Here is a 257,882-nt window from a genome sequence, read left to right as displayed (position 1 = left end):
TTTGAAGCTCAAAAGTGTGCGCTTTGAGTCGGGATACAATAGTGCATCCTTCACAAAGATTTGAGTACCCATAGGGAGAACTAGTGTGGCACTTCCGGTGCCCACAATATGAGCATTGCTTCCGACAATGGTCATAATATTTCCACCTTTTTTTGTTAATGTTTGGAAATATCTAGTATCCCTCAGTATTGTATTGGTGGTACCACTGTCCACAAGACAGAGTTCCGCTTCCGCCATCGGGTCCCCACAGATTCTATTAAATACCATAAAGTAAAAACAGGAATTTAACATAAACATATATTATCATAAAGACAACATTACATAATTCCTGGAAAACATTACAACAGTTTGGAGCATCTACTACATTACAAATGCTCTTCAGGAGCATACATGACCAAACTAGTACATGTGGACATCGCTAACATGACTCTTTGGAGATTACTGCAGGTCTCCAAATATATCAAAGTCATCAAGAAGGTTGTCCTCACTCTCGTCCATTCGGACGTCTCCACTTGCACCGACGACCCCGTCGTCGTGCTTCTCAGGCCGAGCTTCAGGCTCAGTGAGGAAATGGGACTCATGCTGACCTTTATTCTTGTTTTTGCTCTGCTGGTAAAGGTCAACGAGGTGTTTGGGGGTGCGGCAATTACGGGACCAATGCCCCTTTGCTCCACATCTATAGCAATCGCCTTGCTCTTCCCCACTGTGGTCACCTCTTTCCTTCTTAGGGTCGAACCTACCCTTGGGCTTTCCCTTTCCTTTGACCTTGAACATGGCACCCTTCTTCCCCTTCCATCTTCCCTTTCCACGGCCCCTCTTGCGGTTGCGAGAACTCTCAGCAACATTTGCATGTGCTTCAGGCACAGCTATGGAACCAGTAGGCCGGGCAGAATGATTGTTCATGAGAACCTCATTCTGTTGTTCGGCAACAGATAGTACTTCACTCAACTCAGAGTACTTGGTGTACCTTGAGTTTCTGTACTACTGTTGAAGTACAATGTTGCCGGGGTGGAAGGTGGACATGGTCTTCTCAATCATATCAGCGTCAGTGATCTTCTGGCCACATAGACGCAGTTTGGTCACAATCTTGTGCAAGGCGGAGTTGTACGCAGCCACAGACTTGAAGTCTTGAAAGCGTAGATTGATCCAGTCTTGTTGTGCTCTGGGGAGCACAATAGTCAGCTGCTGGCTGAAGCGGTCCTTCAGGGACTGCCATAAGACTAGCGGATCCTTCTCCGTCATGTATTCGCACTTCAAGTCAGGATGAAGATGGTGTCGCAGGTAATGCAACGCCTTTGCCTTGTCCTGCTTTGTGCGCTCATCCTTGCCAGCTTCAGGCTGGATAATGGTATGATCGAGGCCCATGCCATCGAGTCTGATCTCGATGTCGGTCGCCCAAGTGAGGTAGTTGCTGCCATCCACGGCGAGCATCTCGAAATCTCTCTTTGCGATGTCCGACATACCTGCACAAATAATGTGCAGGATTAGTAGATGCCGGTGTGTAATCTTCAGGATTACGACTTAATATAGTCTTCAGGACTATATTATTTTCCCAGGTGTAATCTTCAGGATTATTTTACAATTAAATATAAAGTATTGCAATAAAGTAAATATACGGAATTAAATGCAATAAATAATTACGGAAATTAAAAAATGGCGATAATAATAAATAAATAAATAGATAAATATGGCGGTCTTCGGGCCGCGCATAATTCACGGGCTTCGGGCCGTGTGTATTTATATATATATTATTATAGTGGGCTTCAGGCCACTATTTTCTGCGCAAATAATAAAAGTGTGCGCTGTATGGGTAATTGGGCCAAATTCACCCTTCATGGGCTGGCCATATCAACCCAATCAATCGTGACCGTCCATCACGATGGACGGCTTAGATTCGTCCAGGGATCATATAAATAGGGAATGTAAACCCTAACCCTACCCATTTTCTTTCTTCTCTTTCTCTCTCTTCCTTATCCTCTTCTTCAGGAAGACAGTAAGGGGAGGAGATGGCCATGGTGGTCATGGCAGCCGGCCAGCGGCCTGCCGGCGCGGGCGCACCCCGACGTGGCGCGGCCCTGGGCGCGGCGTGGCCCCAGCGCGACGTGTGGCGCATGGCCCCGGGCGCGGCCAGCGCGGGCGCAGGCGCGGCCCCGACGCGGTCTCGGCCCCGGGCGCGGGCGCGGCCAGCGCGGCGCGCGGCTCCGGCGCGCGGCCTCGGCCCCGGGCGCGGGCGCGGCTAGCGCGGGGGCGGGCGCGGCTCCGGCGCGCGGCCCCGACCCCGGGCGCGGGCGCGGCCAGCGCGGACGCGGCCTCGGCCCCGGCGCGGCCTCGGCCCCAGCGCGGCGCACGGCCCCGCTGCATCTCTCTGTGGGGGTCGCGGCCATGGCTCAGTGGCCTGGCGTGCCGTGCTGCCCCTCATTCGGTCCGGCAGCCACGATGTTCGCGTCCCTGCAGGGGACGGGCCGGATTTGCACGCACGTCTTCGGGACGGCGGCGGTTCGTGCTGCTCATCTTCAAGATGGCGGTGATTTGATCTTCGTGTGTGCTATTGTGCGTGTGTCTGTTCATGAACAATGGAGCACAAGAGTGAGTACCAAATGGATCGATTTCTCACCTTCTTACCCTTAGCTCGGTAGAACTCGTGCTGATAACGTGTTAGAAATCGACTTCTTTGGTTTGCTCACAATGCACTCAAGAACACAGAGAGATGGGGAGAAGAGAGAATTGTTTCTGTTGTTTCACTTTCTGATGATTTACAAAGGTGAAAGTGACCCCCTATTTATAGAGGGGTATGGAGAATACATACAGAAAATCTACAGGGTTTGAACTCTTGAAATTCCTCTTCTTCATTAAATTTGGCCACCATTCAAAGTCTATATTCACATACTGTTTTTGACTTTGATTTTTAACAAAAGGAAGTCCCCCACGCCCACGCGGCCACGCGCGCGACGGCGACACTTGTAGCAGAGTACAGCGCATTCAACGACCTTTTCTCACCGTTGCTCTTGCTGGAACAGGATGACAGATCCCCGGTGCTACCTTGCGTGCCATCCCTGAATTTCTCAAGTGGCGACTGAATCAAGAGGTAGCACGTCCGGATCGGATGGAATCATGGAACAAAAGAGGTAAAGAGATAGGGCTCTTTCCTAAGTCCTGACCTGATGTATTTAGGACGATTCTTAATGGACATGCAGCTGTACCTGTATGTGCTGTTTCTCAACTCCTCAAGTTACAGATTATGTCACTGTCATTTGCGTGGTTTGGACACTGATGACAGAACAGAGATAGGCTTCAGATTTGTTGAAGTTGGGGCTGTGGTTAGCCACTGAACTTCTCCGATTCATCCAGTTTGGATAAGCGCTACCGCTGGCCGAAATAAGCACGCGCGCGAGGTCGGCCAAACACTAGCTGTGTGAGTGTGTGACGTCTAATCTTCTGGTTCTTTTGCTGAAGGAATATGCATGTGCAACTCATCGTCGATTTAGACGTTTTCCTAATGACTCGCAACTCGCATTGCAGTCCTATACCAGAAGAGCAAGTAAATGACACGCTGCTGCAGCACTCGCTGCATTCTAATCTTTAGTATCTGCAGGATACGACGAAACAGCTCTTGGGAGTTTGGGACAGACAAGGGCTACCGACATGGCGGATGGCGCTACCGAAATGCAGGCGCAGGTTGGCATTTCTTGCAGGAGCACAGCAACATAGCATATCTCCAATTAAGATGGAGAGCTCGAGATGCCTAAACGGAACCCCGATGTGTCTAATACCAGTGTGGTAGGTTCATTCATACACATGCTGTATGGCTGCTACGGCCTTGTTTACTTCCAAAAAGTTTTGCAAAATAGGAATACTAACAATTTCGTTTGTATTTGACAAATATTGTCCAATTATAGAACAAATAAGCTCAAAAGATTCGTCTCATCAATTCCGACCAAACTGTGCAATTAGTTTTTATTTTTATCTATATTTAATACTCTAAGCATACGTCTAAAGATTCGATGTGATGAAAAATCTGAAAAAATTTTGTAAAATTTTTAGAAACTAAACAAGGCCCAAGATCATGTGAACCATGTTGTCAAAAAAAGAAAAGATCATGTGAGCCACGAACTGCATCCATGCTGCGTCTCCAAACATGGCAAAAAGAATCTTTGACGGGTTCACAACGATGAACTTCAGGTAATCAACTGGAGATCTGAATATATCTCATCTGATGGGTCTAGGCTTTTTCCTTGAGTGTGGGTCCGACCAGCGTGCTCCGTTTAGGGAAAGGAGAAAAGATAAACGTCTTGTCCGGGGGACCTTATCCACTTATCCTGATATCTCCGGTGCCCATAAGCCCGGATTCTGCACAAGCTAGTAGTACGTTAAATTAATTAGTGCGGCTGCTAGCATGATGGATATAGGCTACCGTAGTGGTGAATATATGTGAAGTTCTCCATTTGTATCATGTTATATATAAAAAAGATCGAGCTGGCTAACATTTGTCACTATACCGTTATTTATTTGTTAATGACATGGAACAAAAGGGCTGTTGCAACTTGCAAGTAAGGCCATCGCACAGGAGTCAAGACTCTGGATCATGCTATAGCTATGCAAAGGCCACGAATGATATTGGCTAGACTGATGGTATATCACCTTGATGTAATCCTTTCTACTCCCTCAATCCTAAATTATAAGTTATTTTATCTTTTTGAGATACATTATTTTCAATATATATCTAAATATAATATATAACGTTTTAAAAATTTTAAGACAACTTAAGGGAACACTCAAATGACGCATGTACCATAGATTATTCTAATTATATAGTTTTTCCTCAAATCATAAATTTCTTTTTAATAAACCTTGCCAAATTGAAACATAGTCATTATGTAAAATGTATTGTATTTTAACATAAATTTTAGAGATCACAATACACTCTATTTTCAAGATGGAGGGAGTAGGTGCATAGTAAAATCAATGTATCTAAAAAACCAAAACGACTTATAATTTAAAATAGAGTAAGTATTAAAAAAAAGAAATAAGCTTTTAAGTATGGGAGCTAACTTCAAATGAGGTGAGTGTACGTCTATGTATATATGTGAGTGTGTCAACTTCTGTATTTTGATTGACAAAAATACGGATACAGTAGCACACTAGTATATAAAGAACTTTCCTACTCACTTCGACCTCTTCTAATAAGTTGTTAGATATATTGCTTTTAATATATATATCTAGACATAATATATATCTAGACATAATATATATCTAGGTACGTAGAAAAATCAAAATGCATCTAGAAAAGTTAAAATGACTTACAATTTAGAATGAAGAGAGAGCTTGTAATAAGTTAATATAGGGCATCTCCAAGAGTTTAGCAAAACAACTTGTCATCCATATAATTTTGACAAAACAAGAAAAAATTATCTCCAACAATTGGGCAAATCGAGTTGGCAAAAATAGCAACTTGGCATATCAAACTTGCCATCATGATTTCTGGCGCGCACAAAGCCTTCGTGCGAAGAAAAGGGTGTGCCCTCCTCGTCTGTGTAAAGAAAAGATCGTGTTCCTATCGTTCTTCATTTCTGCTCGACGCGAAGCCGTGTCGTCCAGCGTTATGGTATGTTGTTTCCTCTTTTTCTCATTATCGATCTTTATGCCCAACTAGGATAGTCACCGTCTAGAGCAAGGCCGGTGCTGTGGGTAGTCATCATTCTTCTAGGGTTCACGCTAGGTCTGATGCCAAGAATCGATCGATGAAGCTACGATGCGGCGGCGGCGGCGTTCGCGTGAAGGGGAGGAGGGGAAGCGTGGGGAAGCTACGATGTGGCGGCGATGTCGTTCACCCGAGGAAAAAACCATCTTGTGGGCCTTCTTTTTTCATTTTGCCAAATCCAAAATAGCAAACTCTTGGAGATGAGCTATTTTTTTATTTCCTATATTATTTTAGAAGTTGGCAAATCACAAGATTTGCAAGTAAAAAATAGCAAACTCGACCTTCTCTTATGAGACTGATTGTAAGATATTTTTTTTTGACAACGCGATTGTAAGAGTTTGTGTGGCGCTTAACTCAATGGGGGGAGCGCTTAACTCAATTGGGGGAGCGCTTAACTCAATTGAGGGAGGTTCAGTCCCCAAGTCCCAACTAGCCGGGGCAACTCTAGGGGAAGGAGGGCTGCCACTGCCTAGTAGTTTGATCAAGATTATAGAAAAAATATGAAGATTTGTAATATCAAATAGATATACTATGAAAATATAATTAATGAAGACTCTAATGATATTTAATTAATATCATAAATATTATCATCTTATTATATAAATTTGATCAAACTTAAAATTATTTGACTCTCCAAAATTTTTAGAATGTCTTATAATTTAGAATGGAGAGTACCTACTTGGCCTATGGCCTCAAATATATGCAGTGATATTTCAGACCCACATATGCACCCATCTACCCGTCAGGCACTTGGAACGGTGAAAGACACAAATGGATCACGTGGATCCATCATCGTCGCTTCCCCTTGTCAGAGGAAATCCATAATTGTAGATTGCCTAACGTGACAATAATTATGCTTGTCACTTGGTCAAAAACAAATCACCCATAACCTCACTTGCGAACTGTCTTCGTTCCCTGTTCGCCTATCACTTGGAACTTCATGGTGTGAATGTAGAACCATGCTTTTTCTCCATACTCTCCCACTGCCGCACGATCACTTACTCCCTCCATTCGGAAAATAATGCTATTGTAACATAGTATCGAGTCAAACTATTTTGAGTTTGATCATGTTTATGTACAAAAATATTAATACTTATGATACTCCCTATGTTCCAAAATGATGTAATTTTAGAATAGTACCATGTTAGAGTATGTCAACTTTGACTAAATTTATATAAAAACTTGGTAATATTTATCGTACTATCATTAAATTCATCGTGAAACATATATCTTGATATGTTTATTTGGGGGTCATAAACTTTAATATTTTTATCTCTATATTTGATCAAACTTTAGGCACTTTAATGAAGAATGCAACTAGCATTGCATTCTATTTGATCAAACTAAGCTAGTATGATGCATAGAAGCCCCACTTTTTCCACCAAAAATGGGATAAAAAAATCCACCAACCATTCTCCTGCAAGAAGATGGTGATTAATGTGGAGTACCATCTAAACACCTCACATGCATGCATGCCTTCGAAAGTCTAAGCCCATCTATCCTCTACTGTTTGGTCAACTGATACTGATAGTAATTGAAATTGACTGGCAACCATGAATGGTGGCAGACGATGCACCCAAATTGATGACCAATCTTGTGTTATACTAAGCAATACTTAGAGCATCTTTTCTTGAAGTAGTCGAAGAACCACCAAACAGATTAACCTCGCGGCACTAATCCTAATCCGAGTCCAAAGTTTTGACACCCTAAAAAAGATAGATCCAACTTGTCAAGTATGGGGCCTCTGTTCGCCTGGCTAAAAAGTTACGACTGAAAATATTGTTTACTAATTTATTGTGAGAGAAAAACATTACTGATTTGTTAGCTTGTTTGCTTGTTTGAAAAAGTCATAGCTGAAAGTATTATTCGCTAATTTGTTGTGAGAGAAAAATACTGTTGAATGACTAGCATATTCGACACATAAATTTAAGCGAATAGGACGTTGCGTTTTAGGTTCTGTAAATGGCGCTTCAAGCACTGTCTTTGTTGGCATCGACATAATATAGTCAGAGACTCGGGAGCAAGTTTTCCACATAGAGACGCATGCCACAATGATAGAAATCAGAATGCCAGGGGTTCAGAATGGCCATGAACAAGCATGCATCTACGATGTGTACACACGATATTGAATTATAAGCTATTTCGCAGTATTTTTCTCTTACAGTAAATTAGCCAATAGTATTTTTTTATCATGATTTATCAGCCAAACGAACAAAGCAAGACCGTAGCACATGAGCGCAAACATGACCAATGTGACTTCAATAACTCAGTATGCTACTCCATTGGCGTACAGTTTCCCTGCACGTGCGTGTTGCAAAATTAATGTGCCTAGGTCTTGTTCGTTTCTTCAGCGATGAAGGTCGGAACTATTTCTAATTGGATTGGTTCACAAATTTGTATAAAAATTTGCTTCCTGGATCTATTTCACCCCAAACGAATGGGACCTAAAGGTTGACAGCTGAACAGGTTCTTTGCACGCAAATTATATTAATCGTAATGATTGTTGAATGCTGATTTGATGTGTAAGTCCACACAGAAAAAATAAAACTAATAAACTGTGCCACACCAAATGCAGCGAAAATATCTCGTACCGGGCTAGCTTTGGATCGCTGGCGCGAGCGGGAATCTGAGGGGTGGGTTAGAGTATATTTGGTGGAATAAAACTTGGTGCCCTGCTGATGCTGCTGGATGGTTGGGCCCTCGTTTTCAGTTGCGCAGCCGGATTCCGTTTCTCTTGCTATGCATCTTCTGTGCGGGTGAGTGAAAAAAAAACCTCAGGTCATGTTTTCCTTTCTTTCTAATAAGTCGTAAGAGCATCTCCAACAGTTCTCTACTTCTCACTTGCCAAATTGCGATTTTTAGCAAGTTGCTATAATGATTTACCAAGTTGAAAAAAGCTCATCTCCAACAGTTCTCTATTTCTCCGTGCCAAATAAAAAAAAGAGGAGGCCCACCTCGTTTAGTTTGTTGACCGGTACTTTGCCTGGCCGATCGATACATCCATCGCGCGATCTCCTCCATCGCGCACGAACACGACGCCTTCCTCACGCCGCCGCTGGAACACGTCGCCGTGGTGGTGAAACAGGACAACGGCGCCCCAGCCCCCCCTGCCGCAGGTTAGCATCTCTCCCTTGTAGCGCTAGGTTTTTTTTGATCTGTGATTAGGAATCATGCCTAGGAAAAGATCCCGTGCTAGAAGAGTACTAGAGGAGTCATCATCCGATGACGATGAATTGCTAATATTATCGACTGCTCAACTTGTGCAAGCCGCCTTCTCAAATGAAAAAGGAAAACACGGTGGCTCTGTGAAAGGTCATAGAGTTCTTGACCGTGATAGACAAGGCGGACAGGACAGGATGTTTCAAGATTACTTAGCGGACAATCCAACATACACCGATGAGATGTTCCGTCGTAGGTTCTTGGTCTTACAACTTTTTATTAATTTGTTTTACAAGCTGAAATATTATTTTAGTTATGAACATTTTGTTTTGTTCTTCAGATACAAGATGTCTAGGGACCTTTTCAAGCGCATAATGAAAGCTGTGGAAGAGCATGATGATTACTTTGTCCAGAAAAGAAATGCGGCCAATGTTCTTGGACTGAGTTCCTTCCAAAAAATCACTGCAGCAATGCGTATGCTTGCATATGGGGTTCCTGCTGATGCGACAGACGAGTATGTTCGCATTGGCGAGAGTACTGCACTTGAGAGCCTGCGCAGATTTGTTCGGGCAGTTATTGAAGTTTTTGGTGATGAATACCTCAGGAGCCCTAATGAAAAGGACATAGCACGCTTACTTGCATTGGGTGAGAAAAAGGGATTTCCAGGCATGATAGGGTCCATTGATTGTATGCATTGGACATTGTTGGGGAACAGCTGCATCCTTCCCCCTGGTAGCGTCGAAGGTTATTCTTCACCCAAGGAACCTCCGACGCCTGAAGCGTCGAAGGATATCCTTCACTGGAAAATACTAATGTTGACGACTCGTCTGGTCGTGCTAAGTGTGTGCAGGGACTGAGACACCGGCGGAGGCCCACAAGCGAGGAAAGGGGGGAACCTCCGACCTTCCCGGGTCCGAGGATGGCGAGAACGCGGCCAGGCCGAGGGACCTCCGACTCGACCAGGCTAAGGAGGAACTCCCGGGGTGGCCGGGACGAGCAACCTCCGGCCCGGCCAGGCTGAGGAACCTCCGACACCGAAGTGTCGGAGGATCCGCGATTGGGCGGAGGATCCAAGCCTCCGACCAACTGAAGCCCCAGACAGAGGATAAACGAAGGGCTTGCAATGTGAAATTACGCAGGTGACTTAGGGTCAGTAGACTGTGGTGTAAGAATATGCTGGAATATCCTCCCACCGTCACGGGGTATTTATGTAAATGTCGTTAGGTCGGTTTCCAGGCCCTATATAAGGGGCGCGATGCCGTCATTAATAAAGAGAGAGGGCATTCACTGTATTCACCTACCGTTGAGCTTACTGTCTGTCAGCGCTCGAACTTCTCACGGCTCCGAGTGAGAAGGTTCTTGATCCACCGTATTGCTGGGGAGTGCAGAGAGCATTTTCCCAACATTGGCGCCCACCGTGGGGCGCGAAGTATAACCTGCGATGGCTGGAAAGAGAACAAGCACCACAAGACCTCGGGCAGAGCCCTCCAGGAGAGGAAGGCCGAGGAGGGCCGTGCGGAGCACGTACGCGACCGTGGAGGGAGAAGGTTCTGAGGGCGAGCAGCCAGAGAACGTGCAGCCGGAAACACGCCAGGAACCTCCTCCCGCCGCAGGCCCGGCGCAACCCACGGCCACGCAAGAGCTCCAGCAGCTGCAAACGCAATTGCAGAACCTACAGCAAGAGCGAGACCGGATCGCTGCCGCCTACGCCGCCAGCCAAGAGGCAGCGGTAGCCGCGACGCAAGCAGCCGAGATCAGGCAGCAGCTTTCACTCCTGCAGGCAGAAATCCTTAGCATGCAGCCTCCACCTCAGCCGACAATCCAGCCCGCTGTACTGACCAGCGCCGGCCCAACATTAGATGTGCAACCGGCAAACTACGGTGGCATGCTGCGGGGCACGTTGGACCTTCGTTCCCCTTTGTCCGAAGGATTGCAGACCTCGCCTTGGCCAACAACCTACAAACCTATCACGCTCCCTAAATTCAGCGGAAAGGCAGACCCGCGCCAATTCCTGATGAGTTTCGAGGCAGCCGTGGCCTCAGCTGGAGGGAATGAAACTGTGATGGCAAAATCCTTCGTGATCGCAGCCGAGGGAGATGCCTTGGCATGGTACTCGATGCTCAGACCCGGTTCAATCTATTCATGGGAGAACCTTCGAGACAAGATTTTGGCGAATTTCCAGGGATTCGCAGTTGAATCACTAACCTCCACGGACCTGTTCCAGTGTCGCCAGAGTCAGGGAGAGGCACTACGTGAATACTTCCAAAGGTTCGTGCAGACTAAGGCGAGAGCACCCGGCGTGCCGGAGGAGGTTGCCATTGAAGCGGCCATCAAGGGTCTTCGCATAGGGCCCTTCGCAGCTCACTTGGCCAGAGAAAAACCAGCATCCATGCACGAGCTGTACCATGAGTTCGAGAAGTATTGCAGGTCAGACAACGACTACCGCAAGAGGTTGGAAGACCAAAACTCTCAGAAGAGGCAGAGCAATGATAGAAATTCGCAGAAGAAGAGCCTTAACCAAGATGAACGCCGGCCACAGCGAGAAGCTAGTGGACAGATGATGAATATTGAGCAACCAAAGAATGACAGGCCGGAATATAACCGTCCGCCGGCGGAAGCGCAAAACTCAGAACGCAGACCCAATCAAGCCGGAAGAGGGAGCCGAAACGCAGGATGGCCAAAAAATCAAAATCAGCGGCCACGGAAGCAATATTGTTTCTTCCATGGGGAGGAGAAGGGTCACTCCACCAGGGATTGCCCGGATGCAAAGGAAACTCAGGAGAGGATTAAGAGCAGATCAGCTCCGCAACCTCCGACACCAGTTGCTCAACCTCGGGAGGTGAATCACACATTCCCTCAAACCTTCTACCATTCATATGTCGGAGGATCAAGCCAGCAGCACCCAGCTCCAATTCAGTCGAACGCGCTAGCCTCTGCTTACTATCCCAGCTTCCTACCAGCTTGGCGCCCAGCACAGCAGCCCGCGGATCACAACCTTCCACCAAACTATGTTCCTCCACGACCTCCACATATTACGTACATCGAAACCCCGCAGCCCCGCCAGCAGTCACTACCTCCTCCCCCAAACCAGCTGCAGCTACTCCAAGCTCCACCCCCACCAAAAACCGAACCCCACCCCGATAATCAGATCGGCCCTCATACACCCCTGCCCACGATTGGAATGATCTTACCAATAGCTGGAGGGTCCTCAATGGAGTTCCAGACAAAGAAGCAGAAGAAGGACCACCTCCGGCTCGTTAACAACGTTGCAGTTCAAGGGCCAGTAAGATGTACCGATTGGTCCAGAACCCCAATAACCTTCACCGAGGAAGATCTAAGGTTGGAAAGCTACCCTCACACAGATGCCTTAGTCATAACAACAAATGTTGCGGGTTGGGGAGTAAGCAGGATCTTAGTGGATTCAGGAAGTTCCGCAGACATAATATTTGCTGGAACCTTCGACCAAATGAAGCTCAGCAGAAGCCAACTCCAACCTTCAGAGTCACCTTTGATCGGGTTCGGAGGAAAGCAGATACATGCTTTGGGGAAGGTCGCCTTGCCCGTATCCTTCGGCACATCGGAGAACGCAAGAACAGAGTACATCACCTTCGATGTGGTAGACCTGCACTACCCATACAATGCCATATTCGGACGAGGATTCTTGAACAAGTTCAATGCGGCTGCTCACATGGGATACCTGTGCATGAAAATCCCGGCTCTGCACGGAGTGATAACGGTTCACGGAAGTCAAAAAGAAGCAAGAAACATAGAGAAAGCGATTTACAAGTCCTTCCGGAACATAAACTCCGTGGACTCCACGCAACAGGAAGCTTCCCAGCCACCAGACATGCCAAGGGGTAAAACAGACCTGGCCGATCAGGAGGAAACGAAATGTGTCCCTCTGCAGGAGGCCGTTCCAGATAGGAAGGTCACCATCTCCGCCACCCTCAGTAGAGAGGAGGAACTCGATTTGCTGAACGTGTTGCAAAAGAATCAAGATATCTTCGCTTGGAGCGCCTCTGACCTACAGGGAGTCAGCAGAGATATCATAGAGCATTCGCTGGACATCGATCCGAGAATGAGGCCAAAGAAACAGAGACAGAGAAAAATGTCTGAAGAAAGAACCTTAGCCGCAAAGGCAGAGGTACAAAGACTTCTAGACGCAAAGGTCATCAGAGAGGTCATATACCCGGAATGGCTGGCGAATGTGGTCCTGGTCCCCAAGAAGAATGGTAAAATGAGAATGTGCATAGACTTCACAGATCTCAACAAGGCTTGCGTCAAAGATTCCTTCCCCTTGCCAAGGATAGATACCTCCGTTGACAAAGCCGCTGGTTGCCAGAGATTTTCACTACTGGATTGTTTCTCCGGGTACCATCAAATCTGGCTCAAAAAGGAAGACGAGGGGAAGGCAAGCTTTACAACCCCGTTCGGCACGTATTGCTACACCAGAATGCCAGAAGGTCTTAAGAATGCTGGAGCAACCTTCTCCAGAATGATGGGGAAGGTTCTGGGAAGTCAGCTGCAGAGAAACATCATAGCCTACGTTGACGACGTTGTCGTCATGAGCAAGCGCAAAGAAGATCATATCAAGGACCTACAGGAAACCTTTGTCAACCTCAGAACCGCCGGGCTGAAACTCAACCCGGAGAAATGCGTATTCGGGGTCAGCAAAGGGAAAATGCTGGGATATATTATCAGTCCTGAAGGAATCAGAGCAAACCCAGACAAGACAAAGGCAATCATGTCAATGGCGGAACCTTCAAGCAAGAAAGAAGTGCAAAAGCTGACTGGCCGAATAGCAGCCCTCAACAGATTCATTTCAAGATCCGCAGAACGGAGCCTTCCATTCTTCAAAGTGCTGAGAGGAGAAGGTAAAACAGAATGGGGTCCGGAACAATCAGAGGCCTTCAGGCAGCTCAAGAATTACATTGCAACCAACCTGGTGGTAACAGTGCCTGAGCCAGACACCCCACTACTACTGTATGTGGCTGCCTCCGAGCACGCTGTCAGTGGTGTCCTGGTGCACGAGACAAGCGACAGCAAGGGAACGGTGCAAAGGCCCGTTTACTACGTATCTGAAGCTCTGTCAGGAGCAAAGTTGAACTACACGGAGATAGAAAAAATCGCGTACGCGGTCTTGTGTGCATCAAGGAAGCTCAAGCATTACTTCCAAAGCCATGAGATTAAAGTACCCACTTCGCAGCCATTGGGTGATATCCTTAGGAACAAAGAGGCTTCCGGACGTATAGGAAAATGGGCGGCCGAACTGTCACAGTTTGACATCACCTATGTCCCCAGAACCTCCATCAAATCTCAAGCCCTGGCTGACTTCATGGCAGATTGGACACCTTCGAACAAAGAAGAGGAGAAGGTAGTCGATCAGCCGTGGACGTTGTATACAGATGGCGCCTGGGGTCAAGCAGGAGCAGGAGCAGTAGCCGTTCTAATCGCACCATCTGGACTCAAACTAAAGTTTGCTGTACGACTCGAATTCAAAGCAACAAACAACATAGGTGAGTATGAAGGTCTCATCCTCGGGCTGAACAAAGCTAAGGCTTCGGGAGCAAAAACCCTACTCATCAAAACAGACTCCCAGGTGGTGGCAGGGCAAGTGGAGAAGGAATACCTAGCACACAACCCAGAGCTGGCAAGATATCTGGCCGTCGTAAGAGGCCTGGAGAGAAGGTTCAAGGGATTCACTCTGCAGTACATTCCAAGAGCTGAGAACTACGAGGCAGACGAGCTAGCGAAAGCAACAGCCAACAACACCCCCTTGCCAGAAGGAACCTTCCACCAGATTATTGCAACACCCGTAACCGAATCGTTGCCAAAAGCTTTTCGCTCAGTCCTGCTGACAGAAAGCGAAGATTGGAGGCAGGCAATAGCTGATTGCCTCAAAGGCAAGACAGCTGCAGATGACGAAGCAATAGCCAAGAGGATGGAGGCAAGAGCAAGGAATTACACCACCATTGACGGGATCCTGTACAAGAAAGCCGTAGTCCAACCTTTGCTGAGATGCATATCACAAAACGAGGGCAGAGAGCTCCTGCAAGAGATACACTCTGGAATGTGCGGGTCTCACATTGGACCTCGCGCATTGTCTGCTAAAGCATTAAGACAAGGCTTCTACTGGCCAACTCACATCAAAGATGCTGAAGAAATAGTGAAGACATGCAAAGCCTGCCAAACCTTCTCACCAATTCAGTCAGGACCTTCAGCACCAACTCAGCTTATATCAGCATCATGGCCGTTGCAGAGATGGGGAATGGACCTGGTAGGACCGATGCCAACTGCACAGGGGGAAACAAGTTTGCCGTCGTGGCCATCGAATACTTCACAAGATGGATCGAAGCTAAGCCACTGGCAACCATAACCTCAGAAACGATCAGGAAATTTTTCTGGCAGAACATAGTCTGTAGATTCAGAGTTCCAAGACTTCTCACAGTTGACAACGGAAAGCAGTTTGATTCAGACAGGTTCAAGGAATTCTGCCATCACATAGGAACCAAAATTGCTTTCGCGTCCGTCTACCACCTAGAGTCAAATGGGGCCGTGGAGAGAGCAAACAGAATAATATTCTCTGCAATCTCCAAGACCTTACTCAACCTGCGAAAGGGGAAATGGGTTGACGAGCTACCCAGAGTTGTGTGGTCACATAACACAACAGTTTCAAGAACAACTGGGTTCACTCCATTCAAGCTCTTGTATGGGGAAGAGGCAATGTTGCCCGAAGAAATCAAACACCAAAGCCTGCGTTCCATGAAGCAGCAGTTGGCTGAAGATGAAGAGTACTGCAAGGAAACCTTAGAATCAATAAGACTTGAGGCAGTGGAGAACATTACCAGGTATCAACAAGAAACCAAGAATTGGAGAGACCGCAAGGTAGTACGAAAAGACATACAAAATGGGGACCTGGTACTCAGGAAAAAAGGAGATCACCCAAACGCCGGTAAATTGCAACCCAAGTGGGAAGGACCTTATACAGCAATACAAGCGGGAAGGTCGGGATCCTTCTACCTGAAAGACCTCGAAGGAAGAACCTCCACCCACACGTGGAACGTCGACAATCTACGAAGATTTTACATTTGAGTGTAAGGATGACCCCCGCAAAATAAGCGGCGGCATCCACGTCCCTAAATATGCTTGTTTTCTTTTTCTCTCTACTTATTCGCACTCCAAGGTCTGCACTCTTTTCCTCACAGGGGTACACCTACCAGGAGGTGAGGTTTTTAACGAGGCAGAACCTATGTAAAAACCTCTGAGATATAAAGAGGAATCCACCCCAGAACCAAAGCCCAAAAGTCGAAAAACAGCCAGCAACGAGGCTGTAGCATTCGACAAATCATCACGTGATCACAAGGACCCTCCGCGGCTTTCATCCAGAAGCTAAGAAAGCTCGGAACGTCCTCAAAGGTGAAAAAACACCAAATCCTTAGCAAAGGACCTAGCCAAGAGCCGGGCAGCAAGGATAGCATGGCCAAAAAGTGAAAAAGTCCTGTCCTCCTCAGGCATCACAACATGGCCAGAAGGAACAAAACCTTCAAACCTGACAAAGACCTGAGGACAATCAGGCATCAGGAACTATATTGTTTTTGCCAAAAGGCAGCGGAGGTTTAACATTCACAAGATGGACCTCAACGAAATTCACATAACCTTCACCAAAATAAGGTCGAAGGTATCCTGCTATTCTAAGCAGACCCCCAACAAACAAAGCGTGCAAATAAGACAAAACTTCAATAACCCTCAGTCAGGTACAACAAAACCAACTACCACAACAACTCAATAATAAATTTTAACCTAACAGAGTACATAAAATAAATGCATGAAAGCCTATAAAACCAGGCTCACCTTGCCCCCACCCTCAATCAGGATCAGTATACAAAGACCCAAGCATCGAGTGCAAACCTAGCAGTCACAAAGCAAAAATCCCAGGCCACCATGGAAGCAGGAGTTAGCCTCACAACAGCAACAAAAGTTTGTATTGCACGAAGCTTCGTAAAACTAGAACTGCGGCGTTGTGATGAACATCGACCACAAAGTCGTGCACAGCCACAACAGAAACAATGGAAGTCAGACTCAGAGGTCTCTGAAGGGTATCGCACGAAGTCTCGTAACGTCCCTTCAGAACCTCCGACTCAGATACCCGAAGGTTCTCCTCGACAACACTCCACGGGAGTCGAGCAAAGGGAAAAAGTAGCACAATTCAGCGGAGGCTCCTTCGCACCAATAAAGTCGAAGGTTCCAAGGCCAAGAAGCGACTATCCTCCGCACAAGAAAAAATCAACAACACCTTCGCAACAGCGAGCATCAAGCACGAGCAGGCCACAGCAACACAAAGATCCTTAGGATCAACACCACCGTGACATTGCAATGTATAAACATTATAGCGCGAAGGTTGTAATAAAAACAAAGTTAAAAGGTGCGGAGACCATGTGGTAAAAATGTCTGATCTTTATTAACTATATACAATGTACATAACAAAAGCTTACAACAAAAAACGAGAAACATCCTCCGACCGTCAAACGTCGAAGGTTCTAAGACCCTCGCACAATTCTTACATACGAATCTGGAAAAAGCCTAAGATCATCGCAGTAATCACGAACAAGGAAATCAACTAAGTCATCAATACTACGCGTAGGATACTTATGGCGCCACCAATCAATCAGTTAACCCCTCGCATACAGATCTCCACGCTTGAACGTCACAGGGGTAACGTAGCTTCCTTCGACAAAGTTCGAAGGAAGAACATCCTCTGGACCAGACCTCACAACCTGTACAAAAAAAAAGAGAGAGAAACTTCAAAACCAAAACGTATTACGAAGGATAAAACCAAAACGTATTACGAAGCTTTCGAACCTCCGGATAACCATGGAGAAAAGGTTCAGCCAAATCCTCGGAAACCTCCGACACCCAGCGTACCCTATCCTTCTCACCAAAGATGCGAAGGATAGGATATGGCGGCTGCGTAAAAACAACAAACCTTGTCAAAGAAATATACACATAACCTACGATAAACGAAAAATAAAGCAAAAACAACCACCTAAGCCGGAGGCCATGAACCTCGGCGCGCAAGCGACCGGACGAATTCAGATCGTTCGTCATCTAGGTCATATCCAACAAACTCAAACATATCCACCACCCTCATGTTAGGGAAGGCAATCCGCCAGTACTCCCACAATTCGCCAGAAACATAAATCCCTTTGTAAAAAATTGAAAGGGGAGTAATGTAATGATCCTGCGCAGGTCCTCCGCCAGAGACCTGCGCAGGATCAAAGTGTAAAACAAAGGCTTATCTGAAAACAACTCAATATATTACATTTTCAACAGTCTTTACAAATTAAGCAAAACCTCCGGCCTTACTTACAAAAAAGCGTCACATGCTTGGACGCAAAAAAGACTAAGAAAAACCTAAAAACTAAAAAGCCTCACACCTGAGGCGGAGGAGGAGCAGAAGTCTCGGGCTGCTCTGGAACCTTGGCAGCAGATCCCTCCGGAGCTTTGGCACCAGCATCACGAGCCTCCGCCTCAGCCTGAGTCGAAGGACGCGCTTCGCTGGGGGGACGCGAAGGACCAGGCTTGTCAACCTTAGCCGTTTTCTTGGCAATCTCCTAAAAACAACAATCTTAGGAAGCATTGCAAAACAGCAAAACATAATACAAAAATAAAAACCAAGTCAAAGAATACCTCAGCGCGACGAGCCTCCGCCATCTTCTTCGCCTCAGCCCGGCCAAACCTAATCCAGAACGAACTAATGAAGTTCCGGACAGATTTGCGCAGGCTCGAGGTGCCCTCGCCAACATCCTCTGCCGACGCGAACTCCTCCTTAGCAACATCCTCCGCGTGGGAGCAACCTCCGCGGCGCAGCAGCTTAGCAAAGGAGCTAACCGCGGCCAAAGCCCCAAAATCAACAGCACCCCCGACAAAGTCAGGGAGCATGCGGATATGAGACTTCAGCCATGCGAGGGCAGCCCCAACGTCGCCGCCGGGCGGAGGAGCAGAGGTGCTACCCCCAAACTTCGCCAGCGAGTCGGCATAGAGCACAACAATAGCTGCAGCCTCCGCTTCCGCCTTCTGTATGCGAGTCTGCAGCTCAGCCGCAGACGTCCGCTCAGCGTCAAGCTCTTTGCGAAGGCGTTCAGCAATGTCCTCCGCCTTCTCGGCTCGCTGCAGGGCCAAGTCCCTAACCCTCCCCGCCTCAGTGACACTCGTGCGGAGGACAGCCGCCGAAGCTTCGGCATCTTCTTTATCCTTCTTCAAGGCCTCCGACCCAGCTTTGTAGTCATCCCTTTCCTTTCTCAGGGACTCAATTTCCCGCCTGACGGAAGAAAACTCCTTCACCTCCTCCGTCAGGCGAGCCTTCTCAACCTCCAAGGTCTCGTTCTCCTTCTTCAGAGCACCAATAGCCTCGTCCCGGCAAATAACCTCCCGGGAGCAGCGCTCCTCCAAGGCGGCAGCCATGTGATGACCCTGCTCAAAAAATAAGAATTACAACCAACCTCCGAGCGAAAAACGGCGAAGGAAAATATAACACATCGCAAACGTACAAGGCTATGATGCTCATATTGCACGCGGAGTAGCGTGTCAAAGTCCATGTTGCGAAGCTTCTGACGGAAACGATCTGTAAATCAAAAACAAGTAAGGAAAAAAAATCGTAAGAACCAAAAACCCATTAGCGGAGGCCAGGCTACAAACCTCCGATCAAAGAATGAACCTCGCGCAAGGCATCAGACCAACCTGTGATCGAAGGATCAGAAGCACCTGCACGAAACCAAAACAAACCTTAGAACAATATACCAAAAAACAAACCAGTTAGTTGAACAAAGGAGAAACTCACCGGGACCAAGAACATCAGCAGGCGAAGGTCTGCTGGCCAGCGCAGAAGGCGCAGGCTCGCGCCGCGGAGGAACAGCAAGCCCTTCCTGCGGAACGCTGGCACCTTTAGCCAACTCCTCCGCGGTAGCCAACCCATCAAAAACATCCTCTGAAAAACACAAAAATAACATGAGACCAAGTCAAACAAAAAATAATAATAATATACAGAAAAACAAGAATCAACAAAAAATTTTACCCATGTACAACGAGTTTATACCATCTCCAGTCGGACGCGATATATCCTCCGCCCTCTTAATCCTCCGAACAGAGACAGACTCTGCCTCATCACTGGATTCCTCTTGCCCATCCTTCGGCGGAGATCCTCCTCCAGCTAAAGCCTCCCGCGCAGGACTCTCAGCCACCGCAGGATTCGCCTCCCGCGCAGGACTCGCCTCAGGGGCCTCCGCATCGGAAGACTCCTCCCCAAGAAGGGACGCGAAAGGCGCGCGTACAGAAGAGACCGCGCGTGAGGCCTCAACCTCAGGAACTCCACCAGCAGGAGCAGCCTCCGCAGGAACAGAAGCCACTGAGTTAGACTCGGCAGCAGAAGAGCGGGCGGAGGAAGACTCCACAGGAGTCTCCAACACAACCTCCGCCTAGCGCTTCTTAGCAAGTTGCTTCACAGCGCCGCCACCCTTCCTCTTCTTAGCCTCCGCCGCAGCAACGGCCTTGGAGGAATCCTTCTTCTTCTCCAACCCCAACAAAACATCCGGAGGAATAACGTAATCCTCATATTCAATCCCCAATTCCTCAAACACTCGGTTGAAGCGAGGCATCGTGCCAAGTGCAGACCTCCGCTGGAGATACACCTTCTCCGAGATCTTCCCGACGATCCTCCGAGCAGAAACCTCCACGCGATCAAGGAAGGACTCCTTAGTCTCATCCTCCGGCAAACCTGCTCCAAACCGGGGAAACGGCAAACCCTCCGGAGGACCAAAGACCGGCACTTGCACCATTTCAATGGTGAATTCGTCAGTCCTGCGGCCAAGGGGCCAGTAATCAGCTGCGACCATCTCCTCAACTAAATCCCGACCTCCGGAATATCGACAGGCCAGAGCAAAGGCCTTATCGCAGGCCAGTCGTGCCTCCAGCTGCTCCTCCGACACCGAATTCGAAGGATCAACTTTGTGGATAGGCCTAAGCAACTTCATCTCAGACGCATAAGGATACACCTTATCAACACTGCCATCCTCTAGAGTCCTCGACGCGGCGGGGGTCTTCACATAGAACCAGGCCCTCATCCAATCCTTCTCCCACTTGCCCTTCTGGCAGTAGGAGATCTCACACCTAGACCCAAGCATTGTGCGGCGCGGCATGAACGCGCAGCTTCCAAACTGCGCTATATGTTCGACTCCTTCAGCATCCTTCACCTTCTTAGGCTGGCGCTGGAGTTCAAAATACGAGCAAAAAGTATCTACGTGAGGCGCAGCTCCGTATGATTCACACGCCCAAGCAAATTTGCTAAGGGTCAGTATCCCATTGGGGCTGAAATGTTGTAGCTCCACGTTGAAACTCTCCATCACTTCACGAAGGAAATGATACGGAGGCATCCGAAGTCCACAAGTGAAGAAATCCCTGAAAACCACCGCATAACCCTCTTCAGGCGCAGGTACCGTCTGCCCCGCAGGTGGAGCCTTCGCTCGACCCTCCTTGAAAAACCTAGCCTCGACCATGTCGGCAATATCCTCCTCCCTCACAGTCGACTCACCAAATTCAAAAGTGATGGAAGCCATCTCCTCAAATTCCTTCGCACTAATCAAATCACCAACGGAAGCTTCAACGTCAGACAGCGTCTCCTCCAGGTCTTGAGCTGCTGCCACCTCAAGCATCCACTCCTCAAACCTCCGCAGCCAACCTCCAGACCTCACACTAAGAAAATTGCGCAAAGGACCAGAAAAATCTGACCTCGAAGGACGCGGCGGAGGAAGATGAGCCACCGTAAATCCTCCGACAACACTTGGGAACTAAACACAACCAAAAGGCGCGCGAGCAGCTCAGAGAGCAAGATGTGGCGAAGGAAAGTGTGCAGGCAAAGAGAGGCAGGGGTGAGAGCTCAAAGCTCCCCAGCATCCCCTTTTATAGGGGGGGGCCTGCGACCACGTGACCGTTGCGATTCCCCGCGCCCAACGGCTAAAAGCGGAGGATTCGGCCTGACCGTTGCGATTCTCCATCACCAACGGCTAACTCCAACGACTATAATAACCTCCGAAATATAAATCGCGAAGGATAACAAGGTATCAGAACAGTAATGACCATAGGATCCTTGCAAAACAAACAAACCAAGGAAATTATGACTAAGTAAAAGAAACATTTTTCCAACAATGCTAACAAGCACATCCTGCGCACCAGGGGGGAAGGCAGCAACCGTGCTCGTAGCCTCCGCAGCGCGGCATGTTTTTGAGCACATGGACCGCAGGAGTGCCATTAGCCCAAAAAGGGGGGAACTGTTGGGGAACAGCTGCATCCTTCCCCCTGGTAGCGTCGAAGGTTATCCTTCACCCAAGGAACCTCCGACGCCTGAAGCGTCGAAGGATATCCTTCACTGGAAAATACTAATGTTGACGACTCGTCTGGTCGTGCTAAGTGTGTGCAGGGACTGAGACACCGGCGGAGGCCCACAAGCGAGGAAAGGGGGGAACCTCCGACCTTCCCGGGTCCGAGGATGGCGAGAACGCGGCCAGGCCGAGGGACCTCCGACTCGACCAGGCTAAGGAGGAACTCCCGGGGTGGCCGGGACGAGCAACCTCCGGCCCGGCCAGGCTGAGGAACCTCCGACACCGAAGTGTCGGAGGATCCGCGATTGGGCGGAGGATCCAAGCCTCCGACCAACTGAAGCCCCAGACAGAGGATAAACGAAGGGCTTGCAATGTGAAATTACGCAGGTGACTTAGGGTCAGTAGACTGTGGTGTAAGAATATGCTGGAATATCCTCCCACCGTCACGGGGTATTTATGTAAATGTCGTTAGGTCGGTTTCCAGGCCCTATATAAGGGGCGCGATGCCGTCATTAATAAAGAGAGAGGGCATTCACTGTATTCACCTACCGTTGAGCTTACTGTCTGTCAGCGCTCGAACTTCTCACGGCTCCGAGTGAGAAGGTTCTCGATCCACCGTATTGCTGGGGAGTGCAGAGAGCATTTTCCCAACAGACATGGAAGAACTGCCCATATGACAAACAAGGTCAGTTCAAGGGGCATTGCGACAAGCCCACTATCATTTTGGAGGCTGTTGCTTCAGAAGACCTTTGGATATGGCATGCCTTCTTTGGAATGCCCGGGTCTCACAATGACATAAACGTTCTTGATAAATCTCCCTTGTTTGATAACTTGGCGGAAGGTATTGCTCCAGAAGTGAAGTTTACCGTTAACGGCCATGACTACACAATGGGTTATTACCTTGCAGATGGTATATACCCCTCATGGGCTACTCTCATCAAGTCCATCACTTTGCCTATGGGGAACAAGAAGCAATATTTTGCCAAAGCACAAGAAGCAGCGAGAAAGATGGTCGAGAGAGCTTTCGGTGTTCTTCAATCAAGGTGGGCAATTATTCGAGGACCTGGACGCCCTTGGGACAGTGAGACTTTGGCACTGATCATGAGGGCTTGTATCATCATGCACAACATGATTATAGAAGATGAAGGATACGTGGTTGATCCTCAGGAGCGTTTTGATTATGGTGGTGACAATGTGGAGCCTGAACATGGTAGAGCTCATCGCACACTTGAAGAATATATTGAAGCGCATAGAAAGATCAGAGACAAGGACACCCATGTGCAGTTGAAGGAAGACCTCATCGAACACCTGTGGAACAATCATCCAGATTTATATTCGTATAATATATGATTTCCTATTTTATATTGTTTATTGGATGAGCACTTTAGTCTTAGCAAATTTATATTGTTTCAAGCGCAATGAACCCTCTATATTTTATAGTCAATTTTGTATGAAATATTCAAGTGAAAACATTTGTATTATTTCTATTTTTATAGTGCTTGTTGTCTGTGTGAAGGGTATTATGAAAACATTGGCAGTCGATGGCGGCGCAAAACTGATGGCGGCGCAAACCTGATCGCCATGAACCTGTTCGTAGACCTGGATGGCGGCGCAAAACTGAACCCTAGCCATCGAGAGATCGAAGACAACGAGGAGAAGCACGTACCTGATCGCAAAACTGGATGCCGGCGCAAGGAGGACGGGCGCGATCCGCGATCACTCGTCCGGTTCCCTAGTGCCGGCGCAAGGAGGACGATCGACATATAGAGGGAGGACGCGCAGGAGGGAAGAGTTTCACGCGGGAAGGAAAAGTCCGACGCGCGCCATCCACCCTCCGAGAACCGCGACACTCGATTGCAAGGCCGATGCGCGTGCGCATTTTTACGCGCGGGGGGCTGTCGATGGCAACTTGCCAAAAAATGGCAAACTAAATGGAGAACTGTTGGAGATTGAAATTTTGATGTTTTGCCAAATTTTAGAGGATGGCAACGCATATAGGGAACTGTTGGAGATGCTCACGGACCCGTAATCCATTGCTGCTACCACTGTGGACTCCAAAAATCCCCAAACCACACGGGCTCATCTCCTAAGACTAGTTATAGAACTCCGATCCTTGTCGCTCTTAGATAGGACTTTAAATATTTGTTTCTCCCAAATAGAATTCTAAACATTTGTAAGCTCTAATGATATTTTAATACAATTAACCATATTTTAAGTCCTAAATACATATATTTGGCCATGACATGACTTTTTTGTCCCTGGACCTTACTAACGTGGTCTGTTTGTGTTTGAACCCCTGTAAGTGTAAAAAGCGAAGAGCGCAGGATGACTATATCCTGTTCAATTCACCCTACATCTGATATATTCAATTTGGCTTCATTTATTCAAAGCACGTATATGAGTTAACACTTAGTAAACGCATGTCATGGTTAGATTGTGCCCTCACGAGGTCTCGGGCCGCACGGGCGCCGGGTCACCGGCCTGGTAGCAACGAGCCGCAGCAAGCACTAGGGGGCAGGGTTGCCCCTTCTGTATGGTTGGCCATGGCCATGGTCAGAGCTCGAACTTGTGTAGTCGACAGCGAGAAAGAAACATATGACGAAGACACGGGATAAGCGCAGGAGGTCGAACGGTGGTGTGGCGGCGGAGGACCACATTATTAAGGCCTAGTGGCAAAAGAGTCATGCCAATGGCCAAATACATGTATTTAGGACTTAAAACATGGTTTATTGTATTAAAATGTCATTAGAGCTTACGAACAATGTTTGGAGTCCTATTTGATAGGAACAAATGTTTGTAGTCCTATTTGGGAAAAGCACAACGATTGGAGACCTATTGTATCGTTTGAGTCATATATGTGGATAGAGTCATGCACCTAAATCCCTCCTCCAACAACAAACTCAAAACAAGAAGACCTCAGTTTCCTTTGTCTCACCCCACAACACCTCTATCTTTGTATTCCCCGCAGCCCGGCATCGAGCTGCCAGCTCTGGCACGAGCTCTGGCAACATCCCTGGCGCGGGCCCCTTCGTCCACGCACGAGCCACCTCCGTCCCCACTGCAAGCAGCACCCGCGAGATCCGGTCGCCCTCTCCTCTCCTCACAGTGCCAGTTGCTCCTGGCCGCGCTGGCGGCTTCTCGCTGTGGTCGCGCCTACCTGCGCTGGCCACGTCAGCCTGCTAGAAGCGCCGTCGCGCCGACCGTGCCCCTCGTGGACCTACCGATGGAAGCGCAGGCTCCTCATGGCCGCATGGGCAGCTCCCTACCGCGGTCGCGCCTGCCTGCACCGGTCGCGCCATCACGGACCTACTGGAAGTGCCGACTCCTCCTCGTCTCACCATGGGCCCACCACTAGGGCGCAGAGGTTTGCGTCTTCTCTCATGGGGGACGCTTATTTGCATTTCGGATGAGCTATGACACAAAATGCGTTTTTCGTTTGGCTCTGCTACTTGAGGGTGTTTTTTGTGTACCAAAAACATTGTGGAGGATCTATTTTGGGTTTAGGTTATGTTGTTGGAGATAGCCTAAGTCATAACAGATGGAGCACAGTGTGGTGGCAGGACAGCCAGCCAACTAGGGCAATCACCCCCTAATTGTTGAAATGCATAGGCGACCAAATGCGGCTGAGATGACGGCAAGCTGCGAAAAAAACTTCCCTTTCTTGTCCACGAGGCTGGGGCTTGCTTGGTTGGCAACCAAAATTTGTCATGTCAGAGTTTTGGCAACCAAAAGTTAGACAAAAAAGACTGATAAAGATTTGACAAGTTAAATATGAGAAATTGACAAGTTTTGATAAACAACCAAATACTAGTCAAAATCATGGCTTGCCATATTTCTGATTTGAGTACAGTCCACTACCGGTCCCTAAACTTGTGCTGTCGTGTCATCCCGGTCCCTAAACTCACAAATCGATTGTTTAGGTCCTCAAATTTGTTCATCTGTGTCATCTCGGTCCCTAAACTTGTTCAATTGTGTCATCCCGGTCCCTAAACTTAGAAATCATCCGTTTAGATCCTCAAAGTTGTTCAGTTGTGTCATCTCGGTCTCTAAGCTTGGTTTTGAATCTCATCTGGGTCAAAACAAAGCGATATAACAACTCTATATCAAAAAATAATTCATAACTTTTCCATATGAACTCAAATGAAGACAAATTTTATACCAAAGTTATAGTCCTCAGCACAATCTACAACTTTGTAGTTGAAAAGTTTTTTATTTGAAGTCGTTTAGTGTTATAAAATTTAATTTTAAATTTTAAATTTTAAAATCTATAAACTTATAAAAAATATTTTGGGAACCTAAACGATTTTAATTTAAAAAATTTTCAACTGCAAAGTTGTAGATCATGTTGCTGCCTAAAATTTTGATATAAAGTTTATCTTCATTTGAGTTCATATGAAAAAGTTATGAATTATTTTTCAATATAGAGTTTTTAGATTCGTCATATTTTGACCCAGATAAGACCTAAAAACAAGTTTAGATACCGGGATGACACAACCGAACAAGTTTGAGGACCTATATAGGAGATTTTTAAGTTTAGGGACCAGGATGACACAACCGAACAAGTTTAGGTACCTAAACGGTCATTTTGCGAGTTTAAGGACCAGGATGACACAACCGAACAAGTTTAGGTACCTAAACGGTCATTTTGCGAGTTTAAGGACCAGGATGACACATCCGAACAAGTTTAGGGACCGCTGATGGACTTTACTCTCTTGGCAAGTTCCATATTTCTGATTTGGTAAATTTTGAATGTGAACCAAGCACTCTCTTGGCCTCTTTATTTTGTTTCTCTTCGTGGGGAAAGGCCTCGAAACTGGGCGGAGCGTCGGGCCTCCCAGAACGGGCCATTTCATGTCAGGAACCGTTCCGCGCTAGTGTAGGAACTGTTCGGTTCATTGTCATGCATCCCAGGTTTCGTCGTCACGTCCTGCCGGCCTATTCCGGAAGGACCGAACTGTACGAGACGAGGCAGAATGGCAGATAGGCAAGCTCAGGCCTCACCTAGTTTGCGCTGCAACCTGACTCTAGAAATTGCACAGAAGTACAGAACTGATGGGCTCACAGCGAGTAAGGAGCCCGTGATTGAATCCGTGACCCTGTCCCGGGCTTCACTATGATCCATTTCTGGCCTAAGTTTTGGATCTGGATAATGGCCGTGATTCACTTTCGGCCCAGACACAAGGCCGTGAGCAGGCCAATTACTTCTCTTCTTATAAAACATCAAACTTCACAAAATACACTTTAATAATAAGATTATAAAAAGGGCATCACAGAATTACTATTTTATTTGATGTTCTTGGACTCTTGGTTATAGAACTATGTCATATACTGAATCAAGGTGCAGACTTCACTTATACATATTGACATAGTATATCAAAGAAGTGTAAAGAAAAGTGTAGCACGATGAAATTGGTTTTTTGGAAAATGTGGTTTTACTATACAATTATAGTGCAGTAGTTTTTTTTAAAAAAAAATATCACTCTTAACAAACCTAAATTTCTTTACATTAAAATAAAACAAAAATTAAAAAAAGTAAAATGAGCTAGAAATATCACGAAAATAATCCCTCACTTCTTGTAAAGTAAAAAAGATACATCAATCGGAATTGCCATATAGCATGGCAAGCTCAAGAGATACATCAAAGGGAACTTCCTCTTCTTGTTCACAAGCCTAGCTAGGGCCTAACCCATCAAACCAAACAAAGCCTTACCACAACTTCAATAATTTGTGAACGTTTGCTATGAAGAAAACCAACGTACAATTGGAAAACCTAGTGACTTTCATTATTTGGAAATTTCTAGTTCAAAAATATAACTTATATACACATGTGTTGAAATTTTTTTGTTATAACTTTTTGAGTTTTTGCACATAAGTTTTGCAAACAAAACTTACCATGACAACTTTCCAACAAATAATAACTTATACACACATACAGTTATGAACAAGCAATATGTCATATAATATTTGCACTGAAGATTTGTGAACACAAATTATGCATGCAAGAATTGTTTAAATAAAATTGTGCATAACAAATTTGCGCACACACTATTTGTGAAACAAATTTGTGCACACACTATTTTTGAAAAAAATATGCGCATTAGATTTGGAAGAGGACAGAAGGAGAAATGGATCTACATATGATGAGGAAGAAAGAGAAAAATAGAAGGAGAATCATGTGAGAGTGGAAAGGCGTCGCGTCAGACCCATTCATGGTCATGCTAATCAGTGAACGATCTGACTAACCTTGTGAGTTTCCCTTTTTGGAAACATTAGTTTCTATAACATCACTTCTTGCTGTTACTTTTCAATACATATTTTAATATAATTATAAAAAACATATCGCGGTAACCTTTTTAGCATGACATTTTTTAGCAAAAGACAGAGTTTTATATATCCATATCTCCTATAAAGATAAACCCAACTAGCCTAATTCTCTAGCACCTCATTGAACCACGTCATCATCCACTTCTCCTACTGCCGTATGCATATGCCTACTCATTAATGGTTTCAATAGTGGATGCAGTTACCTACACATAACCATGCACGCATATTGTTAGTATTATTCCGTCATGTGACTTCCTCCCTTCCTCTTTAAAAACTGACTACTACTAATAATCAAACTATATATAAGTGACTCAATAGACTATATTGAGAACATATTTATATTCTTCGTTCATACCCGCAACAACACACATATAATCCTCCTAATTACTCATAATGTCACAATCACGAAACACAAAAAATGCTCGACATAAACTAGTGACCTGTTTAATACAAATTATATTGATAAATTATCAAAGAACAAACTTATCATAGCAATTTATCTTTATAACTTTTGTTGCACAAATTTACATAAATTAATTCTACTGGTCACAAAAGTTTTTCTGTTCAGCATCTTTTGGAGAGAAAAAAAATCAAACAGAACTTATTCAGCACAACCCCTGTACATAACTTGTTCTAGATAGACTTAGGCCTTGTTTGGATGTAGTCGGATTCACATCAATCCACATGTGTTGGGGTGGGTTGGAGTGGAAATTAAACTAAATTCCACCTTAATCCACTCCAATACACACTACAAGAAGTGTGTGGCTTTTTGACATTCTATTATGTCATAATATATGCAATTTATGTCACAAATTGAGTTTTATGACATCAAGGTGACATAAACTGTAATGTCAAAAAGCCACTGTCACAAAATGATTTTATGACATCTATTTTGCTAAATGTCATAAGTTTATGACGTGTGATTTCAGTGTCATATAATCTTATGACACTAGTTTACTGTCATAAATCCTAGCCTTGCCATGTAGGCAATGCCACGTAGGATGAATTGCTGACATGGCAGGATGGAGAAAAACGTCACAAATTAAATTTGGCTTGCTAGAGCCCGCAATTGTTTTTAAGCCCACTCACTCAACAATTACACAATCTTGACAAAATTCTAGGTTGCAAAAAATTATATTGTCAAACTCATACATCCAGGTAGCAATATACATCATGCTACATCTAAGTTACATGTCCAAAATGACAAAGAACATAGCCATTTCAACATTTTGAATATTCATCAAGCTAACAAAAAGAGCTGTAGCTACCCCTAAACATTACTGAGGCTTTTCACTTTATTGAGACATCCTCCATACCACACTATTAACCAATCTGAAAGAAGCAAATGGTAGGCAAATTAGTCAAAGATATAAAGATTAGAGTTAGCTCTAGGTTCATGCATATCTATTGGCAGAACCAAGCTCCCTGGTCAACATATAACAATTAATGAAACAAATCTATCCACAAAAATAATACTACTACTAGGATGCACCCTGAAACAAGCTCCCTGGTTATAATTTTAAAATATTGTCCATTTATCTGACATTGAGACTGTACAGCATTATAGAACCATAGTATCCTAACTATATAGAAAAGCCAATAAACAATAGAAATAGTTGGCCAATGAAGGGTTACTTGAGGCTTGCAGATGGAGTGAGTAAAAAACGTGCTCTTAACATAAACCTGCAACCATGGCACCAGGATAGCTGATCAAAACAATGAAAACTTGTACCCTCATCAGGTGCCTTATTCAATTCAAAAATTGTAAATAAATTGTAACTACGTTGATCTAACTTCATTCTTCTACAGTTGGCTGTCTAGCTGAACAATATGCCAGGCAACACATTAATAGTTTCTCCCTACTGTTCCAGAAGCAAGCAAAAAGCCAACAACAAGGAATATTCAGCAATAGCTTAAGAAAAGTTCTTAATTCTTTACTAAGAAAAATTCTCTAAACAGGATCAAAGAAATGCAGAGTCAGGTAACACACTTGCTCACTTAATGTGCAAAGTATTTGAATATCACAATACACAAAGGCTGTTGTAAGGGTATGTACAACCCATAGACAGCTGCTGCCTATATATTCTTGAAATTTACAATAGAGACAGTTAAATACACAACTCATACAACCCATAGACAGAGGCTGTCTATTTGGTTGTCTATAAATTATTTAATGCTCATATATAATCTATGATCAGCTATGAATACCATTTCTGTATATACCATTGTGTTGCTAGTGCAGAAACATAAATGATGAGACATATATGCACACTAGGAACAAATTCACACTACTGAATAACAATCAACATATTCACAAACTAGTTGAAGGCCCGTGCGTTGCTACGGGAAAAAAAATATTTAGAAACAAAATCATGCCCATGCCCACTCATCTTAGTTTCAGCTTGGACATATGCACTTCCCTATTGTCAAATTGCTTGGAAAGTAAACTTTTGCTTACATTCAACTGCCCTGAATTAATTTGCTTAGGAAATCCGAATTTTAGGTGCCACTATTGCCTTTTTCCAATGTTTGTTTACCCAACAACATTTGCAGGTAAGCAAAATATAGAAATATAAGTGTTTTGTGGCTTCACACCGGCGGAAATAAACTTCACAGGTGCAGGGGGCTTCAAAAAAATGTTATCTGAACACACATTGAAATTATAGAAATGTATTGCACATATGACACAGATATTGCGAATGGCAAAGGCAAATGCTTCCATATGCTTGTACTCACCATATGCTTGTACCATGGTCTCCCGGTGAGTCCTCGGTTGGTGAATGTTAGTTCGGCTATCATCAACCTGTTGTTGATCTCCCTTCCTTTCACTGTGTACTACCTTGTCTTTAGGCTCCAGTTTTTTGCTTGCAGCAACTACATACGAGAAATGAGGTGTTGAAGTTTTAATTTCAAAGTTACACATCTGCACATTGCACTTATGCAGAACAGCAAGCACTGAGTAACAATAATAAATTAAGACTAAAATCAGAAAGAAAAATGAAGCTTTAATATACATAATTTTGTATCCAATATAATTAGATTTCTATACCAGTAGTAGGGAGAAGAGAGATTCTTCACATGTAAGGATTCATCCTCTACTCTGACACTTCACATTTATCATGGTCATGTATGCTTAGATTGACAGCCACAAATACATATAGGATAATACTATGATAGTACTATTCTTCAGCAGATGTTGAGATAAAATCACAAAGAGCATCTAAACAGGCCTTGAAATGTTTCCTCAGTTGGACAGCACTCTAGTTGCCTTGACATAGTATTGAGTCATCTACTCTTTGTGCTCTACCTGTTTATTATCTTGAACTAATCTTAAAACTATTGCCTCAGGAATCATTTAAAAAACAAAAAAGGGAACTTATCTTCGATGAGAAAATTTCAGCACATTGTCTGAACACTTTGCATCAATGCAGGCCATCACTATTACCAGATTCTATTAAAAAATCAATAATCTATTTAGTCATTGCGGATGGAATTTTTGTAGCATTTTTCAGTGCTATATTAAGGAAAGCTTAACACGGTAAGAACAGCGCCAAGCAAGAAGGGATGGGGCCGGCGCACGGCACCACAAGCAACTTACTTGGACGTGGCGGAGGCCGTGTCCTCCTCAAGCCACAGCCGGAGCTGGCGCGCGTTGCGGTGGAAGAGGGCGCCAGACCTGCGGATGTCGGTGGTGAAGAGGAGCACCCCCGCGCCGCTGCCGGAGGAACCCTAGGACCCACACCGCTGCCGGAGGAACACTATGCAAGCGCGCCGCCGTTGGAGGGGCCGAACATCGCTGCGCTGCTGCCGGAGAGATCCGGCTCGAAGCGCCGCCGCCTAAGGTGCCGCGCCCCACGTCCATCCGGGTTCTAGGCCCTGCTTCGCCGTTGGATCCGCCGCACCGTCACAGGCGCCATGCCCCTGCGCTCGATTCGCGCATGCGAGAGAGAGAGAGTGAGAGGGAGAGAGAGAGAGAGAGAGTTGTGCGGCTGAGGGAGGGTCACGGAGGGGGAAGATAGGGAGAGAGAGAGGAATGGGTTATATAGTCTAGGGTTTTTAGGGTTTTTAGATGGGCCGATTTGGACCATGGTCTGCATAGTAATATTGGTCATTTATCCATCCAACTTTATTTGAACAATTGATAATTATAGAATTTTTTTGACAAAACTTAGAATTATGACAATTTTTTTGTGGTAATTTGGAAACAAAGATGAATATTCAAAAAAATTTCCACCAACTCTAGGATATGGATAGGGTGACATGTATGAGGATAAATATAATTCGAATATAAGTTTTGATGGTTTTATTCCTGTGCGCTAATAGAAAGTTTCTTGTATACCGGTGGAAAGGAAAGTTTCCTGTGCGCTAGTAGAAAGTTTTCTGTAGACCGGTGGAAAACCTCTTGTGCGCTCATAGAAAGTTTCTTGTATACCGGTGGAAAGTTTCTCATTTACCAGTAGAAAGTTTCCTGTGCGCCAGTGGAAAGTTTCTTGTATACCTTGGTGTGGCAGTTTTGACATCCCAGGTTCAAAACTCTTTTGTAGTCACAGAATTCGCATTACTTACGTGGCAATGTTCTTTGCAAATTATCTAAAAATAATTCAATAAATATTTTGTGACATATAAATATACCTTATAACATATCAAATATCGTCACTAGATGTTGTGACATATAAATAGACCTTATGACATATCAAATATCGTCACTAGATGAAATTGGATTAGTTATATGACATTTGTTGTGACGCACAATTTTTTTTGTCATTAAGTCAAGGTGTCTAAAATATAATGTCATAAAACAGATAATATAATGACATTATGGACTTTGTCATGCTAAATACGTCAAAAAGCCACCCACCTCTTGTAGTGACATGTGGATTGAGGTGAATCCGACAACATCCAAACAAGACCTTATCTATAGTATACAGAAGCAAAAAGAGTAGGTTAATATGAATAGGCTAATGGAACAGCAAAAGAAAATGACGGCTTACGTGTTGATTTGCGGAAGGGAGAAGAGGGAAGCCGGAAGGTCAGGTCCGTTGGGCGTTGCCTCCACCATTGGAGGAGCGAATGTTCAAGAAATTGGGGGTATATCTTTTCCCTGTGCTCTTTCAAATGAAATTAGAAAAAAGAAAGAAAGGAGACCTTTTACATTTTTTTGTGTAGGAAAGGGGGTTTTGGTGACGTTTTTTATACGCTGTCTTTTCAGATTAGAAAAGAGCTGTCAGAAAAGTTTCCTGTTACGGAAAAGGTGATATCGAATAAGAGGATTGTGTGCACGCTGAAAATCTCAGCGAAGTCGACTTCCGGGTTGGGTAGGTCCAAAAGATACAGGAGCGAAATTACCGCGAATGACAGGGCAAGATGAAGAGATAATTTTGTTTATTTTCTTATCTCCATCTCCAAGGAATATGAATACGAGTGACTTGATCTTATCTTTACCACCACGGCAGATTTTGCTCCATCCTTGACACCTCGGTTTTCGTCAGATTAAAAAATCGGCGGCCAAAACCTCCGCTGGCGTTGAATTTGAATCACACGGTTGATGACAACGACTGCCATTTCTGGTGGGTCAACCAAAAATACTAGAGTAACACTACTCTACTACTACAAGGAGCATGTACTCCCTCCGTACCTGTATTACATGACGTTCTGGCCTGCTGCGGTGTTTTCATATTTGTTGACGTTCTATGTACGCAGCTGAATACTTGGACACGAATACCCGTCGCCGATGGGCGGCGTTTGACTTAAATGCGTCGCCTCGATTTAACCCAGCCAAGCTTGTGTGGTCGCCTCGATTTAACTCAGCCAATCAAATCGCGTGGCATGCCAAACCCGTGTGTCGTCTCGATTTAACCCAGCCAATCAAATCGCGTGGCAATTCCCGTGGCATGCAGCAAAATGTAGCAAGTAATAAAAAGCTGGCCCTCACTAGGAATCAAACCGCAACCTCGTGGCCATTGATGTGAGCCCGTGATGCATTAGCCATGTGAACTAAAAGAACTTTCTGGTATATAAGAGCACTACCAATGCAGAAACCACCATAATTTCTATAGACATTAATTATGGTGCCACCTAAGCATTTTGCTGATGTGGCAAGATAGTTATTGAAGAGAGAGAGCAAAAATCATAGAAACTGGGTCTAACTTAGAAACCATGTCTACGCGAAATCCAAGACATAAAGTGATATGATTGGTTGAGAATAGAGAAAGAATGAATATGATTGGATAACAAATTATTGTATAGAAACTATCTATTGGAAGCATAGTTTCTATACATAGTGTCTATAGAAATTAATAGGTATAGAAACTACATATAGTTTCTAGCATTGGGAGTGCCCTAATACATCCGCAATCCTATTTAATAGGGGCAGATAGGGAAAAATACCCCCTAATTAATGACTCCTTGGTAAGTACAATCTTGTCCTAAACGTCATCTAATATAGGTATGGAGGGAGTAGTTTCGAATTGGGTTAGCTCCACAATGAACCCCACTGCTGCCGCGCAGCAAACAACCCTAAACCCTAAACCCTAAACCCGACACGGCACCTGAATCATATTTGCCTTGTTCGGCTCCACAGGAAACATTTCTGTCCATGAACAGTTTTAGGTCAGGATTAAGCGGATCCACTTCCTCCGCTCATTCCTCCACTCGACCTAGGAATGATCCGGATGGTAGGAGGTCCAGTTTCATTCCAAACTATAAAGACTAAAAAAAAGAAGCCAGTTTTTTTTCAGGACAGCTTTTGTTCCAAACTGATCCAAAACGAATGCATATTTTAGAGCATCTCCAAGTGATTAGCCAAATTATTTTCTAAAGATAAATTTAGCTATTGTTGAAGGAAAATAAATTTAGCTATTGTTGAAGGAAAATAAATTTAGCTATTGTTGAAGGAAAAACGTCTCAGACTCTGTAAATAACTCTTCAAATTTAGTAGCTCTGTATCCCATCTTATTTGCTCTCTACGTTTGGATAGTCTGTCTCACTAGCCATCCTTTATAAAGTCTGTTGGAGTACTCTAATATGTTTTTGTCAAATCTATTTTAGAGAGTAGCTAAATCAGTAAATTTGACTAGTTTTTTTGGCTAATCTCTTGAAGACGCTCTTAGCTCCCATTCAGATTAAAAACAGACCACTTCACCCGAAATAGACCCGGAAACATGTCACTCCGTTAGAAACGAACAAGGGCTTAATCAAGCGATGGGATCGGATATCAATCAATAAAGAAAGCAAGACGACGGGACCATTTGACCACTTGGCTGGCGTGCTTCATCATCCTTTGTCGCAGCTAGTACTACTCCTGTAGAGATGACGTTCCCCACACTACGTCAGGGGACCTCGTCATCAGCGTTCTCGATCGGTGACCAGACCGTTCCATTTCATTTCGTGCGATCCGATCGACTCCGGCCGAGAGAGCAACCCCCCAACGACTTGACTCCACCGGAAAACTTGTGACGAAGGCGGCGCACGTCAGGAGTGACGCACCGCGGTGACGACGGCGCACGGACCCCCAACTGCCCAAGGCCGGCCGTGGTCGGTCAAGTCGTCTTCGTCTTCGCCCACAAGCTAGGGCACAGGGTAAAATCGGCCGCATTCCTCGTCCCCTATATAGCGTGCCCCGCAACGTCCACGCACAAGGTTCCCGTTCCCTCGCCTTCCCGTTTTCAAGGCCGTACCGTACCCATCTTCCCTAATATAACAGCAAGACGTGAAGGTGATCGATGGCCATGGACAGCACCAACGGCGAGTGCTCGTCCCCCACCGCCAGCGCCGTCGGGCTTCTGCCGCTCTTCGGCTCGTCGCGGCCGCCGCCGGTCAGTCCACTCCACTGAATGATCCATCGCCTGGTCACTCACTGATGCCACTAGTGGCTTGGCTCTATTTTGTTTGCATATATATATATATATATATATATATATATATATATATATATATATATATATATATATATATATATATATATATATATATATATATATATATATATATATATATATATATATATATATATATATATATATATATATATATATATATATATATATATATATATATATATATATATATACCTGCAGGCGCTGTTTGTTGCTCATCTCCTCTGTTTGGTTTGATCGACAGCAGGCAGAGAGTCTGGAGGAGAAGCTGAGGCGGGTGAGCGAGGAGAACCGGAGGCTGGCCCCCGCGCTGGACGCCATACTCTCCGCCGACCGCTCCAACCACCCGCGAGCGCTCGCCACGTCGCCGCCGGCCCAGCAGCAGGGCAATGCGGCTTTGACGACGCAAGCGGCCACCGGCGTCGTCGTCACCGCGGAGCCGCGGCACAAGGTCCGCACGGTGCGCGCGCGCGCCGAGCCCGCGGACGCCGACGCCAACCACCTCAAGGACGGCTACCACTGGCGCAAGTACGGCCAGAAGGTGACGCGCGACAACCCCTACCCGAGAGCCTACTTCCGCTGCGCCTACGCTCCCTCCTGCCCCGTCAAGAAGAAGGTATGTACTATTTGCTGATTTATTACGAGAGACGAACACTTATACAATATAAGTGAATAGAGCCGGATAAATTTTACTGTTTTTTTTAATTTCTTTTAAAAAACGATGCAGGTACAAAGGAGTGCAGATGACAATTTGATGCTGGTGGCGACGTACGAGGGTGAGCACAACCATGAGCAGCATGCCCAGAGCGAATACTCCTACATCAACGACGCATCGACGACGAGCCAGCAGCAGCAGCCCCAGGCCGGCGGCTCGTCGTCGTCGACACTGCCGTGCTCCATCATCTCCATCAATTCGCTGGGCCGGACGATCACCCTTGGCCTGGCCGACCAACGGCGGCCGGGATCGAGTTCGAATGCTGAGGCGGCGGCGGTCGTCGTCGGCGAGATTGTAACGCCTGAGCTTCGAAAGGTTTTGGTGGACGAGCTCGCGAGTTTGCTCAAGAATGATCCCGAGTTCATCGAGTCGCTGGCGACCGCCGTGGCTGATAGGGTGATGGAGAGAATACCAGCAGCAGGGCACATACTCTGATGCAAGACTATATAAATTACGCTCGTGGATGGATGCAAAAATAAATGTGAATACACTTTTCATTTCGCCGTTGGAAAAACACTAATAATATGCCTATGTAACATAAACTTGTATACTTGCCATCACAAACTACAAATTGAAACCCACCTGACTAAAACAGTATATCTAATATGCTGTTTTAAAGGGAAGAAACAAAATAGAGTATGTGAAATATATAGTTATATTAAAATAAGGCATTATGAATCTAGGTTTTGATTTTCAAATTTTATACCAATTGCTACGCATTTTTATCCTTAAAGTTAATGAAACTATTGACTTTTCCTCAAAGAATGAAACTCCAAACTTATTTTACCTTTATTAACACTTCTTTTGTATTTTTTAAAATAAGGATTTTAGGTAGTATACTGAACTCTAAAGTACTATGATACTGTAGCAAAGTGCTCATTCAAATCTTATCATGTCGCTCAAGATCAATGGTATGTGAGATGTAAGATATAGAGCAGTGGAGCTAACCATAAGAGGTTATTATATTTAAGCCTGATATCACTACTTATTTCAAAGAAATATCAAATACCATGAGTGTAATAGTTACCTTTGCTTTGCACTGACCTCTTACAATTCACAAGATTTTTTTCTCCAAATTTCTGTAATTTGAATTGGATTATCGGTGTCATTGATATGTGGTAAGGGAATATTTTTATATGATTGATAAATATCAAAATAAATATAGTCTTCTAAGGTATGTATGTTTACTTGGTTTATCTACAAGGTGCTTTTAATTTAAAAGTGGTAGAAGTGAGTAATTTAGTATATATTTACTTCATATTTATTGAATTATTTTCATAACTATGAATTATTTTCGTAGTAGCTTCTGTTAACATTTATATTCGTAGATTTGAGGGTGAATAATTTAGATATGAATGAAATGTATTACTTTATGTTATCTTTCGTAATGACATATGTGCATAATTAATTAGATGCAAATTTAGATGTTACCTTGCATTATTTTTCATAATGGCATATGTGATTAATTTATATATATACAAACTTATGAGATTATTTTAAATTATCTTTCATAACAGTAAGGTTGCTAGTTTTTGTATAAATTTAGGGAAGCTATTTTAAATTACATTTCATAATAACATAGTCGGGTAACTTAGATGCAAATTTAGGGGGTTTCAATAATAATACAGTTTGACAATGGAATGGAATGTCCTCGTTACTCTCAGCACGTGGTAAGTTTGTGAAGTGAAGTCTTCTGCAAAAAAAGAAAAATAAACTCACGTCAGGGAAGCTACGTATGCACAAGTGTCCTCATATGGCGTAGGTAAAAGCCATAAAAGAAGACGTACTGATGATTCTAAACATCTAGTCAAGCTGTACGTGTCGATAACGACGAGATAGAATGTTAATGACTTTTGAATCACGAAAGTACAAATCTTTATGTTGAGTCACCGGAGGTACAAAAGTTTCGTCAGAAAACCATGGAAAATGAATCCAAACCAAAGAGTATGCGGAGTTAGGCTTGAACCTTTTGGTAGTTGTATATAGAACACGTGTCCCAGCTTCACTTTTTCCTTTTCTTTTCCAGTACGCACACATGGAAACATGCCAGACCGCTAGTGGTCGTGGTGGGCTTGTGGCGGCAATTGGCTATAAGGGATTAGGGCAACTTCATTAGTTCTGATATCTCTTTTGTTTTTTCTTAATTAAATTACTATAGAGGTATTCCCATATTTGTTATATTTATATACAGAAGTGTTATATAAGATATAAGGATGTGGTATGTAAAGTGGCATCCCTCCCATATATTTTATATAAGTGTGCTAGTTTATTTTACTCTTATTTTTCCTTGCCCATATCTCCATCTGGTCTCTTTCCTAGTTGATATCTCATCTTTTTGTGCTCCTCCATTCTCAATGCAACGCGCTAAGATCGATGGAGGTGCACACTTTGGGGGTGGAGAGAAGCGAGCGAGGCCAGGAACTTGTGGATCCTAGGACTTGCCAAAGCAGCGTCCATGGCCATGTTGTTCCCATGAGCTCCTTTTTGCCATAAAGTATGAACAATGAGGGGTTTATAATGTGGTGTGGCTAGCAGTGGGAGAGAGAGAGAGAGAGAGAGAGAGAGAGAGAGAGAGACGAGTAGCATGACAATGAGGTGCTCGTACTGCTCTTCACTAACCGTGACATGGTGGAGACCTATGCTGCTCCTCGATGAGCAGTGGTAGGTATCTTGGTTTGTGTCTCTACCGTTGCTCGAGGTGATGGAGATGTTTGGCCTATTGTTGTGCATGTATGCCTACACTAGCCGCACTAACCTAGATAGCTTCACATAGTGGTGGATTGGGGCATGTTGCAGTTGTGGATTGCAGGTGGAGGGAGAAAAAAAAACTATCTACAGGGAGGAAAGGGGATGAAGGTGGTATCCCTTTTGATTGAGGAAGAGATAAGAACTTTTGAGGGACCGAGAAAACAATTCAGGTAAAGGAGACTATTTTCTTAGTTTCCTAAAGCATCTTATTACTCTTTGTTTCCTATTTGACTTTTTTTTTCAAAAAGGCATAAATTTTCTTATTTTGCTAGAGATGCTTATTCAATGGCAAGCAATGAGGGCATGATGGCATGCGACCGGTGAGGAGCGTAAGGCTATGAGACTTAGGAGGGCACCCAATAGTGGTCGACGACATGAGGCCATGTGACTTAGGAGTGGGCCAATAGTGGTAGACGGCATGAGGCTATATGACTTAGGAAGGGGGCCAATGGTAGTGGAAGAGCCAATTAGGGTGGATTCCGTAGCAATTGAAGCATCATTGTGGTGTAGTATAGCGCTAAGATTTTAGTAGGTGTGCTCTTTGCTGTTGCTTAATCTACTTCGATTAAACCAAGGGCTACCTAAATAAGGTTAACCAAACTTTCAATCCCATTTATACTTTAGTTTCTATTTTTCAAAGTCTGAACCTGAATCGATATATCAGTTTAGACTAAATGCCCACCTCCTACCTTGCTGATCTTTGTTTCTAGTGGTAGTCCTTAGATTATCGTTAGCTAATGTTAGAGCATCTCCAGGAGTTTGGTCAAACAACTCCCTATCTTAATATTTTAGTAAAAAGAAAAAAGTCTTCTCCAACAATTTGGTAAAAGAGCTCCTAAATAATAGAAAGGTTGTCAAATATCTTCCTTAACTCATAGACTTTTCAAGTTGAGAGAACTCCCTATCTCTCCTCTATTGGCATGTTTTCACGGTACTTTTTCGCATGAGAGTTTGTTTTTGCCATCAGATATATCGTTGGCTTGATGTGTTTCGCCGCTGCCCATTGGTCCGACCACTGCTGCCCTTTCTCTGACGCCGCTGGTACGTACCTATCGTCCGCTCTTGCCCCTTGCAGCCTTGTTTTCACAGTTGTGTGTCTAACGGTTGGACGCATATGCCCTTTGCTAAGGCTGCTTTGCAGGTGCAGCACGTGCACGTCTGCGGTGCCTGGTGATGGTCGCCGGCACCTGGCGGAGCACTTACACACGGAGGGACGAAAGGGTTCGACAGCGTGCACGGATTAGCTCCAACCTGATCCAAAAATAAATCAGATGTGGATCCCACTTTAGATTTTAGAAAGTCAAAATAGAAAATTGTTAGAGAAAGACAAAATATAAGGTTGATATTTTTTATTAACTTGCTAAATTATTTAGTTTAGCAACTACATTATACCAAACTTCTGGAGATGTTCTTACTAAACCTTCTACTTTTGTTAATGAAACATGTGTCCAAGGACACGATCGCAAAAAAATAATGGTAGGTGCGTGCATGGGATACCATACGTGTTCAGTTGTTGAACTCAAATCTAATTTTGCTGGCTCACTACACTAACTCACTAAGAGCATCTCTAGTAGTCTTCCAATATCATCCCTCATCTCTATAAAACTGTCATATTGGGGGAGATGTGCTACTTTTTTTCTCCAGCAGTCCCCCAATACCTCTTTTTTTTATGGCCACCAATATTTCTCTCATCTCTCTTCAAAGAAAGGGGAGATACTACTTTCATAATACCATGGGGACCATTAACTACCACTTTTTAGTCATAATTTCTCTTATCCACCTTTCATATGGATAATGAGAGAGATATATATTAGAGTACTGTTGCAGCATCTTCGTCAATAAATCTAGAAAGTAATATTGAGCTACCCTAATACTATAGAGTTGTATTGGGAGATTGCTGGAGATGTAGTAACCCTGTTCCATACTTGTATGCATCTCGGCTAGCTTCAGTCCACGATGACGTCACTATGAAACCACGGCATGCGTCAGACTATAGGCGTCATCGCGGCAAGTGGAGCACGGCTCGGGTGAAAAAGATGCCACGTACGTGGAAGTGGAACCATAAACATGTTGCCATGTTGGTACATCATGGATACATTATTTTCTTCTTCAATAATGACTTCCAGCGGACTTGACCAGCAGCCTAATCTCAAGTCCTGGCCGTCGTCTATTGCTCCACTAGGACACTGCCATCCTAGTTGGCTTTTTCTGAAGTGAGCACGGAGCAAATCATCTGACACATGATCGTCGACCAAGTCTCATCGCTCATGGTCGAGCTGACAAATTGCGTACGAATGTTCTGCGGAAACAGTTGATCCAAAAGAAAACAAACAAAACAAATGAAAAATGAAGATCAAAATTGTAGAGACCGAAAACCCATTTCGGCCTTATGCGTTCATAACCAAAATGGGGTAGTACAAATGGCAGTATTACGAATGGCAAAGAGCCAAAAACACGTGAAATGATTCCACGTGTCAGCTCTCGAAGCACATGGCTACATGGAGGGTGGGGACCGGAATTCTTAGGATTTTAACAAAAACGAAAGGAATTATCAAATAAGAACGACACCATTTTTTTTAAGAAAAACGCATGTTCATTCATTGGCATAGAGGTAGCACGGTGGTAAATACATATTCTTCCTCCATTGAACGGTAGCTCTTTCATTGCTTTTCCTTGGGCCTTGTTTATTTGGTGAAAAAAAATTAGATTTGGCTACAGTAGCACTTTCGTTTATATTTGATAATTATTGTCCAATCATAGACTAACTAGATTTAAAAGATTTGTTTTTCATATTATAGACAAACTGTACAATTAATTATTTTTTATCTATATTTAATGCTCTATACATGTGTCTAAAGATTCAGGCCTTCTTTAGTTCCAAAAAATTGTAAAATGAACATTGTAGCACTTTTGTTTGTATTTGACAAATATTGTCTAATTATGGACTGACTAGGTTCAAAAGATTTGTCTCATAAATTACAAACAAACTGTACAATTAATTATTTTTTTATCTATATTTAATGCGTCATATATGTGTCGTAAAATTCAATGTGACGGAGAATCTGAAAAACAAAAAACTTATTTAGTTCACACCAAAAAACCAAAAAAATTTTAAAATTCTCCGTCACATCGAATCTTGCCGCACATGAATGGAGCATTAAATATAGTCAAAAACAAAAAATAATTACACAGTTTGTCTATAAATCACGAGATGAATCTTTTGAGCCTAATTAGTTCATAATTGAATAATAATTATCAAATAAAAACGAAAGTGCTACAATAAAAGAAATAGGAACTAAACAAGGCTTACAAACAGAAAGCGTCACGCAACCGGACTGGTTGTTCCCATAAGCCGCGCACTCTCTGGATAGCACTGGCAGCCTGCATAATTTGATTTGAAGACTTGACTGACTTGACAACCTTTTTAATCCTTTCTTAACTACATATCTAGTGAGGACTATACGTGTCAAACAGATAAATATATGCATATTATATTATCTTGTCACAAAAAATAATGTTTATAGGCTACCAAAAGTAACAACTTTTGGAAATTAAATCAGGATATTGAAAGGAATTCAAACAAAAGAGAACATTGATTTAAGCGCTATGATTGAATTTGCAAGCACTACTTTTGCTTCATGTTTTGTTTAATCTAGTGCTTTTTAGGCACCTTTTGTGATCTTTAACTTCTCTCTCCCATCCACTTCTAGAAAGAGCCGGTGTTTATGAGTCAATTACAATAATTGAAGAATATTGAGTAGTGTCGATCAGTAAATATCATCATTGAAGAGTGTCCTACAACAAATTTATCCCTGAGAAGTTCCTCTTCATTCTGGTTGCATGTCCTCGCCCTCGTTTACACCTGATTTCTTTAGCTTGATCAATTAAGACAGACTCAATACAGTAACCAAGTAAAGTTGTCACGGAGAATAGCGGAATAGCTGCTGTGAGGATGCGTCAGACTCATGACATCAGCAGAGAAAATATCATCAGCACTTCGTGCCAATTGCCAAGTGGAACAGCTTGGCTGAAAGAGACCGCTACTTCTGCACGACTTGACGACGAGCATCGCTGGACACAAATTTGTTTTGTAAGGACCTACTACTAGTTGCCTCTTTGACTTGATCCCGTGTTCCCGAGGGCTTGATCCACTATGGAGTACGTAATCCTAGTGGATATTGGGGCACACTGATTAACATTCTCAAATAGGCAAAGAAACCTAACATAGGACATGTGCCCTTCCACCAAGCTGTGGATGGTGATGCAGTGCTAGTGGCGGAGCTAGAACAAATTTGAGGAGGGTGTATTAAGGCCCTCAACAATGTTATAGCGGTGCCCAAAAAATTATATAGACCCCACCTCTGATTCTGGCACCGCTCTTTATAGCCTGCAGCGTGGGAGCGCTCCGCATCGCTTCACATTGGACCCACACCCGTACAAAAACGAAATAAAAAATCAAACACACCTCTCCGATCCTCAATTTTCTCTGCCTCTCCTCCGCATCCCTTCCTAGACAAAATACTATTTTATTGTTTGGGCAGCTCCTGGCACCAGAGCAAGTAGTTGCGCGGCTCCGCGTTTTACTGGCATCACTTGGTTTTGGCTTCACTAGCTACAGCGTATAGAGCGATGCTAATATTCTCTCTCTTCTCTTTTAGCACCACTCAAGCGCAATATTATGGAGGGCCTAAACCTATGGGTGCATAGGATTTTGTTGTAAGGGTGTATATATGGTGAAAATTTAATCATAATCACTGTTTTTTTATATTTTCGTGGGTGCGGTCACACCCCTTGCCAGCTATATAGATCCATCCATGTGCAGTGCATTATACTAGTATATTATACAAGTGGCAAACATAATCTAATCTATGTCGGTAATTTTCATAGTTGCCTGCTAATCTAGAAAATTTCTCTAGAAGCAACTTTCTTAGCCCATTATTTCTTCTCTTGGGTTCAAATTCTATACTTTGTTCTCTCTCCCCTATCCTCAACGTTCTCTCCGATCCTCTCTCTCTCTCTCTCATTCGTGCCAACTTCATAGGCACGAGCACCATGACTGGACGTGGGCAACTGGTGCGGAGAACAGTGCATGGTGGCACGAACTATTGTCAGGGGAGGCAGCGGGAGGGAAGGCGTGGATGAAGGGAGGTGGAGGGCGCAATCACAACCAAGGCGAAGGCAAGGCAGCCGACATAGACAAGGAGATATGGACAGATAAATAATGGAAGAAGGGAAAGGAAAGAGGCACAGGAGTGAAGGAAAAAAATAAAGGAAGAAAAAATGAAAAGAAAGAAAAAAATAAAAAAATATTACGAATATTTCACTCTTATAGCAATTGGTTTACCAAATGTTCTTTTATAGTTACCGGAGCCAAAGCAACAGTGGCGGATTTAGGATTTTAATCATGGGAGTATAGATACAAATAATATAGTTTATCAACATAGACATAACATAATTAGATTACTAAACGATGATAAAATAGTTGTAAATCTAGAGTGTTGAGGCTGTTGTTCGGGCTGAGTAGACTAGTAATTGTATATAACAATGTATTATACATGTACATGTTATTAAAGGATATATATATATATACTAGATGTTTTTCAAAAAAAATTTGAAGGGACAGCTGTACCTCCATGCTACTACTGTAGATCAAAGTTTTTCGAACCGGACCGGAGATCGAACCGGCGAGGCCGTCGGTTCAATGGTTCATTGGTCCAACCATTAAAAACCAATTAAACCGCCGGTTCAATTTAATTGAACCGATTAATCGAACCGGCCACAAATAGTTTGAACCGGTGCATATACATATGATATATAATTATATATATTTATATATAATTGACAGATCACAGATGGAACAAGATAATTAAATAGTTTATACTTCATAGCAACATACACTAAACATAAAGTTCATAGCAACATGCCAACATACACTGGACATAAGATCTCAGTGTCTCACACCGTCACACATCAGACATAGACATAGTCTTGCAATCACCTTCACAGGCTATAGCCCACAACCACAAGTTCACAAATTCAAATAACAAGTGCGTGATAATAAGATAGAAACACATGAAGCATGGCACTCAATAAAAATTTAATGGATCGTAATCAACTTGAGGTTCTGCATCTGCTCCTCCAACTTCAATTGCAATTCCACCATAATCATATGCATCTTCATGCCTACGGTCCTCCATAATCTCATCACTTTCATCAAGGGCATCAGTCTCCAGCATATCCAAGTTAAGCTCGAAATCTAAAATTTCATTTATCAATTTAGATGTGATGGTATATGAGTAAAAACTTATATATATGCTGAAATGATTTCAGAACTCATGAGAGAGAAGATAGAAGAGGCATTACCATCAGATTCATGTATAGTCAGCTCATCCAATTTAGTGCGAAACGCTTCTAGCTCTTCAGAGTTAAGGCAAGGTGGATTGTCTTCTAAAATCCAAACTTCATTTCCATTTCCAATCTCTTCAAACATTATTGGGTCATAATTTCTAGTAGACGACTTGGACCTAATTTTTTAATTCACAAATATGTATTATTTATGCAAATGCAAACAGTTAACAAAAATGACAATGAGGGTAAGGAACAAGAGAAGGGTTACCTTTGCTGCAGTCTTAGATTACAATGCACATACACAATATCATTTAGCCTTTGATGCTCTAACCTATTTCTTTTCAACACATTTTGCAAGATAAGGACCACGCAACTGCCTCATACTTGGTGCCTTGTATCCAGAACCAAATGCAGCCACGGCATCAAACATTGGCTGATAAAAAACAGAATTGGTTGCATTAAATGGAATAGAAGCATCAAAAAACCATCTTGCCACACACATATCTGTCTTCTCTTTGACCGCTTCTCCTTGAAGAACACTCCTAATTGTTGGTTGATCCCCTGGTCCAGTTCTAGGCTTGAAGTACTTGCCAAGACTAGGAGTTGCAGCAGGTCTTTTTTTCCCTTTGTTTGATGCAGCTATATTGGTATTGGAGACTTCAACAACATCTTCTTCTCCAGGTTCTGGCCCATATGGGTGCCCTTCCACATACTCCTCTTTCTGCTTCTTTTTCCTCTCATTCCAATCTTCAATATTTTTATACATTGTATGCTCAGTCTTAGGATTAACCTTCTTGCATGCAGCTACATTACCAGGCCATTTGGCCAAATGTTCCTTGAAACGATGGATTCCTCCTCCTTGAAAAGTTATGTTGCAGTACATGCACTTGATCTTCTTTTTTTCTCCTTCTACAATCTCTATACAATAATCCCATGCTGGATCAGTTTTCCTTCTTGTTTTTGTTTCTGTGGCAGCCTCTTGGGATGGGGTTGAATTTTGATTAGAACCTCCCGTACTAACTGGAGTAGGAGTGGTTGAAGAATCCACTGCGTGTGAAAAAAAATAGTAAGAAAGTTATCAATTTTCACATGAATGAAAATGTTGAACACCTGAACTCAGTGACAATCATAAATTAATCAGATCTGGACATACTAACAGCAAAAGATAAAGCTTTAACTCACCGTTAGCCATGTTCTCGGCTCAAGCAGTGAACTAGTGGAGCACTGGAGCTGGAGCCTGGAGCCGTGGAGGTGGACTGGTGTCGGAGGCGTGGACCGTGGAGCAGATCAGCAAAGAAGACTGAAGAGTGAAGAGAGTCAGAGAGACACGAAGGACGAACAAGTGCCGAGCTGCCGGCATGCTGAACTGTTGGGCGCATGGGCATGCTGAACTGCTGGACGAATGAGTCTATTCTCTATTGCCTAGGCTAATGCATACAGGCATACAGCAATACACGGGAACAAAATCACAGAGACGGAGGACATCGTACTCGTACCTGAACTAAACCTCCCGTCGGCCGCCGTCGTTCGCCCGTTGCATCGCAACTCGCAACGTCGACCCTTGCTGACTGCCGCAGCCTGGCTCTGCTCGATTGCGCTCGCACGTGCCTCGCCGCACGGCCGCTCGCTCTCGGCCGCCCGCTCTCGGCGCGCCGCCAAAGCTCGATGCGTCGCCGGATCGCCGCCGCCAGGAACGAAAGTACGAAAAGAAAATGGGGAAATTTCTCTCCCTCACGCACGAGAAGCCCTAAAGGGGCAGTGGGGCACATTGGTTCACTTTTCCAGTATTATCCCTGAATAAATCGGCTTCTCCCGAGCAAACAGAGGGGCATTTTTGCCCAAGTTACAAAACCGCCCCGGTTCGTAACAAACCGCCCGGTTCACCGGTTTCATTAAAAACCGGCCGGTTCAGACGGTTTTTTCCGGTTCGATTGCACGGACGATCTTTTAAGCGAACCAGACCGCTGTAGTCTCTGGTTCGGTCTTTTAGCGGTTCAACCGCCGGTCCGGTCCGGTTCGAAAAACTATGCTGTAGATCCGGCCCTGCAAAGCAAGCTGCTCCACCAGAGAAACGGGAGCCCTAGCAGTTTTTGAAAAACCGAAGCTCTACCAAACACATTCTAAAATAAACATGATTTCAAGTGGATGAATTCTAGGATAGCATATATGATGTTTCCTAGTGCTCATCACTTATTCATGCCATCAATGTTTCTAGGCATGAATTCAGGTCGCATACTCGTATCCATGCAACGTAAGGTTCACGTGAGTTGTGATGACTACAACGAGGAAATCATATACCTCCTACATATACATAATAATCGTTTGTAGCAACAATATATTTCTAGTACATATATGACTCATATGTGAATTTTCGTCTTCTTTATCGCTTTATAAAAACAGATGGATGGCAGCTTGGCCTAGTCTCAATGACGAGTTTCATAGCGTTGTAAGACTGTCATATTATATGAAATTAAATAAAACTTGAATAAAATACCAACTCTCAATGGAGAGTTTCATTCAATGGTTTCAAAAGCATTTAATTTCAAGACCCATTTGAGAGTTGGTAATTGTGCTAAGATCAGTCTCAATAGTATTTTATTAGAGTTTTATGGATATTAAATATGTTGATGTGGCACCATATTAATGAAGAAAGAGATGATAAGAGTTTCAGAGTAGAGAGAGTTTCATGGGGATGAAACTCTTCTGCATTGTTTTTAAAATATTGATGTGTTGGAAACTGAGTCATAAAACTCCCATTGCGAATGGCCTAAGGCCAGTCTCAATGCACAGTTTCATGACACAGTTACCAAGACTATAAACTAGGTAACCGAGCCATATGAGTTTCATGGGGATGAAACTCCTCTCTCATCTGATGAAACTCCTTCATTTAATGACCATGTCAAGTCAGCAATTTTGCTTATGTGGCACCCTATTTAATGTGCATGACACTCTCATGAAACATGCATTGAGACTGGCCTAAGAGAGTTTCGCTCATTGTTCTCTCTTCTTAAATACACTGTCATGTAATTAAAAATACCTATGTGGCACTCTATTTAACGAAAATGAAACTCATTTGAAACTCCTATGAAAGAGGCCTAAACTATTTTTCATTTATGGTATTCTTGCGTGCTTATGCATATTACATTAGATTATTAGATGTGTATGCAATAAAATGGTCCATTGTGGTTTGCAAGAAAATTAACAAATATAAACAATCTTAGATGTACCAGCTTAGTTTTTTAAAGGTGCAAATTGAAACATAGCTGTGCGCGTGTGAATCGCTGAGTCTGTACTGGAACTCGTGAACGAATGAAACAAAAATCATGACACACATTTGGTACTCGCTGCTCACGTACCGTGTATGACGCCATAAACCTGATGTCACATAATGAAAGGAGGAAAAGACCGAAACGTCTACAACGTTCAAAGAATCCAAAGAAAAGTTGAAGAAAAAGTCTAGGCCGTATATAATAGAAACTGTTAAATGGGGAGGCTTCGATGCGTCACATCTAGCCGGTCGTGCTCACCTTTCTAATCTAAGGGTCAAACTAAATTAGCATTGCTGATAAATATGGCGGCAGTAAGGGCACTCACAATGCAGACTCTATCATGGAGTCTAAAGTTATTTATTACGTCGAACAATGTGAACTTAGAGTCTAAATAAGACTTGGAGTCTTAGTTTTTCTACCTCTTTCTTCAATAAATATGGTGCCACATCAGCAAAATTACATAAATAATATGTAATTAATTGTCTTGGACTCTGTGATAGAGTCTTGCATTGTGAGTGCCCTAATCGATCCAATGCAACTTGCTCAAGTCGTGGGCCCGAAAAAATACTTACACTACTACAACGGTTACACATATGGTGTTGCTTGGCATTTTTAAGTACCAAATGACCTTATTTCTTGAGTTGACGCTACCAATAGAAAGACATCATCCTTCTATGTTCCTATATATTGTTTTCAAAAGGGAGATAGGAATGGTTTATTTTTTCCTTCACATTCCCATGTGACTACGTGAGAGAGCAAGAACATCACCAGAAACACACAAAACAAAAATATATTTTTTAAAAAATGTAGGGGCACTAATAATGGTCACATTAATACGAGTACCAATTATTCTTGTTCGTTTCAGCTTATTTATCGAATTTATCAGCTATTCAACAGTGCTTTTCTCTCACATAAAATCAGCGAACAGTACTTTCAATAATGGCTTTTCAGCCAAGCAAACAAACCGAGCCGAAAAGTCTCTTATTTTCCATGATTCTATAAGCTAAAAAGATATAAAACTATACTTTATGAAAAAGAGACTATTAATTAGCAGAGATTTTTTTTCTAACTCCAAAAAGGATACGGTTTTAACAAAACTATAGTTTTTTTAAAAAAAATACAAGATTTACTGTATTCAAAAGTCCACCTGCTTTTGAGAATCAAAGTATTATAGTACAGTACTTCTTAAATACTTGAAAGATAGTAGTTCGAATCAAACAGTGGCTTAATCTGTGACCGGACCAGGGCCTGTGGTTTTTTGCAAGCAAAAGCGACAGAACGAGAGAGAAAGCCCGAGAGAGTGCATGCAAAACCAGAAGCGATGACTTGGCTCAAGTCAACCGCGTTCACAAAAGACTCCACGAATAATTGAAGGCCATCCCTTTCGTTTTTTGGGCGCGCCGCACATGACTAAAAAGCAAAATCAGAAATAAAGTGGGCTAGAGCAAACGATCTATGGGTAGCTAACGCAGTATAACTTTGTTGGTGGAATCAACGTCTTTTACCCACAGGTAGTCAGTCAAGCCGGCTATTTTTCCCGGAAAACTTATGACCTACGACCTACTTCTACGTCTACTAGAAGAACGTGAGCCTCCGGAAGCGTCCAGTACTTCCTTGGTTAAATATCTAGTGGAGTTTCTGACAGAATTAAAACTATGCATATCCATACGTATCTATTGATATAGGAGGGGTAATACGATCTTTTGTATAATTTTTCTAGATTGAGTTTGAATCTTAAATTCTACTACATTAATGATATACATGTATAGATGTACTATGCATAATTTTAAATTTTTTAGAACTCCTAAGTATATTTTCTTAAAAGATTCTTACTATTTCACCAAGTAAAAGGTTTGCGATCAATATTTATTCCTCCTTATTATGGTTATATGTATTTTTTCCAAGAATTTTTTACTTAATCTATTCTATCCACTAGGAGGCATACTCTAGTCTGTTATGATTTCTGCTTTTGAATGAATCAATCAATAATCTCGACTTTAAGCAAATAGATAAGAATGATAATATTTCTATGTAAATTTAGAAGAAATAGTCTGTTATGATGCATACTAAATATTATTAAATATGTTTTTCTAAATTTGGATACAGAGTTATTGATACCATTTCTTCTAAATTTACATAGACTTATTAAAGTTTAACTTAGTTCAAACCTAAGATTTTTTTAGATAGGGGTACTTCTAGTATGCTTTAATTTTGTGTGCGCACAAGTATGCCAATTTCATCAACCTTAAGGCCACCCTAGATTTCTTGAGGTTAGTTTGTACATTATAACATTTAGTTAAGCCAAAAAATCCTATGGCCGTGTCCAAGGCTTAAGATCGCAAGCTCAAGGTGAATCTATATACTGACGTTGCCATGGTCTCATCTTTTTCCTTGCACCACTTGTTCTGCAAAAAGCTCAATTAACATCGGCAAGCACATACTGTGGCGCATCGAGAAGAACTTACCCAATGCATCAGATCCTCCATCCTCCGCCGAGCCCTCTATGGCCAATTCCTCCTAGCTGTCTGCTCCTCCATCTTCGTCTTCCCCACAGCCGGGCATCGAGCTGCGAGCTCCAGCGTGAGATCCAACAAGGCACGCGGCCCCTTCGCACGGACGAGCACCGGCAGTGTCTTGAGCACGACCCCTTCGAGGTGCGGCCCCTTCGTCTGTCGTTGTCCGAGATCCGTCCCCTCCCCCACCTTCTTCAACGACAGCGCCTCCATCCTCACCGTGAGCGGTCCTCTCCTCCCCTCGTCGGCAGAGCAGCACCGGCGGCGTGGCCCTGCGGTTCGCCGGAGTGGCCCTGCGCTTGTCCTCGCTGCGGGAGTTGAACTCGTTGAAGCCGCGCCACTAGCGCCCAAGGCCGCCGCCAGCGCTCTGCGCCCCTGCTCCCTTCACTCTCTCTCTCTCTCTGTTCGACGTTGTGTGGAGACGCAAACAAATCGAGAGAAGAGGCAATTTTGCCTTCTGTGTTGCCCACCACCTAAAATGGATTCTGTGTTTGCATAGTCCGTTAGAGCCTGTTTTGTTACGATAAAACACTGTAGATGACGCATTTTTTGCTATGCGTCGTGCTCTGCCTACTCTGTTGGAGACAGTCTTACTGTCTTACACACCGGAATTGGAACAAGGCACCGAGCGCGCGCTCTTCGTTTTGTTTGGTTGCATTGCAGCACGCGCTAATCCCCGACGCGGTCAATCAAACCCCCCACGAGGCCACGACACGAACACCAGGGAGAAAGGAGAGGAGAATGACGCGCACAGTGACGGTAGGCTGCTGACGCTGTGATCCGTGACGATACTACTATACAGCGCGTGGCTCCTCGTATCGCGACCGGTCACGGCGCGTCGGTCTCGCGCTCCACTTTTTCCACTCAGTTGCGTCACAATTTTCACGACGCCGCGGCCCCCCGGCACGTTCGATCCTCCCGAGTCCTGTGCTCCTCTGTCCCCCTTGAGCCCTTCGCCCGGACCTTCCCCTATAAACCACCCACGCCCTTCCATGCGGAACGCATTCGTGCCGATCCGAGTCTCCTGAGTCCATCCTCCTGACCCCCTCGGCCTCGACAGCTGCGGAGAGACAGACGCACACGCCGCGGTCATCGATGCTGCTCATGGACTCGGCGCGCCGCGCCGGCTGCTCCCCGTCCCCGGTCTGCTTGGACCTCAGCGTCGGCCTTTCGCCGTCGTCGCCGGGGAGCAGCGGCCCGGAAACGACAGCTGACACTGACGACAGGCTTGACCGTCCCGCCGCTGGCTGCAGGGTGGCATCGTCCCTGTCTGACGAGCAGGTAACTGGCTGCACTGCAGGGTGGCTTCCTTCTTCCTTTGCTAGCTCCGCGTCGTCCGGCCGGTCGTCCCTGACTCTATCGGTGGTGTGACTGACTGACTGTGACAGGCCAAGACCCTGGAGGCCAAGCTCACCCAGGTCAGCGAGGAGAACCGCCGGCTCACCGAGATGATCGCCTACCTGTACGCCAGCCAGGTCGCGCGGCAGAGCTCCAGCTCCCCCGACACCACCAGCAGGAAGAGGAGCAGGGACAGCCTGGAGCCGCCGTCGAATTCCAGCGACGGCAACGCCAACGCCAAGGCGGAGCCCGGCGACCATGCCGCCGTCGAGAGCGCCCTCAGCGACGAGGGCACGTGCAGGCGGATCAAGGTCACCAGGGTCTGCACCCGGATCGACCCCGCCGACGCCACGCTCACCGTCAAAGACGGCTACCAATGGCGAAAGTACGGCCAGAAGGTGACCCGCGACAACCCGTCCCCGAGAGCCTACTTCCGCTGCGCATACGCTCCCTCCTGCCCCGTCAAGAAGAAGGTACGTACTAGATTTCATTTCACGCATTTTGTTTTCTTCGCGGTGATCGTCGGCGATCAAGAAGAAGGCAGTCTAGTTCTAGTCTGTCGCTGATGACGACAACTCTGTTCAATCCTTGGAATGGAACAGGTGCAGAGGAGCGCGGAGGACAGCTCCTTGCTGGTGGCGACGTACGAGGGCGAGCACAACCACCCGAGCCCGACGCGCGCCGGCGAGCTCCCCAGCTCCGCCTCCGCGACGGCCAGCGGCCCCGTGCCGTGCTCCATCTCCATCAACTCCTCCGGCCCGACCATCACGCTGGACCTCACCAAGAACGGAGGGGGAGGCGGCGTGCGGGTGCTCGACGCCGCCGAGGCGCCCGACCTCAAGAAGCTGTGCCAGGAGATCGCGTCGCCGGATTTCCGGACGGCGCTCGTGGAGCAGATGGCGCGCTCGCTGACCAGCGATTCCAAGTTCACCCACGCGCTGGCTGCCGCGATCCTGCAGCAGCTGCCGGAGTACTAGTGCCTAGCGTCCCCCCTTGTTTTTAGTACTCTAGAGTGTTCGTCTTCAAAGAGCGGTTCTTTCATCATCAGGAAAGGAAAACCTTGGTAGGAACAGTTTTACGTTTACTGAGATTAGAGCCAAATCTCCCTCAAATTTATAGTCGTAATTTGAAGTTTCTTTGTTCTGGTTAGGATCTGAACTGTACTAGCACTGTACATCTGGCATGTCCATAGACCATAGTTCCATCACGAATATAAATAAGGACCACTGTCAAATATCACTACTGCTTTCTTTTATCTGAAGTTGATCCACCAAAGTATCAATGGCCAAAATTGCGCTACGATTTTCCCATAAAATGCATCTTCCACGAGATTTATCCTACACATCTTACGGTGTTTGGGGTACAGTTTGATTAAAGGATGTGTGTCTGATTAATTAGTTTGAATATAAGCCTCAAGCTTGAAACGCATCCTTTGCTCAAATTGTGGTTCCGATTTGATCTCATTTGTACAATAATTTGATATCCGGTATCTATGTTTTACATTTTTTTAGGCAGAAGTCGACATTCTCAAAGTATATGCAACAACCAATTAATTCAGTATCTGTTGTTTACATTTGTACAATAATATCTGTGTTTTACATCCAATATCTTTGTTTTACATTTGTAAAATAATTTAAGATCCAATATCGGCTTAACCCAATTAATTCAGTCGTCCCCATATTATTCTATCATTTGTAATGCCTAAAACTATGCAGCCTTGATCCAGGATCAATTGCACAAGAGAACTCATAGTTTATTAATACAAGTTCACATCACACTAACAGTACTTAAATTTACATCACAAGTTGTGTTCCACAGTTTAGCACAAGCACATGTTCATACATCAGAGTTCTACTAAGGAAAGCGTAACATAAGTTTGATACGTTCTTATGGCACATGCCACACCCATAAGCTACATCTCACATCGAGGGGACACTAATACTCCCAAACTGTCAAGGGATTGAGGGCATAGAAATATCCATAGATAGGAGCATCCTCCCCTGCAAACTCAGACCGTAGTATCATGAGATACAAGTGTAGTTAACATGGTTTATCCATAAGTAAACAAGGATTATGTACTTAGCATTAGCAAGATATAAATGTCGGTTTTGTGTTTATACAAAAGAGTAAAGTTGACTATGCTCTAAGCATAAGCATGACATAGTTTAACAATTATGAGCAACAAGGATGTGGAGCTCGACGTTCCATGAGTCTTTCCACAAACTCTACTCAGAAGCTATAATACATGAGTAGAGATTAGCCAAATCATTTTCTAAAAGCATATATAGCTATTGTTGAATGAAAAATGTCCGCAACAGACTCTATAAATGACTCTTTAAATTAAGTAGCTCTCCATCCCACCTTATTCGTTCTTTACTTTTGGATAGCCTACCTCACTAGCCATCCTTTATAGAGTATGTTGGAATATTTTAATATCTTTTTGTCAAATCTATTTTAGAGAGTAGCTAAATCAGTAAATTTGACTAGTCTTTTTGTCTAATCTTTTGAAAATGCTCTAAGATCATGATAAAATAACTTTGTAGAGGGGTAGGGCGCTTTACCCACCAAAGACGTGTCACAGCCCATATGACTTGGCGGTGCATAAGGAGTAACTCGAGCATTAACCTTTCTTGAATCTGACCAAATCATCTATTATTCTATTCCAAATTATAAGAAGCTTTAGGTTTTCAAGACAATATCTAGAAGGCTAAAATGTCTTATAATTATCTATTTATATGTTCATGTTACATTTATATTGTTAGTAAAAAATGTAAATTAAATTATTTTTTGAATACAATATTAGATTAAATAGAACCTCCTAATTTAGATCCTGTTTAATATGGCTCATCTTAGATTTTGGTTTTGACTATTATAGAAAAGTCCTACCAAATGTTTTTCTAGAAGAACTAATTTTTAATAAAAATAGAGTGAAAGTTGTTTTGTCGAAGCCACAAATTACGACGGGAGAATGTCAAGCTCGATTCACAAGTGCTTCATAACACGTGGTGTAGTTTTATTGGACGTCCGTACCATGCCGAGTGCGGATGGTCCATATAAGATTTTTTTTAGTGCAGCAACTGCCAATAGTGAAGCCGCGTGAGGCCCATCCATCCCACGCGAGGTGAGCCAAATCAATGAAACTTTTTTCTAAAACTAAAAACAATAAAACTAGTATGGCAGAAGAGTTTTATGTTTAGAATAGTCCGATATAGAAACATTAGTTAGAGCATCCTCAACCGTTTTGCAAATAAGCTTTGCATTCATGTATTTGTAAAAAAATCTTAAAAACACTTATCCAACGGTTTGGCATTTAGACTTTGCAATTTTGTTAACTTGGCAAAAAGAGAGGAATGATTGGCATATATGCCAAACCTGTTCACACTTGGCATTGGGAAATTGGCGCGAAGTGATTAATGCCAAACCATTGGAGATTGCCTCTTTTCACCTTTGCCATATTTTTTTGAAACTTGGCAAACTCTCTCATTTGCCAACCAATTATGCAAAACGGTTGGGGATGCTCTTAGGAAGTTAAATTTAGAGCATCTCCAACAGTTTGCTATTTTTTACTTGGCAAATTTTGTGTTTTGCCAACTCTTAAAATAATATGCTAAGTAAAAAAAGAAACCTTCTTCAAGAGTTTGCTACTTTTGACTTGCTAAAACAAAAAAAAAACCCACAAGCAATTCTTTTTTAACGGTCACCAGTTTCACCGTGACTCCTATCGTGAGCAGACATGTTTTATTCATGAGTAGACAAGTTTTTTTTGATGTCCTTCCAGCACTCGACAAGTCGACATGGACCAGCGCTAGCAGCTGCAAGCGACTTGGACCAACATGCAGGCCTATACACGTACAGAGTAGATGACAGGAGCATGTGTCTGACAACCTGATAGGAGCATGCAGGAGCAGACGACATGGACGGAGGCGACTCAGACCAAGAAATCGCGATGGCAACCAAGATAGGCACGCGTATATTTGCGCGCTAGGAGGCATCAAATACCAAGTTGCTATTTTTGTCAAGTTGATTTGCCCAACTGTTGGAGGCAAATTTTTCCTGTTTTGCTAAAATTATATAAATGTCAAGTTATTTTAACAAACTCTTGGAGATGCTCAGGAGAACTCTTCAATCTGCTCTCAAGAGCCCCCTTGACAAGAGGGCACTTTCCAAAGTTGACGAGAACTTTACCATCCCATGACGGCGGAAAAATGTTGCCATTGGCTCCATTCCTGTCATTTAGTCTAGGCCCAAACTCAGCCCAGCCCACATAATAAAAGCGTTCTGGTCATTTCCTTCACCGGCCTATTCCTGCCAAAGCCCAAAGGTGCTGATCCTCTCACCAAGAAAAAAGAAAAAAGAGGATCAAGGCTACAAGTCACAACTCACAAGTGACAACTACTACTACTTTAGTCCGGACAGCGGAGCATGTTGGGCTATTTGACAGAGGTTTTGCCGGCTTGGGTTCCACCGGCCACCGCTGCCGCTGCGTTGTCACAAAGGGAGCAACGCTGGCCGCTAGGGCTGTTTCTTGTGGCCTTGTGGGCTGTTCTTCCGTGGGCTTTTGGTCCAATTGGACAGTGGGATCTACATGTAACAAAACTCTGTATGTATTTTTCTCATCAAAACCTCTGGGTATTTTATAGGATAATACGCGCCGAGCCTGTAACGTTTGTTACTGCCTGAATATTCGAGTGAAGAATCACGCTTGGCTAAAGAGTTATGACTGAAAATATTATTTAATAATTTATTATGAAAGATATTAACTGTCGATAGATAATTTGAAGCAAACATATGACCATGCATGTTTCGTCATTTCGTTTCACACAGTTTGAGGCTAATGGACGCAGTCGATCTCGATCAGCATTCAGCTAGTAGGTACCACGTGCACAGAAGAATGAATCACTTTCCGTCTCTGTCCTCCAAACAGAAACATCCCCCAACCCCTACGATCGAGCCGACCATATTTTAGAGCAAGGTTAATAATAAAAGCTAAGTATTTAACTATAAGCTAAGTGACTAGAGCTAAGTTATATAGTAAGTTGTTTTATATTTGTCTTTAAGATGTTTTCTCTTTTCTATTCTCCCTTACAACACTTGCTATTTGGGTCCTATCTATACCTCTGTGTCTAGCTTTGTTCTTACATGAGAGCTAAGCTATCATCTCTCTCGTATCTTCTCTCCTCTACATCAGCATTAACTTGGCTATAAGCCCATCATTATACTTGCTCTCACAATCAGATCAAGTTTTTTATGTTGTAAAAGCGTATTTATTGACAATCAGATAGTAGCCTAAATATATACTAAACATTGTTTAGCTAGTTATCAGTTTAAAATAGAGCCAGAACTTGGACAATTACCATTTGAGGGTTGGACTGTGGTATGGTCTTTTATAACATGTCCTAAAAGCATAGTACAGCACGACGGGTTGTACGCCATGGCTTTATATCTTGGATCTTGTGCTTGGATCGACACAGCTCGAAAATAGCTTATAGCGCTACAATAAAATTATTTGGTATTATTTATGATCTTATTCTTGAATAGAGTACGAAAATCAATGAAACTTGTATGAAAATAATATAGAGGATTGTGACCGAGGCAAAGATGTGTCATGCCATACTGGCATGGCCTAATGTGCCTCGATGTCAAGAACTCAAGATCCACAACACCACAAAGCATGAGAGGATCGTGTCATGTCGAACAGCACGGGCCAAGTCTCACCTCTAGTTTTAATTCTCGACTTATAATGCCTATTTTTTTTTCTACTTTACTACAGGATACTTCTTTCGTCAATCTAAAACTCAATCTTTTAAAAGTGATCATATATAGAAACAGTACATATTTGCGTTTACTAGGATGAATGTGGCGTGCATGTATGTATATGGATGTCTTATATTCCGGAGAAAAATGGCAGCCAGCTGCTAGTTCTTCATTGCGTTACATTGTGTTCCTGCTCTCATATCTCGCACTACAGATCGAGACGAGAGACCTTAACAGTGGTGCCCAACTGCACGATCGACGTCGGCAAGTCAGCTTGCTAGTTCTCGGCGCGCCTTCGATGGGTCACTCGATCACGGGCATACTGCCCAGTTGCCGGCTCTGTCTTTTGCATGCCGAACTGCCCAAGTGCCTTCCCACTCACACGAGTACACGACACGACTGATGTGATGAGCACGGCAGGCATGCAGCTCGATCACCGCCGGGGATGTTCGGCACCGCCGCACAAGCTACAGCTAGCAAAGGGGTCTTTTTTTTTTTTTTGAACGAAACCGGCAGGAGAGCTGCCTATTATATTAAAGAGAAAGAGCCTAGATAGACACTGTACAACTATATACAGAAAAGATCTAAAAAAACAGCTACAACTCCAAAAACCTCGCCTTAGGAACAGTTTACATAAGTGGCGGAGGGAGGGGGGGGCTGGGGGGCTACAGCCCTCCTCGTGGGCCGAAATTGCTTGGAGCAGGTCTTCAGCCCGGCCCAAAAATTGTTGACCTCAAAAAAAAAACCTCATTCGCACGAGAGTCTCGACGCCCACACGGTCGCTCGCATCCTGCGCCCTCGCTCGACGCTCATTGCGTCGCTGTGACGCCCGGTCGCCCGCTCTACCGTCGCCGCCGGCCGCCGCCATTGCTGCCTGGTGCCCCGGCCGGCTCTTTCTCCGCCCCTCCACGGCTCTTTCTCTGCCCCTCGCCGGCTCGCCCCCTCCCCTCTCCGCGCGGCCGCCACCGGCCACCGCTGCACGCTGCTCCACGGACCGCGCCGCCGGGACAGCGAGGGAGGCCAACCGGCCAGCCAGCGGCCAGGCCAGGCGCAGGGCGCCCCCCAGCGCAAGCGCGCGGTGCACGGCAACACCAGCCGGCCAGCTGCCAGAGCCAGGCAGCCCGCCAGCCAGCCCTAGGGTTAGGGATTATGCAAGCAAGGTGAAAAGATCCCTCTATTTTTTTCATTACTGAATATTGACTAGATTTAGATTCAGGCCATTACTGATTTACTGATTGGTTTGAATTTATAGAATGGAAAAATATTTTTCTAAGAAAGATAATTCTAGTAAAGAGAGTCGAGTATTCAAGTTGTATTCAAGGCCATTACTGATTTACTGATTGTACCAAATATGGGGGTTTGACATTTGCAAATTATGTAGCATTGAGGGTGGCGGTTCAAGTCGTATTGGTTCAAGTGGTGTCAATTCTTAAGCTGGAAGACTTCTTGTATTTAGTACTTTTCTATCCTTCTATGTATCTTTGACTTTAACTACTTTGAATCCATATCAAATTATCAATCTAGGTTATATGTACTAGTATACTGTATCTACTGAGCAAAACTTTTGTTCGCCTTGTTCTTTAGCCCCCCCTCCCCTCTCATCCGTTTCTGGATCCGCCACTGGTTTATGTCAACGCGCAAAAAGCAAAGGGGTCTTTCGCATACTTGAGCTTTCGCGTAACGAGCACAAGATGCTGGACTAGCTAATACACTCACACAGTTTTGTTTTGCAGACGAGACGAGACGAACCCTTTGTTTGCGTCGTCGCTCGGCGCTCGATCTCCCACTCTGTGTTCGTCGTTGGCGTTGCATCCATGCACGCGGCGACCAACGACCGCTCCATCGATCCCTGCCAAAGTGCCAAAGCAGCAGGGTTGACTCGTGGCGTGTCCACCAGCGCAGTCAGCTCGAAGTCGGCCAATGATCATGTGTGTGACAGACACTGTGTGCATGCAAAGTGGTTAGAGACATGGTCAACCTAGTTGCGGCCGCATACTTGTATTGTGTAGTGTACCACGTTGTTTTTATGCAGCGGCCGCCGGACGATGTCGACGGCAGGAATCACAGGATACTTTTGGAGTTTATCTGGGCCTCTAGTTGCTTCATCAGGACTGGTGTTACAAACTAATTAACTGCTCAGCCTAACTGCATGCATGTCTGCATTAGCACTACTGCACAAATGGTTCGGTCGCCTGGTCCATCAAGCTGGACGCGGGGACTGATGATTAGCTCGTGATTCGTCAGGTCGATCAGCAGGCTACAACAACTACAATGTTTCTTTTTCTCCTTTGGCAAATAAACCATAAACAATAATGGTGGAATATATAAGTTGGATTACTGTCTACCGTTTACACGAATGTTAGTTGAGCCACAACATGGGGGTAGCCTCTGCTTTGGGTTTTCTTCATAACTTCAGAATTCGCAGCTGGGACGAGATAACAAAGCTTTGACCGGGTCCACACCGTGCTTACGTTAAGAAAGCAGTACCTCATTTTTCTATTTTCATTTTCTCAATAAAAAAGAATGCCAAGAAAAGGATAGCCAGTTTTGACAAGGTAAAATTATGTCTTTGATCAGAACATAATAACGAACAACTGAAGTGTCACCAGGAGACATATATATATGTGTGCGCACTAGTTCATCATCAGTCAGAATATTACTAGCTACCGCAGACACCGAGAATCCGGGACACCTTCTGCATCTCGTCCGGGCACGCATGCTGCATGTTCATGTTTTCTTCCTTTTTCCGTTCCTCATTCGACGAACCGCCGGCCGCCGTTCGGCCATGCTGACAACGTAAAGAGAGGCATCGCTACGGGCGCTTACGCTGAAGAGAAACAGCTTTTTGTCCTCGTCTTGTTCGTTTCTTTACCACGAACATATATGCAGTAGGATTTTATTTAACTGTAGTTCGGGCATTTTAAAAGCACCCCTTCGCTGCATGTGTGAAGATACAACAGTCTCTGTTTATGAAGTACTCCAACTGCACGTCTCAAGTTCTTATACCATCTCTAAATGCATGCTCCTCCGTCCACGAATACAAGACGTGATTTGACTTTTAGTACGGTCTTCAAGAAAATATTTTAACCTATAAATTCTCTTAAAATATATAATTTATAGGAACAAATGTTTGATCATTAAAAAGTATTTTTAAATATAAATCTATTGTAACTACTTTTATAATACAAACTTTTGGTATAATTAGACTAATTGCTATTCAAAGGTAACAATGTTTGAATTTTAAAATGCGTGCATGCCTTATATTCAGGGATGGAGGGAGTAACATATTAAGATATTCCCGTCATCACAATTCTAGAGTCATCCTATTTTAAACTTTCATAAGTTCAACCAAATTTATAGAGAAAAAAACAAATATTTGCTACAGAAATCATTATAACTAGACATACCATGAAATGTCTTTTTATGGCGTACATATTTATTTAGTGTAATAAATGTAGGTCTTCTATAAAAACTGATCAAACTAAAATAGTTTTACTAGGCACAATTCTATAAGTTAATTTATCATGCAACAGATGGAGTATTTTATACTACCTTACTATTACTTGTTGGATTAGATTCCATATTTGTTTTTACAAGAGCTAAAATACATAAACTATAGAAATTTTCATAAAAATGAAATATCTGATCATCAATCTTCTAGATCACAATCACCATCTTAATGTTACTATTTGGAGACCTCCAACTAAGCATACACATTAATTCTCCCGAGTTGACAAAAAAGATAAATCCAAAAAATTACAAAAATCTTGAAGTTTAACCTTTAATTTGTTGGATTATAATCATCATTGTCAACAATATCCATTGGCTCCGACTCTTAATTGGCATGCGGAGCCCTTTCCAAAAACAGGCGTTTGGCATTGCTCCTGCAGGAGCAGGAGCTGAAGCCCATACAGATACACGAGCCCTGTCAAATAGGCTCTTAGTTGAGAGACAAAACCGAGCTTTTGAGGTAAAAGTACGGACGAAGAACATAAGATTTTCCGCCTTAAAGAAACATGAAGAGGAGTTAACATTGTGACTTAGTTGCTGCTAAGTGATAGCTCACACCCTAGAGTTATTATTTTTCATGGCATACTATGGCTTCATTATTGACTTGAGCTGAAATTTCTCTTAATGAAACACAGGCCAACAATGGACATGTTCGAGAAAAAAAAAGACCTAGGCTGAAAATTCTGAAATAAATCGAGTTCATACATATCAATCATCTTTTTTTTTTCCAAATGCGAATTGACAATTTCAATTGTTGATTGAAATTTCCAGTCCAGAAAGTAGTTAAGATGATAATCATGACCTTTGAGTTGAAAGCATTCAGTTAGTCTGCATAGAAGATCCACCCGTCTATTTCCACCACTGTCAACCCACATGATACGGTACAACTTGTACTACTACTAATCTACTACTGTCAACCACTGAATCAAACACTTGACTAGTCACACACTAGTCATAGCCGTCTTCAGCTTATCATCATCCATTCCATTCCATTCTGATGGAGTAGTAAAACAAATAGCCGCCGCCCCCGTTATAAATAGCCGGCGACGCCAACCCGGTCTGCTCCTCTCCTGCTTGTCTTTCCCTTCTCCCTTCGACTTCGAGCCACCACCAACCTTCCTCAGCTTAGGCAGCCAGCCAGCTTCCTTGAAACTTAACCCTAGCCGCCCGCCGGCTCGTAAACCCTAGCGAGTAGCGAGGGATGCAGCCCACGACGCGGGAAATGCAGGCCATGGCCGCCGCCGGCCAGATCTCCCTCGACGACCTGCGCGCGGCAGCAGGCGCTGCGGGAGGTGGCGTGCACGACGACTTCCTGGACCAGATGCTCGGAGGACTGCCGCCGTCGGCATGGCCGGAGCTGGCATCCGCGGCGGGAGGGAAGGCGCCGGATGGCGGCGCGCAGGCGGAGGGGATGCAGCAGCACCAGCACCAGCACCAGCACTTCGGTGGGGGCTTGTACGACGAGTCCGCCTTGCTGGCGTCGCGGCTCCGGCAGCACCAGATCAGCGGTGGCCCTACAGGCGGCGGCGCGGAGGCCGCGAAGCAGATGGTGCTGCAGCAGCTGGCCGATCTGAGGCAGGGACACCATATGTTGCTGCAGGGCATGGGCCGCTCGACGGGCGGCGGCGGCGGCAGCGGAGACGGCGGCCTGCTCCTCCCGCTCTCCCTCGGCAGTGGCGGATCGGGCGGCGACGTGCAGGCGCTACTCAAAGCCGCCGCCAACTCCGCTGTACTGATCCGTCGCCTTCTTTGCTCAAATCCACTTGCAGCCTTTTTTCCTTTTCCCCCGTCAAGAATCTAGAATCTTTTGCGAAAAAAAAGTTCGCGTTTTTATTCGGTGTTCGTTCGTTCGTTCGTTCCAGGGAGGAGAAGCCGCCGGCGTCTTCGGCGGTTCTTTCGCCGGATCGCTCCAGCAGCAGCAGCAACAGCATTTTCAGTCGCATCCGCAGGTCCGCAAGATCAACGAACCACATGCGTACAACGTACATGGCTTAATGCTTGTGGCACACATGCGGCCACCTGTATATATAATCTCTAAAGCAAGCACGGTTTTGATTCTCGCAGCAGCAAACGGCGCCGTTGCCGGGCCAAGGCTTCGGTGGAGGAGGCGGAGGCGCGGGCGCCTCCGGCGGCGTGTCGCAGCCGCAGGCCGGGGCCGCGGGCGGAGGCGCGGCGGCGCCGCCCAGGCAGCGCGTACGGGCGCGGCGCGGCCAGGCCACCGACCCCCACAGCATCGCGGAGCGGGTGAGCTACGCGACGAGACGACGCTCCTCCTGCCCTCCCCTCCCCTCCCCTCCCCTCCCCTCGCTAATATAATTGCCGCTCTGCGTCTCTCCAATTAGTCACGTCGTCGAGCAGTTCGTTATTTTTTCAATTCGGCTAATAAAATCCGCGACGGCATGCAGTTGCTAATCAGCTCCCGTGTCTGACTGTCTGTTGTTGTTTCCTGGATTTGGATTGTTCTCCCGTTCCGACTCCCAACCCCAACGTCCCAACCACTGCTATTCCTTTGTCCGTTTCTTTGTTCTCATATATTCTTCCCTGTCGTCGTCGTCGCCGTTTTGCAGCTCCGGAGGGAGAGGATCGCGGAGAGGATGAAGGCGCTGCAGGAGCTGGTGCCCAACGCCAACAAGGTGAGATGAATCAATTGCACACACGCTTGCTTTGAGAAAGACGAGAGATTATTGCCTAGGGTTTTTGGTTGTTGGGAGATGATCGATGCTGGTAATAAAGTGTTCCCCCAATCACTCGGTAGCGAGTTTGTGCCGAGGAAAACACGGGGGATTAAACAATGGAAGACAGCACGCAGCTTATTACTAGAGTCCAACCAACGCCATGCCCGTGCCCGGCATGGAGAGCTGTAGGAGGGGGAGTCGTCACACTCGTCAGTCACCAGATGGATGGAGCTAGTAGCTGCTAGCAGCGCGCGTGGGCGGAGGAGGTGTGGCCGGCCGGGGTGGTGGGCGCGCGTGCGGGGGCACATTTACCCGCACGTTGGCCTACTTGACCAGCACCGTGCTCCCTCGGCGACCGCGCGCGCGGGGACGAAGGGCGGCATCGCATCGCATCGCATGGCTTTTTCCCCGCCTAGAATTCCTGCCCATGTCGCGCGCGGCGCCGCTTCCGAAGAAGGGGAAGAGAGGCTCTAGCTTTAGCGCTTTTTTTTTCAGCTGTCCACCTCTCCATCCTCCTCCTTTTTGTTCTTTGCGCTTGTTTGGCTTGGGGCTTTGCTTGCTCGCCGTCGGCCGTCGCCGAGTATACTGATCCATCTTGCTCCGGCCCTGCTTGTTTTACTGCGTGCATGCAGACGGACAAGGCGTCGATGCTGGACGAGATCATCGACTACGTCAAGTTCCTGCAGCTCCAAGTCAAGGCAAGCATGAAATGTTAAATGGCAGTTAGTCCTAGCACAGCAGTGTACTCGATATCCAGATGTATGTATGATACCATGATGTTGTTGATGGAGTCTGCTGACATGTAATCTGCGTTTACCAACCCACGCATGCAGGTGCTCAGCATGAGCCGCCTAGGTGGCGCCGCTGCCGTCGCGCCGCTCGTGGCCGACATGTCCTCGGAGGTAACTCTCCCCACCCCCAAGCTCTCCCCCACTTGCATTGCAGTCGATCAAGTGGCAAGGAGGCATGCAGCTTCTCCTTCTCTCTCTAGCTTTCTCTATATGTGAACGAACTTTTCAGTGCCACGGCTGATGGCTACTGCCACTGCCGCAGCAGCCCACAGTGCCTCGCGTGCCGCCGCGCGAAATGACGCGGCTGCCCCGGCGCCAGCGCCACGCCGCTGGGTACAGTAACAGTGCACGCGTGCCTGATGAATCTCTCTCTGGACCTGCTTCTTTGTGTGTGTCTGTGTTTGCAGGGTCGAGGTGGCGCTGGCGCTGCGGCCGCGGCCGGGAGCGACGGCGGCCTGGCGGTGACGGAGCAGCAGGTGGCGAAGCTGATGGAGGAGGACATGGGCACCGCCATGCAGTACCTGCAGGGGAAGGGCCTGTGCCTCATGCCCGTCTCCCTCGCCTCCGCCATATCCTCCGCGACGTGCCACATGCGACCGCCGGTCGGGGCAGCCGGCCTCGGGGTCGCCGCCGCCGCCGCGCACCACATGGCCGCCATGCGGTTGCCGCCCCACGGCATGAACGGCGGCGCCGGCGCCGACGCCGTGCCGGCCTCCCCGAGCATGTCCGTGCTCACGGCGCAGTCGGCCATGGCCAACGGCGCCGGCGCCGGCGGGGCTGATGGCGACGCCTCGCACTCGCAGCAGCAGCAGCATTCCAAGGACGCCGCGTCCGTGTCGAAGCCGTGATCCCCTCCGAGAAGGCGACGGCTGCCGTTTCACTAACGGCGAAACCCTTGACACCCGGAGCTGACGGCTCCGGCCTCCACTTCCGTATCCGTGGGTCGTCTTGCTCTGGGCTCTGGCCTCACTTGGACTTGGACTCCTGGGAAACGTGGGCTCCTTGGGCGGGCCCATCTGCACCCGACGGACCCACGGGCTCTCAGCACTGCAGCTGTGCAGCGGCCAGCGGCAGCCTTCAGACTCCCCCTTTTTCTTTCTTCCTACTAGTGTTATCATTATTTTTCTTGTTTAATATTAATCCATGTATGCTGTTTTTTTAAAAGTAAATAGTAGTATCAATTAGCTAATCGGGGGCTGGGTTCTCCTCTGCTGGCTTTGTGCCAGCTTTACCCTCTCTTTTCCCGCCATCGGCATCAACTTTTTTCCCCTACTTTTTCTGTTCCTGACCTTGCTTTGCCTGGGCCCACCTTCTGTAATTTACGCACAAATTTGTCCTTTGCGGTTGGACGGGGAATTTGGTCTCCCAGCTTTGGCTACTAACCCATTCTTTTTCCAGTTTTATTATATTTTTATATTCTCATGTGTATCTTCCTATATCTTGTGTACTCCCGGTCCCGGGGGAGTTGTTCTCGGCCCCACCAGTGAATGAAGAACAAAAAAATGTGCTGGTATTCTAGCTCGGTAGGGACTTGGATGGATGGATGGATATATCAGAGTGATGCTTTGGAATTTTATAGGTTGTTGATTTATTGTTTGTTTAAGTTATCGTTTATTTATGGGATAATAATAATCGCAAAAGTGACTTGGACTTGGAACGTTCTCGAAAGGACCTATGGAAGGAGCAAGGAATCGGTACACACAAGCGGAGACAAATAAAGTGGGAGAGGATTTGCGACTAACAACTGAGATACGATCTTTTGTTGACGATTCAAGATCACAATAAACTAGTGATGGCAGCAGGTCCAAGGGCAGAGCTAGAATTTGAACATGTAGTGCAATTTTACATATATGCATGATGAAAATACATATATGGCAATAGTATTAGATAATATTAAAATAAAAGTTTATTTTACATATATAAGCAAAAAAACCCGATGAATATTACAAAGAAAAAGAAAACAAAGTTTAATTAGCATTAGGTCTCTAACTTTTGCTCATTCAATCTACTTTTTAGGCTAGAAAGATATCACGATAATAACATAAACAAACAAGATGACACAGAGAACATAAGGACTAGTCTTAAATAATATAGATGCTGTTGAAGATCAATATAAAAGGAAAACATACAAGCAAAACACTAATTATATTTAATAACTAGCTATAGAATTATAATGTATAGAGAGAACAAAAGAAATTAAAAAAATAATAGAATGGCTTTGTTAGGCTAACCCTAGGTTATTAAGGAGAAAGAACAAGTAATTAAAGTATTGATTATCATCATTACCTTGCTAATTGAATGATTAACTAGCTAACTGAGGAGGGAGTATTGTGGGAGGCACGGACATGTTGGGGGGTGCTAAGCCCCCTCAACCCTTCCCTCCCTCTGCCACTGAGTCGGTAACGTCTCAAAATAAATAGAATACATATCTCTTTTCACGAGATCTCTCAGAAAAAAAACGTTTGTTGCCAAGTAGTTATAACGGTCTGTACCATTTGGATGTACTAAAAACATATGAGAATAAAATAGATAAATGAACGTAAATTGAAGAGTCTTACAATCTAGGCTATAGATTAATTATGAGAATCAAGCTATCCAACTACACCCTACTATGTTTTGAGATATATAATTCACAACCTATAATCTCTGGCTATAAACAAGGGATCCAAATATATCTTATTTATTTATCTAGAATATAAATCCCACGCAGCCACTATCTAGAATGTAGATTCTCAATTTTATGGAAGACCCAAAGCTGTTCAAAATTTGCAGTGTACATAAGAGCATTTTTCTTAAGCAGAGCAAATTAGAGTGATATTGTTGTAAAACATACTGACTTATTCTGTCTTTTATGTGGGCTCTCACCGAACTCAAGATATATATATATATATATATATATATATAGTTCTATATTGTAATTACTATATTCAGGTTTTTCTTATCTTGTATTTATGTGTTTTTCTATTTTTATCTACTATGTTGATCATAAGAGACAAAGAAAAAAAAAAGTTCACTGGCGACTGTTGATCATAAGAGACAAAGAAAAAAAAAGTTCACTGGCGACGTGTTAGAACGAATTCAGCTACGAATTCACCATGCGTGGTCGTCCTTGCTCCGGATCAATTTCAGATCAGACACGCAGCATCACGTGCTCTGACGAATCAGATCAGCTATATATATACAGATCTGGCGATGCATGCATGATTGTTGACGAGATTGCACACTTATGGCGTTGACGTTTTTTACAGGCAAATAGTATCCAGCACAGGTTGACTCCAGACTTCCAGAGCTACCGTTTGGTAGGTATAGCTTAGATATTCACATGCCGCTCCAGCTTTCTACGTTGAATTTGACACACAACACAATCAGCGCACTAACGCTCGGGCATGCAGTAGTAATAAAGCTACCGACTGACGTGCGTAGGACTGAGACGTGTGGTCGATCGACAGCGGCGAAGTCAATTTCATGCAGTATGATTATATATACGGAATTCCATGCAGTATGATTATATATACGGTCGAGTGCGCACGTACGTCCATTTCGGTGTCATCGGCCAGGTTACAAAACAAGACAAACATATAGTACTCTTATTTTCCGTCTATTTTCCAAGGGACACGTACAAAAATTACAACGTGGAACTTTGGTTGCAGGAACTACCTGGTTTTGACCATTTAGACGCCCGAGTGGTGGGTGAGGTTCAAAGCCTCTTTGGGCCTGTTTATTAGTACGGTTCGTCCTTGGTTCCATACCTCCTGCTCCTCGAGGAGATTTATCAAACATTTTGAAAAATAATAGAACCGTTTTGAAGGAACCATAAATTTAAGGTGCCACAATTTATAGCTCCAGCAAAATAGCTCTAACTCCACTTATTATGACAATGGAGTTTTCTTTTAGAGTTTGTTCTAATTTTCTTATAATGTGGAAAAGAAAGAAACAAGGGATTCTATAGGTTGAATATGACTTAGCCGCTATCTGCTTTTAGATCTAGAAATCTCAATTATTAACACATAATCCTTCAAAATACATTGACCCATTCTCCAACAGTGCATCAGAGTTCCCCGGCGAGAGCACCGAACAGATATTTTGCTTGTGGACAATACAAGGAGCCGTTTTCTCCAACAGTGCATCAGAGTTCCCCGTTTTAGAGCAAGGCCGCCTCTCTCCCCTCCCTGGCCCGTTGACCAACCCACTAGAACCAACCACCATGTCCACAGAAGATCACCGGCCAAAGCTGCCATTATCGTCAAAGGCTGTAATCATGACAGTGGAGAAAGTCAGTCGATCGTCAGTCGGCAACGGTAGTGGGGGTTGAGTAACCCGTACTGCGCATCTCCTGTCGCTGCATACTCCTACTAATCATCCAATATAATCGCGACAGCACCAGAAAATGATTGATTAGCGGCAGGATTACCCTTCACTCAGCCCGCTTAATCATCTCAGCTCACACATAATTGAGTAACGTATGCTCCTGCTCTTCTTCTGTCGCCTTTTGCCGATGATATGCACACGCATGCATGCATGCATGGTGCATGCAGGGGTAGGAGTAGGACTAGATAGGAAGGAGAGGCTACCTCCGAGGGAAGCACCCCAAGTCAACCCCGGAAATGCGCATTTGCTTCATCAGATCAGAGCTTATGTCAATCGATTTTTTTCAACAAAATGCTTTATACGAGAACTCTGATGACGAACTCCTGGTGAGCGAGGAGTGAGGGCGGCCGTCACTGATAGAGTGATTAGACTAATAATAATGCACGGCGTGATGAGCTAGCTAGCTTTGGTCGACGTCGCTAGCAGCGCGATCACAGTCGCAGATGCAGGCCCGGGTCTTTTCTGAGAAACGATGATGGCGACGGCCGGCCCGGGCCGTGTATGTGTGCGACAGCTTTCAGGCTTTCATCAGCCCCCATTTCTGCCCCCGTTTGCTCGACGAATCTTTCTCTCATCACGCGCGCGAGAGATCTGCCGCGGGCGCCGCCCGGCGTGCCAACACCTGGACCACGGACCGGAATTGCACCCAGCCCAGCCGCAGGGAGAGACGAGCTGGCCGGCGAGCGAGGTTGGTGAAGCGATCGACGAGTGGTTTCACACTGATTTTTTCTACTGCACTCACTCACTCACTTGATTGAATCTATGGACAGGACAGTGAAAGATGAGATCAACCTATAAGATCATGCATCATCGACCCGACCGGCTCGATTATTAAACTAGATATAGTGTAGAAGCAAAGTCAATCTTGACTTGGGTTTGTGTACTCTTGTGCGTCGTCCAACTTTGGCCTGCTTTGCTTATTAGCTATGGTTTTTGTCGGATCGTAATCTTGTGCGCCCAACTTTGGCCTGCATGCTTTATATTATCGGGTTTGTTTATTTGGCGAACTACTAAATTTGTTTAAGAGAGATGACAACAAAGGTCAACATAGTTAGCCACTATGTACAGGACAGCCGATTGATTAAGCAATTTGTTAGCTCTAGCTATCGATCTATCTAGTGCTGGGCATGCACTAGGGTTAGGACCCTAGCTAGCTCCAAGCGAAAGCGAAAGCAAGTCTAGTCAGCCCGCAGTACCGCATTGCGTAAGCAGAAGTAACAGAGTCGAATCCGTCGGGTGGTGATTTCCTTTTGACTATATCTGAAATAATAGGCATCAGATATTCGCTCTGATCTGTAATCTAGTTGTTTGGCGCTGGTAATGTTGAAAGTACACAGCATGTCTTCATATTTTTTTTTTTGTTTCAAAATTTACCACTCTAGATGCAGGCATGCAGCAATGTTCAGAGACATACACATACTTCATGTTGCAACTGTAACTTACTAGCAATTACTCCCCTGTTCCAAATTGTGATTATCATTGTGTGTCACACTTCTACAAGGTTGAGAAAGGTAGAAGGTGAACCAAATAATTGGTTATGCCCGCGTGGGTGAGCTCGGGCTCAGGCTCCTCCAGTCACCTCTATACTTCCGATATTTTGTTTGAGCTCTGTATCACATAGGAGTACACATGCATGACAGCATATTCAGCACCTAGGCGTTGCAAGTCCAGCGCATAGATTTTCTACTGCAGTAGAAAAGCTGGCTTATTACAATAAGGACCAATTGACCCTTTGGAAGAAGGTTTGTGGGGGAGCAGGAGAGGCAGTGGGCACAGATATAGGTAGAAAGACGACGGGCACACCGCCGATTATTAGTGGTGTGTAATTGTAAGAGGTATGGCTAGAAAATTACCAAAAAAAGTCTAATGTGAGTGTATATTCTTTATTGGTGGTTTCAAACCCAAGACCTCGTGTCTTAAGCAAGCCATGCATGCTAACCATCCACATATATAATATATTGATGAATTATATCTAATTCCGGTTATATATGCTAGCTTAAGTTCCAGTTCATATGTGCCAAATGGAATTATAAAACATTGAGGTAACCATCCACATATGCTAACTTAGGTTGATTATATGGGCACCTCAATGTTTTTTTGAAAAATATTTCCAGTTATAAAATTGTAGATCCCATTGAAATCTATTGTTCTAAAGTTGAACCTTATTACCTTTAACCAAATCTATGTGGGTCAATTTTGCATCTTGAGAAGAACTAAAGGAAGCTCAAATGAATCATCTTCTTATTTTATTATTAGCTTTTGATTGAAACCGGAGGGTTTTCATGCCCTACCGTGCTTTATATTGTATAAACAGGAGTAGTTTTATCCCCTACTGCGCTTTATTTTTAAATTTAAAACAGGAGGGGGGGGGGGGGGGATTTTATCATGCTAGGACGGGCCAGCATGGCATGCCGGGAGAGCGACCTAACTCAGCCAGGTGTTGGACCGTGCCAAGTGCCATCTCTGGATTGGACCAAAAGAGCGGGCTATGGGCTGAACCATGAAGTTTGTGTCCGCGCTGATCGATAACAGTTGGAAGGACTGACCGCTGCCGGCGGTGCGGTCGCATGGTAACTGCTTTGTACTCCTACTTTCCGGTGCATGGTCGGCGAGTAAGCTAGCTAGCCACCGAAAGAAAATGGACTTGACGGACGCCACGTGAATACGTGATCTTCTACGTAGATCTGCGCATGCCTTTGGCCGTCCGTCCGTCCGTCCGTCACTCGGTGCCGCCCGCCCTGCCTTTGCATGCGTCCTCAGCGGTCGCGGGATGTGAGATGTGACCACCGCGTCGTGGCCGATCGAGTGGCGACGACGACACCGCGAGAAACTCCGGCCACCAGCGCCACCGTGCCCGTCCACCGTCTCTCGCATCGCATCAGTGGCCTCCCGCCGCCCCCCCTGCACCGTCCTACTTGTGTTGGGCGCCGCCTCGTCCGAGCACGCAGCTCCGCGTTGACGTCGAGACAGGGCACCCCGCGCGCGCGTGGTACCTTCTCCAAGCACAGGAACAACCGTCCCGAGTTGGGGTGGCGCCTGTCGACCGGTTTCAAACCTGTTGGCCGTCGATGGCGTGTGCTTGGCTGCTTGCAGCGGTGGGAAGAAGCAACCGCGGGCCTCACCCTCACGCGGTCGATGTGATGTGACCACACCACACGACGAAGATCCAAATCCTCCTACTCCGACGAAAACCTCGCGATCGCAAGCCAGCGCAGGGTCACGGTCAGGCTACTCGTACAGAGCTCTGACCTCGGCACACCCAGCCGCAAAGGACGCAGAGGGAGAGGCCAAGGTCGACGTTGGTACTGGCCCATTACAATCCAGCCGGCTTCCCAGATTTATACTGGCCCAGCCAGAGATATTTTCCTTCCCATTTCGTTGCGTGGCCGCTTGGGCATCAAGGACTTGGATCGAGCCGGTCCAGCCCATGAGGTGAGGTGACTCGAGCAGGTTTCGTGGCCCAGCCCATTCTCGGGCGGTCTTCCAAGGCCAAGACGGATCTGCAGACTGCACAAGTGCAGATGCTTGCGCGGCGGCAGCCTTTCTGGCCGATTGGTGAGCCTTGTGTGTGAGTTCTGAAAGGGGAATTCATTCGTCTGCTGCGACAATAGACTAAGGCCTCTTACTAAATTTTAATTTTAGCTAACTAAATTTTAATCACTTTAGTAGCTAAAGTTTCAAACATATTCACTAAAAAAGCTAAAACAGTTTAGTTTCATTAGTCATCCATGAGTAGTTAAAATAATTTTAGCTAGCTAAAATTTAGCAAAGAGGAACAGGCCCTAAAACGAAGGTGCAGCCGTCACATACGACCAGGTACATGTATAGAGCACGTTATGCCTTGTTTAGTTTCCAAAAAAATTCAAGGTTTTCCATCACATCGAATCTTACGGCACATGTATAGAGCATTAAATATAGATGAAAACAAAAACTAATTGCACAGTTTATCTGTAAATCGAGAGATAAATCTTTTGAACTTAGTTAGTCCATGATTGGATAATATTTGTTAAATAAAAACGAAAGTGCTACAGTGCCCGAAAACTAAAAATTTTGGGAACTAGGCCTAACATTTGGGCACGCAGATGCAAGGCAAATGACTGTTGCAGTTTGGTGCCGGAATAATCCCTTAGCACCACTTTGACTGCCCCCTGCGCGCTGCAAATGATGCGGCCGGCCTGACGGGGAGCCACACCACACCACACCCACAGCAGCTGCGGTTTGTGGCAGAAGATGACCTGCTCTGTTACTCGCGATCGAGCCCAAGCAATGAGCGCGCCACCCCTTTTTATTCCCAGCCAAGCCAAGCCAACGGGAGAAGCTCGATCGCCAGAAACAAAGCGGCAGGCCGGCAGGCAGAGATACTGATCGATTCGATGCGAGAGAGAGTGCACAGGTGCCTGGAAAGTGTTGGTGTGGTGGTGGTGCACCGTGCACGCGCATGCATGCATGATAATTATTGATATACTCCTACTACATATGGTTCAGTGACTCCAGCTCGCTAGCAGCATTGTGATGCTGTTGCGCACGCCGGCCGGGCCGGACCGCTCCTCCAGTCCGGCAGTATGGGCAGGCAGGGCGTAAAATTAAAGACCCCTTTCTCCGTTTGTGCTGCTAGAATAGAATGATACTTGGAGATGCAATGCTAGCTACGACGGACGGATGGAGCACCGTACCCCAAGAGCGTCGAGTGCAGCAAAGCTAGTAGTAAAGTAATGCTGGATGCTGATGCTGATACGCCGCATCGCATCGGATCGCATGTATAGCGAACGCACACGGCATGAATTCCGCTCATGTACAAGGTCGTTGATATCCGATCTACATACTTGAGTACTTGTACAGCGAATAAGCCCTCGAGCCGGACGGCGCGGCGGAGATCAGACGATTGTTGGCCAAAGCACAAATGGCCCAACTGAAAACGGACACACAAACTGGTTTAATTTGTTGTTTATCCCGGCTAGTTTGCGGCTGTGATTCGGCATGCTCAGCTGCCAACCACCAAGTTTAGGCCTCCCCGTATATATGCTGGGTATTGCCTGCGCGCATAATTAATTTCCTTTGCCGCGCGCAAGTACTCCGCCACGCTTCACGACACACACACACACACATCCGATCCCGGCCCGATCAGCGCCCCTGCTCCCATCCTTGGCGGCCGGCGTCCGGTAGACAGACGGCGCCGGCGCGACGTCCATTTCTCTCCGTACACTGCTGGCATGCCTGTGCCTGCTTGCTACTGATTAATTGCCAGGCTGCAGGCTGGGACGTTAGCGGCGTCCACATGTTATTACGATCGTGGTGGGTCGATGTGGACGCTAACGTAGCAAGAGTCCACATCAGTATTGTGCATGCTTGCTACTGATCTTTGGTGGGCTAAATTCCTTCAGAATTGTGGTTTGTATATGGAAGCGTCGAAGTGTGAGCCAAGCACGTTGCATTGCACCGGGGGCCGGAGACCTGCCTCACCCAGTCACCCGAGTCCCCGACAAACGAGTGAAAACCCTCTAGTTACGCTCCTACATGCATGCATGGATGATGGCCAAGAATCTAACTGGGAACCCGCACATGCCGGTGGAGGTGTCGCCGGCCCCCTTCGTGGAGCCGCTTGGCTCGGACGCTTCCGTCCCCGGCCCTGCCCCAAGATTCCCACGCGCCCGAGGCCCGACGGCCCGTCCCGGTGGCAGGCGGCTCCACCGTTACTGCCACCAACCGCACCGAACCGCACGGCCGATCAGCAACGAGAAAAGCACTATACGCAGTCCATGTGATCACCTCCGATCCGGGCTCTACACTGCCGATCGATGTGGTGCATGCCTGGTGTGCGGCAGCGGCAGCCGGCAATAGTACCCGCCCGGCCCGGCCACCTCCACTACGGCCCTACGTGTACAGCCAGGATGATGTTCCATCCCCGGTGTAAGCTTAGGGTGAGGACTGGAGGGCACAGATCTCACTGGCTGTCGCTGGCCTCCAACACCACCTGCCGGACGAGGGGGACAACTTCATGGTCCTCAAAGCACAAAGCTGCCGTTGATCAGGGCCGCTGTGCGCTCTGCACCTTGAGGGCTCCTCAGAGAACAGAGCATGAAGTCTTTTATGTCATGTTATTACGATCTTAAAAGTCGGCTAGCGGTTTTCACGATTTGCGTTTACAGGAACTATAGTACTTCAATTGGCCAGTTGTTTCCAGTTTGGGATCTAGAACAATGAATTAGCAGGAACTTTTATCCCATTATTTTTCACTATTCGACGGATCGTCCACTCTTGAATTACATTTTGACCGTCTCTTTATATTATTTACATTTTTTAAAAAATTTATGATAATTGGATGGTTGATTTAATTACAAACCTAACCATATCAAGTTGATGTTATAATAAATAAATAAAAAAATTAGTCAAACTAATAGTTAAAATTTTTGAAGTTTGAATCTTGATATGTGTATGCCTTTGTTGACACTCAAAAAATGTCTTAAGATGGAGAATAGGCATTGCCAACAAGTATTAGACATCATACACATATTCGAGATCAAATGGCATGGCAAAAGATCAAGAAAATCACGCGAAAGAGAAAGTGAACCAGGCGAGTTGGCCTGGCTGGCTCCCCACTCCCAGTCGGCTAAGCCGATTGCCCCCTGAAGTAGCCCGAAGGCAATTTCCCATGCCTGTGAAAGTCAGCTTAGCCAACTCCCCTGTCGGCGAAGCCGACTTCTCCTTGATTCCAAACTGGTTTAATTTCTAAATCGTTTTTTTAGCATGTTTTAACGTGGGAAACTTGGAGCACGCATTTTGAACTTGTTTTCTATTGTAATAAGACCACACCCTTCTATATATATGAGATGAGAGGATCATGGCCAATTAAATTTCCAACTATCCAATCACCAAAAAACACATCTACTACACCCTTTATCCCTTTTCCAACCCCTCATGTTGTTCATCTCGTCTCCTGGCGAGATTTGGTGGCATTCTAGATGGCCTTGCATAGGACACCCTCCAAGTGCTCCTTAGCGACAAGTCTTCTCGTGAGAAGTTCGAGAGTCAATCCAAGCTAAGAATGGGCTCAAATATCGGCTTAACCGGTCTCTAGATCGGTTTTGTCTTTCATGCTACGTTCTTGCCGTTATCTGGTTTGTTTAGAACCTCTGCTCTTGGATGTTAACCCTGCTAGTGTGTGATTTGGACACCCTCCAACGTCAACGGCCTTATAAAAGAGAATGAGGTATACCCATGATGACTAAGGTCCATCAAATGGATAGGTGGATGTTTTTTTTACTTTTTTATGAGTTGTGTTTAGTGTGTCTCACAAACATTAATGGAGAGGCTAAAAAAAGTCAATATATAATTAGGTCACTTAGAGGGAGTTTTCGTATTTGTGTTTCATTCAAAACAGTGCCACATAAAAAAATGTCATTTGGTCAACATATTGATTGAAGTTTCCTATACAATGAATTGTTTCTTTTGTTTTTCGTTATAACTTATAAGCAATACATACAAACAAACTAAGACTACGCATGCACATGGCCCAGTCTAGCTTTCTTCATCTTTCTTTTCAGAAGTTCTTTGCCACATTGCAAAAAAACGCTGATATAGCATTCTATTCAATGGGGAAAAAACTTCGGCTAGAAATAATAAGAAATAGTAAAACTTTACACTAATGAAGTAATGAGCGTCAATCTGGTCGGAGACCTTGTGAGTGACAGTTCCGAATAGGAACTGGGGGCGATACATTATTACTCAATAACGACAGCATCTTCTTTCTGGTGGCACACATTAGTCCCTGCACCTCTGGTCCCCCTCAAGGCTGATGCTCTCCGATCACCTACCCCTTCAATCAATTATCCAAAACCACCCCACATCCGCCACATGATGAACACTACTCCGAGCTGTGAACGAGCATGGGTCGCGAGTGTGTGCAGTATGCATGTGTCTTCTTCTGTTCGTAAACAGTGCGCTGACAATTCTAGATGAACTCATCGGTCTGTGAATCGTATCACTACTAATCAGCAGCCGACGACGCAGAGAGAGAGGGACCGGGCACCAAAGCCTACGCAGGAGTGCTACTGCTGGTGGTTATGGCTGGTGGTTCAAGCAGGATGGTCATGGTTTCCTCAAAAAGGTAAATTTGTTGTAGAATATTTTTCAAATGTTGATATTTACCGATGCATATTACTCAATATTGTACTCCCTCCATACCCATAATTCTTGACGTTTAGGACATAATTGTGCTAACCAAGGAGTGATTAATTAGGGGTTAGTTTTCCATGTCTACCCCTAATAAATATGGTGGCTGAGGCTCTTTATACAAGAAAACAAACTGGCTCAGCTGGCAAGTGCCTAGCAATTCGAGCATTGCATCCTGGGTTCGAGCCCTGGCAGCAGCCACTCATTTTTGCTTTATTTTGCATGCTAGCAGCTGAGTGGCTCGCAAGGAGCCCTGGCAGCTGAACAGACGCCGCGCTTGGCAGCGGCCAGCCAAACGGACGCGAGCGCGTGCAGCGACTAGCCGAACGGACGTGCTCTTGGCAGACCGAAAGGACGTGAGCGCAGGGGTATTTCCGTCCGCGGCAGCAGCTGTCAGTGCAAAACGACAAGCTTTGCAAAATCTACACAGGGATCCAAAACGTCAACTTTTTTAGGTACGGAGGGAGTATTTAGTATATGGCACTTTTTATTATAACAATTAGCTTAGACACTATAACTATTGGAATAATAATGTTAGGAGTCGATGAGAGAAACAAAATTAAGAGTGATCATTATGCCCACCACAACCATTTATACCACATATTTTTGACTTCGTATCATATATAAAAGTTATGAATTTTTTTAGATAAATATTAAGGGTTGTGGTGTAAACGAACTTCATATGCAAAAGTTAGCTTTGAGTTATAATATATTACAAGTTTAATGACAATATACATCTATAAAGTCCTTTATAAGACTATAATTTATGTATGCTATCTTGTTGTCTTCAAACAATATTTTAAAAGTTATTAGTAATCGCTTCAAAAGTTTAAGCTCAGCCTTTTCCAAAATGTAAAAAATTATGTAACAGTAGGGAGTACTCATCTTTCTTGACGGAAACCGCGTCGCGGTAATGAAAAATTATTATGCCACATCATCATAAGGTCATCATGATATCATCTAACAAATGCAGCTAATTTATTTTGGACTTCTAACGATACAAAAGTCTAGAAACTTACCAATTGGGTACAGGTTTGGACTTCTAGCAATACAAAATTCTAGAAAGTTAGCGATAGGGTACAAGTGAGTAAAAAATTACATAATCCGTGACCAGGGGACTCTAAAAAGTTATATAGAATACAAAGAGAATATTGGGTCTAAATAAATAGAAAAAATAAGAGATAATATAGAAAAAATAAAGAAAAAAATATCAGAAAAAACAAGAAACAAGCCGGAAACACTACTGAGCTTTAAGTTGTTTACAATTGTTCTAGGGGAACCTAAAATCCACAAATCCTCTTCATTTTGACTCCCACTCCCCCCGCGCACCATCATCGTGAAGAAGTGAACCAAGACTTCTACCCACCGGGCCAGCACACCATAGATAGTGTGGCTATTTAGTTCTTGCTCCTATATGCACATAAGCCACTAGACATCTATAATTATTAGGATCAGACATCGAACCGATAAGGCCATCTGCTCGCTGGTTCACTGGTCTAACCGTAAAGAACTGATAGTTCAATAACCGCCCACAAATACTTCAAATTGCTGCCTAAAAAATATAACAAATAATTAGCAACATATAGTTAATGGCATATACAAATAAATTGATAAACAACACAATTCTAAAACCAGCTTTCCACTAATCTAGCCACAAGTCTACAAAAGGTACTCTAAAATTAGCATGTGTCTATTGGTAATTCTTAATTCGAATAATATGATAGCAAAATTATAATAAAATGACAACATTTCATAATGCATCATAGCAAGATGGGTCTTAATTTGAAAAGTTCCACAAATTCTAGTGCTCTACAGTTGTTTTGCAGGATATGCCAAAAATACGCATGAAAAGATAGTATATGGATCATTTATGAATTAAAAAACTTAATTCAAATATTTACCATTGTAAAGAGCTCATCAAAATAATCAAAATAGACATATTATTTCCCGAATTTGGAGCTCATAGGAAAAACAAAATAGATCAAATGGAATTGGTCGGTTCACTGGTTTCGTAGGTTCAAGTTCAACCAGTTTTTAGTGGGGTCTGATTGCATGGACGGTCTTTGAAACAAACCAAGCCACTATAGTTGTCTCTGGTTCGGTCTTTTACTAGTCAGTCGGTCCGATCTAGTTCTAATAACTATGTCTGCACCATGCAAGTTTTCATGAGGGCAAATCAAACAAGCTTAGCATCCAACAATGTATAGGGATGAAAAAGGTTACTGATTTATCTATTTTTATCAAAATATTTAATGAAAAAAGAGTAAAATATGACTATGCCAAAATCTCAAAATGAGAACTTTTTTTGATAAATAAAAATAGAAACGGTCGAACACGGCATCATAATATCGTAGGTTGATGTTGTCCATCCAACCTGCGAGCTTCTCCCGCAAGTCAAACCCTCTACCTGTCATATATCCATGTCACGTTCTTTTGTTTGTCTCCAATATGACGAACCATTGGATCTGCCACTAGCTTCTCCCATGTCCACTTGGTTTCAGTTTTTAATAAGGTTCCATATATTCATTGTATTAAGCCTTCTACCCTAAACCATGACAAAATCAGTAACACTAGCTTCTCCCATGTCCACTTGGTTTCAGTTGTTAGGATATATTTGTCTTGAGTTCAAGTTTCAATGATTTTGAAATTTTACTTATTTTTAAGCCGTACCCTCTCGTGTTCATCGTACATGTTTTCAAAGAAAAATACTAAGAATATACCAATACTTGCTACAGTGCATTGGAACTCATCAAAGCTAAGGTCACTACATAATATTTAATTAAATTCAAACATCATATTCTGAACTTAATTTATAAGTTATAATATTATATATGAAGCACATGCATATATGAATTATTCAAAATGTTATAATACCAAATATTGATCAAAACAAAAGCAAAGGCATAGAACCATGTTACTATGAATCGGCATTTCATTAGTGCAAATTAATTATATTACCAATTTTGAAAACTAGGTGAATCGGCTAGAACTTAATACAGATAAAAATTTCTTGTTTGGGTACACATTGAATTCAATCTAATGAGTTGAATTAGTAAGCGCATGTAGATGTTACAGAAATAAAAAAAATTAAACTTCAGTTAAACCAAGAAAAGGCTACCAGGTTTGGCCGGAACATTGTTGGCCTCAGTCGATTGACGTGCTTGCACAGGAAGAGTATAGGCTCAATTTGACCATTGCGTCAAGCTGTGTAGCTATTGCCATTTTGGAGAAAAGCAGCGTGGCCAAGGAGTACTCGCCATGGAAGCCATGGATGGACAATGACCCTTTTCACATGTTCTTTGTTTTTTTTTAAAAGGGCATGTTTGTTCCATTGAAAATCCTAAGGGCATTTGATGAGGTTAGAGACATATAGCACCACAGAAGTGGGATACTGAAGAAAGGAATAGCATCTTACCATCTTGGCTTGACACTGACTGCATTTGTGCTTAATGGTGAGTCCAGCAACTGAGAACTCTGTGTATTTAAAAGCATCATGACAGGAATGAACAACTACCTTTTCCTCAAAATATTTTTTAACAACGATGTACCATCATTGTTGTAGGTTTGCCTAGTACAAGCAGTAAGAATCTACTCCATTCTTAGGTAAATCCCCATATAATTTATCCCAAGATAAACATCAGCTCTACAAAATTATGTTTGGAATTTCAAAGTAGTTTACTTAAAAAATAAAAATATATAAAATGGTGCTCGTAAAGAGAAAAATGTCAGTTTTGGAATTTTGAAATACACAACCAGTCAATAACAAAACACATGAGCAATCTACTATTCATAACAAGTCTGTCACAAAATGTCTAGAGAGTGAATGGAAGACATTTCATGAATTTCAAGAGAGATGAGTTGGTTAGGTGACTCTAGTAGCACTTTTCAGTCCTGAATTTAGCTCCATGGGGTAGTGAATTTCATCGAGCTATTTTATAACTAGAAGTCGGTGAAGCCGCTCATAGAAGCATTTTGCTACAGTGCCAAAAAAGTAAAGAAGCCAAAGCCACCAGCAGCTATGCCAAAGAAACCCTTTATTAGAGTTGGTTGTGTTGTTGGACAAAGATTAAACGGTCAATTCAATACAAAGCCAACGGTCAATCAACAAAAGTTGGTAATGGTTTACCAAAGAGATGGTTGTCTTTATAACACGGTCGGCCATTTGGTTAACGTCTAGCCCTCATGTACTCGTCACGAATACTATGCTATATTTTGATACAAAGAACGATAGTTTAACCTGTAATCGTTGGTAACATCTGTCTGTTGGGCATAAGTTGGGGTTCTAGTAGACCGATATGTTCATGTTGCTGGCCATCTGATGCTTTAAGGCCTTGTTTAGTTCACCCCGGAATCCAAAAAGTTTTCAAGATTCTCCGTCACATCGAATCTTGCGGCACATGCATTAAGCATTAAATATAGATAAAAATAAAAACTAATTACACAGTTTGTCTGTAAATCGCGAGACGAATCTTTTGATCCTAGTTAGTTCATGATTGGATAATATTTATCAAATAAAAACGAAAGTGCTACAGTAGCGAAATCCAAAATTTTTTCGGAACTAAACAAGGCCTTAATAACCTCAAAATGTAAATTCCGAACATGACCAAAGCTAAATCAGGTAGAGAATTCAGGTGGTCAAAGATAAGTCATGGCAGAAAGTATTGTTCGTTGATTTATTATAAAAGAAAAATACTACCAAATGATTGACAGATTCGGCTGATAAGCTCAAGCGAACAGGCTATAAAAAATTTAAGCGAACAGGCTATAAAAAAATTATAAATGAGCCAGCATCATAGTTTATAAATATATAAAAAGTCTACATCCTCTTTCTAGTTCTTCTAAAACTTTCCACTACCCTACCACACTCTCCAACACAAGAACATGTGCACACACACACCTAAAGAGCAAAGCCCTGACACGCACTGGCTACTAGATGTAGTATGACTAAACTACTTAACCTAGCTATTCCCATATACAAAAGCGAAAGAGAACAATCGAAGCGATTAACAAATGCGAAAGCGATTAGGAGAACATCTCAAAGCCAGCTCTTGTCTGTCGTCTGAATTTGAACAGGTCGGCCCGTGCACGTGGGTTCCATCAGCAGGCACGAGAAAAGGGCGACGAGCAAGCGAGCAGCCCATAAACAAGTGATTAGATTAGCTCATTTTCTCATCACCCCGCTTCAGGCACCCCAAAGATTCCCGGTCTCCGACGCATGCAACAACGGCGGAATGCAGATGCAGCGCAGACGGCAGCTAGCAAAAGTCTCCTCATTACTCTCCTGGCCTCTTCTTCCTTGCTGCAAAGACAGATTCAGAGAGTTTTTTTACTGTCTGGCCCGGCATCAAAAGCAGTAGCACAGTTCAGCAGGAGATAGAAAAATCTCTTGTACAGTATAAACTATTCCATGGATTCCAGAGCTGGTTTACAGGAGTAATGACAGTGGATCAGTCATTCAGCTGTGACTTGCTGGACAAAGCGAGCGTAATGATGACCTGTCTCGAGCTTTTGGGTAGGGTAAGGACGACAATGAACTGTTGGGGCTCGAGCTTGCTTTGCCAGAAAGCAACAAAGCAGCTGTTAATGACCGTGGTCTCGCGCTCGAGGTCGAGGTAAAGGGTGGCGATCGACGACGACGACCCAAGCCAGGAATGAGAAGAAGGCTTTTTAACCTTCTTGCAGACCGGTTTCCAGGGTGGAAAACGCCTGATGTTGTAGTTTAGGACAGTTCCAAAATACTAGACCCTTGTAGTTGCTGTACTTGTTGGTTGTGGTGGATGGTCAAAGATTAAAGAAACTGAGAAAATCTAAAACTGTGCTTGGTTGGTTAGTGGAAATCCAATATGTTTGCTAGCAAGTAGCAACAAGTGGAAATTTCCATGGCTGATTAGACTTCTTGTTTAGTAGTAGCCTTTTCTGAGACAATGATTCAGTCAGGGACTGTAACGGCAGACAAACTGCAAGATCAGTGTTGAATGTTGATACGGTAGTTGAGTGATCAACTAGCTAGAGCTAAGGTTCCAGACGAAAACAGTGTTTCTGGCGATGTGTAGCTGTTAAGGGACGGCGATGAATAAGCTTGTCTTTTTTTACCTGTGTTTTTCTGGCCTCTGTGGGGCTTGGCATCGTCTCCTAGAACGGCAGGCTCTTGGAGGTGGAGGAGGCAGTGAGCGCCTTGAGGCTCTCGGTCGATGCCGGAGCGAAGTCCTGCTGCAGCCGCGCGCGCCGGACGATGCGGCGCATGTTGCTCTGCAGGCTCTGCTGAACCAGCTGCCGCACGGCGCGCTTCTCTGCGCTCATGCCGGCGTCGGCGAACTCCCCGTCCACCGACTCCTCCCCGTCCCCGCGGCACCTGCGCTCCTGCGGCGCCGACACCGTCGCCACGACGCCTGAGGCGTCGTCCGCGACCTGCTTGCCCTTGTCGGCGCGGAGGATCTCCAGGATCCTGGACGCGCGCTTCTGCGCGAGCGCCGTGCCGACGAGCGTCAGCTCCAGGAGCGCGGACGAGGCGCCGGCCTCGACCATGGCCGCACGGTCACCGTAGCTACGGTGCGCCAGGACCATGAGCACGTAGGCCGCCTTCTCCTGGCACCCGGGCTCGTCGGCCCAGTTGAGCACGTCGACGAGGGACGGCACCGCGTCGGGGGCGCGGCTCACGGCGCGGCGGCCCTCGGGGCAGGCCGCCACGAGGTTGCAGAGCACGGCGAGCGCGCGGTCCGTCACGGGGGCTGCGGCGTCCCCCACGGCCGCCACCAGCGCCGGCGCGAGCCCGGCCGCCAGCAGGTGCGGCGCGTTGGCGGGCGCGATGGAGAGGTTCAGGAGCGCGCGCAGCGCGTCGTGGCGCGCCTGCTCGGTGGAGCAGCACGCGGCGGCCTGGAACGCGCGCACGAGGAACGGCGCGGCCCCGGACGCGCCGATGACGGGCTTGTTGGCGTCGAGTGCGCTGAGGCAGAGGAAGTTGGCGACCACGGCCTCCGTCAGCGCGCCGGACGCGCCGCCGCCCTCCGCAATGCGGAGCATCTTGTGCACGGCACCGGCTTGCACGATCGCCGCCTTGTTCCTGGCAATCATGCGGACAGCTCTGCATATCAGAAACCAAACCCTCCCCCACCCAGATGGCAGGCCAGATCTGATCACGAAACAGAGGAAGACAACACAAGGCTGGCAGAAAAAAAAAACTCACGTGTCATTGCCGATCCCCAAGTTTAGCAGCGCGTACAGCGCAGCGGTCGTGATATCCTCTCCGCCCTCGTCGAGCATCGCGACAAGCGGCGGGATGGCGCCGAGCATCGCGAGCATCTCCCTGGCACCGGCGTCGTCTTTGGCCTTCTTCCGCACGGCCTTGGCCGCGTCGACGCGGGACATGCAACCGCCGTCCTGGAGCGCCCCGACCACGCCCTTGAGCTCCTCGAACGCCTGCACCTTCCTGGCCGCCGCGACGTCCGCCGCCTCGGCGGCCTCAGCCTCGTCGCTGCATTCGGACGGCTGCTCCTCGGCCCTGAGCAGCTCCGCGAGCCTGTCCGACCGCGGCCTCGGCCTCGGCATCCGCTGCGGCGACCGGTACGCCGACCGTCCACGGCAGGAGGAGCCGCCTCCTCCATCGCCGCCGGCACCGCCCCCGCCGCACGTGAGAACCTCGAGCACCTTCCTCCGCAGCGCGGCGGCGGAGAAGATCGGCCAGATGCGGAACAACCCGCCGGCGTCGGCGTACGCGCACCTTGCCACCATCGAGAGCGAGCTTCGTCTGCAAGTCACATTGGCCGGGCGACACCTGGCTGCGCTCGGCGCTTGGCGGTCGCAGACTGGCGTCCGGAGGAAGGCGTGGCGGCTGTGTGAGCGGGGTTTATAGTACGCGCGTAGCGTAGAGGGGCGCACCCAGCAGTGGGGCCTGAGACTGAGCCGGTGGGGCCAGTTGGTCAGTATGGAGGGTACAGGCTGAATATTTTATAGAAGGAAATAAATAGTGTTAGATTTGAGCCGAGGACCTGGATGGGTTTATTTTATGGTTATATGGGCATTATGGCCACACAGATCTTGCAGCTGCTGAAGGGGAGCCAATACATTGCAATGCTGTCTGCTTAGCTGCACCAGGTCAGCGAGCGAATGACGTTTTGTTCTGTACAGTAAGAAAGACCTTGTTTACGGTTGCATTCCGGTTGACGAACTATGAACCACCCTGAGGCCCTGATGACAGAAGATGTAAGCTGTATGCTCCGTCGATCATTGATCCAACAGCCTGACTGCCTTGAGCAAGCATGCAAACAGCCTAGTGGCGCTGCTGATCCTGCTCGCCGGTTGGCCATCACCAATGCCCCTTTGATGCATACGTAAAGATTTGCTTACGGAACAGTCTCAGGTTGCAATGCAACGCGCACACACGGTCACGGGGCTCTCAGGGGGTTCCAACGCAACGCCAATGGTCATGCACTCATGCTTGCTCTGAGCTCCTGCGCTTTGTGCTTTCCTCTTCCTCGTACCAACTGGCAACTGGGCGTCTCCCTAGTGAAAGATAAAAGATGCGGTGCTGAGGTTAACCGATGATCCCGGCACGGCGTGACGGGAGGCACGTGTTCTGTGTTGATGACTGCTCACGGAAGACATCCATCCATCTTCTCACGAGGCACGCGCATAGAAAACGTCCTTGCTGGCCATCCCTGCTTGCCAGTCTCACTGACCGTAAGAAGGCATGGCCGCCATGGTCGACTTTCAAGTGTCTGCAGCACTGTTTCTTGAAACTGTAGAGTAGCAGGCATTTTTTATCTTGCCCAAAAACTAAAAAAAGGCCTTGTTCAGTTCGGAAAAAGTGTGGTTTTCGGCTACTGTAGCACTTTCGTTTTTATTTGACAAACATTGTCCAATCACGGAGTAACTAGGCTCAAAAGATTCATCTCACAAATTACAGATAAACTGTGTAATTAGTTTTTATTTTTATTTATATTTAATGCTCCATGCATACGACTAAAGATTCGATGTGACGGAGAATCTTGCAGCCAAAATCCAATTTTTTAAAAAATTCTTAATCACATCGAATCTATGCATAAATTATTAAATATAAATTAAAATAATTAGTTATACAGTTTGTAATTTGGGAGGAATTTTTTGAGTCTATAGTTTATGATTAGATGATAATTATTAAATACAAATAAAAGTGGTATAGTGGCTAAATAAAAAATCAGAACTAAGACCTTATTTAGTTTCAAAAAAATTTAGAAAAACAGTACCTTAATATTTTCATTTGTATTTGCCAAATATTGTCTAATTATGGACTAATTAGATTTAAAAGATCCGTTTCGCAAATTATAGATAAATTGTGTAGTTATTTATTTTTTATTTATATTTAATGCTTTGTACATATGCCGTGAGATTTGATGTGGCGTGAAATTTAATAAATTTTGCAAAAAAAAAGGCCTAAACAAGTAGAGAGAGTATTTGAATCTCTCCCGGCCGCTCCCGAGACCCGAGGTCAACGCAAGGAACAGCAGAAGCACTGAAGCACCAGTGCAGACACGAGTCATCTCCAGTTAACTGGGGCATGCATCCAGGAACGGCATCTCCTGCCGCGCCGGGGCTTGTGAAGAACTCGAACTCGAACAGTGGGGGTGGTGCTACTGTCGTCCACGTTGCCAGGAGGAGCTGTGTCTGCATCTGCAGTGGGTGGTACTGCCCTCCACCACGATCGTATCGTACGGCGGATCGGCCTTTTGACCTCCGCGAGTCCGGAGCGTGCCAGCCGAACGAAGACGAGTACAGGAGCCGACAGTCTGGTCCTCGTATGGACATACTGGTGGGTCGATGAGTGATGAAACGCCCGGCGCGCCAGCCACCGCCGCCACCGACGCTCACCGCATTTACGCAGCGGCCGGTGGTCATGCTCCGCATGTGCCCATCCAGCCGCGCCCGCGCCTCGCCTCGCCGCTGGAGTGGGGGAGCGACCAGAGGGTTCCTGTCATAAATCATTGGAGACGGGCGCGCGGGGACAGCTCCCACGACACCACTGGAGCGGTGCGTGGCCAGGCTCTATTATATATGGCGTCCTACTACGACGCGTCGTCGGTTCGCCCGCCGTCCCAGTCAGAGCCCGGCCGGCCATGCGTTCCGTGGCTTCGTGCGTGCGCCCGCGGCGGAGAGCGACGCACAGACCTGCCGTGCCCGGGCCGGGGAGGCTGGCGTGGTGAACGTGGCGGCGTAGGTGATGGATGGTATGGTAGCCTTTTATTTAAGGCCTTGTTTAGTTCCCTAAAAATTTTGTAAAATTTTTCAGATTATCCGTCACATCGAATCTTTGGACGCATGCATGAAGTATTAAATATAGACGAAAATAAAAACTAATTGCACAGTTTGATCGAAATTGACGAGACGAATCTTTTAAGCCTAGTTAGTCCATGATTGGACAATATTTATCAAATACAAACGAAAATGCTACAGTACTCATTTTGCAAAATTTTTTGCAATTAAACAAGACCTAAATTGGCAGGATGGAGCGGCGGGCGGAGCGGCAATACGATACGACGCCACTACTCCAATCGCCCGAGCCAGACTGCCGAGCCGGCGCGCTTGACCGGCACCATTGGTAAAACAATGCTTCAGAATGATCGGAACTCCAGTCGTAAAGAAATACTCCCTCCATACAGATTGGGATGGAGAGATAGCATTTAGGTGAGTTAGAGGACTGCAATGTTATGCATGTACAGTACATTTTCAACTTTCAGGGTGTTTAGTTCCCCTCATTTTCCAAAAAAAAAAAATGGGTTTTGGTTCACTATTTTGCAAAATAGAACTAAATACTATGCAAAATTTTTGGCAAAAAGTTTCGTAAAAAAAAATTAACAAAAAGATGGTTATTCTCCATTTTGAATTTTAGCCTTAAGAGGCAAAAAAAACCTAAAAAAGCCTCATGAGGCCCTCATGAGTGTAATTAATTCTGCATTTTGGATAAAACTAAATATAACTATAAAAATTTCGGTATTTTGCATTCCATCGTTACGGAGTACTTGGTATTTTGAATTTTATATTTTTTGGAATTAAACACCCCCTTTGTCCCTCGCCCCACTAGCGCACCACGTTAACTTGTCGTCAGCTCCGGCACCACCACGAGCGGAGATGGCCGGCGACCGTTGTCCGTTGGGTAGGGTTATGAGCCATATCAAGCCGAGGAGCCTAGGAAAACACTACTATGCACGATGCTGAAAAGGTGGCCATGGAGGGATACTGCGAGAGAGCTGTGATGTTACGGGGCAGTGGGCCGGGTGCATGAGATGAAACACACGATTAAGCTGCAGAAGAGTGACTGAAAACGAGCAATAATGATCTTAGGCCTTGTTCAGTTTCTCTTTTTTTTTTGTTACTGTAGCACTTTTATTTTTATTTAGAAATATTGTTCAATCATGTACTAACTAAGCTTAAAAGATTTATTTCACAATTTACAAATAAACTGTGTAATTAATTTTTATTTTCATCTATATTTAATGCTCCGTATATGTACCGCAAGATTCGATATAACGTGGAATATTAAAAAGTTTTTAGTTTTTTGATAAAAGTAAATAAGGCCTTAGCTAATCAATCAGCTGGTGTGTGTGTGGGCGCAGCGGGGCTTTCTCGTACCAACTCGGCTATGAGCTGCTGGGCTATAGCAGTAGCGACAGGCAGGATGATCCCGACACGGCATGTGTGTGACGATTCGTCACTTCTCACAGCCATCGTCGCAGAAAAAAGATCTCACGATGCGCGTATATGTTGTTGCCGGTTCCGCAGTCTGCTCGTCTCCGTTTTCTCGAAAAGATCTGCTCATCCGCTACTGTAACAGTGAGAACATGAACTCACAGGTTCTGCGACTGCATCACCCTTTTGGAAACTGCAAGCATCCAGCACCAGCGGACATCGACAGACAGTGATCATTGGTCAACGCGCGCCAATCGTCTCCCTGCACATCCATGCAGCTCACACTGTGCATCCAGGCCCCCAGGTATCCGGTAGCCTGCAGTGACGCGGCGTCCTCGCGCGATCGTACGGTGTGGATCGCCGGGGTCACGCTCACGCACGCAGTAGCAGGCCGCCAGCGGGCGGCCAGGTAGTGAGCGCGGGTCGTACGGTCACCGGACCCGGCACCACCGTACCGCCACCGACAGGGTCCCCTCCGCTCCGCAGCACCGCAACGAATGCTCCCCATCTCTCCGTGTGCCGGATCCAGCGGCAGGTTCACGCCAATGAGTGCGTACGGAGCGCAGTGCGGTCGATGACAGACAGCCAAGATACATACGCGCGGTAGTAGGAGTATCGGTCCCGACGAGGCCATGGGGATTTTGCATTGGTGTCCCAGATCAGATGATTGGGAGAGAGAGAGAGAGAGAGAGAGAGAGATAGGGCGCCCAGAGCCGGGCGACGCGAGGCGCGGCCGGGACACCAACCCCCCACGCTGTCGCGTGCAGTGCGTGACCGCGGCAGAGAGCGATGCCGAGCGGTGCGGTGGACGGGGGAGCGGCGCGGACGGCCTGAGCACGAAGCCCCCGGAGGTTAAACGTTAAAGGCAAACGTGACGCGATGGCGCCGCCCGCGCCCGGTGCGGTCGCCGAGCGGAAGGGCATTCAGTGAGGACACCGATCGGCCGGCCTCCTCGTTGGGCGAGGGCGACGCGGCCGGTTGGGTGGGGGTGGGGGCACGCACTCTCGCGGTCACAGGAGCAGCTGCGTGCGCCGGGGGCCACCCACGGCTTGAGCATATTGGCACCACAGATGCTTGCTCATGCTCCACGGAGAAAACCACCGGTGGCGCCGATTGTTTGCACCGGTCATTTTCTGTTCGAGAGCCTCTTTGGCCTGGTTTAGTTTCTAACTTTTTTTTGCAAAATATACAATATAGCACTTTTGTTTGTATTTAATAAATATTATCCATTCATAAACTAACTATGCTCAAAACATTCGTCTCGTAAATTACAGGTGAACTAATTAGTTTTTATTTAATGCTCTATGCACGCGTCTAAAGATTCAATGTGATGAAAAATCTGAAAAGTTTTGTAATTTGGAGAACTAAGGCCTTGTTTAGTTACTCTGTCACATCGAATCTTTCGGCACGTGCATGAATCATTAAATATAGATAAAAAATAAAAATTAATTATAAAGTTTATATGTAATTTGCGAGATGAATTTTTTAAACCTAATTAGTTCATAATTAAATAATATTTATTAAATATAAAAAAAGTGCTACAGTATGGATTTTGAAACAAAACAATAGAATAAACAAGGCCTAAATAATGCCAAATTGTTCTGCCTGTGCCTTCTGCCGCGAAGCCAGCTTGCGGGCAGGCTGCCAAACGCATTCGAGCAGCCGAGCAGGTGAAGCGACCGGAGGTCAGGTCAGATCGTGTCGGCGGTGACGATTGACCTCCGAGTAGTTCTAGAACCAGAACAGGAGTGCTGTCGGGACAAATCTTGAAAACAAGGGCTTGTTTAGTTCACCCCAAAAAGCAAAAAGTTTTTAAGATTTTACGTTACATCGAATCTTGCGGCACATGCATGAAGCATTAAATACAGACGAAAGCAAAAACTAATTATACAGTTTAGCTGGAAATCGCGAGACGAATCTTTTAATCCTAGTTAGTCCATAATTAGATAATATTTATCACAAACAAACGAAAGTGCTACAGTACCGAAATGCGAAACGGAACTGAACAAGGCCCAAGCCACGAAGTGGGGGTGAATGCAATGTACACCCGGACCTGGCCATGTGCTGCTCTCGGGCCTTTGCTCCCTGCAGCTGCAGCTACTGATGATGCCGGGCGTGCGTGGAAGTAGGAACAGTCTTACTGATCATACTCCGTTAAGCGCCCGTTTGGTTGTTGTTGAATATTTAAACATATGTATAAAATATTAAAGATAGACTATTTATGAAACTAATAACACAGATAGAGAATAATTTATGACACAAATTTTTTGAGTCTAATTAGTCTATGATTGAATATTAATTTCTAAATAAAACAAAAACGCTATAAACTTTAACACCCCCAACCAAACACAACCTTACTCGATTGATCCTGGGAACAAGGACACAACCTTTTAATTTGGCGAAAAGAAAATTTTTAGATGCCCCATCGAATGTGTTGGAATAATGTTTGGAGAAATTTTCGGATATTAATAAAAAAATACATATCTCATCTAAAAGCTGCAAGACAAATTTATTAAACATAATTAATTCATCATTAGCACATGTAGATTACTATAGAAATTATGACTAATTATAAACTAATTAGACTTAAAAGATTAATCTCGTGATTTATAACCAAATTATGCAATTAGTTTTTTTATCTACATTTAATACTCTATGTATGTCTAAAGATTTAATAGGATAGATGAAAAGTTTTTAAGAGATTGGGACTAAACAGGACCATATGTCTCATCTAAAAACTGCAAGACAAATTTATTAAACATAATTAACACATCATTAGCACATATCTATTACTATAGTAATTATGGCTAATTGTAAACTAATTAGATTTAAAAGATTAATCTTGTGATTTATAATCAAAATATGTAATTAGTTTTTTTTATTTATATTTAATATTTTATATATATATCTAAAGATTCAATAGCATAGGTGAAAAGTTTTTAAGAGATTGGGACTAAACAGGACCATATGTCAAACAGTCACGAAACCACATAACACAGGAAGAAAAGGCTTGACCGTGTACACGAAACCGTCAAACAGTCACGAAACGCATCGACACAGCATCGGAGTAACTCGTTCTACAGTTTCGCACGTAACAAGACTTGCAGACAGAGACACAGCGAGTGCAGATACGTCCTTCAACCGGGCGAGGGGCGAAGCTGAACATGATGGACGACAAATGCTACCCTTTTTTTTTTATTTTATGTACGGCAGTCGGCAGTAGCAAAACTCTTCAAGCCATGGCAACCCAACCACCAGTGGGCTGTGGGTCGTGTGACCGGCCCAATAACTGGTTGCACCGTAAAAAAAAATTCGGCACCAACCGGAAGACAAGTGGGACGTCGATCCCGCAATTGGCCCAAACGATGAAACGAACGAAACAAATTTCAAATCAACCTGCTTCCAAAGATTCTGCCCGCTGTGTTACACACGGATGACTTTCGTATTAACACACAAGTGTTACGAAGGATATGGTAAACATGTGAAACATACAAGCGTAGCAAAAGGTTTCAGATTAACTTGACACAGAGACAGGGTAATCTGGATAGAGGGCGTTTGGTTAGGGTTGCGCTTAAGCTTATCAGCCAAATCTGTCAGAGTAGTATTTTTTTCTCACAACAAATCAATCAACGATACTTTCTGTCATGGCTTATCAGCCAAACAAACAGTACTGTCTCCACATACCAAGTTGGTGGTTTCAGATGATAGTGGCATCACCAAAAGATCACAGATCCCCAACTTCTCACATTATGCCCAGGGCAAGCTCAGATGCACACCTAATAGTCTGGTATATGGGTAATACTAGCTCAAGCGACAGGATACATCCAATGCTTGCCACAGTAAAACTATTGATATTAATATTACATATAAGCCATCTAAAACGAATAAGGCATCGCAAGAGAAATCATTTCAGATAGTAAAAATGACATTAACCTGAATGACAGAAGATGTGGTAAACAAAAATCTGTAGGAAAAGACAAATTGGCAACACCATCATACCAGCAAGACCATGCAGAGAGCTATATGCTGGCATATACATGTCCGGTCGTCCACAACAACTCTGATAATCATAACCAATAATGATGTAACAGTGTTTGCAGAATGTAATCAGCCCCATAGCAGAGAACAGCATGGTGTTGGCACAGGCGCTACGGTAAGAGTCCAAGAGACACAAACAGAAATTGGAGAACCAATCACAAGCAAAATTATAGAGCCAACCAGATACAATGTTCATCAAAAGCTAGTTCAAAATGGTCACATTGAAGTTATTAGAGAAGGGATTTACTTTTGCCAATTTCTGAGATTATATCAAACCAGTCAGGAATAAGGATCACTTTATAATTGATATCCATTGCATCCACATGCAATGGATGGTAGTATATTTTTTTTTCCTTAGATTGTTGACCAGTAGTAGTTCAGTATCCGGTTTCTTCACCAGATGCAACAGCAGCAACAAAGCCTTTTAGTCGCAAGCAAGTTGGGTTAGGCTAGAGTCGAGATCCAACAAGAGCCGCCAACAAATGGAAAAGAAATAGAAATAGAGAAAGGAAAATAAATATACAAAACTATGTAAATATAATCAATAAACCTCTTAGTTTCAAAATTACTCATTGAGCTTGATCGGTGACTCGCTTCAAATTTTTCTCTAATTGAACTTGTTCTTCTTTTTAAAGAAAAATGACTTGATTTTCGATTACTTTCGACTTTGCCACGGCTCATTTAGCTCGGTTTGAAGTCGGGTCTCAAACAATTCAGGAGACTATGATAAATAAGATTATGTCAATTTCGAAAGAAAACTTGAAAAGAAAAAGTTCAGTTGGCTCGCTATCCACCCCTACTTCCTAGACAAAGTAATCCAATGACTATTGAAAAATTCCATTGCAGCTGTTGGATTGATTCAAGTAATTAGTATCAAGTTGCCCCAGTACATTCCATCAAATTCAGAGGAAAATTGGATAGCAGAAACTCTCTCAACGATCTAAATATGACTTAAAGGGAAATCTCAATTGAGGAAGAAAATGACATATTTTCAGTAGCAATGAAAAGGAAATCAACAAACAAATAAAGATCAAACAGATTTCTCCACTATTCCATTATTCAAAGATAGTCATTTTTTTATCAGTAATCATGAGCACAGGTATCTCAGTGCAAGGAAGTGAAATGATACATTCCAGGCCTAATGCAGTAAGTAAGACTTTCAATTTATTAACAAAAGAACTTCCATCTGAAACAATAAGGAAAATATCAAAAGAAGAATCCAGGCGGGAAAAGAAAAACTGATTCTCCTTGTATTATCTGCATTAAAGAGGAGGTAACAATATACAAAATAGAAGCTTAAGAAATTGGCAATACCAACAATACTATAAACAGAGTGCTTGCAAAAAAATAATAGAATAAACAGAGAACCGTACACTGGCACATGCCTGTATCATGGCAATACCATTGAAGCAAGATTCTCTATGACAGCGAATAATCAAGCTGCTATGATTTAACAGTGTGCGCACTGTACAAGATGTATTCATCATAGTTAACATAATAGAAACAGAATGTAGCATGAAACCATGAGATCTAGTAAGAAGAACATGTCCCCATAATGAAATTCAAACTTTTACGGTACACTCCACAGTATGCAAATCAGTACAATATGTGCCAGAAAAAGCAAGAACGCTGTGAATTGATGAACTAATGAAACTCAAGGCAACTAAGAGATCATATTCAAGATGTCCAAACTGAAACAAACAGAGAACGAATTTTTTAGAAGCGATCTAAGCATCTAACAATATGTGAGGCCATGGAGTTTCCTTATCACATTATGCAAGTTCTCTTCATACTGATTAGTTACGTCCTCTTATGTGGTATATGAGCTTTTTTTCAGATGCTTTGTGTTTTCTTCCTGTTCCCAAAAATTATGCAAAAAACAATAGAGGAATATGTTGCGTTGTGTTTAAGGAACTACAGACACAACAACATATTACAATTAAAAATCCAGCATAATTTCTTGCTTTTATAGAATGGTATAGAAATCAGAATAGTGCCTACAATCACCAACGATTCAAGGGGTAACTCCAGAAACCATGTAAAACAAGAACTGATGGGTTTCACATATCAATGGACAAGTGTTCTTTTTGCTACTGAATAACATTTAGTACCGCAGTTGATGACTTGATATACAGTAATTTGATTACCATAACATTATATAGTTTAATAATATTTGAATCTTCAGTTCGTGACTTAGTGATCAGTGTAACAATATAGGCCTCAAAGAGTAGTCAACAACACATTCCATCAAGCCACAAAGCTAAACCATAGAACAGCTTAGCTGAAGGTAACTTGCAGGGGAAATCAGAACTTAGCTGAAAGAGAGTACCTTTTCCAGGGCAAGCAAAAGGAAAACATCAGACAAAGTCACCAAACAGATCTCTCCATTTTCATAAATAGTTCATCTTTTATTTAACTATCCATTACTCAGTGAGCAGAGGTGGTCTCTCCACCCTCAAAGCCAAGCCCATACAACACACCAGCATATTTCTCAGTTAACCCGTTGAAGTATGCCTCTTTAAGCTTCTTGAAGGACAGCGCTGTCAGAAGCGAATCAGACCCTGCCTGGTGGCAGATTCCAACCCTTGCGACGTCAAGCAGCTCAGCAAGCTTGTTCAGCCCTCCATGGAGGCTATTGCAGAACCTCATCAAATGTTTGATGTCGTAGATAACAGGAAAGTAAATCTTGATGAGATCGAAGAATCCTGACATTGTATCAGGCAGATTTGTGCCGGTGAGTAGCTTGAGCAGGTAGCCAAAGTCGTAGCCACTATGAAAAGTCACCCAGTGCACATCTGAATTCAATACTACGCCGGAGGACATGAGCAGCTCAGCAAAGCGGCGGGCGTCAGCTCCATCAGCAGCATGGCGAGAGAAGTCAATACCACTGCGGCGCAGCAGATCGATGGAGTCAGATGCAGCCACATCGGTCCGAGGGTCAAAGCCTCGAAAATTGAACTGCCACACACAGGGTCGGCCGTCTGCGCCGAGCGCCGGCAGCCCACCATGCTCGTCGGAGAAGGTGAGCCCGAGCTGAATAAGCTTCAACATGTCAACGTTCGCCTTGAGTGTGGCGTAGTTGAACTCGGCCGCCGTCTTGTAAGTGCCGAGCGGGCGGCACACAACGCCAGGGAACTCCGTGTCCATGGCCACATAGGGGTAGTCGTCGACGATGTCGCGGATCACGGCGAACTCAGCCTCGAGGTTGTCCGCCCAAACCTCGCGGATCTCTACATCTTCCGGCTTCTCTGCGGCAGGTGTCGCCATCGGTTACGGTGCATCCAAGATTTGAGCTTTATTCTCTTCTCCTCCTCGGTCGCTGGAGCTCTTCTAGCAGCAAAGCCTAGGGTTTGCGTGGGCGAGCAGGAGCAGCAGCAGCAGCCGGGGCGGGGGCGGGGGCGAGGGGAGCAGGGGGCAGTGGGCCCACGGGTCAGCGGCGAGGGGTGGGGGCTCCCATGGGCGGGGTGGATGGGGGTGGCCGGGTGGGGAGGTGGTGGCGAGATCCGGCAAGAAGAGGAGGGGGGAATTCGGAGAAAGACGAAGAGCGCAGACTCGATGAATGGGGAAAGTGGGTGCCGTGCGCCGCCGGGCCACGATTGGTGCACGTGGTGGGACCCATAATGTGGGACCCACGGGGATGATTGCCGCCCAGTAGGTGATGAAACTCACCGTAAACAGCCGGTGATTGGTGATTGTGTAAGACACTGTTTAGAATGCTGATAAAAAAATTTTGGGTGTCACATCAGATGTGTCGGAAGTATGTCGGGAGGAATTTTTAGAAACGAATAAAAAAACAAATTACATAACTCGTCAGGAAACTGTAAGACAAATCTATTAAGCATAATTAATCTGTCATTAGCACATGTGGGCTACTGTAGCACTTAAGGCTAATCATGGAGTAACTAGGCTTAAAAGATTCGTCTCGCGATTTTCAACCAAACTGTGTAATTAGTTTATTTTTTTATGTACATTTAATGTTCCATGCATGTGTCTAAAAATTCGATGGGATGGATGAAAAAATTTTAGGAGGCAAACTAAACAGGGCCTTACAAAGAAATTATATACTCCCTCTATGTAGAATTTAAAAGTTGTTTGTTAAAGGTTTAAATCAAACATTAGCAAATCATCAATAATTTTTAAATTATTAAGTTTGTAAATGTAAAATTATATAAATAAATTTGCCTTGAAAAATATTTTCATAAAAATATGCATATATCATTTTTTCTAAATACTTTTATAAAAATAAAAGGTCAAAATTGTGTTTTAAAGACCATTTTATTGTTCTAAACGACTTCTAAATCCTATACACATAGAGTATTCTCAAAAGAAAAGGAAAAAACCACACACGAAGTATATTTTTAATAGGTAATTTTTTAAGGACTACAATATACACGTGCATGATTTAGGCTTCCGCCGCGCACACCTTCTCACAACAGTTTTTACTCAAAAACAAAGAAAAATACAACAATTATTCTTCACCAACTCTGGCGCTCTCATCCCTGTCGCCCCGCTGCGGGCGATCTAGAGTTTTGTCGGAGCTCCATGACCGTGGCTTTCTCCCTAAGGCCGCCGTCGCCATGGCTGAAGCTCCCCTCCCTGACTTGGCCTGACCGTCCCTACGACCGCCAACACCCCTAAACTATCCATCGACTATCCCCGTCGCCTGGCCTACATGCCTCCTCTGGTCGGCATTCTATAGCCCATTGGAGTTAGAAAGAGATGATAAGGAGAGCTCACGGAACCCTAGCTTAGTGATTCACGAGGAGGAGTGGATAGGAGAGAGAGAGAGAGAGAGGAGGAGGAGGAGGAGGAGGAGGAGGCCTACCTGGTGTGGATCCGGTAGCACCGCTGCCACATCCACCATGGTCGCGTGCGGGGAAGGCAATGGGGCGGGGGGCACATACGTGGGAAGGCGATGGGGTGCTCGTGGGAAGGATGCTGCATGACGAGGTGCTCACTAGAGAGAGAGAGAGAGACGGTCGCTATCGCCGATTTGTGTTTGTGTGTGTGTGTGAGAGAGAGAGAGAGACGGGAGTAGAGAAGAAGAGAGAGTGTGTGTTGGTGGTGTGCCGGCGTTATCTCATGTGCCTGCACGTTTTTATTTTAGTATTTTTGAATTTTTAAATAAAGTTGATCTACTTTTATGTCTCTCTCCTATCATCCATTTATCCATCCTCTTATCTTCATTGTTGTATAGACATAATTTCTTCTCTCTTTCTTAATTGTATATCATATTACTATAGTTAATATCATAAGTAATGTGTCGACGAAAGCTGGTCGGCAGTCTACCTTGGGGTATACCCACGGTAGTAGTTTATCGGTAGACGGTGCGCAAACTACGAACTCGATGGTGACGCAAGACACGAGCGAGCTTTTTATCCAGGTTCGGCCGCCGAGTTGGCGTAATACCTACGTCCTGCGTCTGATTGTATTGATTTGTTTGAGAGAATAATCGTGTATGATCTGTATGATCTGTCCTCTAGGGGACCCCTGCCCCTCCTTATATATCGTGAAGGGACAGAGTTACAAGCAAAGTATCCTATTTGGTATAATATCTTGTAGCCTTGCGGTGCACGCCGACTAGTCGTGCGCCGCACGTCTTCATCCTGTGGGCCGAGCCACCTCTAATGGTGCGGCCCATATAGGCCCATGAGGGTATAGGGGTTTATACCCCCACATAATGCAAATAAAATCACCATAGTTTGTGGGGTGAGATTAGCCTAAGGCTAGTCTTAATAAAAATATTGTCGAAGTTTTATGGGCATTAAATAAGGTATCACCTCAGTAAAGGTTGTTACAGTTTTATGGGGATAAACAAGTCATCACTATTTCTCACAATTTAAAAATCTGATAAACCCCGCACTAAGGCTACTTCATTTCATCTGAGCGATCCACTACAACCTACAACACACGTATCTCCTTGCAATCTCCTCTCCATTCCCACATACTCCGATCATCTCCTTTTTCTCCCTGGCATACTATTTAGAGGGAAACTTTAAAGTAATTGTGATTATCTAGTGTGACATTAGATGTGTGACTTTACGAATAAGTGAAAAGTCCTTGTTTGGTTTTGGTAATTGAGTGACAACTTAGGTGGACTAATAGTGTTTATGTGAGATACACAGGAGATTAGTCCACAGGTGATTATGTGATGATGGAGGAGCTCATTGCATATGAGACATGACATGGAGTCATGTGACCAAGGTGGAGAAGATCAAGATGAGGCTTGGCTCGATGGTCTGGTTGCAAGAGTGAAGGGCAAGTCGGAGGCTTTGAAGCGAGGGACCGCGTGTGACGGTGAAGCTTGAGCAATACTTGGCGCCGATGGACCGAGGCAACGGTGAAGAGCAAGTGAGGTCAAGATCGATGAACCAATACGGTCACGTGATGATATGAAGTGGATCATATCATTTGACGATTGGTTGGTGCATGTGTTGCATCAACATTGGAGTAGATGGAATGGAAAGCGCAAGGCAAAGGTATAACCTAGGGCTTTTCTATTTCACCGGTCATAGGTGTGTAGAGAAGTTTATGACCGGATTTAAGATAGATGGCCGTACTATCAAGAGGGGCAAACTTGTTTGCATATCGGTCATCTAGTGCCACTTGAGCAATCTAACTTTGCATACGTGTTAAGATCGAGTGGCGTGACAAGTTGAGAGGCTAACTCCTTTGGAAAAATGTTTGTGAAATGCTAACACACTTGCACATGGTGGTGTACACTTGTTGGTGTTGGCACACTTTACAAAGGAGGTGGTGTTCCTAGGGTTGAGAGAGGTGTGGGTTTCTCTCTCCCTCCCGCCGAGCTTGCGAGGCGGGATTCGACGCTTTTGAGAAAATTAAGTGCTTATTTTCTATTGCACTGGTGGGAAATTTGGAGAAGTCGCGGGAGTGTTTCTCAGTAGGAAACACTCACCGGACGCTCTGCGCGGAGGCACCGGATGCTGGCCTTTAGCGTCCGGTGTGCTGTCTGGTGCAACAGAGTGCACCGGAGTGAGTCCGGTGCTCAGCGTCCGGTGTGCGGGCGGTTTGGCGACCCTCTCTGCGCATGAGTCCGGTGAGCACCGGATGCTCAGGGTGCATCCGGTGGCTTGCGTCCGGTGACCGTGCGAGTTTGCGACCCTCTCTGTGCATGAGTCCGGTGAGCACCGGACGCGTGCGGTGTGTCGCAGTTGAGCGTCCGGTGGTGCTGTGCAGGCGCGCGTGCGCAGTAGCCATTGGTGGCAACGGTCGAGTTCAAACGGCTAGTGACACGTGGCAGTCAGCTGAGCACCGGACGCTGGGGGTTGAGCGTCCGGTGGCTTCCTGTGAGCGTCCGGTGCCCACGTGTTTTGCCCAGTGAAGGGGCAACGGCTAGTTCAGCCCTTGGGGCTATAAATAGAAGTGGTGGCTGGCCTTGGCCGGTGCTGAGCACCCTTGGGACTTAGTGTCCATGCTTGGGGAGTGCTAGGAAAGCCTCTAACTCACTTGTGCTTGCAAGAGTGCGAATCAATAGCGAGTGAGTGATTCTAGTGCGTTGCATTGAGAGATTGCATCGAGTGGCACTAGGTGTTCGTGTTGCAAGCCGGTGGTGCTTGTTACTCTTGGAGGTTGCCACCTCCTAGACGGCTTGGTGGCTTGTGACTCCGTCGAAGCACATAAGGAGATTGTGCGGTGCTCCGGAGAAGAGATTGTGAGGGGTACGGTGTTCACCCCGCGGGGATCGCAAAGAGCAACTCTAGTTGAGCGAGATGTGAAGAGCAACAAGTGGTCCGGCCGGGTCAAGTACTAGAGCTTGTGGTAAGCACTCCACGTGGGAGAGTGTGACTTGCGGGTCACCACTAGCAAGAGGACCGGCGGCAACCTTGGAGCTTGTCTCAACGGGGGCGTAGCTTGGTGGCAACCAAGTGAACCTCGGGAGAAAATCATCGTGTCAACATTGTTCTTCCCGTTGGTTTGCAAGTCCCTAACACAAGCTTGTTCTTACGTTCATGTACTTGTGCTTGTGTAGTTGCTCTTGTAATTAGTTAGCTTGTGTAGCTTGCTAGTTACGTTCTTGCTTGTGTAGCTAGAAGTAGTTCCCTTGCGTGACTAATTTGGTTTGTGTAACCTTGTTAGTCACATTGCTTAGTTTGTGTAGCTAAGTAAGTTGCGCTCTCTAATTTGGCATTAGTTGCCTTGTTATTGAGCTTGCTAGTGAGCTTAGGCTTTGTGCGCTTTGCCTCACTACTTTGTGTAGGAGCTTCCCCAGTTTGCAAAGTACTAGTTGCATAGGTTTGTGTGACCTTGCTCCTCGAATTGTTTAGGTGAGCTCTTGCTAAGGTAGCACCTTGCTTGCTTGCTTAGAATCTTTTCAAGGTGCTAGAGAACTTAGATAGAGGGGTGTAGTCTTGGCTAGATCGATAGTTTTAATTTCGCATTTGTTTCGGTTAGCTGGCGTAATAATTTTTAGAAAGGACTATTCACCCCCCCCCTCTAGTCCGCCATCTCGACCCTTCAATAAGGTACAGGATGCAACTAGCTGGAGCGTGAACAAGGCAAAAGGCATGACTAGGGCCGGGGGGGATGGCTACAACAAGCATCGATTGAGAGGCATTGCTCGACGGTAGAGAATGATGTGGCTATGGACAATAACTCAAGGAAGAAGATAAGGCTGTTTTTTTACTATCATGTGGGCCTCATGTGTATCCATTCTATTCCTCCAAGCAAATAAGAAAATAAAACCATTCTATCTTTAGCTAAACATAAAATCTGAAATGGAGTCATTATATCCTACCTCGCTCTCAAACTAATACACCCTAAATTTTCTGGAGAAAATTTCGTATTTGATACTAGAAAAAGTTGTGCTATTCTATTTAACATCTAAACTTGAAATATTTTTAATTTTCACTCTTTCAATTTTTCTTTCTTGTATGACATTTTCATTAGTTTGATGGTGTAACTGTGTTAAATTCTATGTCAAAAGACTATTTTGCCCTTGCTATTTTGTTTGGTCATGATGTTGCACTCACTAGTTTTTTGTTGCACGTTTTGTTCTCCATATGTTGGTTGTTGTTGTCTTTCATGGCAATTTTTTAATCTAACACTTGTACTATAAGAGATCTCATAAATTAAAAGCGCCAACATCATCTTATAATACAAATCAATTAGGTGCATAAAAACACAATAACATGAGTTATAGTCAATAACATTCAGGTTTCGCATGCAACATGCTAGTAACATAGTTTATATAATTTAATAATTTAGCATCTAGGTTCACATATATAGAACACACAATTGACAGACATGTTCACATCTGTTACATAATATTCTTTTTGGATATAGTAATCATAAGCTTAATCTTCTTTCACTCCTTATGCTCATTGTGGACATGTAGTCTCAATTGTTTTACTCCTTGTGACCATTGAAGGACTATCAAGCCTTTTTTGATTACCAATCACTTTAATTTTCAACATAAAACTAGTATTTTCATCCATCCTATGAGTGCGAAATGACCTGTATGAGAACTGGTCATGTGCATTAAATCCTAGATACTCCATAACTATTGATCCTGCTGCTACTTAAAATCGAACTGACCAGGATGCGTCGACGTGCCTAAGCCTAGCTGTCCCGTCCCCAATGTGTGGTTGTGTTGCAGTGCCCCATACTAGGAGGTTGTGGCCCCAACATGGCAAGTCTTCGCTCTAGGAGGCAACGCACTACCTGCCCCCCTCACGGATGGTTGCGTCCCCGTGTTGGGCAGTCGTGTGCCCCATCGAGCGTCTACGGTCACGTTGAGAGGCAACGCCCTAGCCGGCTGCGTCCCTGTGTTGGGCGGCCATGTGCCCCGTCGAGCGCCTATGGTCCCGCATTGAAAGGCAACACCCTAGCCGGCTGTGTCTGAAAGGTCCTTGTTTGGTTTTGGTAATTGAGTGACAACTTAGGTGGACTAATTGTGTTTATGTGAGATACACAGGAGATTAGTCCACATGTGATGATGTGATGATGGAGGAGCTCATTGCACATGAGACATGACATGGAGTCATGTGACCAAGGTGGAGAAGATCAAGATGAGGCTTGGCTTGATGGACCGGTTGTAAGAGTGAAGGGCAAGTCAGAGGCTTTGAAGTGAGGGACCGCATGTGACGGTGAAGCTTGAGCAAGACTTGGCGCCGATGGACCGAGGCAACGGGAAGAGCAAGTGAGGTCAAGATCGATGAACCAATATGGTCACATGATGATATGAAGTGGATCATATCATTTGTTGATTGGTTGGTGCATGTGTTGCATCAACATTGGAGGAGATGAAATGGAAAGCGGCGTGGCAAGTTTATAGGTGTGTAGAGAAGTTTATGACCAGATTTAGGATAGATGGCCGTACTATCAAGAGGGGCAAACTTATTTGCATATCAGTCATCTAGTGCCACTTGAGCGATCTAACTCAGCATACGTGTTAGGATCGAGTGGCGTGGCAAGTTTGAGAGGCCAACTCCTTTGGAAAAATATTTGTAAAAAACTAACACACTTGCACATGGTGGTGTACACTTGGTGGTGTTGGCACATTTGCAAAGGAGGTGGAGTTTCTAGGGTTGAGAGGGGTGTGGGTTTCTCTCAGGATTCGGCGCTTTTGAGAAAATTAAGTGTATATTTTCTATTGCGCCGGTGGGAAATTTTGGAGAAGTTGCGGGAGTGTTTCTCACACCGGACGCTGGTGTTGGCAGCACCGGACGCTGGTCCAGAGCGTCCAGTGTGGTGTCTGTGGCTCAGGTGTGCAGAGCGCACCGGACGCTGGCACTGGACGCTGGGCGGTTAGTGTTCGAGCATCCAGTGGTGTGTGACGTCAGCGAGTGCGCGCGAGGAGTTTCTGACCGGTGAGCACCGGATGCTCAGGGTGTGTCCGGTGGCTTGCGTCCGGTGACCGTGCGAGTTTGCGGAGCTCTCTGCGCACGGGTCCGGTGTGACGCAGTAGAGCGTCTGGTGGTGCTGGGCAGGCGCGCGTGCGTAGTAGCCGTTGGCGGCAACGGTCGAGTTCAAACGGCTAGTGACACGTGGCTGACGCCTGAGCACCAGACGCTGAGAGTTGAGCGTCCGGTGGCTCCCTGTGAGCGTCCGGTGCCCTCGTGTTTTACCCAGTGAAGGGGCAACAGCTAGTTTAGCCCTTGGGCTATAAATAGAAGTGGTGGCCGGTCTTGGCTGGTGCTGAGCACCCTTGGGACTTAGTGTCCATACCTGAGGTGTGCTAGTAAAGCCTCTAACTCACATATGCTTGATAGTGATCATCCGATTGTGTGAGTGAGCGATTCTAGTGCGTTGCATTGAGAGATTGCATCGAGTGGCACTAGGTGTTCGTGTTGCAAGCCAGTGGTGCTTGTTACTCTTGGAGGTTGCCACCTCCTAGACAGCTTGGTGGCTTGTGACTCCGTCGAAGCACGCAAGGAGATTGTGCGGTGCTCCGGAGAAGAGATTGTGAGGGGTACGGTGCTCACCCCGCGGGGATCGCGAAGAGCAACTCTAGTGGATTGCTTGTGGCTTGGAGGATCCCCATCTTGAGAGTGGATGTGTGGCACCTGCTGAGGGTTTGGCTTTGGAATGCCAATTAACTCGTGATCCATCAAGTGGGTGTATCGCCACAACGAGGACGTAGCTTGGTGGCAACCAAGTGAACCTCGGTAAAAATCACCGTGTCAACATTGTCTACTCTTCTCGGTGGTTTGCATTCGCTATACACGAGCTTGTATTTACATTCTTTATATACTTATACTTGTGTAGTTGCTTTTGTAATTAGTTAAGCTTGTGTAGCTTGCTAGTTACCTTCTTGCTTGTGTAGCTAGAAGTAGTTCCTCTTGCGTGGCTAATTCGGTTTGTGTAACCTTGTTAGTCACTTTGCTTAGTTTGTGTAGTTAAGTAAGTTGCGCTCTCTTTTTTGGCATTTGTTGCCTTGTTATTGAGCTTGCTAGTGAGCTTAGGCTTTGTGCGCTTTGCCTCACTAGTTTGTGTAGGAGCTTCCCCGGTTTGCAAAGTACTAGTTGCATAGGTTTGTGTGACCTTGCCTCTAGAATTGGTTAGTTGAGCTCTTGCTAAGGTAGCACCTTGTTTTCTTGTTTAGGATCTTTTTCAAGGTGCTAGAGAACTTAGATAGAGGGGGTGTAGTCTTGGCTAGACCGATAGTTTTAATTCCGCATTTGTTTCGGTTAGCCGGCGCGATAAGTTTTAAAAAGGACTATTCACCCCTCTCTAGTCCGCCATCTCGACCCTTCAACGTCCCCGTCTCTACTGTATCCAATTAGGGTTTAGGCAGAGAGAACCTAGCTGATTCCCTTCTCTATGCATAGTTTCTTAGGGTCATTCTGGTATTTGCGTAGACATCCATGAGGGCATCACATTGCGCGAGCTTGGATACAACTCTAGGCCATCGCAGCTGCTCCAGTGAGCCGCCACCGCCACTGTCGATACCTACGACCGTTGAGAATCCTCTCAGGTGTTGTGGAATCGCCTCTAGAGCACTTGCCACAACGTAGCTCAAACTCTAGCTAAAGACGACGCCAGTGTAAACCACTCCAACAAAATCTTAGGCTCTCTCCTATTTCCCCACCGCGTTGACACTGTCGTCCCGACGCCGTTGTCTTCCGTCGGTGAAGTCTAATGGAGATGATGAGAATGTTAATTAAGATTTTTTAAGGATGAACAAATAAGAAAGATTTTGATTTTGGATGTCAGCATAACTTTTTCCCGTATTAAATAGCAATTTTTTCTATTTTTCTGCTACCTCTGTCCAATTTAGTGGTTGGCTCAAGAAAGAAAGCCCAAATAGGCTAGTATTAGCCCACTTCGCAATAGTCAGACGGGACCTAAAACCAATTATAAAAGTTGTTGTGACTATAGAGGCTGTTGTTTCGTCGTGTGAGAGGTGTGATCAGACAAGTGTATCTTTTGAAATTGGACTTCTGACGTCGTTGGCTGGACCACAGCCACTATATTTTCGTTCCAATTCCAAAACAGGAATAGAAATAGAAACTTAGGTATTATTTTATAACATGGAAATAAAAATATTTATATTTTTAAAATATAGACGTTCTCAGAATATAGAATATACGACCGTTTCGAGGCTGCTGAGGCTGGACCCGTGGGAATGAGGATCCGGCAGGGGTTCAGTCCGGGCCTAGCCCATTCCCGGGTCCGGGCTACATCGCATCGCGCCCGGCTCGCCCATTCCTGGGTCCGGGCTCAGCATCGCACCGCGCCCGGCTCGGCAGCCGCTGCGGAGGAGCACGGTCGGTCGGTGAGTTGACCACGCCACTTGCCACCCGACCTGACACATCTCCCTCGCCAAACACATCGGCGGGCGCATCGGCCACCACCAACCAACCCCTTCCGCCCGTCCTCTTCCCTCCCACCGATTCGCTCGCTCTCGCTCGCCGCCCGCCCGCTCACCCGCGCTCGCGCGAGATCTAGACCAGACGTCGCAGCCGCGGCCGCGGCCGCGGGCCGACGGGATCTCCGTCCTCCCGACGCGACGAACCGCTAGGACGGTGCCGAAGACGAGGAGGAGGAAGCGGGGGCCATGGAGGCGTCTTCCTGGGACGCCCTTCGCAAGCAGGTGACGGGGGCCCTCGGATCCCACGCGCCTTTTCTACCCATCTGCAGTTCCATGGATCCTCTCGGTCCCGCTCTTGCCGCTGCGTAGCCCCGTGGGTGCCTCCCTAGTCTCTACTTGGGATCTGGCTCCTGTCAAATCCGCGATGGAGTTGGGATACAGGCGCGCAGAACTGAGGAGGAACGAATTTTGGAGCAGACTGCTCTGTTGGTCGTTGAATTCGTAGGCTACTCGTGTCCGGAGTGAATGCTGTGCCGAGAAAAAGTTGAATTGGATCTAGTATCTTCGTTTCGACAATCCGTTAGTCTAGTTGTTCGCTTGTAACGTCATTTAGCATTTCTCCCAGTGAAGGGGGCCAACCTGTAGCAATGGTGCACTGACTGAATGCTATACTGTCTAGATTTCGTTTCCTGCAGTTCTAAATGAACCTTTCATTGACTTGCTCTGTCTTCATAACGAAGCCTTGTATGTTTACTTTACTGGTAATATGATTGTAGAGGATTTCAATACATCTGCCTGTGGTGGCCTGTTTTTTTCCCACTTCTATGCTTTACCGCCATATATTTTAAAATCTTTCTGGTTTAAGACTGCCAATGTTCTAGTGTGTTAGCTAACTTTATGTCTTTATGGTTTCATGATGCTGCAGGCTACTCCTGTTTTTCCTGTCTTGTCTGGTTATTGGTGTGCAAGGTTTACCATGTTTTGAATGGTTTATTATCTCCCCTTTCAGGCAAGGAGGTTGGAAGCTCAGTTAGATGACCAAATGATTGCATACCGTAAATTGGTTTCTATGAAATCAGATGGTTCAGAGAATGATATCGAGTCTGATATAGAAAGATCACTGAAGCAGTTACAGCAAGTAAATTCGCAAATGCAAACTTGGGTATCGTCAGGAGGTTCAGAAGTTCTTTCTCATACTCTGACTCGTCATATGGAGATTTTGCAAGACCTTACTCAGGTCCTGGTTGCCTCTTATAAACTACTAAGTTCCATTCATCATAACTACTTTGAATGTACTGTTAAGAAAGCACCACATATGACATCACTGTACTCCCATTTTGACACCATGATTTGTTTCATCCAATATAGGAATTCTATCGGCTTCGATCAAGTCTCAGGGCGAAACAACAACATGCTTCTCTCCTTGACTTGAGAGATTTTGACAGAGCAAAGTTTGATGTTGAAGATCCATCAGACTCAGCTGATCAAGCCCTTCTCAGGGAACAAGCTGCAATTGGCAGGAGTACTGGACAGGTACAAATATCCTCCTTTCGGGCATCCTTCAATTGTTTCTTCTATTTCTTCTTGAGAGAACAATATGGAAGGACACTCCTGTAAAAAAGCATCAATATGAATTCCAAACTTTTGGACTAGAACTTCCATTACCCTTTCTTTTTGGAAGATGACTTCATGGCACAGGGTCAAATAGAGGAACTCACTACATGAAGTTAAATAAAGAACCATGCATACCACTCCTTGGAAATTGATTAAAATCGACCCATATGCTACCATCACAGTATTACCTTTTACATCTATGACAAATGGTTCATACTTTTTGAGTGAACTTGTTTGCTATATCAATATGTTTGTGAGCACCAAGTAATTCTGCAGCCTGACCGTAGTATTTAAACAGCACTTGGTTCTTGCCTAGTAAGTATATGTCTGTATAATATCACTTTTGGTTGTCTAACTAGTAATTAGTTTCAATCAAACATTCCTCATGTGCAATAGTTTTGTACTTCATTGAGAACAAGTTGAAAGCTTCAAGTTTCTCTGTATTCTTGTTGAGAGAAAACACTTAGGACCTCTTGCCTTGTTTCTGGACATACCTGGAAGGCTGGAATAATTGGAACGAAATGGTGAATACAACATCTTATGATTTGCAGTAGGACCCACTTGTTGGCTCAAAAAGCTGATTTGATCGCGTTCTTCAGTGTAAGTTTCTACAGGCGCATCAGTTCAGGACATAGGAGCTTAATGAGTTTTACCACGAACTAACAATTAACAAGCATGGAATAGGTTAACTCATGATACATGGCTATGAAGCATATTTTGATGGAGTTAAAGCAAGAGGAGTCTTCTTGTTATAAAGCTATATCAACATGAGCTCCTGCTAACTGGTTCCTAAATCCTATTTTCAGCATGTCACCTTCACTGTTCTTATTGCCAACACTTGGAAAGAGCAATTCTTTTTGAGAAGCTGACAACCAAACACCACCAGGTCCATACCATTAATGTCTTCTATCAAAAACTACACGTCCAACAGGAAGTCAAATATGCTTAACCTTTGAGGCTATAGTTGGGGTGGAATATGGTTCAGATTTTATAATTTTTTCTGTTCTCGTCATGGCTGAAATTCACTGCAATTGGTAGTGAGCAAATGATGTTTTATGGAAGATTTTAAGGATATCTGAAGTTACAAACTATGTCTACGTGTTGTTGGTACTTCAAGGCAATATCTGCTATAGGACCCGGAAAGTGATGTCGTATGGCTAGAAGACATGGAAAAAGTGCGATTGGCTGGCTGGCACACTAGCAATTTGTTAACTTGTTAAAAGACACCACACCTATTAAAATAATCATTTCCAGCCCCAGAGGAGAGGAACAATGTGCTTTGTCCATTTTTTCCCTGGGCACCTTTCTCTCCACAGTCCCTCCCCCTGTGCTCCTCTTCATCTTCCCTTCTTCCTCTCCTTCATGCGCAGCAATGGAACCCATGGTGCTGCTGCCTCCGCTCTTCGTCCCGCCCCTGGCCATGCTGATGTCCAGCACCCACTGGCTGTGTGTGCTCGCCACCACGCAGCCCCTGCCTCCCTTCAATCACAAATATAGTCTAGGTTTGACCTAAGTCAAAACTATTTTATTGATTATTACTCCTTCCGACCAGAAAAGAATGCAATTCCAGCATAGTATGAAGTTAAAGGATTTGAGTTGACTAACTATATATAAAAATGTATCAATGATTATGGTATCAATAAATATTGTTAGATTTGTTATGAGATATATCTTCATAGTATACCTATTTTGGTGTCATAATTGCTAATATTTTATACCTATATATTTGGTCAACCTTTAGATACTTTAACAAAGAATGCACCTAGAATTGCATCTTTTTGGGACCGAGTAGTAGTCTCTAAATTTTATGTAGATTGGTAACACAAGCTTGGTGTTAATAGATTCATCATGAAATATCTTAATATATTTTTATAGATATTTCTAAAGGCTGATGTACTAATGGACTTATATCTGTGACCAGAGGAAGTAGGAGCTACTGAGCTAGGCCCCAATGAGATCTCAGTGTCCTAACATGAACAGTCTACTAGGAAAATCCAAAGTTTTTGCATGCTTGGCTTACAAAAGAAAATGTGACATTGTAACACTAACACATGAACTGTTGAACTATTATGACTACAAAAAAAAGTAATGTAGTTCATGAGGTTGCTATTAATGTATTTAATGATGTTTATCAAGTTGTATGGATACCAGGGTGCACTCATAGTTGGACTATTAGGAATTCTGCCCGCTGATATAAATTTGGTACCCTAGGAGGCCTAGGGGTTTCTGCAGTTTTGCTTCCAAATATTTGCAAATTAGCCCAACAGACAGCTTCTTGTTGCACTAACCATTGTTGCTCAATTTTTTGTGCCAGTTGCTTCATAGACTCAGTGGGTACTGCTGGTACCCTACATGTTGCATTGCATATGCCCAGGAACAATTGGGCATGATAACAATAGGCAACAATGAACAAAAGCTGTAGTTTTTAAGGGATCTGACAATTACATGGTTAAGATGCAAAAAGTAAGCACCTATAAAATTTGTGCCTGATGTGGAAAGGCTAGATAGTTGATTAAGTGTTACTCTATTTGTTTGCTGGTATTGGGGGCTAGATAGTCGATTAAGATGTACTCTTTGTTTGCTGGTATTGGGAAGATTTTATTTGTTTTCTCATTTGTTGACCTTACTAATCTCCAATTTAGTTACCAAAATGCTTTTATTGTTGTTGCTGTTGCATTTATTGCCCTTACTAATCTCCATTATACGTATTATTTATATACTTGTTAGATAGCAAAGCCATCAATTTGGTTGTTTCAGGGAAAGCCTTCTGCCGTGCTACTTTTGTCTAGGATACTACATGTTTTACAACTTCAGAATGATGAATGCTATCATTTGTATGCCTGAAGAGTGATATATTTAATGATACCAGATGGATAACGTGATATCACAAGCTCAAGCAACACTAGGTTCTCTCATGACTCAACGGTCAACATTCGGTGGCATCACTACAAAGATAAGCAACGTCAGCAGTCGGCTTCCAACAGTATGTATCGCATCTGACATAACCAATCAACACCATTCCATGCCTTCTCAGGATATATATATCTCATGGATACTTTACTCAACCTTACAGATTAACCACGTCCTCTCGTCCATCAGAAGGAAGAAATCCATGGACACTATCATTCTTTCGCTCGTTGCATCTGTCTGCGCATTTCTCATCTTCATCTACTGGCTGTCGAAGTAGGTTTACCAGATCAAAGGTATTACAGTGTTGTAAGTTTGGGATCACACTACCGGTACAGATAAATCTTGATTGGTGTTTGTACAATATTGGTTGATTGAATGCTATTACGATTCGGTTGTGCTGTACCCACCGTGTCTCCAGCTGTGCAAGTGCAGCCGATAACTCTGAACTGAACTGTACCTCGTGTACTTCGGCTCGGCATAACGTGTGGCTTACGAACTTGGAGCAACTGGCGTCGCTTAGCTAGCCCCATGTTTCCCCAGATCTGGGCTTAAAGGTGGATTTTGATCTTTGCGCTGGAGCCGCTGCCCCTAGACACTGCAGATTTAGGGCATCTTTGGATCCCTTAGAACTACCCAGTCTCCTTCCGGTATAAAAGAATGCGGCTCTAAGCGTATTAGACACTTCAGGGGCTGACTAAGTTTGTAAAAAGGTATCAATATCACGATACTAAATATAAGTATTATTAGATTTGCTGAATATATTTTTTATAATATATACCTATATACCTTTTAAGTGTCATAGGTATTGCTATACTCGTTTACTCCTTCATAAACTTGATCAAAGTTAGTAGTTTGACTAAGAAAAGATTTTCAGAAAGGAGTAGTAATAGTTAGTTGCCGAAAGATGTAATTCTAGCATTTAAATGCAATCAAAAAGTGCAATTCTAGCTTAAGGATAACTTGTGTGGTCCTCAACCTCAAGTTGAAGTATGGTGTTCTAAGAAAGTATTACTCCCTCCATTCCAAATTAGACGTTTTGACTTTTCTATATATGTTGGTTTTGCTATGCATCTTGATATATAGTACTCTCTTTGTCCACGAAAGAATCAATTTCTACAATCCGTGCCAGTCAAACTTTTTAAAATTTAGATAACTTTATAGAAAAGAGTAACAACATCTATGACATGAAATGCGCATCATATGAAGATGGAAAGGGTCCTACAATGAACAAACTATTTTTTCATTTCAGATTGGATCTTGAAGCAAACACCTCATGTTCGAACCAGCCCTGAAGTGGTTTGTGCCTGGCTCCCATCAACCAAACAGCCTACACTGCCAGATAGATCCCCAGGCCAACAAAGGCCATGATGCATCGCTGTTTGCTGCAACGAGAACTTGCAGGAACGCGCACGATGGTTTTCCCTTTCCCGCGCACGATGATTGCTTGCTGAGAGATCTCAGCTCCGAGCTAGGAGACGCCGCGAACGTGGAGTCGCTCGCTCGCTCGCTCGCAAGAGGACGAAGCCGTCTAGCAAAACAAAGCCTCGTCGACGGCCCGGCCCGGCCGGCACCACGGGGCCCCGTCCACATGCTGGTGTCCCCGGTGCCATCCCATCCGGCCGGCCGTGCGCTTTGGTGACGCAAAAGGGCACACGGGTTTCCAGTTCCACCGTTCGTTCCAGCGAGCGCCCACGGGAACCATTTGATGACCTGATGGACGCTTGCCGTGCCGGACCGCAGATTGCGGCGCCAGCCAGCGTCGTCGTCGTCGTCGTCTCGTCTCTGGGCTTAATAACCATGTGATGACGCCACCTCTGCTATATATATTGTTCTGGTCATAATATAGATACAGACTGCTGATTGTTTAAGTAACAATCGACCAAGTTGATCCAATAGTTCCGAATCCGTTCAGCTGTCCCTCCCAACCTGCAACGGCGGATCGGCTGCCCTGTTGCTTCATAAGATACAGCTACAAAAACGTGCCCGGTGGACACGCAAAGCTAGCGTTGCCTCCAGCTACATACAACTGCGAACAACATTTTGGTTTCACTTCCACACAGAACCACAACAAGGCCAGAACCGTATGCGAGCAAAGGGAAAAAGGGGGGCTGGATTTGGAGAGGGCAGTTGCTTCGGCGACAGCCACATGAACCACGGCTGCTACGAAGAATACAGCTCCGGGTCAACTATTGCGTGCTTGAGTGAGAGCTGAGGATCGGACGAGAGAGATGCCGTGAGGCGTGACAGCCGCGGAGGGAGTCGATGCCGTAAACAAGGCGCGCTCGGTCGTCACAGCACAGGACGGCATAATAATCTTCTCGGCTACGGTCAAACGAGTGAGAGAGAGCTGATCAGATTTCAGTAGAGTGCTTTGCATTGCATGAACCGGTCCACAGCATTTCCTTATCTTTGCAAGGCCAAGGCGCCCAGGGGCCAGGGCTCCTGCGTCGTCCAGCTGGGTTCAACTAAAGCTTCTTCAGCACGCGCGCACACACACACACACTAAAGCTTCTTCCTTGCCTAATCAGTACGAACGTACAAGTCTTTTTAAGCTGTATCTGGGATACTGCTAGTTAAGCATGAACCTGTCTTTCTGAACAGAGGAACCACATATGTAGTAGGCAAATAAATGCCTCAATATAATGATTCATGAACCTCTTGCTATGGAAGAAGAACAAATTCATCAATGTTTCAAAAAAAAAATCATCAAAACCCTCTTCAAAGTCTTTGAAACCAACTCTTGAGTGGAATGAAACACTGCTCGACGTCGACTCATTGTCCTTGGGTCTTCATAACAAAAATCAAAAGCATGACATTTCCGCACAATGGAAATGGGGAGCCGTCAGTGCAATTCCCTCAATTTAAATTGACACTAGGACCCCCCCAACCTCCACTACGATGGAGCGCATTTCAAAATACCATCAGCCGGCGACCTGCTTATGCCCCGTGACAGCCTACCAAAGACTCGCAGCATCGATAACACATTGTTTTAGCTGCAGCAGCACTCATGGCATAATGGCAAGCCGAGCCCCCACCGGATTGTCATTGTTTAAGCAGGCCTTAACCACCAGCCTGAGCCACTCACTTAAGCCAGAGAACAACTGACAACCACAATCCCAGCGGGGCACCGCTGCACCAGCATGTGAACGTCGCCATCCAAACAACCCGGCTTTTGTCACCTATCAGCCCATGATTGGGAATTAAGCTCGCCAGTTACCAATAATAGCCGAGCAATCCAATCTTTCTTTTCAGCTAGTGTCACGGGAGACATGGAAAACAAAGCGCAGCAGCTGTTTCTTCTTCTTCTTCTTCTTCTTCTTCTAAAAATCGAGAGATCTAGTCACTCAACCACTAAAGCCTATCACTTTGTTTAACTCCAAATTCCAAGTCCACAATGTGTATATATCTAATTAAGGGAGCAGACCAAAGATTCCTACTGTAGAATTTAGCGATTGGCCACCTACAGTAAGTTTGATTTGATAATGGACTCTGAATTGTATGGATGTTCATGTTCATTTCTCAGACCAGATTGTTGTCGATGGAAGGAACAAGGATGGGTAAAAAATGGCTTGGTCAGTGGAGCGCTCAAAACTGCACAAGAACATTGCTCGCTGAACAATTGCAACTTACAACAATGGGATGGGAAGAGAAATCCTCCCTGAATTGCCAACCAATCATCAATCGAAACAATGCCGGCCGCAAGCCGCTTCCGCCGCCGCCGCCGCCGCCGCCGCTAGTCCATCACACACACTAGTTCTTCCAGGCGTAGACGAGGAGGGAGAAGCCGTCGCCGCTCTGCAGCTCGGCCTCCTCGGGGCTGCCCCAGTCCATGACAGTGGAGCCACTCGCCCACGACGCGGAGGACGACGCCACTGACGCCGACGAGGAGGAGCTCGCCTTGGCCAGCCTGCTGGCCTGCCCCCTCTTCCTCCTCCGCTTCTCGCCATTGCTGCTGCTCTCGCTCCAGTCCCCACCTCTTCCCCACCTACCAACGTAGCCTGCCCAGCCGCCTCCGCCTCCGACTCCGACTCCCCCGGCCTTGTCGAGCAGCTCCTTCTCCTTGGCGTCGTCGGCTGGGTCACGCTCCTCGCCGTCGTCGCAGCCGGCGAGCTCGAAGCGGAAGACGAAGACGGCGTGCGCTGGTGGAGCCACGGCCGCGGTGAGTGCCGCAGCGGCGACGGCGGCGTCGGGTGGCGAGGCGTCGCGCGCGGGGAAGAGCCAGTTATGAAGGTCCCAGGACACGAGGACGCGGTCGCCGCCGCCGAGGTCCACCTTCTCGGTGCCGCGGAACTTCCAGCGCAGGCGGCGGACGTGGAGCACGCGATCGCCGTCGACGGAGACGGACATGCCGACCTCGGCCCTGTCCCGCTCCCGGTCCTTCTCCCGCCCCTGCTGCCCCTGGGCGGCGGCGCGCGAGACGAGATCCACCGAGATCTCCCGCTCCTTGCCGCGCACGACGACGCAGGTCCTGTGCCCACGGCCGCCGTCGCGCATGGACACGTGCTCGCGGCGCGAGACGAGGGCGGGTGGCGGGCCAGGCGGGCGCCGCGCCTTGGTCTTCCTGTATGCCTCCTCCGCCATGTCCCCCGCGACGACCGCCATCTCGCCGTCCACCACGACGGCGACGAAGTACCCCGAGGAAGGCTCCGGGGATCCCCCCGAGGGCGGGAAGCGCGCGCGGGAGAGGTCCCAGGCCACGTCCACCACGCGGCGGCCGCCCCGCACGCGGAACCGCTTGGACCCGCGCCGCCGCCACAGCAGCCACGGCCGCACGCGCACGGCCACCACCGTCTCCTCGTCGCCGTCGCCGTCGCACTCGCCCTCGTACTCGACGACCTCGCCGTCTCCGTCTCCGTCGCCGTAGTCGGACGCCGCCGAGGGAGACGGCGCCGCGGAGGAGACGCGGAGCACGGCGCGGAGGCTGAGCCCCAGCGCGGCGCGCGACCAGGACAGCGCCGCCAGGCCGAGGCGCGTGTCGTAGACGGAGGTGGCCAGGCTGGTCCCCGCCCCGGAGCCGGACCCCGACGAGGCCGACGCCCGGCCGCCGGGCGCCGCGGCGGCGCGGAAGCAGGCCGGTATCGCGTCGGGCATCGCGCGTTCTGCTTCTGCGGACTTGGGATGGAGAGGGGGTGAAGAATGGCAACGGAAACCACAGAGATTTTGCGCTGAAAACGCAGGCGTTTTGGGGGGTTTTCTTTATTTTTGGGGACTTTTTCCCCGGTACGGGTTGGTTCGCCCCTCGCCCCTGGCGCAGAGGTTGGACTTGGACCAGGCAGCACAGCAGGACCGGGTGCTGGCCTGCGGGGGGCTGGGTACATATAACTCTGACGAGGTGGGGCGGGGCGCGGGGTGTCGCTGTGGCTCGGCGCGTTCGTTGGACTGGACCCAGCCCCAGCTGGGGTGCGAGCGCGACGCCTTGGTGCGGTGCTGCGGTGGGAGACTGGGGAGTGTATGGGGGTTTCTTCCGACGCTGGTTATCGTGTCGAGTTTCCTCCGTTCGTTGTTGTTAATTTTGATTTTTGTTTTGACAAGGGCGCGCGAATAAAGCCGTGTTCACATATTACTGGCGCGCGTGCGTGCGTGGTGTCAGACGCATTGTTCACGGACGCGAAGCCTGGTTGGTTCGTGCTGGATTCCTGCAATTAATTAGTAAATAACGAGGGGTGTGTGTGTGTGTGTGTGAACGAACTGGTTTTCTCAAACCGTTGATGGCAACGGTAAGTGTTGTTTATTCGGGTTGGTAGTTTGGAGTGCAAATTATTCGATCACTTGTTGTGTCGAGTCTAGATCGTCTTAGCATGTTATAAGAGCTCAATCTGAAAATTTCAAATGCAGGTTGCTCAGCATATAGCTTATCCGTAGACATTATCATCGTATATATCGTATAACGGAGGTCACTTTCCGGATGTGATAAAATATTATGACGAAAAAAATATAGTAATATCTATAGGATAATAGCATGACAAGTCAAAAACCAGAGAAATAAACTGCATACGAACTTAGCTGTCAAATAAACATTGCACTTGCAGCATATGTAAACTTGTTAGAAGTTCCCAACAAAAAAAAAAGAGTGTGCGACGTGTGTTGTACCCTCCGGTGTCATTTCTCCACAATTTCACTTGCATTTCTCCCCGATTAAAGAACAGGACACCTTGATCTGCGAAGGCTTTGTGACACGAGTGCCCCTGTTGTTGGATAAGGATGCAGGTGAGTTGTTTTTTTTATTAGCTAACCAATGTCATTCTAATTGTTTAATTTACGTGAAATGTCATTCTAGTCCAATTGAGTAGGTTTTTAGGTCGATCTAATAATCCAAAATAAGTAGGACTTGCATCCGATGACTTCACGTTTGGTCAACTTCACTACTCTGACACGAACGTCGTCTCTGAAAGCCGAGAACTTCGAACACCAACTCCCTGCACTCCGCTTTGGGCGTTGGTTGCCTATTCCAAAGGGCACTCCGCTCCTTTTTTTTTGCTCGCCAAGGCTTAATCATGAGGCGAGAGTGCGAGACGTAATCATGCGCGACATCGTAAAAAAGTGGGGTCGATCAGCCGGAGCCTCGATTTGTTCGTGCTAGATAGGTATGATACTCCCCGTGCATACAGATTGCATGCATGCCGGTGCCGGTCGCGACAATACACACGACATGATGCATGGAACCAAGAAACAGGGGAGTACGTACGAGTACTACCACAAAAAGTCTGGGAAAAAAAAAGAGACGACGAGACACCGGGCCGCCAGCCGGCCGGGGACGAGAAAAATGAGCACGCGCAGGCGCAGGTGCACCGAACGAACCGTCGAGCCGCGCCCGCCCCGCCCGTGCTCCATCTCCACTTCCACTCCCACGGGGAATGGAAGTAGCCGCAGAGCACGTGAGGCAAAGACCACGCTAAATTCAGCGCTGATTCTTGTTCGGTGCCGTCGACGGTCGACCGGCGGACCGAAAAAAAGGACAGACGAGACGAGACGACGCAGGCAAGGTATGACCGGCCGGCTGACTGGCTGAGGGTCAGAGGACGACAGGAAAGGCTTCAGCTTCAGCGCCGAGGCAAAGGAGCGGTCCAACCCGCCCCGCCCGCCGGCGATCGACCCACCACCACCACCACGGAATGGCCGTGCGCGGCGCGGCACGGCGGCAGCGGGTTTTTCCTTTTTTTTCTTGCACGCGCGGCGCGGACGAGCGACGGACGGAGCGCAACGCTGAGCCGGCGCGTGCCGCGCGAGTGTTCCGCGGTTCGTTTGCCCGGTGCGGGGCGGTGGGCCGTGTCCGTAGCTGGAGCCTGGAACCTGGAGGAGGGGTGGGGGTGGGGGTGGGCGACGACCATGACCGACCATCGCCATCGACATCGAGCGATGCTGGTAGTTTATTACCCGTCGAGCGCGTGCCGTCGTCCGTGGTTTGAAGGAATCCGATCCCTGGATTGCCATGGGCTCCGGATGCTGCAGGGTGCAGCTGAAGCCGTCTTGTGGATGATTGGTGGATGGATCGGCACTGGATTGCCACCCCGGGCGGTGACTTGGACCGTGTCACGAACTCACGGTACGGTCGCCGTTCCAGAACTGCAAGTCGGCCGTACCGGTACGCGCGCCCACGCTGCCAGTCCCTCCGTCGTTCGTCGCTCGTTTTCGTCAAACCTGCGTAATTAATAAACGAGCCGACGACTATTACACGGAGTCGAGCTCGCCGTGCCACTGTTTATCCATCTGAAACTGCTGGAGTGAATGTGCCATGGCGATGCAGGAGGCACCGGCACTCAACTCGGCGCGCCCAGCACGGACGGACAGCAACACAAGTGGTCGACAAGTACAGCGCGCCAGCCTGTGCGGCCGCGCGACCGATCCGCCCGACACTGTGCCGCGACAGGAGGAACACGGTGACGGTGCCTGGTGCCATGCCATGCCACCGCCGAGCACATCCCCCATGACCGCGGACAGCGACCCCGGCGCGAACGGCGAACAACCGAGGGCGCTCCAGTCCAGGGCCTCCGCCGGATCCGAATCAAGTGGTGTGGCGCGAGTCGGTCGGGTGCCGGTGCGGTGCGCGACCAGCCGGCAGGGGCGTAAACGCCGGGGGGCTGGGGCTGGGCGCTCGCCGGTGCCTGGCCTGGCCCCAGACGGTGGCGCCTCAGCCGGCAGCCAGCGTGCGCGCGCCATGCGCATTTGCCGCGTGATTTGGTCGGGGGGGGTCCAGGCCCCAGCCGGGAACTGATCAATGACAGTCAGCGTGACATGGACTGATGAAACGGGAGAGATGTTTGGGCTGCTGTTGATCCGAATTCCGAAGATCGTTTCGCTCAAAAAAGAAAAAAAAAATCTGAAGATCCATTGCACGCATGGGTATGGCGTATCACGACCGAATCCGCCCGGATGCGGATCCTGTTTGAGACGTGTGCGGAGCGTTTGAGTTTGACTGGATCTATCGCTCGGGGACAAGTCAGAACAAGTACGAAGCCATTTCTCCTGATGCAGAATACCTTGCCTCTTCTTGACATTTCCCATCGAATTAAGGACCATTATTATATGCACTTATGTCGTGCACAGGCATCAGTTTTTCTTTTATCCCCAACATTTTGCCATCAAAGCGTTGATGCATGCTAGTACAATGCTAGGATGGCGGGTTGCAAATTTGTCTTCGCCGATCACTCACTTTACGGTTTTGCTGATGCTGCAAACATTCACATGAATATCTCTGGGCTGGTGCTAGCTGCAGTCTCTGCTCTTGCAGATAGTTGCCAGATATTTATTCTCATACAAGCAAACAGAACACTTTCTTGTGTCTTGACTCTTGAGGTCCAGAATATCTCCAGATTCTAATGCTGTTGGTACTGCCATGCCTTCGTGCTCGAGAAGTGTTTGTGTGTCGTCTATTCGACTATTCCCAAAGGTGGGTCAGAGCTGTATCACCGAGTCCAAGTGTATGACATTTAAGCCAGAAAATGAAGTGTATGACATTGACAGAACAGCTTCGTTGGAGATTAGTGTCTATACTGTTACCATCTAGTCACCATTCATCATTACTTTCTTCACGTATACAATGTGTCGGATCTGATCAGGCGGCTGTATTTTGTGAATAAACGACTACATGTCATGTCAATATCCGGGCCTTGTTTAGTTCACCCTAAACCAATTTTTTTTTAAAATTCTCCGTTACATTGAATCTTGCGATATATATATATATATAAAGCATTAAATATAAACTAAAACAAAAGCTAATTGCACAGTTTGCCTGTAAATCATAAGATAAATCTTTTGAGCCTAGATATTCTATAATTAGACAATAATTATCAAATAAAAATAAAATGCTACAGTACCTCCGAATAAAAAAAATTTGGAACTAAACAAGGCGCTGGTCTCTATTTTCTACAGTGCTTTTGTCGATGGGCAAAGCCACACACAGGTCTTGAGCGGTTGAACCATTTTATACATTGGATAGGAAATTACAGCACTTGGCATTCTTATATAAGATGATTGAAAGTGCTATTGAGTTCCCAACAGAGCTTAGGTTGGAATCTGGGGTATTACGGTGGCCCGCTCGAAGACAGCAGCTGCTATTGAGACCATTCGCCAGCTGCTATTGAGACCGTTTGTTTGCGAAAAGTCATGGCTAAAGCTACTGTAAGTTGATTTGTAAGTTGATTTATTGTAAAAAAAAACACTGTTAAACACTTGCTCGGTAGCTTCTAAAGGGCTTGTTTGTCAATCCACATGTACTGGGATTAAATGATAAAGTGAAAAAATAACTAGTAATTTTCTATCTCAATTGGGTGAGGGATTAGAGTGCACCCAAACAACAGATTTGATTTCCCAACAGCCTCGCTCAGCGCTCAGTTTTTGCACCGAATTTTCATAGAGCCCCACATGTAAGCCACTAAAAAACAGGATAAAATGAGGGGAGGAATTTTCATACAAGAGCCACATGTAAGCCACTAAAAAATAGGGTAAAATGGGAGAGCCTAGGGTTTGATCCCGCGAGCTCCTATGCCGCAAACAAAGTTGTCTACAACCAAGCTACGAGTTTAATACATGACTCCAGGTTAAACCAAATGTACACATAGCAACTCTAGGTTAAACCAGATGTACACATATAGCAACATTAACAAGGGTTGGTCAGGCCAGCAGAAGGGCTGATAGCGGCACTACTCAGGAACATCTGAAGATCACTTTCTGACATAACCAGAGCACTGAAGGCACCATAATGCCCCTTGTGCGGCGTTCTCTCGTGCAGCTTTCTTCCTAGGGTTGGGCTTGCTGAAGCACTCCATAATGGTGTTGAGCAATCCATCCAAGTGAACAGTCACCTTGCACTTGAATCTGCAGAGTTTAAGACATCAGCGATTCCCATTTCTAATCATAATAACCAACTTATGATGGGCAGTTATGAATCACTCTACGAAGAATCACACAAACAATGAAATAACAGATGATGATTGCCTCTAACCACATTTCAGTCACTTCAAGGATGCTACCTTAAGATGGTAGGAGTTACAGGTAGGCATATACTGGCTCGAAAAGAAAAGAACAAAATGGTTTGCTGTAACTAGAAATTTCAGAAAATTTGACCCACCTTTTTTTTAACTAATTATATTCTTATTCGTCAAACTATACTAACGAGGACTCCATTGTTTTGTTCTTAGGAATAATGCAGCTTTATTCTCACCTTTGTTTGTTCTTTCAGCCATCTAGATTGGATAGAGCTTCATAGTGCTCACAAGCCAATCTATTTCTTGTGATAAAACACAGAAACTTGCAGGTAAGCCTCTGCTCATGGAACTTCAGTCGATTTCCCAGTTCAGGGTTATGCTTGTGTAGTGAGTTAATGCAGCTAGCGTATTTTTATTAGTCATGACATTGGCGTTATCACATTCCAGCATTGGCAATTGGCATAACATCTCTCAAAAGTACAAATAAATACTGCATCATAGGATATTAGGTTGATGCCTTTTTGGTGACAATGCACCACACGCTATAAATATTGGAAGTCCATGAACATTTAATTTAATATTCATCAGTTAGTAAGGAAACTCACGTTTTGTTATGTTGAGGTCCTTGTTCTTCAAAATCAAATTGTGGTTCTTTCCAGCCAATTACCTTGCATATTTTCAGCAGTCTCAAGCTTGCCGGTTCGTTACCTACATAACCTCTGAATTTCAGTAAAACAATTATACAACCTCTGTTTCAGTAAAGCAATAGCTTATATGAAAAAAAAATGGAAGCCTCACTTTAGATATCTAGTTAAGGAAGAAGCAAGACCACTGATGCATATATATACTCAAGTGCATGCCAGAGCTCCTGGCCAACTTTCAAAAATGAAGAAATTAACGCAAATATGACCTGTTCGGTTTGCAACTCCAACGATCCAAACCAAAATTTGGAGATGCCAAAAACGTGGGCAATGCCACAACTATGATGTTTGGTTTGAGGCCATGCCAATTTGTGTGCAGGGTAAATGTATGTATGAAGCAGAATGAGTGTTTGGAGTAAAGCCGTGTTTAAATCCTTTGAAACTTATAATGTAAAATGTGAGGTCCAGATGTCATAAATGTTTTTTTAATAAAAATGTAGGCAAGTGGGATCTAGTTTTGTAGATTTAATTGTCTACAGACAGATCCCAAAACTGATGCACGGTTTAAAAGCTATTGCCATTTACAAACTGATAATCACAAAATTGAAGAATTAGCTTTTTTTTTTCTTTCTGTTTCTATGGGTTGAACTGGTATCCCCAGTCTATGTACTGCTAAGGTGCTTTCTAAAAAGCAGAGGTTTATCCTCCTTTTTTTTTTTTGAAGAATTACTGTAACCATACTCCTACTGACACATCATCCATGCACTGCACAGATGATGAAGCTAAACTCAGGCTAACAATTCACTTGCCCAAGAGATGCCATACTGGGCCCCTGGCCAAAATGTATTTGACACCACCAATGTTTGACCTTGAAGCAATGTTTGTTGGCTTGGACAAATGTTGGCTTGGTTTGCTAGGGCTCATTCCAAACAGGCGCATAAAGCCTAATTGTTTCAATTTTTGTTTAGTACGTAATCAAACTGAAAAGATACATCAGAAACATGCTCCTTACTGCGACCATTCGCTTGACCAGAGTTCTGTACTGCACAACTATTGAGCACATCCATGGGATCCTTGCCAGTAGAATCTTCAACTTTCAGACCAGCTGGCGCTTTGTTCTCCATGCCAAAGACTTCAATTTGCTGTTGTAGTTGGATAATGGACCCTGAAACTTCAGTCCTTCTGCGCTTGGCTACCAAATCCTACAAAGAGGGCAACTGACACCATCAGAATACAAACACAGACTTAATCTGCAGAGAGAAAAGGTAAACTCAAGCAAGTGGCAATGAATTTGAAAGGAGGATGAGAAAAATGGATGCAAGAGATTTTTGCCAACTTTTACATTTCCATCTTCTGACTCCACTTCCTCCTTGACTGGCACGCCACTGGACTTATGCTTCCTGGGAGGCTCCATAACCGCTAAATGGAGAGTAGCCCTGACAGGTTAAATTGTTACTAGTTAGCTATATGTTTCTGTCACAACATAAGTATCCACTATAGTAAAGTTTAGTGGCAAAAAGACATAATTCATTATCAACACTGTTTATTGGGCGCAAGAGAGTCATACTTTATCTCAGTAATGATATCTCACCAACACAGACTAGAAAAGTTGTACGTTTCAAAGCAAATGGGTTCAGAGCTATCCTCTGGAAAACATCCTACCTACTGGTCATGCCTATTGTATAAAAGACGGCATGCATGGTGCTCATTAAAGTCACCAAAAACATATAAAATAACTACTGAGTGCAAATTTGCCAGACCACATCTATGTTACCACCTATTCAACACAAGTTATGGTTAACGTCATATGGTGTGCCATTCATCGACAGGGCCAGTACATTTTTTTTTCTGTTCAGAACACGTGAATGTTTTTCGAGGATTTGACAAAAAGAAAAGGCCTTTCATGAACCAACTTAAATTTCTGACAACCTTATAAGCCATGGGATAAAAAAATTAGAAACGGTAATGTGCGTGTGGGGAGGGGAGGGTGTTAGTATTGACATAATTGCACTGCTGATTACTTGTAACAGTAGTGATGACAGAACAATATTTCTATAAATGAAAACTAACAAATTGACAGTTGCAGCTGGCTGTTACCATAATTAAAGAGTAAGACATTGTAAGCTACTGAGCGACATACTGCAAGAGTGGGTGACGACAAAATACTGCATGTTCAGGTAAAGAACCATTTAGTTCTGTCTGGCTATAAAACAAATGTCATTTTCTGGCAATCCTGAAAAGAAAAGGCCTTTGATGAACCAACTTAAATTTTTGTCAACCTTATAAGCCATGGGATAAAGAAATTAGAAACGGTAATGTGCGTGCGGGGAGGGGAGGGCGTTACTATTGACATAATTGCACTGCTGATTACTTGTAACAGTAGTGACGACAGAACAATATTTCTATAAATGAAAACTAACAAATTGACAGTTGCGGGTTGCGCTAACGCAGCTGGCCGCTACCATCCTTAAAGAGAAAGACGTTGTAAGCTCCACTGAGCGACATACTGCAAGAGTGGGTGACAACAAAATACTGCATGTTCAAGTAAAGAACCATTTAGTTCTGTCTGACTATAAAACAAATGCCATTTTCTGGCAATCCTGAAAAGAAAAGGCATTTGATGAACCAACTTAAATTTTTGTCAACCTTATAAGCCATGGGATAAAGAAATTAGAAACGGTAATGTGCGTGTGGGGAGGGGAGGGCATTATATTATATTGACATAATTGCACTGCTGATTACTTGTAACAGCAGTGACGACAGAAGAACTTTCTATATAAGTAAAAACTAACAAATTGACAGTTGCGCTAATGCAGCTGGCCGTTACAATCCTTAAAGAATAGGCCATTGTAAGCTCTACTGAGTGACATACTGCAAGAATTGGTGACGACAAAATAATGCACGTGCAGATAGAGAACCATTTAGTTCTGTATGGCTATAGAACAAATGCCATTTCTGGTAATCCGTAATGGATTTTTGTTCATTCAACCCCCAAGTTTCCTAGTCTAGAAACCATCAAGCTGTCTGCTCAGCGTCATATATCATCTTAAATAGTTACATCAACCTTGTCCTCGCCAAACAATTATACTCAGTCAGACAGTCACAACAAAGATGCAGATGTATATATCGAACTATGAACAGCAATTTATTTATTTTTTTCCAAGCAAATCATAAGATGCTTTGACTTTTTTAGTTCACCATCTAGACTATAGCAAAATGGATGTACCAAAAAAAAGCCAAAGCAATTTATAATTTGGAACGGAAAGAGTACTACAAATTCGGAATTTACCATCAGAAAATGATGCACCCAACGCAGCAGACTGGGGAATATCTCCGAGGCTGGACGACCCTCCTGATTCTTTTTAAAACCGCGCGGCGCGCACTGAAGCACCTAATCGAACTACGCGTGGTTAGGTCGGATTAGTGGGATCCCAGCAGCACACAAATCATCCAACCTATTGAAATAGTGAGAACAAAGGGTTTCGGATTTCATTGCTTTAGATCAGAGTCACAGTAAAGAATATGTCCAATCCTGGATTGAACCCTAGAACAATCCGTACAACCGAGTTTCAGTCGCTTACCAGCTGAAGAACAAACCGGCGGCCCGACTTCGGACTGATGGATCTGCACTCGAGCGAATGCAGAGTGGAGAAAGTGGGAGACGACGCCGCTCAGGAAGAGGGGTGAAGAAGGTGCTGTCTCGCCGGCTGGGAGAGTCGGAGAGCAGAAGGGCAGTCACCGACGGGGAGAGTCGGAGAGTAGGAGGGGACAGCGTTTTTGCAGTTTCCCACTGGTGGCCACGGAATGACGGAACCCCTGTCGTTTGCCGCCGCCGCAAGTCGCCACGCCACGACCGTGGCCACTTTTTTTTTTCAGTTTTGACCCCGACTCGGGTTCGCACTCGCAGATTTTTCGCATCCGATTCCAGTTCCAGCAGGCTCCTGTGCGCCCCGCCTAGGCGCACGCAACGCAAGGGTATATCCGTATATGTATCCACGCGCCGCGCCCACGCCCCCTCGGCTTCACCACAACAATCTCGTCTGCTCTCGAGCGCCGCGCCGGTGACACACGACACGAGGAGACGAAGCCAATCGTCCGTCCCCGGCGCCCTCCGTTGGTCACCCGAAACCCAAGCCGATCAGCTCCGCACCAGCACCAGCACCCCGTGTCGGCGATGGCAACAACGTTGTGCATCCGTTCCACGGACTGCCTCGCCGGCCGCGCCTCCTTCGGGGTGCGCGCGGCGCCCGCGCTCGCTCCGCGTTCGCCAATGCAGCAGCAAAGTCAGACTCCAGCCACGGCTTCTCCGCCTCATGTGGCCATGAATTCGCGGTCGGTGCGTGGACGGGCGAACGGGCAGCAGCGACGTAGGCACCGGCGGTCTCCCCCGGCGGCTGGGGCCGGGGCCGGCTCGCCACCGCACAAGCGCGTTATGGATAACGTCGTGATCCTACGCAGGGGCCAGGTCCTGATGGATAAGGCCACGGCGCCGCTGACGGCGACAACCTCGGCCCCAGGGCCGAGCGTCGCGCAGGCCGTGCCGGTGAAGGCCGAGGCTGCGCTGGCGGGGAAGCATGCAGATGCGGGTGTGGCGGCCGAAGCGCACCGCGGCGAGCGGGAGAAGGTGGACGAGTCCGTGGCATTCGCGAAGCAAAGCAGCCTGGAGGCTGCCGCGGCGGTGGACCAAGGCGGCGCGCAGGAGGAGGCGGCCGAGACGGCGGTGGCAGCGGACAGCATCGTGACGGACACGAAGGAGGAAGGATTCGTGGTGACCACGAACCAGAGCGGCGCGGAGACGACGACGGAGGAGAACGAACCTGAGGCGGGCGCGGGCCAGAGCGGCGCGCAGGCGGAGACCGCCGAGCCGGCAGCAGCCGCGGACCAGCATGGTCCCGACACGCGTGAGAAGGAGGCCGAGGCTGCAGAGCACCTCGGTGCCGATGCCATGAAGGCAGAACCCGCGCCGGCCGCGCACCAAACCCTCCCGCTGGCGAAGGAGGAGGAGGAGGCCGAGCAGGCGTACTCGGGTGCGTCGTTCGCCGTGGTCGCGCCTGATCCCCGCGCGCTCCCCATCCCGGTGCGCTTGCTGAAGCCCCGCGGTAGGGCTGCTCGGTTCCGTGTCCTTGTGCCTGACAATGACCGCGCGCCGGCGCCCACGGCATGAGGTCGTAGAATGCTGGAAGCAAAGCCGGGAGAGTCGTCGTCGTCGTAGTCGCAGGCTCGCAGCCCCGACGTACAGGGTAGCGGAGTCAATTAGAGCAGGAGACTACTGGATCTGGAGGTTGTATTGTATTTGTAGTTCTCATTCACGGGTCCATTTCTTTTGTTTTGTCTTCATCAAAATTGTACGTAGCATGATTGTTATTGTAGCACTTTGAAGTTTGTAGTTTGAAAAATATTTAGAATCTTCCTGAAACGGACTTCAACATTATTGTAATCCATTAAATTCCTGCACCGTTCTGTTTTGTAATTCATGAATATAAGCATTTATGTTTTTCTTTCATTTCATTTCAAAATTGTTATGTCACGCCCGGTTGTTTTGTGTCTCTTCACTAACCATTCTTTTATCCATCGAATTCATACCGCGACGTCTACTGGATTGTTCGATCTGTGTGATTGTTGTTTTTAGATTTGTACTAGAATATTTGCATCATACAAAGATATTTGTAGCTTTAATTCAGATTAAAGAAACATAAATATGTGAAGTATACAGTAAGATTTTGTGCTACATGGTTTTATAATAGCACGAATCTCTTTATCTGGTTGTAACTTATCTTCAAATTCACTAGGAGCACTGGCAGAGCTCAAACAAAAAATTAAATGAGGCGCATCACAAATAAAACTTTTTAATAACATCACAAGGACACACATCAATAGCCAATTTATGACAAATTTAAACATGAATTGATGATGCTACCTCTTATTTGGAGATTACATTAATTCAACCAAAACCCGCTGGGCAAGAAAAGGTGTCCAAATTAAAGATCAAAATCTAACATTCCAAGAGCTAAGAAACCTGTAAATTTGAAGACCTTGGCCTCGGCTTGCTCCTCCCTCTCGCTCTCCTTCGGCTTCTCTCTGGCCACACCCACACCCATGCCCAGCGCCACCTCCCCATCAGAGATTCAGAGCAGCCTGCAGGCGCTGGAGCGTCAAGCGGGTGCCGCGGAGCTAGAAGCCAGTCGGCGGGAGCGGCTGCAGTGAGCGTTGCGATGTGGGCTTGGGGGCTGGGGCGCCGAGCGGAGCTCCGACCTCCGAATCCGAGTGCGCTGACATGTGGCGGACCACGGAGGCACCAAGTGCGGACGTGAATAGACTGCGAACGGGAGGAGTCGCGAGTAGGATTGGGGTTTAGAGCCACTTCCACTTGGGGTAGCTGGGTTTATTGGGCCTATTTTTTCTTTCCTACTCGATTTTCCTTGTGTTTGGCTGGCGCTCTCATCGACGCAGACGGCGAACGCCACCGCTCCATCACTGGTCACTTGGCTAGATGGGAGAGAGACAGAGGGGGGGTACTAATGGTGCTACTTCGCCGATAGGTAGGGCAGGTGCCCTATTGTGCCTAATGGGTAACTCTGCCTATGATTAAGAGTACCGATTTTTGCGGTGTTTATCTATGTTTGTTGGCCATCCTGCAGATGAAGCCGCCTCGGTGGATCTGGAGGATCCATTTTGTTATGTGTTTGTTTTGCGTGGTCCTTTTGGACCTGTAGGGTTGTATTTATATTTCCAATATCAATAAAGGCATCAAAAAAAAATCTAACAGTACCAAAAACTAACATCACATCTACATCCAATCATCCCATTGAGCCTAAACATATCCACAACAATCACAGGACAATGAATCAAAAACATCTTCATCCACAAAGATGATTTCCATTCCACTCATCTCATATCATATCTCCATACGATTTTCTGACATTTTTAACTCCTTTTAAAGAATAAACGACCATGATTCTCTAGCTTAATTACTGGTAGTACATGTATATTAGAGAGGCAAAGACAAAAATATGCACAATGAGCAGCAAATTGACGAGAACACAAAAAGGAGCTCATCGCTAATTGATTACTCATGCTTATTACTACTATATCGGATTTGGGCGCATACATGAATGATTATCATCAGTAATCAGTACTCATGAATCATTTTATGACATAGAATGCAAAATGAATCGTAAATGCTACAAACTACAATATTTCGACATCCGCTCAGGATCAAAGCAAATCACAGATTCAACATCGGGCATCCACAGAAAATTTGGAAGACACATATGACACACGCGCGTTGGATCAAAACCCTAGACACATCACAAAAAAGCTCGCATCTCGCAACATCTAAAAATATTTAGCGACAAAACCCAAATCAACCGGCATCATACCACATACAAATACAAAGATAAAAAAAGCAATAAATCCAAACAACAGAACCAACCTAAATACTCAACAAAGAAATTAAATCGCTAAGAGAACAAACACACTAAGACGAAATAAATTACAAACCACCGCACCAAACACAGTGACTAACACCAAAAGTAACTCTAGCAATCATGGAAACTATCGCGAGAAGGGAGCGGTGAGAACTTAATTAGCTCGACCAACCCTAGAAATCGCCGGTCACCCTTTATAAAAATGGGGAAAGGGGAAAACAGACGCATGTGGTGTGACGAGTGTGGAGTGTATAGGTTATGTGTGTCTAATTTATATATTGTTAAAAAAAAGTAAAGAACAAGCACGCACAAACCGAACGTCTCATTCGCGTATCACCACACAACCTGCTTACATACAGATTACAATATGAATAAGCATCCGCCTAGGAGTACATGTCAGTGTGTGTGCCTCGTTTTCTTTGGTTATACTGTAATAATGTCCACGAAAGCAAGCACGCATGCTGTCTTCACTTGTGATTGTTGGTGGCAGGTGCGGCGCCCCAGCCATCCTCGAGCGGCATGTCCGCCGGCATGACCTTCTTCCAGAACCAGTGCTTCCGCCAGAGCAGCACCATCTCCTCGATGGGCACGCCCTTGGTCTCCGGCAGGAAGACGCAGACGAAGACGGTCATGACGGTGATCCACCCGGCGAAGAAGAGGAAGATGCCGAACTTGAAGGCGCACAGCAGCGACAGGAACGCCTGCGCGATGGCGAAGGTGAAGAGCAGGTTCACGGCCACCGTGATGCTCTGCCCCGCCGACCGCGTCTCCAGCGGGAAGATCTCGCTCGGCACCGTCCACCCCAGCGGGCCCCACGACCACCCGAACGCCAGCACGAACAGGCAGATCACCACCACCACCGCGATCGAGTAGCTCCGCGACAGCTGCTTGTCCGCCCCGAACTTGGCGCCCAGGATCACCGCCACGATCACCTGCAATGCAAGTAGTGCGCGTTAGTCCCAAGAGTACGATCGGTCAGAACTCAGTCGAGCATTCAGTCGCCATCACCTGGCAGACGATCATCTGGATCCCGCCGCTGATGAGGAGCTTCCGGCGGCCGAGGCGGTCGACGGTGCCGATGGAGATGAGCGTCGAGGAGAAGAGCACGGCGCCGGTGAGCACGGAGGAGTAGAGGGACGCGTTGCTGCCGAAGCCCATGCTCTGGAACAGCACCGGCGCGTAGAAGAGGATGGAGTTGATCCCCGTCAGGATCTGGAACGCCGGCATGCACACGGCCATCACCAGCTGCGGCCGGTTGCGGGGCTCCAGGATGTTCCGGAACGGGTGCTCGATGGTGTTGGCCAGCTCGCTCGCCTCCACCATGTCCGTGAACTCGGCGTCCACGTCGGCGGTGCCCCGGATGCGCTCCAGCACGCGCCGGCCCTCCTCCACGCGCCCGCGCTCGATGAGGCTGTTGGGCGTCTCCGGGAGGAACAGCCCGGCCAGCGTCATCAGCAGCGCCGGCGCCGCCGCCAGGCCCAGCGACAGACGCCACCCCCACGGCTTGATGTTCTGCGTGCCGTAGTTGATCAGGTTCGCCGTGAAGATGCCCAGCGTCGTCGCGAGCTGGAACATCATGTTCAGCCCGCCGCGGAGGTGCGCCGGCGCCATCTCCGACAGGTACAGCGGCACGGCCTGGTTGCCGAAACCGATGCCGACGCCCAGCATGATGCGCCCGAGGATGAGCATGGCCAGGTTCACGGCGGCCACGTTGAGCGCCGCGCCGATCAGGAAGCTGACGCCGCCGCAGACGATGCTGGCTTTGCGGCCGTAGTTCCGAGTCACGGGGGACGCCACCAGGGAGGCCACGAGGCCGGCGAGGTAGAGCGAGGAGGTGAACGCCGCCAGCCCCTGGTTGTCGTACTTGCAGTAGTTGTTCTTCCCGCCGGAGTTCTTCCTGTGGAACACCACCGGGAAGAATTTCTCCAGAAATGGGTCCATGGATGTCACTCCTCCTGCAGCATTCGGTCAATCAGATCCGCAGAACATACCAGGAGATGGTAATCCATTGTGAAACATTGGCACTTCAGACACAGTTCACAGTACAATTTGTTGTGGTCATGGCCTCAACTCAACTAAAAGAGTGTTCACCCGATCAACTCAACTAGTGGCACAACGAGTCACTCTGGGCGTTCGGGTTACCCGATCCGATCGGGTCGGGTAATTCGGGTTTTGGAAAGTTCGGGTAATAGAAACTGGAACCCGAACTCAGTCCCAAAAACCCATTACCCGCAGCCGCGGGTACCCACAACTTCGGGTTCGGGTTCGGGTAATCCCATTCTACCCGAACTCTGTAGAATGTAAGCAACCCCTTAAACATCATATAATTTGGCATAGAATTATAAATACATAACTACATAGAATTATAAAATGGCCAAGTGCAAACGACACTTAATACATAACAGTATATGAGTATAACACTTGACACATTCACAAATAAAATTTAGTCTCACAGGCTCACAGCCACACAGAACACAGGTAAGACTTGAGTAACAGCTAACAAACAGTCATAGAAGTCCAAAGAAAACAAGATAAATAACAGCAGCGCTGCAGCAGCCAGCAGGCTAGCAGTTCAGTCCTTCCGGTCTCAAAACCAGAGTGAAACACATGTTCTGATGTTCATATGATATGCGGGTTCGGGTTTTCGGATACCGGAACCCTAAACCCGAATTACCCACAAAAATTGCGGGTTTTGAGATTCACTGCTCGAACTGGAATCGGGTATTGCGGGTTCGGGTTTTTCGGGTTCGGGTAATGAGTAGCGGGTTTTATGCCCAGAGTGAACAACGAGTGTGGAATTCTCCTGCAGCATCATGTTTGATGACATCATGTTCGCTTGAGCTATAGATGGTTATCGGGCCGTGCCGGCCCGACAGGGCTTCATGCCTCGACAGCCATTATGTCTGGCAGGCCGTGTCATCGTCGTGCCCATGCTGACATACGGCCCAAGGCACGGTCTGTGGGCCGGTTTGCCGTGCCGGGCCGCCGGTTGTTTCACACGGCCATGCCGGCCATGATCCGTTAGTCATAACACACTTCAATGGGGTTATTTCTGCCGTCACCGTCACTCATATCAATGTTGAACCTGCCTATGGCCTTGAGCTTATCTGCCGAATCTATCGGTCATTTAATAATATTTTTTTTCTTACAATAAATAAGCAAACACAATATTTTCAGTCATGCCTTTTCAGTTAAACGATAGTATGACATAGCCCTTTTCAACCAAACGATAGTATGGCATAGCCCCCTGGTATACTTGACAGTTCTCCAAAATCCAGTGAAATATTTAAAACTTTGATCGTTGATAATTTCTAAATGTTTAGTTTGGAAACACAAAAATCTATTGCATAGGTTTTGTTTGAAAACTAGTTTCACAATTCCATACTTGTTATATATTATAACTGTATTTTCAAAATAATAATATAATCAAGTTTAAAACTCGAAGATCGCATAACCAGATGGAAATTACCACTAGCAAGTAGCAAGTGCTAGCTTAAGAATTAACGGCACCAAATAGAACCTCTAGGCCATTGCTACAGCCTACATGTACCCCCACAACCATTTTGTGGCTTCTCCTCCAAAAAAGAAAAAACATTTTGTTGCCTCTCCATCGATAACTCTTGGGTTCCAATTGCAATCCTTCCAAAACTTCCACGGAACTGCAGTTAGAGGGTAGAGCGGACACGCTATGGAGCAAATGCGAGCATTTCAGTTACAGTTGACCATAGATCAACGCATTCACACTCTTTTTTTATAACGTATTCACACTTTTTAGCCATGAGACACAAGGAGAGATGGGATGTTCCTGTCCTCCGGACCTTTTTTTTTGAAAGACCAACAGTTAAAAGAGCGAACTAGTGGGTGAAGATGCTCTAAATAAATAATATCCAGTGTATAAAAGTAATTTTTTCAAGTGTTTTCAACACTGATGGTCTCTTCTAGTTGGAGATAAGATCCAGTGGTCATGTTGTCATTTGTTAAACAAAGCCAGCTTTAGGATAATGTAGTTGCGATGTTATATAGTAACAGTACTTATCACCGTGTCAACCGGGTCTTGCATGTGACTTTGGTTTGACTTGCGAATACAATATATATTCTTAAAAATAATACTCTCTTCATACTAAAAGAAAATTGTCATTATAAATAAGATTATTATAGGTTTTACTAAATTTGTCACGGAAACTATCGATATTTGTAATGGAAAATTATTAATAATTATTGATACTTTTATTATATAGACTTAATCAAACTGGATAGTTTGGCCTACTACAAAGCTATACAACCACTCAAATCACTAACATGACCACCTTCCAGAGCTAGTATAGGGTTTGAACCAGAATCACATATATAGACATATAGTAAATGCAGTTGTTGTCCGTTAACATCTTTTTAGGATGGAACCGATGAGGGAGTTACTTAGGGCACTCCCAATGGTACATTTATTGTAGTTTCTATGTGTATTAATTAGGCTATATCATAAATATTTTGCTGATGTGTTAAGAGATTAATTGAAGAGAGATAGTAAAAAAGAAAGAAACCGTTTCTTGAAGAAGAAACGAAGTCGACGCAAGGAACGAGGTGTAGGATTTCGTGAAAATCCCGTTGGAGAGACCCAAGTCGAGTCTTCCTCTATCTCCAGCATCGCGCCATGCGACTGGGCATTCCGCTCGCTCACGCCATGCAAGAAATCCCACGATGGAGCAGCCACGATCCCGCGTGGAGCAGCCATGCTCGCCCGTTCTCGCTGCCGCGCGCTTGTCTGCTCTGCAGCAGCGAGCTTTTCCATGGGCGCATTTGCTAGAGCCGCCATGCTCTTCCATGGGTGTTGCGTGCGTTCATCAGAGTTGTGCTCTCCCATCTGCGCAACCACACTCGCACGCCGACCGCCGTCCGTTATGCTGGTCCGCCAGCCACACGCCACATGCTTGCTCGCTTCCCCTACCCACCAGCATTGCAAGCTTCTGCATCTTGTGCGGTTGTGAGACTGCATGCTTGCTTGCTCTGCGTCTTGTGTGGTTGTGAGAGAACAAGAGGAGAGAGAGCACAGCAGAGATAAAAGGAGAGAGATTAAAAAAGTTTAATATTTATTGCACATAGACTTCTTCCATTGTGTAAGATGATTTCTATAGATGATTTTTTATTGAAATGGTTCTCTTGGAATCTGTACATAGTTTCATCCATTGGGACTGCCCTTAGGGCACTCTCAATGCAAGACTCTATCATAGAGTCCAAGACAATTAATTACATATTATTTATGGTATTTTACTGATGTGGCAGCATATTTATTGAAGAAAAAAGTAGAAAAAATAAGACTCCAAGTCTTATTTAGACTCCAAGTCTACATTGTTCGAGGTAATAAATAACTTTAGACTCCATGATAGAGTCTGCATTGTGAGTGCCCTTATACTTCCTAGAGCATCTCCACTTCACTTGTCTTCCAATAATTTATTTCCAAGGGTGTTTTAATAGTGTCACTTTAACTATCTTATTAAAATCCATATCAACATTTTGCTTACATGGAAGAGAACATTTTGCTTACGTGGAAGAGAAAAGATAGAAAAGAGAAAAATATGTCTCTTCTCTCCATACCTATCTCACTTAGAGTACCAGGTCGTTCCTAGCTCTTCTGCTCATAAAGGACGAGAGAGGGAAGGAAGATATATAAATAAAATATCACTTATACCTAAATAGCATGTAAGAACTAGTTGTTGCCTTATATTTTTAAAGATATCCTAATATATAAGTAGCAGGTAGATTAGTACTATTTTTATGAATATTGGTGTCGGGTACCATAAACCAGGGTACCCCAACCACTGAAACAAAAAAAAGCCAAAAGCTACTTCCTAAGGCCCAAGATGCCTTATGGGACATCCCCAGGATGGGTCGGGACAACTCCCTTTTGGCCCAATACATGACTAGTGAAACATAATCTCCCCCACGGCTCGCTCGAGCCCCCGCCACGGGCAAATTCTCTGACTCGCCCGAGCCCCGGCCTCGGGCGAATTCTCCGACTCGTCTAAGCCCTGGCCTCGGCTTGGACCTCTTGTTCCCCGGCTTCCTGCGCACGACACCCACACCACGGATGGGACGCGGGCATGCCTTCACCCATATCGCAACAGGGGATGGCGCCCACTGTGCTACCTACTCTATCTCTTGTTGCACCTAACCCCTGCTACTGTGCGTACGACCGGTCAGGAGGGATGGGAGATGTCAAATCTCAGGTATTGCCACCATAATGAGGCACCACTGTATCCTGACGCGGGTCAAGGGAAGAGGCCTCGAAAAAGATGGTCATACCTTCGAATAGGACTCAACAAGGAAAGAACAGGTCCAGACATCAAATCCACAACATCAGGGATGTCCCTGCGTCATCACCAGGGACAACCATGTCGCGATTACAACTCCAAGGATGGGACACCCTGCTGCTATAGCCCCGACGCCATCCCCCCTCTATATGCTAGAAATAGACAATAATGTAAACCCTGCCTCCCCTTGAGACTATAAAAGGGAAGGCAGAGCCCTGTCCAGAGACACGATTCAACAACCTAAGAACTCACACGAGCACTCAACCACCTCTCGAGCCGAGACCTAGGACACTCTCCCTCTCTCGCAGCTCGCTTGTAACCCCTACTACAAGTACCTCGGGTGCAGGATAATACAAGACTACACCCTAACACTGGACGTAGGGTGTCGTTTGTCTGAATCAGTATAAACCCTTATGTTCTTCTTGCATCATCATCTGGGTCCCAGCACACACAGAAACTAATCACTCGTTGGTGTCTGGGTCACGGGTCCAGACACCAACAATTGGGATAGTTACTACCCAATATATCTTTCTCAATACTCATATAAAAGATGGGCTCCATAGGTGTGTAGGAAAAAAGATGGTTCATGGAGATGTAATTTTCACTTCATTTGAGGAAAGATAGGAAAAATATTAGTGTTAAAAAAAGGTATTAAAGACTACTAGAGAAAGAAGAGATATATTAGTTTTACCACAATAGGGGGAGGTACTGAGAGACTGCTTGACCTCGACATGTTATAAATTTTGCATTTTTTTTTTGTCGTGACGGCATACCATAGGGCACGGTCAGTGGACTCAGCAACCACTGGTCCCACTCCCTCCCAAATATAAAAAAACTTTGACAAACCAAAGATTTGCTCGTCATATGTGGGTGTTTTTACTGCATCTTTTTCCTGGTCCCTGCCGTGCATTACCTGCACTGCTATGATTCCCAGGATTACCTACCTTCTCAGTAACAAATTCTGCAACTATACTGTCGCGGAAATCGCCTAGCGAGTAGTACTGGCAACTATACTGTCCGCTGAACTGATTTGTTGATGATCTCGACGTCCCGGTTCCGGTCACCGTTTCTGACGAGTGACGAGTTGTACTGAGGCTAATATCTGGCCCTGAAGCTATTCAGCGAGGATCGGTAGAGGCGTGGAGCCTTCAGTGAACACGAGCTCAAACCAATCGATCATCCAAGTCAGAATCGAGCGTGCAGGTACAGAGCGCGTGCTAGGACCAGCCTAGGCATAGCGACGCAATTATCAGGGACACGCTCTACCACTCAACTAATAGTCCGTCGCACGGGCCTCCTAAACAGAGGCCTACTACGCCAAAAACGAGAAAAACTCCATCCCGGAGAAGAGAGATGGAGCGGAACGGCAGCGACGACAGCGCGCGGAAGCGGACCACTCGGCGCCGCCAGCTCTGACTGCAAGCTTTGTGGCGTCCGCGTGCGTGTCGTGCCCGGAGCCGGAGCCCTTGAAATCACAGAAGGCTTCGTTGCTCGCTCGAACCCGACCAAAAAATTCTACTACCGCTGTGGAGACCACGAGACGCATGGTAGAGTATATGGATTCAGTTCAGCTCCACTATACCAACAACCTACCGAGACCCAATCACACGGCCTTGGCTTGGCGGGGGAAAAGCGCGTGTCGTCGAGAGATACCACGAAATCCACCTTTCCAAAAGGCCCGATTTCCATGTGTGCGTGATGTGTGCGCGTGTGGCGAAATGTTGCGGGAACGCGACGGACACCTCGATCGCTGCTGGCTTTGTTGTGGGCCTGCAGGGCGGCAAGACAGGACTAGTAGTCGTAGAGCGGCCAAATCCGAGCGGGGCCACGCCGGCCGGCGTCACGGCCTTGAAACCGAAACGGGCGGCTTGTTCGTTCATGGATGAGAATCAAGCGGACACGGCACCGGGGTGTGGACTATGGAAGCAGAGCTGAGCGCAGCGCGGACGCAAACGAGAGGAACAGGAGCGGGAGTGCACGGGAACGTACCGGAGATGCCGATGTCGTAGCCGAAGATGGCGCCCCCGACGGCGGCGACGAGGCAGGTCATGGCGACGGCCAGCGTCATGCGGCCCTTGTACTGCGCCGCGCGCTCCGTCTTCACGCCCAGCGCCGCCATCCCGCCGCCCGCCATCGCTGCTGCCGGGTGCTGCTGGCTCCCTCCCTTTCTCTCTCTGCTCTGCTCTGCTCAAAGACGAGCCGAGCTACCAGCCACACCACACCACACCACACGGAAGCAATGCTCTAACTGACGACCGCCCCTCCGCGCAGACCACAAGTATATGTAGAAACGGAGCCTGCCGTGCCGGTCTCGGCGTGATGCAGCGTTGTTGATCCTTCGGTTGGCTGGCTCTTCCGTCTTGCCTTCTTGACCTGCCACTCTCAACACTACTCCTGGGTCTTGGCGAAGGCGAGTGAAGGGAAGTGAATGGGGACAGCAGACAGACAGAGCCAGCAAGCTGAGGATGGGTCTGCGGTTGCCTACATAAGCCGCGAGCAAGCGGACAGGCGGACAGCTGACTCGTGCGTCGGCCGTCGAGGTACAGGTAGAGATATCTACCGAACTGTCCCAAGAGAATTGGACAGCGATTAGATGTTCTTTCAATACCTTAACTAACTTTTTTTCAGATATTAAATATATATAGTCTCAGATATATCTATAATATTGAATATCTGGGAGTACTACTGAGCAATTCCAACAGCTTTGCAAAATTTGTTTAGCAAATATTGTTATTTCCCAACTCTTAAAACGATATGAGGAAACAAAAAGGGCATCTCTAAGTGTTAGGCAATTTTGACTTGACAAAAAAAATGTGAGCCCACGCACTGGTCTACATCACGCGCGCGGCCTTCTCTTCGTGCAAGTTTCTTCGCACCGGCGTTTTGCGGTGAGTTCCGACTTGACTTCCCGATCAATTCTTAAAAATATGTACTGAACAAATTTCTTATAAGTGTACTTATCAGCATCTGCACGAAATCGCTTCTTCTCGCACATCAATTTTTGTCGGAGGGCCAGGCCACCAGCAGCATGAATTATTTTGTTTCTGATGCATCAAAAGTACAACTTTTGTTTTTGCTGGTTAGATCAATGAAGAAACATTAAGTTGTGAGCTTGTTATAAAAGCGCGTGCATGCACTATGCCAAGCCTATTCTAGGTGCGCATAAAATGCTAAGAAATAAGAAGAATTTGCCAACTTGCTATAAATGCCAAGTCCAATTGTCAAACTGTTAGATAGGAGATTTTGAAAGTTTTTAGTAAAAAATAAGACTAAGTTGCTCAATTCGGATATTACCAGGATATATCTAAAGAAATATCTGATAGTGTTTACATCTGTCTATGCATATATTTATTCGTATTCGTGTGGCTGGATCAATTCACATTCATGTCTTTATCCTACGATTATCCATGACCGATTAAAATCCATAGAAAAACAGCTGGGAGTCAGGCCAATGTGTTATGAGAGCTGCTAGCCCAAGAATACATCCCACTCTCCAAGGAAACATTAGGAAAAATATAAATGTATTACAACATGTACATGCTTTATCTTCGTCGGTGAAAACTCTGTTTAGGATTTGTGCTGCTCACTCTATTCAATGTTTTACACTATTATTTTGGATGACACATATCGGGATGTCAGATGTGATGTGGTGTTTGGATTGATGGAAAAAAATGCTTTGAAAATTTTCAGCTTCAACGCGACGCGAGGCCAGAAGCTCAGGACCATCCATACCGCTGCTGACGCATGCACATGGGGACTTCTCACTCCGAGTGCAAGTTAAGCACCACACTTAATTTCCTATCAGCAACTGCGGCTGTGCACAGCGTGTCATCTCCTTTGTGGCAAGAACAACCATGGGCATAAATTTAACATGGTCAAATGCAAGTGCAACTTGGTCTCCATGCATGCAGCCACCGATCTAGCTCCATTCCACTTGGCTCGTTGCAAATAATGATCTAGCTCAGCGCGAGTCAAACGAGCTGGAATTCCTACAAAATGCCCATCAAAATATAGCCCGCGCGACAGTCCAATAGCTGGCCTAATCTTCGCCGGGACACTTGTGCGAAAATACATTAATAAGAAAGCATTGTGCTGTTTAGAGAAAATGCATCAATAACCATCTTATAGGAAATACCGCAAAAAATAAACACTGGTTGTTGATGATGGTTTTGTATTTCTTTTCGGCAGAAAGAAATACTGCGTCACTAACCGAAAGAAGATCGACCACGGCTGTAAAGCATTGACTAATCGGGGATTTTCGGTGGTGTCTGTGGTGATAAACTGATAATAATCCAAGCGTGCAAGACACAGCTTTTAGACTGAATCTTCCGCTTTTCCCACCAGCTGATGGAATGCTAACAATCGCAAACGGCAAACCTGAACTGATCTGTTCCCCCCTGTTGCTTGGAGTGCTTTGGTCCTGGGGCGGCTGGCTGATTAGGAGTGAAAGTGCTCATGATGACTGGCATTCTTTTTTGACGAGCTACTGATGAAAATATCCCAGGATATCCCCAATGCATGATGCATCAGCATGCCAGCAGCATCTTTTTTTTTTCCCCTTCTTGGCACGTTCGTCCTAAAGCAATCCCTTTTCGCCATCCCAGTTCTTCGTAGAGACTAAAGAATTCTTGTTTCCGTCATGCATAAAGCAAGTGGTGGATCAACTAGTGCGCGTTTCATATACTGTACCACCCTTTGCTGAAATACTGAAAAGAAGAAAGAGAAGCTAGCACTGAAACGGAACAGAGCAAACCTTGTGCTCCAGAAACTTCGTGACAATTTTTTTAAGGCAAACTACGGAGGGAAAAGATTCCCCGCCTGAATAATAGTATTGATTTTTCATCAACAGCCTCGTTTTTAGGGAACGAGGCAAAAACTCTAAACTTTGTGACAAATGATAAGCTAATGAATGATGTAAATTTATACAGCATGCTTAGAGATATGTTTGCACGCAAATTTCTTTTCCCAGCTAGGTGAGGATCGACAGCAAAGACCGAGTTGCTTCTTTCTATATATGGCTACATAATGGGTAGCCAATCAACCGCTGTGTAGACTTTTTTTGCATTCAAGAGAGATATGGAAACGGAATTGCTCCAGCCTCCAGGCCGTGGTCAGTCCAGTGCTTGTGTTCACTCCGGTTGGCGTTGCGTGAGCTGCTGAAGGATCGATCGACAGCCAGAATAAACCCTGCTATTGACACTGGACACCGATGGATCGACACGCCACGCCCATCCGTGGCAAAATGGCAACCTTTCAAGTTTGGGTCCTCTTTTTTTGAAAGTGGCTAGGAGTAGTTGATTATAAGCCGCATACTGCTCACCATCTCAGCCTCTGATGGCGTCATCCTAATGTCATCTCTTATGCAGGGATAGATAACCCGCTCACACCCACAGAGTAATCTAGAAGCAACCAAGAGCAAAGCTAGCGGAGCACCGGTTATTAACGGCCGTTCAGTGGAGCAGCTAGCACTGCACTGGCCAGTCCAACCCAGTACTCAGCAGCGATTAATTCGATTGCAGCCTTTTCAGGGTCCTAATCATGCCATCAGTTAGCCAAAAATGTCGGCGATCAGCGGCGTCCGTCGTCCACCACTTGGTCTGGTTAATGCAAAGCCACATCGGTATCACCACCCGTCGCGATCACGTACTACAATTACGAATGCCTGCCAAGACCCGGCCGTCAAAGTCTCCTCTCCGGCCTCAGCCGCTGCTGTCTCGGCCTCGGCCGGAAAAAAATGGCCGGCCGGCCGTGGTCGGCTCGTCGCTGGCAACTCCCCGCGCCGTTCAGCGCCGTGTGGCGGGGAAGAGCGGACACATGCTGCCGCGTCAGAGGGGTTACGGCGGTTACGACTAGTTGCTGGCTGCTGGCTTGGGCGCTTGGCTGCCATTGCATCCGGGACGCCGGTGCGTTTGTAAACCAGAGATTTTGCACGCGTCGTCGCCCGTCTCACCTCTCACGGTGGACTTGGCTTTGGCTGATCTGAGACACCGATGGGAGGGAGACTGCGGGGTCAAGTGTGGAGCGGGAGGCAAGAGGGTGTCTCCGGCAAGCGAGCCGGGGCGCATGAGCTGTGATGAGATCAGGTAAGACCTTTGTTATTGATATTTTAAGTTGGGTGATCTCATCTTCTCAGATTCTTTCACGGAAGATCTATTCTAACAACTTGAGAATCGAGACTTCCCCAATGGCTCCGTAAGTGTCCGTGTCTCCGTAACTTCTCCCACGACTCATCATGGCTTCGAGATTACTTGGGGGAAGAGTTTCTCCTCCCCTCGACTTGTATAAATACCGATCAATGAATAAAGAACGACACCGAGTTCGATCACTTCATCTCTGTTCGCTCGTACTTTGCATTCCATTCGTAACAATCTTATTTAGTTGGTGATTTTTTTTAGTTTGGCTACATCTTTCATTTGTATTTGATAATCTCTACTATAATTCACCAAACAAAATTATGCTCGGTCCACCCAAAAGAATCACTCCCACTGAGGGCGTCAACCATTGTGTACCCAGGAAAACGCACACAAGATTTTATCTCCATTAAAATCAATGTCTCAAAATTAACCGGGACCAAATCCAACGGCTGTAGTCTTCCACGCTCCTTCCCCGTCACGCCGCCCCTGGCCATGGTTAGATCCCCGCGTCGTCTTCTTTTTTTGATCTATTCTTTGCTCGAGCGACCGCGGAAAGAAAGAAGACCATGCAAACTTCCGCCGCCGCCTCTTGGGTCCCGACGACGGCGAGCTTTTTGGCTTCAATGACCTCCTCCGGCTCGTCGACGATGGGCGGATCTGGTGGCCAGAGTCGCCGGGCGGCGCAAGACGCAAGGCCGCGCAGGCGGGCGTGAGGCCTCTCCCCACACGCGATCCTCTTTTCCCCTTGCGGCCACCACCATTCCCATGGTAATAGCCTTCTCCCGACGAATTGAATTCCTTGTTTGCTTCCTATGGACTGAGTCGGGTCCTGATGCGCTCTGTCTTGGGGCTAGGGATTGGGGGTACGTGAGATGGAGTCTAAGCGGAGGAAGCGCCTCCGGGAGGATGCTCGTATGTGGCCTCGACTCCGCGACAGTAGGTAGCGCAGCTCTCTGACACCCTCACCGCCGTGCAAAAGGTTTCGAGCCCACCACACCGGCTTTGATTTCATCGTGCTCTTCTCCATCGTGTTACAGAATCTATAATCTTGTTGTCCCTAGGAGTGAACCGGCTAGAAATGTTGGCTGCATACCAATTGTCCTGTGTCCTCTCCTTCTCATATCATTATTTTGTGCCTGAATGAATCTGCAGCTGGCAGTTTGAATGGCAAGCAAGACTTCTACACTTGCGTAGGAGCTCAAGAACATCAAGTCAGAACTGCACTTCATGCAGAGGACAAGCGCGGATTGCTAGAGGAGAACGAGAGATCAAATAGATGTGACGATGGAGTTGCCCCCTGAAGAAGATGGCTTGGTAGCAATGACGATTGCTTCTGCATTGGAGGACCAGATAAATTTGACACACTAATTGCTGCATTTCGTATAGTCTGGACTCTCTACCTCTGGATATGTGGTCTTTCACTCATTGTCTGCCTAAAGTCAAGTTTTTGGCAAGCTTCCAAAATTTGATCGGTGTGGTACAACCTTTTAATAATTTTATATCCACCTCAACTTATGTTTGTCATATGCACTGTTACGTGTTTCTGCATTCAAGCACTCCATTCTGCGATCCAATTGTTATGGTGCCTGACATTTTAGACAATCTTTTGGATTATTTCTTTGTGTTTGCAAAAAGATTATGGTTTGTGTAAAATGATTCGTTTCTGCTATGATCCTGGAGAGTATGACTGTAAGCCACAAGAGCTATTAGTACCCAGCCATGAAATAATATTTGGTTGTTTGATTTGTATGCCCTGATAGTATATTGCCCATGGAGTAGCCGGCTATCGAATAATCTTAGTTTGATTTGTATTACCTGATATCACTGTAGCATTAGCATAGGTAATATACTCTTTGGTTGTTTAATTTTTATTATCCAATGTCGTCGTAGTGTTAGCACGGACAATTTGTGTGAAATCCTGGCCACTAATTTGTGTGAGCTCGGCATGATTCGCCATTACCAGAGGGTTGCATGACCCCCAAGGTAACTAAGTTTTAGTGGTGGTGCTCGTGTCATATTAGTTGTGGGTTTAAGTTTGTCATCTTTGTGAAGACGAGTTGAGCGTCGTAGTGCTGTATGCTCTTTATTGCTTGTATATTATGTAAAGATTGAGTTTCCTTGTGTCTCACAAGGATAATTGTGTGCTCCAGCTGCACTCCTGTATTTGTGTGCAATCAACAACTTGTTTCTTAACCCTTTCGCTGCCCACTAAAATTTATCTGTTTCAGGCAAGAGATTCCTGCTGCCATGAGCTGAATGACTTCTGTCCCAATCTACCGAAATTCCTTTGCCTGCACTTTGGAACTCTCAAGTCCTACTTTGAAACAATACTAGAGCCCGAGCTCAAGGTATGTGTGAATGCTTTGTATCACCGAGCTTCGGTATGTTGTACATTGGTTTGGTGCAGTTTTGATGCTACCATCTTATTTTCTTGTAGAAGTACATGGCCGACATACTGTCAGTGCTAGCTTTGACAATGTCCACTGAAGGAGAAAGGGTATGTTCATGCCGCAATAGTTCTCTTCCTACTGTCCTTTTACGATAATTTTTGTTTGACAAAAAAACTTAAATCCTCAGCTGTTCACATGAATCTAGAACTGAGACATTGTTTCTGGAGAGCTTGAAATATTGTTTGTTAGGCTCTGAAGGTGATATTGGTTCATGGGAACATGAATGGTGAGGTATGACTAAACTGAAATGATATGTTTCCTACCTCCTTCAATCAGCAAAGTCTAAATTTTTCTAAGGAATTAAAATGCACTGGTAATATTCAAGTAGACTAGGAATACAATTTTTAGTATTTAAGTCTAAGGAATACAAATGCGCTGGTAATATTCAAGCAGACTATGAAGTAGGAACTGGCAGATTTTATGCCTATGTGAGTGCAAACATTGTGATATTCTAACTGAATTGCACAACCCACCATTTAAGTTGTCTATTGACTATTCATAGTCTGATGGAATTGAAGGTTGGTTATGACAACATTTGGTACACGAGGAGGGTAATGACAATCTATGCTGTCATGTCATAACTCAAACGTGATGGGAGAATTTTGTGTTTCATTTTATTTTTGAGAGGATAACTTCAACAAAATATGGCATGTAAAAATCAACCTGAGAAATTACACTTGAGTTGGAAAAAATAATTACTAGCAAATAATCATCATATCATGGATTAAACCAAAGACCACTTAATATGGACAATTATTTATGTAGGCATCTTGCCAAAGAGACTTTATTTTACATTGGACACAAAAAGGAATTACTTGGCACGGAGGCAGAGGCAGAGGTTGATGCTCAGATGGGTGGAAATCGCCTCAAGATTTTTAAGATATATTTTATCCTGTTCTTGATAATCTCGACTGTTCTTTGCTGATGGGTGGAAATCGGTTGATGACAACTTCTGATGGTGACTCCCAAGATAAACTCCAAGGCAGGAGCCACCAAAGCTCTGTATGTCTGACAAGTTTGGTTTAACGGTGAATAATATTATGAACAAAATAGCAATATTCTTAATATATATGTGCTTCAGATTTATTATTAAGATTCTCTCATTTACTATTTGGTTCAGGTGGTCACTCAGGTGTCGAGGTTGTCTGCAGTTTCAGTTAATACTGTCAAAATGGGTGTTGTGCTGCACTTTCAAATAAAGCCAAATTAGTGTTGAAATGGAAACTCCCTGCCATTTTCTTTCTCTTGTATATGTCATTTTATTCTTTACTATGGCATTATACTAGTTATTATCTAATTATAGACTAACTACGTTGAAAAGATTCATCTCGTAAATTACAGACAAACTGTATAATTAATTATTTTTATTTATATTTAATGTTTTACGGAAAATTTTAAAAAGTTTTATAAATTAAACAAGGCCTAACTGGATCGGGCGCGCGCGTGCATTCCTCCTCCGAGCCTAAACAGCACATATATTTCGATGGGCCACGCACAGAGCATAGCCGTTTCTGGGCCAATAACTGCTGATGTAGTGGACTCATGTCTGCACATGAAAAAGGGACGGGATAATTTCTTCTTTGTTCCATTCTTCATTTATTCCATCCAGTTCCAATTTTGTGAAAAAAAATTGTAGTAACGTTTGAACATCAGATCTTTTTCGGGAAAAAAAATATTTGTTCTCTTAGCTTAAGTTTCATGTTCTACTCCCTCCATTTCAAATTGTAAGTCATTTTAAGAATCTTGGAGAGTAAAAGCATTTTCACGTTTAACCAAAATTATAGAGAAAAATACTAAGATTTATAACGTAAAGTGAATATATTATGAAAATATAATTAAGAAAGAATCTAACGATACTTAGTTAGTACCATAATAATTATTATTTTATAATATAAATTTGGTCAAACTTAGAAAAATTTCTTTTTAAGATTTTTGGAATGACTTATAATTTGGAATGGAGAGAGTAGATCTCTACAGAAAAAACATGTTGGCTTGAATGTCATGTTTCCGTTCATGTTTGTTCGTTTCCGTATTCCTGCATATCCCTTTTCGCTCACGTCCTCGACTGTTAACATCCTGTTTTGTTTTCCAGTGCATTAATATTTAGGCCTTGTTTACTTCCACTCCAAAACAAAAAAATTTTTAAAGATTCTAAACATAGACGGAAATAAAAATAATTGCACAGTTTGATCGAAATTTACAAGACAAATGTTTTGAGCTTAATTAGCCCATAATTAGACAATAATTACCACAAACAAACAAAAATGCTACAATATCATAAAATTTTTTTTCTTCAGAAACTAAACACGGCCTTAGTACAAATCATTTGTGCTTATAATCTGTTGTGCAGAAAAATCCTACCACTTTATTTTACTGTTTGAAAATTGCTCTTTGCATAAAAAAAACTTCTTATGCAAATCAATTTCTAGTGTTAGACCTTTTCAAACATCAGATCTCATCGGGCTAGAAAAATGAATAGGTCAAATTTTTTTGTTCGAATATGATCCGACGCACTTGCAGGTTCAATTATTTTTGAATTTTCTATTTTAGTTTGAATTTTTTTCAGGCTGCCAGATCAGCATTTTATTTTTCTCAACGGTTCGGGTAGAATGGGTGGTCTAGTTTGAGCTGTGCACCTCTGCCCCCTGGGGCCTGGTAGTCCGTACACCGCGCCCACGCAGTTCATTCTCCCTTCCTCGCGCCACCTGGACTGGAAGAGAACCCCACCTGGCAGCCTCCGTCATCCTCCGCTCCACTGCCTCTGCTTCTCCGCCGCGCCAGGGGGTCAAACTCCTCCAACCGATCAACGACGCGACGAAGAACACCCCGAACCCGAACCGGAACCATCCGAGGCCGCCGGAGGCCGGAGCAGAGCGCGCTCCAAGTTGAACCCCCCCCATCTCCTCTCGACGTCCAAAGCCGCAGGTAGGCCGCCGCATCCCTCCCTTGCCCTCCCCAATCCATCCATCTCCTTCGCCGCGCGTCTGCGCGCGGGATCGATCTCTCTCCGCTTCTGCTTCCCGGTCTGCGGAGATCCATCTACTCGGGCGGTTAGGGTCGCCCAGGGCATGGACGCCGCAGGCGTGTACGCTCGAACGGGAGCAATGCCAATGTTTTTTTTTTCCTTCGCGTCCGTGGCGGCGTCGATGCGGGGGCTTCCCTCGCGATCGGTGCTCGTGTCTGTTGGGAATGTTTGCGGATCACCGTGGATTTTGGGTGCCTGCGATTGGAGGAGCGGGGTGTGGGCGCCTCGGCTGCAGCTTGCTGGTTTCTCTAGCGGATCAACTGCAATGCTCGTGCTCTGTTTGAACGACGCTGTCAGGGCTCTGTTTTTTTTTTGCTAGTTTCGTGATCCAAGCTCGTGTTGGTTGATTAGGACGGAAATGTATGCCGTCGGCGATTCAAGCAAGTCGTCAACCTCCTGCTTCTCGAATTTGATTTTGGGATTGTTATATGTGCTGTTACTCTGTTGTATAGTTTATTTAGATCCCATGTGCTTCAATGAGCCTTTCATTGCATAGTGTAAATTTCGGTTTGTTTCGTCCGCAATGAGTTTACGGATTGGGTGTATTTCCAAATAGCTTGAACTGGATCTAGGTCTTGTTGCTATCATGATTATACATTTAGTCATATATTCTGGTGTTTTCAGTTTTGTAAACTACCAATGCATTCGCTAATGCAGGATTTATACTGTACGTTGCCAACTTACTGAATACAGCCGATTATGAAGTGAAAAAATGAGCCAGTGTCAAGCTTTGCATGATCCATCTGCATGTTTCTTTGGTCTTCATTAGACAGAATGTCTGAATGTGGCATGCTTCTAGCAATTTAGTTACACAAGTGATGCAATTTGAGTTACTATCCACCAACCAAATTCAAATTGTGATTGTTTTTATAGGAGATTAGCATTATCTTACTGAACTCCTGCTGCGGATTAGCAGGTCCACTATAATCTTTATATGACCTTGTCTGGGATGGCTGTTGCTTTCAAAGCAAGTACGAGTTCTACCACACAGCAACATTGGCCGAGTCCAACAAAGGACCGGTGCCAATATGGTTTCACTCAGTTAAGCAGGCAAAAGTACAGGAAAAAATTTGCAGCACTGCATGTGACAGCTACATCAGGAAAGCTAGACCTAGATTTCACTGACCCTTCTTGGAACCAAAAGTACCAGGAAGACTGGAACAGGCGTTTTAGTTTGCCACACATCACTGATATATATGATTTGGAGCCAAGAAGAACTACATTCTCTTTGAAGAAAAACAGGTTCATTCCTGTCTGCTATATCTTTCTTTGACTTAACTGGTTTTGATATCTAAACCGATGAACTGTAGCTGGCTCCTTTGATTTCAACATCCCTTATTTTTTATGACAGAATTCCCCTGGGTGATGGTGATGGCTCATCAGCTGATATGTGGAACGGTTATGTAAATAAGAGTGATAGAGCCCTTCTGAAGGTCAATATTGAGCACATATGACAAGTATAACTTGTTAAGCACTTGCAGATGAATACATATAACGAGGCATGGTCTCGAGAAGAGGCTTTGTTTTTTCTTACTGGTGAATTTATCACTTATCATAGTGTGTTTATTTAGGTGATAAAGTATGCCTCTCCTACTTCTGCTGGAGCTTTGTGCATTGATCCTGATTGTAGCTGGGTGGAACACTGGTATGATCTCATGCAGCACATTAGTTATTGTTCTTTCTTCTGGAGGAGATGATTCACCTTTTTATGATAAAAGTATGAATGTTTCCCTGAAATACTCCAGTGTTGTTAACTTCTGTCAATATTCACCTCTCAGCATATCATGAGTAATACCTAATAGAGAACAATTGATAGTGTCTATATTCTTATTATTTGGTCTGGCTAATAAAAAAACTCAACCTGCTGGGGCGGGGGGTAACAGAGCCCCTTGGTATTGCATTAAGAAGATGGATACATAGCAGTACCTAGCCCATGTGAGAACGACCATGACTGGGGCCAGACCTTAGACATGTTCTTTGGCGTGGGACACACAAGGGAATTTTTTTAACCCCAGCCTGAGTACCTGAGGAGTGCTATTCAGACCACGTAACCAACTCAGCTAGAGGCCCTTTCGCTGGTCTGGCTAATCATACAGTGTTATTTTCTTATCATTAAGAAAATTGTTTAATTTTAAGAATGAGAAATGGATGAGAAAGTGATAGTTGCTTTCTGTAGGGTTCATCGTGCAGGTCCTCGTAAGGAGATATATTACGAACCTGAAGAAGTAAAGGCTGCCATTGTTACCTGTGGAGGGCTCTGCCCTGGTTTAAATGATGTCATTAGACAGGTATGATTGTTTTATAGTATTGCTCAAGTGATTTTGCACCATTTGCATTCTCAATATGCTCAGGTTCTTGATGAAATATCACACCAGGCATTTATGGATCACATACACTTGTTAAGGTTACAGAAGTACTGACCATGTTAGGAGCAATATACGTTTTATTATGATAATCCATTTGATCAGAGCTAGCGAGAAAAGTGGGAGGCCAAATGCAAATGAACTTAGTGTAATTTAGTATGATATGTTTTAATGCTTATGCATTGAACTTGTAGGTGTTTTTTTGAATTATGAATCCCTCACTTTCAAGTAAACGCTGAATAGAATAACCAGAGCCCTAGGTGGTATGTGACTATATTTACTTATATTTCCAGATAGTATTTACCTTGGAGATTTATGGGGTGAAGAATATTGTTGGAATCCCATTTGGTTATCGTGGATTTTTTGAGAAAGGCTTAAAAGAAATGTCGGTAAGGATGCTTTTCTATCTCAGGTGCTAAATAGTTCATGGTGTTGTTGAATCATTTTGGTGAGAATATTCAGCTTTCACGTGACGTGGTGGAAAACATAAATCTTTCTGGAGGAAGTTTCCTAGGAGTCTCTCGTGGAGGAGCTAAAACTAGTGAAATTGTAGATAGTATACAGGTAAGCAACCTGAATTGGAAGACACCATATTCCGTGTGGCAGCTTCAATATTGTTTACAAGATCGTCTTATGTTTGTAGGCCAGAAGAATTGACATGCTGTTTGTAATTGGTGGAAATGGTAGCCATGCAGGAGCTAATGCTATTCATGAGGAGGTATAACTCTCTTCTATTTCATACTTCTAGGACTTTGGAGCATGTTTCAATGTGGTAAATTTAGTTCATTTCACTATATCCCAGTAATCAGATTCATATATAGAGTATTACCTAATTGCTACCTATATACTATATATGCAAACATCTGGCTGACAACGCAGGCAAATGTCCACCCCTTGGGACTTTTTGCCTTTTTCAAGTTAAAAGTTAGCAAGTTTATTGAATTTTAAATTCAAGAAATTACTTTTGAACCCAATTCTATAGCTGAAATTATTGGTACTGAGTAAACCTGCTGTGAGAAGTGGGTGTATTTTCAGAACTTCCTGGTACTAAAACTATCTTCCGTTCTGTGTGCTACATTAGTTTGGATTCAGGAAGGTTGTAAATGAATCTACACTCAAAACACATATTGTGTATTCCATGGAGTGTTATTATTCATCTGTTGTTTATGTCTATATTTTTTTTTCTGGTTTGCAGTGTCGAAAGAGAAAACTGAAAGTTTCAGTTGTAGCAGTTCCAAAGACCATTGATAATGATATACTTTTTATGGATAAGACGTTTGGTTTTGATACAGCTGTGGAAGAAGCTCAGCGTGCTATCAATTCTGCCTATATAGAGGTAGGCTTCGATCCTCAATGTTAGTGCATTTGAAAATGATAGTGAAATGAAGTTGAATTCGACATACAGTCTGTACTTGCTTTACTTGATTTCTTGCTTATGTTTATAGGCACGTAGTGCATACCATGGAATTGGGTTGGTAAAATTAATGGGAAGAAGTAGTGGATTCATAGCCATGCATGCTTCTCTTTCCAGTGGACAGATTGATGTCTGCCTAATACCTGAGGTCTGTAAACACTAAATGCTAAGATGATGGACTTAAATTGTTTTTGCTTCACATGTACTGACAAAAGCTTACTGTATGAATGAAGGTATCCTTCACACTCGATGGAGAACATGGTGTCTTGCGACACCTTGAGCATTTACTTAATACAAAGGGATTTTGTGTGGTTTGTGTTGCTGAAGGTGCAGGGCAGGTAAGACAGCAACAGTGGCTAAACAGTTTATCCTTCTTGACTGCTTCTAATGCTCTAGTTTCATGGGTGAATAGTGAAAATTGGAAATGTATTTTGTACTCTTTGGACAGGATTTACTGCAAAAATCAAATGCAACTGATGCTTCAGGAAATGTGATACTTAGTGACTTTGGTGTCCACATGCAGCAGAAGGTATCTCTTGTTAAACCCCTTGTGAAATAGATTTTGTATATGGCATCTTTGAAGGTCATCGGTTGGTTGGGGGTGGCCGGGTGGGGCTCTGGTTTTTTGTGAAACCTAATCGAGGTTTTACTTCCTGCCTGGTTTCCCTGCTAAAAGAGCTTTATTTGAGGCTATTATATGTGTGGTTTATGCTGAATTGTTGTTGTCAACTTTCTTTTTTCATAACCTCGCAAAGAATGCTAAGTATAGATATTATTTTAGATTTACAAAGTGGAACCATATTGAAGATTATATTTATTAGTTATCTATTCCTGACTAGTACATAGTTTATGTAACTATGGTTTCCTACACCTAACTAAAAAGGAACCTGTAAAAGAATTCCTTGATTTGCTATAGAGAGAGTGTGCCTTCTTTGAACTGGCACACTGATGTGAGTTGACCCTTCCTGGTGCTCTAACCTTGCTCTTCTTTCATTTTTGTGGACATTCTTTTTCCACTTTACATATTATTCAGTGGCATTTGTATCACCTTACAGATCAAGAAGCATTTCAAGGACATCGGTGTTCCGGCTGATCTAAAATACATTGATCCAACATATATGGTTCGGGCCTGTCGGGCAAATGCATCTGATGCTATTCTCTGCACCGTACTTGGGCAAAATGCTGTAAGTTGATTTCTTTTCATAGTGTGCTGGTATTCATTTCAATGCAAGAGTAGGATTTTTACAGAAGAAAATTGTATGGATGTCGTATAGGTCCATGGAGCATTTGCTGGGTTCAGTGGCATCACGTCAGGTGTTTGCAACACACATTATGTGTACCTTCCCATCACAGAGGTCATTACAACACCAAAGCACGTTAACCCCAACAGCAGAATGTGGCACCGCTGCCTCACATCCACTGGCCAGCCAGACTTCCATTGACTCTACTTCATTAACACCTCTCAGCAAGGCACCAAGAGAATTGTTAATCCTGCAAGGGATTGCTAACAGGAAACTTGAATAAATCCGTCTTACGCAAAAAAAAAAATAGTGAGGTTGGAGGAGCTCATAGCGAAATTGCTGGAGCCACTCCCCAGGTCATTCTGACGCCGTTCTCTTGGTTTGCCCCATAAGTGAAAATAAAAATCTTATTGCTGCAAACGATTCTACAAAATCGCACCAGTACAAAACTGGCGTCAGCACTGAGATGTTTTATTGATGATGTACTCTGTATAATAGGTTATTGGATATTCTTACTAGGAAGTGCAGTGATCAGAGATGAGCTTTTGGTTGCAGCGTTTCGATGTTTGGTGGTGTCCGTCTCGGGAGGTCAAGTATTGTACTGTGAACTTGTAATTTCTCTTCTTAAATGTACGGGTAGAGCGAATAGCGCTCATGCCCGTAGAGTAGAAGAAAATAATAAATTCTGTCTTGGAAGTTGGAACTTAAGCCTGGGCCTGGCGCCAACACGTTGCAAGTTGCAATGGTAGAGCCATAAGCAGCCCTTTTTCTTCAGAATCATTCAGGAGTGCATGAGTAGACCTGGATTGTCCAAAAGATCTGCGCTTCTTGCTTACAGAAAGCTACTACCTTCATAACATTTTATATAAGGTTGTTCTAACTTTTCTAGATACTTAAAATTTGGAATGGAGGGAGTATCTAATAAGCTACACCCAACAGTGTTTTACAACTAGCCAGCAGTGTTTTAATGATCAGCCTCTCACAACAAACAAATCAACATCGGCATAAGCCGCTTTTACGGTCGGCTTGGGCACCTGTAAAGAAAGGTCCAAGCAAAAAACGTAGTGGTTGCAGCTATCACTAGCAAGCACGGTATCCTGGCTGATTCAGTGCTACCCCTACAACGAAAAATATGCACGCTAAACGTAGCCTTGCCGGAATTGCATGATTCATGCCATAAAGGTCAGTTTCATAAGCTGCAGAATTTTCCACTTGTTCTTGAGCACTAGAGTCCTGTTGCCATCACAACATAAAGGTTGGTTTAAGAATGACCTGTCATGTCACTTGTTTACAAGATGCTCCATGACTGCCTGATAGGGTGCACATGGTGCGCACAATTTTTTAGGTCTGTTTAGTTCGCACTAAAATCCAAAAAGTTTTCAAGATTCCTCATCATATCGAATCTTGCGGCATATGTATGAAGCACTAAATATAGACGGAAATAAAAACTAATTACACAGTTTGATTGTAAATCGCGAGACGAATCTTTTGACCCTAGTTAGTCTATGATTGAACAATATTTATCACAAACAAGCGAAAGTGCTACAGTAGTGAAATCTAAAAAAATTTCACATCTAAACAAGGCCTTAGTATCTGTACTTTTTGCTTACAGAAAGGTACACCCAAATCAATGATCAGAGATGAGCTTAGGTGCTGTTCCAATTTGGTTGCAGCGTTTTGATGTTTGTGGTGTTCATCTCGTGGGGTCCAGTATTGTGAACATGTAATTCTCTTCTTGAATGTATGGTACAGCAAATAGAGCTCATGACCATAGATTCAAAGAAAACAAACATTTCTGGCTTCGAAGTTATGCCTGGCGCCAGCATGTTTCAAGTTGCAACAGTAGAGCAGTAAACAGCCCTTTTTTCTTCAGGATCATTCAGGTGTAGATAAATATACCTGGGTTGTCCAAAAAACCTTGTATTTCTTGCTTACAGAAAGCTACTCTACTTAATAAATTACACTCGAATCAGTACGGACCGTAGAGAAATTTTCTAAGATACAAGCTTTTGAATAGAGTACACAACCAACGAAGAATTCCAAAAATTTGTCACCGACATTATGTGGTTGCAGGCTTTGCAGCGATCACCACCAAGTACGGTATCCTGGCTGCTTCAGTGCTACCCCTACAAGGGCTGACCATTTTCCTTGCCACAGGATGACTCCTAAGGTAATTCTTGATCGTCGGGTAAGGTTGGGTTGCAGAATTCCTCATGTTAGAACCTCGGAAACGTGCTTGCTTCAAGCTACAGCTGTCTGATTCCCACCAACCCAGTACTGCTTCACAGCATATAAGATCTTCTCACGCACGAGGGGGCCATCCTCGTGATCAACCATCTTCGTGTTCCACCTCATACCCAGAGCGAGGCTGTTCACCTTAGTCAGGATGTCAACATCATCCCGTATTATGACAGCACCTTCAGGCCTCAAGATGCGGTCCATCTCCAGGAGAATATCTTCCATGCTGCACCTGTTGGTAGTTTCAATCAGTAACAATGCAAGCTATGAATTCACTACAAAAGACGAGAGTAGCTTACTTGTTTTTATACAAGGTGAAAAGACCGCTAGCATGGATAAGATCATATGTCCTTGGATAAGTAGAGAAAGCTTCACACCTGCAATAGGGCAGTGTCAAATTGTAAGTTCATGATCACTAGTACACTACTTTTGTGAGCACACGATTCAAGTGTAAAATGTCAAACCAGTCATGATATATGCCGATCAATCCTCGCTCATACACAGCCCCCAGGGTGGGCATCTTTGCGATGGTCGGCACAACATTCATCACCCAAGATTTTGGGGACTCTATTGCTGCAGCGAATCCCCCGAATCCTGCATTCATGTCCATAATATTCCTGTATCTACCAGTAAGCAGATATTTGTTCACACTGCTGTAAGCCTTCACATGCTTCTTCCACATTTTATTGTCTTTCTGAAAGGCCTGAGACGAAACCCCTGGGATCAAACCATTAGCAATTCTTGGAGGAACTGCATTGAGCCTGGCTGGGAAGGGTTTGATTGCTCCTCCAGCTACTTCACTTTCATCTTTTACATCTGGAAGGGGTGTCACACAGGCCTTCATCTTCTTGTACCTGATGAAGTAGCAGTAGTTTGTAAGAATTTGGAACAAAAAAGAACCATACAAACCAAAGCACTCTGTTCAAATGACTGCTCTTATTAACAAGATTACATGAACAGCATACCAGACATCATCTGGGTTTGTTGATTCACACATCTGCACAGTTGATTCTTCTTGCCTAGAAGGGCAAGACTCAGTATTCACCCTTTTCCTCCATATTGCCATCTCACCCTTCTCTGAGACCTTTTCCCAACATAGAAGATCAGCAATTTCCTCTATTCTGTTCTGCTCTGCTTCAAGATCCTTCTTTGTGCGTTGCCAACCCTTGTAGTTCACCTTCCAATTAATTGGAGGACCAGACAGCACCCAGTAGCCACCAGGCCTTAGAACCCTATCAACTTCCATCATGTACATTCCATCTGCGAAAATGTGAAAAATGATTTCAGGTTGTAAAATGACTTGCATCAATCAAACATAAATGAATGTTCTAAGTATCAATGATAGTTACAATCCCTGAAAATTTTTACTTTGATGCAGAATATAAGAGGTTACATGATTAAGCTCACCGTTTGCTCCCCATGGAATCAAGCACCTGGAACAATGGGCCATGTCAAAGGCCCTCGATGGATAGGGAAGTTTTATTGTACCAAGGACACCAATAACAGCTGGGACACCTCTCTCCAGAGCAAACTGCACTTGTGCCTCGTGTGAATCTCTTGGCGCAAACGACATGGCCAAGACATTCCTCTTCAACAAATAAGCTCCCCAGCTAGCCACCTGAAACAGTTATGGTGTGTTAAGACATGAACTCGAATTAGAAACAAGCAATATGCAGTTTGGCATTTCCTCTTACCCCGCAACCAGTGTCAAGCGCAGTCCTGACAGTTCCATTGGCGATCGGAATGACTGATGCAAGCTGATCAATATACTTATCTGCTCCTTGTGGGAATTGTGTCCCTCCACCAGGGAATCTGAACACGTTACCCTCATACTGAACCCAGTTCTGGATGGCTTTCTCGACCGTCAAGCTCTTATACGGGCAATTCGCAAAAGGGACATAGTCCCTGCTCTTGGGCCACGGGAACGGAGCCACATAACCCTTTGGGGGTGGGATAAGACAGTGCAGCTTCTCCTTCTGCGCCGGGCAGTGCCGCTCTCTGTAGTTCATGTTGTCCCGAGGGAACTTCATCGCCCTGTTCTGGTCTTGGCAGGGGGTGTAATCCGTGTAGCGATCAGCGCACGGCTTGAACTTCTTCGCCGGCGAAACAACAAGATCGCTAGAGCTGCTGTCACTGGCAGGTTTAGAATGGTGGGTGTCGAAGCTAAGGTTGGGCAAGACGGTGCAGTCGGTGCGCTTCGTGACCTCCAGCGCGATGCTGTCCCCCTTGCCGAACCCGCTCTTCTGCCACGCCCCGAGGATGTAGAAGAAGCAGCACATGCCAATCACTATGCACAGGAACACCGTGCTCCTTGTCCGGTTTTCGCCGGAGCTCGCCTTCAAAGCCATGGCTTACTTACCTGAGGAATTAGACAGTCCCAAAAACATGAACTTTTTGCAATGTTTAGTAATCCTTATTGGGAATGTGCATAGGAACAGAATGCCATGGCTCAGGGGGCGGATCTTTGCAAAACAAATCTTAATGTACATGCATATATACTTGTAATTAGATCGGATCCGGATACAGTAGTAGTAAAGTTAGCGTCTGGGTGCTCGGTTCCGCACGGCAGGAACGGAAGACCAAGGGGTGGCGTACGTACCTGGTGGTGGTTGCCGCCGGCGAAGGGCCCGAAGAAGACCTGGGCACCTGGCGCAGGGCGGCAGCGACGGCCCGCCCAGTCGCCGCCGACAGAAAGAGAGGGAGGTGAGGCACGCTGGGTAAAGGGGAGGAAGGGGTTAATGGAAGAAGAATAGATAGAGCGGAGTATGTTGGGCTATTTGAGGTTTTGCCGGCTTCGGCTCCCCACCGGCCACCGCTGTATGATGGGTTGGCCGTATTAGCTAAAGCACCCGTACTGGAGATATTTTATTTATTTGTTATTATCGAAGATTGAGCGGGAACAAACATTCGGCCTGATGACCAATTGACTCATAATAAATTTATTATATTTATATATTTAATATTGAAAAAAGTATTTCTCTCACATTTTTTCCTTCACTTTTTCATCAGGCAATACATCTCATGATGGTTCACTCTCCTCTCTACATTTCACTGTCGCCATCCGTATGTTTTGAACCCAAATCCAATGAGTGTGTTTCGGCCACCTAAACCTCTGACCTTAAACCTTAAGTCAAAATTTCTCTCTATATTTGTATATTTCACTTTCGGCATCTGTGTGTTTTGAGTCTAAATCCAATGAGTGTGTTTTGACCACCTAAACTTCTAACCCTATACTCTAAGTCAAACTCTATAACTATAGTATACTCCCTCTATTGTTGAAAATTTCAATTCCTAGAATCAAATTTTTAAAAGTTTGACCAACTTTATAGAAAAGAACATAAATATTTATGATATAAAATAAGTATCTTATAAAAAATATATTCTATGATAAATTTAATAGAACTAATTTGGTAGTATAAAACATAGTGTTTTTTTAGAAATTCGGCCAAAATTTAAAAGTTTGACTTAAGATAACTATAGAAATTAAAGCTTTTAGGGATAGAGGGAGTAGTTTATTGTAGTATGAACTAGAGAAAGAAAAAAGCTACATCGAACACACCACGTCGAATATAAAACCACATTTACAATAAAAAACTATCATAATCCAAATTCAACAAGGAACTTAAACCATGTTTGGAAGAATACATGTAGCCATGTTACAGGATTCAATCCCAAGAACACCCTCAATAACAAAGCCAATTCGCTAACTCATTCAATAAAATAGATAAATCATGCGGAAAGTGAGTAGTTCTACATGCTAAGTATAGAAAGACGTATGAGCATATACATGTATAAATCATGCGAAAGTGAGCGAGTTTAGCTCTTCATAAAAAGCTTATTTAGTACTCTACTATCTTATTGTTATCAAATAAAATAAAATATTGTATGAGCTAGTTGTTTTAGTATTATTGGAGCTATCCTAAGACATATTATAACAAATGACACAAACGATTGTTGCATGATAGCTTATCCAATATTTTTTTAAAAAAATATATATTTGGCAAGAACATCTCTAATAAAGTAATAATTATGAAAAAACAGTTGGTAAATTAAAAGTTTTCCAAGCCACGTAGAGGTATTTCTATTTGCTGGTGAAACGGCGAACAAAAAATAGTCGCGTACTGTACAAATTTACACTCGCTCACGCGCGGCAGTACCACGACTCACGAGCTAAATCGTGTGGGCTCCCCATGCAGCCGGGTTGGGGTTGGGGGTCCGTCCGTGGATCGGGTGTGGGTGTGGGTGTGGTGGGTGTCGTCGCACTTATTTATGAGGCCACGTGAGTGCGTGCGTCCAGATTCCGGAGACGCGCGTGGTGGACCGTGGCACTGTTTAGTTCCCAAAAAAAAAATTTTTATCCATCCCATCGAATCTTTAAACACATGCATGCAACATTAAATATAGATAAAAAAATAAACTAATTATACAGTTTGGTTGAAAATCGCGAGACGAATCTTTAAGCCTAGTTAGTCTGTGATTATCCTTAAGTGCTACAGTAACCCATATGTGCTAATGATAGATTAATTATGCTTAATAGATTTGTCTTTCAGTTTCCAGATGATCTATGTAATTTGTTTTTTATTAGTTTTTAAAAACCTCTCCCGACATCCTTCCGATATATTCGATGTGACATAAAAAAAAATTTCATCTTCAATCTGCCTAACAAAGTCCAGGGCGGTTACAGATGCACGAGCACGACGGATCACGGATGCGCGGGTGCGGCGCCGAGCAGCCGGAGTCAAAGAAGCGCACGACGAATGAAGGCCGTTGGTGGCATCGCACCGGTTGAAACCGTTCGGTCCAGCGGCACTTGCATTCCATTCCATTCGCTTGTTTTCTTCCGGCGGGTGCTTGCGGCGCTACCATATGGAATGCATGCAGCGCCTGTTAATGAGAAGCCCAGCCGGCAGGCAGCAGCTGTGCAGAGACTGTGGCTCACAAAAATGGCAGAGCATTTGCATTTCCTTTCCTCGAACCGGATATGCATGAAATATTGAATATAGACGAAAATAAAAACCAATTATACAGTTTGGTCGGAATTGACGGAATGAATCTTTTAAATCTAGTTAATCCACGATTAAACAATATTTATTAAATATAAACGAAATTGGTATTATTTATATTTTACAAAATATTTTGCAAGGAAACAAGGCCACAGTGCACAGCTTCCGTGTTCCGATCCGTCGCAGGAGAAAGCACAGACATCCTGACAGCAGAAAGCCGCAAGTCCCGTGGCCAGTGGGCCTCCGGACAAATGGGTTGGGCTCGAGGACACCGCTTTTTTTTCTAATCAGGCCAGGCCTTCTTCTTTGAGGCCTCTTCTTCTTTTTCCTACCATGTTCAGACCTGAATATCGTACATCATTTACTTGGAGCCTTGGAGGGAAGGAAATCGACGCTGCAGTTTTCCATAGTGTCAAGTAAAATTTGAATTGAATCGAGAGTGAGTGGCCCGTGATGATACATATAAATTTAAACGTAGTAGTGTTTACAGCGGCTTTGGCCGCAGCACCAAGACCTGCTACATACTATACGTAGTAGTACATCAACGTGACGGCCAAAGCCATAGTATATAGGTAGCTCTGATCCTAATGTTGAATCGAGTGAGTGATGTTTTTCATGAATCAGGACACACCCCCGCGCGCACATTTGTGTATGCACGCACGCCTTCAGCTCACGGGCACTTTGGTCCCCCGCGCTTGGTCTTCCAGTTGTTGTAGCAGGGGCACTCGCCCTTGTTGCCGTAGTAGCCCGACGGCACGCACAGGCACGTGTTGCAGCACTTGTTGCAGAAGAAGAGGCACGGCTTCTTGTACCGCGTGTTGCCGCACCGCCGGGAGCACTGCGGCGAGCACTCTGCAAACACAACACACAGCAGATCAATCCACCACCACCACCACCCCTAGCTAGCTCGATCATGAGGTTACTGTTAGCCATACAAATAAATGCATGTATCCTCTCGGATCATCATATATCCTACTGAGACTCACCTCTACTTGCTACACACCAACCATCCTATGTCATGTATGTGCACAGTTTCTAAGTTCTGAAAGCCTCACTCCAACCAACCTAGACTCCTAGAACACTTAGTAACAATTAAATATCACTGCATTTAGTTAGATTTACATTTTCCCCATTGTATTATTAGTCTGATTATTATTGCACAACTGATTTGTGACTACTAGAGGAAGGAGATGAAAAGCAGAGCAAGCACAAGGTTTCAAATGCGGTGACTTACGGTAGCTTTTGAGGCTGCCCTGTCCTCCCTGCAAAACCAGGAGACAGACAGATTATACGAGAGCACGCTTCAGAGATAGATTCTTCCAACTTGTGCGGTGGTGAAAGAGATCACAAGGATAAGGATACTGACCTTGCTCACTTGGTACACATTGTCGTCATGCTCGTCACTCCCCTTGGCCAGCACCTGATTGATTGATGATCCAAATGCAAGAAAGAACCGCATCAGCCAGCCACACAATGCAAGTAACCAACCAACTCGGCGCCCAGCCATGTCGTCCATGCCCAGCTCACAACTCACTCAGCTGAAGATGAAGAGGATCTCACCTCGTGCTCGGCCATGGAGACGGCAAGAAGGCCACCAACGGCGAGGAGGAGGAGGAGCAGCAGCCTGCCGGCCATCGTCGCCATCTCTGATCTGAAGCGATGTGTGTGTTTGTGGCGCTGAGTGAAGCTAGCTAGCAGAGCAGCTAGCTGGACTGGACTTGTGTCTCTCTCTGACCAGGAGTGAGATGGAAAGATGCGGACATATTTATAGGCTAAACACATATATGGATGCCCGTCCAAGCTATTTCAAGATGCGGTCCGTGGTCGCTGCTCTATTTTACTCCTATGGCCTTGTGACTTGTTTAGTTCACCCAAAAACCAAAAACTCTTCAAAAATTTTCGTCACATCGAATCTTGCGGCACATGCATGAAGCATTAAATATAGACGAAAACAAAAACTAATTGCACAGTTTTCTTGTAAATCACGAGATGAATCTTTTGAGCTTAGTTAATCCATAATTGGACAATATTTGTCAAATAAAAACGAAAATGCTATAATATCCAAAACCAAAAAAAATTTAAAACTAAACAAGGCCTTGAGAAAGGTAGAGGAGGAGGGAGAGAATCATGCCAAGATGCGTCAGGAAAAGGAATGCTTTGCTCCTAGCTATGCTTAGCATGTTAACCTTTTCCTACACCCTACATCTGCTGAAGAAAATATATCGACATGATATGATGTGTCTAGTTTAAGGATATGGATCACACAGGGTTATCATCAGAGTTCTCTTTATTTACACTGAGCTGCTTGTTCTTAAAGTCCACATACCACACTGTTCAAAATTAAACATGCCTAGATGAACTAAATTAACTAATGATTACACTGAAGATCCCGATCTGCTGCATAGTTAGTGCCGACTGCATAGTGGCACTGGCACCGACGAAATGCATATGCATGCAGTGCTTTGACGTTTGTTTTGCGGGCACAGAGATTCGGCCGCTCTCATCAGATTTCAGATCTCAATTGTTCCTTCCCATCTCGCCGCTCGGAGGCTGCTAGTGGTAGCTAGCTACTCGCCACCCATTATGGGCGGTGCTGGTGCGTCATGCGTGTGCAAGACTGCAAGCTATGGCTTTGGAGCTTTGCAGTAGGTGCAAACACACGTTGCCAGTTCGGCAGGGGGTGCATGTGCCGCTTCACGTGCCCGTATGCCCGGCCGGGAAACACAAGCAAGTGAGCCTATACTTATGATAACGGAGACTAGGAGAGCATTGATGCTAAAAGGGCACCGAAACAGTGTGATCATAGATTGGTCCTCTCCAGCACCGAAACAGTGTGACGCCTTATTCGTTTGCCTGATAAGACATGATAGAAAGTAACTGCTGGCTAATTTATTGTGAGAAAAAACACTACTGAATAGCTAGCAGGAGGAAGAGCTCGTCAAGCACATAGCCAGATTGTTGAACCTTCACCCAGCTACGCTATAAGAGTAATTTATAATAACGGGATGTAAGCAGGGTGAACACCAAGGTGAAAAAAGAGTAGACAGTAGAGGAGAGAGAAGAAAGACATCTTTTAACCGACTTAGACACAATAACCAGGAAACTTTGTGAAAAAAAGATAAATAGACCATAATATTAATAGTGAAAAGGTAACTACTATATAACTAGACTAAGAGGTAGGCTATAAGGATCCTTACAATCAGCACCCTTTCAGCCTTGCTCTAAGTATGTCCTAATACGAAAGAGAGCAAATTGAACACTAATCAGGTCTAGCTGCAGCTGGATTGATATCACCTCGTCCCACATGTATACCACCGTCATCCCGGCCGGCCTCTGGCCCATCTCAACATGCAAACTGATGCGCGGGCTACTATACGCTTGAATCTCTTAACTGATCGATCTCGGGGTCGGGGATGCGTCCTGTACTTGGTCTGGTTCAGTCCCCTTGGATTTCTGCATCTGATTCCACAAGCATATGTCTGGATCCAATTTTCTGTGTACAGCTAGTTAAGAAATAAAGCTGAAGCTAAACTGATGGCCAACGTGTACACTGTTCCATCTCGTGGTTTCATTCCCTGTTCCGGACCGGAGAATTTTTCATAAAGCCGTCACAGTACCACTATGCTCGTTTTCAGGTCCATTGTGTACACATTTAATCGCGGGTGATTCGATCGACGAATGCCTTGTTTAGTTGTTGCCAATTTTTTTTTGTTTTGAGTACCGAGACACTTTCGTTTTTATTTTAGTAATTGTTATTTAATCATGGGCTAGTTAGACTTAAAAGATTCGTCTCACAAATTATAAATAAATTATACGCCGTAAGATTTGATTTGATGGAGAACATTGAAAAGTTTTTGCATTTTGGTGTGAACTAAACAAAGCCGAAGTGTACGAAGGCTACACAGCCTAGTAATTTTAGACCTTGTTTAGTTGCACCCAAAATCAAAAAACTTTTAAAGATTTTACGTCACATCAAATCTTGTGTCACATGCATGAAGCATTAAATATAGATAAAAAACTAATTGCACAGTTTGCATGTAATTTGTGAGACGAATCTTATGAACTTAGTCTATGGTCGAATAATAATTGTCAAATACAAATGGAAGTGCTACAATGTTTAAATTAAAAAGGTTTTGAATCTAAACAAGTCCTTAAGATCGAGTTGTTCATCAAAATTAAAAAGGTAAATTTAGTGCCCACACAGGCCACAGCTGATCCAAATTGTTTATCTCCATCCTGTCTCTCTAATCTGTTGATATTCTAACTCTTAAAGACACTACCTTAATTACTTTGTCCAGTTTATTTTTGAAGATAAACAGGAGGGGAGAGTTGAACAGACTTTGCTAACAATGAGCGGATTTACTTCTCATCATTATTATTAATTTCTCTTGTATCATATGATAGCAGCTCCATGTGTGGCTAATCAAACTTTAGCATATATGACCTTCACCTCCTGCACATATTTTTTTTTTCTCGAGTACCTGAGTGCATGGGCTCAAGGGCTGATCTGCCACCGGGGCTGGGCCCCCCTACCGTGGTCGCGCCATGGAGTCCCCCTTGAAATTTTAGCTATGAGATAAGGTTAGGAGGAGCTTGAGGTTGAAGATGATGGCAGGAAGAAGAGGTTTAGGCATTAGTTTTGCTAAAATCATAGCTTCATATCTTCGGAACAGTTTGAACTTAGCTCGTTCTAAACTTTTATTCTGGATTCACCCCTGCCTGCTCTCGAGGTCGAGCGTAAAAGAAAAGGAAAACGTCCAAATTACTTCCCTCAAGTTTGGTATATGTCCATGTTACCCTCTAAACTTACATTTGGTTCAATTTACTCCCTTCAACTATTTCAATTGGTCTAGTTTACCCCTTAACATGATTTGTTCTTTCTGTTTTTCCACGTACTAGTGAGTTTTAATATCAACTTTTGTGATATTGTAGAGAACAACATAAGTTATGTTAGAAAAAATATATCTTAACCTTTTACCAAAATTTTGATAGCTTAGAAAATTTAACAATAAATTAACAGTAGAGATACAATATCATATAAAATATAATGATGAAAAATTATAATGCAATTTTCTAACACAAAATACAATGCCCTCTATCGCCTCACAAAATTTGAAACTAAAATATAATTTGTCGATGGAGAAACAAAAAAAAAAGAAAAATATTTTAAGGTGTTAGTTAGACCAACTTAAATAGTTGGAGGGAGTAAATTGAACTAAATATTAGTTTAGAGGGTTGTTTGGACATAGGTCAAATTTGGAGGGAGCAATATGGATTTTTTTCCAAAAGAAAATGCTCAAAGACGCACGCAGAACGCTGGTGTCAAGTACTCAAGTGTGTGTGCCTGTGTCATTGCGGGTGTTGGTGAGACCTGAGCCCTGACTCCACGAAGAGAGATTTGGCCCATTTATGACCTGGGGAAGAGAGATTTGGCCCATCGGTGGCCCGGGTTAGAGAAAGCAATTGAGCAAGCTAGGCCGCCGTACTTGGAATCTGGAGCGTAACGAACTACTTGGTTCCATGGGCTGACAGGCCCTTTTGGCCCATATACGGATGGAGTTTGGCAGTTTGCCCATGTTCGAATTTCGGAGGCCGACGAGCCACACAACAGTGAAAGGAGCTCATCAGCACGGCTGGGGAATAGTGTCCGGGCACGCTCACTAAATACAGGCCTGACGGGCGGCTGCTGCTGCTGCCTTGCTTGTCCTCGGTGCATAATTAAAAGTCGAATTACCACAGCACTGTAAAATTCTTTCCCGTCGGCGTCTTCAAGATAGACCTGTGCAAATGGCACGAGGAAACGGATCTGGTAGCACTCCACCAATGCAAAATCAGCCCCGTGGCTCCGGCCGAATTAATTAATACTGGGGCCTTGTTTGGATGTTGTCGTATTCATTTCAATCCATGTGTGTTGGTATGGATTGGGGTGGAATTTAGTTCAAGTTCCACTCCAATCCACCTCAACACATGTGGATTGAGGTGAATACGACTACATCCAAACAAGGCCTGGGGCGTGGTGGTGACTCGCTCATCACCCCCGTTGGCCGGCGGGCAGCAGCAGGGTGCTCCGCTCCGCCACAGACAGGACAAGCACGTTAACCCGGGTCACATTGCGCTCGCAGCAGCACCACGCACGGCCACGGGACAGCGCGGCTCGCATCGCATCAATCGTTTCACACGGGGCCGGGCCACACCCCACACCCAAACACGGCAACGGGAGAGCCGGCGGCGTGTGTGCTGTCAGCGGCGATAACTCTCCATTAACTGACTGTCAGGCCAGCTCGCGGCGCCGGTGTCAACCTGACAAAAACCGTGGCCCGGTCGGCGCCCACCTGAGCTGAGCCCCCCGTCCCGTCCCCATCGTCCAACCTCATGTCTTCCGCCCCGATCCGGTGTCCGTCTCCGTCGGTTTGGTCGGGGGACCGTGCCTGCCGTGCGTACGGTGTTCCTCACATCTAATCTTGCGCATAGACCATTATTAAATATAAATAAAAACAAAAATTAATTGTACAGTTTTTATATAAATCACGAGACGAACCTTTAAACCTAGTTACTTTATAATTGAACAATATTTATCAAATAAAAATAAAATTCCTGCAGTGTCAAAATTCTAAAATTTTTTAATCTAAACAACGTCTTAGTTCGCCTAAAAACCAAAAAAACTGAGGCCTTATGGGGGCGAGCCTGCTGCCTGAGACAAGGGGCGCGCTCGGCCTCGGCTACGCTACGCAGCAACACGGACAGGTTACAGGCGGCAGCAAAGGCGGAGGATGCATTTTTCACTGTTACTTGCGGTAGCTTCTGTGTCTGAGGTACTAGGCGTGGTCGGGATGATGATGATGATGAGTTCGAATGCCTAGGCCTTGTTTAGTTCCGAAAACTGAAAAGTTTTCGAAACTGTAGCACTTTCGTTTTTATTTGACAAACATTATCCAATCATAAAATAACTAGGCTTAAAAGATTCATCTCGTGATTTACAGGTAAACTGTGTAATTATTTTTTATTTTCGTCTATATTTAATACTCCATACATGTGGCGTAAGATTCGATGTGACGAAGAATTTTGAAAAGATTTTGCTTTTTGGTGTGGAAACTGTAGCACTTTCGTTTTTATTTGACAAACATTATCCAATCATAAAATAACTAGGCTTAAAAGATTCATCTCGTGATTTACAGGTAAACTGTGTAATTATTTTTTATTTTCGTCTATATTTAATACTCTATACATGTGGCGTAAGATTCGATGTGACGAAAAATTTTAAAAAGATTTTGCTTTTTGGTGTGAACTAAACAAGGCCCTAGCTCGAGAACAACAGCTTGGCGTACATTGTTGACCCAGCAGGGTGGCGGCTTGGCTGCTGCGTTCTCGGGCCTTGTTTACTTTCAAAAAATTTTGCAAAATAGAAATAGTAGCAGTTTCGTTTGTATTTGATAAATATTGTCCAATTATAGACTAACTAGACTCAAAATATTCGTCTCGTCAATTCCGACCAAACTGTGCAATTAGTTTTAATTTTCATCTATATTTAATACTCCATGTGTACGTCTAAAGATTCGATGTGACGAAGAATCTGAAAAATTTTACAAAATTTTTCAGCAACTAAACAAGGCCCGGTTTGGCCAGACTTTTGTTCTTCAAATCAATGCTAGTGCCTGCACTGCAGACGAACAACAGTCATATATAAAACTGCACTGTAACTTAATCCGAAATATATTAGGTACTGCTCGACGAATGGCGCTGTGTATCAGAATCCGCATGCGCGCGTCCTTGTTTTTGAAACAGTAACCAATCAATGATCACCGGTCCAGAATCCAGATAAACATCTGGAAAATGCACACACCCTAATTTCCCTTTTCCCCGACATTTGCAAATCTAAACAGTCCAAAAAAAAAAACCTCCAAAATACAAAGAACTCCGGTCCATATTTTTTAACTGTAGATAGATGCTCTAGAGAATGAAATCGTGGAGCATTTGATCAGACGCCTCCTCCCCGGCGCGGTTTTGACTCCTGGCCCCGGCAGAAGCACGAGGCCCACGGCCCCCACCCCGGAGCCGACCGATCGCCACCGCGGCCGCGCCCCACCCCGGCAGTTCGTTGGCAGTAGCACGGCGGCCCCCGTCCCCGTCCCAGCCCCATGCATCGGCGTCAGCGTGCGTGCCCCCCACATCCGACCAACAACGACAACCCAACACGGCAAACCAAACCGACCCAGGCGGCCAGTTCTGAACCTCCCCATCGGCCCATCCGCCGCCAGGAAGGGAGTCAGGGACAAGGCCGCCCGCGGAGCCAGCCCCACGGGCTGCTGCGTGCAGAGTGGCGCAAGGCGAGATCATCTGCGCCCCCGCGCTCCGCTGTCCGCTCCCCGTCTCGGCGGCCCGTGCCCACTGCCGACTGCGGCAGCGGCAGCGGGCACTGCCCCCGCGCGCGCAACAGCAGCATCCGCCGTGCGCGCGTGCTGGCAACTGGCAAGCAAGCAACGTCAGAGCGCCGTGCCCGTGCCCGTGTCTCGGCTGTCCAGGAGACACCGAGGCGGCTCACCGCTCCCCACACATGCATGGTGGATTGGTGGGGGCGCTCGCTCGCGGCCGCGGCCGGCTGGGTAATTTGACAGCGGCACCACACCAACACAAGGTCCGTCAAGGCCAACAACTGTTTGGTTGGTCTGGGCTTCGCCTCCTCGTGCGTCCGTGTTTTGCCATGCCGCGCCAGGGGCAGCATGTGGTCAGTGTACAGAATTCCACTTCTCCGTGCCGTGATCTGCACCGCCCCGGTGCTGCCTCCTTCCCCGGAGTTGCGTTGCATGGGCACTGGACCAGAACATTCTGAGCCTGGCCTGTCCTGTCCTGGCCCAGGCCCAGGCCCTCCAAAATCAAGGATTTACTACCAGTTACGTACTCTAGGAAGGAAGCACTAGAGCTAGATAGCTTGTGAAAAAAAAAAAATCGTTCCTGTACCGTACGTGTGCATGTTGTGGCACCGCTACCTTGACCGGCGTCACATGATGCAAAGCAAAGCACTCGTAACTACAGCTCGCTCGCCACTGTTCTTTTGATCCCCACCTCTGTGTACCACGCTGCACTTGGCAAACGGCAATGCTGCCGGTACGACCTATATTTACTGCCGCCACCAACACAGGCACACAGCGCCACCATGGGCATTGCTGTGCACTGTACCACACCATCTCACGTCCAAAACCAGAGGCCACGCCGAGAAACGGACGGTGCTGCTAACATGCATTTACTTCGCCCGACGCCATCAGGAGCGGCATCGGACGGCCGGGGGCCGGGGACGTTATGTTCATGGGGATCCGCGTCACCGCATGCACGTAAACCCGCACCCTTTCCTTCCAACCACCGCACCATCATCATCAGGGGAGTAAATGGCCATCACCCGCGCGCTCTGGCCTCTTTCGCCGTTTCGCCGGAGGCCTACGCTACGCGCGTCTCGCAAAAGTCTCCGGGCGGCGGGCGACGCAGGACGCCCGAAACGTGGCGTGACCCGGGCTACACTTGTACGCCCCCGGGGGCTTTTATCTTCCAGTACCCCGCGGGATTGCATGCATCACCTACGCCGCGCTCCGTGCAAGCGGCCGCGGCGCGGCACGGCACGGCACGGCAGCACCTGCCGGCCGCTGCCCGCCATGGTTGTCTTGATGGCAGCTTGTTCGTGCCTGTGTCCTGGAGTTATTATTATGGAAGTGATTATACCGTGGGTGGATTAACTGGAGTCCTCCGCTTCCGCTGCACACATTTGACGAATTTGATTTTGGATCGAATGATGTACAGTACTGAGTACTTACTCGAGCATAGGCATAGGCAGCCGGCTCCAGGAGAAGCTCCTGTAGATGGCAGAGCACACGCCATCACTGCGGAGGCCGGATGTACACACGGGGCTGACTTTTCCGCAACACATCGCAGAATTTACAACACTGTAATTGCAACGTCCATTACGCGGCAGCTGTACAAGTGTATACAGTATGAAGTGGATGTAGTATGTACATATTTAAAGTCTACTATACTTGTTCCAAATTACAAATTATGCGATACATTGGTGGTTTATAATTTGGGATGACTGATGGAGTATTTGTTACTGATGACTGCCTGATGGTGCATCTTATATAAAGTCTTAAACAATAACCTACCCGATAGCCCACAAAGCAAGATCTTATAGAATTCAATATTTTTTCCTAAAAAAGGAGGACATTCTGTTTAGTCTGTATACAGCACTGTTTGACACCTTTTGCTTCAATGTCTCTTATAAATCCGATAATATCTTTCTTTTATGGGACGGAGCTGAGTACAATTCAGGTGCTAATAAAAACCTATGGGCTTCATTTGATAGATCCCTTTTGTTCTGATTTTCACTGTGAAGTGAGTCTCTTATGGCTTAAAGTGATTATTTAGGATGAACTCATAAACATAAACTTTATGAAGGAAATGATTTTGAGCGGAACTAAAATAGGAGAAGCTAACTACAATTCTAACACCCAATGTCCTATTTCATTCTAGACAATCAATCCACAATTATAAATTTTGTTTGGCATAGCACTATCGGCAGGAAGCTTTGCCAAACATGTCCCACATTTTCTTGAATTTGAGATGGCCTTTGAGCAACGCAAATATAATCCAAAATTATAGCTTTGGGACTTTCATCGTAGTGTTTAAATAACACAAAAATAACAATGTTCTTGCATTCATAATACTCAGCAATCTTGACTTTATTTTAAATGTTGGATTTCATATTAGGGCCTCTTTGACACGTTCCACCTCAATTACTCCTCTGGAGCAACAATAGGTCCTTAATGTGCATATTATGATACACGTAAATTTCTTTTGATAACTAATCTAATGATACACTTTTCATTTCACTTAAATCTCGGCAACGATGACGTATGGCGTGCTCATTTGTTAGTCACTAAGTGTCAATGTCTAGGTATTGCTCATTACATATTTGTATGAATTTCTATTCTTCTTAATTACGCGACAGAGAGCCTATATTTTTCTTTTAAAAAAGGTGAATATTTAAAGAAATATGCCAGTCAAAACATGAATATTATAAGTGCATCAACTATTTTGAAAATGAGGTGCCACATATGGAAGGATGATCGTAATTAGGGCTGGCCACCTCTCTCTACGCTTGAGCTTATCAGTCTAGCTTATCAGCTATAGGTACAATTTTTTCTCTCACAATAAATCAATATTAGCTGGCTTAGTTAGAAAATATTTGTAGCATGGAGATCATACGTCAGGAAGACAGATCATGGAAGGATCTCACACCGATGAATTCTTTAGGCCAGACATCAATCATATTGCTTTGCTAATCGGTAGGAGGACCTTTGCAGAGCCACTCAACAAAACGTAGTACAAACTTTGTAGAGCTTTGTAGGCGTTAATTAGTGGTAGACGTTAGGCAAAAATGGATTAGCTGAAAATTATTTTGGCTCTCTAATTTTGCCTTTATGTACAATGTTCTATTATGTGTTAGATTTTATTTAGCAAGACTTCATTCAATTTCAGTTTCTTATGGCTCCTTGCAAGGAGCCTTGCTAATTGGGCATTTATAAAATGGCTTGTTACAATAACTTTTCCTTCCTCGCAATCCTAATACAACTTATTAAAAAAATTGCCACAGGAGTTATTTTTGTTAAATATTTTTTCAAAATATCTTAACTTCACTAAAAAAGCTACTCCATATGAGTGGCCAGAGCCATCTTAGAAAGAGTGAAAGCTATACCAAATAGATCAGTAGTATTACATTGCATTTCGTCCAGGCTCCACAAAAATCCTGGCTCCCCCCACTGTTATCAGCCCCCCCCAAAAAAAAAACACCTCGCAGCTATCTATCCATATACCTCTCCAGCTTCGCTTGTCTTTCGCTCTTGTAAATCCCAAAGACACGCTGCATGCAAAACACCTCACATAAGAAACGAAATCTCGAGCTAACATCTTGCCCGCCGTAGTCCCCTTAAAATATATTTAAAGTAATATACTCTGATACTTGAGGAAGATTTCAGAGTTTTTTATAGGGTCAGGAAGGCCTGGGGTAAGATTTGTAAAAGTTGGTGACAACGACGTAGTAATGGTCCATAAATTCATACATAGCCCATGAAAATGACTACTACTTGAATCAGCAGTCAAACAAATACAAACAACCATGGTTCACGGTTGTTCGGTGATAACCGAAACTCTGATTCTTAGCCACACATATATGGAAACAATTATCAACTATGGTTCAAACGTAGTATATGTTACCAATATCCATCTCCAAGAAATAGTTTATTCCATTTAATCCTTGTAATCAAGTTATGGTATTGACTATTGAGATGCTCTAGTTGGTGACAATTACTCCCCTTGTTCCAAATTACATTTTACATTAGCTTTGCATTAGGAGTGAAACATCTCTAATTTTCATCAAGCTTTTAGGAAAATATATTAATATCTATAAATTCAAATAAATGCTCTAATAAAACATTTTTGCATGGAAAATATTTAGTGATCTTGATGTTGATGTATCTTCTATAAATCTAGTCAAATCTAAAGAAATTTGATTTAGCACAAAGTTAGAGTAAACTATAATTTGAAACAACGGGAGTGGGATTTAGCAACTACTTAGATTGTCTCCAACAACCTCCTATATATATGGCCAGACTCATTTTGGGTATCAAAAGAGGTACAACCCAAATAAAAGTATCTTATCTCTTCGAGACCCATTTGCAGGAAGGATTTTCTTTTGGGTTTTGTTGTTGAAGAAGACCAAAAATAGATACAGAACCTTTTACTGTAACGCTATCTAAACTTTAAATAGATCTTGTATATTGGGTAAATGGTTGGAGACAGTCTTAGCATTTAGCAACTACTTGCATATGCTATAATGTGAAATTGTAGATTCCAAAAGATAATCACGCCATAAATTGGCAGAGCTTGACAAAGGGGACTAAACATTTTTTAAAAAAATCATGCTCCATTTGATTGTTTGTATATACAAAAAACCTAAATACAGGTGTTCTAGTGGAAATGCAAAGAAGATTGTGAGGCGTTACATATGATGAATATTTTGTATGGTCAAAGTCAAACAGAAACAGACATGGGCCGTGGTTTCCCTCTATGATGATCACACTTGCGCTGACTCTTGACCCCAGCGGTCTGTAAGAAGGCGAAGCTGTCTGGACAATCCAAAGTTGTAATATATTGTCAGCAGCATCTATCTTTAAGATAATACCAGCATTTTCATTTAATTCTTGTAGTTGCGAGATGGTATGGTATTCAATTTCCTATAGTTGGTGCCAACTGTATAACAACGGCTTACATATGCCATACCATGACGTCGTTACGGCTATACTTGACACAACCATGGTCCAAATCCAACCTCCCCCAAAAGGAAAAGAAAAGAAGACAGTGTCACCAGAAGAAAAAAAAACCATTTTTCTTTAAATGCGCCGGTACCATTGATCCCCAATCCAGTGGTCTACCCAGCAAAATTCCAACGGATTCCAGCCCATGTCGTCACTCATCTATCTCTCTCTATACGATAGAGCATCGTTCAAAAAAATTGTGTATTTTTTTTTGTTCCTGGATCGCTAATTAAAATTAAATGAGCACGTCGTCCCCTTCCTCTCCTTGTGCAGCGCTCACAGTCTCTCTCTCTCACTGCTAGTGACTAGCCTTCCTTGCTGCCCCTGCGGCTCTGCCCTTTTTATTCTTATCTCCTCGCCCTTGCCCCTCTCGTTCACCTCCTTACCTGTTGTTTTCCTCTCACCTCCCTTGACCCCTCGTCCCATCCCATGCTAAAGCCCAGGGTTAGGAGCTAGAGGTAATCTCCCTCTCTCCCCGTCGGCGTCGGACCTCTCCCCACCGGTCGGTCAAGCCCACCCCAGTGGGGGGCGCGCGGGCGCCGCATGGAAGCTATGGACGTCAAGTACAAGCCCGTCATGTTCCCCAACGGCGCCGCCCTCAAGAAGGCAGTAAAGCCGGCGGCCGTGGCGCCGGCCGGGGAGCCGCTGTACCGGGAGTGCCTCAAGAACCACGCCGCCAGCCTGGGCGGCCACGCCGTGGACGGGTGCGGCGAGTTCATGCCCTCCCCCGGGGCCAACCCCGCCGACCCGACGTCGCTCAAGTGCGCCGCGTGCGGGTGCCACCGCAACTTCCACCGCCGGACGCTGGAGGGCTCACCCCCGCCGCCGCATGCGCCCGCGCCGCTGGCGCTCCCGCCGCCGGCGAGCGTGCTGATGCACGGCCATCCGCACCGCGGCGGGGAGGAGACGCCCGAGGACCGACACCACCCGGGCGTCGTCGACGCCGACGACTCCGATTCCGACTCGGAGGGCTCGGAGTACGACGAGGAGCGGTCGGTGTCCCCGCCCCCTCCCCCGCACGCGCCGTCGCACCACCACGTGCCGGCGCCGGTGGCGCAGCAGCCCCCGCCCTACTTCGCGACGGCGCCGCACATGCTGCTCTCGCTTGGCTCCGGCGGCGCGCCCGGGGCCGCGGTGGCAGCGGCCGCGTCCGCGGCGCAGAGGCTGCAGGCCCCAGCACCCCAGCAGCTGACGCCGTCCAGCGCGCCGCCGGGCCCCGGCGGGGTCGGCGCGATGCCGATGCCCCGGAAGCGGTTCCGCACCAAGTTCACCGCCGAGCAGAAGCAGCGGATGCAGGAGCTGTCGGAGCGGCTCGGGTGGCGGCTGCAGAAGCGCGACGAGGCCATCGTCGACGAGTGGTGCCGCGACATCGGCGTCGGCAAGGGCGTCTTCAAGGTCTGGATGCACAACAACAAGCACAACTTCCTGGGCGGCCACAGCGCCCGCCGCAGCGCCTCAGCCTCCGCCTCCGCAGGCGCCTGCGCGCCGCTCCAAACCCCAGGCGGCGCTGCTGCACCGTCGTCATTCAACCCGTCCAGGATCACCCCTCCGCCTCCCGTCCTCACCTCTTCCCCGACCAGCGCCACAGGCTTCAACATCAACGGCGCCGCCTCCTCGGCGCCCACCGTCGTCACCGCCGACCACACGGACAACGCCGCCAACGGAGCTTCATCGCCGCAGTCCGCTTAAACTACTAGAGAAGAGAGGGAATGGAGAATGGAGAGAGAAACATGTAGCTTAATTTCAGTGATCTGATCACTCGTTTTCATTTTTTTTTTCTTTAGACTTTCCATCTGCTAAGAAATTAACCCCAAGAAAGCATGCCGCCATGCGCCATGCCTAGAAATCCAAGCTTCCTCCTACTGTAGTACCGTGTATGCCTCTTGGGATCCGATGATGATGTTGATGCTGATTTTAGGATTAGATTATCTCATCCCATCCCAACCAAAAAGAGGTACTACTAGTAGTAGCCAGCCGTTCTTGGTTGTTGTTCTTGTCCTCTCTTTGATTGAGCTCATCGATCTCACTCAAGAGCCGTGCTCAGGGGAGCAAGAGCAAGGCAAAGGGTTCTTGCTTCTAGACTCCTAGGATCCCATGCTGTTGTGCTGTGGCACTGGCATGTTGCGCGAAACGGAAGCAGCCTCCGAAAGCCCTTGCTCCTCTCAGCACTGATCCGCACTTCCGCCCATAAATTAATTTGACTTGGCTTTGTACTTGTGATTGCTATTACGAGTAGGATAATGACCAAGCCCATGATTAGCAGGGGCATCGGTTATTCTTTTATAATACTTGCACTTGCATGCATGGTTTGGTACTAAGATTCTGTTAACTAACGTACGTGGTCGTAGACTGAATCTAAGCTAACCTAGGATTAAGCTCTCTCACAAGTACTCACACCTGCAATGTTTTGTGCTCTACTACAGTAGGCATTATTGACGCCATGGAAAGTGCTTGCTTCGCAACACAACTCTACCGCCAAAAAAACAGGGCAGTACGGTTAGAGACTGAAAATCTGACGGCTACTACATAAGAAGGTCCTGAGCTGGGGCAGGAGGGACTACTCCTAGTAGGCAATTAGGCAGCGACGCTTTGTCCTAAGAATGTTTTTAGCGCTAAAAAGGGCAAGTAAATGGCGCTGCCCTGTTGGGCCTCGTACCGCCGGCACTGTGCGTGATGGGATGGAATATGAGGAGGGGAGGCGATGCTTTTTGTCGCGCTGGGGCGGGGGCTCCAAAAGCTGCCGCCATTGACGCTGAAAAGGCCGCTCGGCCTGGCCTGCCCGGCCGGCCGTGACAAGCCAAATCATGCACTGAGCTAGCCTGCGCTCGTGATGGCATTAGCCTAGGCATGGCATGGCATGGCGCCCCTGACAGCGCTGGCGCAGCCGCACAGGCACAGTAGTCACAGGGCCGGGTGAAAAAGATGTGGAGTTTTTTTCCCCCCCAGCGAGCCAGCTGCTTTGGCGATCTTTCCTGCTCAATTCCCAAAGAACGCAATCGATGGATGCACCTGCGCTGCTGCTTAAACAAAACACATGATTTCCTCTCGAACGCATGAGCATGATATCCACCACATTGTGTGTTGTGGTGCCACACCTCTTTTTGGTTCTTTCTACAGAATCGTCAATTATAACATATATATACCGGGTATATCTGCTGATGGGGGCGTCTCTGCACTCCGCAGTGCTACCTCATAATTCACATCATTATTATGGTTTGCACATAAAATGAGCCATTGTTTTCTCCCTTCTGTTGTACCGTTAATGTGCTTATCAAGAAACAGTGCATAATGAAACTCTGGTCAGCTCTTAATAACTACCTAGTGCACTATACACGAAATAGAAGAATAGTTTGTTTTGACTGGAAGAGATAAAAATAGCTCATTGCGATAGAGAAACAAGAGCTAATGTTTCACCAAACAGGACGTTTCTATATGAATCTTAGAAAGACTTACCATCTATAGCCTATATAGATATGTCAATGTGTGTGTTGTGGAGAGAGGTGGCCTATTGTTTCAATAAGCATTTCTCATACTCTTGTTCATATTAATTATCATATATATCTTTTTATGGACCCAAAAAAAAATGTTGAGCTTCTATATTCCGAGCGGACATTTTGAAAGGCTGCATGCATGCACCTCACACTGCTGGATACTGAACATTCCATCATCGAGAATGAAGAAACTTTTTTTTTATATTTTTTTTTATTTTGAGAGAACATGAAGACTTTGTTAATGTGATCGGTGATGCTGGTGCCTCTTTAAGGGGAACTCATCATATGGATGCTCCTCATCATCATGCTTTATCCTGTGCTCGTGATGGGCTTCAAAGATCTGCTTGCTGGGTTGTTGGGGTTCATGAGTTGGCCAAAAAAACCCTAACAAAACAATCACCCCTGCCTTGCTTGTTGCTGCATGCACTCCTGATGCGTTGCCAGCTGAGATTCCCCATTTCCCTATCCTGATCTACCTTTGGTTAAGTTCCCCAAATGAACTATATATTGTTAATCTAATGATTAGGTCGAGGATGTTCCTACTATTAGAAGGAGCCTTCCCTGGTAATATAATCTAATCATGCTACACCTGGGATTATAATAATACAGATTTGCTGCTGGCATGGGGCATGGGGATTGCACATGGAAGCTGGATCTGCATTTGTTTAGTGGATTGGAACATGTTACTTTGTCCTTGCTAATTTTTTTATTCTCAGGATTACCTGTACCTAGTAAAATATTCACAACCAGCGCATCGATGGAGCACACCAGATTCCAGAAGAAAAATGACTGTCCCTTTCTCTCACATGCTAAATCCTGTTCCTTCTCACACAAATATGTGCAGTTGTTTGATTAATAAGGAAAATATACGCCCAGTTTTACGCTAAAATTGTTCGTATTAGTTTAGCCTGATACTCCTTATGCCCAAAAGAGTACAATTCTTACCTTTCGATGAGTGAAATGATTTAAAGTTTGATCAAAGTTATATAGAGAACTAGTAACATTTATTGTACAAAATGAAAAACATTAAATTAATTATAAAATGTTCACTATAAACTTGTAGTAAAAATTAAGGCCTATTTGATCCTGTATTACTACGAATTAGCATTGGAAATTGGAACTAGTGGATTGAAACAGATTTGCTAATAAACCTACTAATTATTAGGCCCTGTTTAGATTGGAGATGAAAATTTTTTGGGTGTCACATCGGATGTGCCGGAAGAATGTCGGGAGGGGTTTTTATAAACTAATAAAAAACAAATTACATAGCTTATCAGGAAACTACAAGACAAATTTATTAAGCATAATTAATCTATCATTAGCACATGTGAGTTACTGTAGCACTTAAGGCTAATCATGGAGTAACTAGGCTTAAAAGATTTGTCTCACGTTTTTCAATTAAACTGTGTAATTATTTTATTTTTTATGTACATTTAATGTTCCATGCATGTGTCCAAAGATTCGATGGGATGAACGAAAAAAATTTAGGTGGGAAGGGCCTTAGTTGGAGGGCTGCTAACTAGTTCTATTAACAACTTTAGAGTTGCTAATAGGTGCTAATAGTTTATATACAAATTCAATTTACTGTCCAACCACCTCTTAGCAGGTGGATCTAAATAACCATTGCTAAAAATTAGCAGCTATTAACTATTACTAGCTAGCTAATTTTTAGTGTAGTGGATCCAAACATGCCCTTAAGTTAGTTTAAATTGCACAAATTCTATAATTGCATCGTCCTGTGGATGGATTTAGTATGCCGTACGAAAAGGAATGGAGGGAATATTACTGATAGTAAACTTGTTATCACGGTGACTTGTTAATTTGGAACACTATTAACTCAAAAAAGGCCGTGTGAGGGAGTAATTCCTCGTCATTGCAGAAAAGTAAAAAGCGTGCCCTCTTTTTAGGTTTTCATTTCACAGCATCCAAAAAGGCTAGAACTCCTAACATTAGTGACTATTTCAATCACCAGTAAACCACTTTTGCCCTCCAAAGGATAATGGAACGACGAAAACGATGGTTTAACAAGTCCCCTTTATTTCCACTCTCACAATCATCTTTCCTTTCCTCTCCCCAAATAATGTCTACCTGAATAATAAAAGAACCGAATGGAATATTTTATCTCCATAGTGAGGAGTAAAATACTATAACATGCTAGGCACTGCACTGACTGCATCAATCAAGCGCAGAAACGTCAATGGAATCGATGCCCACACGCTTTCCTCGCTCTCATGCACCTTTTTATCATTATCCATCCATCCTAGTAGCTTATTAGCAATAAACTACTGTACTACGTATTATTCTAATCAGCCTGGACCATGATAACCTCACATATTTTTGTACAAAAAAGACTGTCAGATTCTTTCTTTCCCGATTGGAACACTCTAGGCCCAATCAAGCATGGGTTAAGGTTACCTAACCAAGCAAGCTCAAGCTCAACTGAGGGCATGTACAACCCACAGACGGAGGGTCGTCTCTAAGAGACAAGAATCTGCCATAGAGACAGTTAAAGGGACAGTTCGTACAACCCAGAGACAGTGGGTCGTCTATAAACAGTTTAATGCTTTGCATATAGCGAAGATCAATTGTGAATTTTATTATGTATACTATTTTGCTACTGTTCGATAGATAAATACACAAGATGATCAAAGAAGTTCATCAGAATTATATACATGCACATATAGAACACAAAGAAATATTTAGAAATTTCAGAAATAGAATCAGGGTAGTTATATTAGTAAAGAAACTTTGCAACAGAAACTACTAACGTAATAGCGATGAGATTCGGTGTTTAGCACAATAGTATTCTGCGCTGATCTTCACTAGCCATCTCTTAAAGAAAAGAAAAACTTTAAAGCCATGCTAGATTTCTTCTAACTGCATAACAGAGAAGGGTGGGCTGGCTTGCGCATAGCTTGCGGCCAGGATGGAACTCGCACATGCCGCCACGCGCAGCTCGCAGCTCATAGCAGAGATCGCCCACCGGCACACCTCGCGCTTCACCTGTGCAGCTCGCGGCGGCTGGGGCAGAGCCCGTCTGGCGTCCTCACATCTCGCGGTGGCTGGGGCAGAGCTCGACCGGCGAAGATGCAGAAGCTGCCCGCGCCTGGCTTCCCCGCCTGATGCCTCCCCAGCTCATATTTTTCCTTATCCTCTTCGATTCATCCTCGCTTGACATCGGTATCGCAGGGATGCTCGAAACGAAAGGAATTTGGTGTGATAACTCAACTCCCTCCCGCGCGAAGCGTGCGCATGGGATCCGAGTATCGTCGAGTCGGAGAGACAAAGCCGTACAACGCTTCTAGAGCCGGCTTCTGCGCCTCGGAGCACGGGCTTTTCCCGTCGCTTCACGAGAGGACGCGGCCTCCGTCTCCAAGGTAGAATAAGGTTTTTTTCATAAAAACAGCAGCTAAGAGACGGATGGAAAAGACCCGTCGTACATGCCCTGAGCCTCCAATTTGGAGCAAAACTAATCTAATCTCTTGCTGTCCGTCCAGGTGCTGTGACGTCGTCACTGCAGCAGCAGCTTAGTGATAATTAATGGAGCTGCAGCTACTGCGGCTCAACGGTTCTTCTGTCTGATCCGATTAAATTTGGCCTGCGCGATCTGTTATCAGCTTTGTTGGACTCTTGCTCGTCAGTGACAGTGAGCAGTGAGCTGTCACGGTTTCGGTTTGTTTAAATGACTTTTGTTTTGGCTGGAGTAGTGTGTCATGTGCGTGTGATGTCCACAGTGCACCCTAGCTACAGTAGGCCAGGGCCGCAGTGATGACAGAGATGGTAGTTGTAGTGCCTTCCAAGTAACCCACTGCAAATGGTTCTTTAATGTGGGGGCGCGGCTTCCAAGAGCGTCAATTTTAATTTTGGTTTTACTACAGCAAGGGTCAAACTTGTTCTTTTTCGTTTTACTACCCGACTGTTCCCCTATGTTCAGTGGCAGTGGAGACGTTAATCTAATGGTTCTTATTTTATCTTATAAGTATTAGTATTCTTTTTATATATATAATTTTTAGTTAAAGTTAAAACTATTTGAATTCCATGTGTTTATTGGCTTGTTGGCTGCTCTTATCTGATTAAGGGAGGGTAGTAGTTGAAAGGTGAAGGAAGTAAATCCTAACTAGGCCATGTTTAGATGATCTAAAACTAAAGTTTAGATCATTAGATGAGACCGTGTTTAGTCGAGCTAAAATTTAGGTGATCATTTTTAGTAGAGCGATGTTTGGTACGGACTAAAAGGGAAAAGATTTCCTAGACATAGACTCATGATCAACTTTTAATTTACTTCAGGCCTTGTTTAGTTCGCAAAATTTTTCAAGATTCTCCGTCACATCGAATCTTGCGGCACATGCATGGAGCATTAAATATACATGAAAACAAAAACTATTTACACAGTTCATCTGTAAACCGCGAGATGAATCTTTTGAGCCTCGTTACTCTATAATTGAACAATGTTTGTCAAATAAAAACGAAAGTGCTACAGTGCCTTTTTCACAAGTTTTTGCGAACTGAACAAGGCCTCAGTTCATATTAATCAAACAAATGGACTTTTTTTAGAACAACAAATTTTATTTCGGTCTCTGTTAGAATTTTACACACAACCAAAGCGAAACCAAGCAAAAGGATTATTGATTAAACGACAAGCCTTTTCAATGATGACCATCCATGCTTGGTGAATATTTCCATAACCATACTCTCTATCATGCGATATGCCTACTTCAAAAAAGTTTTGATAATCTTCTTTTGTATGGTGTTCCAGAAGCACAACCAATAAGTTGCCCTAAAAACAACATGCAAATAAGAGTATAATCAGTTTTATTAAAAATCCCATCATTTCTAAATAGCCATATAAACCATGAGATTGCACTTGTGTCATACAAATCGGAGAGTGCAAGTGTTGGTTTGTTTGTACACCCCACAACCTAGATAAGTTGGTTACATCTCTTGGTAGTTTGAGATTAAAAGCCACTTGGCAAACTCTCCGAACTAATATAGCTACATGACAATCAAAGAGCAATGTGTTGGATACTTTCCTTATTGTAAAAAAACAACATGTATCATCTTCTTTTCATTTTTTAAAGTTGTCTTTGGTTAAAATGACCCCTTTTGTCAAGAACCAAATAAATATCTTGATTTTAAGAGGTAATTTTGACTATGATAAACTTATTTAAAGGCATGGAAAATTAACTAATCGAAATGTTAAGAGGTGCAGAAATAAAAACATTAGCTACTGATAATGTGTTTTCCTTGTAATATTGTATAAAGACGAGTATTGCTCTTTTAGGCCTCCTTTGGTTCATAGGAAAAATAGAGGAAAAATGTAGGATTGAAAATCCTATAGGAATTTCTATTATTCGTGTCTTTGGTTCATAGGAATGGAGTATAGGAATAGTGCAAGAAATTTTTATTTGGCTGCTGCTTTGGAGGAAAACTATAGGAAATTTAACATCCACTCAAACCTCTTGGTAGAAATCCTACATATGTCGTATCCAAACTATCACTGCTTCAAAATTCCTAGTGTTTACCGATTCTCTGTTTTGCAACTACATTCCTGTGATATTCCTACGTTTTCCTATTTCTACGATTTGCTTTCATGTGTTCCAAAGGGAGCCTGAGAGTGAAGTTTCCCAACCACTTGTCCCCTCGAAAACTGGTTTGATTATCATTGTGAATGTTAAAAATGGAGAGATCAAGGAAGCGATCTTTTGCCTTCTTAAGGGCGGACCAAAAATATGAATCTTCCTGTTTCCAATGAACTTAGCCATTTTTCATATATTTCTAACTAAGAAGATCCTGTTATATGCTATCTTCATTATCTAGTTTATACAACTATTTGCTAAGTCAACATTGCTATGATCATTTCACTGAAAAGCTTGACGAAAAAAATATTGTTCATTAATTTGATGTAAGAGAAAAATATCGTACCATGGCTGCCTATGAATTTTATTTTTTTAGATAATAGATATAAAATCCGGCCGCTACATCCGAGGATGTACACAGCCCTCCTATGAATTTCATAATTACCTAATGTAGATAGATGGGGAGCTGTGGATGTCATAATGAAAGGTTGGATCAGAACCCGTTCCCCTATCCAAATCTATGTAAAAACTCACACGTAAGGCCTAATTTCATTTGTATCAGTAAACTTTAGCTCTCATTACATCGAAGTTTGGATATATGTATAGAGTACTAAATATAAATTATTTACGAAATTAAAAACATAGTTTAGAGGGTAATTTGTGGGATGAATCTTTTGATTATGGTTTTCGTCATGGGGAACATTCATGCGTACTCAAAAGACAAAAGTCATGGGGAACATTCATGCGTACTCAAAAGTCAAAACAATTATGCGGAGAGGGCAATTAGCAGCCTGCTTAAGCAAGAGACCTGTACTGTACTCGATCGGGCAAATCCGGGGGACGCAGCTGGTGTTGCTTCGAGACCTGCATGGATGATGATGATGATGATGATGGAGTGGAGCCGTGGAGGCATCCCTTCCTCGCTCCACCTTGTTGGCTTGTTGGACTAGACTTTTGCGAGCGATTAATCCGCCGGCCGGGCGGCGCTTCAGCATCAGCGCGTGATCGAGCTCGAAAAAGGTCGATGAGATTCGTCTTCTCGAGTGGTGACAAGACCACTTTTCCGCAGCACCCTTTTGACGACGTGGCCCTGCTACAGTTTCACCCTTGGTTTGGTTCGCATTCACGTCAACTGTGCCGTCGCAAATGTGCACAGCTTCGCGCCACATGCTCGTGTACTTTGGAGCAGACTGGGGTTATTCCATCTCCCACTGACCGAGGTTTGGACACATGCATAGTCCATTAAATATAGACAAAAAAATAATTAATTATATATTATAATTATTTTACGAGATAAGTTTTTTAAATCCATGATTTGATAATATAACGCTACAGTAAATCTATAGTAAACATATATTTATATGCTAATGACAGATTAATTAGGCTTAGCGGTGTCTATGAATTTTATAATTTGTTTTATTATTACTATGCGAACACCTATAACACACGTTGACACTAAAACTTTACACCATGGTCTTGTTTAGTTGTGGAGATGAAAATTTTTGGGCATCGTAGCAATTTCGTTTTTATTTAGCAACTATAGACTAATTATATTTAAAAGATTCATCTTTTACTTATACAATTAGTTATTTTTACCTATGTTTAATGTTATACACATGTGCCGCAACGGGAAATCTTGAAACTTTTATGTTTTGGAGTGAACTAAACAAGCCCTGAATTTAAATAAGGCCGAGTAATTCAAAATTTCGAATATACGAACTGGACCTCTGGCATGGTCATGGTAGAGTATTTTTCAAAAATAAAGGGAAATAAAAATGCCGTGGACGAGCACGATGAGAACGTACGTACGTACGTACCCTGGGATTGACCTTGTGCCAGCCGTTGGGACGAACGAACCGCTATTACCACCGGCACGCCATGAAAGTGGCTTTCAATGGAGTTTGTTGGAGTTCATTGATTGATATACGTACTCCATGAACGGTTAGAGTATTTGGCTTGGGACTTGTTTAGTTCCGAAAAGTAAAAAATTTTCGGTACTGTAGCACTTTCGTTTATTTGTGACAAATATTATTTAATCATAGACTAACTAGAATTAAAAGATTCGTCTCGTGATTTACAGCTAAACTGTGTAATTAGTTTTTGTTTTCGTCTATATTTAATGTTTTATACATGTGCCACAAGATTCGATGTGACGAGGAATCTTGAAAACTTTTTAGTTTTCAGAATGAACTAAATAAAACCTAATTGTATAGTTTGGTCGGAATTAACGAGACAAATCTTTTGAACTAAACAAGGCCTTGGCTGAAGGCTGCTGATTGCGCGAGGTGGACGAGCTCGAGTACGCTTCCCCCAGCTCAGGCTCGCTTGCTATGGCTCATCTCTGCTGCAACTGCCATAGTACGTGACGTGGCCTACACCAAGCCTACGCCTACGCCTTGATCTGCCTGCTAACCTTTTGTTTTGGGTGGTGAGTGTAGCTACTACTAGTACACTTGCAGGTGGGTCCGGATCGGACCTGAAGGGAGGTGTTGCTATTGGGGCCCGCCTTTTCCCAATATGGTGATATGGTCAACGCGCGCGGTGTGATGAGATTTGTTGAGACCGAGCGCCGCTCGCTGCTCTGCTCCGGATCTCTCGTGCAAATCAGACGCCATTTTGACTTAGGTTTTTTTTTTACCCAAAAACTAAAAACTTTTCGAAATTTTCTGTGATATCAAATCTTGCGGCATATGTATGGAGCATTAAATATAGATAAAAATAAAAATTAAGGCCTTGTTTAGATACACCCAAAAACCCAAAACTTTACGAGATTCACCATCACATCGAATCTTGCGGCACATGTATGAAACATTAAATATAGATAAAAAAGATAACTGATTGCACAGTTTACTTGTAAATCACGAGACGAATCTTGTAAGCCTAGTTGCTCCATGATTGGATAATGTTTGTCAAATAAAAACGAAAGTGCTACAGTGTCAAAATCCAAAAAGTTTTTGGATCTAAACAAGGCCTAATTGTATAGTTTATCTTAAATCGCGAGACGAATCTTTTAAGCCTAGTTACTCCATAATTAAATAATATTTGTTAAATAAAAACAAAAATATTACAATGTCAAAATCTAAAAACTTTTTAAATCTAAAGAAGGCCTTAGAGACACTGCTAATAAAGGCGCTTAGTAGTGTGCTTTGAACAGCGCCAAATGCTTGGTTGCTGTGGAAGCACCAAGCCACCAACTTTATGTTCATCAACCTTTTAAAACCCTAGGACCCAAAGAAAGCAATACACGACTTGTGGCAAAACTGGTTTTTTATTGGTTCTGAATTTTTTATCAATGATTTACTTCTTCTAGTAGTATAGAAAAGAACATATTCAGTTCTAATAAACGATTTTTTCTACGAAACTACATACTATGGCCTTTTTTTAGATCCAAATTTTTTTTGGATTCTGACACTATAGCATTTTCGTTTTTATTTGACAAACATTATCCAATCATAGAGAAACTAGGCTTAAAAGATTCGTCTCGCGATTTACAGACAAACTGTGCAATTAGTTTTTATTTTTATCTAGATTTAATGCCATATGCATGTGCCGCAAGATTCGATATGGTAAAGAATCTTGAAAAGTTTTTGGTTTTTAGGATGAAGTAAACAAGGACTATATAATTCTCTTACAACGAACAATACCAGTATTAAAGTTTGCTAACCACATACAAACTTTCCAGCAACCAGGAGACATGTGGCACACTGCATATACTAAAAAAATGGCCTCAAAACAAATTTAACATCCCCACAGGTTGAATGAAGGAGTGCGTGTGGCAAAACACAGTACTCAATCTTTGAAAACACATGCAGCTGAGCAGAGCTTCAATGTTAGCTTGACGGGACGCTCTTTGGTGGTTTACAAATTGAATAATAATCGGCTGGTCCTGGACCACCACTCCCTAATGCTAATGCGTGTGAGCCTACGGCGCTCCTACCTTGCATTTTCAGTTTAGTACATTTTCGTGTGGGTTTAGCTAATCATTGGACCACCAAGGACTCGAGGACCATCCCCATGGTTTGAGTCTCGATCATCTCATGCATGATATGCTGCATGCATGGGACCAATAATATAGGACGAGTACTCTCCATGCCGCCTTTAATTTCGTATGCATGCCAAAACCACAAATGGGTGTCAAACCCTAAAAGCGCATCTAATCTAATCCTGACCAAGCTAGTGTGATGGTGACGGAGCCTTGCATGCCTTTGGCTCTGGCTAAGATGATTGGCCATTAGCACCAATCAATGTGCTCTTACCCTAACTCACTAGCATATGATCTTTCGAAAAAAACTCACTAGCATATACTAGCATGCTGCAGGCGTAGCTAGACCCTTGCTAGCTACTCCTACCAACGTGTGAGCCGTATCAAAATTTTAAAGTGCTGCATGCATGCTTCTCACAGAAGACGTTTTTCTCATCCACAGTAGAACAACAGGGATCGACTTTTCAGAAAGGTGAGCTGCCTTGCCAAGATCGTTTTGCCCAACACACACATGGTCGATTTGCCACATTGGCACGCAAATGTTGACGATGCTAGCTACTCCTCCCATTCCCTTCGTAATTATCTCTAGCACATAGAATATATAAATTGGTATCTCATATTTGCACATAGTCTGGCCTGTTAGTTGGTAAGAAGTGGTTAGTAGCGTGAACGGCCTATCTATGTTCAAGTTATTTTTAACTTAAATTTGGCTATGTTTCTTGCTAATGAAAATATGTAACGGTACTATTCCTTTTTTTTGAACGTGTATTCTTTTTTTAGGCAAGGTTTTAAATAGCTAGCGGTGCCTCTTCTAAGAGATGTACAAAGTTATAACACGTAATGTAGCATATGCTTTTTTATTTGGCAGATTTATAGAAACCAAGAAAGATTTTATTGATTATGCACGTAGACGCATAACTAAGGAAAATTTATGAGCACAAATACTCAAATATATGTAGAGGGTTCTCGAAGAACATGTCTCCAAATCCATAACCCAGCATTCATTAAAGTACTAAACCAAATAACAAATCAACATACTCACGTCTATGACCAACTTTCATTTGGTTAAACATTCAACAATCATCAATTCAATAACTATTCGATGGTCCATGAGATCAATTACTACAACCACTATTCTAATTAAAAAAATTACTACAATCATTAAGTGAAGAGCATGATGGAGAGTCATGGATTATAGCCATCGAGAGTAAGGAATCAATATTTTCCTTGGTATTAGCGATGCTAAAAATGTTTCATGGCTAAGTTAAATAACAATGTTTAGCAAAACTAAAGAGTCATTAACAATAACAATAGAACAATTGACAATATCATAGGGATACGATGAAATATATACACGATAAGAGCATACTCATTCCTTCCCAAAAATAATATTCTTCTCGCTTTAAGAGGAGTCAATCCATCTCAACTTAGACCAAATTATATAAAAAATATAATACTTATGATACATAATAAGTATCATTAGATAGATAATGAAATATATTTTCATATTATATGACCTCTTTTGGATATACAAATGTTGATAATATTTACTATAAACATAGTCAAACTTAAGAAAGTTTGACTTAGTCTAAACCTATGATGATATTCTTTTGGGATGGAGAGAATAAATAACAACTGAATAAATATTATTTGTGTTACAATACAGAAGAAAGATAAAAACACTATTATAGCCAAAATGGGAACAAAAATAACTAGACCCCAAAAAAATAGCATTAAAAACAAGAACAAAGTAGATAAGAAATATAACATGAAGATTAATCCTAAATAATATAGATATCATAAGAGATCATTTCGGAGTGAGCAAACAAGCAAAGCACTAATTATAATTAACTAGCTAATTAGTGGATGTATTGTGGGGGACAAACTATGTTTGGTGCACAATGATAAAAAGTACAAAAGAGATGGAGAAAATAACAAAAAGGTCTAATTCTCAATTGTATAAGATGATACTAGAGACTAATGCAGAGAGAGGAAAAAAATCAAAGCACAAATAACATAATTAACTAGCTAATTGTAATATTAACTAGATAATTAATTGGCGGTGTAATGCGAGCGGGAGTCTTTGGAATGTTGGAGGGTGCTGCCGGCCCCCACCCCTTCTCTCTGCCATTGAACGGTGGTAGACCATGTGAAAAATTTTATAGAAGACAATTTAAAATTATATTTTACGTTACAGAAATAAGGTGACGTGCAAGTACGAATCTATGAGGCCTAGTCACTAAAGTGCATAAAAGATTAAAGAACCTAGAATCAAAATTAAAAAAATGCAACAGAGAAAACACCCATGAAGAAAGCAGATAAAAAAAAGTTGAACCAAACTATTAACTCCTCCGTTTGGAAGGAAATCAAGATGTACAAGAAAACATGAACACGGAAAACTTTTCTAGAGCACTCGATCGATAGTGGTAAAATTGGCCACATTAATCTATCCGGATTATCAGATACGATCTTGATCGATTAAGACCTAACATTTTTCTCCACCTCTTTCTGTACCCTATCCGACACATCAGGTTACCTATAGTCCTAGGATTCCAGGGAGCTAGCAAAGTTACTGGACCGCTCCTGCAATGACAGTTCACAGCAATGTTCCATTCCATCACCCATTCACCCCCAAGAGGGGGGAAAAACACAGATTAAATAGTACCATATTTTTGGCGACGACACATGGTGCCTGTCCCTGCTGATAACTACTAGTTGGTTCACATTGTGATTGATTACTAGTCAAAATAGCGCACCCAATAATTCAACTCATGTTTCACACACAACAACACTGGTAATCAAAATTTTGGACTGATGTTAACGCCCAAACACTTGGACCTTAGCCAATGGAGATAAACCTAACTTTGCTTTCCTTTTCTGATAAATATCAAAGCACACACTGCGTCGAAATGCCGCTCTCAATGCGGTGATTGTCCTAATTCTTTTCCCAAAGTCATGACACTGGATGGTCCCAAAGAGGTTTATCCTGTTATGCTTGTCTTGGCTGCTGCATTGGTTTGTCAAACAAATTGCCTGTTACCTCTTTATTGTTGAGTCAGTAGTCTTGACTTGTTAAGCTCCCATCACAGCTGAAAGATACTGGATGGCCTTTTTTAGGATATTAGGAATTTCACTACTAGACTTAGATAAAAAAATCTCTTATTTAGAAAAAAAAAGAGAGACTGAATTACACATACACACTAGACACACCACAGTAACAAATTAATGTGAGAGCAAATAAAGTGGGGCATGCACAAACCAATGCTATCACATGAAGAGGGGTGCCAATGCCTTGCATGTGAAACTACAAATAACACTCCTAACAATTGTACTACATGCATGCATCGACTAATTCCAGCTGGTAAATGCCCCCTGCTGTAACCACATGCACCATCAGCTAGCGGCCTCCTCCCCATTTGATGCAATTGTGGTGGGGGATGCATCTGTGGTAGCATCTGGCTGGCAATGGCACAAAATCAGCATGATTCCATTTATTGAGTGCATCTGCCATTGCAACAATAATGAATTCCTATTGCAAATGGAGTACCAGAGAGTAGAGTAGGGGTCTGGTGAAAGTTGGGAGTGGGGAGGGAAAGAGAATGATGCTGCTGCCTCTGCTTCTTCCCTGGGCAGCTACTAGCTAATAATCATGTGTGCAAAAACACCCTTCCAAGATGCACTGCTGTCCATGCCCACCCTTACTACTGTCTCTCTTTCACTGAGGGAGGAGGAGAAGGGATGAGCTTGAGTGGAATGAATCAGTGGAGCAAAGCAAAAACCATCATTGGTGGGATGCCTCTGCCGTGTGCAATTGACTGCATCTATGTGTGCATGGGTGGCACTCATATCATATCTGTGTTGTTGTATTGGGGCTTCGATGTCCTCCACAAAGATTCCCTGTGGATAATACGGAGATGGGGGCATAATTGTGAGCCTCAGGTCACCTTGCCCACTTGACAGCTTTGCTTATATATTTTTTCCCGAGTAAATTGCTACTGTTATTGTAGCTACTTAATAATCTAATCCAGTAAAAGAAAAAAGTTACCCCCTTCAGTCAGAAATATTTTCTAGAGTATATATTTTCTTAATAAAATCCTTCAAGAGATTTCATATGTATTATGAATACTAATCGACACGCATAACTTGCAGGCTTTTCTAAATGATGTAATATTTATTGATGTTTATAGTTTTTAAGGCTTAACAAAATCTTATCCTAAACGTCATGTTTTTTGACTGGAAGTGGTTTACTTATTAGTCTGTATGTCAATTATTTGTGATTCCGGATGAGTATTCGAGGTTGCAAGCAAGGTGCTGAATTGTAGCTAGATTTTGTGTTCACTGCGACAGTAACACTTGGTGCTCTGGGTCCACACAAACGAGGCCTTGTATCCAATAATTGAAAAAAGAATGTATTATATGAGGCCTAGGGTGGATGGTATGGGGAGATCAGATGGGGATCTTAATCTTATCTCTGAAAACTCCATCAAAGTTAGCCGAAAGTGGCTAACCTTTTCTATCATTTTCTATCTTTCCTAAAGGTGATAATTAGCTGTGCTAACATCCGATTCCATGGAAAACAAACTCATCAGAAACAGTACTAGAACCAAGATTGATTAGTAGTACCAAATCCTATGCATGGCTCATAATAAATATAAATGTTAATTTTGTTTTTTATGATGTTACTACTAATTAGTAATTACTTTTATTTGCAGATACTCAAATTGTTGACGCTAGTTGATTGGTAAAATGGTAATAATTCTAAGGAGATGGATGATTACTGACATATTTTTTTTGACCAAATGATTACTGATATATGAGAGTAACACACACATGTAAAAAAGGTCTCTAATTTTTGTTTATTCTTTTTACATGGAGCTAAATGGCATCAAATCTGATCAAATAGTAGGGCAGGTTGGCACTTGTTTGCTTCAACATGTCACTTCCAATTGGTCAAATAGGGGGATTATTGGATTCTGCATAATTCTGTGTGGGGTCATGAGTGAGACATAACTATAAGCAAATAGTCTGAACTCCCTAATTGCTACTGATAATAATTACATTTCTTTTGCAAGAAAACACACTTACATTTTCTTACGCATCATCAGTGCTAAATAAAAGCAGTCCCTTTCACAATTGACATGCTATTACTCTTGGCATCATGCACTATCTATCGCTTGGTTCTGTTTGGAAGCCATGATTATATACCGTGGCATCAAGTGCAGGGGATCGCAAAAAAGATGCTGGTGGACTGTGCGGATCATTATGGCCTGACACGTTTTTCTTTTTGTGCTCTACTAGTATTAGCAAGTTTGGCGTGGCAGCAATTGGAGTTGGAGAGATATCACTCGCCGCATCAAAGGATCTGGCTGACAGCCAATTTGTATGGTGTTCAATTACCTGGCCGTCTGGAATGCTACTTGTTGGATTTAGCTAAAGGTACATTACTGTATTGTCTTTTAGCCTGAATAATGCGGGATATTTTTTTTAGATTAAAATAGGGACTTCATTTCATTCCAGGGAACAAGGAAACCTACAAATATTACGGGCTTGCCAATTGGATTTCCTACCTTTGTGCACAGACAGCACAAAAATAAATGTGTCTTTGGTATATTGCAAAATTATCATATATGATGATTAATAAACGTAGTTATTCATTAGCAGTAGATTTGCAAAAAAATTACGTAGTTTTTTTTACAGAAAAAATGTAGTTTTTTGAACTAATCACACTATAAAAGAGTGAGTTCTTTTAAGGAAAAAAGACGTAGTTATTCGTTTAGCAGTTGGTTTGCAAAAAAAAAAGCCACTTAAAGTGGACGCTTTCATTTTATATTGGGCCTTATTCCGTCATTTCTGGGTTTGATTCCCTACGTCCATGTGTCGTTAATTACTTACTGGGCCTCCAGTACAGAAAGCAAAGAGCCAAACTGGGATCTGTTATGGGCCCTTATGTTCTGTTTTTTTTTTGTCTTTGCCTGCTGCGTTCCAATCGTGCCTTGGGCTGTTTCGTTGGTGACAAAAAAAAAGGCCCTGCCAAAATTTGGCCATGTTAAAATTGGGACTATTCTAAAATAGAGATAATAAAGTTGTTTAGTTTATGTCCAAGCGAAAGTTTGCTTATGCTAGAAGAAACAAAATCTGTGTCTGGATTGTAGCCATGTCAAAATGTGGCAAAAGCATGCCATGTGCCACCTGTATTTTAGCAAATTTTATTTTTCAATGAAACATAGTCCGCTGAAATCGTGTTTTGTAAATAGTATATTATATTATGTCAAGCTATTATCTTTGGTCAAGTTAGCTCTTGAGGTAACTCGTGAGCTAAATGACGCAAGCACCTTACAATCAGTAGCCCAAACAAGCAACAATTATACTTGATGTTATGACAAACGCATGAGATACAGGTTTAGAACTGATGTAGGGTTTGCACTCCAGTTAGCCTCTATGATTCCACTAGAGTTGTCCCTCTCGATCTCTTACGGTCATAGAGTGATCATAAAACCCCTCATAATGACTCGATTAGATCGAGCTACCAAACAATCACCAACAAGAGTAATTGGAGTGCTCAAGGATCCTAACTTCCTCCAAGCTATCTAGGTGGTGACAGACTGACAGCCACTAAAAGTAACAATGCATCCAAATTAAAAGTTAAATGTTTCTAATTATTGTGAGAAATTTTAAGATTTATTTTTTAGCGTGTCTCATGATGATTTACAAAGATTTAGATCATTTAATTAGTAATAATAAGATAGCCTTTAATTATAGTAATCAAAAGTAGGAAGTTTTCTTAACAAGTGATTACTTTATTTTTTTTTCATAGCAACTTCACCGGAAACTGTTACGGATCACACTACTTTTTACAGGAATCTTGATTAATCTCTTGCGATCCGACGGTACACAACCTCAGATCAACGATGGAGATCATATGGATCTAGCGGCTTGCCAGCACAAGTCCGATCACATTTCTTATGGATATTCTTCACCCTGTACATGCAAACAGTAGTGGCGACTGTTGTTAACTAACTGGAGCGTATTCATGTGCGCGAGCTGTCATGCTCTGCAGCTCATAAAGCCCATTCGTAATAGTCACAGAGCCGACCATTCAAGATGAGCTAGATCGCTGCAAGCATTGCATGTTTCACAAAACCTGGGCATGCCCCGCGACCAGGGGCGGATCCAGAATTAGTCAAAGACTAAGGCTATTATATAGACATCAATGCTAATTGTGCTTAGTTATAAGAGAAATAGTAATTTGTTCACTGTGATTAAAGACTAAGACTAGGGCCATGGCCCTATTGGCCCTAGTGCTAGATCCGCCACTGCCCGCGGCCCCGACCCGGTCGCCACATGTGAATGTGACTCTGTTCCTTCACAGGTCAAAAGGCAAAACCTCTCTTAGGCGCCGTTTGACGTAGCTTCGATTCGCTTCAGCTCCGCTAATCTAAGATCTAGATACCATTCGGCACCACTTTTTCATTGGTTCTTGGAGCTGTTTAGAGTCATTTTGTGTCAATTAGTATAAAATCAAATGACTTCTGACAAAACATATCTCAAATCATACTCACCAAAGAATACGTGGAAGGTGGAACTGAAAATAATAGTCTCACCTTGTCCTAACGAGTCTTGTATGGGTTTTGTGAGAATATATTTTAAAAAGCTCTACGTATGGAGCCGTGCCAAACGAGGTCCTAGACATGACGTGAAGCAGAGTTTTACCTATTTTTTTAATATTAGCCAGAATTGTCTCAAACTACACCAAATAGGGTCGTAGTATTGTAGAGGTCTAAAGTTACGTGAGATTATATCTATAATTTTTCTATCATGCAGTCCTCCCATCCCAAAATATAAGATGAGGATTGAAATTTTATCCCAAAATACTTGAAACTTTCACTTCCCATGCTCCTTTCTCTTCTCCAAATACACAATTTTCTTTTTCCAATACATTTCTATCTCTATTTCTCTCTCTCTCTCTTCATCTTGTTTTTCTGTGAACAATACCTTTTCATGTCTCTTAATTCCTGTGTCCAAACCCTTCTGTTTGCTTGAACTTATCATCCAGAATCAACCGTACTTTTTCACCCATATAATAGTATTTTTCTCTCACAACAAATCAACATTAGTATTAGCATCAGCCACAGAAACGATCGAGCGAAAACATTGGGATGGAGTAGCCAATAGAAGGATTATAGCTACCACATTTGGCACCTAACTATATATGAGGTGGATTGAGATTTTGTGTTCTTCCAAAAAGATATTGGTAGAATACTTATTTTTTACATGCATAAATATGTATACTTTCTAGCATATTTAACTCTAACATACATAAATATGTATGTTTGTGTTACTATACAAAAACTGTTTATAACGTTTAACTCCATTCAAATACCATCTAAACGGCCTAAACACTATACAAAGTGTGTCCCACTGTTTATTATTTAATGTTTAGAAAAACATTGCTAATTGCTTATAGGTGATCGTAAGTGGGAGAGCAGCAATACTAGAGCCACCGTAGCTCTATGCCATTGCTAGAGCCAAATGCATCATTGTGCCCTTAGACGTGCATGTGGTAGTAACTGAACAAGCAACTCTAGCTCAAATCACTACTAGTCTACTACAAAATGATTCTTATAGACATCTCGAATTATTTCTAGAGATGGAGGGATAAAAAGAACAGTCTCAAAATAGACCATTTTCATATGTTAGTGTGTAAGGTGGGAAAGTTATTTTTGCCCTCAAGGGCATATGCTCCCACTCTCTTTACCACTGGATTCACATTGAGAAGTGTGTAAACACACATCTCAATGCGAATCTGCTTTGAGATGTGTGTTTGCACACTTCTCAATGCGAATCCAGTGGTGGAGAGAGTGGGAGCATATGCCCTTGAGGGCAAAAAAACTGCGTTCATAAGGTCCTGCTTAGCCGAGAGAGAGAGAGAGGTGATGTTGAATAGGCATGTTTAAAACAAACTCACTGCACTGTTAGTAGAGTTCGCGGCACTACCGCTCCTTCATGAATTGGAAAAATTTTACATAACCCCCAAATTATCTAGGATAGAATACTTTATCCCCCGAACTATAAAATTAGATATTCTACCCTCTTTACTTTCAAAACCGGTCAAATAACTCTCTCGAGTGGTTTTAGAGGGTGGTTTTGTCTTTATCTTTTTTATTTATTTCTACTGAAACTTTGGAAAATCATAATAAATCTCAAAAGAATCATAAAATAAAAAATTCAATTTTTTATACTCTTAATGAGTAGATCTACACAGTGAATATATAATATGGTATACTTTAGTACAAAGTTTTTGCTGTAGCTTTAAATCTATGTTTTTTTAAATAATTCAAATAATTTATATATGTAGATCCTATGGTCCAATTGTGGTAATTTTTTATGGTGAGCTCATTATTGTACGTTTGAACTATGGTAAAAATTTCATACTCATTGGATCACGTATAACTTAGTTATAGATAAATATTTGACAAGAATAAAGCTAAATAAATCTTAACTAAGTTATACGTGATCCAATGAATATGAAACTTTTACCATAGTTCAAACATACAATAACGAGCCCACCGTAAAAAGTTTACCACAATTGAACCATAAGATCTACATATATGAATTATTTGAATTAATTATAGAAAAACTTATATTTAAAGCTACGACCAAAACTTTATACTAAAGTATACCATATTATATATTCACTATGTAGATCTACTCATCAGGAGTCCAACAAAATTAAAATTTTCATTTTATGTTTTTTTGTGATTTATTATGATTTTTTAAACGTTCAGCGGAAATAAATAAAAAAAAGACAAAACCACCCTCTAAAACCACTCTAGGGGGTTATTTGACCGGTTTTGAAAGTTCAAGGGGTAGAATATCCGATTTTATAGTTTGGGGATGAAGTATTTCACCCTAGATAGTTTGGGGGTTATGTAGACTTTTTTCTTCACGAATTCACCACCATAGGTTCAAGCATTTCTAAGGGAGTCTTATTTTGCAGTTCCCAAAAGTGCAATATCTTCTAAAAAAGATTTGGAGTGGTGAATGAAACAATGCCTCCAATGTAGGGTTTTACTTTGCAGTTTCATATGCTAGCAATAACATTTAGTTGCTCTATTATGTTGTGGATCTATTAGGTCACAATGGTCAATGGGGTTTTATTTTGGTTTTAAAAACCTTGGATGGAACTGTTTGCTCACGGTGGGGTTAAGTTCCGATAAATGTGCATATGTTTCATCTAGATGAAATATATTAATTCTCTATCTTCACAAATTTCTTGTCATGTTACTAGTTTAGTCTATATGGCACCTTATTTAACAAGAGTGGAACTCTTACAAAATATGAATTGAAAATAGCCGTATTTATGCTGCTGTTCAGCCCAGCCCAGCCCTGCCCTGCCGGGAGAATGAAAACTCATCTAACTTTTCCTTCCACATAAATGTCAAAATAACAGTCGTGTCGACTAGGTTGCAAAGGGGCCTGAATCTCCACCCATTGGCACCAAAGAAATGATTTACAGTTGGTGCTACTGGCTGGAACCATCAACCTCATCTACCTCTACTTGTAGCTTCAATTGCAGTATGACAATACAAGTGGTCAATTCCTAGCTCAATGGCCGTTCGAAACTCAGGAACTTGAACTTCCCATGTTTAACAGCTCAATATACACCCAACTAGGAAAAATTCTCTCATTCAAAATAGGGTTTCAGTCTCCGTGTGGTATTGTGAAAATTCCTAGTTGATGCAGCAGAACATTATGCGCCCTTGACTTTGATCGTATTCTAAGTTTCTAACGACAAAAAATTCTCTGTTTGAGATAAACAAACTGACAAGCCAATAAAGTGACAAAACTACGTTTATTCACACACAGTAGCCGACCAGCAAAAATACTGTTGTCACTGTGAAGTGTGGACTGCCACAGGGAGTAAAGACCACAGTGAGAAGTCTAAATCAACTGCTAATCTGGATTAATTCCACCCACAGGAAAATTCAGATGGAAAGAAGAAATAGGTAATTTGAACTCGCATATACTTTACTCAAATTACAATACAAGGGTGTAGCAGACAGAGAAACTGTAGATAAGAATTTCGAGGGGTCAAATCAGGGTGTACACGCTACAAACAATCACAAGGGCCCTATACATCCACCAGCCAGGTTGTCACCGGAGACATAGAAGAAAGAGACCAATTGTTTGAGCATTTGCCATTGCAGGAGCACAAATCCAAGCTCGGAGCACCTTGCACCTCACCTCTCCTCTCTGCTCTCTACTCGGTTGACGACGTGTCGGATCCGTAATCCCATGCAACCTCATAGACCTGAACCCTGCGGTGGAAGCTGCGGTGGCAACCGCAGGCCGCGCACTTGAGAGCACCACTGGTGCTCTCCTCCCCTTCAGCGATGAACTCCCGGCATCCATCGATGGCGTAGCCTCCAGTGCTCGCCGCATGGTTCCGACGGCACTCCCTGTAGTGCACGCTGCAGCACGTGAACCGCACGATCGGCTCACACCTTCGCATGATCAACAGCCTCTTCATCGTCAGCTTCCTCCCTCTTTCCAGCCAGGCTTTGCTTTCAGCACAAGATGACCCCCTCTGCATCACACCATATTTATAGCCATCTTTCCTCCAGTCCTGCCCCTCTACCGAAAGCAAGGTTACTCATGGACCTGGTGGTGTGGCAAGGCACGCAAAAGTTTCACATGACCATTCACTCATCCCTGTGGAGCAGTAGAAGACCGAATTGGGCTGGCGGAATTGATGGTCCAGCAAATTCCACCACACAATGGCAGAGCTAAATAATTCTTGGGCCATTAAGACAATCTTAGATTGGAGTCCCTTTTTGCCCTACCTCATTCAGTGGCCTTTTCCCCTTCTATCTGTATTTTTTTCCCTTTCTCCCTTTCATACCATTAAAGTGACCAGTGAAGGATACTTGAATCCTAAGAATCCCAAAAGAGTAGGTCCCTTGATAGAAAGTATGTCATCGGCATTGCATGCCAGCTTAGAAATCTAAGAAGCCAGTGTGCTTGCCTTTGTTCAATTCTTCAGCAGGTCACAGCCATGCAGCTACCCTAGTCCTGGTCTCCCTTCCTGTGCAATAGATTTCCTTTACTGTTTCAGCATGTGCAATGTACGTGGACACAAATTTATATATCGATGTCGACTCCTAAACAACAATTCACCTGAGGATGACAACATGAAGGTAGATCAATTACACGCTTGAAAAAAAGGAGTCACAATCAATCTATCGATGCAAAAAGAGATAGCATATCATTATCAAAGACAACTTTTTTAATATATTTTTTTATCCATAAAGGTAAGTGAATCAGTAGCATTATCAAAGACAATCAAACAAGGCTAAGATAAAATCAAACAACCTACTCCCTCCATCCTGTAATATAGTGTATTCTAACATTCAAAATTTGTCCTCAAATATAAAGCATTCAGAGAACAAAAACCAATTTTGCATTAAAATACTTTGCATTTATCAGTCAATCACCATTAATCACGTTGACGATGGCGTCTAATTAGGAAATACAATGAGGGTACATGCGTATTTTATGTTTTCTCTTAATTTTGCTTAAAATTCTTAGAATATATTATATTACAGGACAGAGGGAGCATATGGTTCAGGAGTCAGGACCAAACATACCAGAAACATTAAGGCCTCGAAGGCCAGCACAAAATGCTATGACCAGTGGCTGGTCCTAACTTGAGTGGGTACAAGGCCACCATGCATTAAGATTTCTTAGGTACTAGGTCACACATCTACACTTCAAAAGCAGAGCTGTCCATCATCTGGCAAATTGAAATAGACAACATAATAAATATTCAAATTTAATGATACGAAATATAATGGAAAGTACCTTGCATATTGCAAGATGTGAAGTGTTGAAAATGCAAAACATATGCAGAAAAACCTAGTAGCCACCTAGGTATCCCGTAATCAATAGTAAAGTAGACAACCGACAAAAGATAGAACACTGGGCAGATTAGCATAGTACAAAGACACAGCTCATATGATCAATATCAGATTATCAGTGAGCTGTAGCACTGTGCTCATAGATCAGCGTTCAACTTCACATATCTTTTCTTTCAGATCACCCTTTGACCAAAGTGAAGAAAAGATTTAGCGTGATTTGGTCAATTATATGGCCCCTAGTGATAAAAGGAGCAGGGGGAAATAAAAGTTCATGATAAAAGAAAACAGTGGCATGCACCGAGGGAACTATTTAATGATATCAATGGGCTAGCTAACTTATTAGATTTATTTTGATAAGAAAGGTAAACAGCAAGCCTACAAATTCCTAGCTAGTGAACTTACTGCAGAGTTCAATGCAGTTTCAGGTGGTGCAGATACAAGGAACATTGCAACTAAGCATCATTAGCAGGGAGAATATGCATAAAAGCTCAACAAGATGGTTGCGGCACCAAGAGTCCTAGCCAACAATGTTTAAGCATTTTCACAGCTGAGGACCTAAACACTCATTACACGGCTGATTGACTGTACTGAACAACTTACGAAAGAAGTTTTTGACCTCACAAATTGAATAGGCGCACCATTAAACACTTCAGTCCTGTCAAAATCAACAAATCAGGCGCTCCTCTGTCTAATCGAATGGACTTACGGGATAAAGTGCACCCAAGACGATATGTAGCTCAATAGCACATAATGTAGAAATACCACAAGTTTCAGACACTGAGGTAAGATTGTGCATCATCCACGAAAGTAAAGCATCAGCCTTTAACGCCTATACCTCGCTAAAACTGATACTAAGCTACGACCTGCAAGGTTCCTAGGTTCAATACTGAGGCAATAAAATATATTTATATAGGAAAATAAGATTGCAAATCGCAAGTTCGCAACAGCTAAACAACAGAACACAATCCAGGATTCAAATACGTATGAGCATCAAAATCTCTAGCCACCGAGGAGTAATATAGTACCGCTGCGAGGAGAGGACCGAAGTAGAAAGATTTCCAGCGGGCTCAACCACCGGGCGACGGCGACGCCGTCGCCGGAGTCGATGGAGTTGGGAAGGCGGCAAGGTGGTCGTGGGCCTTCTAGGGTTTTGGTTGATTGATCCAGGGAAGAAGTCCACTTTAGGTCCCTCAACTTTTGCAAAAGTCTGTTTTTTATCCCTGAACTTCAAAACCGGGTAAAATATATCCCTCAATTTTTGAAACCATGCATATTACGTCCCTGACATGGTTATGAGCGGTTTTGAAGGCAGTTTTGTCTTTTTCATTTTTATTTATTTTGGCTGAATATTTGTAAAATTATAGTAAATCACATAAAATTCATAAAATAGTAAATCTGATTTTGTTGGACTCCAGATAAGTAGATCTACATAGTGAACATATAATATAGTATGCTTTAGTACAAATTTTTTATTGTAGCTTTAGAACTATTATTTCTATAATTAATTAGAATAATTCATAGCTATAGTTTGTATGGTCCAATTGTGGTGAATTTTTTATATTAGACTAATTATTATATGTTTAAACTATGGTAAAAAATTCATACTCATTAGTTCATGTATAACTTAGTTATAGATTTATTATAATTTAACAAGCATAAACCTAAATAAATCTATAACTAAGTAATACATGATTCAATGAGTATAAAATTTTTACTATAACTCAAACATAGAATAATTAGCTCACCATATAAATTTCATCACAATTAGACCATAGAAAATGTAGCTATAATTAGTCTAATTAATTACAGAAAAACATAGATCTAAAGATGCATCAAAAAAATTTGTACTAGAGCATACTATATTATATATTCAATGTGTAGATCTAGTGATCTGAAGTCCAACAAAATTGAGTTTTTTATTTTATGATTTTTATGTGATTTACTGTGAGTTTTCAAAAAAATTCAGCCAAAATAAATAAAAAGAAAAAGATAAAACCGCTTTCAAAACCAGGTCAAGGATGTAATGTGCACGGTTTAAAAGTTGAGGGATGTATTTTGTCCGGTTTTAGAGTTCAGAGATGAAAATCAGACTTTCGCGAAAGTTGAGGGACTAAAAGACGGCTTCGGCCTTTGGGGGTTGGCCCGGAAACGGAAAGACCACGATGGGCCGAGCTATGCTTTCTACTAGTTCACTGGGCTGGGAAGTCCTCATTGAACTACATGTTCAAGAAAGATGTTACTGGGCCGACAAGTGTTCATCGAAAACTATTCCCAAAGGCCTTATTTCCAAATTATATGATCTATCTATCGGTGATGATAATTGAACTTTCTTGAATATACATTTTTTACGAATTATAGTACAGATACAAAACACTTATATACACTTGTATGTATGTACATATAAACATGCATCGAAAGAATGCAAGTTCTGAGACCACCATATCCTGTTTCTTCTACGGAGTATCTCAATAGAACTAGAGAAGTATATAAACCTCTTCACTGAAGAGCATCACAATTCTTTCGCTTTTAACCGGGCATCACATTTAGAACACACGAACAACATGTGAGATGGATTGATCACACTTCACAGAGACGACGAACAATAAGGCAAAGCTTTGGCAACCCGGGGCTGATAGGTTCCCGCGTGGTTCACCAAATTAAACCGCGTATACTTGCTGATTTTATTCAGGTTCGTGCTGTTCGTAATGGGCTTTAACGATCACTTCGTTTCCTGATAAGACAGGATGAGTACGTACGCATCGATCTTTTCAACTTTCAAGGAATGGCCGCCGCGCGCCTGTCATCAGCTCCCTGCCGGTTGCCGACCATGCTGGTACTAACTGCGGCTAGCTGCGATCCACATTTGGGGTTGTTTCATGGGGCACACCATCAACAAACCGGTCGTCTTCAACCTCCATGCGCTGGTGATGGAGCTAATTGCACTGCTAGCTTGCAAATGCATAGGCCGGGGACGACGCTCACTGTTTAGGGGATGCTTAGTTGGGGTTGTTAAATTTTAACAAGTACTATAGTATTTTCGTTTTATTTGACAATTAATGTTCAACTATAGACTAACTGGCTCAAATGATTCATCTTGCAAATTACTCTCTAGTTTATGTTTTTTGTTTTGTAAATAGTCTACATTTAATACTTCATGTATGTCTAAACATTAGATGACAGGTGAACCAAATAGGCCGCGTGCGCGTAAATCTGAATTGAAGCCGACCTCTGCTACAGCCTAGCGCGCAAGAACGACTGGCGTCTGGCGCGGGTAAACTGTCAAATCTTCACTCAAATTTTCACTTTGTTTTGCATGCATGCTTTAAGCATTTTCTGGTGCTAGCTGTCTCATGCTTGCATGCATGCGCTTCTATATATCTCCTCTGATTGGCATCGATCGTTGAGGTCGGCCGCTAGCTGAGCGTCGTCGTCCACCTCCTCAATGCGTGGCCCATCGATCGGTTGTGCTTCTTCGATCGCCTTTGAGATCCTCGATCTGCACGTACAGTTGGATCACTGTTGAGGACTGATTGCCTGATGGATGGATCCAGCTCGTCGTCCGATAGTCGAGTTGGCCTGTCCACGACCACAGAAAATGCTCGGGCTCGCCCTTGCTCTTGGCTTTAATTTTGTCCGGTAACGCATGATGAATTCTTATTATTATCACTGAGTAAATATATGCCGCCGTCTTTTTCGTTTGGCTGATAGATCATGACAGAAAGTATTTTTGACAGATTTATTATAAGAGAAAAATACTACTAAAAAGTTAACAGATTTGGCCGATAAGTTTAAGCGAACAGCTAGGTACCCCATACCTATTTCCATACGCGCACAGACGCGTACTATTACTTCCGTACTGCACCATAGTGCAGTCTCCTCTGAATTTAAACACGTCTTACTACCAAAATGGTGGAGTTCTCCTAGTGTTTTTAGTTAGTAATAAAACACTACCACTAGTCAAAACACTAGAGAATCCTTATTAGGAGATATTTACTAGAGAAAGTTTATACTAATTTTTAAATGCTAAAACACTAGGAGAACCCCACACTACTAGGAGAAATTGAAAAATCTGGTTATGTCTGAATATATGACTCAGTCGTTATGAATTACGGAGTACTACAGACCATGCAGTATGGGCTCATGCGATCCAACGCATATATCTTACAAATAATAGTAAAGGAATACTACGTAGTACGTACAAGTACCAGTATCAACGTACGTGTACAAGTACTGTACTCGTCGCCTCCTTCCCTAATTCCCTTCCCTGTATATGCACGTACGTACGGGCAAACTTTATTCCATCAGCACAATTATATGAACGGAGCCGTGCATACGCTCACTGCGCGCAGCACAGCATGAAACTTCTCTTAAAGTCCCGATGGATCTACAGAGAGTAAGGCCTTGTTTAGTTCACCCCGAAATCCAAAAAGTTTTCAAGATTTTCTGTCATATCAAATCTTACGACATATGCATGAAGCATTAAATATAGACGAAAACAAAAACTAATAACACAGTTTGACTGTAAATCGCGAGACGAATTTTTTGACCATAGTTAGTCTATGATTGGATAATATTTACCACAAACAAACGAAAGTGCTACAGTGCCGAAATCCGAAATTTTTTCGGAACTAAACAAGGCCTAAAGTTTAACAAGGTACCGTAGTATATTTGTAACTGTAATTAGTGCCTAATTTTAAACTAATTAGATTTAAAAAATTATTTTACAAATTATTCTCTAGTTGTGTTTCACTAGAAGATATACCTTTATACATGATGATTTATCCATCATGACAAAATCGTCTCGCAAATTATTTTGTAGTTGTGTTTAATTTTTAGTTTCATAAATAGTCTATATTTAATACTTCATGTATATATCCAAACATTCGATATGATAAGAGTAAAGTTTAACAGTGCGAACCAAATAGGGCCTAAGTTTGCAGAGAAAAATGGCTCTGCTGCACTTCTGCCTGGGCCTTCATGCATGAAGAAATCGGCAAGCTGAACATCTAAAGGCACATGATGGTGATCACAACTTGATCATGCACCTACGAGATAACAATCTCCATGTAAGAGGCATCAATGTCAATATGCTTGGTAGGCTCACGCTTTTATAGGATCCCAAGTAATATTGTTTGCTATTATAAGAGACAAACCAGGGTTAGAGCAATGGCAGGCACATGATTTGAATGTAGAGATCAACTCTTGATGCTTACTCACCCTAAGCCGACAAGGGATAACCTCATTTAAGGAGAAAGTCGAGTAATCGCAGACTCAAACCACTATGAGGTTTTACTCGCAATGCAAGTTGGGACCCTTTAACTCAGATCCAAACACAAGTTATAGGAAGCCGTTACTTGCATAGCTAGAATGGTCGGTGTGGAGGCAACCCAAAGGGAACCGGCAGTGTAAGCTAAAAGGCAAGAGCTGATCTCATAGTGGAAAGATTGCAGAGATATCCTGGAGACATCCTCAAGTAGCCATCCTAGCAATGTCACATTCGCAGTCTGCTTCTTGTATTATATTACAGACAATTAAGAAGGAGCCAACGAATTCAAAACACATTAAGTCAAGAGAGAGCGACAACCACAATAATCACTAGCCTAGGGTGCATCTGGGTATGTTTAAAGTTGGAGGGAGGTAGAGCAAGAAATAAAGGAATGGTGAGAAATTGTCAATGAAGATATCACATACATAAATGAGATGAACAAAATAGACTTGAGTACGCAAATGAATTGACTCATACGATGTGGATATTGTGAGAAATATCAAAGCTCACAATACCAAGATGAACAATACTCCATACAATACCATCATAGAGAGTGACATCATGAAGAGGCTCTATTAGTAGGTCACAAGTGCACACTAGGTGTATCAACAATGCAGTGATCAATGAGAGCAACACAAGAATGGATATTGTGAATGTACTTCTTCTACGATAGGTAGATGTCATTAGACATGGAAGATGTCTCAATACCAAAGAAGTGAAGAAGGGGATCCAAGTTAGGCATCAAGAATTTATTAGGTGTTGCTCGACAAAGTCAATGAACTAAGGACCATTACATGTGATGAGCATGCATAGAGAAGAAGGGCATGACCATGAGAAGAAGTGTGAACAAAGAGAGAGAAGGATCATGGTTGATCACTAGGCTTGAACTGAGCACTAGTGACAATAGAGGAGAAAAGCTGAAACCATGTCCAAAGGGCTTGCTTAAAGCCACAAAAGTAGTGATGCAAGTGGCATGCCATGCTAGTAGAAACAAAGTATACTAGAGATAGCTACATATAAAACTCCTCACAAAGCTTTCCATTAAGAAAAAAATTCTTGATATCAAGCTAGGATATGGACATTTCATGAAGGGAAACAATAGCAAGAAAAGAATGAATAGTGGTCATATGCACTACTGAGCTAAGGTCTCCTCATAGTCACTTCCTTGGTCATGCTAGAAACTACGTATGACATGATGATCCTTGTAGCACTCAAGAGAACCATTAGAGCGAGTCTTAAACTTGTAGGCCCACTTGTAGGTGATAGGAGTGCCATGAGGTGGCAGGGGAACATGATCTCAAGTGATAGTGCACTCTATCACAATAGTCTCTTCAGGTAGAGCATGTTGCCACTCCTAGTAGACAATAGCCTCATGACACAAGATGTAGGCTCAACTAGAGAAGCAAGAATGAATCCACAGGGATCATCAGAGTGAATGGTATGACGATCGTGAAGATTATAGCAAGAAGAAGACTCAAGAGTAGGCCTAAGGATGGACAAAGAAGAGTTTGGTGGTGAAACATGATGCATAAGATGGGTGTAGTAGCGAGTGATCTCTCGAGGTGGAGCACCTCGAGGTGGAGGAACATGTGGTAGGGGAGAAACTAGAGGTGGGTAGGATGGCGGCGGGAAAAAATAGTGTAGAGTAAGTAATTGTCGATGTAAGGACTCGCGGTCCAAACACTAACTAGTGAATTTATGTCTGTGTGTCCTCAATCTAGATGGTGATGCAGGAAAAATACAAGGGGTTTATACTAGTTTAGGCCGAGAATGGCCTATGTCCAGTTTGACGTGGAGATGTGTATTATCCTGCACCGAAGTGCTCATAGTAGGGGTTACAAGCTAGTTGCAAGAGAGGGATCGTGTCCCAGGTCTTGGCTCTAAGTGAGTTGTGTATGGAGGTGGACTGAGTCGCGATGCCCTAGCGTACACGACTTAGCCCATGTTCGCTATGTTGTTCGTGTGTCCCCTAAATGGGACCTTACCTGTCTTTTTATAGTCTCAAAGGGAGACAAGGCAATACATGTGTACACGTCGTGGTGTCACGGTCTTGGTACTAAGCGTGGGATGAAGCATGGCGTCATATAGTGATGGTAAAGCTCTCTATGCTTCTGTGTTGTAGTTGGTTGTGGTTGTTGTATGGGTGTGCTCGCTCGTGTGGCATTTGTGCCAAGCCATACCGATACTGTGGAAGAGATGTTCATAACTGTAGTTGCCATGCCGACTCCTATGCATGTCCTTTGTTCACCCCCGAGGCCTTGCTTCTATATTTCGTACTATGTTCTTCTAGTGAGCGCGTGGCTATAGTGGCTAGGATTAACGTCACACATTGCCTCCTCACTCGATCATGCACACAGTGACAGTAGTAGGTACCATAGTGACAGGAGTAGGTAGCATAGTGCTCATCATGCCCTGCTCTTCACAGTGTGGGTGTACGGATGTGCCCTGTGTCCCATCCGTGATACTATGGCTTTGTCGTGGCAGGAAAGTCTCAAGCACTTCATTGGGAGGAGGGTGCTTGAGCCCGGGGCTCGAGCGAGGTGGAAGTTGTCTGATCTCGTCTGAGGCTTGGTTGGGTCTCGGGCAAGACGGAACCACTCTGATCTCGTCTGAGACCTGGCTAGGCCTCAGGCAGGACATAACTGTTTTGGTCTTGTCCGAGGCTTGGTTAGGTCTCAAACAAGATGTTTTATGGTAGACCCAGTTGTCCTTCTTGCCAAAGCTCTACGATTGGGCCTCGGATGGGGTGTTGGGCGACCATCTAGGCTTTCCTAACCTTTTGTTTGTTTTGTTTTATAAAGGAAATAGGGTTTTATGCTTTTCACTTAGGTATCCTGATTTATGGTACTCGACAGTAATGAGATGGACTCAACTGTGCTAGATGAATTGGTGGAAGAATGGTGATAGTAGAACTAGGATTAATTGGAGGTGACCTCATGATAAATCCTCATGCTATATGCAAATGGAGCATAGCAGCCATAGCCCTTATGTTCCATGCTATAGCCAAGCAAATACACTGAATTGACAGGGTAGTCAGTTTGGTGCACTAGCAAGGTGGAAGAAGCACATAGCAGAGATAGCCAAAATAATGTGGTTACATGAAGAGTGAGGGTCAAAAAGATGCTGGTAGGGAGTAGAACCCTAAAGAGCAAATGATGGCTGTCACTAAAGAGAAAAATAACCGTAGAGACAACCTCTATCTAGAAGTGAGGACTAGTGGAGAAGAGAACAAGTTGTCTCTATAATGTGGTGATGCTTATGCTCATAAACACCATTCTAAGCATGAGCACTAAGGTAGGAGAACTATGGAATAGTACCCTAGTTTGCAAGATAACATTGGTTGCATTGGAACTATACTCACCAGTAGAGTCGCTATGAAAAGCATGCAAGGGAAAATCGAACTAAGTGCGGACCGTAGTAGCAGACTTCTAGTACTACTCGGAAAGAAATTGGCCATGAGAAGACATCAAGTAAATCCAAATGAATCTCAAATATTATTAACAAAGATAATATAATAGGAGTGACCCCTTTTGAAATGAAGGAAGCATGAACTCATATCAAAGTGGATAAGATCAAAAAGATGTTGAGACACAGACTCACTGGAAGGGAATTGAAGCTTAGCAGCTTTGGAAAACATCTACGTTCCAGAAACACAAATGTTCCTATTCTCACATTATAAAATAGTATCACAAGTTCCCGTTCGTGTTCTCATTCCAAAAATAGGAACAAGAACATGACTGCTATGAATTTAATTTGTTTGTCAAGCTTGCATCCTATATAATAGAGATCACTACCACTAGAAGCAGGACCTAAGATACCATGACCAACTAAAGTGAATAGTATAGAACCTATGGGATGACCTAAATAATGACGCACAAAAGTATTGGTCGACAAAGTAGCAGACATGGATGCAGGAGAACTTGATGGATGGTTAGCCAAAGTGAGCAAATGAAGACGAACCAAAGAAGCTCTCAAAGGTGCTTAGAGTCATGGTGCATAGGACTAATCCCCACCAATATCTCCATATGGAGATCCTAAAAACATCATGATCAAGTCAGCCTCAACAATGATACCATAGTTGTGGTAAGTAATTTGACTAGCAGACATCAGCTGTGTAGTGAGCTTAGGAATATGAGATCAAACTATAGATAAAAACATAGATAGCTACAATGTTTCTCGAATTTGAACTCAAATATGGATAGTGTCAGATATGACACAAATGGATATCGACATCATAAATATACGATTTGAGTATTCAGATATGGATGTGTTATCGAATGTTGAATATCCAGAAATAAATACAGATGGATCTAAACTCTAAACGGATTCAAAGTTGGATACAATTGGAAAATATTTGTACCATTTGCACCCCAACTTAGGAACATGCAAAAAATTTGGATCATGAAAAGAAGAGGTAGAAAGAATGCCATGTCTACAATAGGAAGATACGTGCATCAATAGTTTGAACAGTAAGAGGCAGATTGAGAGATAATAACAATCACAAATGAGTCAAATTAGCTGGTGTCAAACCTCATAAACCTTTCTTTGTTTTAAGCCCTATTGTCATACTTTCCTACACTTGCGGAGCACATTTTGATATATGTACTCACTCTTCTCTTTGTTTCCCTTGCCACTCCGCCTAACTATTCGGACTTAAAGATAGATCGAGTTTTCTAAAGATGGTGATCATGCTAGGCAGGTGTGCCCCCGATCGGTTGCCTGTGGGGATGAAGATCTCACTTCACTCGAACTTTGATGTAATTTCTTTTAGACCCTTTGGTTATTTTGTATGTTATCGTTTATGTAATAAATAATGAATGTGTCACTGTTATTGTCGTTGTATGTGTGAATAAACTAATCATGTCATATTGTGATGTACATTTAGTTTTGTCTTTAAAATCAGGTGTAACATAAATTATCACCATCGATTGAATCACAAACTAGCGGTGATAATATTATCGCTACCTGTTTTAAAACAATCAGCAGTGATAGATGGACCGCTAGCAAATGTATATTTTGTACTAGTGCTTTTTTTTAAAAAAAAAGAGTAAACTCCGCTTTTAAGAAAGCAAAACGTAACAAGTTCGCTGGGGTTGCCAGCCACATTACAAATCACGGCATGTTCTGCCCAAAGACAGGAAGGAAAAGACGTCCTCTAGATAACAAATAAACTACTTTTAGATTTCGAAGACATCAGTAGCAGTGGTAAGCTTGGGTTTAAATTCTTTCAGCCAACGTCTAATTGCCTCCAGCACCTGCCACACGTGCTCCTTGTCTTTCTCCTTCAAAAGGATACTCCATCTCTACAAGAATGACATCACCACATATATCACATCAGTTGGCATCTTAATAAAAGTTTTTTCAATTGCCATCTTATTCCGCGTAATCCATAATGCCCAAGCAAAATCTGCAAAAAAAACATCATCAGCCGCTTAGGTAAAGGCCCCGTGCCTTGTAACAAGTAATAGACATATCTTCTATGGATCTAGGTAAAGATTCTAGTTCAAAGATATCCTGCAAACCCCCAGACTAACCGAGCCAAGTGGCAACTAAATAACAGATGGTTGATCGTTTCAACAAAGTCACAAATGCAGCTATTTATATCATCCTTCCAACCTCTCTTTGTGAGATTACCCAGCTACCTAGAGTTTATTGTGAAACACTTGCCAAAGAAAGAACTAGACTTTCAGAGGTATTTTGCATTTCCAAATTATCCTAGCAACTCTACTGGGCATACCCCGATCTATTTGGAACCTATAAAAAGATTTTGTAGAATAATGTCCCTTTGACTCTAAAGCCTAGGAAACCACATCTGAGTCATGGCTCTCCAAGCAAAACTCATGTAAAGAGTTAGAAAGATCTACCCAATTGTTATACTCTTCTGAAGTTAAGGAACGCCTAAAGTCCATAACCCATTCACCCTCATCCCAACAATCAGAAACTGAACAATGAGGGTCTCTCACCATCCTGAAAAGTTGTTCATGGCTAACAGCTAGAGGGACCTCCCTAGCCCAGCAATCTTCCCAGAATTTGCAGTAATTGTCATTTCTTACTTTGAAAATAGCACCCGATTTGAAGTGTTTTTTCACTTTATGTAGCCCTTGCCAGAATTGGGATACCCCTTTTGTTTTAGATTCGATGAAACCCCATTCACCCATATATTTAGCTTTGACAATTTTGAACCAAAGTTCCTTAGGTTCTGAAAGATCTTCCAAATCCACTTAACTAATAAGCAATCATTCATAATTCTGGTATTTATGATCCCTAGACCCCCTTGGTCCTTTGGTCTACACACCATTTTCCATTTGGCCATGTGGTATTTAAACTTGTCCTCGGCTCCTTGCCAAAGAAATTTAGCCCTAATATTGTCCATTTTCTTATGAACCCCATCCATGAGGCAATAGAAGCCCATACAATAAAGAGGAATACTGCTTAAACAAGAATTGGTTAAAATCTGTCTCCCCCCAGATGTCAAAAATTTCACTTTCCATGGATCAAGTCTAGTCATCATCTTTTGTGGAAGAAAGCTAAAGGCCCCCATGGCTAAGTAATGATCACTGATTGTGATTCCTAGATATTTCATGGGAAGTTCTCCAAGAACACAATTCAGCATATTGGCCATTTCTTCCTTCTCTCCCTGAGAAACTCCAAACCCATACACCTCACTCTTGTGGTAGTTAATTTTTAGGCCAGTCAACCATACAAAGCAGTAAAAAATTAATTTTAGGTTAGCAATAGAAGCAACAGACCCATCAATCATGACCACTGTGTCATCCGCATATTGAATGTGAGTAATACCCCATGGATAAGGTGTTCAAGAACTCCTCTAATGTGCCCCTTTTTAGAAGCCTTATCAAGAAACACGCCTAAAACATTAGCTACCAGATTAAAAAGAAGAGGAGAAAGAGGATTCCCTTGTCTTAAACCTCTAAAAGTTCTAAAATAGGGGCTCCTTAATTTCCCCCATTAACATTAATGCAAACTTTCCCATCTTTCGCTGTACTCATTAGCCAAGAAATCCAAAGAGCAGGGAACCCTTGCCCCACCATAACCTGCTCTAAAAAACTCCATCTCACTCTGTCATAAGCCTTTTCAAAATCTAACTTTAGGATAAGACCCTTTTTCTTGGAATGATGCAGTTCATGAATCACCTCATGTAGAACTACTACGCCTTCTAAAATATTCCTCCCTTTTATGAACCCAGTTTGATTCTTACTAATAATTTCTCTAGCCACCGGGACTAATCTGTTGGTTAGGGCTTTAGTAAAGCATTTGAAATCAACATTTAGTAGGCAGATGGGCCTAAAATGTTTGATATTATTAGCTTCTTTAAGCTTGGTACCAAAGTAATAACCCCATAGTTAAGCCTTTTGATATCTAACTTTCCTTCAAAAAAGTCTGAAAACATCAATTTCATCTCATCTTTTATTTGATCCCAAAATTTCTTAAAGAAAACTACCCCATATCCATTAGGACCGGGAGCAGAATTTTCTTTCGTTTCCATATGACCACCTCCTTAATCTCCTTTGAGGAGACATGCAAGTACGGAGTATTTTCACATCACCGGTCCAGAGAGTCAAGAAAGGCAGCAGTTTCTAACAGAGGATGACAATGCAAACAATCAAATCCGCCACATTTCTCCATGGCCCAGGCCGCCAGGCGAGTCTCGGCGACTCTGAAGTCTGAAGCCCGCACTCTCGGCGATTCTGAAAGCCGCCCAGCAGCGCGCGAGCGAGCCTGCAAAAAACCACGCAACACTTCCTATCATCACATCAGCAGCAGTAGCAGCATAAAATCAAACCTGTTACTTGTCAGGATTAGCAACACTCATCATACTCCTACATCATTTGTCTCCCTAGCGTTGGTGCAGTGAATGCAGCAGCCACGTGTCAGTGTAAGTCAGTTGACTTGCTGTTTATTTATGCAGCAACTAACGGACCAACATTAATTCATGGCGGGCAAGCAAGCCGGCCAGCGTGATGAATGACCGATGATCCAGCTCTGGATCGATTGATGATACCTTGGATGGGCACAACTACTGCTGTGCTTGTTCCTGCCGTAGATTTTTCGTGAGGACAGCGAGCTGGCTAGCGATCTGTATAGCTTTGCTTTAATTTTACAGACTGGGTGAGAGAGATCAAAGCTAGGCACAGGACACACGTCACACCTCGCACGCGTCTGCCGATCGATGCGCGCCGTCGTCTTCGATCTCGTGTTGTTCTTCTGCTTTATGATCTTTACAGCCGGTGAAGAGTAGTAAAGAGTAGGAGCAAGACTGGAAGAGAGAGGTACAGTATGCAGCTGCAGCATGCATTCAGCTGATGATGATGATCAGCTGCTACTTCTGATGAGTGCTGGCTAGCTGCACTCACATGTGTAGTACGTGGTGTAGGGCATGCATTTATGCCTCCTTCGTTTTCTCTTTTGCTCTGCACTCTGCAGCATTCAATTCCATCACTCTGAGTATGCTCCTACTACATTGTTTTTTCTGTCTCTAATCTCTTTCCCTCTCGATCTGTCTCTCTCTCCTTTGCATTGACCGTGTCTCATTGAAGCTTTCTTCAGTAAACAACCAGCGTTCAATTCAACCATGCATGCATGTGTTCCTTCTCCATGCACCTGCATGCACTGAATTTTTTGAGTGGTTTTATGAAGTAGTTCCCCAAAGTCTCTAGGATATATATGTATGTGTGTATAGGGCTTACTGATTCAGCAGTATTTTATCATTCACATGCTGCCTCAACTGGAGCACTCATGCATGCAACGGCCGGTCGAAAGAGCTGAACCTTTCCATCAACCATCATGAGGAGGTCATGGCTTGCATGAGATCGAGCGCCCTGGCTGTTTCTTTTTTACTACAGCGCTTCAGTTAGGTGTGGCTCATGCACGCATGAAGCAGCTAGCAGGGCAGTGCCGAGAAAGCAGGGAAGGAAGATGTCAATGGCGCCCTACAAAATCTGCAAGCGCGAGCGAGAGCCGGGACGGCATTTACTCCTCCCGTAGTACGTTTCCAAGGCCGCATCCGCATCCGCATCCGCATCCTCATGGCATTGCACTCTCCGTCCGGGTCTCTTGTTGCCTTGCCCTTTACTCTGATGGCTTTCTTTTTCCCCATGGCTGGTTAGTACTACTGTAGTACATGCAATGCAGAGCGTCGTCATGGCAGTCGTCCCGCTGTCTCGCACCAGTGCTGCATGCCGCCACACCTGCAGAATCCAAGCGATGCTCTGGATATGTTTTCTGTGTGTTTCAGAGCGGACTTGAATGCTGAAAAGCCTCACCAAATCCCATGAGAGGTATAAAAGTCATAGAAATAATAGCCGAGGGACAGAGAAATGTGATTTAGGCCTTGTTTAGTTCACCCTGAAACCAAAAAGTTTCAAGATTTCCCGTCACATTAAATCTTATGACACATGCATGAAACATTAAATATAGACGAAAACAAAAACTAATTACACAGTTTAGCTGTAAATCACGAGACGAATCTTTTGATCCTAGTTAGTTCATGATCGGATAATATTTATCACAAACAAACGAAAGTGCTACAGTATCGAAAAGTTTTCACTTTTTGGAACTAAACAAGGCCTTACTACTTGTGAGAGTGAAGTTTTTTTTATCCGCTCAAGATATAATAGCTGTAAAAGTTCCTCTTAATTGAGTGACTGGTGCGCAGCATATGCATTCACAAGAACGGCAGAAGTAATTTCATTCACAGATAGCAAAGCATACATACCATATATGGTGAATCCAGCCTCTTTCGTTTAGGGTACTGTTTCATTTCAGCGTGCACAAAGGACCAAAAAGCTTATCAGTTTTAGCCGAATTTGTTATTATTCTGTTTAGATCCAATATTAAGTTACTATGACATTCGTATTTATGTTGGCACTTTGATTTTTTTTGGAGGTAGCCAATTCGGTCGCCTCTTTTTTTCTAATCACAGTACAAACATAGTCATCTAGAATGTAAGCAGACACTCTATTCTTATGAGGACCTCAAAAAATTGATACTAAGTCGACAGATCTCGAGATTAATAAAATCATGACAACGCACAGGCGCTTTGCTTCCTTGTAAAAAAACTTCACTTCTCTCACATGCTTCCTTTGATAAATCACAAGTCCAACAAACCCTACGCAAGTGCATATGTCATCATGGAGACATCTCTTCTTATAAAAATGAGATTTCATTTACTACAAAGTGTGTCCAGCAGTAGTGGTGGTCTTATCTAGTTTTGTGTACTTATATATTATGCCTCTATTGTCTATGATTGGAAATAATCTCAGACTCAGAGATTTTATACATCAATATATTAAAACTAGCTATACTCCCTCTATGCTTAACAGTTTTAACTCCTAGAATCCATGCTAGTAAAACTTTTTTTAAACTTTGACTAACTTTATAGAAAATAACATTAATATCTGTGATATAAAATGAGTATATTATGAGAATATATTCTATGGTAAATCTAATGGTATTAATTTGGTACTATAAATCTTAGTGTTTTTTCTAAAACTTTAATCAAAATTTAAAAGTTTGACTTAGGACAACTCTAAAAGTTAAAGCTTTCAGGGATAGAGGGAGTATTAAAAAACAAAAGTAATGTTAGTAGATATACCATTAAAATTATATCGTAGTATAGGGTATTTTCATTTTTATTTCCCATATTTATAAAAAAAATCATCAATTAAAGTTAGTTTATCTTCTAGACCACTTCATGTTTTGCAACACTACTTCAACAATACTTTTCAACAAAGAAATAATGTTTTCCTCTCACAACATTTCAGCATCAGCAAGCCAAATTTTAGTGAAACGACGACTCAACTATTTAGTTTCTATGCATTATTAGGAGCAGAGGATTGCAAGACCCTCTTGCTGATAGCATGCTAATTTTGGTTTTCAGGAACTTCTATGAGTGTGAAGCCAAGGGCCGGGGATGAGTTGAACATCCTCTTGTCAGCAACAAGGGGATCAAAATGCTAATGAGTGTGCAGCCAAACAATCCATATAGCTAGCTTGTTGGTTGTCAACTATGAGCTTTTATTCTTTGTTTGGTGGAGCTATACTATATGTGCAAGAACCAATAAGGATATGTGTAATTTAGTATCTAGTGATCGCACTGTGATAGTTTAGACTGGACCTTATGAATGAATAAAGCTTTGATGAATGCATTACCATGGATACCAGATTTCTAGGTCTAGTGTATGGTAATTTAATGTAAATTAGCTTTACTTTTTATCTATTTATTTAAATGACAACGTTGAACTATCAGTGGGTAAAAATCCGTTAGGTGCCTGACCATACGTACGTCGGCTGGTATAACTTTTGTACCAACATTATACAGGCTTTTACTGACACTAACAAAGTCGTTATATTTTGTGTGTGATACAGTGGACAAAGGATAAATGCAGCGAGGTCTTTTGACGAGCTATGCCCATCAGATGGAATGGGAGGAAGCATTGGTGCTTAAATCTTATTAATGCAATGCCGGTTTCAATGACCGGCTCCAGCATGGGTCACCATCCATCACAGAATGGTGGTGGAAGGAAAATTAGGTCAAGTGTCTCCTATGAGTTATAAACCGGGAGAGCTATCTAAATGATGCTATCGGATTAATAATAGTCACACATGGTCTCTCCAACTTATATGGGTGCGATAGGATGGGGTACCCTCGCAATTCCTCAGTTTATTTCAAATCCCTTTCAGTATGTACTCCTCTATGTAGGATTTGGAAGTCGTTTAGGACAACGACACAGTCTACAAAACAACACAACTTTAACTTTTTATTTTTATAAAAATATTTAGAAAAAAAATGATATAGTATACTTTTATGAAAATATTTTTTCAAGACAAATCTATTCATATAATTTCTATATTTGCAAACTCAATAATTTAAAAGTTATTGATGATTTATATTTCCAACGTTTAATCCAAACCTTGTCCAAAATGACTTCTAAATCCTATATGAAGGGACTACTTGGGTATCTCTACTACACAGTACTGTTTGCATTGATTGTAGTTTGTCTTGTACTTTTCAACATTTTGGCAAAGGAAATGTGGATTCCAGTAACATGATAGATGGGTAGTATGTCATCTTTGCTAAAAAAAACATGTTAATGACCACTGTTTCAAATTAGATAGATATATATGTTATTAACAATGAAGCAAGGGACTAGATATATCTAATTAATAGAAACAGTTAGCAGTTAAGAAGCTTTGACTAGATCAGTTTGTAAAAGCGAGAAGTTTCTAGAAACGTTTTAGGCATGTCTGCTGTTTGCGGGAGTATATATATAGTTTCACAAGAAAGAGAAATCATCAGTATTTTTAAAAAGTTTAACTAAAATCTAGATATAGAGCAGGACACACTGTACTGTGTACTCCAGAAGAGATTAGCTGTGCCATGTGATTTTCATGCATTGAATTGGGCCAAATAAATGCAAGACAGCTCTAGGTCCAATCGAACCAAAGCTCGCAAATTTTTCAAGTACACATAAACGTCGCAATTTAAATGGGCGTACAAGCACACTAATTTTATTTCCTCTTGGTACCCCACATGTTAAAAAAGATATGCAATTCACATAAAACGGATGACTCATGAATGAGATGCATCACATCTTGGAAACTCAATTACTTACCCCGAGCTAATGAATCTCTTGCAACATCTTGATTAAAAGGCCTATTATTGCTTTTATTTATATATCCAACACATGCTAGAGTAATAATTCAAGTAATTGTGGAAAAGAACCATTCAATCGTTTACATTTGGATTTGCAGTACGCAAGAATTTCATTAAATTAAATCCCAGAAGATAATTCTACAAAAGTAAAATTTGAGCATCTATTATAACATCTAAATATATATAGTTCTTTAAATTTATAAGATGTACACTTCTTTCTACTATCGGCCACTCTCATGCATGGTCCATTTAGGAACCTGTCATTAGTATAAGCTTACATGATCAGTTCCAAACCCTAATTAACATCAGAGAAACAACAGCGAAAAAAAAATTAAAAGAAGGGAGTAAAACAAACTAGATCGATCGACATCCAACTCGATCCAAATCACCGAGAATTCAAAGACATTTTAGTTTGTTCGATTTCTGCTTAACTAGTTATTACCTAACTCGGCGATTAATTTCTTCTTTTTGTTCTTGCACATCTCTACTTGATTAATTTGCTTTTGGTTGTACTTGTACAGCGGCCTTAATTAAAAGAACTCACTGGGGTCCCCTAATGGCACCACGTCGGTCATGAGCCCCACCTCGCCGTGCCCCATGCCGCCGTCGTCGAGCAGCCAGCTCTCCAGCATCGAGAACGCCGGCGGCGCGGAGCCAGCCGCGCCGGCCATCTTGCTGGTCTCCGTCGAGCACTCGGGGGTCTGCGCCGCCGTGTTCGCGGCCGCCCCACCACTGTGGCTCGCCGACGCGGACGCGGCGCCCTCACCGGAGCACTGCGGCCGCTGCTGCGTCGTGGCCGTCGTCGACGTCGAACCCGACGCCTCCGGCCCCTTGCCCCCGCCGCCGCCGGGGCGCAGCCACCCCTCCAGCAGCCGCGCGATGTTCTCGGCGCTAGACGCGTACGTCGTGCACCCCGGCGGAGTCGTCGGCAGAGGCTCCACCTTCGCCGGCGCCAGCGGCTGCGCCGAAGGCTCCAGCGAGAGCGCGTCGCGCAGGGCCTGCCGCGCCGTGTGGATGTCGGTCTGCAGCCGCCGCTCCCACTGCCCCTTGGGCACGGCCGGGCGCTTCCCTCCCCCGCCTGCGGTGGCGCCGGCGCCGGCGCCGCCCTCCGAGGCACCTGCTGCTCCGCCGTCCTCTCCGCCGTCCCCTTCGCCGGCCTGCATCTTCTTCAGCTTCTTCTTGAGGTGCGTGTTCCAGTAGTTCTTGATATCGTTGTCCGTCCTCTCCGGCAAGTAGGACGCTATCGCCGCCCACCTGCACGGCAGATCAACACAATAAGCTCATCAGCACACCAACACCTCGTGCTGCCGTGGATGATTTGTCCATTGTTGTAAGGGGGAAAAGAAAGGGAAGAAGCTAAGACGACAGGCGAGGCGAGGGATCATCACCTGTTGCCAAGGAGAGCCTGGAGGTGGATGATGAGCTTCTCCTCCTGATCGGTGAAGTTGCCGCGCTTGATTCCCGGCCGGAGGTAGTTCGTCCACCGCAACCGGCAGCTCTTGCTGCACCGCATCAGACCTGCACGGCCCACACGACGGCCAAAAAGAAAAATCAGATAAGCTTGGAGCTTGGATCTTGGAAGGCAGGCAGGCAGGCAATTCCGTCCACCGCGTGAGATCATGAGAGGTTCATCACAGACCGGTGTTGGTCGGCACGGCGCGCCAGTTGCCGGGGCCGTGCTCCTGGACATAGGAGACGAGCATGAGGTCCTCCTCGGGGGTCCACGGCCCTTTCTTCACGCCCACCTTGTCGCAGCACGGCGGCCGCCCCATGCCACCGCCTCCGGCCTCTTCCGCTCCGGCCGGCCGGCAGCTACTCTCGATCTCTAGCTCTCGATCGAGCGCGGTGGTTGGTGAGATCGATCGGTTGCTCCGACGAGATCGATAAAAGCACCGATGGATCGACCGATTCTTCCGTGCAGAGGAGTGTGGGGAGAGGTAAAAGGGGTGGGGGCAGGATGCATATATATATATACACGCACAGGCACAGCACGAGCTAGCTAGCTAGCAAACAGCGTCACAGCGAGTGAAGGAAGAGGAAGAGAGGGAGCTATTAGTGCGTGCACTGCAGTGGAACACAGTTTGACCCGGGTAGAATGCTGAGCTAATAATCAACGGCGACGTGACATGTGTTACATCCACATGCCCTCATGGGCACAGATGGGCAGATGTGCACAGCGCGGCGCGCGGCAAGGGGATCGAAAAGGGCCGGGAGAAACACAGCAGGCCAGTCGAGGCCAACCCGCAATGGGGGGACTGTCTCAAGTCTGAACACGATCGACGGGTTTGGTAGCATAACCTGGATTGTTTTTTTTTTTTGGCTTTTCCATGGATATGTTTTTTTATGCTGCGTTTCAATTAAATGTGTTCTGTGCATCCTTTTCTCTTAACAGGAATGGCCGGCTGCGCAGGGTAATAATGAATTTGAAATAAATGGGTGGGTGTATATATCTTGGTAAGATGCTAGTGAATGCAAATGATTCTCTTTTTTTTGCAATAATAGTTGTGTATACCTCGTCAGTGAATCTATTTGTGCCAATGTATAATAAGGTCTTGTTTAGTTCACTGGGTCAAAAGTTTTTTGATACTATAATATTTTTTGTTTTTTTGGTAGTTATTGTTCAACCATAATTAACTAGGTTCAAAAGATTCGTCTCGTAAATTACAAACAAACTATACAATTAGTTATTTTTTAATCTATATTTAATGCTCCATGCAGGTGCCATAAGATTTGATGTGATGGAAAATCTTAAAAAGTTTTTAAATTTCGGATGTAACTAAACAAGGCCTAAAGATGTGGACACGAGGTGCTCTATGGTCTATGGATATAGAGGCCGGATTATTGAATCTACTGTCTAAAAAAATTGCGGTACATGCTCTAGCAAAAGAGATAGAAATTCTACATAGTAATAAGGGCAATGGAAAAAGTCCAGCTGCTATAATCTCAGTGGTGAACATAATAGTGGCTATCATAAGTGTACACCGTCAGTTTGCAACTCAAGAGATAAGAAAGAGGGTTAAGCGTAAAAATGTCATAAAACATGTAATAAGCGGCTCTCATTAATTAGTATACGCATTACGCTCATAGTCAAAAGATTGTGAAAAACTCAGAGCTACATATGCGTACGAACACGAGCTACTTAGTTTAAGCAAATAGGAGTAGTTTTTGGCTAAAGTCCCATAACAATATGGAGTGGGTGTTGCCACGAGAAAATATGAGAGGCAACAAAGTAGGGAGTGGGTGTTGCCACGAGAAATATGAGAGGCAACAAATTTCACCACATTGATTAAAACCAATCTCCTTTCTTTATAACAAGCAATAAAGCAGGTTGAGACAAAAATCAGGTTCCAACATATGTCCTTACCAATTCATTTTGGTAAAAGCTTTTCTTAATCACTCAAAATCACCTCTCTTTCCCTCAAATTTAGGGGGACAAACACCAGTTTTTCTCGATCCCCTTGCTTTATTCCTCTTCACGTTGTTGAGCCAAGTAACAAAGACGCTACCCCACATCATAACCACATTGCTGCACCCCACGCCTGGCAGTCCTTCCCTGCCATGTCACCGCCACTATGTCATCGCGCCCCGCACCCCGCGCCATGTGTTTGTGCCTCCCCATGCCGGGCGGGCGAGCATGCATGCCGCCACACCACCATGCACATTGGCACCACCGTCGTTGTTGACGATGAAAATATCATAATTTCACATACTGAAACACCATCAACAATCTTGGAATAAAAGGAAGTGAGCATCGCATGAGCATATTTTATCCAATAACTAGTTCCACATGTTTATGGAGTATTTTTCTACAAATATGAGCTTAATGGACCAAGATGAGCATGTGGGCCCACTGTAGGGGTGTCGCGCTGACCTACCCTATGGGTCCACAAACATCCCAAGCTTGGTACAATCCATGTGACACACTCCCAAACCAATATTCATTGTACCCTTGGATGTGTGTTTTATATAGACAGCATACATTCATCTCCCATGGATTGGATGGCCAAAACATCAAGCAACCAACATGAACAAGTGACCCCACATGTCACAAAGGTGGGTTGGCCGACCCCAATGTAGGTCGGCCGACCTGCCAAGGCCTCCACTCAGTCATGAAGGGTGGGCCAGCCTCTGCTCAAAAAGAGAGGGCCTCATATGTCATAGATGGGATTGGTCAACCCACCCAACACTACTATAGTAGGCCTATCATAGACGGTTCATGACTCCCATCATAGCCGGTTTTCGGTCTCGCCGATAAAAGGTCGGCGATGATAGTCCAAGTCATCACGATCGGGTAACAACCAACTATGATGGACCATCAACACCATTGCATTGGTCAATGATTCATCTGTGTCAAGGCAAACATCATCATCGATTGGGCTTATGAACCACTTGTGTAGTGGCCACAATAATCATCGTTGCCTTGCACAATGACCTGACTGTTTACAGTGTGGGTTCACCATTGCTTTGACAGCCAACACTTCTATGTCGAGGTGAACATCACCTTCGCATGGGCATATGAATTGTATGTTCAAAGGTCATGGTCATCGTCGCCTTGTAGCATGATCTGCATTTGATGATCCTTTAATGGGTGTCAAGTTACTCAATGATTCGACGGTTATACACTTTTGATCCCTACCGCATCATACGTATAGCGGTGATGTTGGATGTTTAATTTGCTGCACGCACAAAAACATGAGTCTAGGAATGTAATTTTTGCTTTTGCATATGCAGTGGAGTTCATCTTCATTAGGTAGCAAATAATAATTCTATGATTTCTGAGTGAGGAAAATCCACTTTTCATCTATAAAGACATGGTAAAATAACCCCTTAAACTTTGGATCACCACAAGAACTAGAACCTTGATCAATCATGTTAATTGCCCACTGTAAATGAGCCATCTTGTTAGCATCGGTCTAAAAAGGCTTGATACTATTGGAGTGACACCTAAGGAGGCCTTGCTGCAAGTACTTATGCAGTGTGGACATGCTAATGCCAAGACCTTTACTGATAGCTTCAAGAGTCATTGTGTCTTTGAGTGGAACATTGCGCAAAGGATCTAAATCAACTGTAATTTTCTTACAGCCAACCCTACCCCTTCACGACTAGCAACATTACTCGGGATACCTTGGCCAAGATGAATTTTACCTTTCTTCCATAATTTTTTAGTAGAGCGAAGGCTAATTCCAAATTGTTTAGCTACCTCTGCCACATCTTTCTTTCCCAGTTTCCCAATCTTGCTTCTAGCCAACAAAGTTTCAAACACTAGTTCAGAGAATTCTTCTGTCATGTCTTTTCTCCTGCCGCTACCTTCATATATATGACTGCAGCATCCATAGTTACCGACTAAAGTGCATGAAAATAACAAATCAAAGCCTAGTTTCATAAAGAACAAACATGAGTACATTGTACAGGAGCCTCCTCATCATGTTGGAAAGTTGAATCTATCACATCATCAAGAGCAGTGTCTTCTGGTTCTAAGTTTAGATGAAACCCTATTGAAAATGAAGCAATTGTCAAATTAAAGAAGCCTACGAGACCACCATGTTCATCCAGTTTCTGTAAGAAAGGATGGCAGATTGAAAGAAGAAAAAGAAAAAGAATATCTCTGGCATGTTCCGGTGGCGGCTCAACATTGAGATCGAACCCCATCTTTGTTGCTCACGTAGTAGTTCTCTGGCTCACACGAGGCTCACCACTGAGTAGGAGAAAAGCTAAAGACGGTGGTTCACGCTGTTTCTTGGTGGCTGCTAATGAAGATGGCTCTATTTTAATAGTACGACTGTAGAAATGAAAATTGTCGCCGGGGCCAAAACGTGCCAATAGCCAATACTCACGCGAGCGAAAAAAGGCTCCAGGCACACAGTTTTTAGCAAAAATAAGCGGGCAAGCGCGGAATATGAACTGCAGCGCACTCTGCACAGTGCCATGCAAAATTCATGAGATTTTTCAAAAAAAATATTGTGGCTAAGAAGAATCAAACCGTGCCCCTCCAGCCTCGGGAGACAGCAAGCCTTCTGCTATGAATGTTTGTTGTATGGGAATGTATCTGGTGTAAACTAGAACCTTTGTGAAAACTCGTGCAAACCACGACAAAAAAGTCGTTTAATTAAATTCACCAAAAAAATCACACATGTAGATGATACACAACCTTATAAAATATCTTGTCCAAACTCGAATTCATTTGTAAGATATAAAAATAACAAATTTCTAACACAAATAAATTTGAGATTGGACAAAATATTATATAATATTGTGTATCATCATATCATCTACATGTGTGGGTTTTTTTGAATTTAGACGACTTTTTTGCCATGGTTTGCATGGGTTTTCACGAATGTTGTGGTTTTCACAAGATACGTTCCGATCCCTTGTTGTATAGGTCATGCTCATGTATTTAATAAGGATAGACATGAAAAATACATCCTAATTAATCACTTCTTAATATTCTAAATCTATCCAAAACAAAAAAAAAAACCTGAGGTGGAGGGAGTACGAAGCCATCATCTAGGCCATGTTTAGTTCCAAAAAATTTGGCAAAATGAACACGGTAGCATTTTTTTTATTTGACAAATCTTGTTAATCATGGATTAACTGGGTTCAAAAGATTCGTCTCCCAAATTATAGACAAATTGTGTAATTAGTTATAACTTTTATCTATATTTAATGCTTTATATCTTGTCTAATCATGGATTAACTTGGCTCAAAATATTCGTCTCGTAAATTACAGACAAATTGTGTAATTAGTTATTACTTTTATCTATATTTAATATTTCATACATGCACCGTAAGATTTCATAAAACTTTTTGCAAAATTTGTTGAAAACTAAACAAGGCCAATCTAGCTAGTTAATGGCCGGACGGGCAACCAAGCGACAGGGGCAACATCGTCTAGTCTAATCTCAGGCATGTGCACGGGAAGCGAACTGCTTTGTGAAAATGTTCCCTTGCCTTTGGATGGAGGGAGTATTGTTTATTAGAGCTTGCCTCGGAAAAGTATACTATTCTCTCTATCTTAAATTATAAGTTATTTTAAAATTTTTCAAGAGTCAAAATATCTCAAATATTTGACTAAATGTATATGATAGGATAATAATATGTATGATATAAACTAAATATCATTAGGTTCTTTATTAATTATATTTTCATAGTAAACTTTGTAATTTTTTCTATAATTTTGGTGAAACTTGAGATGCTTTGACTTTTTCAATATTTTTGGAATGACTTATAATTTGGGATGAAATATTATTTAGTGATTTATTGGGTTTTCTCTTGAACACGCATTGGCATTAAATCTGATTTGTCGAATACGGCTTCAAAGTATACTGTGGTAGTTAGATGATAGAGTGCTGCATTAACTCTAATAATTAATAAAATCAACCCATAACAACCAAGTTTACTTTCTTAATTAGAATGACCATGACTACCCAAATCATATGTTTATCATTTTCTAAGAGGGAGGTCACGAATCAGTGCTATTTTGGACATTGGCATGTTTTTGCATAACGCTGGGTTGTTGGCTTTGCTAAAAAGCTATAGCTGAAAGTACTAATCGTTGATTTATTATGAGAGAAAAATACTACTGAATGACTTAAACATTACTCTTTTTAACCATCTATTTTAAAAATTCTTATAGTTCCACAACATACTAATTATGGATTATGAAAGTATTCCCTCAGAATGAATCTTAAAACATAAACCTTATATATATATATATATATATATATATATATATATATATATATATATATATATATATATATATATATATATATATATATATATATATATATATATATATATATAGAAATCAATGATAAAAAAATATAAATATTTGACTTAGAACAAAGTTACGATATGTAAATAAAAAACAGGTGAAGTACTTGGTGGACAAGGAATATGCAAGATAATCTATTATAAACTACTAGGAAAGCAATATGTAAACTGATTATGATTATATATGTAATTCCACCTATGTAACTACTCCCTCTGTCATGTAATATAGGTTACTCTAGAAATTTTAAGACAAATTAAGAGGAAACATAAAAGACGCATATACCCTCATTTTATTTTCTAATCAGACACTATCATTAACGTGATTAATGGTGATTAGTTGATAGATGGAAAGTATTTAATGTAAATTTGAGTTTTATCTTCTAATTGAGAATAAATTTAAAATGTTAGAACACACTATATTACAGGACGGAGGGAGTATACAAGTAGGATAGAGATAGAACCCCAGCATCTCTAAACAGTTTGGCAAATGACTTCCTATCCATAATTTTTTAGTAAAATGAGAAAAAAATCCTCTCCAACAATTTGGTATTCTAATTCTCTATCTTTTCTAAGAGCATCTCCAACAGTTTGCCATCTGGCTTTCCCATCCTTAATTTTTTGGCAAAATAAGAAAAATGATCTCTAATAGTTTGACATCTTCTCTCCCTATTTTTCGCAACCTCCCAAAAATTTATCCTAGGCGCGCATATATGCACGTGGCCTAAGAGCGCGCATCTAGAATTTCTCGGCCCGTCTAGTAAGCAAAAAGAAAGATAGGATTCCATGTGAGAAAAACGCAAGAGAAAAAAAATCTGGTGGAAGGGCTTAAATGCGCACAAAAACAAATTCAGGGTTTCTGATATAAAACATAAGACCAGGTTGTAGGAAAAGGTGTCGAGAAAAAAATAGGATAAAAATATAGAAAACTCTTGGAGATAACCTTTTTTCTTCTCATACTAATTTAGGAATTGGCAAACACCATACTTTGAAAACAAAGTATGAGAATATCTTAGAGATGCTTAACTTGGCATATCTCCCTGTTTAGCGCGTAAATATGTGCGCGGGCTCCGTGCTTGGCATCGGTTTTTCTCCTAATACTTAGTGGGGCTCTTTGTTTCGTTAGTGGATTTGCAGGTTTTTGGAAACAAAATTTGTCAAACTGTTGGAGATGAGATATTTTTTCCTCCTCATATTATTTTAGGAGTTGACAAACAACAAGATTTGAGAAACGAATTTTGCCCAACAGTTAGAGATGCTCTAATCGACATCCGAATAAATGCTAGGGCCCTGTTTGGTTCCTCTAGATTTTTTTTACTACCCATCACCTCGAATGTTTGGACGTACGAGTACTATATATATACTATTTACAAAACCAAAAACACAACTAGAGGATAATTTGTGAGACGAATCTTTTAAACCTAATTAGTCTATAATTGCACACTAATTATTAAATAAAACGAAAATGCTATAATATCTATTAAATTTTAACACCTAAAACGAACACATATGCATAGTTCCCATCTACTACCCGCAATGGCACCTAGCGCACAACACGCACAAGCAATACAAATACATATGATACATTGGACATAAAGCACTTCATGTTTAGACATATATAAGGTCGTGTTTGGTTGTATCCGGTAAAGTTTAACTCTCGTCACATCGAATATTGGGATACATGCATGGAGTACTAAATATAAACTATTTATAAAACTAAAAACACAGGTAGAGTCATTTGCAAGAGGAATCTTTTAAACCTAATTAGTTCATAATTGGACACAAGTTATCAAATAAGACAAAATATTGTGTACATGTAAACTTTAACATACCCAACCAAACACCCTCTAAATTTGTGTCTTATACGCTACCCTTCTAATATACTCCGATCCACGTGGTAAGATGTAAAAAATGACGACAGTTGGATTAGTTGACTAGACATGCAAAACCAGAATGTCACTTATTTATGAGTGGATGATCAAAAAAAATTTATAGGAGTTGTTGGATATTGAGCCGTCCTTATAAATAGACAACAATTTATAGAGACGGCTAAAAAGACTAACCGTTCCTACAAATCGATTTGTAGAAACAGCTTGTTTGAGAACTATTTGTAAGAGCGACTCAATATAGAGCCACCCTAAAAAAGATAGCGTTGCTACAAATTTTTTTTACTTAGTGAGCTGCTTCTACTAAAAAATACCTTCATTGCTAATAATCATTTGTGTAGTAGAGATTTTCTCTAACTTTGACTAAATTCTTAGAAAAAGAATATATTAACATCTGCAAGTTAAAAAAATGCTCTATCAAAACACATTTTATGGAGAATTTAATGAAACTAACTTATATTCTAAATGTTGGTGTATCTCTCTACTTGATTAAAGTTGAAGAAGTTTTACCTAGATAAATCAAAAGTAAACAACAAATTTGGAACTGAAGGAGTAGATAGCTATATTGTCTAATCCGTTGCAGCAGCTTAGTAGATGTTCTCTTAGCGTTTCCATTCACTCTCGGGCAATAATTGACAGAGCGCTGTTTTCATTAACTGTTGCATTGCAAGAAAACGGTGCCGACACAAACCCTAATCAACCTCACCAATAGTTTCAGACGTGCTGCCAGACTCTTCACCGTTTCATTAACCTAGCAGGGCAAATTACCGAACAACTACCCAGTACGACAAACACAATCAAACAATAAATAGTCCAAGTGCAAGTACCGTCCCCTTTCTTCCTATATGTGATGACGAGGTTGTTAAAACTTAAGAGCTTGACTCAGTGAGACCATTAATTGTAATTCGAACCAGTTTCGAACCCATTCCTAAGGCCTTGTTTAGTTCCAAAAAATTTTGGGAATACAACATTGTAGCACTTTTGTTTTTATTTGACAAACATTGTCCAATCATAAAGTAACTATGCTTAAAAGATTCGTCTCGCGATTTACAGACAAACTGTGTAATTAGTTTTTATTTTCATCTATATTTAATGCTCCATGCATGTGCCGCAAGATTCGGTGTGACGGAGAATCTTAAAAAAATTTGGGTTTTTGGGGTCAACTAAACAAGACCTAATACAGGTTGGTGAATGATAGTATATATATTTCTTTCGTCCTAAATTATAAGACGTTTTGGTGATTCTAGAATATATATATATATATATATATATATATATATATATATATATATATATATATATATATATATATATATATATATATATATATATATATATCTTTTTGCCAATGCGTCAACGTTTTCCTCTCATCCATCAAATGTGTATCTGTGGGGATTTGCTTTGAGATTCATGGATCTCCCTCACACCTTTGCATGCATGTACTGTATAGGACCGCAGACTGTGCAAATTATTAAAACCTCAACCGCATCCTCTGATCTTGTAGATAACGGTGGCAGATGTGAACGTATAGACGATAAACATGACAAGGTTCGTTTAAAAAAAATACTAAATAAACATCACAAAGGGAACAAAGCAATATAGTCAGAAATAGCATGTCATATGTACACACATGCATGCATGACACAAATGACTACAAATTAAATGTGAAGGAAAGAAGAAGAAGAAGAACTGGTGTACTCAATATATATCTCGTCATCTGTCCCAACCCGCTCATGGAAACGATAATAAGAAAATAAATGTGTTAGTAGCAATGCATCGTGTCATATATATCTCATCAGGCGTCGTTACTCCAAAGTGGACTTTTGTACGTTGCTACAACGGACAGACGAGACGACGGCAGATGCACTGTCAGCAGAAATGAACCCGTTGCACAACAATTCATTTGCCTGTCAGCCGGTCGCGCTGCCTGCCGTCGCAAATTGAAAGCACCTTGCTGATCCTCCCTTGCACGTACGGATCCACCAGCTTTGTCAGCCGGAAAATCAGCAGGAAGCTTCGCTAAAAACAAGCAAAAGAAAAAGAGAGAGACATTAATTTCACACAAAAACTGTTCGATTTCGACGAGTTTTAGAGAAGTACACACAGCGTACATACTACATACATGTCGAACGGACCAGGACAGATATATATATATATGCATGACTTTTTGTCAATGGAGTTTCAACAGCAGGGCTTTATTTCCGATGGACATGCCGATGCCGACGATTTGTGTAACGAAAAGGACCCCCGGCCCTGATGAATTTCGTCGCCGAGCACAAGGCGCACAGGTGACAATGTGTGAACCGGGGCCTCCACGGACGTGTCGGATTGTCAAGGCTGCGGCGCGGATGTGACGCTGGAGCCGGCGGGCGCCACTTGCTGTAACGGGCACGCAGGCTGACTGATGTGCGTCACCGAGTCAATGGTGAGGGCAACGCCTCTTTCACTGCGGTCCACGGCCTATTCGGTTATTAGCTGTCTGTCTGTCTTTACTCTTTACTATATACCAGCCGTTACGGCTCGCAGCTCTCTCTCTCTCTCTCTCACACCCGTCGTATTTTGTGGTTTGACTTATCCTTCTCAAAAAATAATTCTGTGGGCCATGTTTCTTTGAGACTTATTTGGCGAATCTACCAACCCTTCAGCGTAGTTTGTTCGTTTGGCCGATAAGTCATAGCTCGACTCGTTGATTTGTTGTGAAAGAAAATACTGCTAAAATGGCTAGTAAATTCAGCAGATAGTCCCAAAACGAATAACAACTCTTTCAGTCATAACTTTTCTACGAAGCAAACAGGCTCTCATTCGATCATCTCCATGCATAGGGTTCAGAACATGAGTGCGTGGTAGCATTTCTGATCGTTCCTGCACGTTGGGAGAGCAAACAACTCCACAAGGAAATCACTGGAAACAAACATGTTTCTCGCAACACTCGTGTAGCTAGCAGGAACACACGTTGTGATGTCTGGATTTGGCTAGTGTTTGGTCCACAGCCATTTCGAAAGGTTTTAAAAGCCTAGGCGATCCCAATTTTTGTCTTGTTGCCAAAAGATTTACAGCCAAAGTTGGGTAGTAGTACAATACAAGGGGTGGAGGAACCAAAACTTTGTTTGGACATGACAAGGAAGTCTCAGGATGACAAGGATGAGCTAGCAACGGGACGCCTGTGTATGATCATCTCATCATGATGAATCGTTCGGCCATCATGTTGCGGCAAGGTGATGATGCATGAGAGCACCATCCAAAGGGGTTTATGGAGATAGCGAAGCAACTTGGATTTGTTGGAGTTGGTGGGACTTGGCACCGAGCCCAGGTCGCTGGCTGACGCAGCGACGTACTGTAGCAGCAAGCCAGTTATCATATGGATCCAAACACCTCATGTTTTGTTTGTCTGCACGCGAAGGGGGGAAAAAAGAGAGACAAGGGCAAAAAGATTTATCAGAAACCTTTTTGCCATTTGCAACGTGGAGCAGATTGCATATAGTACTCATCTTGTCATGGCTATGCTTGTCAAGATGAACAAGGAAAAAGGGTTTGATGAGAGCCACGACCATGACTGTCTTTTCCTCGTTCGGTTTGGGGAGATAAAAACTGGATCAACTGCTGGCAAAAGGAACGGGATGGAAGCTGACAAGATTGAAGGCCTACAACCCCACACTGAAACGAATCACCACCCCCGGGAGTTTCATATCTCAAACGGATCTTATTCTTATCCTACCTACCTACCATGTGTTCACCTCAAATCAAACAATAAAAGCGATCGTTGTCACCGACGGAGTTTTATAGTTTTGGATTTCAGTCTCCCTCAGGGTGCGTTTCATAACGGCTTTTCGCAGAAGTTGTTTTCCGCATTTCAGCGCCTCTCTTGTGGCCCTTGCCGAGAAACATACTGCAACGGTGATAGCTGAATGCCGATCCTCCACCAGCCTGATTCTTCTCCAAACGGCAAAAAAAAGCGCTCACAGAAACACTGAAGCGGCTGCGTGCGTGCCATCTGGACCACGCAATCTTAAACAATGATGAAGTATTAGTACCATCATTCACCACACGTCGTATACGTATGCTGTATCCTACCAATCCGTTCAGGCAAATCAAGGGCCCTATCTCGCCGCATTTAATCGACCGGACTGGCCGACGACGACGCCGCGGTGTCCCGGTCCATCGCCGTGCGTGCCGTGGATCCTCTAGAACAACCGCCCCCGCGGCTCGGCTCCTGCTCGGCGGCAACGGCGGGGGGGAGAAAGTCCACGTCCGAACTGGGACACTTCGCTTGCCACTTGGACTTGGCTCTCGCTCCCTTAAATGCCGCTTCCCTCTCGCCCGTGCCAAGCTCAACGCCGGGGGCACGTGGCAGGGCGGATGCCGACGGGCGACGGCGATTGCCTTGGCCGCGGTAGCTTCACTGCTTCAGCGGCCTGGCCAGAGCCAGACCAGACCGTGCCACCACCGTCAGCAGCCGAGGTTGCGTGCCCGGGGCCGCCGCTGGCCTGGCCTGGCCTGGGAGGCTTCAGTAAATGAGGAGGCATTGATAGCCGCGGCACGGCCAGCCGCTGGAATCATGCGCCAATTATTGATCAGAATCTGTATGTTGCTCCGCAGTGTACTCTGTCCTGTGCCTGCTTCTAGCGGCACAGCACAGCTGCACAGGAGGGGGCACTTCTCACTTCAGTCTCCACTCTCAAGACATTGATGCCAGCCCCAGTGAAAGGTGAGCGCTCACAACTCACAGCACATCAACAGGGCCTCACCTCTAGCTGAAATGTATTGGAGGTGAAGGGAGAAACGTTTACCTCAGGAGACCACTGACCAGCGTCGTCCAGGCCTTGTACTTCGGCCATCAATTGCAAAGAACCAGGACCAGGGGGGGCAGAGAAGTGTAGGACGAACTGCTGCGACCATGTGCAATGAATGGACGCAACCGGACCAAAGGGTTAGGCTCTGATGCAGATCAGGCACGAACCACGACGTGCCTGATCGAAATCTGCAATCACTGATATCATGGCGGCATGCTTTGCGCACACCGGCGATGTTATGGGACGTCTGCTTTGTCAAAAGCAGGCTTGGAATCGTGGTACCAGGGAGGTGAATAAGTGATGCTGCTTTATTGATGCTATAACCTCCAATACACGGTAGCAGGTTAACGAATTTACTCACAAAGTGTGGGGGACTTGAACCTGGCTTTCGGGCGCAATTGTAAGCACGCACATTCATCTTCTTGCTGCGAATGATTCCTGTAGGAAGCTGTAGAGTTCCTCCGCAACTGCCAAGGGGTATTCTTCCTGCGGTAGAAGAGCGCCGGCAACCTCCACGAATTTTGTCACGCCTTTAGAGCCCTTAAGAGCCTCCATCTCAGCCTTGGATCTCTTGGGAGCATTGAGTGTTGACACCACCAGAACTGGTATATCTCCATCTAACTTGGCAAATAACTGCAGAAATTCCTCCCTTGATTGGACAGGGTCGAGGAGGCCTGTCAGGAAGGCTGCAGGGACGAACCGTGCGCCTTTTCTTTTGGTTAACTCGTATCGGCTCTCGATGATATCAGGCGTCACGTTGTCCGAATTGGCATAGACGTGGGACTTGTACTGAGATTGGATCGACTTTTCATTGCTCACCAGAACATTGTACATCATCCAGCCCAGAGCTGGAGCCCTGAGGGTTCCTCGTAGAAGCCCATACCTATCAATAAGAGTTGAGAAAAATTAGTTTCAGTAGACTCAATTGGAATCTTAAGCATTGATAGGCCAATATATTTGTAGCCTGGTGGGAACGAGAAGATCTCTTTTTTTTAATCATTGTTGTTTGTATCATTTAACACATGATTTATTGCTTAAACCCCAATAGTACATGACTGATGTAGCTCGATACTATGCACATGAAAATGAAAGAAATAAAACTGCTGGACAGAAGAACTGGTGAATGATGATCTCCCTAATCAGATCAAGGCCCCCCTTTAGAACGAAGGAAAAAAATTATGTCCTGCGTTTTTATTGTGAAAATGAACTGATTCCTGTAAAATTCCTGCATTCCAAAGGGGGGCTGATCTATTAATGCAAGTGCCTGCAATGGGAACTGCACTTTGTTGCATGGCAATCTGTATATGGATGAGAACCAGTTGTATGCAGAGCAGCACTGCACTACTAATTACAGGAAGCAAATGCATTGTTCATTGAATGTGATAGCCCAATCAGAACATGGAATACAATTAAAAACATGAACATTGCACAACAAATGGCAATATGAGGTACGCAAAGCAAAATTCACAAATGCATTGTGTGCGTATCAGGATGACTTCCAGCGTTCCAGGGGTGTCTTGATGACTTCACAACCTACAAGGTTCTGTATGCCCTTCATGCCTATCAGGATGCTACAACAGCTGTATCTGTGGCACACTATTGCATGCCATGGTTGTCTGTAAGAACGTATGCACTGGTGACAGTCATGCATCAAGCAAAAAGAATGTTCTGAAGTATGCACTTTATAATAAAGTATGTGCAAAAAATCCAAAATATTGTTGAAAAAACTAGCAGCAATCAATATTATTTCAGAATATTGCTTCAACCCTAGCAAACCACTATCACAAGTTTTGTTAACTAGTTATACATATATATATTAAATGAATGGTAATAATGCACATGAAATGAATGGATAATAGCACTGGAAAGTAAAACTGATCTTGATCAAATTAAGCCATGGGATCAATTTGGAAAATGGTGTGCCTGGAACATGCTATTGCCACTGTCTATACAACAACATAGATAATTTCAGAAGTGAAAACAAAGGTCAAATCTTCCTAATAGCCACTGCACCAATGCGCGTTCATTAATATGAACAAACATTATAAATTGGCCCCCAGCCATCAGGACTCCTAAATGGTGTGACACGTGGTATATGTACAAATATATCTGTACACAATAGCAATGCACCACGTAGCAGTCTGCTGCACGGGGGGCGCCACTCGCGCATTATGTTGTGAACTCTGTCTCCTCCTTATTTATATAATGCCGGGTAACCGGATCTTTCAAAAGAAAAACAAATGCACCGTTCTTTGAATACATTGTACACATAAAAGCACCGCATTACAAAACAATGGAAACAAGCAGCACAACTGTGGTAACTGGAATAAGAAGGGGTTGACCAGCACACAGAGGGGCAAGAGGGCCAGGGTTATGCCCGAACTGCTCTCCGCTTGGTAGAATAGAGGTGGAGGAAATAGATTAAACTCGCTTGCCTGTTTCAGATTACATCAAGACTTTTATATAGACGCCTTTACCCCATGAGCAAGATAACAGCCAAGGTCTAACAAACTTAATCGAAGCAAACTTAATCTCTAAATGAACTCAATAGCTAAATGAACTTATCTCCTAACAAACCAAATCTTCTTGAACTAACTCTGAATGTATATCCAACTAACCCTGCTGAACTACTTCTGAATCTTGTGCCAGAGCTGATACTTGCTGCCATATGTATTTGGACTGTAGCAGGGATCAGACCAGTGAAGCCCTCGGTTCACGGTTTGATTGTTGGTCTAACCAGTTGGACCGACAGTCTGAAATGGTTTAGCTAGACAAAGATTTCATACTAGACACAAGTGCATTTCATGGTGACTACACAAAAAGAAAAAGTGCATTTCATGGTGCGGTGCTAGAGAATGAGCTCCCCAACCTTATAAGTCTCACGTTCAGACCCCTCATACTAGCCCTATTTTTTCTCTATTTCCCTCCCTCCTTAAAAACCAGGGGTTCAACCACTTTTTCCCAGTTCAACTCAACACCTGGTCTTTTAAGTGGACCGAACTGGCTAGGGTCCTAGTTCCATTTTTTTGTGGTGGGACTGCCGGTCCGGTCCGGTCCAAATAATTATGCTTGCAGCCCCCACATAACAGTAACATCACAGGACAAGAAGCAATATGCCACATTGCCACATGCAAATAATTCAAATGGGTAGATAGAAAGTCAGGATCATTATAATGATTTTAAAACTGAATTGGGAGCATCTCTCATATGTTCCTACTGCATCACTGCCACAGCAAGTCTGGTACACTTTTGTGTAGCAGCATACTTATGTGCAGTCATGAGAGTCTGACACATAATGAACCAAAGCAGATGCCAAATGTGGTAAGGACAGGATTCGAGAATAAGTTCTAGAGGTACCAAGTATTGACAACAGAGCATGTACCACAGTCACAAGTTAAAGAGTCAAGATTGTAGGCATTTTCTGACATATGAAATATCAAGTCATATAATCAGTTTGCTACCTTGTTTCCATATCAGAACCTCGGCCAAATACGATGGGAAGGGGTCCAGCCCAAGTAGGTGCAACAGCAGCAACAGCAGATGGTCTTATAAGGCCCTTACCAGCTGCACGAATTGCTATTGTTGCTGCATGACCACCTCCAACAATGACCAGTTCATCATCTGTTCAAGGGATAGACGGTACAATCCATCACTAATCGAATGATGAAGTTAAAGGGAAAGGATAACTATAAAATTATTAACTCAACGGGAACCTGATTCAAACTTGCTTAGAGGTATTGAAAAATCAATAAAACTGTATTGAGAAGAACAATATGTGTAGCGATCAACAACCAAGTCAAATTTGTTGCATGACTTTTGGCATATCATCCACCATAAATATATCATATAAGATCACTTTCTAGTTTGAAATATTGTTCTGATGAACATTTATCCTCTAATTTAAGTTGTAGTGTTGTTGTACTTATTTACACAAGTTTATTGGTACTCAGGATCCCCATCAGATGTCAGTTTTCAATTGCCAATAAGTTTTAACATAAAAGAAGACTTTTCTCGAAAATATGCCTTGTGTATTATATTTAGTTGACTACATATGGAATTATGGATTCTTAACCAGAGGTAACATTGTTCACAAACAAGTATTTCTGGTTGAACCATTGAACTTCCTGACCTTGGAACCACACATCCTTTTTTGGAGGTGGGTGTTGCAATAACAGTGTTAACCAAGTACCCTCACAAACATGAAGTGTGTTGGTCAGGTAAAGAAAGTCCACTGAAAAAAACTATAATCAGGTTTACCTGCATTTGCCACTGGACTGTTTGGTGAATTTATTAGTTCAACTAGAAAGCTCTCCATCACATCAGCATTGTAGTTCAGTGATGGCCTGTCTGAATAACCAAGACCAGGCCAATCGACAATAGTAGCACGGTAGCCAAGTTCTCCTTTTCGCCCGACAATATCTTTGGCAACCACCCTCCACTCCTCCACTGTGCTAACATCAGAGATCGTAGGGATCATGATAATGTTCTTCACATTCTCAGCAACCTCCTGCTCATGTTCCTCATAGTATATGTTTACCGGCTTATTCTCGAATTTCCACTCCCACTTCCCAGTCTGGAAACATATTCACAATGTTATGGCACAAGTAACAGCAGACAGAGGCAGGACAAAATTGGTAATATAACCTTTTCTCAAGACATATCGTTCTTAAGTGTAATGTAGGATATCTGCCACTAGAGTAACTGTATTCACATTAACAGTTTAACAAACCGATAGTCTAATGATGTAAAACTTGGGGCCAGTTTACTAGGGCTCCTGCCTTAGCAGCCAGAAACGTGGAACATGGCCACATTCCTCGTTTCAAGAATGTCATTCCGAGAACATTCACATTCCCATTCTAGGAACATTTATGTTCCCATTGTATAAGAACATTAACTTGGGGCCAGTTTACTAGGGCTCCTGCCTTAGCAGCCGGAAACGCGGATCATGGTCATGTTCTCATTTCGGGGACGTCATTCCGAGAACATTCACATTCCTGTTCTAGGAACATTTATGTTCCCATAGTATAAAACATTATAAAGTATTGGTCGACGTTCCCTTTCCCTTCCGGGAACATGGCTGCTAAGGCTTCTCCTACTTCTGATTATAGGTAGGAAGTGATTCTCAGGGAGAAACAATTCTGTATGGTTCTCTAGGATAAACTCTTTGTAGGAAGTGAATCAGGACAAGCTAGAGCATGTTTGGTTCGGCATGTGAGCTTTGCCTCGCCCTGCCCCACTAGAAACAGGATATAGAAACATGTTTGGTTACCTTGCCGTGTTGCCTTGATGCTTGTACAGGCTATTTTTTCTTGCTGGAGCTAGAGAGCTGAATTGGCTTGCCACAACGGGCAAGGTTAGTCTCGACTGGCAGCGAGGCCAGGCAAGCAAACCTTGCTGCGCATCTAAACATGCCCCTAGTTCTCACAGCTCCCAACCCCTCAGGTCATTACATAGAATCATACCCTAGAATAACTTCTTTGTAAAATATCATTTGGCTGAGCTCCCTGGCCCTAAGTGCTCAGTCCTTCTAAGGAATCAAAGAGGTACCTGATTAACAATCATTTGTTCTCACTATTAAGTAACATGCAGTGACTAGTTCAAACCCAATAAACTGATGGGGAAAGTGGGCAGTTCACTTTATATTTCAACACTCACCCTTTTTCCAATGATTTCCCAAAATGTAAAGAAGAGAAGATATATTACAATCATAAACCCCGACTAAAGTTAACCATTTATGATGCATGTTGCCAGCTGGTAGTGTTTTAAACTTAAAACTAACATTAAAGTGCATACTATTCCCTACAAGATAAGAGCTAAAGAGCTATTGCATTTTCATTTTGTGGACATGTCAATTTCTTCAGGATCTGCACCAGCCGCCCCCATATTTCAGTGAATGAAAATAGTATATAGTAGACTCGAAGATAACAGAAATAGCCATTATGTTACTAATTAGTTAAAAACTGGGAATCGCAACCCAATGTGCCCTGCAATATGGGATCTCAAAGCACATCGAAGCAGTTCGCGTTCCAACCAACGTGCAACGAATCCGGGCTTATTCAGCTACCTGTTGAACCGCCCAACACAGCGATCTCAGCAAGGCACTGAGATCAATCGGGCAGGCAACCGAACCACCGAACAGTACATTACTAGCAAATGAGTAAGCGCTGGACGATCGCACCTTGGAGGGCGCCGGGGCGGGCTTGACCGTGGAGGCTGGAGGGGAGGCGACGGCGCGGACGGCGAGGCTCCTCGCCCGCCGTTGAGGAAGCACGCGGCAGGGGACAGCGACGGCCGGGAAGAGGAAGGCGGCGGCGGCGGCGGCCGGAGGCATGGCGATGGGAGGGGGCCCGCCCGGTGCAGGCGGACGCGGAGGCAGGCGGGTGGGAGTGGAGAGGAAGCGGCGACGTGTGCAGCCGTGGACTCGGGAACTCTGACTGGACCGAAGCGATGAACTGGCCCTCAGCAGCAGAACGGGAACGTGGGCACGTTCCACGTTTCGGCGTTCCAATTCGTGGGACGGAAATACTATGGCCGCGACATGCTAGCACTTAGTAAATATACCCGTACGTTGCAACCGGAGAAAAAATGTTATCAACCGCCAAACTCCAATAAATATCAGCTGCATGTATAATTGAAGAGCCAAATTAGGGAAGTATACTTCTTGTGCGAACAATTTTGAGCATCGAAGACATGGTACTCCACTAAATAAACTTACTTCATGGCTTCATTATATCCATCCAGCATTTACTGATTGTTCTTGCAGAAGTAGAAACCAAAGAAAATCAAAGCATGGCCAATTGGCCATCCGATATGGTCAACTGATAACCAGTAAGAAATTGGTATAATCATTGCTAAATATTTTGAACAAACGACTAAGCTACCACATTTGTTTCTACCCAAAACAACAAACTACAAGCGGATATAGTTAAGGGACTATAATTTATTAAAATTTCATAAGTTACATCATATATCAAATATATATGTATATCACCTCTAAAAAAAGAGACAGAAAGATGAGTTTGAAATGGCCAGAAATTTATATATGGTCGCTTTCTCCTGAATCTTTTATGACTCCTCCATGACCATTGAAGCAACAAATCACAAGTGCAATCCCAAGCTTTCTCCAAAGGTTGATCTGCTAGGTATGTTTGGGTCACTTGGGTCAAGAAACAACCCTGATCAGACTGTTGAATACTTGAATTTCAGGCAAACAATTTGCAGAATACTTCCTCCCAAACATGGTCATATTGCATACTACCGATAGTGCTATATATAGAGAAAGCTCAACATGCCCGAGCTTCATGCAGATCTTTAGATAAGAAGCTCTTGCGTTTATAGCCACAGACAACCAACAAAAGGCTCCAAACTTTGTTGGCCTCCTGGTAAAAAACAACCAAGCAATATTTGTTTTCTGAAGAAGCGGGAGGTGTGCGAACAGCATGGTGACCTTTGTATGCAGCATTCATAGAATTATATGAATCTAGTTCATTCAGAAAATTGCAAAGAATCATCTTCTCCAAATCACAAAGGTAATATATTATATTGTAATCACACAGCAAAACTTGTAATTCGCAAATATTTATCTTTATAAAGTTTACAGTAACCTTTTTGACAAGTAACACTTATAGAATATGCACGGATAAGACACTTCCCATAGACAAATATATTCAAGTGATATTACCAGTTTATATGTGAAAATATTGTAGTTAATACCAGGCCCATCCAAAAAAAATCCATGTAAAGGGAAAAGTTCATGTGGTACTGACATGAATATAGATCAGATAATAGATAATTAATTCGAGCTGCATTGGTAGCCTGCAAACTGAAAACAGAATGGACAACCTGCATTAACAGTTTTTGCCTTTAAGAAACAAATCAATTAGGACATAGATTTGACCAATAATTGTTTCTAAGCAAAGAGAACAATACCAACAATACAAATTCATTTAGTTATTCACCTTTATAAGCATCAAGACTCAGACCCCTCTGAAGTCCAAAGCAGGGGATGGAAGCTAATGTCAAACAACACAGCGGTGGGCACCATGACCTCGAGGCTGCCAATTTAGAAACTACCATACGAATACTAATAGTTTTGGGAAAAGGGGAAGAATTTCTAACCTGTACTTTCTGAAGAAAATGAGAAAGTTACATACATTATTGTGGAGGAGGCTACGCAACCTTGTTTTCTCTGCACCCATGCTGACAAGCTTGCTGCCTCCATACTTGTACAAGTAAAGGAGCGTCTGATCGGGGAATAACAGCTTTGCATGGAACCTATAATGGATGTCCAAATTTAGCAAATCCTTAGTATACTCTATATGCTAAAATCTTGAAAAATTCTTCAAGAACTACTCTCACAACATAACGTCAGAAAATAAGTGAAGAGGATGAAATAGCCACACCAAGAAGCAAACCTTGCTTGATCCGCTTTTGTTCTTGTTCAGCTCGGCGAAAATAGGATTCAAAGGCAAGATGAGGAACTTCTGAACTTATTTAGCTCGGCGAGATCAGGACAGGAAGTTTGCAAAAACAGGATATCCCAATGACACATTTGTCAACCATATCTCTACTATATAAATATAAATAAATACGAAAAAGTGAAGAAGTTTGTGTCAAACTAAGTTCATGTAGAACATGGATCTTTTCCTCATCTGAGCTGGTGTCCCGATTGATTTTTTTGGTCGATCTGAGCTCGTGTCCCGATCAGAGCGGGTGTCTTCGTTCGATTGGATTCTGATTCCGATTCACAACGCCTAGCTGGTTGGCTCCTGTGGCAGCACCTTCGAGCCGTGCCACCCCGCCTTGCAGGCCTAGCCGCCGGCGGTGGCGGCGTCCCAGCGAGTGGCCGGCAAGCACGCGTTAGCACGGACAGCGAGCCCGCGTGGGCAAGCAGGCGGCGGCAAACGGGCATGGGCGAGCGCGCGTGGGTAAGCAGGCGGCGGCGAGCAGGCGGCAAGCACGCGTGAGCGCAGCCGAGAGTCACCGTGCCTTGGCGCAGAGGTAGAAGAGCACACCGTCGTCCTCGGCGTGCAGGAGGGAGCGCGACGGGCCCAGGCGGGCGCGGACGTGGAGCGGCTCGCTGATGGAGGAAGGCCAGGCAGCTGTAGTCGTGGTTCCCGCACACACGAGGGAGAAGCAAGCCGAACCGCGAGCGGGCTGTTCGGGGCAGACGAAAATCTAACCAGACAAAAAAAAAAAGGCTGAAATTTTGCCTCTTTAGTATTAGGTATAGATTATTGTTCAATCATAAACTAACTAGACTTAAAAGATTTGTATCGTACATTTCAACTAAACTATGTAATTAGTTTTTATTTTCGTCTATATTTAATACTCAATGCAAACATCTAAAGATTTGATTTAACAAAGAATCAAAAAATTTTGCAAAATTTTTTAGAACTAAACAAGGCCAAGGCCTACGATGAAACATCTTCTGATGCGACGTGGTTCACATTAGGGCAACCACGTCGGGTCGTTTATGAGAAATCTAAGGCCTTGTTTAGTTTAAAAAAATTTGGAAAATCGACATTGTGCACTTTCGTTTGTATTTGACAAATATTGTCCAATTATGGACTAACTAGGCTCAAAAGATTCGTCTCGTCAATTCCGACCAAACTGTGCAATTAGTTTTTATTTTCGTCTATATTTAATACTCTATGCATATGTTTAAAGATTTGATGTGACGGAAAATCTGAAAAAATTTGTAAATTTTTTTAGGAACTAAACAAGGCCTAAGATTGATGGATGGGGAAAAAAAGAGAAGAGGCCGGACGACAGAGTTCAGCTATGCATTTTATCTTTATTAGTTTAGAACTTTCTCAGCTTTACTGTTAGTGAAAACTTGTACTAATTAGTTCATTCATTGTATCAACTAATTTAATTAGGATCATGTTGATCATTCGCCGTTACAATATATATATATATATATATATATATATATATATATATATATATATATATATATATATATATATATATATATAAGGCTTAAAGAAACAAAACATACCGCGTATCGTGTTTTTTTTACCGAGAACTTGGGCAGCTATAAACTGACCTCACTTGTGTCCCTCAAGACCTCAATATTATCCTATTAGAATGTTTTTTGTTCCATTTTAAATTTTCATTTTGTTCATTTATTTTACCATACAAACAACATTAAGAAATGTTTAGGTTCCCTATGCGGCACTTTTCTCACTCCACTCCACATGACTACATGAGAAGTCAAAGAGCCCTACCTAAGGTTAATTCCCTCCTATTGCCTCCATGTGTGAATCGATGTTTTACTTCTTGGGTCTGTTTGGTTCATCTTGCTAAATTTTAGTTAGCTAAAATAATTTTAGCTACTCTTAGGTGACTAATGAAACTAAACTATTTTAGCTCTTTTTAGTCAATGTGTTTGGAACTTTAGCTACTAAATTGACTAAAGTTTAGCTAGCTAAAATTTAGCAAGAGGAACCAAACAAAGCTCTTTTCTAGTGTTCAGCCAAACAGGTGTAGCTTCACTCACAAAAAAAATAGGTGTAGCTTCATAGACTCTGCTCTAGAAAATAAGTTAGAGTTCAATTATAACCTTCAAATCTTTTAAGAAACTGCTTCATGGTAGAGTTTGTGAAGCAGAGTTGGTGGAGCAATCTCAAAGACAATTAATGTGAGGTGAGAGTGGAAAAAACGCTCCCTCCATGCTACACTCCATGATTCGATCTTCTTAGATTCTTCCAGTGCAGCTCTTAGCCACCTCGCCCATCTTGGTGCTCTCTGCCACCCTAGAGCTCTATATTGCTCCCACACCCTTCTTCGCACCCCTATGCCTTTTTTTGCCACCCTCCTAGGTCTTGGAGCTCTCCATTGTTTGTCTTGTCACCCACTTTGTTGTGCTCGCCTTTCTCTACCACAGTGGTTGTTGCTTATGCTCCTCATCTAAATTCACTATGCTAGCCTACCTAGGCTTTCCCTACTCATCTTCCTTTACTATAGCAACATGTTGCTTATCAAAATTCTTTTCCACTGTCGTGGTCAGCCTTGCTAGCAAGGTTGAACTAGAGTAGGTGGTGGAGCGATTTGGGGAGTGCTTAATTTGAGCCAAGGAGTGGAGCAGGGGTAGAGCTAGAGTGGGTGAGAGGCGGTTGGAAATCTTACTAAATAAGCCCTTAAACTAGCAAACATAACCATGCATTGCAATGGAACATACACCGTATTGCATGGTCACATTGACTATTTGCGACTTGAAGATTTATTCAATGATCACGTCATCTATTATGATACATGTTAGGATTAGACTTTGTACCACCATTGGACACATATTGTTCTAACTTTGTATAAGTACAAGTCGTGAGTCTATAGGTCCTGAAGCATATACGGAGTATGCGAGGGCATTATGGGTAGTAAAATGAGATGATTGGAAGAATCTACGTTTTACTTCAATATTACTAGCAAATGTACCCATACGTTGCAATGAAATGTACGTTGAGCGAGAGGGCATTTATCACTTTCAGTGTCAGTGTAACATCCCAAAAATTCACATTCAAAAATCACTCGCATTAAAAATTATTTTCAAAATATATTTCAAAAAATTATAAATCATTTGAGCTCTATAGTATCTCCATCCATATTTTTCGCGCACAAATAACAGCGAGTGCCAGTAAGCTTACATGCAAGAAAACATAGCAGTGCACCCCACACGAATATATATCTTATGCATGCATGCAGGACATGCCACCGTCCATTTGCATGCACTTGCATGCAAGGACACGGTGATTAGGCACTGTCCATTTGCATGCTCATGCAAATGGGACATCGTCCTTCGCATACAATTAGGCACCGACCATGCACTACAGTAGCATTTTTAATGGCAACGAGCTAAGCACTCTGGCCTATAAAAAGGCACTCTCGGGTGCTCACTCTCACCACCCGGAGAAACACGTTCACTCACTCGCTCACTCGCTCTCACTTCGCGTATACCGTATACGGCCATACGCACAAGCCGAGCTCGACTGTCGTCGCAAGACGAGGTGAGCAGCTTATGAGCATCTTCTTGCTCTTCTCTGTCTTTCTGTAGTATTTTTTTCGGTATCTCTCCTTGTATTTGTCAAGAACTCCACGAACTAAACCATGACATATAGAAGAGCTCTAATGATCCCTGCTAATTTCTCTCTCCCCATGCATGTGTGGGCCATAGACATTAATTTCACCCAATAGTACATGCATGCAACATGCACTACCAGCCAAAATTCATCTCGTGAAGCATGTATTTCTTAATCATCGTTAGCCTCTTTCGCATGATTAAATTCCGACCATTTCACAAATGCCACATGCTAACTCTGATTTCAATAATTCTTTTTCCTAAAATCATCTAAAATCATGATCTACCTCCCATATTAATTTCATGATTTTTGGAGCTCATTTGAATTTATGTGATTATTTATCTGTGCTTGTTGCCCGTGTCGGTCGTCACGTATTTTAGCTGACAGCGTGAACGAGCCGGAAAACGAGAACGTTGGAGACGAGTACCGTGAGTTTGACGCCGAGGACCCGGACTGTCAGCAAGAGTTTGCCGAGGACGCCGACGGAGGCAAGTCCAACCGATCCCCTTTGATGCATATTGATCCTATTTTTAAACACAACCCGTAGAAGCCGTTTTAAATATTGCATATACGATATATGTACAAAGTATTTTCGCTGCTTAGTTAAAACCTGTTGAATAGCCATCTTTGAATTGATATTACCCGGTAATTGTCTTGTTCGAACCTAGGAACAAATAATATGCTATGACAGAAATATTATTATTTAGTATGCTTAGGACTTGTTACTCATCCTCGATACTCATCGCTATATTTTTCTCAAATATAATGATTTTAAAAGTAAAAGGTGTGAGTGGTGAAAATAAATTGTGGGTATTGTGAAAAAGGTAATGAACAAGTTATAGATGTGATCACTATAGAGATGGGGCGGATGGGATCCCTATTGGGGGATGCCTTGGTGTTGTGGCTTATACCTTGCGGGGTTAAGCGTGAAGATATCCGCCTTGTTTCGATTAAGGACTGAGTTGATGATTCATCTTGCCTAACTCATTTATCGTACAACCACTCGCCTTGCATGGGAAAGGCTTAGTCTAAATCCCTCCAGTTAGTATGGCAATCACCTGGAGGCAGGTGTGCAACAGGACATTAAGTGATGTATGTGAAATTGTGGAAATATATGAAAAGAGCTTTGTGAATTATTGTGGTATCATGAGATGTGGCCTTAGTGTTCTCGTGGTGAGCGCCATTACTTAGCTATGGAGGGTAATGACTTTGATGGATCTGTGCTTGCACGACGGTGTAAGTTATGGTATCCTACTTGTGGAAAAAGTGTACAACCTCTGCAGAGTGTAAATCTATCTGGATAGCCGTGTCCGCGGTCTCGGACGGGTTATGGTTTGGTTTCAACAACTAGATGGGTTGGAATGAGTAAAAATATGAGAGTGAGTGTGATTTTGGAAATAAATGGTTGACTGCCATTGTGTTGTGGGAACAAGGGTTCAACAACACTTAAAATTGTGATCAAACCCCTATTTTCAGAAATACTATCATATGTGGAAAAAGAGTTCTTTTACAACAGTATTTGTGAAATGAAACCTTGTATGTGTAAAAAGACAGTTTTATGCAAATAAAACTAAGCCTCATCCTTGATTTATCCATATGCATATATATTATTATCCCCTTCCGTAGGGTAAGGTTGGATTTGCTGAGTACTTTGTACTCACGCCCTTGCTTTATTAAACAGAGGAAGATCCAGACTTAGATCCCGAAGTGGCGTTCGAGTAAGGTCGTGTCTGCACCCAACTAAGCCTGTGGCATTGGGACTTGTCAGATGTTCGGTTGTGATATCGTTTGTTTCTGGGTCCTTTGGACCTATGTTGTATTTTGGTGTCTTATTATTATAGCGTGTCTTTATTGTCCACGCTTATCGAGACTACTGCGCTGAAACTTATCTGATGTAATAAATATGTACTAGTATTGTATCACATTTGAGTTTCTGGTTTACCAGGAGCGCTTCAGTCAGCTAGATATCCACATGTCTTTGGGGCCTTTTTTCTAGCACCTATCTTTCAGGGCCGTTTTGATCTTTTCATTTGGAAAGAATTAAAATCTACTTAATGGATTTGGGCTTGGAATTTGATAAAACCTTTTAAAGTTCACATATAAGCATATCTTAAATTTATAAGGTGGGAGATGAATATTGATTATATAGATCACCAACTATATTTTTGTTATGTAATTTATAACACGGTTTTCAACTCACTTCCTCATAAAAGAAATGTAACGTATAAGTACCTCTCTTGTATGACTAACATAGTATTATATACAATCATATTAGTTTAATTAATATTTGTCTAAATTATAACTATTAGAATAAATTTAATTTTAAGGAGCCAAACGGAGTTGAAACACAGTTGCAGCGTACAGAAAATTTATCTTGGACGTCTCACTGCACTTTATTATTTTTCTATACTTCCTGTTGTAAACAGACACAGAAGTGGCCAGCAAGCTCTTGTCAGCGTTCTGGCTAATCTTCATGACTCTCATCGATGCAGGGCCTCGGATCTAATGTTGATAAATGTAAAGCAAATAATGATGCTTATCCAAATTCTATGGCTCAAGATTTAAAACTCTCGAAGATGTCTATTAGATAGTCCAGAGAAGATTATTGAAGTGTGGCAACGAGAATTTTCGATGTTGGTGTCGTGGCCACTTCTCTCTTTATTAGACCAAGTGTGCTTGCATAGATATTATCTTTATTAGCTACTCCCTCCATCCTAAATTATAAGGCATTTTAAGAATTTGGAAGAGTTAAAGCATCTCAAGTTTGATCAAATTTATATGATAAGATAATAATATTTATGATACTAACTAAGTATCATTAGGTTCTTCATTAATTATATTTTTATAGTATATCTATTTGATTTCATAATTTTTTTTGTAATTATTTTTATAATTTTATTAAACTTGAGATGATTTGACTCTCCAAAATTTTTAAAATAACTTATAATTTGAGATGAAATGAGTAGAACAGAATGATATATTCATATGTTTTAGGCCCTGTTTAGTTTCCTACCAAAATTTTTTTCATCCATCCCATCAAATCTTTGGACACATGCATGGAACATTAAATGTACATAAAAAAATAAACTAATTACACAGTTTGGTTGAAAATTGCGAGACGAATCTTTTAAGCCTAGTTACTCCATGATTAGCCTTAAGTGCTACAGTAACCCACATGTGCTAATGATAGATTAATTATGCTTAATAGATTTGTCTTGCAGTTTCCTGACGAGCTATGTAATTTGTATTTTTATTAGTTTCTAAAAACCCTTCCCGACATCCTTCCGACATATCCGATGTGACACTCAAAAAATTTTCATCTTCAATCTAAACAGGCCCTATTGAGCTTGTAGAGGATTTCGAGGAAATTGTAATTCACCTAAACAAGTTTTTTTTTAGTGGAAATTCACGTGAACAAGTGACAGACCACATTTCAGGAAGGAGGCCCTAATGGACTATATATGGGCCTGATCCATAAACTGTCCACTTCTTTCACGTCGATGGGCGTGGCCAGAAGCCCAAACGTAGTAAGCTCCAGTTGAAAAAAAGTTAGTTAATGGCTCTCTCATATCTAGCGCTTCGGGCCTGCGATGGGCTTCACTTAAATGTTACCAGACCAAGACAGTGTCATCGGGCCATCTCCTCCTTTTCCCTTCTCCCGGAGGAAAAAGACGTTATGTTCAAACTTCAAAGTGGTTGGATTCGGGCCCAGTACCGACCCTTGCAATTTTTTCTTACAAACGCAAGGAAGCATAATAAACGTAACAAACAAAACTCTTATTTGGTTGCAGTCTCCAGTCTGCATCAGAGAATCCGTAACCAATGGCTCCCCTGACATGACATCTCATCAGCTCCAGATTGAACGTTATTATTTTTCTGGAGGAATGGACGTGTCCCCCGAGAAACCTAGCTCCTCTAGCTTCATTCCGATCACGCGGCCCACACGAGAAGTGTTCAAGGCCTGGTTTGGAAAAAATTTCGGATTTCGCTCCTGTAACACTTTTGTTTTTATTTAACAAATATTGTCCAATTATGAACTAACTAGGATCAAAAGATTCGTCTCTCGATTTACAGACAAACTGTGTAATTAGTTTTTGCTTTCGTCTATATTTAATACTTCATGCATTTGCCGCAAGATTCGATGTGACGGGGAATCTTGAAAACTTTTTGAATTTCGGGGTGAACTAAGGCCCTGTTTAGTTTGCCACCCAAAAAATTTTCATCCATCACATCGAATTTTTGGACACATGAATGGAACATTAAATGTAGATAAAAAAATAAACTAATTACACAGTTTAGTTAAAAATCACGAGACGAATCTTTTAAGTCTAGTTAGTCCATAATTAGCCTTAACTGCTACAGTAACCCACATGTGCTAATAATAGATTAATTATGCTTAATAGATTTGCCTTGCAGTTTCCTGACGAACTATGTAATTTATGTTTTTATTAGTTTCTAAAAACCCCTCCCGACATCCTTCCGACATATCCGATGTGACATCCAAAAATTTTTCATCTCCAATCTAAACGGGCCCTAAACAAGGCCCCAGCAAAGCAAAGCAAAGCGACGGGACGAAAAGCATGACAAGATCGTAACGAAGTAACGAACCCCCCAGGCCCCAACCCAAGTCCCCAACAAGCTATTAACAAAGCCGGCGATGCGTTAGTTTCCCCCCGCCGTCGGCAGCCTTTTCCCGTCATGTCCCGCGCGCCGCCGACGGCCGCACCGCGACACGCAGCACCCGTGCCGTGCGTGCGCATCCTATGATTCCTATCCAGCTCGACGACAGCCGCCGTCTCGGCAGGTGCCTCCCATTCCCACACGGCCACACCGGGCAAAATAGCCGACGCGAACCGCGGATCGTCCGTCCTTTTTGGCGTGCGGTGCGGCCCCCCGTTCGGTCCTCGACCGACGACACGCCCGCCCACTCCGCTTTCGGCTCCGCCTTTCGTCGTCGCGGGCTGGCGCGTATAATCTTATCGCCCCGCAAGGCTGCAATATTCGGCTCTGCCTCTGCATGAGGAGTAAGGACTAGACTAATATTCGGTCTCCGTCGGCTTTCGGGCGCTCAACTTGGGCGTGGCCGTGGCCGTGGGGTTCACGTTCGCGTCATGCCGTCAAGGACGTACGATCGACGGCGGGGAGGGAACGGAGGCGAGAGAGCTCACTTCCCCTTCCTTGGCTTTCTGGCCACCGAACCAGAGCCCCGTACGCTGAGATCAATAGATAACAGCGCCTCCTTGACCTTGATTAGCATCTACGAAAGAGAAAGCAGAGAAGGTGGGCGTCGCTCTCCGATGTCCTCCCATCCCCGTCCCCGTCCCTGTCCCACGAAGAATATTTCAGGCGACCAACCGAACCACACCACACGGCAGGCAGAACCAGAACCGAACCGCAGCAGCAGCATGCAGCAGGTCCATGCCATGCCTTGCCCCCGACCGAACCTCTGACTGAATGATGCTCAGCTGCACGCACACCGTGGAATCCAAAAGGCGAGTATATATGCCGCCTGGCGCCTGCGCCGTTCACGCTCCCGGCACGGAGCTGCTTCGTTCACATCCTGTCATCCCTCCACGCGCTAGCGTTTGCTTAGCATCGTTGCTCTCCGAAAGGGAGGAACCTCTTTTTTTTTGTGTGCACCTGTGCGCATCATCGCAGTGCTGCCATCTGTGGGCTGCTGTAGCTGGAAAGCGACACAAAGTAGCTAAGCTAGATCGATCGTATCTTACACCCTCGCTCCCTTGCTAGTTGCTACTACGTGCCATCGTCCCGCGCCTTCTTTGGGGGACGGCCGCGCCTCATGGCCCTTGAAAACCTCGCGCGCACCATCCATTCCCGGCGCTATCCGAGCCACCACCAGCAGGGGCCACTGAAATCCAGGCTCCCTATTTTGTTTTGCCTGCCTCCTGCACTGAGCGTTTGAGCTACTCCGTACAGCTGAACGTCGTTGGGCGTTAGGTGCGTGGGGGCTGCCATCTGCCAAGCAGGCGCTGCCAATGTATGAATTGCCATGACCATGAGCCACAAATAGCGCCAAAAAAAGATTTCGGAGACGGTGGAGTTGGACTAGCCGTGCGCGATCCTGAAATATTGCCTTCTTTTCTCACATATTTATTTAAAGAAAAACAGCAAGATCGCATCGATCAATCATAGCCTGATTAAGTGGGCTAGGAACAATTATATTTCTGGGACCGGCGGCGTGAACCGGGACAGCTCTGAAAATAATTAAATTTGTTGCAGCATGAATGGGACGACTCTGAATGAAATGATTAAGGGCTCAGGAACTCAGGATGTTCATGTTCTGGCTGTACTTGTCTATGTTTAGCAGACGAGTTTAGTAGGTAGTACATTAACTGTTGATGATGCGAACAGTCGAGCCACTCCGATTATATTGATGAATGATGCTGAAGATTTCGCACGAACAGAAATTTCAGTTGTGCTCTTCAATCAATGGTTGGTCTTTTTGGGCGCACACGGTGGTAGCTGATGGTGTTGACTTGCCATCAGCGTAATTTGGCACAATGTTTTAGGTGAACTGCATTTTACGCACTATATATATGTCAACAGTTGGTGTTTCTCGAAAAGACAGTATAATGTTCAGATGTTTATACTGTTTGATTTGAGAACCGTCGTGGATTTTTCTACTGGTTTTGCTTGGAAATTCACATCTGTCTGAATGTGACATGGAAATTCTCTTCATTGAGGTGTTCTTTTTTTTGTTTCAGTAGAACTAACCCCTTTATTTTGGTGTGGGCTATCTTTCCACAAAGTGTCTTTTTCTTCTATTTTCTTTTTTACCAAATCCCACAAATCGATCATACCTGTTCTTTTCCCGTCTGGATATGTAATCGATATTTCCTGGTCGCTTTCACCGGTCTCTATCCCTTCCCAGATGGCAAAATTTGTCGGTTTTTACTCCAAGATAAGTAGGAATCCTCTTTTTCTTACTATGAAAACAAGGTTTTACTGTTCTTGCAAATGTTAATTTGAAGACAAGATCAATCAACTGTCCTAAAGAAAGCAGATAAAGGCTAAAGCCCTATAACAAGACAACACTGCCTGAACCATGACTGATGCCTAAGATTGCAACTTCCCATCCCATCCATTTATTCTTTCCCATAGAATGCAAACAAACTGCAGTCCAGATCAACAGCTGACGGGGCTAAAATAGAGTGGAACGCACACAAAGGCTTCTTCCATCTGGCCAAACGGATGGATCCATTTCACTCTTTCAGGGATGACCCCATCTAATCTAATCTAACCGGTAAAGTGCCAATGAAACTGCCAAACCAACCCCGTGCTGTGGCCTGTGTGTGTGTGTCATTGCTCTAGAACCGGACATTCCAAACCACCAAGATCCCAATTACCAGTTGCCTTCCACGGAGGAAAAGGTGAAAACTTGAAGGTGACTCGGAGGCAACCTCCACCGATCCATTTCTCCCGCCGGTCACCATCTGGAACACCTCACCGTGGGCGGGCTGTGTTTAAGTTTAAACCAAGCAACCTCTCGTGATGACTCGTGAGAGGTGAGATTTTACTTTCGCTGATGGAGAGGCATCAGGAACGTTGTTTTCCCAACAGGGACAGATTTTGCTGTGGATTATTAATTTGACTCGCACAAAGAACTAGTACTATTGTCCTTGTCGTGACTAGGCTCTCGAAGAGTTCCAGCTGTGTAGCACAAAATTCTTCGAAGCGTAATTTTCTCTTCTATATACTACGTGACTAGGCATTGGCGGATTAGTCGAATTGCGTCGTCCCCGCGAGATGGAGTGGTGCTGGTGGATCTAACGCACTCGCAGGTGCCTTTTGCAGATGTTCCTGGTTCAAGTCTAGCTGTAGGTGCTGACAATTCGGCAAAGCAAAATGTCCCGCGAAATCGGGCAGGCGAAGAAGATTCCGCGGGTAGCAGCTACTACTCCTGCCAATACAGGAAGCTGTGACCCTGGAACCCGGTCGGGGCTCTGCCTCTGCGCAGCACGCGCGCGCGTGGCGCTTCCCGGCGATCCCGTGCGCGGGGGGCATGGACCAGCAGCCCCCGTCGGCCGTACAGTACAGCACGCCGCCCCGTTTTTGTCTCGTTCTCGTCACTCCCACTCCCACACGCGGACGCGGACGCGGGCGTGCTGCTGGCCCCCCTGTGGTGGCGGTTTGGACTGATCGGGGAGGGGTGGCGACGATCTGGTGGTTTGCGCCTGGATTTGAGCGCGGGGAGTAGGGTCGGTTAAGTGTTGGGACGTTTTAGCGGATTTGGGCGTACAGATTTGACATGATGTGATTATGGACTTATGGTTTTGCCTTTTCGTCGTGAACTCGTGATGGAGTAGAGACGAGTGCGGCGTGAGGTACCGCGCCACTGTCTGTCTTGCGTGCGCCATCGAAAAGTAGCTGCTTTCTACCGTGGTTTTGCGTGGCTGATGGTTTGTGTTGTGTGTGTCATCTGGAATTCGAGCCAGAATAATTTTGTGAAAAGAGTTGTGAAAATTTCTTCCAAGGAAACTCAAGTTTTTAACGAAGACCAAAATCAATTTCGGATGTGATTGGTTCGTTGATGAGGAGAGCCAGACTCATTCTATGGGCCTGACTGAACTGGGACAAGCCTGGTGCATGCAAGCTCTTACTGTTTAATTGAATAAACGAGTATATACTCGATCAACACAAAAGTTGTTTGGTTGCCTCGAGCCAGGTTCGAATTAGATAGAATCCATCTTGCATTTCCTGGGAGGCTAGCCCGGTGATACATCCTGCATGAGGGCGACCAAGCTCTATATATCCTGTTAGGATTAATTAGATTAATTAATTAGATGATCAATTAGTATATTCCTGTCATTAGGCACATGCTAATGACCGAATCGTCGCGACATCGTTTTAGGCCCCGTAGGCGCCAAGGCATCGTTTTGTGTCACATGTAAAATTACTGTTCACTGATATACAATCATTATCATCCATCACTTTTTACATCAAACACGTTATCACGCACGCACGCTCTGCCAACAACCGCTGACGCAAGTAAGCCAGAGAGAAAGGAGTTCGCCGGAGTTCCACCGGAAACTCACCGGAGAGGTAGAAGATGTCGACCCCTCCACTCCCTTCCATGAACGCCATGGTTGATGCGGTCACCGACGCCGTGGAGGCCGCCATCGCCCGTGGCAACAGCCACCCTGGAGGAGTCCGCAGGTTCATCCTCCAGGGCGCCATCCGCCGAGTCCTCAGGGACATTGGCCAGCACCGTATCGCCCTTCGCCGCCGCCTCGCCACCGGACCGAACGCCGGTGGCCGACCTTCGACGCCACGCCAAGCCCCGCGTTCATCGCGGACACAGTACACCACTGGTGTTTGCCCCCGCCACGGCCCGACCACCTTTGTCCGCCGGGTTGGGGCAACACTGCTGGCCTCGCCGAAGCCGTCGTCGTTGCCGAAGCCGTCCCCGTTCCCGACGCCGACTCCAACGGCGTCGTCCTCGCTCCTTCACCCGTGGAACAGTGGTGGTGGCCCTGCGACCGCGTGCCGGAATGACGACATGCCGGCTTGGCCATCGGGCTTCGCCTACGACTTCGACGTCGCGCTCAACCTTCCTCCAAGCCCGCCGGCGCTCTCTCCGATCAGGACACCATCGACCCGAGGCCGCTCCTACGCCGTCGTCACGGCTGCACACCGCGACGGTCACCGAAGCGCTCTCCCACCCGCGGACGCCCTCGGCGCCGGTTTCGTCTCCTCCTCAGTGAAGGGGGAGGCGACCGGCCGCTCCTGAGCGCCGGCAGTGGGGTCGGTGGGGGGGGGGGGCTCCGCCGCCTCCGGCTCGCAGCGACGGCCACCACGGCCGAAGCTCGCCGGGGACGGGCGGTGCTCTCTCTGCCGGCCGGCCCCCATGGCTAGAGAGAAGGGCTTGGGCCTTGATCTGCCATGGGAGGGAAGGAGGAAGGAGGACAAGACGCGGCGGAGGCAGTTGGCGCGGCGCAGACGGTTGGACGACGGCGGCAGGGGCAGGCGGCGGCGGCGCCAGACCGGCGGCGGCGGGCTGGGGCGGGTGGGCGGTTAGGGTTCCCCAAACCCTAACCGCTCCCCTCCTTATATGCGGCGGCGGGCCTGGCTGGGCCGCGCGCGTGGCCGGCTGGCTGGGCCGCTGGCCTAGCTGGCCGCCTGGGCCCCTTTTTCTTTTTCGTTTTCTTTTATTTTTCTTTCAGCAGTACTATTAAGTTAATTAGCATATGATTTGCTAGTTTATTGATGGCAAGAACATCATTATTTGTATGATTGTTGTTGCTCAGTACCTGCTGTACCTTGTGATTGTAAATAAATTATGGTTTGTTTATATTGTTATACAATCCAAGGCTTATTTCTATTATATTTTTGATATATGTTGTGCACACAAACCCTTTTGCACCACATATATATTATACATTTGTGACTTTGATAATTATTATTCTGATCTGTTAGTGCACCCAAACCTCCTGTTTTGCACTAACATAAAGTTACAATTGGAATTTTATAATAGAAATAGGGTATGTTGGTGCCCCAAACCACAAATTTTGCACCACATACAAGTTAAATTGCTATTTGACTTAGCTACAATTTAACTATGACATCTTTATAATCAGAATCATTTCTAGATTACCATAAGATTAAAATTGCAATATACATATCTTGATTATTTTGGTTAAATATACACAAGGTAATAGAGACTATGGCAAAGGCTGCGTTTAATTCTTCATGAATTATTCTGTCTAGAGACCGTGCCATAGCAGTGATTTAATCACCTATTACTGAGAGGTCTACATCATTTTTTTTGAAATTTGATGATTACCTACATTGTGTTTTTATCCAAAATAAAAGTATTGGATTGTTATATCATCATATTATTTTGATTATACACAAGGTAGTAGAGTCCTAAGCAAAGGCTGCATTTAATTCTTTATGAATTATCTTGCCTTGAGACCGTGCTTAGGCAGCAATCTAAATTGCCTACTATTAAGATCTACTCTTTGTCTATGACATAGAGACTACCTCACTTGTGTTTATCAAAATTAATGGTGATTTGGTTGTATGGTCTACACAATCTCGTGACTAATCACAACAAATCCAACACTAAGATAAGATATAAATCATAAAATATATTGCATTTCAGAATTACAACTCTACCATGTTGTTTTTAATTTACCATAGGGTAAATTAATTAATCCATGGTTGCACATGAACCTGTAGGATTATGACTTCCACTAGGGAATTTGAGGAACTCTCTTTACACGGAGAGAATTATCCTACATGGGCTTCTGATATCAAGATAGCACTTGCATCTCGTAGTCTTTTGACAACGATACAGGACCCCCAAAATGGGGTTGCACCGCAAGAAAAGCAAATTTATCAAGCTTTGGCTTTACTATGGTTTTATATTCATAAGGATTTAAAATCTGAATACCTTATGATTGAGAGTCCCAAAGAATTATGGGACGCTCTTAAAGAACGATATGAACAACAAAAAGAACTCATTTGGCCTGAGGCCAACCATGAATGGAATCACTTACGTCTCCAAGATTTCAAATCTGTGGCAGATTATAACCATGTTGTTCATAAAATTTGCTCCAAGTTGAAATTTTGCGAAAAAGAGCCATCAGATAAAGACAAAATAGAGAAAACACTCTCTACCATGCTCCCATCTGATAGAGTATTGCAACAACAATACAGGGCTCATAATTACCAAGCATATTCTCAGCTTATCCATACATTAACTCAGGCTGAAAAACATGATGAACTCCTTTTAAAGAATCATCATAAGCGCCCTGTTGGTTCGGCGCCTCTACCTGAGGTTCACAATGTACAGGAAAAGCCTAAGAATAAGTTCAAAGAAAAGTTTCCAAAGAACAAATTTGGTAAACGCAAATTCAACAAAAAGCAAAGGTTTAATCACAATAAGAAGAACAAGGACAATGCAAAAGCTCCCAAAAATGACAACAAGTGTCATAGATGTGGAGATTTTTCGCATTTTGCCAAGAATTGCCGTACTCCAAAGCATTTAGTTGCTTTGTACCAAAAGTCCTTAAAAGAGGCTAAGCCTACAGGAGATAAGAAATATGAAGCACACTTCAATCTTGCAACTGAGGCTAACAAGGAAGCGGGTTGTTCCAAGATAGCCCCTAAGGAACAAACCCGTAGTGAATCTCTCAATATTGAAGAGAAAATGCCATCAACAGACAACATGCTCATAGATTTTGAATCTGGAGACATGTTTGGAGATTTAGAATAATCTCATAATCTGAACCATATATATATATATATATATATATATATATATATATATATATATATATTGTTGTAATTAGACTAAGTCATACCTTTATTCTGTGTGCTTGTGTATTGTACATACTTGTTTTGTTATATCAAGTTTGTAACAAGTTACTCATATTGTAATATATCATACTTGATATTCAATATATTATTATTATTATTATTATATACTTGTATGATTCATTTATAGTATTTATTTTCTTTACTATACATATAGATGTCTGATGAACTCAATCCACTGGAGGAAGAATTATGTATTGTGGACTCAGGGGCCACAAACTCTATACTTAGAGAAATTAAATATTTCCAAAATCTTAAGAAAAGAGAAGGGAACATCTTGACTATTGCTGGTCATGATGCGTTAATAGTTGGTTCTGGACGGGCCACTATTACTCTCCCAATGGGTACACAGATTACGATAGAGGATGCATTGTTGTATCCCGAATCAACTCGTACCCTTCTAAGTTTTAGAGACATCCGTAAGAATGGTTTTCATGTGGAAATACATGAAGATAGTAAAGAGGAATATCTTCTCTTTACCAAACTTACGACATTTGGCAAATGAATTTGCAAAAAGATTTCTTCACTCCAACATGGATTGTATTTCACATACATAAAACCTGTAAAACATATTGCTTACAAAATAATTTTCCGAGATGTCGATACATTCCGTAACTGGCATGATCGACTTGGGCATCCTGGAATTGGGATGATGAGGAAAATTATTAGCAATTCTACTAGTCATGACATGGAAAAAGCAAGATTTCCCAAAAATAAAGATTTTTGTTGCACTGCTTGTGCTACGGGGAAATTAATTTTAAGACCATCACATCTTAAAATTAGAGCTGAACCACTAAAATTCCTTGAACGAATTCAAGGAGATATTTGTGGTCCGATTCAACCATTATCGGGGCCGTTCAGGTATTTCATGGTTTTAATAGACGCATACACTAGATGGTCTTACGTGTGTCTTTTATCGACACGCAACCATGCATTTGCTAAAATAATAGCCCAACTTATTAAGTTGAAAGCTCATTAT

The 257,882-nt window shown here is 43.9% G+C and overlaps 19 protein-coding genes, 3 long non-coding RNA genes and 1 pseudogene across 40 annotated transcripts; 10 read left to right on the top strand and 13 right to left on the bottom strand.

The window, feature by feature from the left end:
• LOC110432743 lies at positions 439-1,461 on the bottom strand. Its single transcript, XM_021453539.1, has 2 exons — positions 997-1,461; positions 439-915 (listed from the first exon to the last, which is right to left on the bottom strand). The coding sequence occupies exons 1-2, from the start codon at positions 1,459-1,461 to the stop codon at positions 439-441; spliced, it is 942 nt and encodes a 313-aa protein (XP_021309214.1).
• Positions 36,202-37,843, top strand: LOC8060253 (WRKY transcription factor WRKY62). Of its 2 annotated transcripts, none has more exons than XM_021454421.1 (3): positions 36,202-36,365; positions 36,673-37,041; positions 37,153-37,843. In XM_021454421.1, the coding sequence occupies exons 1-3, from the start codon at positions 36,273-36,275 to the stop codon at positions 37,573-37,575; spliced, it is 885 nt and encodes a 294-aa protein (XP_021310096.1). In that variant the 5' UTR covers positions 36,202-36,272; the 3' UTR covers positions 37,576-37,843. The 2 variants fall into 2 exon arrangements, with proteins under 2 accessions (XP_021310096.1, XP_002462385.2); XM_002462340.2 differs by having other exon boundaries at positions 36,670-37,041.
• On the top strand, positions 53,006-54,611 carry LOC8060252 (WRKY transcription factor WRKY76). Its single transcript, XM_002462339.2, has 3 exons — positions 53,006-53,299; positions 53,407-53,829; positions 53,959-54,611. Exons 1-3 carry the CDS (start codon positions 53,114-53,116, stop codon positions 54,331-54,333), a joined length of 984 nt encoding a protein of 327 aa, XP_002462384.1. The 5' UTR covers positions 53,006-53,113; the 3' UTR covers positions 54,334-54,611.
• LOC8068362 (transcription factor bHLH66) lies at positions 63,621-67,604 on the top strand. 2 transcript variants are annotated; one of them, XM_021452321.1, is made up of 7 exons: positions 63,621-64,349; positions 64,483-64,569; positions 64,688-64,864; positions 65,188-65,253; positions 65,928-65,993; positions 66,129-66,197; positions 66,494-67,604. In XM_021452321.1, exons 1-7 carry the CDS (start codon positions 63,822-63,824, stop codon positions 66,932-66,934), a joined length of 1,434 nt encoding a protein of 477 aa, XP_021307996.1. In that variant the 5' UTR covers positions 63,621-63,821; the 3' UTR covers positions 66,935-67,604. The 2 variants fall into 2 exon arrangements, with proteins under 2 accessions (XP_021307996.1, XP_021307995.1); XM_021452320.1 differs by having other exon boundaries at positions 63,622-64,349; positions 64,685-64,864.
• Positions 83,363-86,801, bottom strand: LOC8068361 (U-box domain-containing protein 13). Its single transcript, XM_002460171.2, has 3 exons — positions 85,807-86,801; positions 84,717-85,683; positions 83,363-83,922 (listed from the first exon to the last, which is right to left on the bottom strand). Exons 1-2 carry the CDS (start codon positions 86,349-86,351, stop codon positions 84,756-84,758), a joined length of 1,473 nt encoding a protein of 490 aa, XP_002460216.1. The 5' UTR covers positions 86,352-86,801; the 3' UTR covers positions 83,363-83,922; positions 84,717-84,755.
• LOC8060251 (probable CCR4-associated factor 1 homolog 7) lies at positions 96,586-97,871 on the bottom strand. The gene has a single exon (XM_002460170.2). The coding sequence runs from the start codon at positions 97,584-97,586 to the stop codon at positions 96,747-96,749; it is 840 nt and encodes a 279-aa protein (XP_002460215.1). The 5' UTR covers positions 97,587-97,871; the 3' UTR covers positions 96,586-96,746.
• LOC8066932 (Golgi SNAP receptor complex member 1-1) lies at positions 107,564-112,518 on the top strand. The gene is made up of 5 exons (XM_002462337.2): positions 107,564-107,874; positions 108,602-108,829; positions 108,961-109,125; positions 112,076-112,189; positions 112,280-112,518. The coding sequence occupies exons 1-5, from the start codon at positions 107,839-107,841 to the stop codon at positions 112,391-112,393; spliced, it is 657 nt and encodes a 218-aa protein (XP_002462382.1). The 5' UTR covers positions 107,564-107,838; the 3' UTR covers positions 112,394-112,518.
• On the top strand, positions 109,132-110,316 carry LOC110432545. The gene is made up of 2 exons (XR_002449977.1): positions 109,132-109,806; positions 110,013-110,316. It is a non-coding gene; the product is annotated as an uncharacterized LOC110432545 (long non-coding RNA).
• LOC8054736 lies at positions 115,587-117,429 on the bottom strand. The gene has a single exon (XM_021453204.1). It carries the CDS (start codon positions 117,205-117,207, stop codon positions 115,867-115,869), a length of 1,341 nt encoding a protein of 446 aa, XP_021308879.1. The 5' UTR covers positions 117,208-117,429; the 3' UTR covers positions 115,587-115,866.
• LOC8060250 (dicer-like protein 4) lies at positions 121,948-127,137 on the bottom strand. 6 transcript variants are annotated; one of them, XM_002460168.2, is made up of 6 exons: positions 126,763-127,137; positions 126,471-126,636; positions 124,524-124,617; positions 124,194-124,383; positions 123,146-123,248; positions 121,948-122,430 (listed from the first exon to the last, which is right to left on the bottom strand). In XM_002460168.2, the coding sequence occupies exons 3-6, from the start codon at positions 124,593-124,595 to the stop codon at positions 122,277-122,279; spliced, it is 519 nt and encodes a 172-aa protein (XP_002460213.1). In that variant the 5' UTR covers positions 124,596-124,617; positions 126,471-126,636; positions 126,763-127,137; the 3' UTR covers positions 121,948-122,276. The 6 variants fall into 6 exon arrangements, with proteins under 6 accessions (XP_002460213.1, XP_021310253.1, XP_021310256.1 ...); XM_021454578.1 differs by having other exon boundaries at positions 124,518-124,617; positions 126,763-126,970; XM_021454581.1 differs by having other exon boundaries at positions 126,471-126,581; positions 126,763-126,958.
• Positions 127,356-128,345, top strand: LOC8070626 (myristoylated alanine-rich C-kinase substrate). Its single transcript, XM_002462336.2, has one exon. The coding sequence runs from the start codon at positions 127,356-127,358 to the stop codon at positions 128,343-128,345; it is 990 nt and encodes a 329-aa protein (XP_002462381.1).
• LOC8060249 (sugar transport protein 7) lies at positions 130,859-139,378 on the bottom strand. Its single transcript, XM_002460167.2, has 3 exons — positions 138,903-139,378; positions 131,617-132,563; positions 130,859-131,540 (listed from the first exon to the last, which is right to left on the bottom strand). Exons 1-3 carry the CDS (start codon positions 139,045-139,047, stop codon positions 131,076-131,078), a joined length of 1,557 nt encoding a protein of 518 aa, XP_002460212.1. The 5' UTR covers positions 139,048-139,378; the 3' UTR covers positions 130,859-131,075.
• LOC110432883 lies at positions 135,907-138,893 on the bottom strand (annotated as a pseudogene).
• Positions 142,691-146,855, top strand: LOC8060248 (26S proteasome non-ATPase regulatory subunit 2 homolog B). 10 transcript variants are annotated; one of them, XM_021452713.1, is made up of 7 exons: positions 143,352-143,815; positions 143,902-143,987; positions 144,200-144,524; positions 145,276-145,395; positions 145,485-145,544; positions 145,687-145,728; positions 146,263-146,586. In XM_021452713.1, exons 3-7 carry the CDS (start codon positions 144,456-144,458, stop codon positions 146,338-146,340), a joined length of 369 nt encoding a protein of 122 aa, XP_021308388.1. In that variant the 5' UTR covers positions 143,352-143,815; positions 143,902-143,987; positions 144,200-144,455; the 3' UTR covers positions 146,341-146,586. The 10 variants fall into 10 exon arrangements, 1 of the variants encoding a protein (XP_021308388.1); XR_002449834.1 differs by adding an exon at positions 146,618-146,855 and having other exon boundaries at positions 143,357-143,815; positions 144,200-145,395; positions 145,625-145,728; positions 146,263-146,525; XR_002449839.1 differs by adding an exon at positions 146,618-146,854 and having other exon boundaries at positions 143,360-143,815; positions 144,200-144,427; positions 145,625-146,525.
• Positions 148,245-154,320, top strand: LOC8070625 (ATP-dependent 6-phosphofructokinase 5, chloroplastic). Of its 3 annotated transcripts, none has more exons than XM_021454855.1 (14): positions 148,245-148,422; positions 149,396-149,764; positions 149,874-149,955; positions 150,094-150,167; positions 150,699-150,810; positions 151,179-151,274; positions 151,348-151,449; positions 151,529-151,603; positions 152,081-152,221; positions 152,331-152,447; positions 152,533-152,637; positions 152,748-152,828; positions 153,355-153,483; positions 153,574-154,320. In XM_021454855.1, exons 2-14 carry the CDS (start codon positions 149,457-149,459, stop codon positions 153,739-153,741), a joined length of 1,590 nt encoding a protein of 529 aa, XP_021310530.1. In that variant the 5' UTR covers positions 148,245-148,422; positions 149,396-149,456; the 3' UTR covers positions 153,742-154,320. The 3 variants fall into 3 exon arrangements, with proteins under 3 accessions (XP_021310530.1, XP_002462379.1, XP_021310529.1); XM_002462334.2 differs by having other exon boundaries at positions 148,246-148,422; positions 149,439-149,764; XM_021454854.1 differs by having other exon boundaries at positions 148,246-148,422; positions 149,436-149,764.
• Positions 155,384-158,539, bottom strand: LOC8070624 (probable methyltransferase PMT2). The gene is made up of 7 exons (XM_002460166.2): positions 158,378-158,539; positions 157,473-158,137; positions 157,186-157,396; positions 156,744-157,038; positions 156,243-156,632; positions 156,078-156,155; positions 155,384-156,010 (listed from the first exon to the last, which is right to left on the bottom strand). Exons 2-7 carry the CDS (start codon positions 158,124-158,126, stop codon positions 155,782-155,784), a joined length of 1,857 nt encoding a protein of 618 aa, XP_002460211.1. The 5' UTR covers positions 158,127-158,137; positions 158,378-158,539; the 3' UTR covers positions 155,384-155,781.
• LOC8060247 (gibberellin-regulated protein 6) lies at positions 161,189-162,556 on the bottom strand. Its single transcript, XM_002460165.2, has 4 exons — positions 162,342-162,556; positions 162,148-162,201; positions 162,016-162,043; positions 161,189-161,633 (listed from the first exon to the last, which is right to left on the bottom strand). The coding sequence occupies exons 1-4, from the start codon at positions 162,423-162,425 to the stop codon at positions 161,452-161,454; spliced, it is 348 nt and encodes a 115-aa protein (XP_002460210.1). The 5' UTR covers positions 162,426-162,556; the 3' UTR covers positions 161,189-161,451.
• Positions 174,421-176,346, top strand: LOC8070623 (zinc-finger homeodomain protein 9). The gene has a single exon (XM_002462333.2). The coding sequence runs from the start codon at positions 174,677-174,679 to the stop codon at positions 175,820-175,822; it is 1,146 nt and encodes a 381-aa protein (XP_002462378.2). The 5' UTR covers positions 174,421-174,676; the 3' UTR covers positions 175,823-176,346.
• Positions 180,340-181,598, top strand: LOC110432980. The gene is made up of 2 exons (XR_002450321.1): positions 180,340-181,001; positions 181,122-181,598. It is a non-coding gene; the product is annotated as an uncharacterized LOC110432980 (long non-coding RNA).
• LOC110432742 (mini zinc finger protein 2-like) lies at positions 198,443-198,775 on the bottom strand. The gene has a single exon (XM_021453538.1). It carries the CDS (start codon positions 198,773-198,775, stop codon positions 198,443-198,445), a length of 333 nt encoding a protein of 110 aa, XP_021309213.1.
• LOC110432964 lies at positions 198,777-201,247 on the bottom strand. Its single transcript, XR_002450312.1, has 3 exons — positions 201,125-201,247; positions 199,830-199,975; positions 198,777-199,359 (listed from the first exon to the last, which is right to left on the bottom strand). It is a non-coding gene; the product is annotated as an uncharacterized LOC110432964 (long non-coding RNA).
• On the bottom strand, positions 218,203-220,082 carry LOC8070622 (myb-related protein 306). The gene is made up of 3 exons (XM_021452694.1): positions 219,678-220,082; positions 219,427-219,556; positions 218,203-219,292 (listed from the first exon to the last, which is right to left on the bottom strand). The coding sequence occupies exons 1-3, from the start codon at positions 219,808-219,810 to the stop codon at positions 218,569-218,571; spliced, it is 987 nt and encodes a 328-aa protein (XP_021308369.1). The 5' UTR covers positions 219,811-220,082; the 3' UTR covers positions 218,203-218,568.
• LOC8060246 lies at positions 232,771-238,970 on the bottom strand. Its single transcript, XM_002460163.2, has 4 exons — positions 238,663-238,970; positions 236,742-237,057; positions 235,946-236,105; positions 232,771-233,367 (listed from the first exon to the last, which is right to left on the bottom strand). Exons 1-4 carry the CDS (start codon positions 238,813-238,815, stop codon positions 232,899-232,901), a joined length of 1,098 nt encoding a protein of 365 aa, XP_002460208.1. The 5' UTR covers positions 238,816-238,970; the 3' UTR covers positions 232,771-232,898.

The sequence above is a fragment of the Sorghum bicolor genome, chromosome 2, assembly GCF_000003195.3.
Source record: "Sorghum bicolor cultivar BTx623 chromosome 2, Sorghum_bicolor_NCBIv3, whole genome shotgun sequence".
Classification (NCBI taxonomy): Eukaryota; Viridiplantae; Streptophyta; class Magnoliopsida; order Poales; family Poaceae; genus Sorghum; species Sorghum bicolor.
This window is presented reverse-complemented; position numbering and strand designations above follow the sequence as displayed.

Excerpts from the sequence above, each read along its gene's own strand:
- LOC110432743 (XM_021453539.1), bottom strand. The coding sequence starts at position 1,461 with ATGTCGGACATCGCAAAGAGAGATTTCGAGATGCTCGCCGTGGATGGC. Across the intron at positions 916-996 it reads CCTTCCACCCCGGCAACATT|AATGAGGTTCTCATGAACAA; the intron begins GTACTTCAACAG and ends GCCGAACAACAG.
- LOC8060253 (XM_002462340.2), top strand. The coding sequence starts at position 36,273 with ATGGCCATGGACAGCACCAACGGCGAGTGCTCGTCCCCCACCGCCAGC. Across the intron at positions 36,366-36,669 it reads GCTCGTCGCGGCCGCCGCCG|CAGGCAGAGAGTCTGGAGGA; the intron begins GTCAGTCCACTC and ends TTTGATCGACAG. Across the intron at positions 37,042-37,152 it reads CCTGCCCCGTCAAGAAGAAG|GTACAAAGGAGTGCAGATGA; the intron begins GTATGTACTATT and ends AAAACGATGCAG.
- LOC8060252 (XM_002462339.2), top strand. The coding sequence starts at position 53,114 with ATGCTGCTCATGGACTCGGCGCGCCGCGCCGGCTGCTCCCCGTCCCCG. Across the intron at positions 53,300-53,406 it reads CGTCCCTGTCTGACGAGCAG|GCCAAGACCCTGGAGGCCAA; the intron begins GTAACTGGCTGC and ends TGACTGTGACAG. Across the intron at positions 53,830-53,958 it reads CCTGCCCCGTCAAGAAGAAG|GTGCAGAGGAGCGCGGAGGA; the intron begins GTACGTACTAGA and ends GGAATGGAACAG.
- LOC8068362 (XM_021452320.1), top strand. The coding sequence starts at position 63,822 with ATGCAGCCCACGACGCGGGAAATGCAGGCCATGGCCGCCGCCGGCCAG. Across the intron at positions 64,865-65,187 it reads CCCACAGCATCGCGGAGCGG|CTCCGGAGGGAGAGGATCGC; the intron begins GTGAGCTACGCG and ends GCCGTTTTGCAG. Across the intron at positions 65,994-66,128 it reads TCCTGCAGCTCCAAGTCAAG|GTGCTCAGCATGAGCCGCCT; the intron begins GCAAGCATGAAA and ends CCACGCATGCAG.
- LOC8068361 (XM_002460171.2), bottom strand. The coding sequence starts at position 86,351 with ATGGTGGCAAGGTGCGCGTACGCCGACGCCGGCGGGTTGTTCCGCATC. Across the intron at positions 85,684-85,806 it reads TTGGGGATCGGCAATGACAC|GAACAAGGCGGCGATCGTGC; the intron begins GTGAGTTTTTTT and ends CATGATTGCCAG.
- LOC8060251 (XM_002460170.2), bottom strand. The coding sequence starts at position 97,586 with ATGGCGACACCTGCCGCAGAGAAGCCGGAAGATGTAGAGATCCGCGAG.
- LOC8066932 (XM_002462337.2), top strand. The coding sequence starts at position 107,839 with ATGGAGGCGTCTTCCTGGGACGCCCTTCGCAAGCAG. Across the intron at positions 107,875-108,601 it reads GGGACGCCCTTCGCAAGCAG|GCAAGGAGGTTGGAAGCTCA; the intron begins GTGACGGGGGCC and ends CTCCCCTTTCAG. Across the intron at positions 109,126-112,075 it reads TTGGCAGGAGTACTGGACAG|ATGGATAACGTGATATCACA; the intron begins GTACAAATATCC and ends TAATGATACCAG.
- LOC8054736 (XM_021453204.1), bottom strand. The coding sequence starts at position 117,207 with ATGCCCGACGCGATACCGGCCTGCTTCCGCGCCGCCGCGGCGCCCGGC.
- LOC8060250 (XM_021454578.1), bottom strand. The coding sequence starts at position 124,595 with ATGGAGCCTCCCAGGAAGCATAAGTCCAGTGGCGTGCCAGTCAAGGAG. Across the intron at positions 124,384-124,517 it reads CAGAAGATGGAAATGTAAAA|GATTTGGTAGCCAAGCGCAG; the intron begins GTTGGCAAAAAT and ends CCCTCTTTGTAG. Across the intron at positions 122,431-123,145 it reads GGACCTCAACATAACAAAAC|ATTCAAGTGCAAGGTGACTG; the intron begins GTGAGTTTCCTT and ends TAAACTCTGCAG.
- LOC8070626 (XM_002462336.2), top strand. The coding sequence starts at position 127,356 with ATGGCAACAACGTTGTGCATCCGTTCCACGGACTGCCTCGCCGGCCGC.
- LOC8060249 (XM_002460167.2), bottom strand. The coding sequence starts at position 139,047 with ATGGCGGGCGGCGGGATGGCGGCGCTGGGCGTGAAGACGGAGCGCGCG. Across the intron at positions 132,564-138,902 it reads CTACGACATCGGCATCTCCG|GAGGAGTGACATCCATGGAC; the intron begins GTACGTTCCCGT and ends CGAATGCTGCAG. Across the intron at positions 131,541-131,616 it reads TCCAGATGATCGTCTGCCAG|GTGATCGTGGCGGTGATCCT; the intron begins GTGATGGCGACT and ends CTTGCATTGCAG.
- LOC8060248 (XM_021452713.1), top strand. The coding sequence starts at position 144,456 with ATGTGGTCTTTCACTCATTGTCTGCCTAAAGTCAAGTTTTTGGCAAGC. Across the intron at positions 145,396-145,484 it reads TACTAGAGCCCGAGCTCAAG|AAGTACATGGCCGACATACT; the intron begins GTATGTGTGAAT and ends ATTTTCTTGTAG. Across the intron at positions 145,545-145,686 it reads TGTCCACTGAAGGAGAAAGG|GCTCTGAAGGTGATATTGGT; the intron begins GTATGTTCATGC and ends ATTGTTTGTTAG.
- LOC8070625 (XM_021454855.1), top strand. The coding sequence starts at position 149,457 with ATGACCTTGTCTGGGATGGCTGTTGCTTTCAAAGCAAGTACGAGTTCT. Across the intron at positions 152,638-152,747 it reads TTGCTGAAGGTGCAGGGCAG|GATTTACTGCAAAAATCAAA; the intron begins GTAAGACAGCAA and ends CTCTTTGGACAG. Across the intron at positions 152,829-153,354 it reads GTGTCCACATGCAGCAGAAG|ATCAAGAAGCATTTCAAGGA; the intron begins GTATCTCTTGTT and ends ATCACCTTACAG.
- LOC8070624 (XM_002460166.2), bottom strand. The coding sequence starts at position 158,126 with ATGGCTTTGAAGGCGAGCTCCGGCGAAAACCGGACAAGGAGCACGGTG. Across the intron at positions 157,397-157,472 it reads CGCTTGACACTGGTTGCGGG|GTGGCTAGCTGGGGAGCTTA; the intron begins GTAAGAGGAAAT and ends TAACTGTTTCAG. Across the intron at positions 156,633-156,743 it reads ACAAACCCAGATGATGTCTG|GTACAAGAAGATGAAGGCCT; the intron begins GTATGCTGTTCA and ends CTACTTCATCAG.
- LOC8060247 (XM_002460165.2), bottom strand. The coding sequence starts at position 162,425 with ATGGCGACGATGGCCGGCAGGCTGCTGCTCCTCCTCCTCCTCGCCGTT. Across the intron at positions 162,202-162,341 it reads TCTCCATGGCCGAGCACGAG|GTGCTGGCCAAGGGGAGTGA; the intron begins GTGAGATCCTCT and ends TCAATCAATCAG. Across the intron at positions 161,634-162,015 it reads GGGCAGCCTCAAAAGCTACC|AGTGCTCGCCGCAGTGCTCC; the intron begins GTAAGTCACCGC and ends TTGTGTTTGCAG.
- LOC8070623 (XM_002462333.2), top strand. The coding sequence starts at position 174,677 with ATGGAAGCTATGGACGTCAAGTACAAGCCCGTCATGTTCCCCAACGGC.
- LOC110432742 (XM_021453538.1), bottom strand. The coding sequence starts at position 198,775 with ATGCAGAGGGGGTCATCTTGTGCTGAAAGCAAAGCCTGGCTGGAAAGA.
- LOC8070622 (XM_021452694.1), bottom strand. The coding sequence starts at position 219,810 with ATGGGGCGGCCGCCGTGCTGCGACAAGGTGGGCGTGAAGAAAGGGCCG. Across the intron at positions 219,557-219,677 it reads CGCCGTGCCGACCAACACCG|GTCTGATGCGGTGCAGCAAG; the intron begins GTCTGTGATGAA and ends TGGGCCGTGCAG. Across the intron at positions 219,293-219,426 it reads CAGGCTCTCCTTGGCAACAG|GTGGGCGGCGATAGCGTCCT; the intron begins GTGATGATCCCT and ends TCTGCCGTGCAG.
- LOC8060246 (XM_002460163.2), bottom strand. The coding sequence starts at position 238,815 with ATGCCTCCGGCCGCCGCCGCCGCCGCCTTCCTCTTCCCGGCCGTCGCT. Across the intron at positions 237,058-238,662 it reads CCGCCCCGGCGCCCTCCAAG|ACTGGGAAGTGGGAGTGGAA; the intron begins GTGCGATCGTCC and ends ATATGTTTCCAG. Across the intron at positions 233,368-235,945 it reads GGTTCTGATATGGAAACAAG|GTATGGGCTTCTACGAGGAA; the intron begins GTAGCAAACTGA and ends TCTTATTGATAG.